At 45.5% G+C, this 271,799-nt stretch overlaps 23 protein-coding genes across 33 annotated transcripts in view; 11 read left to right on the top strand and 12 right to left on the bottom strand.

Annotated features, from left to right (window-relative positions):
- The window catches only part of dmxl1 (Dmx-like 1), a 4,200-nt gene extending 1,494 nt beyond the window's left edge, over positions 1 to 2,706 (top strand). The window contains exons 4-7 of the mRNA XM_047041832.1: positions 48 to 139; positions 299 to 351; positions 762 to 979; positions 1,510 to 2,706. Of these exons, the coding sequence (XP_046897788.1) occupies positions 48 to 139; positions 299 to 351; positions 762 to 979; positions 1,510 to 1,719 (573 nt within the window). The 3' untranslated portion in view covers positions 1,720 to 2,706. The remainder of the gene's footprint in view (positions 1 to 47; positions 140 to 298; positions 352 to 761; positions 980 to 1,509) is intronic.
- A 9-nt stretch (positions 2,707 to 2,715) lies between these two features.
- Positions 2,716 to 14,486, bottom strand: gldn (gliomedin). Its single transcript, XM_047041830.1, has 14 exons — positions 14,408 to 14,486; positions 13,935 to 14,007; positions 13,537 to 13,671; positions 13,359 to 13,401; positions 7,341 to 9,005; positions 7,176 to 7,227; positions 7,032 to 7,049; positions 6,760 to 6,858; positions 6,041 to 6,142; positions 5,780 to 5,896; positions 5,607 to 5,687; positions 5,354 to 5,479; positions 5,094 to 5,244; positions 2,716 to 4,642 (listed from the first exon to the last, which is right to left on the bottom strand). Exons 5-14 carry the CDS (start codon positions 7,980 to 7,982, stop codon positions 4,177 to 4,179), a joined length of 1,854 nt encoding a protein of 617 aa, XP_046897786.1. The 5' UTR covers positions 7,983 to 9,005; positions 13,359 to 13,401; positions 13,537 to 13,671; positions 13,935 to 14,007; positions 14,408 to 14,486; the 3' UTR covers positions 2,716 to 4,176.
- LOC124481680 (aromatase) lies at positions 11,409 to 15,542 on the top strand. The gene is made up of 11 exons (XM_047041831.1): positions 11,409 to 11,569; positions 12,083 to 12,348; positions 12,431 to 12,769; positions 12,877 to 13,027; positions 13,218 to 13,372; positions 13,475 to 13,678; positions 13,923 to 14,037; positions 14,164 to 14,275; positions 14,430 to 14,592; positions 14,706 to 14,950; positions 15,092 to 15,542. The coding sequence occupies exons 3-11, from the start codon at positions 12,571 to 12,573 to the stop codon at positions 15,338 to 15,340; spliced, it is 1,593 nt and encodes a 530-aa protein (XP_046897787.1). The 5' UTR covers positions 11,409 to 11,569; positions 12,083 to 12,348; positions 12,431 to 12,570; the 3' UTR covers positions 15,341 to 15,542.
- A 5,199-nt stretch (positions 15,543 to 20,741) lies between these two features.
- tnfaip8l3 (tumor necrosis factor, alpha-induced protein 8-like 3) lies at positions 20,742 to 36,065 on the top strand. The gene is made up of 2 exons (XM_047041834.1): positions 20,742 to 21,148; positions 34,323 to 36,065. Exons 1-2 carry the CDS (start codon positions 21,103 to 21,105, stop codon positions 34,883 to 34,885), a joined length of 609 nt encoding a protein of 202 aa, XP_046897790.1. The 5' UTR covers positions 20,742 to 21,102; the 3' UTR covers positions 34,886 to 36,065.
- A 3,107-nt stretch (positions 36,066 to 39,172) lies between these two features.
- On the top strand, positions 39,173 to 49,937 carry scg3 (secretogranin III). The gene is made up of 12 exons (XM_047042628.1): positions 39,173 to 39,671; positions 40,168 to 40,220; positions 40,406 to 40,448; positions 40,620 to 40,844; positions 42,360 to 42,502; positions 42,825 to 42,974; positions 43,138 to 43,417; positions 43,562 to 43,678; positions 45,032 to 45,115; positions 45,341 to 45,451; positions 46,619 to 46,708; positions 48,983 to 49,937. Exons 1-12 carry the CDS (start codon positions 39,575 to 39,577, stop codon positions 49,099 to 49,101), a joined length of 1,512 nt encoding a protein of 503 aa, XP_046898584.1. The 5' UTR covers positions 39,173 to 39,574; the 3' UTR covers positions 49,102 to 49,937.
- A 114-nt stretch (positions 49,938 to 50,051) lies between these two features.
- lysmd2 (LysM, putative peptidoglycan-binding, domain containing 2) lies at positions 50,052 to 56,771 on the bottom strand. The gene is made up of 3 exons (XM_047042674.1): positions 53,682 to 56,771; positions 52,688 to 53,034; positions 50,052 to 50,716 (listed from the first exon to the last, which is right to left on the bottom strand). Exons 1-3 carry the CDS (start codon positions 53,925 to 53,927, stop codon positions 50,665 to 50,667), a joined length of 645 nt encoding a protein of 214 aa, XP_046898630.1. The 5' UTR covers positions 53,928 to 56,771; the 3' UTR covers positions 50,052 to 50,664.
- Positions 56,772 to 59,722: 2,951 nt separating this feature from the next.
- On the bottom strand, positions 59,723 to 72,787 carry tmod2 (tropomodulin 2). 2 transcript variants are annotated; one of them, XM_047041713.1, is made up of 11 exons: positions 72,607 to 72,787; positions 71,712 to 71,788; positions 67,442 to 67,637; positions 66,883 to 67,039; positions 64,087 to 64,209; positions 63,573 to 63,647; positions 63,355 to 63,485; positions 63,145 to 63,252; positions 62,860 to 63,003; positions 62,599 to 62,743; positions 59,723 to 61,980 (listed from the first exon to the last, which is right to left on the bottom strand). In XM_047041713.1, the coding sequence occupies exons 2-11, from the start codon at positions 71,744 to 71,746 to the stop codon at positions 61,949 to 61,951; spliced, it is 1,146 nt and encodes a 381-aa protein (XP_046897669.1). In that variant the 5' UTR covers positions 71,747 to 71,788; positions 72,607 to 72,787; the 3' UTR covers positions 59,723 to 61,948. The 2 variants fall into 2 exon arrangements, with proteins under 2 accessions (XP_046897669.1, XP_046897670.1); XM_047041714.1 differs by lacking the exon at positions 71,712 to 71,788.
- A 633-nt stretch (positions 72,788 to 73,420) lies between these two features.
- On the bottom strand, positions 73,421 to 81,790 carry pex16 (peroxisomal biogenesis factor 16). Its single transcript, XM_047041928.1, has 11 exons — positions 81,568 to 81,790; positions 80,164 to 80,199; positions 79,804 to 79,880; positions 79,562 to 79,683; positions 79,249 to 79,349; positions 78,918 to 78,998; positions 78,436 to 78,579; positions 76,041 to 76,113; positions 75,510 to 75,629; positions 74,405 to 74,469; positions 73,421 to 74,264 (listed from the first exon to the last, which is right to left on the bottom strand). Exons 1-11 carry the CDS (start codon positions 81,695 to 81,697, stop codon positions 74,206 to 74,208), a joined length of 1,008 nt encoding a protein of 335 aa, XP_046897884.1. The 5' UTR covers positions 81,698 to 81,790; the 3' UTR covers positions 73,421 to 74,205.
- Positions 81,791 to 82,426: 636 nt separating this feature from the next.
- On the top strand, positions 82,427 to 85,091 carry LOC124481994 (putative ubiquitin carboxyl-terminal hydrolase 50). The gene is made up of 7 exons (XM_047042317.1): positions 82,427 to 82,446; positions 83,163 to 83,375; positions 83,525 to 83,720; positions 83,799 to 83,996; positions 84,385 to 84,527; positions 84,690 to 84,822; positions 84,903 to 85,091. Exons 1-7 carry the CDS (start codon positions 82,427 to 82,429, stop codon positions 85,089 to 85,091), a joined length of 1,092 nt encoding a protein of 363 aa, XP_046898273.1.
- A 1,340-nt stretch (positions 85,092 to 86,431) lies between these two features.
- Positions 86,432 to 96,729, bottom strand: usp8 (ubiquitin specific peptidase 8). 2 transcript variants are annotated; one of them, XM_047042024.1, is made up of 19 exons: positions 96,648 to 96,729; positions 95,875 to 96,046; positions 95,583 to 95,727; positions 95,283 to 95,368; positions 95,046 to 95,187; positions 94,774 to 94,816; positions 94,498 to 94,669; positions 94,216 to 94,378; positions 93,906 to 94,047; positions 93,255 to 93,574; positions 92,471 to 92,902; positions 91,393 to 91,467; positions 90,786 to 91,075; positions 90,454 to 90,672; positions 90,122 to 90,332; positions 88,121 to 88,357; positions 87,856 to 87,998; positions 87,429 to 87,561; positions 86,432 to 87,304 (listed from the first exon to the last, which is right to left on the bottom strand). In XM_047042024.1, the coding sequence occupies exons 2-19, from the start codon at positions 95,976 to 95,978 to the stop codon at positions 87,146 to 87,148; spliced, it is 3,216 nt and encodes a 1,071-aa protein (XP_046897980.1). In that variant the 5' UTR covers positions 95,979 to 96,046; positions 96,648 to 96,729; the 3' UTR covers positions 86,432 to 87,145. The 2 variants fall into 2 exon arrangements, with proteins under 2 accessions (XP_046897980.1, XP_046897981.1); XM_047042025.1 differs by lacking the exon at positions 96,648 to 96,729 and adding an exon at positions 96,184 to 96,634.
- Positions 96,730 to 101,608: 4,879 nt separating this feature from the next.
- Positions 101,609 to 106,184, top strand: hdc (histidine decarboxylase). Its single transcript, XM_047042081.1, has 12 exons — positions 101,609 to 101,698; positions 101,791 to 101,963; positions 102,103 to 102,216; positions 102,341 to 102,463; positions 102,883 to 103,023; positions 103,236 to 103,379; positions 103,478 to 103,544; positions 103,721 to 103,883; positions 104,042 to 104,132; positions 104,225 to 104,323; positions 104,410 to 104,511; positions 105,031 to 106,184. The coding sequence occupies exons 1-12, from the start codon at positions 101,671 to 101,673 to the stop codon at positions 105,874 to 105,876; spliced, it is 2,091 nt and encodes a 696-aa protein (XP_046898037.1). The 5' UTR covers positions 101,609 to 101,670; the 3' UTR covers positions 105,877 to 106,184.
- Positions 106,185 to 106,641: 457 nt separating this feature from the next.
- LOC124482127 (very long-chain acyl-CoA synthetase-like) lies at positions 106,642 to 111,528 on the bottom strand. Its single transcript, XM_047042497.1, has 10 exons — positions 110,956 to 111,528; positions 110,563 to 110,772; positions 110,229 to 110,387; positions 109,599 to 109,723; positions 109,209 to 109,403; positions 108,962 to 109,052; positions 108,044 to 108,242; positions 107,657 to 107,754; positions 107,296 to 107,426; positions 106,642 to 107,140 (listed from the first exon to the last, which is right to left on the bottom strand). The coding sequence occupies exons 1-10, from the start codon at positions 111,428 to 111,430 to the stop codon at positions 106,967 to 106,969; spliced, it is 1,857 nt and encodes a 618-aa protein (XP_046898453.1). The 5' UTR covers positions 111,431 to 111,528; the 3' UTR covers positions 106,642 to 106,966.
- A 179-nt stretch (positions 111,529 to 111,707) lies between these two features.
- On the bottom strand, positions 111,708 to 117,058 carry LOC124482126 (very long-chain acyl-CoA synthetase-like). Its single transcript, XM_047042496.1, has 10 exons — positions 116,531 to 117,058; positions 116,127 to 116,336; positions 115,670 to 115,828; positions 115,120 to 115,244; positions 114,829 to 115,023; positions 114,435 to 114,525; positions 113,706 to 113,904; positions 112,845 to 112,942; positions 112,591 to 112,721; positions 111,708 to 112,065 (listed from the first exon to the last, which is right to left on the bottom strand). Exons 1-10 carry the CDS (start codon positions 117,021 to 117,023, stop codon positions 111,889 to 111,891), a joined length of 1,878 nt encoding a protein of 625 aa, XP_046898452.1. The 5' UTR covers positions 117,024 to 117,058; the 3' UTR covers positions 111,708 to 111,888.
- Positions 117,059 to 117,336: 278 nt separating this feature from the next.
- zgc:158482 (uncharacterized protein LOC100009650 homolog) lies at positions 117,337 to 124,014 on the bottom strand. The gene is made up of 10 exons (XM_047042761.1): positions 123,408 to 124,014; positions 122,787 to 122,996; positions 122,477 to 122,635; positions 121,373 to 121,497; positions 120,133 to 120,327; positions 119,957 to 120,047; positions 119,638 to 119,836; positions 118,664 to 118,761; positions 118,443 to 118,573; positions 117,337 to 118,302 (listed from the first exon to the last, which is right to left on the bottom strand). The coding sequence occupies exons 1-10, from the start codon at positions 123,877 to 123,879 to the stop codon at positions 118,126 to 118,128; spliced, it is 1,857 nt and encodes a 618-aa protein (XP_046898717.1). The 5' UTR covers positions 123,880 to 124,014; the 3' UTR covers positions 117,337 to 118,125.
- Positions 124,015 to 125,725: 1,711 nt separating this feature from the next.
- Positions 125,726 to 130,909, top strand: gatm (glycine amidinotransferase (L-arginine:glycine amidinotransferase)). The gene is made up of 9 exons (XM_047042717.1): positions 125,726 to 125,898; positions 126,890 to 127,105; positions 127,328 to 127,523; positions 127,653 to 127,843; positions 128,436 to 128,573; positions 129,107 to 129,271; positions 129,452 to 129,515; positions 129,712 to 129,828; positions 129,950 to 130,909. The coding sequence occupies exons 1-9, from the start codon at positions 125,830 to 125,832 to the stop codon at positions 130,060 to 130,062; spliced, it is 1,269 nt and encodes a 422-aa protein (XP_046898673.1). The 5' UTR covers positions 125,726 to 125,829; the 3' UTR covers positions 130,063 to 130,909.
- A 472-nt stretch (positions 130,910 to 131,381) lies between these two features.
- On the top strand, positions 131,382 to 166,073 carry pde8a (phosphodiesterase 8A). Of its 5 annotated transcripts, none has more exons than XM_047041989.1 (22): positions 131,382 to 131,560; positions 150,565 to 150,621; positions 152,771 to 152,961; positions 153,657 to 153,713; positions 153,845 to 153,899; positions 154,364 to 154,452; positions 154,687 to 154,765; positions 155,302 to 155,442; positions 157,062 to 157,150; positions 157,259 to 157,310; positions 157,404 to 157,446; positions 157,739 to 157,816; positions 158,053 to 158,123; positions 158,872 to 159,036; positions 160,699 to 160,747; positions 161,035 to 161,170; positions 161,264 to 161,462; positions 162,038 to 162,255; positions 162,745 to 162,877; positions 163,385 to 163,549; positions 163,696 to 163,825; positions 163,949 to 166,073. In XM_047041989.1, the coding sequence occupies exons 1-22, from the start codon at positions 131,465 to 131,467 to the stop codon at positions 164,053 to 164,055; spliced, it is 2,400 nt and encodes a 799-aa protein (XP_046897945.1). In that variant the 5' UTR covers positions 131,382 to 131,464; the 3' UTR covers positions 164,056 to 166,073. The 5 variants fall into 5 exon arrangements, with proteins under 5 accessions (XP_046897945.1, XP_046897947.1, XP_046897944.1 ...); XM_047041991.1 differs by lacking the exon at positions 131,382 to 131,560 and adding an exon at positions 134,297 to 135,251; XM_047041988.1 differs by lacking the exon at positions 131,382 to 131,560 and adding an exon at positions 134,297 to 135,615.
- Positions 166,074 to 167,218: 1,145 nt separating this feature from the next.
- Positions 167,219 to 172,324, top strand: LOC124481784 (KH homology domain-containing protein 4-like). The gene is made up of 14 exons (XM_047041994.1): positions 167,219 to 167,394; positions 168,053 to 168,338; positions 168,422 to 168,541; positions 168,645 to 168,718; positions 168,804 to 168,856; positions 168,972 to 169,177; positions 169,538 to 169,746; positions 170,129 to 170,189; positions 170,459 to 170,516; positions 170,783 to 171,018; positions 171,154 to 171,267; positions 171,373 to 171,443; positions 171,534 to 171,643; positions 171,986 to 172,324. Exons 1-14 carry the CDS (start codon positions 167,366 to 167,368, stop codon positions 172,108 to 172,110), a joined length of 1,752 nt encoding a protein of 583 aa, XP_046897950.1. The 5' UTR covers positions 167,219 to 167,365; the 3' UTR covers positions 172,111 to 172,324.
- LOC124481783 (fibronectin type III and SPRY domain-containing protein 2) lies at positions 172,217 to 178,712 on the bottom strand. Its single transcript, XM_047041993.1, has 13 exons — positions 178,602 to 178,712; positions 177,971 to 178,276; positions 177,712 to 177,807; positions 177,217 to 177,450; positions 177,082 to 177,104; positions 176,689 to 176,810; positions 176,335 to 176,499; positions 175,786 to 175,920; positions 175,436 to 175,589; positions 174,690 to 174,823; positions 174,105 to 174,237; positions 173,622 to 173,798; positions 172,217 to 172,922 (listed from the first exon to the last, which is right to left on the bottom strand). The coding sequence occupies exons 2-13, from the start codon at positions 178,250 to 178,252 to the stop codon at positions 172,670 to 172,672; spliced, it is 1,908 nt and encodes a 635-aa protein (XP_046897949.1). The 5' UTR covers positions 178,253 to 178,276; positions 178,602 to 178,712; the 3' UTR covers positions 172,217 to 172,669.
- Positions 178,713 to 179,945: 1,233 nt separating this feature from the next.
- Positions 179,946 to 187,506, top strand: LOC124482176 (WASP homolog-associated protein with actin, membranes and microtubules). The gene is made up of 11 exons (XM_047042586.1): positions 179,946 to 180,609; positions 181,425 to 181,598; positions 181,889 to 182,039; positions 182,258 to 182,427; positions 182,963 to 183,137; positions 184,206 to 184,390; positions 184,666 to 184,752; positions 185,056 to 185,151; positions 185,515 to 185,920; positions 186,174 to 186,331; positions 186,449 to 187,506. The coding sequence occupies exons 1-11, from the start codon at positions 180,043 to 180,045 to the stop codon at positions 186,599 to 186,601; spliced, it is 2,322 nt and encodes a 773-aa protein (XP_046898542.1). The 5' UTR covers positions 179,946 to 180,042; the 3' UTR covers positions 186,602 to 187,506.
- Positions 187,507 to 188,902: 1,396 nt separating this feature from the next.
- homer2 (homer scaffold protein 2) lies at positions 188,903 to 211,941 on the bottom strand. Of its 2 annotated transcripts, none has more exons than XM_047041741.1 (9): positions 211,744 to 211,941; positions 204,379 to 204,535; positions 198,802 to 198,933; positions 198,164 to 198,256; positions 196,942 to 197,084; positions 195,945 to 196,101; positions 195,252 to 195,362; positions 193,175 to 193,255; positions 188,903 to 190,889 (listed from the first exon to the last, which is right to left on the bottom strand). In XM_047041741.1, coding segments are annotated over exons 1-9 (1,065 nt in total). In that variant the 5' UTR covers positions 211,746 to 211,941; the 3' UTR covers positions 188,903 to 190,700. The 2 variants fall into 2 exon arrangements, with proteins under 2 accessions (XP_046897697.1, XP_046897696.1); XM_047041740.1 differs by lacking the exon at positions 211,744 to 211,941 and adding an exon at positions 211,050 to 211,477.
- A 7,704-nt stretch (positions 211,942 to 219,645) lies between these two features.
- Positions 219,646 to 223,107, bottom strand: LOC124481834 (BTB/POZ domain-containing protein 1-like). 2 transcript variants are annotated; one of them, XM_047042087.1, is made up of 8 exons: positions 222,512 to 223,106; positions 222,129 to 222,285; positions 221,400 to 221,505; positions 221,071 to 221,268; positions 220,697 to 220,889; positions 220,502 to 220,589; positions 220,256 to 220,402; positions 219,646 to 219,965 (listed from the first exon to the last, which is right to left on the bottom strand). In XM_047042087.1, the coding sequence occupies exons 1-8, from the start codon at positions 222,928 to 222,930 to the stop codon at positions 219,807 to 219,809; spliced, it is 1,467 nt and encodes a 488-aa protein (XP_046898043.1). In that variant the 5' UTR covers positions 222,931 to 223,106; the 3' UTR covers positions 219,646 to 219,806. The 2 variants fall into 2 exon arrangements, with proteins under 2 accessions (XP_046898043.1, XP_046898044.1); XM_047042088.1 differs by having other exon boundaries at positions 219,677 to 219,965; positions 220,697 to 220,826; positions 222,512 to 223,107.
- A 101-nt stretch (positions 223,108 to 223,208) lies between these two features.
- On the top strand, positions 223,209 to 228,123 carry LOC124481835 (transmembrane 6 superfamily member 1-like). Of its 2 annotated transcripts, XM_047042089.1 has the most exons (10): positions 223,209 to 223,767; positions 223,912 to 224,015; positions 224,096 to 224,193; positions 224,353 to 224,456; positions 224,870 to 224,952; positions 225,280 to 225,398; positions 225,884 to 225,988; positions 226,061 to 226,153; positions 226,237 to 226,356; positions 227,875 to 228,123. In XM_047042089.1, exons 1-10 carry the CDS (start codon positions 223,676 to 223,678, stop codon positions 228,067 to 228,069), a joined length of 1,113 nt encoding a protein of 370 aa, XP_046898045.1. In that variant the 5' UTR covers positions 223,209 to 223,675; the 3' UTR covers positions 228,070 to 228,123. The 2 variants fall into 2 exon arrangements, with proteins under 2 accessions (XP_046898045.1, XP_046898046.1); XM_047042090.1 differs by lacking the exon at positions 223,912 to 224,015 and having other exon boundaries at positions 224,084 to 224,193; positions 224,357 to 224,456.
- Positions 228,124 to 229,270: 1,147 nt separating this feature from the next.
- hdgfl3 (HDGF like 3) lies at positions 229,271 to 232,795 on the bottom strand. 2 transcript variants are annotated; one of them, XM_047042091.1, is made up of 6 exons: positions 232,376 to 232,795; positions 231,649 to 231,725; positions 231,364 to 231,502; positions 231,109 to 231,273; positions 230,154 to 230,288; positions 229,271 to 229,957 (listed from the first exon to the last, which is right to left on the bottom strand). In XM_047042091.1, the coding sequence occupies exons 1-6, from the start codon at positions 232,457 to 232,459 to the stop codon at positions 229,931 to 229,933; spliced, it is 627 nt and encodes a 208-aa protein (XP_046898047.1). In that variant the 5' UTR covers positions 232,460 to 232,795; the 3' UTR covers positions 229,271 to 229,930. The 2 variants fall into 2 exon arrangements, with proteins under 2 accessions (XP_046898047.1, XP_046898048.1); XM_047042092.1 differs by having other exon boundaries at positions 230,154 to 230,285.
- Between the last annotated feature and the right edge of the window lie 39,004 nt (positions 232,796 to 271,799).

The raw sequence follows: 271,799 nt of genomic DNA, 5'->3' as shown, positions 1-271,799 counted from the left end.
CTATCTCTCTCTCTGTCTCTCTCTCTGTCTCTCTCTCCCTCTCTCAGAGTTGGCAGTGCCATTCTAAGGCATGTGGTGACTTTGCCTTCATCACGTCCTCCAGTCTCATCGCCACGGCCGGCCAGTCCAACGACAGCAGGTCAGTCAACACACACACACCCCCAGTAGTATTATATTATTCCATCATGTATATACACACACCCACAACCCGACCATAACCACACTCTTACACATTGAAAGTCACCACAAGTACTGACACTACAGCCTCAACACATCGCTTGTCTTTGTGTCTTTGTAGAAATGTATGCCTGTGGGACACCCTGGTATCACCTAGCAACACCATGGTGCATGGTAAGAAACCCCAGCACCTTCTAAAAACCGTCTCTCTCTCTCTCTCCTGTTCTCTCTCTCTCTCCTGCTCTCTCTCTCTTTCCTGCTCTCTCTCTCTCTCCTGCTCTCTCTCTCTCTCTCTCTCTCTCTCTCTCTCTCTCTCTCTCTCTCTCTCTCTCTCTCTTTCCTGCTCTCTCTCTCTCTCCTGCTCTCTCTCTCTCCTGCTCTCTCTCTCCTGCTCTCTCTCTCTCTCTCTCTTTCCTGCTCTCTCTCTCTCTCCTGCTCTCTCTCTCCTGCTCTCTCTCTCTCCCCAGCACCTTCCCAAAGACGATTCTCTCTCTCTCTGACGTCCCAATAACAACCCTGGGTATAGTCAGCCCTCTCACATATCCGGTGCTGTGTGTGTGTGTGTGCCTGTGTCTCCCCCCCAGCCTTCCCCTGTCATGACAACGGGGCGACGGTGCTGCAGTATGCCCCCAAGCAGCAGCTCCTCATCTCGGGGGGCAGGAAGGGCTTCGTGTGCGTGTTCGACATCCGCCAGAGGCAGCTGCTCCACACCTTCCAGGCCCACGACTCGGCCGTCAAGGCCCTGGCCCTGGACGCCTCGGAGGACTTCTTCGTGACGGGGTCCGCGGAGGGCAACATGAAGGTGACTCCCCCGCACGCGCTCAGACCCCCCCTCAGCACGCGCTCAGACCCCCCCCGCACGCGCTCAGACCCCCCCCCCCCGCACGCGCTCAGACCCCCCCCTGCACGCGCTCAGACCCCCCCTGCACGCGCTCAGACCCCCCCCCCCGCACGCGCTCAGACCCCCCCGCACGCGCTCAGACCGCGCACGCTCAGACTCCCCTGCACGCGCTCAGACCCCTGGCTAGTAGCTGACAGGGCCCCTGGAGGCTGTGGCAGGTTGTGGGAGGAGGAGAGATAGCAGACGCCAGGGTTGAAGGGTACTTCGACTGACAGGATGTACTGTAGTTTCTGTCAATCACTGGTTTAAGGGTATTTCAGGGATATTTTTTCCCCCTCAGGGTTGTTGAGCTGGGCAGGGGGAGGGATTACCAGTTTAGGCTGATACATGAATACATAATGAATTTTGGCTAGACCTTGGCTTTACAGACAATACCTACTGTATGAGAATCATCCTTTACCTCCCCCTCTCCCCCCCCCCCTAACCCCCAGGTGTGGAAGCTCACGGGCCATGGCCTCATGCACTCCTTCAGCACGGAGCACACTAAGCAGTCCATATTCCGCAACATCGGCGCGGGCGTCATGCAGGTGGAGACCCGCCCCGGAAACCGCATCTTCACCTGCGGCGCCGACGGCACGCTGAAGATGCGCGTCCTCCCGGACCGCTACAACATTCTCAACAGCATCTTCGACATCCTGTAGCCGACCCCGCGCCGTCTGGCCTCCAGAGGCCAGGAAGGGAGCCTCCGAGAGGGGCTAGCTCCACATCCTGTACACCTGAATGGTTTGTAGTGACGGGAGGGGATGGGATAGGAGATTGAAAGATGTCCAAGCTTTCGGCAGCTTTCAGCGTGTTTGTACTGTAGGTTTACTGTCATGTAAATCATAGCCAGAGTGAGGTGAAGCTGTGCATATTTCCCCACCCTCCCCCCACCCGAAAGCCTGAAAGCAAAGAGTTAAAGCAGCAGTACCATACATTGATTTTAAAAGCTAGATTTCCTGTCATTTTCTGAGGCCGACATTGTTCCAGACTCTCTGCTCGGAGAGCCTGTCCATAGGGAAGCTATGCATGTCCTGTTCTCCTTACGCGGTGCAATCACAGGTCTATTGATAGTGCTCTGTAAAAGTGCTCAAGCAAAACTTTTAAAGTGTGTAAATGTCGTCATTTTGTGCCCACAGCTGAAATCTTTTTAGCATCTACTTTAACCAGCACTGTGGTTTGTAAGGTCAGTGGTTTCCGGTGTGAATCAAGTTGTTGGATCTGCATTTTGTTTCAATGGTTTTACCTCCCCCTGCTTATCTCCCCCGCGATGGCAGAGTTGAACCCCCCTTAGTGAGCCCCTAAGCCCTTACCCACTAGGCTGCTCTATCACAAGCCCTGCCAGCGCTGGCCTGGTGTAGCCTGGCCCCGGGTGCCCTCGGCTGTGTCTGCCCCCCCCCTGTACGCCCAACTGCCCCCAATCGCCTGTTTGTGTGGCAGCCTCACTGCTAGAACATTGCTGTTTGGAAGATGACGTGTTTTACTCCTGTGACTGTGGTTTCAATGTCTCATCTGTCTGGTCTACCAAGCTCCCCTCCCGCCCCGAGTAGAAACACAACACTACAGTTCTGGTTTTGCACAATATGTTTTGTTTATTGTTTTCTTTTGTGTTTTTTATTTTATTATTAAGATTACGTTGTTGTTGTTATTGTTTATTATTAAGTTATACAAGTTTTCTTTGTGTTTTGTTTTGTCATTGTTTTTCTTGTTATTTATGTTTAACATATTGCCTTTTACGTTAGGAATGTAAGGGGTGTGTTACTCTATTTCACTGGGACGTAGTGTGTCATAGTGTTGGTAGGTTTGTGTGTGGTTACCACTGTAGTTCTCGTTTTTACTGGTTCATCCATAATAAATAGATATTTGCACTCAAATCTGGAGACACTATTAAAGTTTCTTTCAAATGAATAGGCTATCAAGAGGAAACTGTTATATACAAATGAATGTCTGGCTATATTTCGCCTAGTAGTATAACGTTTAAAATAGTTTTAATATATAAATAATATATATGAATTACCACAACAGCTTGTACAAACATGAAAGCATTTTCTTTATTTTTTGGTTTGTATCATAACAGCTGGTAACTTTTGTTAAGTGTATGTATGGTATTTATTAAAGAGATTTGTGTTTCTCTCCCTCTTTCTTCCCAACATATCTACTTTATGTATACTAAGTGTTCGGACCGATGGTCCCTCTTTTGTGTGTGTGCATGCGTGTTTCTGATGTGTGCACACGTGTGTGTGTGTGCGCGTGAGTGTGTGTACTACGTACTGTAAAACTGACTACGGGGAGATATAAACTAGGGCACTTGAAAGAGTCTGAAGATGAGAGAGAGAGAACAGGCTGTTCTACCAAGGTCAAACTTTAACCTTTGTAAGTTTAATAAATTATTTTTATTTCATCAGATGTTTTTCTTTTCTTTCCTGGAGCGGTAACCAGACGTGACCATGCAGCGTCACCTGAGCCGGGCAGGAAGTACGTCCTGCTTACACAGGCGTGCAGCTCCTCGGGGCATCAGGAAAGAAACATTGTGCGGTAGATGTACAGTATGATTTGGCATGCAGTTACAGAGAAAAACGATTAAGTACAACAACAAAGATGTTTTCAGAAAGGTAAGTTAAGGGAAACAATAAATAAAGGGAACCATAAAAAAAAAAAGTGAAAAATACAAAAACTTGTTATTCAAAGCTTACAATTCCAAGAACAGTAGAAAACGGGTAATATAAATACATCACTAATGTACTGTTTAGACAAAGTTCAGTACACACACTATACAACTAACGATAACAACTTTTTCATCTGATTATATTGATCTCATGGACCAGCCCTTATTGATATATCAACCCCTAACATAATGGGAATCTACACCGGAAGTAATTAGTGTGCCTTCTTCGCATTACTACTCAAATCTAATATGAAGTTACATGACCAGCGTTCACAGATACAAGGTGGATATTTACGTGGGTTTTCCCTCAGCAGTCGCAAGAATCAGCAGGCTTTCACAGATCTGTGTTCTTGTGACGTGTGGAGCGGGTCAGGGAGAGAGGCAGGAGATGGGGCACGACAACACAGACCTGTGAGAGCTGACCCCATCACCTCAGCCAGGACCAGCTCTCCGCTCAGTCGTCTGAGATGAAGTGGACCACGTAGAGCCTGACGTAGCCGCCGTCCCACACGTACAGGTGTCTGTCCTTGGGGCTGTAGGTCAGCATGGCCAGAACGCCACCCGGGGGGCGCAGGTCAAAGGTCATGTTGACAGGCTTCGCCTTCAGCAGGTCGAAGGCGAAGGTCACCCGTGTGTCCTTGGTGTCGGTGACGTAGAGCACTCCGCAGGCGATGAAGGCGTTGCCAGCTTTGTTGCGGGGGTAGGTGGTGTTGATGTAGGTGGTCACTGAGAAGGTCTTTTGGTCCAGTTGGGCCACCATGATGCTCTCGTCCAAGCTGGAAGAGAAGATCAGCCACAAACCATTCTCGTCCACAGCCAGCTTGAAGTAGGTCTTTGAATTGGTGAGCAGATAGGAGAGGTTGTGGTACAGAGCGTTGTCGATAGCCAAGGTGGCTAGTTTCTTGGTTCTCAGGTTAAATCTGTGAACAGATAATGGTGCAATACTGTAAGACACATTCAGGTTTTTGGTTGACTTTACACTTTCTACTCCACTTACTGGAATTTATTTAAAGTATAAGTCTTGTTTTAGGTTAGTATAGGTCTATAAAGTTAGTATAGGTCATTATGTGTATTAGAGGTATAGTATATTGTATATGCATACTTTCTTTGTATATTAGGTGTTTATTATTATTTTTTATTCTATTTTATTTGAGCTCACCATAGATGTAATCTATGTTCTTAGTACTTATATGTTATGCCAGGTTGCTTGCATTGTCTTGTCCCAAGAATTTCAGTGCCCAGTCTGACCTTGTGTTGTTCTGTGCACCTGACAATAAAAACTTGAAACTAAAGGCCTGTGCACTGGACCATAGACTCGGTGAACTAGACACATTTAACTTACAGTTGAAAGTCACACGTGTGGTGTCTTACTTGGCAATGTTGGAGGTGCCAGCTACATGGTAGTAGAAGGAGCCGTTGTGAACCATGTGACCACAACCCTGGAAGAACTTCCAGACGTTGATGACGTCACTGCTTCTGTTCTGGAAGGATGTGATGCTGTTGTATTCCCTTATTACACTCCCTACAAAAGATCAGGAGGAATGGTCTGCGTTAAAACTGAATCGTTTACTCTATGTATGAATCCACACAGCCTCTGTTGCATATATGTTTGAATCCACACAGCCTCATACCAGAGAAGTGATTCGCCACCCAGATGCGTTCGTCACTCAGCACGGCCATGTCCTTCATCCAGGTTCCGAAGGTATTGTTCATCTGAGATATGTTCCTGGGGTTGATCAGTGACTTGATCAAGCATTCTGAGGGACAGAGAAGGATGGGAACTCAGAACACAGTTCATGTACACACTAATGACCGTGTCACTTCCTGGTAACTGTTTAAACCCCATGAAAACACACTTTGAGAATCATCCAGTCCGACACGTACCTTTCTTCTTCGTTTTCTCCAGTTGCTTCCTGACCTCCTTCCCAGACAAGGCCCAGTCATTTGGGACGGCATGGAGTGGACCTGAGGAGAACATGTAGGGATTATGCATCTTCACTGTCTTTCTACTAAGAGAAGAAATGACTGGATGGCCAACTGAGAAAGAGGTGTCTCACCCTGGGTCTGGGCAGCATGAATGTAGGGTCTATGGCTCCTGTTCCTGGGGGGTCCTGGGGGGCCCGGGGGACCAATAGGACCAGGAGATCCTGGAGGACCAGCTGGACCTGGGGGGCCTGGATTTGAGACAGGCGAGGACACAGCTCACCTTGTGGTAAAAACAACCTTGTGCACTCCAAGACCAATGTGCTCAACCCTGGTCCTCAGGGGAAATGTGTTTCCATTGGAGAATGTTGCAATGCTTTGTTTTGTGTCTTTACCCTGTAATATGACGTCGTTAGTTGGGTGTGCCTTTTCTCCAGGAGGGCCTTGCTCTCCTCTCTCTCCGTTCTCTCCTGGCTGTCCCGCCTCACCCGGTGGGCCTGTGAGGGGCAGATGTCAGGTGTTTGATTCCAAACAACAAACTTAACTCATTTCACACGAAACTCATTCATTTGGAATCTTACAGGGCGAGGCAACAGACAGAGATTTGTGAAAGAGTTTGTTAGTCATGTCAGGATTCGTCCCATTCACTCCTCATGGTGATTCACATCATTCACACTTGAGGAACCCAAGTGGGACGCTGGAAGAAGGAGTTTTCCGTCTCATTCAGCTGAGGCCCAAAACCGCACTCATGAATATCATCTCTGCCCAGTGAGAGAAAAGATTGTGCCCTTCATCCACAGAGACTTGGCAGAGGAGGTTTGAATGAAGAGAAGAAAGCCCACAGTGAATAGAATGCATCACGATTATGACACGCGACACAGGGGCATTTTGGTTGTCTGTTAGTCAAGTACCTTCCAAATATGTGTGCAAAACGTGAACGTAAGAGTATGTGCGTGTGACTGTCTATACAACCAGGCAGACTCTTAGGAGACATTGTGCTGTTCCCTTTTACTGCTTCATTATAACAAGTTTCTTAACCAAAAGACCAAAAATGGCCTCAGGTTATATGAGAAAATGGGCTGTGAAAGAGCACTGAAGACTGGCTGGTCTTCACCTCTCTTCCCTCGCTTGCCATCTGCCCCAGGCAGTCCATCCAGCCCTGGGATCCCATCAGTGCCATTGTACCCTGGAGATGCATCTCTTCCTGGCAAACCTAAAACACAGACAGCACAGAGAACCTTTAAAAGGTTTAACCATAGGCTGTGCTTTGAAAAAAACTGTTTTTAGGCTCAAGTTTGATGTCAGGTTCTGAGGTGATCAACGTTCTGAGGTTGAAAACATGGTTGTCATGGTACATTTGAATGGCATGATAATATTAACACTTACCAGGCGGTCCTGGAGGTCCTGCAACAGAACACAGAGATGTCAGGGAGAAAAGAAACTCGAATACGCTTTGACAATATCTGAAAAAGATCGCCTGTAGTCACTGAAACATGTTATGTTACAAACAAAATGATTATAAGAACTCACCTGCGATGCATATTCCCTTCGTGCTGTTACATATATCGATCAACACTTTGATCTAAAAACAAAGCCAACCACAAACCATTCAGAAAATACGACAGGTTGAAACGTTTCTACTTTAAAGGAAGAAAGTGACATGCTCTGACAGAAGGAACCGGTAAGCTCTCTCACCGGGACCATGGAGTAGGTCATCATCATCATCATCTCGTCCCGTATCTCCGTCTTGTGGCTGTGAGAGGGCCTGAGTTTGTGCTTCAGCTCGTGCCTCATCCTCTTCCCCATCTCCACCTCCACCTCCTGGCTCCCCTCCACCTCGGGGCTGGCCTCCTGCAGCAGCCCCTGGATCTCCTCCTCCTGCTTTAGGTCCCTCACCTCCTGCCTCACGTCCTGCCTCACGTCTTGCCTCAACTCCTGCCTCAGCTCCCTTTCGATCTCCTGGCTCACCTCATGTCTCATTTCCTGCCTCAACTCCTGCCTCAGTTCCCTTTCGATCTCCTGGCTCCGCTTGTTCCTGGAGTACTGGTACTGGACCTGCTCCCCTACGCCACCTCTGGGCACCTCCTGGAGGAGTTCCACCACGGAGCTCTGCTCCACCTCCGTCACCCGGCTCTCCACCTGGTCCACCCTGGTCCACAGCTGGTTCTGCTGGACCAGGAGCACCAGGAGGCCCACGGAGTTGCCCAGCGCCAGGGCACAGGAGCCGTACAGCAGGACCCGCTGAGGGAGAGACAGACTGGGGGTCGGGATCCACATATCTACTACCTCTGCTCCTCCTCCTCCCCCGCTTCGGAATTCACCCGCACGCTTCAGCATTCACACTGGAAAATTATATTGGAGAAGTATCCTAGAGACAAGTTCTTCACTGTTCAGTGTATGTCGGCTCTTTTGTGGTGGATGACGTGTAAGGTCCAAGCTCTCTCTCTAGATTCCAAAAGAGCAACGTTGTTGGATTATGGAAACGAAATCCAGTATACGTTTCACTTTCCACTAACTCCAAAGCTTCCAAATCAATCTAGACTAGGTCTGCCTCTGAGTTCCAGGTCCAAATACAATCCACGGCATCACCAGAGTCCGGAGAGTGGAGTGTGTCCGGGTGGTCTCTTTGGAGGCAGGCTGGTAAATACTCTCCTTGTTGTGTTGTGGACCAAGTGGAGTATGATGTGTGTGTGCGATGCAGGGGTGGGCTTTCAACAATCCTTTGGGCTTGTCTGGGAAGAAACCCCCATCGCCTGTGCAGTCACCTGATTTATATTCAGCACAAACCATTCTGGAGCCGTGGGCAGTGACTTACAAAACACAGACACACACACACACAGACACACACACACAGACACACACACAGAGTGCCATGAACAAGAGCAGAGAGACCCAAGGCTTCAAGTTTTCTTCTGTAACCCTCAAACTCACCCCCATAAACCCCCGCCTCACCCTTCAACCGAAACGATGTACACACACACACACACTACCCTTGTCATGAACTGTTACATTTAATAAAACAAATGTATTCAAATGTTCCAAGTTTCCAATAAGGGTGACTTTAGTCAACACATCAACAACACATCAACAATGTAAGCTGGTAAGAAGTTTCTAATTTCAATCCAAGTTGCTGGTTGATGTGCTGTGATATTAATACTGTATATTTAAGCATTTTTAGTTCTCTTTTGAGCAGTGAGCTGGTTAGTAGTGCGCTCTGCTCAGACGTCACCTGCCACCAGATGACCTGGTCTGCTGTTCCACACGCTGACTCTACATCTCCCCAGGCTCCGATCCCATCACCCGTCTCAGCTCTCGTCCTCAAACCACAACAATGACCCAGTTCTGTAGCTTCGATTCGGGCTAGAAAAGAGACAAATGACCAGTAAGATGACATTTCCCCAGGAAAGTGTCACATCTCTTGGGAACTTTCCTTGCCTTTTCTAAGTCATCGGCGCGCTGTGACAAACCTCAAAGGCATTTTGTGTTTATGTGCTTTTACCAGAGAGTTTATAAACATGAGTATCTGTACTTCTACTTAAGTGAAGGATGTGTGTACTTTTGCCATCTCTGCATCCTTCCAACAATGTAAGCCTACTTCTTCTAACAAGAAGCAAGCATATGGTTAAATTAGTCAAACAGCTCATTCACTGTAATGTGTTCATTAAAAGCAGCACTCGTAAATGTAGTGCGTATAATGTCCTCGGGCCAGACAAAGACTGAAACCTCACTTTGTCACACACACAAACACACACCACAGTTAAAAGGCAAAGTCTGACATAGATAAGTGGATCCAGTAAACCTCGGCGTAACCTAGCTGTTACAGTAAAAGGCTGTTCACTGGTGCCTTCCCCCTGCCTCTGGGCCTGGGGCAGTAGGTCGCACACTCACAGGAGGAGAGCGCTGTACATCAGAGGAGAGGCTGCAGCAAAGACAGCACAGGGATTCAAATGTTCTCTCTAATGTCTCTCCATAGAGCCTGCTCAGTCTCATAGTCCCAGAGATGAGGAGCCTGGCTCAGTCTCATAGTCCCAGAGATGAGGAGCCTGCTCAGTCTCATAGTCCCAGAGATGAGGAGCCTGGCTCAGTCTCATAGTCCCAGAGATGAGGAGCCTGCTCAGTCTCATAGTCCCAGAGATGAGGAGCCTGGCTCAGTCTCATAGTCCCAGAGATGAGGAGCCTGCTCAGTCTCATAGTCCCAGAGATGAGGAGCCTGGCTCAGTCTCATAGTCCCAGAGATGAGGAGTCTGCCCTGGGAGGATGAACGAGAGAGAGAGCCCTTCACTCCAGAATTGTGTTGATCGGATTTTTCTTTGCAATTACAAGACATGCACACCGTCGAAGGACGGAACATGCAGCCTTCAGTATCAAACATTAGAATGGATCATTCTATACATGCCGTATCGAAATTCGAAAATATTCAGCTAGCATGACGGCTACTGTATCGTGTGATGTAAATGAACAGACGGTTCAATCTGCTGCTTTCTGCACCCTCCTCCATGCTCTCTACTTCCATTTCCTCTGTGGTTCTCAGCGCTGCCAGCAGCTGTGAGGATGCCTTCTGTTCCCTTCCTTCATCAGGCCACGCGTGAGGACAGCTGGGATGGACAGCTGTCTGGTGACCTGCCATGTCCTTGAACTCCAGTCCTCAGCTGCACTCGCTCCCACTCCCTGACAGCCTTCCCATCTTCCTTTCCTCCTAACATCCAATACCTTTTCTACCCTTCCCTCACATTTAGTCATTTTTTATTTAGCAGACGCTCTTATCCAGAGCGACTTACAGTAAGTACAGGGACATTCCCCCCAAAGCAAGTAGGGTGAAGTGCCTTGCCCAAGGGCACATCATTTTTCAAACCGGGAATTGAACCGGCAACCTTCTGATTACTAGCTCAATTCCCAAACCGCTAGGCTAACCGCTAGGCTCACTACAATACAACCGTCCTTTCCCTCTTACCTACAATCACAAATAACCTCTAAGACCAGAACTGGGGGAATACAGTAGTGAAATCCGAATACAGTGGGGCCTCCATGTTCACAGACCTTCATGGTAGATGCAGTGACGCAGCTGGGGGTAGGAGTGGGGGGTGAGGGGTCAGGGGTGAGGGTGGACCAGGCCAAAGACCCCTCTGTTCACAGGCATGAAGTCAAGGAATTCTGGTCAAATGAGTAGTAATTCAACTTAATGTTGTTGTGATGCTTGTACTGTGGCCATATCACGTTCATAGAGAAGATATCACTCCATAAAACCTGATTTTTTACATGATATTAATTTGACTGTTTTACACTTTGTCAACAGAAAACTGTATCTTCAATTAGTCAAAAAAATCTTCCCTCGAACCTATAAACACATGCAAATCAATTTCACACAACTGCATGGTGACACAGAGTCGACCACAGAGACACAAGGTTACATTAACATGTACAGAGACACAGAGGCCTGGACCCAGAAGGAGGCGAGAGACGGGGAGACTGGAGCTGGAGCTCGCCGTAACATCAGGAGACTGCTACACTCTGCTTATTCATGCAGAAGAATCTAGACCTTCTCCGTCATACGGTCCAGAGGTATGAAGGCAGGGGATCGGAACACAGACGCTCGTTTGAACGCGAACACATTCTTGCGTCGGGGTGTGGGCGGCGAGTGAATTCACAGTCCTTTCTACAGATTAAATGGTACAAAGAGGCCAAGGCCAAACAACATGGCCTTTGTGCGACAACGACAAAAGTGATTGCGAGGTTTAGGAGAGAGAAGCAAAGAGGGTCTGGAGATCTAGGAGAGAGAGTCATTTGAAGAGTTACTGTTGAACGGCTTGGAGATCTAGGAACGTTTGGAGAGGTGGGGCTGTGGCTGAATGGTAGGGAGGAAAGATTTGAGAGTTTGTTGTCTAAATGTCTGAGACAGAAGACTAATTGTCTGTATATGTGAACAGGTGAGTCACGATGAATTAGACACAGCACCCATTGAACGATAATGACATTGCATTTTCAACAGACAGGGGTCAAATGTTTGAATATGTCTCTGTCTCTAAGTTATGTAAGCCTGTGTGCGTTCACCCCCACGCAGCTCTGCTGCGTCATCTGCTGGTCACTATTGATATTACAACTGATGAAAATCATTTCTGCTGAGAAGAAAAAAAACTCTCTCAGAACTTGTCAAGTCTTGTTCTTCACTTCTGTCTGCCATTTCAAAATCCAATATTACCACGATTTTCGTTTGAAGTCAAATCTGCTGGTAACAATCTTGTCACATTTACAAACAACAGGTGGTGACACTCGCAGATGTTTTGTTTATTCTGGTGAACTGCACAATAGTTTGTGTTGGAGGCCCACACACACTCATTGGTTGCAAACCACTGAGAATGTTTAATTTCCTGTGTGAGAGCGAGCCCAAGTGAGAGTGTGGAGATAAGACTGTAATAACACCGAGATTCTCCCCGCCTCAGACTGGAACGCGGTGCAGGTGCTCTGCCCAGGGCTCTGCTCAGGGCTCCCCCTCTGGCGCGCGGTGTTGGACCGACATCCTCACTCCTCTCTGAGGTTGAAAGGAGCAAGGAAACACCTGCTCCTCACAACCACCGACGCAGGGCTAAGAGATCACGCTTACGAGCTTTCATGTTAAGACTGTTTTGGATAACTCGTTTCACAACATGTGCCCGACTAAAGAAGCCCCATCGCTCTCAAGGACACGTTGTGTTGGCGGTCCTCCAAGGTTATGGTGAAATTTGTTGAAATTGTTGAATCCAAGGTTACTATGAAATGTTCCCTCATTGTTATGACTTTTACATCACCAGTGAGCCAGTGGTCTAGCAGCCAGACTGGCCTATAAGAGAGGGCTGCCTGGCTGTCCGTGCAGCACAGACCCCTGGCAGAGACTGAAGGCGACGTGTTTTTGTGAGCGTTCGTTCCGTGCGAGTGTGTCCCCGCGTATCTTATGGATCTCTTCTCTCCGTGCGAGCGCTCCGTGACTCCGGTGCGTCTGGACCCAGGCATGGCCAGCCTCGTCGCGTCCACCTCCCGGAACGCCACGGCCGTGTGGTCGGAGGGCGTCTCCTTAGCTACCAGCGCCCTCCTGTTGTTCGTCTGTGTGCTTGTGGCCGTCTGGAGCCACTGTGAGAAGACCTCTGTACCCGGTCAGTCGAGCCTTACCTCCCGCAGGCTGGGAACTAATCCATTTCCTGTCTTGTCTCTCTGAGGCTATCTTGCTCTGTGTCTGATCGTCAGTTGTGATCCCTGGCAGGTCCTTGGTTCTGTCTGGGAGTGGGGCCCCTGCTGTCCTACCTGAGGTTCATCTGGACGGGGATTGGCACAGCCAGTAACTACTACAATAACAAGTATGGGGACATCGTCAGGGTCTGGATCAACGGGGAGGAGACGCTCATACTCAGCAGGTTGGAACCACATTTATCACTCAAGCAGACCAGCGACCAAGAAGCAAAAATGTTACTGATAAAAAAATAAGAAAAACGTTTGTGCAAAAGTTATCTAATCTGTAATGGAACTAAAGTTGAGTAAAAAAAAAAAAGGCTGCTCATATCCCAGTCCAGATATTGAGTGACAATTTCTCCCTTAACTCTCTAGGCCGTCTGCGGTATACCACGTCCTGAAACAGAGCCGCTACACCTCACGTTTTGGCAGCAAGCAGGGCCTTGCGTGCATCGGTATGGACGGCAGAGGGATCATATTCAACAGCAACGTAACTCTGTGGAAAAAGATACGCACCTTCTTCGCTAAAGGTAGCCTGTTTCACCAACCCACAACACGACTGTAAAAAACAAACATGGATCGTTAAAAAAAAACAGAAATCGCTGTATGATGACGTATTTGTTTGTGTTTAGCGCTGACTGGACCAGGGCTGCAGAGGACGGTGGACATTTGTGTGTCGTCCACTCACACACACCTGGATGGTCTGAGGGAACTGCAGTCCACACAGCCAGACGGAGGGGAACGTGACGCTGCAGGCCAGGTGGATGTTCTCAGTCTGCTACGCTGCACTGTGGTGGACATCTCCAACAGGCTGTTCTTGGGAGTGCCTCTGAATGGTGAGCAACACACATGCACATAGAATACACACACACACATAGAATACACACACACACACACATAGAATACACACACACACACACATATAATGCAGACACGGAGCATGCACAAACACGCATTTAATTTACTTCCTCAGATTAGATTAAATATAATTTTTATTAACCCTGAAGAGAAATTATGACATCACAGCAGCCCCCCATAAACTGTACTAAACATATTCAAATGTTTTTTTGGCGTTTCCAGAGAAAGACCTACTGCGGAAAATCCTGAAGTATTTTGACACATGGCAGACGGTACTGATCAAACCAGACGTCTACTTCAAACTGGGCTGGATTCACCAAAGACACAAGAAAGAAGCGTGAGTGAGATTTAAATCACTTAAGAGGCTTCCCTACAATGTTTCTTTGCTTTTCATTTGCTACCCATGCATCCTTTATCCAGGCTATGTTTGTACAGACGTTAATATTGTTGTCCTGTGGTACAGTCAGGAGCTGCAAGATGCTATTGAGAGTCTGATAGAGCAAAAGAGGAGATCTCTGCAAGAAGCGGACAAACTGGATGACATTGACTTTACAGCAGACCTCATATTTGCACAGGTCAGTCCAGGTCAAACCCTCGCACACGCTTCACCGTACACTTGTCTTGGCTGACAAAGTTTGATCTTGGCCAAGTCAAACACTGTGAACAGAAGAATAATCTGCCAGAGGTCTCAATAGCTAGATCCCTACATGGTTTCCTGTGTGTTTTCAGAGTCATGGGGAGCTGTCTGCAGAGAACGTGCGTCAGTGTGTGTTGGAGATGGTGATCGCGGCTCCGGATACTCTGTCCATCAGCCTGTTCTTCATGCTGCTGATCCTCAAGCAGAACCCAGACGTAGAGCTGCAGATTCTAGAAGAGATAGATGCCGTTAAAGGTGAGGTTTGAGCTAGATCTGGTCACGTCTGAAGAGTCACAGATTCTGGTAAACTGATGCTATCTCTGAGTCTGTCACGGTGAGTGACGGTTATTTACCGTGTGCCTCTCCAGGTGACCGGGAGCTTGAAAACGGCGACCTGCCGAAGCTCAGAGTCCTGGAGAACTTCATAAACGAATCCCTGAGGTTCCATCCTGTGGTGGACTTCACCATGCGCAAGGCGCTGTCTGATGATGTCATAGACGGATACAGAGTGCAAAAGGGGACAAACATCATTCTCAACATGGGCCGTATGCACAAGTCAAACGAGTTCTTTCTGAAGCCCAAGGAGTTCAGTTTGGACAACTTTGAAAAAAACGTACGACAATCTAAAGATTTCTCTGTATTGGAACTGTGATCACCAAAACACATATTTGGGATGAAACTAAACATCACAAGTACAACACTTACATTTTATTTATTTACTTCTTTTTTTGTTGCCATTCCTCTCCTCTCTCAGGTTCCTAGCCGGTACTTCCAGCCTTTTGGCTCAGGCCCACGCTCCTGTGTTGGAAAACACATCGCCATGGTGATGATGAAATCCATCCTGGTAACACTGTTGTCCCGATATTCCGTGTGCCCTCAGAGGAGTGTGACACTGGACCGCATCCCACAGACTAACAACCTCTCTCAGCAGCCTGTGGAAGAAGAGAGGGAAGCTCTCAAAGTGATGTTTATACCACGTCACACAACCAGGAAGTTGTCATAGCTGTCCCAGAGCCATTCTCAGCTCCTGATGTTGTATTGTACGTATTAGTTTGACTGTTTTATCTATTATGTTATAATATTTGTATTATTACCTTTTGTAAATGTAAATTATACGTTCCAGAAGCAACCGTGGACACCTTCCCTCAGAGTGACTGTTGTAAAAATGTACGCAAATAAATTTAAGTTATTAAAAAATATATCTTGCATTGATGTGTTACAGTTTTTTCCTTATTGTCCAAAACTGACTTGATAAATGAGTTATAAAAACAAGTTCCCTAAACTGTCAAGAGAGGGCGCGGCAATATGGAACACTGTTTCCCAATCACACACAGTCTGAAGCGGATTCACCCCCATGACAACAGTTCCCCTCGTCAACTCTGATCGTTACAGCCGCATCACTCTGTCGCTGGGCACACGCTCCTGGAATCTGAACACAGTTGTTTTCCTCGTCACAGCAATCATCTCCACGTCCGGTCACGGGCTCTCCTGCTCACCCTCCAGAAAGCAGAGGCGATCTTCACAGACAATATTACAATGACTCCTATCTTGCTGATAGAATAAAAAGCATGCTCGATGCGTATGTTTCCTGCGCATCTAGAATGTGACCGGTTTCACGGAAAACATGGTACAGAAGACTTCTGGTACCAACACAAAACGCCTTCTAGTGGACGCTGTTTAAATCTGCAGGCATTAAATAAGAATGTGCCACTGGGTTACATTACGGTAAAATTAGGATACAGTCATGGAAAAGAACATGAGGAATAATTCCTATACAGAAAGCCTCAAGTGCTGCTCTCATTAAACAGTAACTTAAGTACCACTAAATAGTACACAAATTATGATACATAATTGATCAATGATGATATGTCAGAGTACGTGAAAAATTATCTCATCAATCACAAATGTTTTAACCACTATGAGGCTTGAGAGTCTGGATTTACCACAAAGTAATAATAAAATAATTTTGAAAAGATTAGTTGTAATCAATACCAGGATTTACGAGTTTAGCCAGTATTAACCTTGGGGTTAAAAAAAAAAAGTGTTTGGTTACACTTCGAATGGCTGTAGTATTCTGCTATTACAGGACCCCTGAATTCCCTCCATGTTGGCTGTTTAGCTGTTCTTCATACTGTTTCTTCTTCTGTCCATCTCCTATGAGAAGGATAAGCACTGGATGGTTTTGCTGGAACATAATGGTCATAATTTAAATACTTATCAGTATCTGATTCTATCCTAACTTGAGTGAGAGGTCGATTCCATGTTTTACAGAAAGCGGTCCTGTGTCTTGGGTTGCGTTTCGCTTGACCAGATCAGACTCTCTGAACTGAGTTCCATCAAATGAAAAATACTTCCTGCTTTTGTCTGCCCAGAATGTTGACCTCCTGTCCTATCACGAGGTAGGATTCTCGCACACCTCCCAATGGGAATGCTTTGAAGTTGGAAAGTTTGAGGTCAATCCCTGGATTTAGTAAAGCTGGATTCGGTAAACCCAAATAAATATATGACACCTACATCAGGCATTTCCACTGAAATATGTCAACAATGCAGCATGATATCTTTCTGTCTTTAAGGGATAATTGTCACCTTTCCTCCCGTCTCCTCCGTTCCAGGGTGATAAGTCTTAATTAACACCTCCCTGTGTTCTTCTTGTCACCAAAACCAAGAACTGCCACAGCCCATCACCATCCCATAGACAGGGAAAGGAGGAGAGAGAGAGAGAGAGAGAGAGAGAGAGAGAGAGAGAGAGAGAGAGAGAGAGAGAAGGGAGGTAGAGAGAGGAGGGAGGGAGAGAGAGAGAGAAAGAGAGGAGGGTAGAGAGAAAAGGGAGAGAGGGACTACAGAGGAGGGAGAGAGAGGAGGGGGAGAGAGAGGGGGACTACAGAGAGGAGGGAGAGAGAGGAGGGAGAGAGAGGAGGGGGATTGTGATGAGGAAGAGTAGAGTGTGGAGGAGAGTGAGTGAAGAGTCAGAAAACTCTGATCAGAGAGAGAAGGTAAGGAAAGTGTAGTTTGAAATAATAAGATAGATGACAGGAGACATAATGACACAGTCTCGGTCTAGCTGACAGGTGCTGCTCTCAGTCAAGATTACAGTGATACAAATACCAGTGGTGTACAGTGACTCTTAAACAGGCACTCTGTCTCACTAAAGGGAAGTTCATAGAGAGCCTCAAATCCATCTAGAGAGTGATTAAATGCATGGTCGAAAGTGCCTGAGATATGATACCCATCTGTTAGATACATCTTCTCTGCTGTTACTGTCTACGTGTTTTTTACTGTTTTGTGAATGTTTATTACAGTGTTGTCATTCAACAGTAGTCCTGTTCACTCCGTCTCTGTTCCTGTATGACAGCATAGGGGGCAGGATGCCAGGCTAACGGCATAACACAAATGATTATAAGAGACCATCGGAAACTAAAAGGACTGACGTCCTCTCTCCATCTCTGATGGGTCAAAGCATGCTGGTCTTTATGCTCTCATGAACTCTGCTGCCCTTCCTTTTACACCACACACAAACAAACACACACAATATCGTATAACATTTACTGATACGCCAACAGCCAACAATAGTATATTGTGTGTGTGTGTGTATATCTGTGTGTGTTCTCAGCTCATTGTTAAGGCTTTGCAACCATGGAACAATCGAAGGTCATCAATACTGTCATAAAATCTGTTGTGACTTTATAGACCGGCCTAATGTCACGCATTCACATTGATGTTCTTTCCGAAATAAAACATTTTCAACATGTTGAGTTGCTGTCATGTCGTTGACTAAGAACGGTTCAAACTTTCAGATCCAAATGTCTTGCTATTTCTCGAACATTGTAGCTCTTTCATTGGCCTGGTCCTGCCGGAGAGACCCAGGATTGGCCCACTGCCAGGAGAGACTCAGGATTGGCCCACTGCCAGGAAACAGACCAGATCAAAGGCAAACTTGCACTTTGTGGCCTTTTCATGCGGCCTGTTTGTCCTACTCAGCTCATTGATTTCCAGTTCCACATTACAGACGAGGAAGTAGAACCGAGCTGTCTGTCTGCCTGCCTGTCTGTCTGTCTGCCTGTCTGTCTGTCTGTCTGTCTGTCTGTCTGTCTGTCTGTCTGTCTGTCTGTCTGTCTGTCTGTCTGCCTGTCTGTCTGTCTGTCTGTCTGTCTGTCTGTCTGTCTGTCTGCCTGCCTGCCTGTCTGCGTGTCTGTCTGTCTGTCTGTCTGTCTGTCTGTCTGTCTGTCTGTCTGTCTGTCTGTCTGTCTGTCTGTCTGTCTGTCTGCCTGCCTGTCTGCCTGTCTGCCTGTCTGTCTGTCTGTCTGTCTGTCTGTCTGCCTGCCTGTCCGTCCATCTACAAATGTAAGCTCTGTGTCACTGTTTGGACAAGTCTGCAAGAGAGGACTCTGAGATGTATAAACAAACTTTAGTACTGTTTAATCCTCCACAGTCATTATGCTTCATTAGGCTGTGGTCTGGCTTTGCTCTGCTGTCCCTGCTGACAGAGTCTTTGGCAGCACTTTCCCTCTGAGGCTGTGGGATGCTGGGTCTGGCGGTGACAGACAGGCAGACAGACAGGCAGGCAGACAGACAGGCAGACAGACAGACAAGCAGACAGACAGACAGACAGACAGACAGACAGACAGACAGACAGACAGGCAGACAGACAGACAGACAGGCAGGCAGGCAGGCAGGCAGGCAGGCAGGCAGGCAGACAGACAGTCGTATCTGTGCCCACTGTACACATAACTGGCCCATTAATCTGGGCTTGTTACTGTAATAGTGACATCCCTGCAGTAATTATCTCTTTAATTTGATCCTAGGCTTGTCTGTGATTGAACTTGACAAATTACCTTAAGTAAGACTCAATTGAACAAATGACCTCAGAGCTCTCAGTCTTTTCATCGTTTGAAATGTCAAGTTTTGTTTTTCTGCCAGTGGGACTGTTACGTGATCAACAGTGATTGGAGACGAGTGTTTTGGAGACCAGCATGTTATTTGTGTACTGTATGATACAGAGACGCAGAGATGTCAGAGGTGTGTTGTAACAGACCATGACGAGAACAGACACCCTCTCCATGGCATCTCAAAGGTGTGAACTAAACATCTATTGTTGGCAGCCCAGACTTGTAGTGAAGATTGCTGACACAATAATAAGTCAAATATGGCTATTATTAGGCTACACGCACCCACTCTGCATGACGTGTGGATGGTATTGCCCTGGGCGAGCAAGAAAGGGCCATCTGCTGCCCGATGATCCTGCTGAGCACCAGTCGGCTCAACACCTGCAAAATACTGCCATGGCAACTGTTGTCTTGCACCTACCCACACTGATATGCAGGTTTTCTGTATACACTAGCTTGTGTGAGGAAGAGGTTGATCCGTGTGTCCCTAGAAGGCCACGTATAGATCTAGGAATGCACTTTGTGTAACCTCTGGAGAGCGAGGAAGTAGATAATAGTCTCCAAACTTAGTTATGACCGCATCACCTGTGTACCGTTTCCCTTGTGCATCATTCGTGTAATGTGTGCTGTTTAAGGGCACGTTTTGGTGGTTACTATATCTGTACTGTTCAGCTAATATATATAATTGCCATCTGAGAGACATGTGCCTCACTCATGCAAGCCACTCTGTTGTGGACTGGCGGCATGATCCAACCCTTTTCTAATCGTTGTGCCTCTGTCCGGTCTACCTATTACTGTAAGATATCTCGTCCTTACACACACCCAATATCAACCACTGTGCTTTGTCAGTCGGTTAAACTGTTCCATTCTAGTTACGCCGGACTTGTTTCGATGTGTTGGTTGCGCGGGGTTTCTGATGGGAAGCAGAAAAATGCTAAATATTTCAAAACAGAGCCATGAGTATCCAGGTCATGTGACCAGGCAGTTACGGTAATGCTGATAGGGGGACAGACAGGCAGCAAAAGAGGATGTACTGTCAATTTGACAGTCAGATATGCGGGCAGACAAACAAGTCAGACAGTCAGTTGTGTGGTGATGAGTCAGATAGACCAAATCCCTCCAGAGACAGGCTCTCTGTCAAACAACCAATAAGAGAAATTAGAGTTTTTTTCACTGGTGAGAGAGTTGAGCTTCTGTGGCTGGCTCAAAACGGTCCCTTTCCTCTCTGAAACACAGGCTCACTGAGTCAGACAGGCAGAGAGGGACTGAAACAGCAAGAGAAAGACAGGCAGAGAGAGAGAGAGAGTCAGAGCAAGAGAGAGAGAGAAAGAGAGAATGAGAAAAGGGAGAGAGAATGAAAAAGTTTGTGTGAAACTGCGATAAGGAAAGCGGAGAGAGAAAAGAGAGAGTTTGAGCGTGCAGAGTGTGTGTGACAGCAGAGAGAGTAGAAGAGAGTGGGAGGGAACCAGAGGCTGCTGGAGGGGAGGAGGGAGGGACAGAGGGACGGAGGGAGAGAGGGAGGGACGGACTTCAAGTGAGAGAGGGAGGAATCTAAAAAGGGGGAAAGTGTTGGAAAAGAACGGGGAGACAGGAGAGTGGGCACAGGCACAGAGAGGGAGGGAGTCAGGGAAAGAAGAGAGCACGGGAAAGAGACCGAGAGGGCAAAAAAAAAGGAGGAAAAGGAGCTCAGCTCAGCAAATAGCAGGCAGGCTCTCAGTTGCCCAGTAGCATTCCTCCTTAAGTTTCAGTTCTTTCTGCCAGGAAAGAGAAGAGAAGAAAAGAGGTCTCCCCAGAAAAGAGGGTTCTCTGGTTACCTAGACCAGTAGCTTCTCTGGGAGAAGAGAAAGTCCGAAAACCGAAGAGTTGCCACAGCCGGAGGAAGATGGATTCTGACTCGGGAGAGCAGAGCGAGGGAGAACTGTCACCAGGTAAGACAGCTTCCCTTGACATGGAAGGTTTACCTTCCTCAATCAAATGCTGAGCTGGATTATTTACTGTTCCTTCACAGGTTTTTGTGTGGGAGGCTAAACCAATCTGATCCTAAATCTGCCCGGTCAAATGGCAGCACCTGATTAGCTATGTATTCTTGTATGTGAGGAAACTGACCTCTGATGTCCACAAGCCAACTGGCTGCCTCCCACTGTGTCAGACTTTAAGCCGGCTCTCGGGATGACGGAGCAGGCAAGCTCCAGCACGTGTTAAGGGGCAAACTCATCAACACATCTAACTTGTACTGGGACGCTGGAGCCCCTGGGGCCCCTGGAGACCCCTCCAGAACCTCCAGTCTCTCTTTCCCTTGGAACATTGTCATGGGAAAGATCGATGTTTAAAAATACACTGTTTACTAGGTCTGTGGTTGTGTGTGGGGTTGTGTTTACTGGATATCTCGCTGTGTGTTTGTGTGTGTGTTGGGGGGGGGAGGGGGGGGGGGGGTAAGGTGATTTTATGGTATTACAGCCTCGGATAAAGATTTACTTCATAAAGACATCAAATTCCAAAGGTTTCTACACACACATACATACTCACACACACAAACACACATCGTTGTGTCTGCAGAGTGTGAACTAAATGTCTTCCAGACTTTTCCAGTAACACTAAAACATATGGGAACATCTACTCATTACGTTAAATGGTGCCATGGTTTTGTCTTTGGATACCCTGCCTTCGTTTTGCTAGTTAGTATTCCTCCACAGTATGCTCACATGTAAAGCTACAGTATGAGATGTAGGCAACCCTTTAGATTCAGGTGCTTGTCATGAATATTAGTTAATAGGTAATAAGGCCTTAGTAAATTGATAAGTGTTATTAACTCTTGTCAATGTTAATAAGAATCTTATAAGGGCATTATTACCTATTTACTAATGTATTCTCATCTTGCAATAACACTAACCCTAGCCATAACCCTAACCATTACTCATATTACTAGGCACCTATACACTTACGTAGTCTTCTTAACACAAAGTCAATACACATCTTATGAGGGCCTTATTATACGCTTATTACAATAACCTGGATCTAAAGCTCTACCTAAGGTGTACTACCCTGCATGGTCTTTGTGATTCCTCCCATCTCAGAGAGGTATGGATTTATTATCACAATGCCTGCATGTGTTTCTACCTGGCATTGCTTTTAACTAACTGACAGCTGTCTTGGGACTGAGATGTAATTGTTCTGGTCGAGGTAACATTAGTCAGACATCAACGCAGTCAAGTGTCTCTCACTTGGACTCTACCTCTGTCCCTCGGTTCCTATGTCTGTCTGCCCATCTGTCTGTCCATCTGTCTCCCACGAGTGACCAAAGGAGAGGGTTATTCTGATCCATTAGGACCAGACGGCAGAGCAGAGGCTGTCGGTAGTCAGTAAGTAAGAATTAAGAATACTTATTCATTGGAGGCTGTGTGTGTGGACACAGTGAGATGGATCAAGGTCCTTATCCATCAAACAGCTTTACACGTCTCGCCCGCTCATCTGTGGACTAAAAGCTTCGGTTTGCCCTCTCACTGTTTGGTGGAGGTGGTTGTTGTGTAAACAAATCCTGTTGTCGAACCGCCTCCCCCCTCCTGCACAGTTTGTTGGCGTGTGACAGTTTGGGCTTTACTATCTATAAGCTTTGTTTATCCCCCCCATGCTGCCGCTGGGAAGTTGCTTTGACTGGATTTGGCATTTAGACTACTACATCTACATCACTACATCTACATCACTACATCTACATCACTACCTCTACATCACTACATCTACATCACTACATCTACATCGCTACATCTACATCACTACATCTACATCACTACATCTACATCGCTACATCTACATCGCTACATCTACATCACTACATCTACATCTACATCGCTACATCTACATCGCTACATCTACATCGCTACATCTACATCACTACAACTACATCACTACATCTACATCGCAACATCTCTTTTAGCACGCGTTCTCTCTCCCTCTCCCTCTCCCTCTCTCTCTCTCTCTCTCTCTCTCTCTCTCTCTCTCTCTCCCCCTCTTCACTGTTTCTCACTGGAGTTTTAATCCAGTCAAAGCTGGACTAGGAAGATCTCCCTGCTTAGTGTGATACTTTGTAGAGGAAGGGTCAGCCTTGGAAGTGTCAGGACTGAAGAAAAGGAAAACAGACAGTCCTTAGTGTGATACCGCTACTTTCTCTTCACTACGAGTGAGGCAGAGATGGGAGACAGGAAAGGAAAAAATTGTGATTCTGTTTTTTTTTTGCCTACCTCCATACACTCTGTGTGTGTGTGTGTACGTGTGTTTTTATCTCAGGATACTCCCACAGAAAGCCCCTCCCCCTCCACATACACAAGTATTATACACAGCGGCCTTCTCCATCCTGTGAGAGACCCCCATGAAAGGGGTCACAGTTCATTTGGACAAGAAGAAAGTAGATCCCCTTTCACACAGAGAAACTCCTCAAGCCAACAGCGGTATCAGAAGCCTCTCTGTTTTTCCAGCAGGAGGAATAGAAAACATCGGTTGAAGCCCCAATCGCGACCATCGCAATTCTCCATATTTCTGTATTCATTTCCCATGCAAAGCATGCGGGCATGTTGTTTACCGTAGAAAAGAGGAAGAGGCTATGATGTTGTGGTTGTAACACATTGTCAGTAATTCCTGGGAAAAGTGTGAAGTCAGAAGGGCTTTGTTTTGTAGTTTGACAGTAAACAATCGGAAAGGCCCAGTGTCAGAGAGGTAGAGATGAGCCAGCGTCAGGATCTGGGAGAATCAGCCAGGGTCCTCATGGCATAGCAGGGAAAGTCATTATCTGGAGGGCTTGACCAGCATACCAGAAACACTCCATCGACACTCCATCGACATGTGACCGAAAGTCAAAAGAAGTGAAAACGGCCCTGTCAGTAGAGAAATGGCTACGGGCACATGACTAAGACACATGACTACACACATACACACACAGGCATGCATAGACCTTCATTGATCCTTTTCTTTTTCTCTCTGAACCATAGCTCCTTCCTCCCCCCCCCCTCTCTCCATCTCTCGCTCTCTCTCTCTATCTCTCTCTCACTTGCTCTTCTTTGCTTATCTGGCCTGCAGATGTAGACTCAGCTATCAGCATTCATCTTCACCACGTACTGTCTACACACTCACCCACACACAACACAACACACACCACACACACACTCTGCAGATGGAAAATCTGTGAGCTCAAGACAAGAAAAGGGGGGGGGGGGGGGCTCCTGACTGGAAAAGACGAATCAGGAGAAAGTTATTTTTTGTCCTGTGGCAGTAAAGACAAGTTTGGGTTGTAAATACCAGAATGCCAGGGTGTGAGTGTGTACTTGTGTGTGTGTGTGTGTGTATGTGTGTGTGCGTGTGTGTGTATGGAATACTGACTTAAAGGTCAGGCATTTAGTGGTGTTTGGAGAACAATTTGGGACTGAAAGTTACCCCACTTACAGTTTTAGACCTTGGTAGACCCTTTACTAAAACATGAAATTAGACCACCAGAACTGACTGGGCCTTGAATGTGTCTGGTGGAGTCGAGGGTGTAAGACTGCCTCTCCAAGAGCCACGTGTCGGCTAGGAGACGGGTCTGGACAGCACAATACAGCTGCAGCTTCACTGCATGTGTGCCCATATGTCTGTTGTCTGCATGAATGTAACATGAATGTGGGAGTCAGATGGCTGAGCGGTGAGGGAGTCGGGCTAGTAATCAGAAGGTTGCCGAATCGATTCCCTGCCATTCCCCGCCGTGCCGTGCCGTGATGTTGTGTCCTTCTGCAAGGCGCTTCACCCTACTTGCCTCGGGGGGAACGTCTCTGTACTTACTGTAAGTCGCTCTGGATAAGAGCGTCTGCTAAATGACTAAATGTAACAGTGCGTGTCTGTTTGTGTACCTCTTTATCTCTGTGTAAACAAATAATCTTTCCAAATGGTAAAAAGTACTACATGTAATTTATCTCTTAATCATAGTATAGAAATATTACCTGAGTGAGTGCATGTGTCCCAATGTCAGTAACAGAGAGACCAGTGTACAGTGTGTTTGTAGATGTGTATGTGCGTGTGTGTTTGTGTGTGTTCCCTGATATCACATTGTGTTGTTACTTGCAGCTGCTCTTACCCTGGGGATAGAATGGCACTGGACTGTAACCTTGACCATGAACCATCTCAAGGACATACACACATACACACACAGTTTGTCACTATACTAGAACTACATTAACGTAGACTGCAAATGCTTTTGATGCAGAGCCACAGAAACTGTGACTGTGAGTGGTGAGCTACTCTGTTTTAGATTCTTTGAGCTTCCCTTTTACCTGAAAAGGAAGTAAACAAATGAAGAGGCCGAAGTTCTGGGGAGAGCTGGCTAAGCAAGGCTGTGTGTGTGTGTGTGTGTGTGTGTGTGTGCGTGTGTGTGTGTGTAAGGCTTCCTAAGTGATGCCACAGCATGCTGAGTCTTGGCGGAGGCCTGTCCCTTCAGAGCGCTGAGGGAAAGACGGCTCGGACACCAGAAAATGGCTCTTTTCAAACACCCTCCACATTCCTCTCACAGGCAGAACTCGATTCAAGTGTACAACTCCAGTTCACAGATGGACAATGCTGACGGGATTGAGACTAACTGTGGACTGTGTGACTTCCCAATGTGTGAAAGTAGGAAGTTACCAAGTAAAAGGAGAAGAAGCAAGAATAATAAGCAGATCTCAAAACTATCTGCTCTCGTCCAATTCCTTCTTCCAGTCATATCTTCCGTACCATATGCTCCCTTCACCGCCTCACTGCTTGGCTAATTCAATTAGAAACAAGCAGCATTCAAACATAACAGCTATATGTCTGTCTTCTCTTCTCAAGGAATACTTCCGATGAGCAAGCCAAAAGCTTTCAATCTGTCCGTCAGTGAACTCAGCTCAATTCATTTCCATTCTAACGAACTTACAGTAATGGTCATTAACTGGCATGATATGAATAGCTAAAATACTCTTTCCATGCCTCTTCTGTTTCCATCATCACTCTCTTTCTCTTTCTAGCTCTCTCTCCCTAACTCTCTCTCTCTCTCCCTCCCTCCTCTCTCTCTCTCCCTAACTCTCTCTCTCCCTTACTCTCTCTCTAGCTCCTTCTCTCTCTCTCTTTCTCGCTTTGTGACTACAGTCTCTCTCTTTCCCGGGTTCTCTCTCTCTCTCGCTCTCTTTCTCTATCTCTTATTCTCTCTGGCTCTCTCTCTCTTTCCCGGGTTCTCTCTCTCTCTCACTCTCTCTCTCTCTCTCTCTCTCTCTCTCTCTGGCTCTCTCTATCTCTTATTCTCTCTGGCTCTCTCTCTTCCTTCCTCCATGGCTGTGGAGACATGGCATGAGAAATGAGACCTTAAATATGGAAAAAGGAGAGCTTGTTGTCTGGGTGCCAGGCCAAAGAGAGCAAAGGCTGGGCATTTCTTACTGCTCCGTTTTTATTAGACTCCTTCACAAAGTCTGTCATTACAGTTTGCACACATACACACTAACAGACACACACACACTAACAGACAGACACACAGTCTGTCATTGCAGTTTGCACACACGGACACACACACACACTAACAGACACACACAAAGTCTGTCATTATAGTTTACAGTTACAGGCAGCGCTGTGAGATTATTACAGAAGCCCTGCATTATTAAAGCTGACTTCCAGCCAGGGCAAACCCACCTTCACTGAGACATCCAGACAGCACAATTATATAAGATCCCGTTGGTCATATCAAAGCAGCAGGATACAAACCTCAACCATCCCCCACAGACTGATGGATGTTGAGTTTAAACTGGTGAGGTCGATGGAAGCAGTTTTTCAGATCAACTCCCAGATGAGAGGAAAGAGACATTGTACATGTTCTCATGTCTGTCCACCGTGACATCCAGCCCTCGCTGGGCCAAAAGTGACACGTTATCAGCCATGTGACCTTTGTTGTTCTTTTTCCACCCCGAGCGAAGTTGCTGGACTGTAACTTTTTGTGGTTGTGTTGCGGCCTGAGGTGGAAAAGAAGCCAGGGAGTAAGCAGGTGTGTGACAGGCTGTCTGTGTCTCACCCTGGCAGGCCATCAGGCCGCTGACACAGCAGTCAATCCCACGTCTGTCCCCCCTCCTCCTCACCCTATCTCACCCCTCCTCCTCACCTCATCTCAGCTCCACAGAGACCTGACCGTTATAGAATGTGCTCGCCACACACACACACATGCACACACAGCCATTTGAGCTTCAATCTCGGTCTGATTTTTGTCAGTCCCAGAGGGCTAGGTGGATGAAGAGATGGGGCGATGTTGAGAGAGAGAGACAGAAATAGAGGGAGGGCGGAAGAGAACGGAAGAGAAGGAAGAGAGAGACAGAGTATAAGACAGGTACAGGGACAGGCTGAGAGACAGTGAATGTCATGGACTTTAATCTGGCTTTTAGGCAAATGCTTTTTTCTCCCAGTGGAGAGTGAAAGAGTGGCTCCTAAGTGCTTCACCACAGCTCTTACAGTAAGACTGCTCAACCCTTGCTCCTGTTAAGCCCCTCCCCCCCTCCCCCCCCCCAGCCCAAACTCAGAGACCAGATCCCAGGTCAACACCGCATGGTTGAGTATCACGTGTTCATTTTTCAAAGAATCACAGTAATGATTTGTGACAACAATAGAATTGTGCCAATTTTTTACTTGAGCTAATAAAAAGGTTAACTTAAGAGGACATAAAAGTCATAAAATAGGTTACATTTTAACTTTTTCAGAGGGGCTAAATGTGTCTTCGATGAAAACAACTGGGTTACTGTAAAGGATTCCTTCTGACCCAGGTGCATACTGGGAAATAGCAAAAGTAAATTAGGACGAATTGGGGAAGAGGAGAGATAGAGAGAGAGAGACAGAGAGAGAGAGGAGAGAGAGAGAGAGAGAGAGGAGAGAGAGAGAGAGAGAGGAGAGAGAGAGGAGAGAGAGAGAGGAGAGAGAGAGAGAGAGAGAGAGAGAGAGAGTGAAAAGTCTCTGCTGAAAACTGATGTGGCGTGACAAAGTCTTCATTTATACCAGCAACTGGGCAATGTTACTGCAGCTGTGAAGTGTGAGCGTGTGTGTGAGTGTGTGTGTGTATGTGTGTATGTGCGCGCGCGAGTGTGAGCGGTGTGTGAGTGTGCCTATGTGTGCCTGAGTGTGGATGTATGAAAGTGATACTGCAAGAGAGAAGTAGACCTATACTGAATGCAGGTCCAGTTGTGTGCAGTTCCAGAAGTACACAGCTCCTTTCTCTCTCTCTCTCTCTCTCTCTCTCTCTCTCTCTCTGGCTCTCTCTCTCTTTCCCGGGTTCTCTCTCTCGCTCTCTCTCTCTCTTATTCTCTCTCTCTCTCTCTCTCTCGCTCTCTATCTCTTATCTCTCTCTCTCTCTCTCTCTCTCTCTCTCTCTCTCTCTCCCTCCCTCTCTCTCTCTCTCTCTCTCTCTCTCTCTCTCTCTGGCTCTCTCCTCTCTTTCCCGGGTTCTCTCTCTCGCTCTCTCTCTCTATCTCTTATTCTCTCTCTCTCTCCTCCTCTCTCTCCTCTCTCTCTCTCTCTCTCTCTCCTCTCTCTATCTCTTATTCTCTCTTTCCTCTCTCTCTCTCTCTCTCTCTCTCTCTCTCTCTCTCTCCAGACCTCCTAAGATGGATATCAGATCACATCAACAACCCACCACATCAGCCGACCATTTGTAGAGCCTCACAGGGATGATTTACACCTCATAAAACAGACAAGATGGAAACTCCTTTCCTGGCTCTGCATGACTGACACATTGTTTTCCTATTCACACAGTCAAGAGACAGTGAGATGACACTGCAGAACTTTAGAACAAGCTGACAAACCATCACTGGCTAAGAAATCAGAACATCTATTCATTTTTTATTCGCAAAACCTTTTGGACATGACATTTTCAGAGATACAATTCTGTGAAAGGGCAATGTCGTGACTGGTGTGGGTGATTGATGAAACAGCCCACATTGATAATTGGCTTGATAATGCCACCATGAACAACGCAAGGTTCACACAGAACTCTCCTGTAGAGTTTGGTGGAGAAAAACCTTTCCGCACAGATCGCTGAACCCAACCCCATCAAACACCATTAGGAGGAATTCTATTACATCTGCAAGTCATGCCTAATCGTCTAACAGTGGTTAAGTGTTTTGCCTCAATAATGCTCTTGTGGCTGAATGGAACCAAATTCTGCGTCAATGTTCCAGCGTCTGTTGCAAGGCTTTCCCAGAGGAGTAGAGGCAGTTCTAGAAGCAATGATGCACAGCAGCAATGAGGACCAACTCAATTCTACAGCAATCTACTATTACTGTCATGCTCATGATCTGGGAATTACGTGTATGTCAACATCTCTTTTCTTTGTGTCCAGAGTGACTGCCATTACTCTTGTGTTGTTTACACTAATCATGTTCAGGTCACAAAGCCCCGACAGGCTGTATCCAGAGCATAGCATGGTAAATAAAGGTCTTTAGCTACAGCAGTCACACACACCGACACACAATACTACCCACACTGATACACACACACACGTGCAAACACACACCCCGCACATTCACCCAACCACTCAAAACTGACATATGAGTTTTGTTGTGCACACTAAGATTCAGCTTCAGGCCTACGCTGATACACACACACACACACACATGCAAACACGCACACACACACACAGTGATGAAGGTGAGGCAGGCTTAGAGCCATCAAACAGATGTTACCACGGACACAAAGATGGGCCTTGTGACCTTCACACAGTCACGCCATCATGCAGCCCACACAACACCCTGTCTTTCACTGATGGTGCTCCTTCCACATCGTGTGTTTGTTTGTGTAGGTGTGTGTGTGTTTGCTCGTCTCTGTGTGTGTGTGTGTGTGTGTGTGTGTGCGTCTGTGTATGTGTTGATGGCAGTTTTTACCACGGGTGAGAATGAGCTGGAATGCTGCACATGTAAACAAAGCAGTGTATTTTTACTGGCAACTCAAAACAGGCAGCCATTGTTGTTAGCGTGTGTGTGAGATTAGGGGTGAGGGATACCTGATATGTCAGTTAGCCAGGCTGTGTGCACATAGGCAGGGCCTTCTCTGGATGGAAATGTCAGGAGGACAGTTGTCCAGAGGATGGGCCATGGAAGCCTTGGCTGAGGTACCAGGCAGTATTGTCAAAGCAGAGACGAGCTGATCTAGTCTCCGACAACACTGTCTGATTTGCATTCCACAGCTAGGATGAAAACTCTCTCTCTCTCACACACACACACACACCCTACTGTATTACAGAGCCCAGTTGTTAAACATGTCTGAATTACGAACAGGATAACATACACATAGACACACGCACACAATACACACCCACACAAACATCGACTATGGTCTCCACCAGACAGCCTGGCCACTCAGGAAAAGCAGTCTTGCGGCTGATCAGGCATGTCTGCCGCTGCCTTGGGGGGTTCAGCCCAGGAAAGGGCAATCCAGTTTGTGTTAGCTGCTGTTTCTGCTAATGGACAAATCCTCTGGTTACTTTGGACCCAGACCAAAACAAGCCTTCCATACCACGGCTGAGCCTCATGCCCGCCGGACCCCACCTCTGCATTCCGGCTCATGACCAGCCTCTATGTGCTCCACCTTCCCTGGATGTGTGTCCTGATGCAACACAGCCAAAACTGTTGACTCAGCTTTCTAAAAACATTCGGATTGGAATAAAGAGAGTCTGTCTAGTCACCAGCCAGTCGACCCTGGCAAACTGTGAACACCACTCTCATTTTCTACTTTGAGTTGATGCTATCACCTTTATGGATTGATACATCGATTCGAGTCGGTTTCAAGTTTTTGGTTTCAGTCTCTGACTCTCTAACTCAAGGTATGGCAAGCTTGAGTCAATTAGTTTGATTTGTGAAAGGTTGTTCTCATGTGTCAGATAATCAGTCATTTGTGTGAATGTGTGTGCGTGTGATAAGATCGTGAGAACACAGGTTGACAACTCGGTCTCCAATGATGACAGGTCCGATTTGTATCCTTAAACTGACACAGTTCAGCCTTGTCAATCATTCCTAACAATAAATAAAGTGTGTGTGTGTGTGTGTGTGTGTGTGTTAGTACTTACTAAGGAATGGCTACAGAGATTATGAAGCCCCAAGAGTTTAGCTATTTTTAGGAGTCTACATAAACATTGTGTAAACAGGATTTTCTCAGAAAATGTTTTGCCCCCAAATTATACATTTTTGAATACTATAATTCCCCACAATCTCCATGAATTACTGTCCGATTATCTTTATAATCATATGCGTCACAATTTTAAATAGTTGAGATAAACCCAGGGACATATCTGCCGTCATTTAATCTGACCTTTGAAGCATGACTTCTCACATATGCATCATTGAAGCCTAGGAACAGGTGACAGTTGGCCAGCCACTTATATGTTATTGGGAAGATGAACAAAGGTTATAAAATACAATTTAGCTTTCTGAAAGATTTCCTTTCCCATTTCCTCCTTCATCGCTCTGTCACACACTCTTCATAGGTCCTCTTCTCCAGGGCCGCCCCAAGTCTTCACAGGGCCTTAAGCAGAATTGATTTGGGGGCCCCTTGGCGTTGTTAATATATATATATGTTTAAGAAAACATTAAACTGTAATTTAATCTGCTCTTGGGGGCCCAGTGGTGGCCACGGTGAACCTAAGCAGTCGCTTAGTTCGCTTATGCCTTGGGCCGTCCCTGCTCCTCTCTCTCCTTCTGTTACTTTTATTTGTCCGGGGTGTGAAAAGAGGGTACAAACTGAGGGCAGGACCGGAGATCAACCCTCTGACTCATCCCACAAGACTAAAAGGCACTTTTATTTGTATTTGTATGGGCATGTGTGAGTCTAGCAGCTATCAAAAACCAAACATTAAACCCCAATCATGAGTCATGTTTAATACGGCTATCAGATTTAGATTCTATCCTGGTAACTACGACATCCAATGGCCCTCAGGGCATCACTGACCAGCTGGAACAATGAGTAGATTCAGAGAACACAGGAAATTAGACTGGGCCGGAACAGCTTTTGATGACAGATACAGCTTTATCAAATGAAGGGCACAGCTAAATATCCTGGCCAGGCTAGTCAAATAGGAATGCAAATAAACCCAAGATTTACATGATTCTGTGCATGTTTACATATTCTGTCCCTTTTTGCAGCTTCCATTCAGTATTATATCCTAAATATATCTTGGAGACAGATTTATTTTTGTATTTTATTTTTACAGACTGATTCAAGCAAACAAGTTGGTTTTCCTAATTAGACTGGAAATGCCATGGTTTGTCACGAACACAAAATGTCATTGCAGAATTTCATGAATGTGAAATGCCATCGTTTCTCTTCACGCTAAACGAGTTCACATGAAATGACCCTATGAACGGGTACGAGCGTGTGCCTGTTATCATCACATAGACTTGATAAGGTCTCTACCATGATTACAAGTTTAGGATCCTGTCTTTATTTTACAGAGGAAGTAGTATGCTAGTACAAAAAAGTTGCTTAAAAAGAATTCCGATATGGAGTCCGAGTGTGACTCTGGTAGTTTGTAGATTTCTGTCAGTTCCAGGGGTACCCTGGGTAAAAAGATGAAGAACAAGTACATACAGAGTCCAACCCTCTCCTCCCCTCCTCCTCCCCCCCTCCCCCCCTCCCCTCCTCCTCCCTCCCCCCCCTCCTCCCCCCTCCCCCATCCCCAACTCTCTCACTTCTTTTCTGTCCTTTTCCTTTTCACTCCATGGCATCCCCTCTCTCTCTCTCTCTCTCTCTCTCTGTATATATGTATATATTAGTGCTGTCAAACGATTAAAATATTTAATCGCGATTAATCGCATTAATGTCATAGTTAACTCGCGATTAATCACAATTAATCGCACATTTCTATTTCTATCTATTCTAAATGTCCCTTGATTTCTTTTTGTCCCATTCTTTTTTTCAAATTTTAATGCTCTTATCAACATGGAAAAGTGGTTCGGATTGCTTCGTGCAAATATTTTTTGTTAATGAAAACAACATTGCAATCGCCTGGCTTTGACGAGGGGGCGGAGAATTTGCATCATCTGTGTGCTTGGCCATCAAGTGGTATTTCAGACTGGACGTGCTGCAATGATAGCTCATTTTACAACGACAAAACACACAGATCACTTTTGTCTTGTCAATGGAACCATTTGGCAAATTTTTAAAAGTAAACTTTCCATTCAGAATCTTATTGGCATCCATTTCGGCGTCTCGCGCTCGCCATCCACTCAAAACTTAAAGTTAACCTACTACCAGAGAATGTCTCATATCCGTAAACGGGCTCTGCTACTACGCTTTAGCCGGATCGCAAGCCAAACAAGTGTGTGGCGTGCCTGTTGTTTTGTTTCCGGTCTAGCTAGATCCGGTGTGGTGTTGTAGTTTTTCTACCTTCGGTAGTTGTTGCAACAGCATGTGAAAAAAAACTACAAAGTTTGCTAGGCCAAAAAGAGCGTTAATCGCGCGATAAATAAATTGACGCCGTTAATTTGGGTTTGCGTTAACGCCGTTAATAACGCGTTAAACTGACAGCACTAGTATATATATATAAATATATATATATATACGTGGGGGCAGGCAAAGTTTATGTGGAAAAGATAAATAAGGATCCCCCACCCCCTCAGCTTTAATCATAATAGGAGTTATCTGGTATGTAATCTGTAGCTGGGTGGCACCTAAATAAGAACCCCTGGGAGGCTTTGATCTCAGCTAGGCCACCAACTCCTCACATGGAAAGACTCACATGCCTACTTGCTGCTTGCTGCTGGCACTGCTCTGCAAGGTCACCCACCACACTCCCACTGTCCCTCCCCAGCCTGCAACACCACACTCTGAGAAGTTTGTTTAAATATATGACCCAAATGTTTGGGAGAGGAGTAGAACCAGAAGGGTTCTTATCGTGGTGTAAAGACATGGAGACAGCTGTTTGAGGCTTGGTGAAGCTCTCCAGACCATGTTGCAGGACCACAGCAGAGACAGCCTAGCATGACCAGGGAAAACGGCCTCCACCCTCTCGTGTAGATTGATGGACCTGAGTCATCCTTCTCCTTCACAAGTCTAAACACAGACGGTGAGCTATGTGTGACCCTGTGACTGATTCTCTCTCTCTCTCTCTCCCAGGTCAGGAGAGTTTTAACTCACGCTCGTTGGCCTTGCAGGCCCAGAAGAAGATCCTGAGCAAGATGGCGACTATGGCTGTGGCCAACATGCTAACGGACGACACCAGCAGTGAGATTCTGGACGAGCTGTACAAGGCGAGTCGGGAGTTTACCAAGAGCAAGAAGGAGGCCCACAAAATCATCAAGGACGTCATCAAGATAGCCCTCAAGATTGGCATCCTCTACCGCAATCATCAGTTCAGCCCGGACGACCTCGACACTGTCGAACGTTTCAAGAAAAAGATGAACCAGGCGGCCATGACCGCTGTCAGTTTCCACGAGGTCGAGTATACCTTTGACCGGAATATTCTCTCTGAGCTGCTTCTAGAGTGCAGGGACCTGCTGCACGCGCTGGTCGAGCAGCACCTGACGGCGCGGTCGCATGCGCGCATCGACCACGTCTTTAACCATTTCGCCAACGGGCAGTTCCTGTCAGAGCTGTACGGGGACAGAGACGAGTGCAGACTCTACCTCAGGAAGATCTGCCATGGAATCAACAAACTGCTGGACGAAGGAACACTTTAACCTTCTAAGTTTCACCTCATTTTCCCCCGTATGCCTCCTCATATGTTCTCTTTGTATGTGCCCTATACCCTTTCGAGATCGAAGCACCCATTGCTCCTCGTGTTTCCAATTTCGGTTGCTTTCCCCCTCCTCCATTTTCTATTGCATTTTTTCCAGATACTTTTTCTTCCCTGGATTTTTCTAACTAGCTTAATGGCTTTGATAAACACTTCTATAGGACAGACAGCGCCATGGCTCTGTGAGGAGTCTCGCCCAGACAGCTCGAGGTCTGCGTGGACCCATGGGATGAGAAACTGTACCAATTTCCACACACGCTGTTTAGAGAGCTTCAGCTGCATCAGTCTAGCATGCGTAGTGACTCAACCATTCAAGCCCTGCATAGATGGTTCAGAACGGTACGAAAGATCGATGGGCGTGATGCTTTACATCTGAGTTCGATGTTTTAATGACCGTGCATTGAATTCAATCAAGAGTAGGAAAACCTTTTTTTTCTGTTTTTGTTGCAACTATCGTGATCTAATGATCACGAAATGACGTCAATGATTTTAGCATGTAGTTTACTGGACACACTATGGGCCAAAAAAGGAAGACAATGCTTTGTAAATACACATAGTAGATATCTCTTTATCTCTAACCCTACCTTTTGTTTGTTGCCCTTTGTGTGGGTGTGATGGTGTTATTCAAATGTGATACCCATCAGTATCAAACCCAGGCCCACGCGGTCACTTTCTTTTTGCCAAATATGTAAATGCACGACCTTTCAGCACTTGTCAAATGCCTTCATGTCAACTTTGTTTCCTTTGGTGTTGTTGATTACACGTTACTTTTATACCCCAGCTATTATAAAGCTGCCTTTCTCAACTCGACATAATCAGGACTTTCATGCAACCAATGTCTTGCAGAGCTATGTTTGGAAAGCCAATTAACTCGAATTTTACAGGATCTCCAAAAGCTCGTTGGAATCTGTCTTTCAATGATTATTTGAAACATCATACATTCTGTAAACTCTGTAGTTTGGTGTTGATAAACATTGTCATTGTGTATGTGTTTGTGTGTCAGTGTGCATGTGCATTTGTGTGTGTGTGTGTGTCTGTGTACAACACAAACTATGACATCTGTACGTGTCTGTATCCTCTTTACCGGTATTTTATTAAATTCTCTAAAAACCTGTCTAATCTTACTTGAAGTATGACAGAAATACATACTTTATTTTTGTGTTTTCACCACCTCAACTTCTCTGCTCACCCCGCATCTCCATCTGCTGCAGATGTCCTAAATGTCTACTAATAGCCTGCATAGGTTCCTGTAAAGAACCACATTACACTAGGAGAGGTGGGGTTGGGCTTCTGCTACTGAGTGTAAAGTGAGATTAAGACACAGGTTGAGAATAGAGACAGAGATACAGAGAGAGAGAGATACAGAGAGAGAGAGAGATACAGAAAGAGAGAGATATACAGAGAGAGATACAGAGAGAGATACAGAGAGAGAGAGATACAGAGAGAAAAACACAGAGAGAAACAGAGAGAGAGAGAAACACAGAGACAGAGAGAGAGAGAGAGAGAGAGAGAGAGAGAGAGAGAGAGAGAGAGAGAGAGAGAGAGAGAGAGAGAGAGAGAGAGAGAGAGAGAGAGAGAGAGAGAGAGAGAGAGTGAAAAGTCTCTGCTGAAAACTGATGTGGCGTGACAAAGTCTTCATTTATACCAGCAACTGGGCAATGTTACTGCAGCTGTGAAGTGTGAGCGTGTGTGTGAGTGTGTGTGTGTATGTGTGTATGAGTCTGAAAAGAAAAGAGGTAAACTGAAGACCTCTAGTGGCATATCTGCTGAATGTCTGAAGGTTTTTTGGTGTTGGGCCTAAACCAAGCACCCATGCCTAGTCTCCTAAATACAGTGTAGTAAACTGGAGCTGGTACTATAGAAATAGAATCTGTTCTCTATTTCTGACTGCATTCTACAACACCCTGTGTTGATGGAGGATGACCTTGTTTAAGCGTGGTTTTCTTCCCCAGGTTATGGATGAGGCTCTTACTGTGACGGAGGGTGCCAGACGCCTGTTCAAATGACAAGCACTTGCTCTCAATATACACTGGGGGGCACTGTTGTCAAACGCAGACACGCAGCATCACTATATTACAGTGGAGGTCAGGTTGGTCTCAGAGATTTAGCCACAGAATTCTCACTGATTACGGTTAGCCACCAGGTGACAGTATATATGCATTTTTCACATGGAACTGGTAATTAGTGCTGAGGCAGACTGCAGCATTGGAGGAGAAATGATCAACTAACGTGCATGACCTTGCCACGAGTACAATAACGGTAATCATCAGTATCATCATTATACTAGCAATTATGCTAATGTACGTGTTTACCGGAGGTACGATGTTTTCAGTTAAAAACAATAACTTTTCCCTATAAGAATGTTATGTACGCTAATTAATCAGTCGGAGAGTTGTTTAGCAACACACATAGCTCAGTGTCAATGGAACTTCAGTTAATCATTTTGGAGCGGCCTGCTGCTTTTCACCCAATCATTTTCCAGCAATCCTGCTTCAGCCAATCGCCTTTGGCGAGGCAGGTCTTCCTCCTTGGCTTGTTTTGTAAACCACTGTGTGGAGAAAAGCACGGAAGTTCATAGGCTATTCAAAAGATACAATTGGGGGCTTTTCCTAGTTTCCATACTGACTGGCCCGGTCTTGAACTGATGTGGCGATGTTAGGTCTTGGGAGAACTGACCCAGATTTAACCCGTTGTACAAAGGCTGTGAAGCAGCAACTTGACCGGATGCCCTTTAAAAGAGAAGTCTGTCTGGCCTTCATCCATGCAGCTGTCCTGGTTCCAGTAACGACAGTCATACTACGATCACTGTCTGAGATTCTCAACCAGAGTCTGGACAAAAGACAGACATGGGAAGTGAGGGAAAAGCTCATTGCTCATCCCGCAAAAAAAAACGTTATGGAAGGCGGTTTGTGCCCGCTTGCAAGTGTCTCAACGAACCAAGAAAGACTCGTTTATGAGCACTTTAAGATATTTCCGCAACATTCGGATGAGAATTGGGGGCGCTGTTTCTCATGTTGTCATTTTTTTTTTATGTTGCCTATTGCAGCTTTAAGATTGCTGAGGCAGGCAGGAAGCAGGAACCACAGCTCTCCTGCAAAGGATGGCACCATTCCCAGCCTGCACTGCAACAAAAATTAATCATCCACTTTCTGCCAAAATAATTTGTACTGTAGCCAGCATGATCAAAAAAAGAATGTACATCCAAGTAACAGAATTTGCAGTAGTCTTGTATGAAGAAACTGGCCCACATGCTAAACAGGTCGCTTTGTGCAAGCTGTCCCAACAGATAGCTTTTTAATTCAATGTTTGGTCTGTGGTGATTTACTCATGATGTGAACGGATAAAACAAAGGGGTTTGTTGTTGGCGTTTTTATCTTTGGAATTGAAGTGCCAACCACACCCTCCCTTAGAGCGTGGAATTATCACACACAGTGTTTACTTAGGAGAGTATTCAGTCCCCTTATTCTTTCCCATGCGTTTGTGTTTTAAATGTAATTAAAAATGGATAAAATCGTATTTTTTACATTGATATACACACAATGACAAACTAAAATGGTATTTGTTCCCTTTGTTATTACTCAGCAACTGATAAATCAATCAAATGTAAATGTAACCCACTTCTTTTCACAACGACAAGACAAAAGAAACAGCTTTAACTAATCATTGGTCGCCATTGTCATCTTAAACACAAGACTAGGGATTAATTGGGCCTTAAAACCTAAAAGATAATACTCTGATTGAAATTTGAAAATGGCTGACCTGTTGTCTGAAGATGGGGCCAGAAGAAAAGGGTTGCACGCACGCACACACGCACGCACACAGGCAACAAGTTCAGTGGTGTTTACAGTTGGCCATAAAGTGCATAATTAAATGAAAGTCTTCCCAAGAGCACAGCAGGTTTATTAAAACATTGGCTGTGCACTTGCGTTGCCATCAATAGTTAAACTAATAGGTGGGTCTATCCTGGACCTATATTAGTGGAACATGTAGAACAATAAGGTTTACCTATCCATAAAAAAGACTGAATGGGTTGCAAACCCATAAAACAGACTCATATATCCATCACTTGTTTGATATGGGTCGATGTGGTAGTCAGCCCCTTTGCCATCCGCTGAATTGAGGCTGTTGCTGTAGCGATCGAATATATTGTAGGCCGTCAACGATTCTGACGCAGATAATGTGTCTGACGCACAACATATGGGCGGTTTTTCGGTTCTTCCTCCTCCTCCATCGAAGATGGGTAAAAGAGGACACGTATTGTTGAGGGTAACACAGTCTGAAGACAAGTGAAGTTGCAACTCACACGAGGCTTAGGAACTGCGAGACGAAAAGCTTATCTCCTTTTAATTACAGAGAACGACCTGGTTTCAGAACCACGGGTCGTTAACAGCTTCAGAACAGAGCGGGGATTTGTCCAGCCCCTTCCGCTGGTACATCTGCCACGGCGGGTACAAACTGCTCAACGTCGGTGTCAGTTTCAGCACCAGTCGGAAGACCGGAGCTGTCCAAACATTCAGCAGTTAATTTTTTGTATCCCCGAGTACCTTCTTAACTAGCCGCCCAGAAATCCACAAGCAAGAGATAGCCTCTTAGAAACTGCAAACCCATTCTGGGGGATATTTTTTATTTCAGGATGGCGTCTAAAGGCACAGGGTTTTTCCTCCTTTTCCAGGTTCTTGCTCTGACTGTTTCCCAGTGTTCTGCTTTTCCTACACCTGCCGCGAAGGATGGTGAGTGCTAAAGTGGCCTTCCACTTCTTTGTTTTATTTACTGATTCCTTTGTTGTTGTTTAATATATCAGATAGTGATTTAGATGTGAATATGGTCAATAAAAGCCGTGTGTTTCGTAGTATAGTCTATTGTTAGTTAGAAGAAAACAGAGACATGGCTGAAGAATTATAAACCAAAGGTTTTTTAACTCTCATTCGTTTGCTTCGTTGCAAACGCTTGAAGGCCGATTGTGTTCTATTTTCGAGGCTGTTTAATCTTTGTTTGCTAATCCGATAATGCCGCTGGCGTGTTGGGTCGTGAGTTTGGATTGAAACTTCCCATGAATAAACAAATTAAATCGAAGCCAATGACTCTGCGGCCTGAATTTGTTTATCTATAATTTTTTTCAGATTCATAAAATGTGTCAGTTATTTTGAGCTACGGATTATCCTGATCGGTAGGCTAAGTAGGCCTGCTGTGTGATGCTTAATCGAAGTTGTTTTCTTTTTGTTGTAGATAAAGCAGTGTACAACCGTCAGTTGACGGAGGAGAGACCGCTCCAAGACCAGGTAAACTAAAATCAAATATCCTGGCGACACATCTTAAAGAGGAATGAGTTTCTAACCCCATGCATACCGTACAAAAAACTTGCCCAACACAAAACAAAAACAATTTAGAGTAAATTAATAAATACGTTGTAGCTGTAATATTATATATTTTCTTACACGTGTGTGAAACATTTGTACTTTTCCAGATTGCAGAGGCAGACAGCGTGAAGGCAGCAGTTCTGTCTGTTGGTAAGAGGGAGCTCAATGTCCATGTTCCGTTTGGCTGTTGAGAGTGTTAAATCCTAAGATGTTTACCATAACTAATTTCAGGCTAACCCTTCATCTTTCCATCATATCAGTCTTTATCACTCCTCCTTTGAACAATACAAAAATGTAAGTTCATGTTATTTGGCATCTCAGATACTAAAGCCCAAGCTGAAACTAAGGAGACCAAGGCAGAGCCGGAGAACGATGACTTCACCCTGCTCAAGTCCCTGGCTGAAGGTCAAAAGTCAAAGGAAACCAATGAGACGCCAGTCAGCGAGAGCCATGGGAAAGAGCAGCTCATCACAGACGAATTGGATTCCACTAAGAACCGTCGCCTGGCTGATGACTATGACTCAACAAAGGCAAGAATGGACTATGGTAAGTACCAACATGGACAGACGGGTTACCATGCACCCAGGACCCAGTTACTCAGTGTGGTAGACCCCTCTGATGAACTCACTCCTGGATGGGCCTTTTGGGACTGTGTTTGACCTTTAATCGTCAGGGAGTTCAGCTGTCAAGCTCTGCTCTTGCCAGGTCAGCTGGCAGACATTTTGTATGAAGGACGAAAGAGAGAGATAGAGGAAGAGTGAGGGAGCTAGGGAGAGGATTATCTTCCCTCCTGCTGTCGACCGAGGCAGTGCAGAGGTTACAGCTGTAAACAGCCTCTGCACCAGCTGTACATCAGCTTCCACCTCTCCTGGAAAATATAAAATGCAAACAACTTCATCCCCACTCATCCCAAGTACCTGAATTTTGCGACTGTTTCTGTGCATCTCTTTATAGACTTTTGTGAGGTTATATTAGACCTGCGTAGGATCTGATTAGCGCGGCCATGTTGTGCTGAGCTGGCAGGGTGTGTGCAGCACGGGTATCCTGTATCATCAGCTTAGGGCTGAGATTTCTCTCTCTCTCCACTAGAGATACACTGCTAGAGGTCTTCAGTTTCCATCTTTGATATTCAGACCCTCTCTTCCTCCATCTCTGTATCTCTCCCTCTCTCTTGGGCTGGGACTCAAGACAGCATCCTGGTTTGTAGTGCAACTCCTCTGAGTACAGACCACTGGTCAAACGGTCTAGCCTTTCTGTTATGATGCTAATGTAGATATATTTGGCCTTGGCCATCAGTACACTGCAGTGTTTCCCCCTCTTGAGGACTTGTCAAGGCTGTACATGCTGGTTGTTCACCTCTTTCATGCTAGTAGCTCAGACACTGAAAACACCTCATCGGTTAATATACTCGCAGGGAATTTTTATTTGATTTCGACTTCCATTTGAAGCCACATATTTATATGTAACCTGGATCAAGTCCGCATTGTATGTGGTGCATAATTGGAGCTTTTCCTAACTAAGCTGTTGGAATCAGCGGTGATCTGTGTTGTTGATGCTGCAGATAATTGGTAGTTTGGAGTATTGAACATCCTGGTGATTTACCACACGGGCTAGGAGACAGCGTTAGGCATGTTGTGTTAGGGTTATGCTGCTATCCAAAACACCGGATGTAGAGAACCCAAGCTGATTACATGTCCATTAGAGACAAAAAGAGGGAGGAGAGGTGACTCATAAGGAATTACTGATGTGCGCTACACCGCACTGATGTGTGCTACACTACACAAGTGGGTGAACACATCTGGACAGCAGAAAACAACCCTATCCCTTTGGTCGTCCAGTATGAAAAGACATTTAACCAAGAAGTGAAAAAAAACAAAAAACAAGGGGCAGTTGAGGGGCAGTTCTATGGGCGTATGTGAAGCCCTCTGTGACATGCTTGCGTGAAAAAAGGGCTAAATTTTGATTTGAAACTAATGCAGACATAGAAGCAAAATACATATATTTTTTAGAGTGTGAAATGTTAATAGTGAAAGGCTTACAGAGACAACTTGTACTTCTCAGACGACCCAGAGAGTTTCCGCCAGGTGGACGGCACTCCACTGACAGCTGAGGACATCGTCCAGAAGATCGCTAACAAGATCTACGAGGAGGATGACAGAGGAGTGTTTGACAGGATCGTCTCCAAGCTGTTGAAACTGGGACTGGTAGGTCCTGCTGCCTGCTGTCTGCCTCCTCCATAGTAGCTGACACCTGTCCATGACTGGTCTTCACTGGTTTTCATCGATGGAATATATATTTTTCTCCCTCTGTTTCTCTCTCTCTCTCTCTCTCTCTCTCTCTCTCTCTCTCTCTCTGTCTCTCTCTGTCTCTCTCTGTCTCTCTCTGTCTCTCTCTCTCTCTCCTCTCTCTCTCTCTCTCTCTCTCTCTCTCTCTCTGTCTCTCTCTCTCTCTCTCTCTGTCTCTCTCTGTCTCTGTCTCTCTCTCTCTCTCTCTCTCTCTGTCTCTCTCTGTCTCTTTCTCTCGTAGATCACTGAGAGCCAGGCAGATACTCTGGAGTACGAAGTGGCTGAGGCCTTGCAGGAACTCATCACTAAGAATGCCAAGAACAACGAGATTGAAGACTCTGAAATGGACTATCCCAAAACCAGGGAAGACCTGAGCCAAGACACAAACATGGTATGACCCAATCTCTCTCACTTCTATCCCATCTCATTGAACTACATGCTGGATACAAATCCGAGTCGATGGAGTAATGGAGTTTTTTTCTCTGAAAGTCTGACGATGAGGACGATGATGATGATCATGGTGATGATGATGATTCTTTCTCCTTTCTGTCCAGGACGAGTCAAACAGCCCCCGGGATGGAAACAACGAGGAAGATGATGTCGATGAAGAGCAGGGTGCCATCGATGACGAGGTGGACCGAGATGCGGACGGAGAGGGGGATGATGTGGTGGATGAGGGCTGGGACAAAGAAGCGGAGGAAGGGAACGAGAGAGAGAGGGAGGACAGAAACGAAGGCGAGGGGGAGGAGGGGAACGAGCTAAACCCAGAGGACGGTCTCCAGGACCTGCAATATTTCCCCAATTTCTACCGTTTGCTCAAGAGCCTCGACTCAGGTAACGAAACAAACACATGCACAGACACAAGCTTTCACACAGCAATATAAATGATCGAACACCAAAGTACTTATCATGATGATTAGGAAATAGGAAAGGCCATCACCGTATATTGACTTATTGATTGAGTGTTCGGTGTTCCAGAACAAGATGCCCACGAGAGGAAGACTCTGATCACCATCATGAAGACTCTGATTGACTTTGTGAAAATGATGGTGAAATACGGCACAATTACACCTGAGGAAGGGGTCTCCTATCTGGGTAAGATTATAGTCCACGCATAGCGGTTTACATCCTGGATAACTAGATTACAAGCGTGCAGATTAGCAATGCAGTTACATCTGTAGAAGTGTTGTTGGATAGCACCAACATTGTAATTCCGTCTAAAAGGTGAATGTGTGTGTGTGTGCATGCACACTGGCGTGTGTTTGTGTGTGTTCCTTATCTACTGAAGCAGTGAAGTGTAAAGCCTCTTTCTATGCCGGTTAGCGTCATGGAAACGCTAGCCTCCCCATCTCAAACCCACGCAGCCTAAACGACTAGCACCCACAGGCACACACTGGACCCACACACACACACACACACACACACACACACACACACACACACACACACACACACACAGACACACACACACACACTGCACCCACACACACACCACCATCCTGGGAGAGGCCCCAGCAGAGGCAGATGACTTCTATAGAGTGCACCGTAATTGGACATATTCCAATGTGAATTTCAATAACTAAACAAACCTTTTTTTGGATATATCAAAACTGTAATTCTGATGTTAATTTGGCCTGATAAAAAGGTGTGTGTGTGTCATGATATGGTGACAGACACACACGCTTTCCTATGTGGGTTTTAAACACATCCAATCAAAACCCTTCGTATTACTTCCCAACAGCTGTTCAGTATCTCTGCTTTGGTCAGAAGAACCACCTGATTTATTTCCTCAGCTCACTTATCCACAAAGGCATCGGCGGTCATAAAAGCAGAACAAAGATTGCACAACACGCAGATAATGGAAACATACCCTCTGTTACGCAGATGAGGGGTTTCCTTGGCAACCCTCCGACATCATGTTTAGGTCCTGCGGATGGAGTTACTCGTTGCGTAGCGACAGGTCATTGTCCCTTTGGCTGCTTGTGGTCCCAGATGAGTCATCTGCATCACACACCTGTCACTCCCGTGTCATTCAGAGGCAGTACGCCTGGGGAAGATAAAGCCCTGGAGAGAGGGAGGTGTGGGTTGTGTGAAAGAGACATAATTGCGGGGTGGAATACGATTAAGAAGAACGACTGAGAAGTGGAGGATAAAGGGTGGAGTGGGAAAAGAAAAGAAGGTAGAATCGTGTCGTCTACTGGGTCTGAAAGAGAGAGGGAGGGACAGCATAAGACAGTTCAGGAAAAGGTGAATCACCGAAGGAGAGAGAGAGATGCAGCTTTTGAAACGTTTGTGATTCACTCCTACTTGGAGAGGGGGATTCCACTTCTGCACAACAACACTGGCCTTGGACGTTCTCGTAGTCACAATCTCCTGTAGAAGATGAAACCCTGTCTAGAGTCTGTCTAAACTAGGCTGCCTGTCTCCTCCCGTCCCCGTCCCCTGCAGAGAACCTAGATGCCATGATTGCCCTGCAGACCAAGAACAAGCTGGGCAAGTCCCTGGGCACCCCAGACGTCAGTCCACCTGCAGGTAGGTGTCCTGGGCAGGAACTCACAGCCTAGTGCCCTGCTGGCAACAGCCGGAAGGAGCAGCTCCCAATCGTGAAAACGATGAGCTGCACTGTAAAGCCAAAGTCCAAGAGATTTTTTCGTCATTAGATATTTGTTATTTGTTAGGTAGATGGTTAGTTGTTTTTAAAGCTCGGACTTGGCCTGGTGGTCTGAGACTGAGTCCATGTTGCATTCCTGTGCTCAGGGAAGACCCCAGACGACGACGACAACACCAAGGAGGCTGCCGCCAAGATGCAGAAAGAGTACGAGACCCTGAAGGACTCCACCAAGAAGGAGCAGCCCCCGACCGAAGCCCGTGAGTAACTGTTCATCAACGTTTTCATTCTCTCGCTTTTACCTACATAAAGAATGATCTAGAAGAGTCATTAGGCACATAGCAATATAACTAAGTGCCGAGAGTAGGCTGACTGCAGCAGTCCTTTAGGATTTGAATGATTGCCAAACAAGGATGTAGGATAGTATAAGAAATGTAATTGAATCTGAAATATTTGAAGAATATTTTTCTTATTTGACTGCTGGTGCCCCTTAAATACAATAGCAGAGAAAATCCCTTTGAAAGATTTTGAACTTTTCATAAACTTCCCACAAGCAACGGGGTGGGAACAACAGTTGGTTAACTCCACCCGCATCAGCGTTGCAACTTTGCTAGCTCTAGCTAGCTTACAATTTAAAGTAGTGATGGGAAGTTCGGATCATCTTATTGACTTGGTTCTTTGAAAAAGGTAAAATAGTAGCCTACTACAAAAAAAAACGTGTCTCAGGGCGATTTGAAGATTGCAGACATGCGGACCGTTTTAACAGTAGGCCTTTGTGTCACATTTGAATTTCCATTCAGGGATAAACAGTTATATCTTACAAAGACACATTCAAATTCAAGCTTGTCAAACCATACATGCGCAGTGCGCACGTCATCTGTTGCCATCAGTGAGTTGCCATTGTTGAATGTAACCTTATTTGCCTATAGCCGATTGTGGCAGTCTAAATATCGGCCGATACCGATGTTTGGCCGATATATCGGTGCATCCCTAGCACATACAAGAAACTAAGAATAAACTAAGAATAAACTAAGAATAAACTAAGAATAAACTAAGAATAAACTAAGAATAAACTAAGAATAAACTAAGAATAAACTAAGAATAAACTAAGAATAGGGTTAGAATAGGTCCCATCTGCTACTTTCCTTAGTCTACCGCTTGATTCATTTATGTAAACAAGACAATGCACCTTTGCATTATAAGACAGTATGCCTATTTTTCCAAAAACATATTTTCTCTTTAAATAGAACAAAGCAAATGCTCTATTTTGGTTCAGCTTGTACCTGCAGGCATCAAAACAGGAAGACATTGTGGTCACAGAGGGAGAAAGTTCATCAGTAATAAAATCCACTCAGGCTGATCAGCATGTCTTCTCCTTCCCCTGTCTCCCCCCTCTTACCCTCCCTCACAACTGCTGTGATTGGCAGATCACCCTGGCCAGTCTGAGACCTACTTGGAGGCTATCAGGAAGAACATTGAATGGCTGAAAAAACACAACAAAGATGAAGGCAAAAATGGTAAGAGTTTTTAAAAGAAAGAAAGACAAGGAGAGAGAAAAAAGAACGAGAGATACACAGACAAACTGTGAAAGCAAGATAGAGAAAGTAAAGAGAATAAAGAAGCTGTTACAAACTAAGCCTGTGTGGTGGTTAGAGAATCTGGCCCACAGTGGCTTAGATGGAGTAAACCAGGAGATTCCAAACACACTCGACTCTTTGAGCTAAATTTTTTGGGAAAGCTTCACATATCTTTCCGAGATATCCAACTAGGTATATCAGCTGATCATTTTAGGGTTGTGGTGCTCTCACACACTCACATACACATTCTGACTTCCGTTTTCCTGTGCCTACTGTGGTCTAAATCTGAGCTAAATCTGTGGTGACACGCTGTAGAATAGTTCAATTCAGGTCTCTTCTGAATGTCTGGATTGAAATTAAAATAAGTGAGGAGAAAGAGAAGCTGTTGCTTACTCCCAGACTCCATAAATATGAACGATTTCTAATTACTCCGATACACCTTATTTGTTTTCGAAACCAAAGCAAATTAATTTATTTCCACCTGCTTCCATGATGAGCCTTGTATCTGTACAGTAATGGTTGTTCTACTTCCTGTTGAAGGAAGTGAGAGTGTTAGTGATGTTCTTGTTTACTGGCTGGCAGTGTTTATGAATGAGGAGTAATGTGTTAACCCAGATGCTCTTCTATCACAACTACAGAGAGGTGTCACAGTTCAGTTTTATATCCCTTTGCTGAAAGGGAAGTGCCTTTTTTTCTCTCAAATTTTGCACTCAAAATTGGAGACGTAAACGTTTTTTACGTCGGGCTTGATCAAGGATTGTTTCAGCCCTAGCCCACTGCATCACCCCAGCTCACCATAGCAACAGTATGGGTTCTGTTGTATTCCACATAGCTTTTACTACTGTGACTTGGAATCATGGACAGCTGGTGGATGACAAAAGCATTTTAGACATGACTGTTGTGGCTGTCATGGGAACCAAGTGGACAACAGGTCATTATCAAGTCTTTACTCTAGCAAGTTGTTTCCACTTTCCCTTCATGTGTGGATGTCCATACGTGTATCCATGTGTGTGTGTGTGTATCGATGACTCAACGAGAAAAGGGTTTGTTGCTGGACTCACCAGGTCAGTAACAGACGGTGATATCACTAGGCAGCACCCTTATGTTTGTGTTTCTAGGTGCGTGTGTGTGTGCATGTGTGTGTGCGTGTGTGTGTGTGTGCATGTGTGTGTGCGTGTGTGCTCATCCATATGCTGGCAGAAGGAACATATGGGGTTGCTTGCCTGTATTTGGCTCACTAGCAAAGCCAAGCACAGTGGCAATAATGATACCTACGACCAAATTCCACTTTGGTGTCAATAAACCTTCATCTCATTTGTGTTAAGTTTACAAGGAGACATTGCATCCACAACATGAACATAGGCTGCAGATGAAGAGGTTGCAGTTTCAAATCTCCCCTGTTCTATGCGTCACTTTGGATGACAGTGTCTCCTAATTGAATACATTTCGTTATTATAAAATATGATGTGGTTCAAAACATCTACTAATGATGTTCCATTAAAATGCTGCTGCTGGCCACCACCTGTTTCCTCCTCCTCTCCCCCCGTCTCTTCCCCTCCTGTGGAGCGGAGGGCTCTAGAAAGGAATCTCTGGAGAGATAATTAGACTCATTTGTATTTGTAATAGATTATGGATCGTTCCAACGCTTACATAATGCTGCTTCCTGCTGCTTTCTTGCCAAATATGGGTCTCTAACAGCGGCCATTTTATAAAGCCAGCCATAGTCAGAGCACTGGGGACAAACTAGTGAAAAGTTACGGAATAACTACAATACTATACAACTAAAATAAATGTTTGTCGGATCTGAGGATGTGGCTCAATTCTAAGAAATCTACCTGAGGCGTAAAGGTCACCTGATTTTCCGTAACAGGAAGTAAGACTATTTAGTCTGTGGGTGATTTGACTGGACGGTGTGCCAAGGAGTCAAACACTCTAATTCCGACCCTAATCTCCCTGCTACTGCCATTCCAGATTATTCTGTGTACTCTTGTCAGTGTTGCGTGTGACGTGTGTGGGCCTTGTCATGATATATTAGAATTATGACATAGTAGACTATGGCTATCCCAATCTCTCTATGATCACAATCACTGAATCTGACGACTCTGTGCATTACTTGATAAAGAAATGATCCTAACACTGACCATCAACCCTGTATTTTGAGAATACAAATTTCTCAATTCTTGTCAAATTCCAATGTTGTGTTTGCCTTCCCAGATTATGACCTGTCTAAACTGAGAGACTTCATGGACCAGCAGGTGGACTCGTACATCGACAAGGGCATCATGGAGAAGGACGAAGGGGAGACCATCAAGAGGATCTACGGCAGCCTTTAAGCTATCACGGACTGACAGCAAACCCCTGACAACCTCCAACTGCGGCAACAATCTAAACTTGAGATCTGCATATAAGAAGCTGGTATTTTTATGCTCATCTCCTGTTGACTTCTGTGCATGATTTACATGTGGACTGATCTCAAATTTAGATTTGACTCAATGAAGATAAACTGTATGCTCTGTATGTATTCAAAAGAAACTATTTAGGCAAAACCACTATATCTGAACTTTCCCCCCATATATGAAAAACTGGAATGTAATCATCTTTATTAATAATTGTACTTGAAGTATTTGATTAAATGAGTTTTAACATACAGAATAAGAACTACATGGATTCCACCAGTGACTAGATGAAAATCTTGATGGTGGCAAGTGTAACTCAACAAATAATTTTAGTAAAATTTTAGAAGGAAACAGAATTGACTCTTAAGAGTATATTTATCATACAGTTTTCCACAATTGCTATGTTTTTGCAAAAAAATATTGCAACAACACATTTAAATGTATTCATTCTATGTAATCTGTCCTAGTTATCAGTATGTTTTTTCCAGTGTATGTGTAAAATCAATTGTATTAAGGCTTTTGACTTTAAACCAAAAACACTTTAGTTCTGTTTCCTGCTAGTGGCATACCTTGTATACCCTCCTGTTTGTTCGTGCTCTGGAATCATTAATTTAGAAATTTCTAGCAGGCGCAAATCAATGTATTTTCCCTCTGCATGTGTCCGTATATTATAACATGTCCACTGTTCTAGAGACACAAAAATGAAGTATTTTTGAATGTAAATATGTGATTTTTTCCAAAATGTAAAAGCAAATAAAAAAGGCCTTTCTTTATGTGTGCAGTACGTCTTGTTGAGGAGACATTTTAGCCGTGTCCTGCCAACCATCAGCATCACCTCCCTGAGTACAGCGAACCACCGATCATAGAGAACACATGAAAACAAAACATGTTTTAGCATCTATTTATTCTTCCTCAAAAATCAACAGAACAAAAGCACATTAAAAACAGCCTTGGTTTACAGTTTTCCACACACAAAAATAACATTACATTCACACTTCAAAAAGAGGCATCCCTTCTGCTCCCAAATAAAATCTGCTAGTCTGTAAACAGAGTAACAGAATATATATATATATATTGCAGAATAAAAAGGCTCAACTCCATCCACAGCTTCTCACCGGAAGTAAACACAGAAGGAGTAGTGGATATGTTTCTGATTCTATTCTAGGGAAGGATTTACATAATCGGAAAGGTAACAGCTAGTTTATCTTGCTAATCCTCCTTACATTGGTTGGTGCAGTGTGTGTCTGGTTAAACGCATTAATCACAGCAGAGGTGTTCTGTTCAGCCGCCTCAGAAGCATGTTACGGGTGAATGGGTACATGTTGTCCAAACGACCCTCTTACTGTATGCTAGCAGTACAAAACCATAGTAACAATAGTCCATAACTATAACAGAAAAGGCAAAAGATGACACCCCATCAGTTCGATTGGTTTGGTAAAAGCAGTGTGTGTGTGTGTGTGTGTGTCAGGACGTTAGATAAACAGATAAGGACTCATTCGTTTAGATCTCCTGGTATGCTGAGACCGGGGCTGTGTACTCTTCATCACTGTCCCTGGAAAAAACAAAACACAACAGTTTACACATTTGAAATTCTAGACGGAAACATTGATTAAATCAGCATCCACACACCCATCCACACCCCTGCTGGTTAATTGCATATGGAATATGTGCCACCGTAGAACCTAGATAGCCCCGTGTGAATAATGAATGAGGCCCAGGCAGGTAACAGTAGTACACAGTGTTCCGGTCTCTTCTGGTCTCAGCTGACTGACTGATCTGTTCCGGAGACAAATTTCAACAACCTGGCCTCCTCTCTTGTCTGTTCTTTCATGTCTCCCTCTTCAACAGAAATTCTGCTTGCTTGAAATGACACAGCCATGGAGAGAGGGAGCTGTTTGAGGGGCAGCACAGGTGAATGAGCTCTGCAGCGTGATCCATCAACTCGCTAGCCTATTAATAGACCTGACCAAAATGAAAAGAAAGAAAGAAGGAGAGAGAACGGGAAGAAGGAAATGGAGGAGAAGAGGAACTGAGAGACAGATCCCGTCAATCAAAGCTTTGTTGTTGAAGAAGAGAACGGAACCAGAGTTAATGGGGGGAGGGATGTCAGTGCGGTAAGACTGGGAAGAGGAGAGGGATGAGAAGCTGCGGATCGAGCCCTGTTCCCCTGGCTCAGTGTGCTGGCTGGGCTGCTCCACAGGACTGGAGCCCAGGAATCATCCCCCAAACCTCTCCATCTCAGGGGACACACATCCATCCCTGTCAGACTTGTTTCATCTCTACCTTTTGAAAAGGCTACGTGTGCCGGCTGTTGATATTTCCCCTTATCTCTCTGAAGTCTATCTGGAGGCTGGAAAGAGAGTTTGTGTTTGCCCTGGCCTCTTACTGGAAACAGTGGAGTGTGCCGTTGTTTGAGCAAACACACCTTATTTCAGTGTGGTTTGACTCTGAGCCATGGGTACACACTGTAGGGCTGCTGTGGAGATGTTTGGTAAACACAGACGGCAGCTGCTGTCCTGTGATGCCATACCAATTAATCAAAAACTTATCTGGGGCAAAAGAGAATGCTTGTCTTGGAATAACAAGAGCAGCTCTGAGCATGGGCACCACAATGTATTGACTATAATTATGTGACATGGTGATTATGGAGACCATAACCTTAGAGTGTAATATCATTTTTTTATAAGATCTAATAGATACTGCGCCTAAGAAGCGAAACAGGTCAACGTGACCCGCTCTACATACTAAAGAAACAGTTAGAAATTCTAATCCAGGAAACTTCGTCTCAAGCCACACAGAAAAGTCACCAGGCTTGTGACAATTCAGCAGTGGGTCAGTGTGTCTTGGCTAAAACACACAGGCTGTGTCTTTAACCTCTACTCAGAGCGGACTGCTGTGAGAACGTCTGAGGGAAGGGGGACAGACAGGGAGTCTGTCAGCGCTGTGACTCAGCACTGACTGACCAGCTTGCTACTGATTGGGCACTGGGAGCCTTTGAGGCTCTACCAAGAAGGCAAGTGCTGGATCAGGAAGTGGACTTCCTAGCATCTTAGACCTATACCTAGAATATTCCACATTGGAATGTGCCCACTAGGCAGGGAGACGTGCTGAGGCATGGCTCTGATCACATTTGTTTTGTGTACGCACACATTCATTGGTTTTTCTACACACATACACACACCCACATGGCATGCAATTCACAGCACTCAGAAATGTGGCTGCTAGACTGCATGACTCTGCATAATAGGGTATTACCCACTTAGATAATGAGAGAGGAACATTGGCAAAAGAAATGTGCATCCTTTGCAACAGGTCAAAAAGTGTATGGAAGGAATGATTCACTCTCTCTCACACACACACGTTATGAACATGATTGGATTCAGGGTTTTTTTTTTTTATGGAAAAAGACTCACAGACTCGTCTACCATGTTTTCCCCTCCTTGACTGAGTGTGACTGGCTATCATTGTGCTAAACCCATCCTTTAGCTAGTGTGATTGGCTAACATCAAGCTGAATCTCTCACCTCACTTCCTCCTCTTTGAGTCTCCGCGCTGCCTGCTTTGACTGTTTGATTTGCAAGTCCAGTCTGTGTAGGAAATCTTTGGCCGACAGTTCCTCGGGCTGAGACAGAGTTTTTTTTTTAGAGTTCTCTGGGGGTGGAGAGTCGGGTGGGGATGGAACCTCTATGTCTTGCATCGTACTGGAGGGGTCTTGGTCCAAAGAGTTAGGCCCCCCTTCTCCGTCGGGAGACTCCAAGGAAAGTCCGTTAAAAATGGAGGATTTCTCCGAGACAACTGGGATGTTGAGACTGTTCCTCAGGAAGATGCAGTCGTTACTGAAGAGCTTGTTGGCCCTCTTGATCTGCTCCATCTGTTGGAACGGCAGTAGGAAAACATGATAACACAACCTTCAGTCGGCGACATTATTAAAATGACAATACATGTTATGCCAGAGGCAGTTGTAGAAGGTAGTGGAGAGGTATGGACACTGTCAGGAGCAGTTGAGGAGAGTGTTTTTTATGAGCTGTGGTTAAAGCCAAGTACCCCACCCATGTCCTGTCATTATTACCAGAGAATGAGATGCCAACTGAATTAAGACTTCTATGCAGCTCCACTCTACAGTGACCACAACATCAGTTGTAGTAATAGTGTGGCTTATACAACGCTATATTCTTTCAAAGCTATGTTTTAGTGAAACAGCAAAGCAACTCTAAACCACTTCCTGATTCCACATTGAAGCTTTAATAGCACAAATTGTTTTTAAATTGAAACTTGGGCCTACTGTAGAGTAGGCTAAAGTCTCAGTAGACGATGAACACTCAACACTTGCCCTGACAGCAGGTCAGACTGCATGAAATCGCAGATATGACAGCGTTGCAAATAGGTGATCCCTTATCTGATGTTATGACGTATGCTTTAATTGCTTAATAAGCCATGGATGGACAGTTATCAAAATGCAAGTATGTTTTTCCACGAATACCAGATTAAGTATAGGTAACTTCATTTTGAAAATCTTACCGTTACACCGTATTTAAGAGCAATACCTTGCAAGGTATCACTGTCTGTAACCCGATGCTCTATGAATTTCTCCCCCAGAGAGGCCGTAACGCTGGCGGTGCTTCCATACGACCTGATCTTTGTCCGGGCCAGGCTCTGAGACAGCTCGCTCTCCGACTCGGAACCAGACCTGGACCGCGGGAATATAGGTTGGCCAAACCTTCCTCCTCCATCCCTCATCTGCAAAACAGGCGAGAACTCCGCCATCTTCTCTTCCAAATAGAGTCTGGCGCTCTGTTTAGATGCTCGACTGATAACTTTGATATCGCAAAAACCACGCTATCACTCATGCTGCAGGGAGATTCCCATGTCTAATTTGATGATACATGTCAGTTCTAGATATATGTCGCATTGTTTCAGCACACAACAAACCCTCAGTTCGCTATTTTGTCACAGACTGACTACCGCGGTTAGCCGACGCAGCAACGTAAAACGCAATGTAGCCTACGTATTTGAAGCAATGCAATTGGATACGCAGACCAGCGTGCTCCGTTGGCCCACCCAGGCTTGTTGTGACAGTAGCCCTGGGAGGAGAGCCTGCACTATTCTATTGAGTCAATATGAACAGTAGGATATTGTAATGCACACTCCTTGGGAGCGACCCTAAGAGTACTATAAATAGCCATAATGATTAAAAAATAAATAATCTAAAATATTATAGTCTAGTAATTTATGTAAATTTAAATAATAAATGTCGGCAAGCACGTGTCCATTAAGAACTTGCTTGTAAGAAGTGGTACGTGTTCCTGTCATGTTCATTCCACTCTTGTGGTGTGTGTGTTTACGGAATACCATCAGGCTACAGGGGACAGGGAGTATGGAGGGGGTGGAACTCATTCACATTGAGCCTAAACATTCTGCAGGCCCCCGTGACTCCATTGGCCGCTGCTTTCTACTTCTGGATTGTTTTTAAAACGTTTAGCTGATTACACAGAAACCTTGATCATTAATATTACTATTATCATGATCACAGTAAACCGAAGTCAGTTTTAAAGAATGTCAGATCAACTGTATATAGGCATGAGTTGGAACATTCTGCGCCATGCTATGACTGTTCCCGTAGATGTGTCCAGCAACTTGAGCAATTCGGCTGCTGTTACATCCTCATGTGATAACATGAACCTAACCCATATAACATAAGCCAATGTCCATTAAGAGGGTCATTAACATATCTGCTGTGTATTTATTTATATCGGTCCAATCAGAGATGAGGATGAGTCTCATTACATCAAGGAGGTGAACTGGGCTGTAGAACAAGCTCCATCTTAACGCCTCAAAAACTAAGGAAAGAGTTGTGGACTTGAGAAGGAGGCCTAACACCAAAGCCTTTGTAAATATATTTGACCAGCCCATAACCCTTACAGAGTCCTTTGAATTTCTGGGCTCTTACATCAGCCAAAATTTGAAAAGGGATATCAACACCTCCCACCTTATTAAAATAGCCCAACAAATACTGTATTTCCTCAGACAATTGAAAAGGTTTCATGTCAACAAACATCTTTTGGTGCTCTTCTATTAAGCCATCATAGAAAGTGTCATCACACATCAATATCTGTCTGGTGTGGAAGTTCTGACAGTCGCACAAAGATAAAACTGGAGAGAGTGGTCACCAAAGCCTCCTACATGATTGGTTATGACCTTTCATCAGTCCTCTCCTTGTATGCTGAGCGTAGCTTAAATTGTGCCAAGAACATAATCAGAGACTCCTCCCATCCAAGCCATTACTCTTTTGAACTTCTGCCTTCAGGAATACGCTACAGATCTATGCGAGTTGGAACGACGCACCTCAATAACAGCTTCTTCCCCTCTGCTATCAGACTCCTCAACTCCCAAAGCTGACCTGGACCGTATCTATTTTTATTTGTTTTCCTATCCCCATCTCCCCCCTCCTCACTGGACTGAGCTACATATGACAAAAGAATACCACCAACATTGTTGTGTGGCAATAAAGTTTGTATCTATCTATCTATTTGTGTATGGTGAACTGATAACAAAGGGAGTTATTGTTTAAAAGATGTCATCTGTACATTTCTAGAAGACAACACGGGGATGTACTGATGATGAGTCCGGTATGTTCTATTAGATTCATCTATCTGGGGGTAGAGAGAAGATTGCAGGTGACAAGTTCATCTGTTTTGTTTGAGACAGCTGGAGTGCTCACACAAGGTCAAGTGATGGGATTGGAATCATGTTCATGGAAGTGCAAGGTTGCTGTTCATTTGCTGGAGTCTAAAGGGTCAGATCTTGGAGCCTCATTAAACAGGATGAACAAAAAGACTAACAGGTGCTGTTTACAAAGACATACACACACTACACACACACACCGCGCGCACACACACACACACACACACACAAAACCTCTGAATGTATTCTCCATGGCCATGAGCAAATATTGAGTCCTGCAGAAAACAGGTTGTGTGGTTGAATAGTTTCATGATGAATTTATGATTTATTCATTTAATCAGGGTACACTCGCTTTGGGTAATGCTGTCCACAAGAACATTTACATACGGGGGGAAAAGATGTGGAGAGTGGAAGCGAAAGAGTGAAAGAGAGGGAGAGAGAGAGTGGAAGAGAGAAAGAGAGAAAGAGGGAGAATAGCTTTGGCCCATTAATAATACATTGTGTAAGAAGATGTTTATTATTATTTTATTATCAAGCAGACTGGCTCATGGTTTGCCTTCAGGACCATGGTTTAGTGTTTTGTTCAAATAATTTATCTGTTGATCATAAGGCCTGAACCCAGCTGTTTACCTTGGTGCCATACTAGGGAGAGAAAGAACATCAAGCCACAGGTGGAACGCTGGAAATAAAACGTGAGACAGACAGTAGACCTGAAAATAGTGTGACCGTAAGGTTATGTGTGTGTGTGTATGTGTGTGGGTGTGTGGCCATATAAAAAGATTGGATAGTGATAGGGTCCCATGGATCACCCTGTTCTTCTGTTTCCATCCACGGACTGTGGAGAATTTAAAATTACATTCTTAACCATATTACCACTGACCTCTTGTGGATGTTTATGAACCTGTGCTTCTGGAATCACAGGAGGGTGCTATTGAGCCACGTTTGAGACAGTCTACATGGGTCAACACCCCCCCCCCCCCCCCCTCCTCCCAACTTAGTTTTCTAACTTCACATCTGTAAAGATAATCCCTCGTTCAAGATTGTGATATATTTGTGTCAATTTATACTTTCTAAAAGTTGGATTATGCTTGAGGGCATGAGTTTTGCACTGAAAAACACATTCGTTAGACTTACTTTTATGTTAAGTTACACGATTGCATAGTTGTATTGCTCCGCTTTGCCATCACAACTCTCACAATGCAAAGACGTGTTCACTTTGTTTTTTTCCGAGTTCTGACACTATTCTATACTAGGCTCTGGCTAATACTCCGATTTAAACGCGTACCTTAGTGACCTCTCGTTTATGGAGGACCAAACCTGCCAAAATCCAGTGTTCTCCCATCCAGCGCTCCTTCAACTAGTGGTCTCCCATCCAGCGCTCGTTCGTCCAGTGGTCTGACATCCACCTCCAAGGCACTGGGCCTCCTTTTCAGCTCACATCAACCTCAGTAGCAATGCCAGACTGCAAGGGCCATAACCACAACACACACACACACATAAACAGACAGTAAGCTGTAATGATAATCACATGATGGACTGAATGTTACAATGGTCTCTAACTCATGATGGACTGAATGTTACAATGGTTTCTAACTCATAGTTTGCTTAGTAAACATTCACTTTATGAATAGATTAACCATGTTGTACTCTGTTCTTTGATGGTTCCTTGATACTGTATAATATAATCCAATTTCTTACCGTACTAACTACCAGACTTTGGTGCAAATAAGCGACCACCTTTATGAATTAATTATTAAATACAGCTTTCCTCTCACACAAACTTGTTTGTAGGCATTAGTTTCTCAATAAACATAAATAGTGCACTAAATTAGCAAGCTACACTTAACATTACATAAACAGGTCATCACTCACTTCGTAGCACATTGTTTTTGCTACGTTCTGGCTTCTACATTTCTAGCTAGCATCAAAAAATCTCGGCACTTTAAGATACTGAAATATTAAATGTACTAGATGCCAGAAAATGAGCCAAGAACTTACACATTCTTACCTTGGCACAGCTCCTTCATACAATGCAGTACAACTGTTCCACAACGACGATGCTGCTGTGTTTGAAACTCATGCTAGCTCGCTCTAGTTCTAACTATCCTACAGTGCAGTACCATGAACGTAAAGCCAATCAATTGATGCAACTCTTTCTTTTTATGACTCTGCATGCAGCTAAATGGTACAAATTGGTATCCAGAGCCTCAACGCAAAAAAGTAAAACATCTTGACTAGCACTTTTTTAGCAAGGTTAGCTGGCCAAAACTATCAAATCTCTGGCTATCTGTTGCGTGTGTGCAGTCTTTTGTTTACTAAGGTATTCATAGCAACCCCAGGCATGGAAAGTCCATCTTCGCACTCTGATACCAATCAACCAATGGGGTTAAGGTGACACCGTGACATACATTGATTGACAGCTTACCTCATTAGCTTAAGGACAAGGAAATACAGAAATAAATGTACACATAAATAAATAAATACAGAAATAAATGTACACAGAAATAAATAAATACAAAAATAAATAAATACAGAAATAAATGGCCATGTAAATAAATAAATACGTAATTAATATTTTTTCATACATTTATTTTTATATATTTACATTTTTTTATGTATAAGTACATTTATTTATACATTTATTTATTTATTCATTTATTTTTGATTTTGGCAGGTTTGGTCCTCCATACTCGTTCAGCTAACTGTGTTTTGGTTCAAACATAAACACAGTTATCCAAAAAGAAGTCATGTTCGTGCAGCCACATGTCTGGGTGATTACGTCATCCGTTGATATGGATTCAGGTTCACCTTGAATGTTATCTGCTCCGGTGGCGCAATCGGTTAGCGCGCGGTACATATTAAAAAACCTTACCACGGAGTTACACTATAGTAGGCTATTGTATTAAATCAAGTGTTGCACGTGAATCACCACAATTGTGAAAAAGCAGTAAGTATTGCCATTATGACAAATGTGTCTCATGTATATTGAAAACACTGATAGTGAACAGGTAGCTCCATTATTATATTAACTAGGCCTGATCAAGTCTTCCGTCTCAAATTATCAGATGTCAGTCATAATACATCTCTAAGCGTTTCGGCTGCATTCATTGCCTGGTGTTTTTGTGTGAAATCTGGTTCAACGAGTAGGTAGACTTTCTAAATAATCTAAGATCAGAGATTGTCTCATTCCTACTGGCAGTCGACCCAACAATGTTAGAAGGGTAATCTAGTCCACAGGAAACAGTTCAACTAAATTATTCTACTCGAATAAAGGTCCCAGAACATGACGATAAAGCCACTGATGACATCAATGGTGCTGTATGAGCTGGTCACCCTCTTACTGTTCAGGGAGTGGCAACGCATGAGTCATTCAGTTCCCCTCTGGCCGCAGTGAAGCGCAGCTCAGAAGCCGTAGGCAGCATTTGTAACACCAGCGCTCGCCTCTGCAGCTCTGGCACTGTAACAAGGAAGGAACATTACGTCATCTCCTAAACAGAAACTAGATATATTTGGTTAAATAAACACACAACACCTGCAGAATAATTCTAACCATAAGGCCTGGCCTTATCAGTGCCTTTTGTTTAGTTACTTGATAACTGGCCAAGTATGAACACACCCAGTTTTGCAGTAACAATAGACAACCTTGCAAGAGTAATGATCAGTATAGAATGATACAAAGTTGGAGCCTTATTGACTTTTTTAAGTACAGGATAGTGTATTGTTATATCTTCTGTCAATGGTTTTGCATCGTCAACAACACAACATGAAACCCCAATTTGCTTCCTCTTCATGTACATCGGTTTTTCAGGAAACTACAAGTATCAATCCAAGAACTACAAACATGGCCAGAACGCAGTCCAGAGTAAAGAGGCAGGAGCGAGTATGCAAAAACATTTATTATTCAAGGACGTCTTATATTTAACAGTGCCTTTAGCAAGTTTTGTGGTTTAATAACAGTACATCTTATTTCCTCTTCTTTAGTTCAGACCTGGAGCGGAATGGTACAAAAATTCTCAACACTGGCTAATATTTAGCGGTCTTTTTCCGTGTGTGAGACTCTGAGATGGCCCTCTATCATAGTTATAATATTAATACACATCAAAAGACCACAATATCAGAGCAGAGCAAAATTCTGGCGGTTTTACGCACCAGGAAAGCTTCATAACGGAATATCGACACATCACAAGAGGATTTAAGAGAAAAAGCATGATAGTATACAGTTAGCCCCACAGCCTTGCTCAGCCAGACTATCGAGTTAGCTTTTTATTTTTGTAATCTAAACAGAATGTAATGGCGTGTAATAAAAACATGACGTGATCTATATTACACCAGGTATGCCGACATAGTTCTTATTACAGAGTGCTTATACACACAGTGTAACAGTCTTATTGGTCCAACTGTGCCTCTCTGCAGCAAACTAGTGTTCAAGAAAGTAAATCCAGTTGAGCACACTGTATGCCAATATTATGGACCCTGCTTCAGAGCACTGAGTGTGTGTCTGTCTACGTCAGACTAGTCTTTAAATTCTGAATTGGGAACAGATGTGGGTAACTCATTAAATTCATTTCTTGTGATCCATGAAGGGAGTTTGGGCATGTGTACACAAAAGTAAAATGTGCATACTGGTGCCTGCCTTTTCTTTTCCCAACCATAAACAATTTATCTGAAAATCTTCCTAAACTGCCACACCGAAAGGAAAGACATACTCGTCACAACACAGAGTGATGACACGGTGCACGTGAAATGTGCCAATAACCCATTGGTGTTCTCCTTTAAGTCTGTCAGCGAACTACTTTAATATGTAAAGGAACTAAACTTAAAATGTTCAGTATATATACTCAAATGCTGCATATGTTAGTCTTTGGCATGGTTCAGTTCAAGAGAAGCCCAGTGGTTAAGCTGATCACTACTTCCTCAACGTGAGAGCAGTCGAAGAACGAATCCACTCTCTCAACCCCCCCATTTTTTTTTTTTAAACGTTATCCCTTTTACCAATAATAAAGAAAATGAACCGTTGGAGAACCAAAGTCTGTCTGAACCAAATCATAACAGCTGCAGTTGACAGAAAAACAAGTATTAAGACTTGAAAATTGTGTGCACTTCTGCTAAGTGTGTCATTCCTACATTGTGTTAATATCTATACCACAGAGCTAACAGACTGCCAGTGCTGCATCTTCCTTCATGCCACCCCAGTTTTAAAACCAGCACCTGATTTAGCATTGGACAAAGCTGCATGCCATCAAGAAGCTAACAGCCAGTTGGGCCAACTGTCATCTCTATGCCAACAGCTAGCCCTTAGAACTGTGTTGTCCACCTCCAATGCTGTTGCTGCCTAGTCAGATTCCAGGTCAGTAGGCTGCATACTCAGAAATGGCATACTCTACAGACGGCTCTACATTAGTGGACTACCTTACAGTTCATAGTGCTCTCCAATGCTAAACAAGACTAGTTTGACCTCTAACCGCAACACTGCAAGTCATGCTAAAGACCAGTGGACAGACATGAGCAGCAGCCCTAATTTATCCAGCCCAGGAAGTTAAACAAAAGACTTGTTCGTTCTACAGAGTTCTATATTTAGCCATATATGAAGCATAAGGCCCTACAACCTTTAAAAAAAATGTTTTACAGTAGATGTTATAGCAAAAACTAAGTGTTTAGTTCACGGTTACATGTGTATCCTTCTGTGAATGGTTACTTGGTTCTGTACACATATGTTTGTCCTGTTCATCATGCTCAAAGCATAGTAAAAAAACAAAGAGATAAGATAAGGAAAAAAAAAAAAAGAAAAAGGAAAAGAATAGTTGTATAGAAGCTCAAAGAAAAAGAGCAGCTGAAATGAGCTGACAAAAAATAACAATAACAAAAGGTTTACAGTTGTAATTGTAACATGACAATATCATAATAATAAGAATAATGTATGGGAGAGGGCATTTCCAGTTATTTCCCTTCTTCTCAAATGTTGGTTCTGGTTGAGGGCGCCTTGCTCCGTGGTTTGGCACAAGACTAAGGTTCCACACGTGAGATGAGACCAGGGGATTGGCTGAAAGTATTCCACATGGTGAGATGAGACGACAGGATTGGCTGAGAGAGGATCGGCTCCATCCTTACAAGTCCCCCTCTACTCGCCTCTTGCGCACTGCAGGAGAGAGTGCATGAGTGAGAAAGGGGGTAAAAAGGGAGAAATCCTTGAAACACACAACCATCTCAACCATCTCAATCCTGTTAGTTGTGTCAAAAACAACAATGTGAACCTACTTCACACACTTCAGACCCATTCTAATGCAGTTAGTGCAAGTGCAGGAACACATTAAAACTGTTGGGAGTTAACACCACTCAAGTGCATCCAAGGAAACCTAGCGCCAAACACGCATCCGACCTGTGATACTACGTTCTGAGGAACCTCGGAGCTCAGAGAGACAGAGGGAGAGAGAGACAGAGAAAGAGAGCGACAGAGTCAAAGAGACACAGACAGAGAGAGACATAGAATCTGAGGCCTTGGCTGGGTAGTCGCATGGCCAGTGTGGAGAGTTGAAAAGCTAGCCCGGGTTGAACACTCCACCAGCCGGTGTAACAGAAGAAGAAGGCCACAGCTTCAGAATGGAAGCAGACAGAGAGTGGGGTCAAGGGAAGAAAGGAAGAGACAGATATGGAATACAACAACACAAAACACCCAAAGCTGAGTGGATTTGACACAGAAACGACCTGCAGATTGGAGAACAGGATGAGCAAAGCTTTCATGGAGAACGTGTCTCACCCAGATCGTTGTTCTTGGTGATGGCTCCAGCGGCTCTAGATCGTGGTCCTTGCTGGGTGAAATGGTAGCCGAACTTCACCACACTATGGTTCTCCTCTAACATCTTAGCGATCTCCATCTCTACCGTTGTACCCAACTGCTGCCTCTGAAACAGAGGGGGAAAAAAACGACACAGGTCAAGATCTGCCCAGAGGTCAGTCTGTGCATGGGTATGTGCCTGCACGCTTGTGAATGTGTTTGAGGGGTGTGTGTGTGTGTTACCTGGTTGTCTATCTTGATCTCTATGAGTGTGTCGTTATCTCTCAGAGCATCCACTAAGGCCTGCACGCCGGCTCCAGTGATGAAGTTGGACTCGAGGTTCAGACACCGCAAGGTCTTGTTCCTCCTCAACATCTCACTGAAAGCCTGGAGGGGAAGAGGTACATTCTGTTAGCTCTTGGTCGGGATAACCTTCCTTCGACACAAAGCATCTGGCTCTCCACGTTCCAGATAACCTCAACGGAACAGAGAGCATGGAACAGAGAGAACGGAACAGAGAGAACACACCACAGCGATGGGGTCGTTACTCCTGGTGGCCGCCAGACTAAACTTCTTGACGTGAGTGTTGTTTTCCATAGCCTTGGCAAAGTCCTTCAGTGTGGGAATGGGAATGTTCTGGAGAGAAAAACAAACAAACAAAAAAAAACAGGAAAGAGTCATATCACAGCTGTTGGACCCAAGAGTCAAACGGTTCTGAAAAGGTGTGCGTTTGCGTACCTTGATGTTGTTGAGGTTAACATCCGTTAGAGAGCTGTCGTCGCTCTTTATCCTCTGCAGGGTGTCCTCCACGTTAGTGGGGTTGGGGGGCTCGTCGAACACCGGGTTCATCTTCTCTCCTTTGATCACATCTGGAAGGCGTTCAACCACAACCAGCAGTTACAACACTGGAGATACCTCAGAGATGTTGCATCGAGCGACTCGAGTTGTGCACTCACTGTTGAATCCCTCTTTACTGCTGGTCCCATCGTAGGTCTGAGTGCTGGTCACCAGTGTGTGTACCCCGAGGATTGCTGTAACCAGAGCACACACACCCAGAGAAGACGAGTCAGGTGTTTGTTTGTGTGTGAGATGGACGGATTAGGGATGCACAGAAATCTCAACCAGACGCATCTCTCCACTAGTCATTCACTGCTGGGGAACAAAAGCTTCCTCGAGAGACAAAAGCAGGAGACAGGCTATCCTTCTGCACAGTAAGCTCTCTCACGCTCCACACACACACACACACACATCTCCAGAGCCATGGGAATGAAACACAGAGAGTGAGAAGAGCTAGTGTTCTCCTGCCCCTGGAGAGAGAGGACAGTTGGAGGAGACACACTCACCAAACACCCGGTGTGGGTGTCACTATGGCTGCTTTAGAAATACAGACGATCTGTTTGAAGACTTGCACTGCTACCTTTCTCTCCATTTATGCCCCCTCCCCACACCCGAGGCCCCCCCACCCCTTACCTGCTAGGTCACACAGCTCTGTGTCTGTGGCGCTGGACAGGGCTTCCTCTAGTTCCGGGTCGAGGGTTGTGACTTCCTCTGAGCGCATCTCCAAGGTCTTCTGCTTGGGAACAAATGCTTTACCTGCAAAGAGAAAGACGTAGTAAGACACAGCAGCCGCAGGATGTGTGTTTATAAAGCAGTGCTTCTACTGACATCTTGCACAGGTTAGCTAGAGTTAGCCATCTTAGCTTGGTTTTTCTCAGCACCGTTTTGTCACAGTACAAACTCTATTTGCTAGTGATTCTTGGGAATAATTGATTGACTTATCTGCTGCCTTGTGTTGACCCCTTCTAGTCTTCCATCTGATTATTCTATCTCCCTTCCTCCCCCCCTGTCTCCCCATTCTCTCCCCCCCTCTCTCCCTCCTCCATCTGAGCATGTCACTCTGCCTTCCAATCCCCTGAAGTTTCAAAAGACACAACAGCTCCCGATGTGTCCAAATCTCTCTCTGTCCCTGTGTTTCAGTCTGACAACCCCAGGGGGCATCGCTGTGGTAGCCCACACAGCGAGAGGAAAGACTGAAGGAAGTCGTGGCATAAAGAATAGAGTGGAAACCACACCAGTGCTGCTGGGCCGCAGACCAGCAACTTCCTTTGCAGCACGCCTTCTTCTCTTCCTGGTCTCCACATACCCTTAACCAATCTTAATAGCCCCCAACCCCACCCCCAATTCAGACTGGATGTTCCCCACCCGCCTCACACAGAGAAAATATTCAGTTGTTTTACTCAACTTCCGTCCCCTCAGTATGTCCCACTGCTTTCTCTTTTCTCTGTCTCTCTTCCTCTGAACCTCTCTCTCTCCCTCGTCTCTCTCCATCCCCCTCTGTCTCCCTTCCTCTGCTCCTCTCTCTCTCCCATCTCTCTTCATCCCCCTCTTTCTCCCCCTTTGACCCCCTCTCTCTCCCGTCTCTCTTCAACCCCCTCTTTCTCCCCCTCTTTCTCCCCCTCTGACCCTCCCCCCCCCCCCTCTCTCTGTCAGCCAGAACACTCAAACAGTGCTCCTCTCTAAGAGCGTTGGCACTTCCGTAAAGCTTGTGAACAGTAAATACAGCCATTACCCTGCATCCTGTGGAAATCCCTCAAGACTAAACTGCCTAGGAATTACCCAGAATAACAGTCACATTTCATGTCAGGGGAATAAAGAAAGTTGCAAAATAAAGAATAAATAGTGTCAAATGTTTTTTTTTTAATTTTTTTTTTTTTAATGCTGGACAGATCATGAGTGGTTCAGATCATCCTTAAACAGAAGAACGTGTAAATCCAAGCTGAGGACAAGCAGAGCACTCGAGGTAAAGGCTACATTTAGAAACTTTAAAGTGAAAAGAAGCATGACTGAGAAAAAGAGCCGGAGCGAGACAAAGAACACTGGGTTGAGCCATGACAACGCCCATGACAACAGAGGCTTTCAGCAACTCCTAACCCAATGAAAAGTTTCAAACGGGCACTGTTTATCCAATCATATTTATGTCTCCTTTTTTTTACAAGCAATGTTACAGAGGGCTTCACTTATGCCCACAAAACAGCACCTAAAACCAACCTAAACCCTCCCAAGTTAGGTCTGACAGAGTAAGCAGCCAGCCAAGCTTCACCCATGGTATAAACAGCCTAGTAGACCTCAACTAACTTCGCCCATTGAGTAACACCAGATGACAAAATAAAATATACACACTCATCTTCAACTGTACCGCAAATTTACCCCAGAATACCATGGGAGCTACACTCATCTGACCTTGGTGTGAACTGAAAACGCCTATCTTAACGAAATTGACTTTCTATCACCGCAGAACTTACTGTGCTGAAGAGGTTTACACAAGTCTAACCAAGGCTGGATTAGCGGTTGAGGAGTGTGGCTCAAACTATTTATCAGTAGTGGCCAGTAGTAATACAAATGAATTATCTGCTACATTCCACAAAACCACTACTGTGATTTGTGTTTCCCAAGTTTTTAAATATACAGACGCTACCAGATTCCTGCTGAAAAGAATGTGTCATGACCAGAGATCCTCTTCAATGTGTTCGTATCTCTCGGGACTAAGATGTCTCGAGTTCTAGAACCGGGTCTCTATTTCCACCCATCTGTGTTTCAAAAAGAATCACAGCAGAATTTGTTTTTTAAACCCCTTTTGACACATCAACGGTGTTTCTCCCAGGATTGTGTCAGACTATGGGGAGGTGAACTTCTGACCCTTGAGGGTCTGGGGGCTTGTTCCCCCAAAAGAAGATTTGGCACATTTTTAAGTTAAATGCATCAATCAGGTAAACTTTGAGAGCAAAATTGAGACACAGGACAAATTACACTATGGCTGGCCGCCAACATTTAGGTAATTAATGGGAAACTCTGCATCACGTCACAAAGGAAATATCAACCGATTTATCAGCCGGCCGATTAATCGGGCCGATAAATGCTCTTTCGAACAGCTGGATGAATGTGAAGTCTCCAAATCATTTTCTTTATAACAGGGTCAGCCTGTGCCAGCGTTGTACAGGTGCTAGTGCTGTATGTAATGTGTGTAACTGAGAGCCAAGCTGAATGAACAAGTGAACAGCTTGACATCTGTAGCCTCGTCCCCCTCCCTCTATATCTCTCCCCCTTCCCTCTTTCAGTCTGAAATCCAATCCTCACCTAGAATACAACACACAACTGATACTTATCATCAATGATACGCAAACTGAGAGCGCTGACAGCTACACCCTGTTCCCACCATACTGCCCAACTGTCGGCTCGCTGGGTGAGCACACACCTGCACACACACACCTTTTCTCTCGCCGGTGAAGGGGAGGATGTCCTCTCTGTCTTTGTACTCCAGCGCCTCCTTCTCCAGGTAGTTGAGGAGGCGCTCTCTGTTGAACTTTCCGGTTGTTTCCTTGTTGGTCTGATCCTTCTGGCGCATACTCGCTGGCAGGAGGGCATTCTGGGGTGGGAGACGTACCATTCATTACTTAGTACTGCTTCTCGAAAAAAACAGAGGTATGACTTTCACCCAAGCAAAACAAATAGGAGGGAGACAGAAGGGGACGCCTGGACAGGACAGGACTTCCATCTGTCTAAAACACTGCTCACGAATGAACACTTGGTCGTGTGAACGTTTAGCAGGAGAGGGTTGAGTTTGAGGTTGAATGCTGTCTCTTCATTCACTGGCATATGTCCAACTGTCTACCACCATCCCGCTCCTCCTCCCTCCTGCTCCATCCCTCTTCCTCCCCCATCCCTCTTCCTCCCCCATCCCTCTTCCTCCCCCATCCCTCTTCCTCCCCCATCCCTCCTCCTCCCCCTTCTCTCCTCCACATCCTGCTCCACCTCCTCCAGCCCCCACCTCAGGATCCATCTCCTCTAGGGCCGTCTCCAGCTGTTTGAGTTCCTCCTCTGAGAGCTTGTTGAGGATCTCATCCTCGTCGATCTCCTTGTACTTGTCCAGGTCTTTCTTGAAGGACAGCGCCATGATCCCGTCTGAAGACGCAGCTGCAGGGCTCGCTCTCTCAGGCTCAGCGTACACGGACAGGGGGGGGCAGCTGCCGACACACACACAGGACAGACGGACACAAGAGAGACAAGCACGTTACATTTTGGTCCGTAACGTGATTGCTATGTCATGTATTTAGGACAAGACGATTTCCTTTTTACTGTCTGAGACGTGGAGGCTTTAGGCCACAGCTATGGTTGTAAATAGGACACACTCACACAGTCATCCACAGCTGGGACAAGAGAGGGCTTTTCTCAGGCAAACCAGAGGTCAGAGCCTGTTTCGAAGGTGGCAGACAGATTGAGTTTGACAAATATTTGCGCAATTCAATTGACAGCTCTAGACAGATGAATAGGATTACCAACAGGATCGAAGCAATGTTCCGTAAAGCAAGTCGTCAGACGCATGTGTGATTAAGTGTGTCACCTGTCAGAAGGCAGGACAAAGGGACCTAACCCGGTCCTGAACTGTAATTAAAACATATGATATCCACTCTGTGGACACACAAACACAGTGCTTGTTTTTTTCTTTTTATGTTGTATTCTGTGGCACTTTTTCTTCAAGCATTTTGCTGTAAAATTAGACTCTTTCAGCCACAGAGAATATTTCCAATGTGAGTGAACTTCAAGCACAAATCCCCCCCCCCCCCCCCCCCCCCCCCCCCCCCCCAGTGAACAAAGTTGATGTTGGCTGTTGGAACAAAGTTGGCTGCTGGAGAGCATCATGCGATGGGAATGCTTCAGTACCGCAGGGCAGGACTGGTCTGGATTAAGGGAATGATGAACGGGGAACCAAAAAGAGACCTGGGAGGAAAACTGCACCAGTGCACACAACCTCAGACAGGGCCTTGTACAGGGTTCCCCCTTCAGGAAGACGACAACTTCCAAGCACACAGCCGAGACCCAGGCTGGATCAAACCCCTGAGGATCTGGGTCTTTGTTCCACAGCCCGCCGTCTCCGGACTCTGATCCACTGGGTTGTTTCCTATCTGCTCGTCCTCCATTACACCCTCTCAGTCATAAAACCCACAGTAATATGCTAACACACTAATCCAATGGTCGTAACCCAACCTTGATGGGTGATAACATAAATAAGTATGTAAAGGTCAGTCTTGATGGTACTAATATGATACTAATGGTAATTACGCTGACTCGTTATTGCAAACTAAATCAGAGTAGGGAATCTGTCCTGAGTAGTGGAGGCACATTCCGTCTAGACTGATGATACTAAGGGGGAAAAAACTCTCAAAACATGCAAGCAGTAAATGTACAAGGATGATAATGGTGTTATTGAATGTTCCTCCGCTTTTAGACGTATTTGATTAATGACTGACAAATAGAATCAGATCAAATCCATAGTAATGAAGGTCAATGCTTTCCAAATTCAAAGTTACATTTGCAAGTATGAATGTCACAAGTTACATCAAACTTCTTCTGACGGTTGTGATTGGCCCGTCACTTTTCATGTCGGGGGGAAATCTGTTTGAATGAAAGGGTGACCAGACCATTCACCAGAGCAAATAAACATGAGCTGCGATTCGTCTGTTTCCCAGGCTAGGGCTGTAGGGGCTAACATGGGCCCCTAAACAAACGTGGAGAATAGGGATGGGCATAATTAATCGACGATCGATTATCGATCATTAAGAATTTAGTCAATGACATTATTTGTTCATCGATAAAACTAATGCGTGTTCTGTTGCGTAGTGTGAGTCTTGAAAGAATGCAATGGATTTCGCTATGTGGTAACAAGTAAACATTTTACCAAAATGCCACATATGCCTACTCAGTTACCGGCGAGTTTCCATGTATTTCAAAAGTAAACATGAAGAGTTCACGGCGAAGTGTAGCGTGAGACCATATTGACTAAAAAATTACTTTGTTCACTGCCAACATTGCAAAGCTGAGTATAAATACAACTCCTCCACGACTCAAATGATGTACCACTTGAAGAACGTACATCCGACCCTGGTCAGTGGCGGCGCATCCTGCTCTCGGTGCTAGCACGGAGGAGCTGCGATGCACAACGAGCAGAGAAAATTACCCAACGGATCTGCAAGCCCATCGAGATGGATATGCTACCCTTAAGTATTGTTGAGGGCAAAGGTTTTTATGAAGCTTTGTTAATTAGCCGGGGAAAAAACGAGGGTCAATTGTGTTTGAGCACAGGCTTCTAGCTGTCTCTAGGAGTTACAGAAATAGTTGTTTTTCTTGTAATAGCCACAGATCTCAATGCGGAAACACGCTGTTTTTTCTATTTTCACTGCATTTTAATATAGCCTATAAATAGTGAATTTTAATATAAAAATGTTAATGATTAATCGAAAATCGATCGTTAATTCTCCCGACGATCGATTAAGACAATTTAGTCGAATGCCCATCCCTAGTGGAGAAAGGTTTGAATGCCACTGGATATCAGAACATTATTGCCAATCGGGGGCATGGTTTCATGGCAGTATTAATGCATTTGCTAAAGGAGTTCTTCAGTAGAGTAATGCTCCATAACCTCAAGACTAGAACAGTCCAGGGATGGTTCCACAAACATGACAGTGGATTCAGCTTACTGCAGTGGCCTTATCCGGTCACAAGGTCTCAATTGAATTTCTATTTGCAATGTCGAACACTTCCAGTACCTGGTCCAGGCCTTGACTAAATTAAAATCCACTGAATTTGGTAATGCTATTGCCTTGACAGGAGTAATGAGAGAATTCAAACACAGTAAGGATGGTGGGGGATGGAGGTTAAGACACAAGAGTATCTAAATGTATGGCCGGGTCAATGCCTTTCTCCTTTTCCAAACCGCTAATCCTCCAACACAACAGATGGCCACGGGCCAGTAATAACAGTGGACTGATACTCTTATTCGCTTTGTATGCTATACTGGTCCAGACACACCCATAACAAACGCATACACTCACTAATCAGCACACACCTTTGCAGGCTGAAGTCATCGTGTTAGCTGGCACCATAAAAGGCTTTTTTGCTAACGGTAAGCAAAAATGAAGGCATTAAATCTTAAATCTCAGTATAAAGTGAGGAGAGGGTGTTGTGAGGACTCTTACACTTTGCAAAAAAGAGAGATTTAATTTGATTCTTCAAAAAAGACTGCAACTCGTCTCACACAACTACACGTCCTACGACAGGCACCACCAGACTCCGTTTACACCATAACAAAATGACACGCTTCCATTTCAAGCATGCGTCCAAAGATGTTAGCTGGTAGGCGTTGGCCTAAATCTTCTCCAGTCCTGCCTGAACAATTGAAAGGGGGAGATATTGAGAATAGTCATTACTTTACTACAGAACAGGACCCATGAGTGCAGGCTATACTTAGAATGTCCTAACTCTGCAATCCCACGAGACAGACGCCCACACCCTTTACCCCCCCCCCCCCCCTTCTTCCTTCTTCTCTCCTATTCTTTTTCCTTCTATTATGTAATTATCTTCCTCTCTCTATGACATTTGTACATCTGATTCTCTTTCCCTCCATCCCCCCTCCGTTTTTTCTCTCCTCTCCTGGCATGCGGGACTCCCAGTGTGGTTGGGGAAGGACAGAGAATGATGGAAAACAGATGGAGGTGGAGGGGGGGAATGAGAAAGAAAAACGTAATGTTGGTAACATACAATTTTTACCTATACTTTTTAAAGGGATTGCTTAATAAGTTCGACTAAGGAGCATTTGAGTGTGCTGTTGCATAACACTTAAAACAATAAAACTAGTCTAGCTGTTGACAAGCTAGGCTACAACCGGGAGGCTGTTCCCCCCCCCCCCCCCCCCTCTCTATCCGACAGAGAGCCTATGTAATGAGGTTGGAATTTGAGGAGTGCCTCTTCCTTATTCTATTTCAACAAGGCTCACACCAGTAAACAACATAAGTGATCATCTCACGCACTCGAAAGGATGATGACATGTCATGTACCTTGCGGATTTCACACTTCACTGAGGCCTGAGCAGTCTCTGTCCTGATAAAACAGTTAATGATCATAACGCACAGTGAGTTGATGCGACATACAGCCGCACTGCCTGAAACGTAAAGTCAGCAAATATTCACTACCACACAGTGATTAGGCACTTCAGTAGAGGTGGACATAAGAGACGTTTGTTTAGCTAACAATAAGCTACCAACCTTTCAAGTCTGTCCTGAAATCTGACAAAGTTCATATTGAGACATTTCCACTTCACGTCTGAAGGCTGGGCCACACCCTTCATTCAGAAGAACAGCAGAATATTACTTGAAATGCCCTCCTTTCAATAAACAAAACCGCAGTGTATACCACTGATATACGCATTCTGAGACAGGGTTTGTTTCAGTCAATAATATGCAATGTATTTGCCATCAGAATTTAAATCACTCACAAACTATCGATACTTCGTAAAAAAGATGCGTGGTGCAAGCGTTTTCTAAATATAGCGAATGATATGATATATCATGTACTTAATTGTGATCATCTCCATCTTGATATGATAGTCTAAACTGTAGTAGAATGTACTGGACCCGTTGGAACATGACAACCTTTGATTCGCTAGTAGTATTAATGTAGCCTACAATTACATTTAACAGGTATTTGAATATGTCAAAGAAAAAAATAAGTAAAAGAAACATTAATTTGGTGTTAAAGTGACACAGCTGGGGTAAGGCCGCGAACAATATAAGAACAGTGATGATATGATAAAGAAATTAGAAAGACTAAATGTAATCAGGGGAAACAACGTCAGCTAAGGAACTAGCTGCTAGCTAGCTAATTCTACCCTCGTCGCTACTTTACACACAAACCGTATTATAACAATTATAACCAGATATGTAGAATAAAACCCAACCGTTAGCTTAATATGTTCTGATACGTAGCGTTATGTGGCTAGACAAGACAAGTTAGACTAGTCAGGCTATCTATTCGACCCAAAATGACAAAACGAGGGTGTGCTAATGTGGCTAGCTAGCTAACTGGTTGGATATATAAACGCGATGTAACCTCATCATCAGACAAAACACATTCACTCAAACATATTTGGAGTCATCGTACCTGAAGCTACTGCGGCAAGGCAACTTCAGCTCACACTATCCTCCGGAAGGCGTTGTCAAATTACTCTGTATTCGAGAAAGGATACGATGGCTCTACGGCTGCTTACTTTCTCATCTGAAGGGCGGTACACGGGAAAAGTGGGGGCAAACCAGTGTACGCCCATCAAACAGTCCAGTTCCACAAATGAGAGAAAAGCTTTTACAAAGCAAACCAATAAGCCAACGTCATTACCATAAGTCCCACCTAACCAATGAAATAACCAACCAGAACAGTTACGATATGGGAGGCAATCAGGATTTCATGGATGGAGGACGGTGGTTCATATTTGTTTAAGTTGGCACAATAGCCAGATCTACAATCTAGCCCTCTAAATATACGCTCATAACGTATCTATGATAAGGCTAATGATAAAAGTGTTGGAAATGCATGACTGAACTTTCTTGATTTTACTATTCTAGTACTAACCCAACTATAAAGTCACAATCAAAGCTGGAGATGCAAAAGGCTATAATCTTTCTGTTACATTAATAAAACATAGTTGCGGATATGAAAAAAAGTTAATTACTTTTAATTAAGACATTTTAGTGGACCACCAAGAGACAAGTCCTTTTGGACCATGGTTTTTAAAAATGGATATCGAAAGGTGGGAGGGTCAGGTGTCCACGTGTAGTTTCTGCCAAACGATATTTCAATAGGCTTTTATCGTCCTGTAATGCCAACAATATGTAGTGTTATTTTAATGATTATACATCTGCACCAAACAACACAATCACACGCAAATGACGCACTCGAGAGTTAATTCGAGAAATTAGAATATTAGTATATTTATTTATTGCGTCACAATTTCATTGCGTGTTTTAACAACATGCATTCCAAATACGTCTTGATAAATATTTGTTTCAATACCGTTTGAGGTTATTTGTTTGTGTTTAGTTGTAGGGGCGATGGGTATGTTTGGCAGTAAGCCTAAATGGATCCACACTTATCACAATTAGCATGAGAATGGGTAAATAAACATCTGGGCATTGATCTTGAATACATCGAGTCTGCATTTTGACCAAACATGGTATTTCAGAAAGTATCAGCGTATTCATTCTTTTGTGTTTGGTATCAAATACACCAACATGTATGAACATAATTACATTTAAAAGCCAAACAAATTGTAAACATGGAAAGAGCATTTACATACCTGAATGTTATATCCTTTGGGAGTGTGTGATTTTTCTGTCAGCAATTACTCATAATGATGACAACATAATGTGTTAGCTGTGATCAGATGAGTGCACTACAATATGCTTATTCAAAGAAGTAATCCACCAAGTTATGTATTTATTGATCACTTTTCCTGTTACGATGATTTTGTATTGAGAAAATATTAAAATAGCATATGAAAAACAGATTTAGGCCAATGTGCAATCAATACATGCCTACGGGTATAATACGTACATCAACATGCACAGACCTCTTTGTAGATTAACATGGCGTAATCATACACCAATTTAACACATTGTCTGTAGACTTGTGCTTGTGAGTCTCTGCAGTTGAAAAATCTTCCTTTCTTTCTTACGAATAAACAACATTCTCTTCCGGCCCAAGCTCTTATCCCCAGTTGTAGAAATAGATCTTCTGCCAGACAGGTAGGTAATCCATTAGAGGGCCTGAGGAACCAGTTTGAGAGAATTAAAAGACAACAGGGACATCGATATCCCAGACTTTAGGAATTTGGCAAAAATGAATTATTACTTTGTGTGAGCTCACAAGGTGAGATGTCCACAGTCATTATATAATAAGCACTTACGTGCAATAAGTCCAACTCCAGGTACATATTCAGCCAGGAATCTAAGTAGGAAAATAATCTTTGTCCTGTGTGTGAAACAAGCATGTTGGTTAAAGAAAGAATTCTGAAATGTTTCCAAACTATAACTGATGTTTGTTAGAGAAAATAAAATAAAATAAATGTCCACCAATTCTCATTCCTCTTGTGGTCTGAGTGTTAACTTTACTACTGACACTGTACAAAGGACCGCTGTGGCATGACTTTGAATGCTTGATCAGGTGACAAAAGATCACACTCACAACAACTGAATGGGGTTGGTTATCTAAAGCCTTTAGTAAAATATTTTTCTCAGTTATCTTTGCTTGAGAGCGAGAGAAAGAGATAAAGAGTAAAATATAAAATATTGCTTGTGAATTGAGGGGGCCACTGTATCAGTCTCGTTCTTCACATGGACGTGAAGTCCAATTTGTTAAACGGTAACGGTCCTGTACCTTTGCAATATACGGACCTCATTCATATTACAAATGGACTGCTTTTAGCTAAGGATTCCGCCAATGTGAATTTGCTGCCGTTCGTTCCAATTGGCCCTCTTATAAATAAGGCCTGCCATATCTCCACAAGTGGCCCTCCTACACTCGCAAGCTTTGGATCCGGATGGGAGAACAGGTGGTAGGCATGTTTCTCTGCCACCTGTGTCCACCGAGCAAGGGCACTGTGAAGTTGACCGCGTCTGGTCTGGCATGTCGAACCTTGCCCCACTTTGGCATCGCTGACAAGCAGGAGCTGTTTTATTTTCAGGAGCGGTCAATTAATAAGTTGATCTACTCTCAGGAAGCATCTCACCCACTGCCTAGACATTCTCACTGACCCTAACCCTGCTGACACATCTATCACGCTTCCAGAAGCCCCTCGAGAAACAGGATTAGGATCTGGGGTTTGTCCATCTGGGTCAAGGGAATCTCCCCACCCACCCACCCTCCCACACACACACACAAACACACCTCCCCCACACAGAGAAAGCTGACATATGTGTCCTTAGGGCTCATCTAACCTGCTGTATTGAACCTTTACTGGGACGAGGAGGTGTAGACTGTGTTTGGATAGCAGCCAGGCTAATAAAACTTACTCTGAGTATCTGTCGTAGAAAGGTGAACGCAGCAGGTAGTAGAGAAGTAGGAGGGCTCTTCTTCTCAACTCTGCTCTTTCTGGTCGCGTCAGAGATTTTGTGTCATAAAGCAATGCGAAACTAGGGAAAAGCAGACAAAAAGGCTATTTATTTATTATGCATTATTTTTCATTTTATTTCAAAGCTAGCTAGTGCTGGGTGTGAGACATACATTGTATTACTTTTATGAGTTACAATTAGTAATAGACCAAGTTATTTAGTTTGGACATCATATCATGTGGTAACTAATCCATACTCACCATAAAAATATACCATTATTTTGACATCATTACAAGATAATTTGCTTGTGATCACCAAATTATTTTTTCACTTATTCCAAAGAGTTTGAATACTCATGTAAATAAGATATGTTGTTTAATATAATAATAATTGTAATAATATTTTTATTCAAAAGCAAGTATAGGAGCGTCTGCTAACTGACTAAATGTAAAAGTATGAAAACATTTATAAATACTTTTCGAAAGCACCTACCTGGTTACTTCAAGGACTCCAGAGATAACCCATGGTTTCCAGGAGCGTTTTCCACATAATCCAAGTGAAAGCACTGCATTTTTGCATTACGGAACAAACGCTTATAATGGAAGAAACAATATCAAACAACTATAACGTGACCCATCAGTTTCTCCTATTCTTAATCCATATCTAAGTATATACAGTGCCCTCCAAAAGTATTGGAACAGTGAGGCGAATTCCTTTATTTTTGCTGTAGACTGAAAACATTTGGGCTTGACATCAAATAATGAACGTGAGACCAGAGATCAACGTTTCAGCTTTTATTTCCAGGTATTTACATCAGGATCTGATGCACAACTAAGAAAATATCACATTTTGTTTGAATCCACCCATTTGTCATGTGAGCAAAAGTATTGGAACAGATATACTTAAAACATATTTAAGTGAATAAGACTTAATATTTAGTTGCAAATCCTTTGCTTTCAATAACTGCAGCAAGTCTGTGACCCATTCACGTCACCAAACTTTTGCATTCTTCCTTTTTGATGCTTTCCCAGGCTTTCACTGCAGCCTCTTTCAGTTGTTGTTTGTTTTGTGGGGTTCCTCCCTTCAGTCTCCTCTTAAGCAGGTAAAATGCATGCTCTATAGGGTTTAAGTCTGGAGATTGACTTGGCCAGTCTAATACCTTCCATTTCTTGCCCCTGATGAACTCCTTTGTTGTTTTGGCAGTGTGTTTTGGGTCGTTATCTTGCTGCATGATGAAGGCTCTGCCAATCAGTTTGGTTGCATCTTTCCTTAAATTGGCAGACAAAATGTTTCTGTAGACTTCCGAGTTCATTTTGCTGCTGCCATCATGTGTTACATCCTCAATGAAGATTAATGAGCCCGTCCTAGAAGAAGCCATGCAAGCCCAAGCCATGACATTACCTCCACCGTGTGTCACACATGAGCTTGTGTGTTTGGGATCATGAGCAGTTCCTTTCTTTCTCCAAACTTTAGCCTTTCCATCACTTTGGTAAAAGTTAATCTTTGTCTCATCAGTCCATAAAACTTTGTCCCAGAATTTTTGAGGTTCATCTCTGTACTTTTTGGCAAATTCCAGCCTGGCCTTCCTATTCTTCTTGCTAATGAGTGGTTTGCATCTTCTGGTGTAGCCCTTGTACTTTTGTTCATGAAGTCTTCTGCGAACAGTAGATAGTGATACCTTCACTCCTGCCATCTGGAGGTTGTTGCTGATCTCACTAACAGTTGTTTTAGGGTCTTTCTTTACAGCTCTCACAATGTTTCTGTCATCAACTGCTGATGTTTTCCTTGGTCTACCTGTTCGACGTCTGTTACTTAGTACACCAGTAGTTTTCTTCTTCTTCAGGACATTCCAAATGGTTGTACTGGCTATGGCCAATGTTTCTGCAATGGCTCTGATTGATTTTCCATCTTCTCTAAGACTCACAATTGCTTGTTTTTCACCCAAAGACAGCGCTCCGGTTTTCATGTTGTTTTCACCTCTGAATACAGTCTGCATAGACAAAACCTATCTTACCCAATCTGAACCTGAGTGTAGACATTCAGTGGTATTTATTGATTGAATAATGTATGTAATAGGACACACCTGGGCAACAAAACACACCTGTCAGTCATATGTTCCAATACTTTTGCTCACGTGACAAATGGGTGGGTTCGAACAAAAAGGTGATATTTTCTAATTTGTGCATCAGATCCTGATGTAAATACCTGGAAATAAAAGCTGAAACGTTGATCTCTGGTTTCACATTCATCGTTTGATGTCAAGCCCAAATGTTTTCAGTCTACAGCAAAAATAAAGGAATTGGCCTCACTGTTCCAATACTTTTGGAGGGCACTGTACGTATTCAAAATAACTATAATCATCAGCCTCCCGCTTTCTTTGCTCCCTGTTCATTTCAACTACAGTATTCACACTTATCATAATTTTCATGTAAAACCCCAGTTTTTCGAGGCACATCATAGACAAATATAATAAAAATAAACTATAATCCGTTGAGATATAAAAAGTCAGTCAATCCTCAATTTGTCTAATCCAACAAACTCTGCACAACGGACCAGTTTTTCAAATGGAGCCAATTTTCACAGTGTTTCCCTGATTGATGTTGTGACAGTGATTTTAGTCATGAAAAGTTGGTCTGACTCGTTCTACTCAAGCACTCTGAGCGCCACCTAGTGGTTGTCAGGCGTATCTGTATTCTTGACCTTCTTAGCCTGTTTTAGGTTAAATTCTCAATTAAAACATTGAACTCACAAAGACAATCTACCAATGCTTGTAACTTTCGATACAATGCATAGTCTATAATCTACAGAACGGGTCTGTAAGAGAAACTATTTTGCGTTTCCAAGGCTTGAACCATGGATACAGCGACAGACTGCTTAGGAAGGATACAGTGCACGAGTGGGCGTCCAATAAAGAGAGACTCTGCCAAGGTCTCCTGGAAACCCAGCTGTGTTGGAGCAGAAGGAGGGTCTTCACAGTCCTGCCTCCTCTCCCTGCCAGGCGCCTCCCACAGCCTGGTGTGCAGAGGGGGCGCTGAGAGACACGTGAAAACAATCTGTCATGTTTTCGCACAAGGTGCTTGATGTAGGTTCTATATACTGTAGTCTGCAGAAGTGAGAAGTTAGTCTTAAATCCACATTGTTAATATTTAAGTGAACATCCCCAAATCACCTGAAAGTAGTAAATGACTGTTTTATGACCACTTTTTGTTTAGTTTCCTTCTCAAGATTTTCAGGAATCATCGACAAATCACCATTTTAAAGGGCCCCTTTGTTCATCATTTTGCCCCATCCAACTAGTTGTATATTAAATGATAACAACAAAAACCTAAATATCAGCTGCCCTTTTAGTATGAAAGCTGCCTGTCTTACTGCTGCCAAGTGGTCTGATCACACGTCCTGACCGCTGCCCTACAAAGGATGGGTCTTCAGGGTGATCACCATGTTCTGTGTCTGTAAAGGACATGCAGAAGGAAAGATTTTTAATATTCTATTCATCCTCGTCTTTGAGTTTGACTCTTGGGTAACATTCTTTGAAAGGGTTATACATATGGACAGACAAAGCATGTAAAAGAATATTCATAATATCTACTTTAATGTAGTTCCGACATTAATCACTGTACCATTTTTATGTATTACTGATCCCAATAAAGATTTTGGAATAGTATTTTAATTTGTGTTACTATTAGTAAAGAACTCTGACCTTGGTTTCTGAGACCTGCTTCTCTGTCCAGGGGTATTATAGGAGGTGAAGTCTGAATTCCTGATTTGTACCAAAAGAGCAGCTGGATGCGCAAGACTGCTCTGTAAAATAAGGAAGTGGTGGTGTTGAAAGCTACTGTGAAAAATATAACAACTATGGATGACAAAAGTTATGGGAAATGTAAAAATAAAAAAGATTGTCAACATTTTTATAATTGATGCAATAACCTTTAACACAAAAACGGATGCACAATATATTTAACCATTCTAAATCACTGCAGTTACTATCATTATTATTATAACAGAAGTCATACTTCAGGATGTGGATGATCCCAATGACCAGCCAGCGCCCACCTTCACCCCACTGCTTAGTGGCACCCATTTCCACAAAGACCTCCACATACTCCAGTGCAGATAGCCACGTGAGGATCTTTTGCTGAAATAATTCATTAAAAATAACCACACCCTATTGTAAGTATATGGTGTGGACTGTTCGGGGGAAAGGAGAAGGATTGAAGAGGGTAAGCACCCAGGACTAAAGTGAGGATGCACTCACCCTAGGTATCGTGCGACAAAGTGCTTTACGCAGTATGCCATCATTCAGCAACACCAACAGATTGGAAGCCGTGTATACTAGAACAGACCCAAAAGAATACCAAAACTGTGAAAAGATACAAACATATTCCATTGTAACCCAGCTGTAACAGCTGCTGAATACTTTGTTGATAGCCTCGTAGACCTGTTCTCACTACATAACCTCTAAACTATTTTGTGTTGTATGTTAACTGTTATATTGACCGTCTGTTTCATGTTTGTTATCATATTTACAATCTGGTTTACTGGACTATGATATAAAATGACTGCTTTACTTTGTGGGATTGTAGTGTATAAGTGTAAAACTGACAAGCTCACTTACCTAGTTCAGAGATTTCATGGCAGTCTGTAAACCTCCCTTAGAATGAGTCAAAAAAGCACATATCGTTAATGTAATTGTTGATATAACTTTATAACACTTTTACAGAGAATGTTTGTCTCTTTATCCTTTTCTATTTGATTTTAAATATAACAATGACTGCACGTTCACAAGGCCTGCTAAACTGGCTGATTAATAAGGCCAAAAACTGTATTTGGGAATTCAGATTTTTCTGTAAAAGCCATAAGTCAGTGGAATACCATGCCTGACAATATGAGGAGCTGCAGTTCTATCGGAACTAAAACAAAGCTAGTTAGTATGGAAGCAAATCAGTGACAATGTTTTGAATTTTAAAAGGCATTGAATACTTAATATTGTATTTTAAACGCCACCAAATTTGTTGGTTTTGAATTAACCTCTTTAAAATGTAAATATTATTTTATTTCAATGTAAAAAAAAAAAGAAAAAATCTGATCCCAAAATTCTAGGATTGCAAATTCAGGTTGCTCAAATTCGAACAGTAAAATTCAGATCCCCAAAACTTGAATACGTGCATACATGCAGATCAGTCACACATCGCAGCAAGGATATAAATTTCACCATTCGAATTTGAGCATCCTGAATTTTGTTCTATTTGAATTTCTGAAGATTGAATTATTATTTATTTTGGGGATCAGAATTGTACTGTTCGAATTTCAGCAACCTGAATTTCAAAACCTTGACATTTTGGATCTGATTTCTTTTCTTTTTTGTACATTGAAATAAATTAATATTTAATTGAAATAAATATCCTTGAAATTAAAATTGAAATATTAATTTAGGAGGTTAATTCAGAACCAACAAATTCGGTGGTGTTTAAATTTAAATATGAAGTATTCAATGCATTTTAAAATTCAAAATATTATGTCAATGATTTGCTTGCATAGGTTAGGTTAGCCCTCTGTACTGACTGACGACATTGAATGTCGCTACAATGACGCACATGTTGATTAGGAGCAATATTCACAGCTTTTACAAATGCATTACCACGTACATATATGTTGAGCAGTTAAACGATTACAATGAAAAAAAGTGCAGAAGGCCGGGGAACTAAAACCGGTGTGTTTGTCTAATTATCACTTCATAGATAAAGACCGCATTTAGTTGGGGCGAAGGCTGACAACCCGTTTTGAGTTATAAAGAGAACCTGGACATTGGCTGTACCTAGCTATAACAGATACCACCTGTAGCTAGTAAACATTCTGCCGCTATTGTCACAGGCTCTGCAATCGAACTAGTTCTAGCTAGCTACATGGACCAAGCAGAACGAAAAGAACGACGTGATCATTCGAGTTATTTTACACCCTAATGCACTCTCATTATAACTTAAGTCCGTATAGTTGGATCTATCTAGACAGCGGAACTCACCTGCAATCAGATAGGACAAGGTTCGGACCGCACTCTCTAGCTGTGCAGTTGCTGCTGGATTTTTCGTGACATATTCCCGGTACCGCTCGTAACATTGAGTCAGTTTTTCAGTGCATGTTGTGAAAAGCATTTTCTCAAAGACATCCGTAAAATAATAAAAGACGCAAGCTGTTTGTTTTCTTTTTCTTCCGGCAGACTACAAGCAAGGCTTCTTCCTCTTGTTTTCCTTTTAGACAAACTAGATGCTTAACAGCGTTTGCTGCCCTCCGCAGGTAAGGTGGTCTCATACAAAATGTAACTCCATCAGACTTCACATGGAATAGCCCTATTAACTCTATGGGAATAGCCTATAAATCATAACCAAGGTCAAGTTGATTTCATAGTAAACGTTCGACATCAATGTGACAATCTGTTGCGTTAGGGACCGAGGTTAAATGCAATTCAATTTTATTCAAAATACAAAAAAATATATATATATCTTCTTACAATGTTGAGTCCGAGTGTTTTTCCAAATTTTCCCCGATAAAATATATTCCCAATGAATAATTTTTGGTCAGGCATCATGTTATGGTTGGGTCAGGGTTAGTAGGGTGTCGTTTGGTCATATTAGAATTAGAGTAAGAACATAAGTTGTTGTTTTATAATTATAGTTACAGTTAACTGAGATTATTTAAAAAGACAAGATACTGTGAGATCAGTTTTTAGATGCTGTGATGTCAGTGCATGATGTCATTGTGCCTGCAACAGAACCTCCGATTAGTTCTAACAGATGGTTCTGACCTTCAAATACTACAGTATGATATCATAAAGACCACCTGGTGTCATCAAAGCGGAGACTCATACCAGCACATGCAGCAAGATGGATGATGATGATGGGAGGTATGTTGAGTTTCACTCGACTGAAGCAGCACATTGAATTGCTTTCAAAATGCTGACATCATGTATTCTCATTTTTATTTTAGATTTTTTTGCCTGCACTTTCTGCTGGCAGTTTGAATATACATTTTATTCACACAATCGCGATTCACTAAGTATTAAATAAAAACACACACAAAAAAACACATGGTAAAACCCTAGATGGTCCCTTTGTGATCACTAAACGTGTCAGTGTTGACAGGTTGCCACGACACAGTTCTTTTAGCTGCAGTCACACACTGAAGAAGCACATGGGTGATTTTATCTTCACAGCAAGTGCTCAGGTGGGTCAGAGAATGTATTTTAGCTTGAGAACTGCTCTGAGGTTGTTTAGAAACAAACAGTGGTTGTGTAGCACAGATCTCTTTCCTCTTCTCTGACACGTGTTGGTCCTTAGCCAGTTTCTGATGCCTTCCTCAGCCGTGCTCACCTGCCGTGGCGGCCTGGTTTATGAGCTCCTCTCCTGGGCATTGAGTTAATGGCTTAATGCCCAGGCTTCTGTCGGGCCTCACTGGCATGGAAGGGAGACTGACAAAGTTGTTCTCTGACCTGGGAGGTGTACCTTCATTTGCACCTTCCAAAGAGAGACCAGACACAGGGTAGATGTCTTGCCCCTTTTTTCAGCTAAACCTCCTCTCTTACTCTCTCAAAACTGTCTTGTGTCTTGATTGGCTCTGCAGTTTGGGCCAGAGCAGTCGTGATCTGGTGATGTGCATGGAGGAGGAGGGGGCCAGCTCTCTGTGGGGTGTGCCAATGAGCAGGAAAGCTGGAGTGTGTGGACTGATAAATTCAGGAAATTCCTGCTACATGAATGCTGTTCTACAGTGTCTCTGCTCGACTGTTCCCCTGGTGGAATACCTTCTCAGCCGCCACACACAAACCGAGCTGGCCAAGTAAGACGGATCCAAGTGTGTGGGTTTGTGTCGTGTCTCTATCTTTCTGTGACATAGCAACCACAAAGTATCATTTTATCACCCCTAACTGAAGAATATTAGCTAAAACACGGTGGTCTGTGCATCTCTCTCTCCTTCCTTTCATCCAGGCACGAGAGCATGGTTGTGAGGGTATTTGTGACCCTGCTGGAGGAGGTGTGGCTGGGCCAGAGCCCCAGCTACGTCCCAGGGGATTTGAGGTCCATGGTGAGTTCTCTCCACCCTCAGTTCAACAATCACTCCCAGCAGGATGCTCAGGAGCTGCTGCTGTTCCTGCTGAACGCCCTCCACGACGACCTCAAAAAGGTAGACACGGCCTCACTCAAGCCGGCGGCGACTCATCACGTGTGTGGCGGTGTAAGTTTTTGTGTCTCTGTCCTGCAGAAGGGAGCGACACGCTTCTCCAGCCGTCATGGCAGGAAGTCCCCTGGTGGGGAGTCCACCATCATCACACGTCTGTTTGAGGGACAGCTGAGTTATGTGACACTGTGCATGCGCTGTGACCAGCAGGGGCAGAGCAACCAAGTCTTCACCATACTGTCCCTGCCCATGCCTGCAGATGTGTACAAGTGCTCTCTTCAGGTGTGGGTTAAGCTGTCTTCAGATAAGAAATGTACTTGTTTATCACTGTGTGAGATAGGGTGCAGACCATAGTACTGGCATTTCAATTGTTGGGCTAACTTTACTATGTCACATATAGCTGTAATCTCATTATTGGCTAACCCTAACCTGCCTCTGGCAGAGTACAGGCAGTGATAATACCAACTGCTCGTTTGACAGAATTTAAACTATTTCTGACTATAATCTGGACTTAAAAACTGGAGTTGATCAGAGAAAGCAAACTATCCTTTTGTAACCTTGACCTTGATCATTTTGTACTTTCCCTGACCAGAACTATCCTTTAATAACCCTGACTATATTTACATGACCCTGCCCCTAACTCTCCTTGTGTCTTGTGTCCATTCTGCAGGACTGCTTGTCTCTGTTCTTCCAACAGAGCACTCTGACAGGTGGAGACCAGAAGCTGTGTACAGAGTGTGGGATCAAGAGAGATACAGCAGTAATAACCACTCTATCCAAACCTCCAGAGATCCTCATGCTTCACCTCAAGCGGTGGGTGTAGAGCTAAACAACAACATTCGCTAAACAAGTGTGATAAACAACAACATTGTACCCAAACACAACAGCCACAGAATAGTATAGCGTCTTAAAATCTTGGTTGCATTAAGTTCACTTGAATGTCTGTCTCTCATCATAATCATAATGTACTTACAGTTTTGGTTGCCATGGGACAGAAAAGAAAAAGTTAAGGACTAACGTCCTCTTCTCAATGGACAATCTGGACTTGTCTCCATTCTTGACCTCTCCGTCAGCACTCTACACCAGCTATTCCCTGTATGCTGTGGTGGTGAGTACTCACACACTAACAGTCACACACCAGTTTACATTTCGGGTGAAGTGTGTCTGTATTGTATATTTGCTCCTCAGAACCACACAGGGGATCTGGACATGGGTCACTACACAGCTCTGTGCCACAGCACCTTGTCCCATGCCTGGCACCGGTTTGATGACACAACTGTCACAGAGATCCAGGACTTCCTGGTCCAGTCCCCCAACACCTACATCCTGCTGTACAGCCGCAGGCCCTTCACCAGGCCCGACGTCCCCGGACTGTAACCTTACCCCAACATCCACATCTCTGGGCTCTGATTTACCTGCTGGGATCCAAACCAAAACAGACCAGCAATCCAGATGCCCTCTTAGTGGAAACGTCCCAGTGTCTGACAGCAACCATGGGTGCTTAGGGTTGTAGGTAGTATATTCATTTGTTAACTGTCATACCTGGAGTTATGGTTATAGTTGGACCTTTCTAACCAATCTGATTAAACCCCTCAATCGAGTGTTAATTATCCATGGCACAGGCTCTATGTCAAACCTTTCTGTCAGAGAACCATGTGATGAATTAGTGTTCTGGTGGTTTTGTCATTTCAGAATAAATCTCAATGGAAAATATAACTACCCAAATATGTCATGGAATTTATATTGATACACTATTTGTATGGAAAATATGACAACACTAGTATCATTTTGTTTTGAGCCTTTTAATAAATGGTACATAATATTTATGTTTATGAGTTTGAGGTTAATACAAGTGCTATACATGAAAGAGAGCATTAACATAGAAATTAAATCAACATAAAAGAAAATAAACGCTGTATATACTGTATGCCAAAATGCCAATGCCATGCTAGACCAGGAAATATTATTCAGAGACATAAGAGGCTCATAGTGTCATGAGTATCATTTCTGCTTCCTCCGGTTAAGGAAGGTTAAACCATTTGGCTCATAAGGTCATTCATGACAACGGCACACAATCATATTAATGAACAAGCTCACTGCCTTGTACCCCTAACAGATTCACTGTAATATTTCTTCACCCCCCAAAAATTTGGTCAGGTCACGTACCAGTTACAAAACCGTATTTCCAGAGTATAAGACTCTCAGTAACCGAATTGCCAAAATTACCTTTGTCTTATGGTGTATACTCAATTACTGTGTTAATTAAGTATTGTGTTTGACAGCTGAAACTCATCACCAACTCACAAATTGATTTAGAGTTTAAGCTGGTTAACAAAGAACAGTTTTAATTATAGTTCTGTTCAGAATCGAAGTGACCGAGTACAAGTCACACATTAGTTTAGAAACCACTTTAAAATGTTGCATATCAAGGAAGCACATCAATTAGATTTCCAAAGAATGTTACGTTAGAACTATCTGACCAGCCTAATAAGGAGAGCCCATCTCTTAAATCCAAATTACATCAACAGAATGCCATAAAGTAGCCTGTGCAAAACACTAGAGGTCAGTGTTTATCTTTTATTTGATCAGATGACAGGAATTTTGCTATGAATAACATTTCTCAAATCCAATGGTTAGTCATGACTCGACCCCAAAATTTAAGGAAAAAATGAAAGAATTTGGTCACTTTATAAATAAACAGGCATCCTCTTCATCTGCAGTTTGTACATGTTTAATGTGCAAGGTCAGCAGTCGCTATGTACATCTGACAACAATCTCTGCCAACGATTCAATATGGTCTATTCACACGCAAAAGCGATGTCTGTTAAACAAGGATGCCGTCAAAATTGACAGAGTTTGAGACAGAACCGTGAGACAGTATTTAACGTGGATCTCAGCTCTACGACAACTTTGATGGCGGTGAAGTTTGGGTTCTAGTCTTGGTATGCATCTTATTCTGTAGTATTAGTCTGGCAGCAGTGTGTATGTGTGTGTTAAAGGTACTTTTCTCTACTGTCAGTAATTTAAATAGACACGTTTTAACAGCTATGGAATCATCTAGTTTCAGACTGTGTCTACATCTCTGTCTCTCCCCAACTGTCTGTTTGTCAGTCCCTCTCTCCGTCCGTCCCTCCCTCTGTCTGTCTCTCTCTCTCTCTCAGAGGCATGCTGGAATACACATCCCAGCACATGTCTAACTCTCACACACTCTTTTCACGCGAGCTCACACACCCACACTCTCACAAACACAACAACGCACACTCACTCTTGCACACGCACTCACACACGCACACTTTCGTCCTCTCTGCAAGTCTGCAAGTCTTCTCACCGGGTCCTATGTCAGAGCTGTAAGCAGAAAGCAGCTTGTTGCTCAGAGCAGCGCTGGCTCAGTAAGTCGAGTCTTCTGGGGTGCCCATGTCCCCCCTGGTGCTTCACAGAGTAGAGAAGAACAAGATGTAGGCAGCGGAGGACTTCACAGAAGAGGTGGAGATGTCAGACACCTCATGGTCATCAAATTTGTACCAGCGCTGTTTCTGGGCATTCTTACAGTAGGCGGTGTAGTGACCTCCGTCAAGACCCCCATAGTGGTTCTGTCAGCAAGAGAGGGAAACCGCAGGTTAACTCTCTTAGCTAGGGGTCACCCATCTAGCGCGTCCCAGGTTCAGCTGGACTCAATCAAGAATCAAGAGAAGAAGAAGGTTTAGGGGTACTCACAGACACTCCAAACAGGTTGTATCTCTTGAGGTTCTGCTTGGGTCCAATGACATATTGGGCCAGGTCCAGACTCTCCTGAGGGAAGTCCACGCTGGTCTGCAGCTTCTGTTTCCACCGTCCCTCGTAGGAGAAGCTACCATACCACGACAGCTCAGGGTCAACGTCAGTGACAAAATAGAAGGAGCCGACAAGCATTGAGGAACGTGTCATCCGATGTGTCGTGTTTCTAAGCGTCTTTCACTACCCTATTGAGCGGTGCATGTTTACCAAGAGGCCGGACGGTTAATGCCTTAGCTAGTTGTGCAAATCTCAGTACATTCTGGTAACGTATGAATCATCTCTCAAAGATACTTTTAGTACTTTGGTATCAGTGTGATAACATTGAGTTTTTTCCCGCCCTGGAATCTGGTCTGGTGTGTTTACAAACCGTTTTAAGTGCACCAGCAGAATGGGAGGAACCTTCCAGATCTCCAGTTTCTTGGTCGAGTCTCGGTGGGCTTTGCAATGTCTGCAGAACACCTTGTTGTTGTCAGTCAGCCTCTCCTCCTTGGAGAACAGCTTCAGGCAGTCCTGGAGCGCAACAAAAGGCTTACTCGCACACTAAACAAACCGTTCCGTCTTCAACACAACCATCAACAGTCGTTACACGGCAGTGCCTGTGTGAGTGTGTGTTTACATGCCCTCTGACTCACCTGTAGGGAGCATTTGTTGGTGGAGGCAAGGGGCAGCGACAGGTACATGAAGGTCTCGAAGGTGCGTGACTTGCGGTGGCAGGTGAGACACTGCACGGTGGACTTGAACTGTCCCTGGAACAGCGCCACGATGATGGACTCATTGAGTAGCTTGTGCTTGCTCCATGCCAGGTCTGCTGCGCGCTGGTCATCCAGGTGGTCGTTTTCCTCCTCCTTGTACCGCTTCCGGTTGTCTGCCTGACGCGTGCAAGGAGAACATTTCAACGTTAGCTTAACATGCTAATGTTAACTTTGCATGCTAACGTTGCTACGGAGGCTAAGTTAGAGCATTCAAGACTTGCTTCTCTTGAGTGCTTTCCTGATTCAGTTTGATGTTTTGACACATTTATGAGGAAGGTAATGGCCAAGAGTAACACAAAATGCAGAGTTGGGCTTCCACAGCTGTAAGAAGGCACCGTAAAATACTGAGTGTTTCTACAGCTCTGTTGTCACACCCCATGTATAGTATGGAATGTTTTCTTTAACTTTTACCGGGAGGGTAAATAAAGAACATGTTTACAGTGTATGTACAGTAACGTCCTGTGTGTGGTGGGGGTGGGGGTGGAGTCAGGTGACGTGTCAGCCCTTCACTAATTAATATCTCATTAATTAGTCTTGACCATGAGACATGATGGACGAGGCAAGGCTGGACACATCGGGCACATCAGCCCACAGGTAATGTTATGAGATGGAAAGCACATGTGGAAAATGCACACAGACAAAGGTCCGCTTCTAACCCAGGTACGCTTCTAACCCAGGTCCGCTTCTAACCCAGGTCCGATTCTAACCCGGGTCCGCTTCTAACCCAGGTCCGCTTCTAACCCAGGTCCGCTTCTAACCCAGGTCCGCTTCTAACCTAAGTCCGCTTCTAACCCAGGTATGCTTCTAACCCAGGTCCACTTCTATCCCAGGTACGCTTCTAACCCAGGTACGCTTCTAACCCAGGTACGCTTCTAACCCAGGTACGCTTCTAACCCATGAGCCTCGTTCCTCATCTCTTCCATGTTTTAGGTGCTTAGTTGGAGAGGTGAGCTCCAGACTTTTCATATTGGTGCTCATGGAGGAAAGAGGAGCCTGGACTGAGATGATACAGGGTAACTAATACTGGCTTCATAATGATGTTCAAGTCCATCTCAGAAAAAAACTAAACTACATCTGAAATTATGTTTTTTTTCAGCCCTAAACTATCACATGAACCCATGTGGAGCATGAGGTCGCTACAGGACGGATCAGTACAGGCGATGAGGTGTGTTCTGGGTCCACATGCAAAAGGGACCCGACAGGAGAATCAAAGTGGACAGCATATACACCACACGCTCTCACAAGATCACCCTCACTCGATCACACATGGTGCTTCAGGAAGACAAGCACAAAGGTTTACTTACTCTCTAATATTGCCATCAAAATGAAACCCAATAAAAAAAAAGAAGAAATCAAAAATAAATGTTGTAAATTGAAGCCAAAATATGTACATCTTAGTGGTGCTTTTCCCAGACATAGATCAGTTCCAGTTTAAGTCTATATTGAAGATGTGTCAGTCTAGCTCCTATCTACAGTAGGATCTGTCTGCCATCTACAGTAGAGTCTGTCTGCCATCTACAGTAGGATCTGTCTGCCATCTACTGTAGGGTCTGTCTGCCATCTACAGTAGGATCTGTCTGCCATCTACTGTAGGGTCTGTCTGCCATCTACAGTAGGATCTGTCTGCCATCTGCAGTAGGGTCTGTCTGCAATCTACAGTAGGATCTGTCTGCCATCTACAGTAGGGTCTGGCTCCTCTACATCTGGGATGAGCAACCCACAAGGTCTTTTTTCCATTCACGACTTCAGACTCTATTTTAGGCATGTCCTACAATAGCATAGTTGTCCTAAGACTGTTGACAAATAAATGTACATGCGGTACAACAAAACAAGATATAAACATGTTACCAACCCCCCGGAGTGTCCGCGAGGCGTCCCTACCTTGTTGAGGTCCTCGTGCAGGCCGTCCATGAGAAACAGCAGCAGCTCCTGGGAGTCCTGCTGCTCGTAACCAGAGAACTGATCGTTGATCTTCCCAATGGTGATCTTAAAGTCCCGTGGGCTGATGCACTTGTACTGGCCTGACCACAGGGCCTTCATGATGACCCCAAACTCCTCCGCCACCTCCCCCTTATGGCCCAGAATGTTGGCCCTACACAAACACACACACACACACAGGGGGGACTGGGTCAGACCACCACCACCACAGACATAACAACGCAATTTCTCAGCGTAACTCTAGTTAAGGAGTGGCTCCCGACAGGAGTCCTGACCTGTTTATGTCCTGCTGGTAGTAGTTGTTGTTGAAGTACTCAGCCATGGCAGGGGTGTTGCACAGACACTGCAGGATGGAGTTCATGTAGCACGTGTTACCTAGGTTACGCAGGCCGGTCAGCAAAGCGCCCATGCCGCCGAACACGGGGTTCAAGTTGCGTATCTTGGCGGCCGACGGCCGAGTGATCTCCACCTTGGCGTAGACGTTAGTGGCAGGCCTGGGAAGGTCAGACGGAGGGCGTCACACGCAGCCGACAGCAGGTCTATGACGTCTACATCTACGCTCGGCTTAAAAGAGGCGGCGGGCATGGGCGTCCGTCCTACCACTTACTTGGTGTCTCTGTTGATGGCGGGTGTGGCTACAGTGGCGACGGCCTTCTTCTGGATGTCCTCTCTCAGGTCCTGGCTGATGTCAGGCGAGGAGTAGGAACGTTTCAGTTTGGACTGCTCGCGCTCACATTCCTGGCTGGGCTCCGGCTCGGCAGGGTGCGCCTGTTTCTGTTTGGCCATGGGCGGGGTGGAGGGCGGGGTCTGGGGGACGCTCACCTCAGGGGGGTACAGGTGGACCCTGTTGGTGGGAGAGTGGTAGTACCGGTACGTACCGGTCACGATGTCCAGGAACTGGCAGAGAGGAGAGCAGGATTAGATGATGTGGAATTGGGAGCTTCAGAAAGTCGTGAGTCTTTACTGTGATCGTGAGGTGAAGCTAGGTGAGGTTAACTACTTGCTCTTATGTTTCTTTCCATTGGCACTTGGTTGTTTATCACAATGTATGCTGATATGTTTGGCTTCCCGCAATGTTTATTGGGACTATCTCGTTGTTTATGATCATTGACCTATGCACTTTTTGTAAGGCTCTTTCTTGGAAGTCGCTTTGGATAAAAGCATCTGCTAAATTATTAAATGTAATGTAAATGTAATGTAAATGTCAGCTGCACCTTCATCCAGCCGTCAGGCAGGCCTGGGACACTCCTCCCCATCTCCTCACTTCTGGCTCTGGTCAGCGGCTCTCGCTGTGGGGCACACACACACAGTTTAGCACACGTCCCTCTACTCCACAACACACACACACACACACTTCGGGTCACATCCTTCTCTTCAGCAATACACACAACTTCTAGACACTGCTCGCGGGCTGGGAAGGCAAACAATAACATTGCAATGCAGGCGTCTTCAGCTCCTTCATGAGATTTGGAGGGCGGAACTTGCGGAGTATGGTTAAGCTCTATTGATGTCATCAGAGGGGAGGGAGACAAACATCCCAAGAGTCTATTGTGGGCCACATTTTTCAACATGCAATCTATATGTCTTAGCTTAGATGGGAATTGTCAAATAGACGGAAGCACTTTTAAAAAACATGCCGTGATCAACACCATTGGTAGAGTGTTGATATACCTTGGGTTTGTCATAGTCATCAGCAGTTCTATCTTTAAAAATCCTTGATTTTTGGGTCCCGCTCTTTAGTTCACTACTAGGCTTCTGGGGACCCTGAGGTTGAGGACAGAAGACAGCTGACATCATTTGGCTTTTAAGTGTTTGCTAATGGAGATCAAATGAATTGATGGACTGGGCATTAATAGATGGTCTGGATGTGGGATGAGATTCTCAGCATTTTAGATGTTCAATAGAGGAGCTGGGATTAAGTACACTGCTATCCTCACAGGCCTCATCAACCATGTGGGCATGAACGGACCTGACCGTGTAGGGGTCATGTGACGACCTCCTCCAATCACAGGTAGATGTTAAGCTGTTGGGAGACACCTATTACTCTGTGCTTCAGTCACATGTGTAATAATGACAGGTACAATATGAGGAGAATCTGCATGGCTAAAACCAATCCCTCACCCCTTCTGAAACTGATTTCGAGCAGATGTCAATAAATGTCATTAACATTTCTATAAACTTCTACTAATCCTATCCAGTCCGTGTAGTTCCACCAGGAATAAATTAGTGTTTAGAACCAAGTACCAAACTTGAGTATAGTGGTGTTGAATGTCTGGAAGCAGAGACACTGACCTTAATCTCAGTGATGATGCGGTTGGGAGCAGGAGAGTCCAGAGATGCACTCTTGGTGGGTGTGTCTGAGTTTGACTCCTTCCCTCTCTTCTCCCCGCCCCTACCCTCCTTCGACTCCTCCTCCTCCTCTGCTTTCTGCCTCTCCAGTTTCTTCCTCTCCTGGTACTTTCTCTCCTCTTCTTCCTTCCTATGTCTCTCGCCCTCCGCTCTCTCCTGCCTTTCTTTCTCCCCGCTCAGTTTCTCCTGGTGATCACCGTCCCTTCCCTCCTCCTCCGGACAACGGTCCTGGTCGTCGGACGGAGTGACGCCGGAGCCGAAGTGTGGTTTGACCGAGCGGTCGGGGACTGAGGGGCCGTTTTGAGACGGCAGACCGTCCTGGCTGGGTTTGGAGATGTCAGACACCCGCACGGAGGGCTTCTTGGTGCGATCAATCTGCGAACGAGGACACCAATGGGACGTCAGTGGGAAAAGCGACTGAAGGACTCAAGTGTGTTCCTAGTTCTAACCTCTCTCAGGATGAACTAGATCAGGGATGTAAAATCCTGGTCCTCCGGGGCCACTGTCCTGTAAATTGTAGATGTTTCCCTGCTCCAACACACCTGATTCAAATGAATGGATCGTAATCAAGCTCAGCAGAAGCCTGAATCATTCATTTGAATCAGGTGCGCTGGATCAGGGAAACGTCTAAAACGTACAGGACAGCGGACCAGGATTTGACACCCCTGAACTAGCTGAACTGTGACAGTTGGATAAACAGACAGACAGGTGAAACAGAGCACGTTACCTGGGGAATGGGTTTGACAGCGGCAGCAGGCAGGCCGGTGGTGCTGCCTGACCCTCGGTTTGGGCCCTTCTTGGTGAGGTCTACTCCAGAGAGTGAGGATGCTGTGACAGGATAATCTGTGGCGTCCGGCAGGCTCTCTGTCCTTGTGGATGGGGGCTCAGGGTGGAACTGCTCTACTGAGGGGGCTCCATTTACCTGGAGGGGGACCTGGGGCTGGACCTGGGGCTGGGGCTGGACCTGGGGCTGGACCTGGGGCTCTGGCTCTGGGGGAGGGGGCGTTGGAGGCTTGGGCTCCTCCAGGGATGGATAGCTGAAGTTCACTGGTGTCAACACACACATAATACAACATGACGTACAGTGCTGCTCAATTGTTTTGTAACACTTTAGACTTTAGGTGCTTCCAATTAGAATTAGTTTATAGATAAGGTAAAAGTTAGGAAGTCTTATTAACACAGTGTAAATACGCATCTTAGAAGGGCCTTATTAACCATGAACTAACGCTTATATTACGATAACCCTGACCCTTACTAATATCGTTAACATTATTACCTATTAACTAACGCTCATTACTAGCACCTGCATCTTAAGTGACATCAATCGTTTCTCCTTTCCAAGAAAAGCGAGCAGTTTAGTTGTGATGGGGCTACTCACGTTGGGGGAGGTTGTTGACCGTGACTTGTCTCGGGGCTTTGACCTTGGAGTTGGTTGTGTACATAGGGTAGAAAAGCAGCCAGTTCTCATAGCCTCCCTCCAGTACCATGGGCTCACTACGCAGAATGGTGGTGCTGTCCCACTGTGGAGACCACACACACACACACACACACACACACACACACACACACACACACACACACACACACACACACACACACACACACACACACACACACTGTACCTCAGAGAAAAACACAACACTAGGGACAATCTCCCCTCCACAGTCTTCCTCACACACGCACGTTACCTTGTAGAGGGCATCTTTGAGGCTTTGCAGTGTGGTGCCAAGCTTGAGATCGCTGACAGAGTTGAACCAGTCCAGCAGGACAATGTAGTCCACAAAGCCCCTGCGTCTCCACAGGTCTCTGGAAGCTTCTGGAAGCTTTGATTCAATCTGGTTCACAGTGATTCTGGGGGGACAGACACAGAAGTTGATTTCCTACAACATGGCAGCACCCAGGCAATCCTCCATCCATGAAGCTGTACCAAGAGTGGGACTTCATCCATCCTCATCCCTTCCTTCCCCTACCCTGGGCGGATGGCTTCCTCTGGCACGTTGATACAAGTCTGGGTGGGGACCTGAATGCGAGACTCCTCAAAGTCCTTGCAGTTGCGGGCGTCCATGACAATAAGAGACATGGTCTGATCCTTCATCATGTGGAACAGCTTGTCAGGGGTGATCCCTCCTGCAGGCACGGCAGCTACGTGAGAGGGAGATACACGGTCAAAAGGGTTCGCAAGGGAGAGAAAGAACTACTCCACTGGAACTAACAAGCATTTGATCAAGTTTCAATGTTCTCTGTACCTTTTGATGGAACATTTTTCAACTTGTTCTGTTCTCCTTTCACCTAAGACACAACGTACACGATACATCATTTAAACTACACTTTGAGAACACTTCCAGGTCTGAAAGAATAAGTCAACCCGTGTCTTAATAATTAACACGGTCCACAGGAGAAAAATGCTTCACTTGGTTTGTATTTTGAATTGACCTCATATCTACGTCATACATAATTAAAAATTGCAGCAACAACGTTAATGGGGGAGTTTAATAGGACTGTTATCTTTGATGCCTACCTTCTTGTAGTCCTTCTTCATGTCTGTCAGGCCTTTGGGAGAGGCCTGCCCTCCATCTTTCTTTGTCCTCTCCTCTCTCCTTTTCTTTTCTTCTTGCCTTTCATCCTCCTCCAGCTTTTTGCGAACCTCCACTTCCTCATACCTGTTCATAGGTACATGGATAAGAGACAGACCATAAACACTAATGGACTGTTAAGTCTCTACAGAGGATAAGGGGTTTGGATTTGAGCCACTCACCTGAGTTTAAGGCTTCCAGACAGCTTCTCAGCTTCTTCTATGGCTTTCTTAAAGCTGGTGGGCCCTAGCATAGACAGGAAAAACTCCTGTGGACATAATGAGGGGTCAAGGAATGTAACAGATTATTATTTATTTTTTACTTTAACACTAACCTCCACCACTACATTAATGAAATCACAATACAATGGCCTGAATTTATATTCAATTTGTATTTGGTCTGGTTGAATAAACTGGATAATTTAGTTTGGTTCTCTGAAGTTAACATTACATAATGTTCACAAACTGTATGAACAGTCTTACCTGATGTTGCTTGAAATCGGGTCTTTTCTTGATGATATCATGAACTGTCAGGTACTTCATATAAAGCACATATGCTTTCTCTTCATCTCCATCAAGGCGACACTCTTCTGCCGTCTGGTATATCTTGCCAGCGCTCTGGACATAGCTGCAGGACAGCAAACACACAACAAATATCATTGTTATATCCACGACACTGTCTAGATTTCCGTCACTATTTCTATATGTGTTAAGCTGTTGTATGAGTCACTTTCAGCTATGACAAACAATTATATGGCTTATAAGAAAAACAAACCTTCTGGTGCTGAATTTCTCGGGTTTGAGTTGAGCCTTCTTGTTGAGCTCTCCTAAAGATGTTGACAGGTACAACTCCTTAACCCCCGCGGACACCGCAGGCATCTTGTCGGGTATTTAAATTAACGCTCACGGGTAGCACTACGTAATGTACACATGCCCCGTGTGAGTATCTGGGAAAGCAGAAAGATCAATTAAAACGTTGCTAGTTACATTAGCTGGCAACTCTACAGCAACCCATTCGGCCTTTGAACAACCTAAAAACAGTCCAATATATTTTTATTAACTCGCCAGAGATAATTATACTTACCTATTTAAAACGTCATCATTTAACGATATCGATTGACATACGATACAGATAACCTAGCTGGCTAGCAGCAGCACGTCCAACATCAAGCAAACTGTAGCTTAACTAGTTATACAACCAGGATATATCAGCCACCAGAAGCGATCTAGTAAGTGTAGGACCGCAGCGTTGTTAACACAGCACTAGCTAGCTAGTTAACTAGGTGGCTACTAGTGTAACGCAATTTAGCTTGCTAGCACAAGCACTGCTAGCTATGCTCACGCTTGTTAGCTAGCTAGGTAGTCTACGTTAACGTAAGCTAGCCGACCACAACTCCAGCACAACGATCTGTTTGCCACCACCAACAATCATATACGAACTACATAAAATTGATTGTTAACTAAAAGTATAATAATTTGTGCTGAACTGTGAATCTACCAAAAACCGATGACAAAAGTGCTTGATTTAATGTTAGAAATTAGACCTACCACGAACAAAACAGTTGTTTTGTTTTTTTGACAGCTGATTCTCGATTCCCGGAAGAAGTCCAGGGGGCGTATTCGTTCGGAGCTTTACAACGCAGACACAGTGTACGGTGGATTTGCATCAAAAGGTGCGCCGCGTAGGCGGGGATTCCTATTTTGAAATATTTCATTAAGTTTAGTAAAATAACGAACATGTTTCCCCTTGATACCAGAGCAGGCTTTGGTCGGGACTGTTTTTTTTTATCAAAAGATTGTTGAACCAGAAAATCAACGGCTTTATAATGATGGCCTATCTTAATGTGTTACACTATTTAGTTCACTACTTAACATGATACGAGACCAACACAATACTCAATGCTTAATAGCCCACAAAGTAGATGATTATTTCACCCTCAATATGCTGTCACTGTGAGAGAGTCCGGAAAGTGTCACCGTCCTCATTGTAAACATGATCTAGACGGCTGTTTTAAATTTTGTGAGAATGTGCTGTGGTTTTGATGTTAGCCTAACCAGGAGCCTGTTCTGGCTCCGTTCCTCAGTGACGATGAGTTCAGCCAAATGTTCTGTTGTCATTTTGTTTAGGGTTTGATACCCAGGTCTCTACTGAAGTGGGGAGGAGGCTGGTCGCATGTTTTGACCACCAGGACAATGATACGGTGTGATACATTTCGGATAACCAAAACTTGAAGCATAGGCCTACATTGTGAAAAACTAAATAAGTCCAAAAGGGAAGAACCATTAGAGCTTGTAGTTAAACAAGATACAATTAAACAACATGAACCTTGAAAAGTGCTAAGGTCTACCTGTGGAAAAAAGCAAGCAACAAAATTATATTACACAGCAAGTACAATAGTTTTAAGTCAGCTATAATTAACCAACAAGAGCAACAAGTCTCTCAGTAAGAGTCATTGTGATCCTGGAGGACACATCAGGTCCAGCCAACATTTCTTAGTGCCGTTGTACTCCGGAAACAAGTGCAACTTGAGCCTTTTTTTTGAAGGTGGGGAGACAGTCAGTGTCCCTGATGGAGGTGGGGAGTTGATTCCACCACTGGGGGGCCAGACAGGAGAAGAGCTTGTGTTGGTACTGGGCGCTCTTGAGCGGTGGGACCACCAGACGGTTGTCAGAAGAAGACCGTAGGTAGCGGGTGGGGGTGTAATGCTGGAGCATAGACTTGATGTTGTCGGGCGCTGTCCCGTTCACCGCTCGGAAGGTCAGTACCAGGGTCTTGAATCTGATACGGGCCATGATTGAAAGCCAGTGGAGGGAGATAAGGAGCAGGGTAACATGGGAGCGTCTGGGTAGGTTGAAGAGCGGACAGGCCGACGTATTCTGAATCCTCTGGAGAGGGCGGGTTGCGCATGCTGGGAGACCGGCGAGCAGCGAGCGCTTGGACTAGATGCGGGGTGGAATGCTCAGACAGGTATCTCCTGATCTTCCGGATGTTGTAGAGGGTGAATCTACACAACTGGGAGACCGCAGCAATGTGGGCTGGGAGGGAGAGCTTGTCATCCATGATGAGGAGTTCTGTTTTGGCGAGGTTCAGCTGGAGGTGGTGCTTGGTCATCCAAGCAGAGATGTCTGTGAGGCAGGCCTCGATCCTAGCTTGTCAGTTAGTATGCTGAGGCATTTAAAGTGAGTATTCATGAATGACGGCACTGGGAGCCAAAATGAATGACGGACTTTGATGTCTTCGTCCCCCCCATCTCTCTGCCCTCCATTAGTAATCAATCATTCAATCATTACTTCTCTCTGACGCTTCCTCCCCCAATCCTATCCACTAAGCCTGCTTCTGCTTTCATCATCCACACACACACTTTCTACGAGCACAATGGTCACATTGATATAGTGTAATCTACAACCCCGTCATCAACCACAAGAACAACGCTATTCTGATGTTGATTTTATTAAATAATATTTTCTACTTTTATACATGTTATATGTTGTATATTTTAACATTGACTTTCCCTCCTGGCACCAGCTTATCCTATTGTTTACGTTAGGCATCCACAAGCTCTGTTGTGTTCTGTTGTTGGGGCATGAGGCAAATGTCAATGATAAGGACATGCTTATCAAAACTGCAGCTTACGTTTCCTTCTGCAAGAACACACTGGACATTGCCTTGGGTACAAGCAAGAAGAGACTGACAGCTCCTCCATTTGTTTACTCACAGAACCAGATTATCACCGACCTAGGGCACTGACAGTGACAATCCACTCCACTCCCAAACAAATCCAATCCTATCTGCTTCACCCTAGTTTATCAGTGGGGCTGGTGCTTAGAGGGCCTGTCACACAGCACGCATGTCATCGGTCAACACTACCAAGTGAACAGTAATGACGCAACTCAACTGCGGATGCTAATATGATCATAATGTACATACATGCTTCTCTTAAGTGCGATGGTACAACGTGGTTTCAGTTTGCTGAGGATCTTCGTGTCATAGGTTTCCACTTGTCATCTGTGTATACCAGCAGGTAGACAGACGTCGATCAGAGTGGGAAGCTTGCAGGTGGCGGTCCTTATATTACAGCTTCAAACGGCAGCCAGACTGGCTATCACTCGCCAACTCCACCCACACAGACACTTCGCCTCTCTATGTTGTTTGTATTATAACAATCATACAACTCAAACATCACAGGTCTGAGAGTCAACACTGTCACAGAGGCTGGAAAGTGATAGGACTGAGCGGTCAGCCACTTCTACGTCACTGCTTTGTGCCTAAAATACACTCTTATGAGAGAGTAAATTGTTTATGCAAGAGGTAGTGATGAAGCACACCGTAGGCTGGGCTGGGACTATAAGGGATTTGTGGTGGAAATCTGAGAATCAACAAAGACAAATGTCTTTGTGTAAGTATTTATTGTATAAGTATTATTGAAATAATCTTTTTGCAGAAAGAGATTCAGAGGACACAGAGCACCTTACTAGTCTGTGAAGCTCAGAATAAATATCTCACTCTAGGAAAGGCCTTTTATACTAAGATGGTGAGTTCCGCAACAACGGACACACAACAGGACACAACAATATTGTTAATATTATCAGCACACAAAGATACAGCCTAGACAAGTTACAGCCTAGTCAGCGGCTAACAAGACACTCATAGTACAAAAGGTTCCAGCAGTCTCAGAAAACTAACCGTAAGAATATAAATTGGTAGGATTAGTTTGATTAATATAACAATTTCCGTGACAGATAGCAGGGGGAAAATTAGTTGATTGCAGTTTTTATTCTTGTGAAACACGATTCTTTTATGGTCCAGTCTGGCTGGGGGACTAAATACAGTATATTCTGTATTGGTCAAATCAAAAGGGACTGACTGAACAGGCTCCAGATGAAAGCTGTAGTCTGCAACCACTCCCTTAAGGGCTTTCTGCATCATCAAAGCATGATGTCACTTACCGTACGCATCCATTCTTCAGGATGTTTAGTTTGGGTTTTCAAAGAACATTTCCATTGTATGTTATTTTTCACATTTTGACCCAAAATAAAAAATGTACACTTTTTTTTTCTAGTGAAACTTCTGCTAACCCATGAGTCAGAATATTCACCTGGGTAATTTTTGTGTGATGTGACAAACTGTGAACGTTTCCCTCTATGTGTTGTCCAAACGGTGGTTCATTAGTGAGAAGGTGACTACGGGCGGTAGACCTGACAAATCCTTCCAGTCAGACTGGTATTTTTTCTATTGATAATAGCCTGGCGTGTCTGTTATTTTAGTGACATACTTCTTTTTACAGTCATTGGTTACATACATCGTTGCATCGAACTATATTGAAGTACAAAACGTATCATATGAGTGGCTGCTCGTAATCAGAAGAGATGACAACTGATATACTCCTTAATCTTGCTTTTATCCGCTTTCCTGCTTTATATCTGCTTTTTGGCGCTGTATCTGGTTTCCTGCTCAATATCTGTAAGTTTCCTTGCCATTTCTCTTTAATATATTATCAAATTACTGTCACATGACCACCTGCACACTCTACTGCACAATATTGTACAGCGCTTCATAGTCACACTACAAAAAAGCCTACAGAAAAGTAGCTTTTAACAATGTTTTGAGAATATTACTTAAAATATCTAGATGGTATGAGTGCAAGGGAAATGTTTGCTACAGCAGGAGTCAACCCTTCCAAGCTGGTTTAAGAAAGTTGATGTATAAGTTTAATTGCTTGCATTGCAAAAGACAGCTTAAAAACTTTTTACCAAAGCATTTGACTAATTTGATCTCAGATGGGTTTTATTACTTTTATTACATCTATTATTTTTATCATGTTTTTGTCTGCACTATTCTCCATGTATTGCACTTGCTTCTTGTTTTTGTTGATTTTATGTAAAGCACCTTGAACTACAATTCTTGTACGAAATGTGCTTTATAAATAAAGTCTTATTATTATTATTGCTTCCGATCCCAGATGTGTGGATATTGCTACTGTGGTCCCCTTGTAAGACTTTGACAGTTCTCCTTTTTGAAACCTTGATCCTTTATTGTGTTTTTAATTTATCCTGTGTGCTGTTTTTGTCTGGACCCTTAGTCAGTAATAAACAATACATTTAAATGAATTGAAGCCGGGTTTTTTCAGTACACATCTAAATGCTTGCTGTTGCAGTTTTGTGATTAATGTCAAAGTTCAAAATATTATTCATCACTTGGATACGGAACAGCGTTGTCATTGTCAGGTGTTCCATACAGGAAAGGTTTCATGTTTCATGTCAAACAATATTTTAGTTGTATTAGTGCCACGATATATGGCTGTGTTGCTGTGATTATAACAATACTACCCCCCTGGCAGCTGCAAATATTCTCAGGGACGTACTTCGAGGGTTCAGTTTGAGATTATTTGCTTTGTATTGAAACAAATACATAGCTCTGTTCCATTGATAGAACGTCATTCACTGTGAGGGCGTGATCTGCATCCCTCCACTTATATAGCTCTGGGATCTCCTCAGAGACCACACAGCTGCCCAACTATTACTCAGTACAAGGTCAGTGTACTTCAGAGCTCAGAACCTTCGAATTTTAAGGATGCAAGCTGAGGACTATAATCGCCGAGGTAATACGCGTATGAGGTGAAGTTTCTTTTCATTTTCTCGTTGTTTCTTATTCTGAAGGTTTGGCGTGTTTGTTTGTTCCGTTGGTCCACAGCTAAGGAGCTTGTAGACTACATCACAGAGTACCTTAGCTCCATCCGAGAGAGAAGGGTGACTCCTGATGTCAGTCCTGGATACATGAGGGAGCTGATCCCAGAGAGCCCTCCCTCAGAGCCAGAAGACTGGGACAGCATCTTCCGCGACATAGAGAGAGTGATCATGCCTGGGGTGAGTGTCGCCTTCTTGATCAACCACAAACAGGAAAATTAGACACAGTAACAGTATTGCTGAGTATTTCATACAGTTACGTATTGCCTTGATGGTTAGCAGTATGTGCTAAGAGGATGGTGGGTTGTTTTTACACCAGGTGGTTCACTGGCAAAGCCCTCACATGCATGCCTACTATCCCAGCCTGACATCCTGGCCATCCATGCTGGGAGACATGCTGGCAGATGCCATCAACTGTATTGGATTCACCTGGGTAACAATCAGATTGTGACTCAAACTTTTATCGTTATCCTACTTAAAACTCAAATACTAAAAGAAATCTGTTATTTTGCCGAGGGCTTCGTCGGAGGTAGTTGTAATGTATGTTTGGCTGACAGGCTTCCAGCCCAGCTTGCACAGAGCTGGAGATGCATGTGATGGACTGGTTGTGTAAAGGTCTCGGACTGCCCTCCTTCTTCCTGCACCACAGCCCTCAGAGCACTGGCGGAGGGATCCTGCAGGTACAGAAGGCTGTGTCACCTGGCAGGCTGCATACAAATGTAACGCTGTCAATATTTGTAGATGACAGGATTTAATCCCTCTCTCTGTGTCTCTAACACGCCCTCTCTGTCTCTCTCTCCTCATCCTTTTCGCCAACTCTCTCTCTCTCTCTCTCTCTCTCTCTCTCTCTCTCTCTCTCTCTCTCTCTCTCTCTCTCTCTCTTTCTCTGTCTCTCTGTCTCTCTCTCTTTCTCTGTCTCTCTCTCTCTCTCTCTCTCTGTCTCTCTCTCTCTCTCTCTCTCTCTCTCTCTCTCTCTGTCTCTCTGTGTCTCTCTATGTCTCTCTGTCTCTCTCTCTCTGTCTCTCTCTCTCTGTGTCTCTCTATGTCTCTCTGTCTCTCTCTCTCTTTCTCTGTCTGTCTGTCTCTCTGTCTCTCTCAGAGCACAGTGAGTGAGAGCACCCTGGTGGCTCTACTGGCTGCCAGGAAGGACCGCATCCTTCAGCTGAAAAATACAGCTGAGGGCAAGGAGCTGGATGACTCAGTGCTCAACTCCAGACTGGTTGCCTATGCATCAGACCAGGTTAGACACACACACACACACACAGCAATTCAGAGTTATGGCTATTCCATCATATTATCTTATCTGACTTGCCTGAACTTGCCTGAATTGGCGTACAATTAATTTAATATAGAATTGCAGTGCAAGGCTCTTTCAAAAAAAGGGATGAAGATTTCAATCACAGCTATCAAAACAAAGCACCCACGTACGCACAATATTAAATCTCCCCTCAGGCCCACTCGTCGGTAGAGAAGGCAGGACTGATCACGCTGGTAAAGATGCGGTTCCTGCCCACAGACGAGCACTTCTCCCTGAGAGGAGACACTCTTAGACAGGCCATCCAGGAGGACAGGGAGAGGGGACTGATCCCTGTTATGGTAGGTGGTCCGTGTCCAGTAACAGACTGAGACTGTGCCAAATCTAGAGAGTCATGTCAAGGTTCCCCTTGTTTGACTCATCTATTTTCTTCTCACAGCTGTGTGCCACGTTGGGAACCACAGGGGTGTGTGCCTTTGACAACCTGTCAGAGCTAGGACCAGTGTGTAAGTCATCTCCCTGCATTGATCTAGAGTCATCCATCAACACTGCTAGCTTCTATGTGCCTTATACTAGGGTCTGTGTGCCTTATACTAGGGTCTGTGTGCCGTATACTAGGGTATGTGTGCTGTATACCAGCTCCCCTATGCTGTGTACTAGCTTCTGTGTGCTCTGTCCCTAGGTGCAGAGGAGGGGCTGTGGCTGCATGTGGATGCTGCGTACGCTGGCTCCGCCTACTTCTGTCCAGAGGCGCGCTGGTCTCTAGAAGGAATTGAGTACGCCCATTCCTTTGTCTTCAACCCCTCCAAATGGATGATGGTCCACTTTGACTGCACTGCCTTCTGGTGAGAGCTGAACCTCTGGCAGTATCACATAGACTGACACTGGGTTGATATTGTGCTATATCCATGATTGTGGTGGTTAGGTCCCTTTATTATATAGTGGGAGCTACAATATGTCAATGTAATGCACATGTAAAAATCTTAATTTTGCTGTGCCACAGGGTGAAGGACAAATACAAACTGCAGCAGACCTTCGCTGTTGACCCTGTCTACCTCAGACATGAGAACTCAAATGAGGCCACTGACTTTATGGTACATCCAGATGCCTTAAGCGATCTATCCATACTTCTGTTTGTTCATTGTTCCACCCATACAATTCACTTATTTTGTGTTTTATTTTTTAGCACTGGCAGATTCCCTTAAGCAGACGCTTCCGTTCTCTCAAGCTGTGGTTTGTGATGCGCTCTTTTGGACTGAAAAATCTACAGGCTCACATCAGACACGTGAGAAACAGCCTCTTCTGTTTGTGACAGGTTCAAAGGTCATAACTTGCAGTAGGATGCAACTCAGTATGTTCTTGTGACTTCAGGGGATCGAGATGGCAAAACTTCTTGAATCCTTGGTGAGAAGTGACCCTAATTTTGAAGTTCCTGCTGAACGGCACCTTGGCCTGGTGGTCTTCTGTCTGAAGGTTAGAAAACATCTCTGCCATTCTGAGCACACATGAAAACAATGGTAAAACAGGAAGAAGTCAGTTCCTTTACCTGTTAAGTCGCTCTGGAAAAGAGTGTCTGCTAAATGACTAAATGTTAACAGCTGCTTCTTCACATGAATCTATTGCACTACTTACTAGTTACATGATATGGCAAAGTACTATAATTGGTCAATCATTTTCTAGTCAAGTCCTATGTTACTTCTGCCACTGCGTTCCGAGGTAATTTTCGGAGACGTACGTTATCACACTACAACGAAGGACATCACACTAAAAAGGATCATAAGATAAAACGTTTAGCACTTTTTAACTCAGATTATCCCTCCCTCTCTCTCTTCCTCATGCATTTCTCTATCATATCACGCTAAGAGGATCATTAGATAAAACGTCTAGCACTTTTTAACTCAAAGATGTGATCCCTCTCTCTCTCTCTCCCTCTCTCTCTTTTTCTCTGTCTCTCTCTCATGCATTTCTCTCCTCTCTTGTCCCTCTCTCCAGGGTGGAAACTCTGTGACCCAGGAGCTGCTCAGGAGCCTGATACGGTCTGGGACCATGTACCTCATTCCAGCAGACCTCCACACCAAACGAATCATCCGCTTCACTGTGACATCACAGCACACCACTAAAGAAGACATTCTCAGGGACTGGGGCATCATCTCCAAAATGGCTGCCGACCTCCTGGCCGAAGAACAGCCTGTCAGGCTGAGTGAGGAGCTACCGACCAATCAGACAGAAGACCTACCGACTAGGGAGACAGAGAAGTCTTTCGACAGGGCGACAGGGGAGGAGTCAGAGAGACTCTGTGCCATGGATAATGGAGGAGTTGATCCTGGGCCAGAGCCAGGGGTTAGCCAGGGTCAGGTTGGCCTACAGATTAGCCCTGGCGAGTCCAGGCCGTCCGGATCCAGGAACAGGAAGGTCCATGTGGAGCTGTGGATAGACAAAGACCAGGCCGTGACCGTGCCCAGAAGGACGGCTCGGTCCCTCAGCTGCAGCAGTGAGCCTCTGTCCTGCACCATCATCGGACCGCTCTCTGGATGCAACAGCACCGGGGAGCCAGTCTTCCTCTCTCTGAAAGAGCCCAAACCGAAGCCCCAGTCTTCCAGCCCAGGAGGGGGCCACCTGTATAAGATCCCGGAGAAACCCCCAAGCATGTTAAGTAAGCAAGCCCTACCGAAGCTCACCAAGTTCTACAGCATTCCTAGTTTCTACCAGCTGTGGGTGCACTGTGGCAGGTACCAGCTGTGTTGCCCTCTGAAAGGTCCACAGACCGGGCTGAAGTGTTGGTCTTCTTCCTGCCAAAGCCTCAGCTGCTCAGCTGGCCTCTCCCCAGATCCTCTCTAGTCAGGGCTCCTCCTGCTCTCCCCAGATAATAATAATTATAATCATGACAAATTTTAGTTATATTGCACTCTATGTTCTTAAATTTTTTATTTAAAATATTAATATTTTATTTAATTTAAGTGCCGCAAAGCATATATTAATGCAAATTAAAAAGAATCAAAGTTTAATAAATAAAAGAAAAAGATCAAGGTCAATAAATAATTAAAAGCAAAACCTCTCTAGAAAATCCTCTCTAGTCAGGATACCCCCTCCTCCTGCTCTCTCCAGATCCTCTCTAGTCAGGCTCCCCCTCCTCCTGCTCTCTCCAGATCCTCTCTAGTCAGGCTCCCCCTCCTCCTGCTCTCTCCAGATCCTCTCTAGTCAGGCTCCCCCTCCTCCTGCTCTCTCCAGATCCTCTCTAGTCAGGCTCCTCCTCCTCCTGCTCTTTCCAGATCCTCTCTAGTCAGGCTCCTCCTCCTCCTGCTCTCTCCAGATCCTCTCCAGTCAGGCTCCTCCTCCTCCTGCTCTCTCCAGATCCTCTCTAGTCAGGCTCCTCCTCCTCCTGCTCTCTCCAGATCCTCTCTAGTCAGGCTCCTCCTCCTCCTGCTCTCTCCAGATCCTCTCTAGTCAGGATACCCCCTCCTGGAGAGCCCCTACAACTCTACACCTACTCTGCTATAACCCAATACCATGGAATTACCAGTCTTTCCTACAACATTGCTACCACAGATCCAAATCTATACCACATGTTGATGAAATTACGGTATAATTAACACATGCGTGAAGTAATGTTTAAAAACAAATGTTTTTAATCAATGTTACAATATGTTAATTTTGAATTTACACAGAACACTGCTCAGTAAGAGTACTTACATTGGCATTCATAAAAATATTAGTCAAGAGATATTTGGTTAAATGTATATTAAATCATCAATAAAATTAAACAACCAGTCCAGTTGAAAGGCATGGAGGAGGACATCATTCACAACCACACAGCACTGCTGATGCGTCTTGATCATTACACATCATCATAAAATTCTTCACATCAAAAGATTTTATTGTCAAACTCTTAAAAAATTATCCTAGAGGCGTGAGAATATGTCACTGAGTTTTACAAGCGTATTTTTCCATCGGTGATGGACCTGTAGATGTCCAGGGTCATGGGAACGTATCCCTGGCTCTCCTCCAGGTAGAACAGACGGTCCTGGGTGGCGTCTGGGTTGAAGCCGTCCTCTGCTAACTTCACCTTCATCTGCTTGAATGTCCCGGTCACTTCAAAAGCGTTCTGGAGGTTTGAAAATATGCAAGGAACCCTTTTTTTTAACATTGAACACAGTACATCGTCATCGTTTTTCAACGTTTAAATGTCAAAGACGTGCTACAGATACGAGGGTGAACAGCACAACACAAATATTATTTAAACCCAAAATAGCAGGTTACCTGTAAACGAATAAAACGCGGCCTTGCGTAACTAGGGAGGTAGGCTTTCACATGCTTGTACGTAGCTCCGCTGTCAAACTCCATGTCCTCTTTCAGTATCAACGCTGCCATTCCAATCCTTCCCTCATGTCCTGATGGTAGAGCGACCAGGGGAAGACATTCGCGTTCACGTCACACTCAGATCACATGCATTTTCATGTAAATAAAGCTCAAATAAACCACAGTGTTTGTAGACATGTCTTTTATAAAAAAAATATATTAAAATGTTGTTATGTCTATTTGCATGTCTCTTGAATTATTATTTCAACAGTGAGTAAAGAAAAGGGAGTGTGTATTTGGATCCCCAAGGGTAGATAAGTACCTGGCACCTTGACACCATAGACGTTGGCCTCCTCAATACAGTCCACCATAAGCAGATGATCAGCCACCTCAGTGGTGGCCACGTTCTCTCCCTTCCACCTGAACACAAACAGTCACCAAATAACGATAACATTTTAGATCCAGATGCTGGTAATGAGCGTTAGGGTCATCGTAACACAAGAGAAGCATTTGTCAATAGGCAATAAGGCCCTTATAAACTTAGTAACATTATATTGTGTTCACAACGATCACTAACATACTAAGACCTTATTACGTATTAGCTAACGCTTATTACAAGCAGGTGGATCTAAAGTGTTACCGAGGTAACTTTTACAGAACTAGAAAATGACACAGGGAAATGCTTGCTCTTTCCAGCGGCCCTACTGACCTGAATGTGTCTCCGATGCGGTCTTGGAAGAAGACAAAGCCCTCGTGGTCTATCTTCAGGAGGTCTCCACTGTTGAAGTAAATGTCTCCTTTCACAAACACATCCTTCAGCTTCTTTTTCTCAGTCTGCTGGGTGTTCTTAGCATAGCCGCTAAATGGAGCGCGCTTTCCGATCTTTCCCAACAACAGACCCGTTTCTCCTGTGGGTCCAGAACAACAAACAAATGTGCAGGACTAGTATAGGACTCGACTGTGTTGGTTTGCACAGGACTAGGCTGTGTGTCAGGGCTGGACTGGGACAACAAAAAATGGCCCTGGTGTTTTTGCTCAGACTGGCCCACCACAATCGGTCGGTCGGTCAGACACCTGCTCCTCTACCTGACAGGTGCCATGGCCAGTCACCTCTCCTCCATGTTCTATGTTCACCTGTTTTTGCAAAATGTCAGGTACTGTAGGCTTAGAAACTGAAGCCACAGCACTAAACATGTTGGTTATATTTGCACATGTTGAGGCATCAACGTCTTTACTTTTTTTGGCCCGCAACTTCTCCGCACCCCCCTTGCACTTTTGTTTTTCCATCCTAACCCACAGATTTTTGGCTTTAAGCCACTGCATTTGACACAAAAAAACAGAGGGGGAGGGGTGGAGCCTGTTAAGAGATGTGATTGGGCCAGCCCAGTGTCAGTATAGAAAATGAACCAATGGGCCGCTGTCCCTACTTTATGGGCCGGTCATTGGCTAATTTTAAGTTTATTAAAAAAATATACACATACACACAATGACTTATATATATATATATATATATATATATATTAAATACCATATTGGCTCTAAGCGTGTCGACTGGATTACCAGTCCAGACCTGCTGTGTGTGCAGATCCAGACATGCTTTTCTGGTGTTGTTTGATTTATGATTTACCTTTTGGAACTCTCACACAGAATCCGCTGGAATCTCTGACTGGCTCCTCTCTCTCTGTGTCGTACTTTATAAGAGCATATTTGCAGGCAGCCTGCAAAACAATTCAGCAGAACATACATAAAATATTGATTAAACTGATTTAAGAGTTGCATATACATGAATAATGTAATGACTTTTACGGCAAACCAACACTTACCACATTTGCATACTGAACTGTGAAAGCCTAACACATTCATCAAACTCTTACTTTGTGAAGGAAATTCTCTTTGCCCAATGCGCCAACTTTCCCGATGTAGTTGATGAAGCCCACGTTTCCCTCCGTCGCCCCGTAGCACTCGATAACACGAATGTCTCCAAAACGCTGAAGAAAATCTGTCCAGGTGTCAGCTCGGATGCCGTTTCCTATCGCCAGCCTGACTTTGTGCTTCCTGTCGTTGTCTCTCTGGCGAGAGAGGAGATTGACAGGGAGAGAGAAGAGTAGAAGAACAGAAAGTTTGGAACAGACAACAATAGGTATACAAGCATTTACAGTTGTGTTTGTGGGTATACGTTTTGGAAAAGCAGTGCAATTCTTATATTGTTAGGGTTTTAAGTCGGAGAACATTATGTGATTTGTGGATGAATGTGATCTGGTTACCTTTGGTGTGTTGCACAAGTAGCGCATGATTTCACCAATGTACTGTATGACAGTCACATTATACTTCCTACAGTCATCCCAGAACTGGGAAGCAGAGAATTTCCGCCTCAAAACAACTGTTATACCTAGAAACAAAACAAATGAACATGATTTTCCGTTCAGTCATTTTATGTCCTATTTATGGGATACTCCAAATCAATGATTGACAGTTTGGAATCACAGGACTTTGATTTCAAACACAAACACAGGATATTACATGTCAAACACTTGTTGCTCTTGTTGGTTTGTTGTAACTGTCTTAAAATTATTGTACTCGCCGTGAAATATATTATTGTTGTTTGCTTTTTCCACAGGTACATTCTTGCACTTTTAAGGTTATTTCTGTTTAATTGTAACGTGTGTAACTACATGCTCTTATTGTCCTTCCCTTTGGGACTTAATTGGTTTTCCCAATGTATGCTTCATGTTTGGCTACCTGCAATGTTTGGGGCTATCTCGTTGTCATGATCAGTGACCTATGCACTTTTGTAAAACTCGCTTTGGATAAAAGCGTCTGCTAAATGCATAAATGCAAATGTAAAATCAGAGCTGCTAGATTTAGCCTCCATCTCGATGACTGCAGTAGCCTACCTCTCTCTATGGCTGCAGTCAACCCCATGAGGAAGCCAGAGCTGTGATAGAGGGGCAGGTAGAGGTAAAGGACGTCATCAGAGCGCACGCCTGAGAGGTTCTGCATGAACGAAGCCATCCACACCCTCTCATGGTTTATCAAAGCAGCCTTGGGCAGACCTGCAGTGGGAAGGTCATCAATAACAACTTGAAGAAACGGGATCAGTAAAGGATGGGTTAGAGGTTAGCAGGACCAGAGCCTTGTAGCAGAGCAGAGCCTTGTAACAGGCCAGAGCCTTGTAGCAGGATAAGAGAGTAACAGTAACAACCCAGCAGATACAGGAATGTGTCTGACCTGTGGTTCCTGAGGTGTAGATGTACACTGCAGGGCTCTTGATGGTTATGTTTGCCCTCAACTGAGGTGACAGAGGCTGGTCTGAGGCCTCACGGATCCTGCCTAACAGACACTCCATGCCCGGAGTGTCACAGGCCTCACTGAGGATAAACACACGCACACCCTGTTCCTGCAGGACAGGAAGAACCTCCTCCACAGCACCCTGCAACTCTGAGAGAGAGAGAGAGAGAGAGAGAGAGAGAGAGAGAGAGAGAGAGAGAGAGAGAGAGAGAGAGAGAGAGAGAGAGAGAGAGAAGGAGGGGACATTAAGGGAGATGTGCTCGTTCAAAAGTTACAATTAAAGACGGGTATGTTTTGGTCAATCATTATTACTGTAAATCAAATTCAACTCACCCGATGCAACAATTAGCACTTTGGCGTCAGAGCAAGAGAAACAATGCAGCAAGGATTTTGACCTAATGTTGCAATTCAAAAGAGCAGCGGTACATCCAAGTTTAGTCAGGGCCAGCCAGATCCACACGTACATAGGCTCGTTCCCTAGAAATAGAGCGACACTGTCCCCTGCTTTTATGTCGGCATGTTGTGATAATGCCCTAGCAACTTTGTTGCTCTGTATGTCGGTATCCTCATACGTATACGAAGTATTTTCGAATACAAGGAATGGTTTGTCTGGATGTTTTTTCACTTTGTCCAGAAAATTGTCCACAATGCTGTAGAGCGGTTTACTCTTCGAATATTTTCCAAATCGGATTCCGACCAGTAAACAAATGATTGAATAGCGTAAATCTTGCAGAAAGTACGGATTGCTAATGTAAAGTAGAAATGGCACAACGGCCAGTCCTGCAAGTATTGAATACAGTATGTACATTTTGCATTCGAACGCAAGTTGCCGTAAATTAAACGCTTCTCTGTTAGGTTTTTTTGTAAAGCAGAGGTTGGAGAGATTTCTACAACGACCTTTGTACGCAGTGGGTGTTGTCAATCCCACAGCCAATCTGTTGCCTTGGGAAACTTTGTTTTCCTTATCACACGAGGTCCATCATCATATTCACTCCTATCCCATAAGACTTCAAAGTTCTCTGCTATAAACTAACCTTTAGCTTATGCAATTTTTCAGGAAAATGACAAAATATGTGCAATTCTTTGAATGTAAAGTTGATCATTTATTTTTGTGGAGAAAGTGTTGCAGTATGAAGAAGCACTTCCGTTTAAGATGGGAGCACCTAGACACCTAATCAAATAACGGTAAAACTCAACTTTTAAACTCTTATGGGAGTTTCAAGCTATTTTCACCTCTGAAAGAACAGTAGGGTACATTGACTTGTGTTACAACTTTACACTGCCAGATAGGATTGACTTATAGATGTCTTGTGTAAGAGGAATGTAACTCTTCTGTCCCTCATCCAGAAAGAAGAGAGGTTCTTGGATTTTGGCAGGATCAAAACCCTCTTCTACTAACTTCGCTTTGATCTGCTTGAATGTCCCCGTTAGTTCAAGCGTTTTCTGGGAATGAAGAACAAAAATGAAACATTTAAGAAACTCCCCTATGCAAAACAGAATCGCCTATGTGCATGTACTGCAACAAGTGACAACACAAAAGTGAGAGTGACCGTTTAGGAAATAATTCAGACTGTCCTTACACATTCACATTTGAAACGTTCACACACATTCATACTGAAAAACTAACATCCACATGTGTAATTTGCGATTGACAAACACATTATTCAAAATTACACTGCCCCTAGTGGCTGCTCCTCCATATTCAATGACTTGAAATAAAAGCGTTTAAGCAAATGTTTTGGCTCATCAAGTACTCATAAATTCTGCTAACCTTTTTTTATAAACTTTGAAACATATGTATTTTTTCAACCTTTCAAAACTGCTTTAATCTCTGCTGTCCTCTTCCCCTCCTTCCCAAGTATTTGGCATCAATTATTTTTTTTAAGTAAAGTTTCTTGTTGTCACCTTTTGTATGCTTTGCTAATGTCGTTATGTTGTGCAACTTAAGAGTACCACCGTCATCTTTACCTGAATCCTGATGAAGCGTGGCCGGGCATAGCTTGGCAGGTAGTTGGCAGTGTGGACAAACGCCTCAGTGCAGTCAAACTGTGCTCCATCTCGAAGCATCACAGCAGCCATCCCTATCCTCCCCTCGTGCCCTGGGACAGTTCACAAATCTATATAAATACTGTAGTCTTATTTTGACTTGGTAATCACATGGTAATATCATAGTAAGTATTACTTGACATGATGTTATTTGAGACCATGCCACAAGTTCATACCTGGCACTGTGACCCCATACACATTAGCATCCTGGATAGAGTCCATCATAGTGAGGATATCAGACACCTCAGTGGTGGCCACATTCTCTCCCTTCCATCTACCAACAAAACAAACAAGGGCTAGTTTATAAGGAAGCAAATCAGTGAAATAATATTTTGAATTAAAAATAGGCATTGAATACTCAATATTGAAATTCAAACACCACCGACTTTGTTGGTTTTGAATTCCCCCCTTTTTAAACATTTTTAATATTATTTTTTATTTCAGTGTAATAAAAAAATCTGATCAAAAAATTTAAGGTTCAGAATTTCAGGTTGCTGAAATAAAAATTTGATCCCAAAAATAAAATGTACAAAAATTCTAGCTTCAGAAATAAAAACAAGCTTCAGAAAAAGAACAAAACTACGGTTGCTCAAATTCGAATGGTGAAATTCAGAAGCAAATAACATATTTGAAAATATTTTCTCAATCTTTCGAAAACGGGTCCAACTGCTTTCCTAAGACTGGGCCAAACTCCTCAGACCCCAGGCTGTGATTTTATGACTGATCTGCATGTATGACTGAAGCTACACCTGGATGAGATGGGCCTGAGGTGAGAAGTCTGCAGTTGGACCCTTCTCAGAGAAGTGAGATGGTTCGATAGCATTCAGGCTCGATTGCCTTAATTATCCTTGGTAATCCGGATGTAGCAATTTGAATTTTTTCGGCTCAAAATATGTTTCCAATGGGAATGGTTTTTGTGGGGGATCTGAATTTCAGCATTTGAATGTGAGCAGCCTGAATTTTCCAACCTTTTGAATCAAATACAACAACAAAAAACACTACGACTATAACTGTCATAAATCACAGAGGGGACATACCTAAATGTGTCCCCTACTCGATCCTGGAAGTAGATGAACCCGTCCATGTCTATACGCAGCAAGTCTCCACTGTTAAAGTACACATCTCCCCTCTCAAACACATCCCGCAGTCTCTTCCTCTCCGTCTGTTCGGGGTTCCCAGAATACCCCGCGAAGGGAGCGATGTCCGTGATCATCGACACCAACAGCCCGGTCTCACCTTCATGGGAATACAAACACTGCTGAGGGAACATGGATGAGGTATCACAGTGATGAGGTAGTGATGAGGTATCACGGTGATGAGGTAGTGATGAGATAGTGATGAGGTATCACGGTGATGAGGTAGTGATGAGGTAGTGATGAGGTATCACGGTGATGAGGTAGTGATGGGATATTGATGCGGTATCCAAGTGATGAGGTATCACAGTGATGAGGCAGTGATGCGGTATCACAGTGATGAGGTATCACAGTGATGAGGCAGTGATGAGGTATCACAGTGATGAGGTATCACTGTCACCTGATTATACTAGAGCAGGACAGTTGTTCCCCCAGCAATTGTGTTTACAACCCTACAACAGTGTCAGACCACAAAGTGCGACAGTTGAGTCGACATGATGGCACAATTACAAATATAACATTATTCTACGTAGCATGCTTCCACCAGTCCCAGTTGCGGCGTGACTAGTCAACTGTGACCTACTCTTAAACATGTCCACACACAGCTAATCTAGCTGCTTTGCAGAGACATACCCTTGGGAACTTCAATGCAAAGACCCTCAGAGGTTCTCACAGGGTCCTCTCTCTCCATGTCATACTTCAGCAGTGCATATGGAAAGGTCCTCTGGAAAACAAGATGGAGATTGAAGCGGGTCAGATGGCTGAGCGGTTAGGGAGTCGGGCTATTAAATCAGAAGGTTGTTGGTTTGATTCCCGGCCTTGAAAAAATGACGTTGTGTCTTTGGGCAAGGCACTTCACCCTACTTGCCTACTTACCTCGGGGAGAATGTCCCTGTACTTATGGTAAGTCGCTCTGGATAAGAGCGTCTGCTAACTAATTAAATGAATAAATGAAATGAAAATGAAATGAAATTGAATTATTGGGTTGGTTCTTTTACTGGAGGTATCTGCATGTGTTGCTCATTACCTTGTGGATAAAGTTCACTCGACCAACTGCTCCGACTTTCCCCACATAGTTCATCAGACTGAAGTTGCCGTCGCTAGCGGCGTAGAATTCTTTAATGTTTACGTTCCCAAAGCGTTCGAGGAACGTTGTCCACACATCTGCTCTTATGCCGTTCCCAATGGCTCGTCGGACCACATGGTGTTTGTCATCATCACTCTGTTAAAAAACCAAGGAGCAACATTTTGAGGGGGAGTGGCTAGCAATGCATTGTGTCATTTAAAATTGAGGCTGGGTTAAAAAAAAATTTTTTACCTTTGGTGCGTTGCAGAGGTAGCGCATAGTTTCACCAATATACTGTATGACTGTCACATTATACTTCCTACAGTCATCCCAGAACTTGGAAGCAGAGAATTTACGCCTCAAAACGACTGTTATGCCTGATAGACAAATGGGATGTAATCAGTTATCAAAATTAAACAAAGAGAATGTTTGATGAGTATCTGCTTGTTCTATAACCACACAACCTGTTGAACCTCAGTTATGTTTCAATAATTAGCCAACTGTGAAGTGTGGTTTACCTTTGGTTTACAGATAGACAGGATTAACACAAGCCTTTATCATACATTTTAGAAGTTACAAACAATTGTGGCTTACTCTGTCTACCATACTCCTATAGAAGACCCACCCAATCAGATTCTGGGCGACTATGCATGGACATGGATTGGAAATGTAGGAATGCTCAATGATGTATTTACAATTACATGAGATTACAATTACATGACATCATAAATGAATGCACAAATAGATACACACCCACCCTATAAACCCTCAGTAGTGTGTGTGCAGGTATCCACGTACTGACCTCTCTCTATGGCACCCGTCAGTCCCACCTGAAACCCGGCAGAGTGGTAGAGAGGAAGTGGAATGTAGATGACATCCTGTGATGTCACTCCGGCGATGGACAGTAAGAGTGCTGGTCCCCAGGCCCTGTTATGAGATGACACAGTTGCCTTCGGGAGACCTTGGAGAAACACACGCGGGACACACTGAAGAGGGTGCCACCCCAGGTGACGCACAGACAGTCGTCCCGTCTGCGTATCAGCTATTTAGAAAGGGACGATTCGCTCAGTATGGGCATGTTTGATCAATCAGAGTCCTGCTAACTCTGGATTCTTTATTTGTGTACTTATTTTATTACTGCTCAATTTAATAGGTTAGGGAACGTGATTGTTAGACTGATCTGTCTTTGTCTTTCTCTCTCTCCCTCTCCCTCTACGTGTGCAGAACCTTCGACCTCCTCGCAGACAGAGCCACTGTACCTGTTGTACCCGAGGTGTAGAAATAGAACACTGGGCTGTTGATGGTCACCTTGCTCCTCACCTGAGGTGACAGAGGCTGGTCTGAGGCCTCACGGATCCTGCCTAACAGACTCTCCATGCCCGGAGTGTCACAGGCCTCACTGAGGATAAACACACGCACACCCTGTTCCTGCAGGACAGGAAGAACCTCCTCCACAGCACCCTGCAACTCTGAGTGAGAGAGGAATAGTAAGGGAGAAATGGGGGCAGCAAAAGAAGAGCAATACCTGGACGTTAGGCTGGGAGAAAAGTAAACAAAAAGTACTCTGCACTGTTTAGGGTGTATTCCAAACATTAATTGTTTTTGAATTCATCTTCTCAATGGAAACACATTTGACTTTGACCACGTTTTTTTGTTTATTTACCTGCAGCTGCGATGAGGACTTTCGCCCCACTGCAGTTGAAGCAGTGCAGCAAAGATCTGGACCGGAGGTGGATGTTAAGCATGGCAGCAGCACATCCCAGTTTGACCAGGCCGAGCCACAACCAGACGAAACACGGCTCGTTCCCCAGAAAGAGAGCCACTGTATCCCCCTCCTCCAACCTGCCGCACTCCTTCAGGGCTCTGGCTACCTTGGTACTCTGCTTGTCCATATCCTGATAAGTGTACACCTCATCCTCAAACAGGATGAAGGGTTTGCCAGGCTGGCTTTTCACCAGATCTAGGAAACGATCCAATAGAGTGTAGAATGGTTCTCTGTTCCTGTAGCCCATCCTCTGGGACTTAATGGCGAGCATTTTGCAAACGTACCGGAAATCATGCACAAAGTAAGGAACCTTTACGTAGAGGATGGCAATAAGTATGCCCATCCCTGCGAAGAAAGTGAAGAAGATTTGCATTACGGCCATCTCTGCCATCAGCTTCTGAGCTTCAGCTTTAATTACTGTGTCAAACCTTGTGTAACAGACAACAGACAGGCTGCTCTATGCCCTTCCCCTCCCTCCAGCCAATGACACGTAAGCTAGACAGACTGCCAGGCAACAATGCAATCATTGACTTCATAAGTCCTCAATAGTTCTTCTCCGTGTGAAGCACAGATATTTGTCACCACCTTGTGGCTTTGAACTAGAGGTTGCTACCTCTTGTTCAATAGACTGTCGGACTGTAGCACCCCCAACCTATATTTACTTGAGCAATGACACAAACAATAACTTTTTTTTCCATGTGAAACCTTTAATAAGGATAATTCTATTCATTATTTATCATCATCATCATCATCGTCATCATCCATCATACAGACATTTGAATCCCGATTCAACTGGTCACTTTCTACTTTGTTCCTAGTCAATAATCTAAAATGTTCTCCAATTTAAATAACTTTTCTAATGTGTTGGACTATTTAAAAATATATTATTAGCTATGCCTTTCCTGAAAATATTGGAGTACAGTTATGCATGCATGCATTTAAATAAACGGGTTAGTCAAATAACATTTGAAGACAACCAAAATACCCCAAATATTCACTACAGTCAAGTCTACTGTAAGTAATAACGCTCTGTCTTTCCTCCCATGACACTAGAATTACAAGAAAATGATAAGAATCCTAACCTTACGTCTATAAGGTCTAATCCCTGAGCTGAATATAATCTATGTTACTTACATAACATCATCAGATCTACATAAAAGAAATACAGTATATTTAACAGATTAATATGCTGCAATTAAATTGGTCCTTTTGGCACCAGGTGTGTTAGTCTGACCAAACATCCAACACATTTTATTGAATGTATAAAACGTTAACAACAGTCACCATGGATTTTGTCTGATGGTTCTCTGTATCCGAACACAAACTGATACAGCACTGGTAACCAACGGCTACCAACTGGTAATACAAACTGCCAGTAAACCAGCGATTCTACAGATGCACACTATAGCCTGTCACAATCAGTAACTTTGATCAACCCATTGCAAAGAACCAAAGGGCCTTGTGGTTCCATAGGAGTTTCCTGGAACAGTGTCTCACAGCTTGAACTTGCCTGACACTATGGAGAGGTAGACCTGGGCGGTCAGAGGGATGTAGCTACTCTCTCTCTCCTCCAGGACAAACAGAGGGTCCTGCATGCATGCTGGGTCGAAGCCTTCCTTCACTAACCTCAACTTCATCTGTTTAAAGGTGCCGGTTACCTCCACTGCATTCTGGAGGACAGAAACAAACACACACACACACACACACACACAGTTGCTCAATTTATGAAGCCAACTACAAGTTATATTTAATTCAAATTATTTTATGATATGCATTACATTATACTGAGTCTGCCTAATCCTTCTTTTACCTGAATCCTGATGAATCGTGGGCGTGCATAAGATGGAAGGTAGCTTGAGACATGATTAAACAATTTTCCGCCTTCAAACTGAGTGTTGTTCTTCACAGTGATGGCAGCCATTCCTATTCTCCCTTCATGGCCTTGAAAAACAAAAATGACATTTTCAGTCTAACAGGCAGGCCAAATCTCAGGGATTAGCATCTATGGAGACACAACCAGAAACCCCTTACCTGGTACTTCAATCCCATAGACATTGGCCTCTCCAACAAACTCAATCATGGTAAGAATGTCTGCTACTTCTGTCGTGGCTACATTCTCTCCTTTCCACCTGAGAACAAACAGAGCTCATATTTATATTATATTTACATTCGCTCTTATCCAGAGCGACTTACAGTAAGTACAGGGACACTCCACGGCATGGAATCGAACCGGCAACCTTCTGATTAAAATTCCCTAATCACTCAGCCATCTGACCTAAACTCCCACGTAGCAAGACTACAATCCTGGAATATTTCAGAGACTATTAATACTGAATAAATTGAAAGACATGTAGGGCTGTATTGGCAGAGACCTGAATATTTGAACCCCTTTGTCACTGGTCACCCAGACATTAGTCTGGGACAGTCGTTCATATGGACAAAAAGGACTGTTAAATGACAATCACTTCTACCACACACCACGTGAGGAGTGGTCTCAACCAGGTTGAAGAGGAAGGTGAACCGAGGAAGACTCAGTAATTATTATAAAAAAAATGTGTTCCTGTAAATACAGTTCCAAACAGCTTTTAATGTCATGTTTTAGCTTTTCTTATTTTATGCATCACGTGGTAATATCTAATATATAATATAAAATATATAATATTTTCAGTCGTGTACGATTTATATTTTACAGGTTGAACACTGTTTGTGCATTGCAGTAGACTCTAATATGTTTACATATTCAATTGTCTTGCCAAGGCCTCACATCTAGTCTCCTACAGCTACAGAGTAAGCTGGTGAGGTCCAATTTGAATTTGTATGCTTGAAGCAATCTTTCTTTCATATGTGATACCCCCACTTTAGCATGCAGGTTGGGTATATATATAAGGAGAAGCTAAACCAATCACTTTGAGCTTTGTTAACTATACGACCTCCATTAGCTGTGAATGGCTATCAAATCAAAGAGTCCTGGGGGAAAACAAACTCAAGCATCTCCGGATATTCACCTAAAGGTGTCCCCTACTCGGTCCTGGAAGTAGATAAAATTGTCCTTGTCGATCTTGAGCAAGTCCCCGCTGTTGAAATATAGATCTCCTTTCCTCAAAACATCCCTCAGTTTCTTCTTCTCAGTCTGCTGTTCGTTTTTAGCGTAGCCAACAAAGGGAGCGATGTCCGTGATCTTTGATACCAGCAGTCCGGTTTCTCCTGTGGGAAGGTTTACCAGATGCATGACATTCCACATCCTCTCACACAGCTAAAAAGTTAAGATCTCAGTTCAAGGGGATATTCTAGAAGGCCGCTGCAGACCTGACTTGAGTAACTGACCTCTAGGTGCTTCTATACACAGCCCTCGGAAGTCTCTGACTGGTTCGTCTTGCTCGGTGTCGTATTTAATCAGAGTGTACGGGAACAGCTTCTACATGATAATACAGGGAGAAAATTACTAAGACAATGGTCTCACAAAGAAGAATATAGTAACAACAAAAAACATTCGTTCTTACCCTGTGAATGAAGTTCACTCGCCCGACAGCTCCTATTTTTCCCACGTAGTTCACGAAGCCTACATTTCCTTCTGTGGAGGCGTAGAACTCTCGCACTTCAATGTTTCCGAATCGATCCAGAAACTCTCTCCATACGTCTGTCCTCACGCCGTTACCGATGGCCAGTCGAACCTTGTGGTCTTTGTCGTTGTCTCTCTGTAGGGGCACAGGCACAGAATGTCATCACAGTATGTCATCCAATACGGTACATAGTGCATCTCATTGTTAATCAATGAAGTTTGAGCTTTATAGCAAAAGTATTTGATTTTGTGCTATATTTACTGTATATTGTATACATGACATAGTAAGTAGTTTAAGACTAATTGTCAACTGTGACATTTCAATTACAATGTTCGAAAAACATCACCATTTAAATGTAATCCTAGAAAAAGATACGGTTTCATAGCCTATTCCTATGGTATTTTTAAGTAAAGGCCACTGGCTATTCCTAGTGTCGTAGCAGACCTGGGCCAGATAAACCCACTGAGAAGGAGCCAGTCACATGGTCGTCTGAGACCTGACCCCTGTGATGCAGATAGCATTTCAATGGCCATAGAAAGCATGTTTAGGTTACTCTAGATCACTCCCTGGCACATTCCAAAACACCCGGAGACCGTCCCAATGAATATGATTAAAGATCCACCAAACCAACTTAGCCACAACATATATCTCACTCATCTTTACATACGATTCCGAGTATATTAAGTACGAGTTCGGATGTCGATAAAGGTAACTTCATACAGCCGGTCTCGAAATGATCGTAACTATTTCAGAGTGCCAGCTGTGCTGTCCTGCTGAACGGACAGATTTGGAAGTGCTTGGAGGTTGCTCCCTTAGAACAAGCTGTTCACATGGAGTGTTCTGCAGCTGTTCTGGGCAGGAAGAAACACTTGGGACACTTGCCTGGTACACCCGACTCACATGCCTACGCTGGTTGAAGCTGTGCTTAAGCTTGCATTTATTAAAAAGTGCCATAGGCTGGGCATGTCATCACCTGGGTTATTTCACCATTACCCCTTTTCTGCTTCGGCATACCCACCTTTTCAAACAGCAATGATGGAGACCTTAGACAATTCAATCAATTTGCGAGAGAGTCCCTCAGAATCCCCCTCTGCAGACAGTTGTGACCTTGGGCATATTCAACGACCTGTGTGTGTGTGCATTATGTGTTTAAACTCTGTGAGCGACAGAGGACGCTTACCCTAGGTGTGTTGCAGAGGTAACGCAACACTTCTCCTATGTACTGGACGACCGTTACGTTGTATTTCCGGCATTCCTCCCAAAACTGAGAAGCAGAGAACTTCCTCCGCAGTACGATAGTAGAGCCTGAAATTGACATAAAATGTGGTGGTGGTGTGGGGGGGGATATATGAAGTTTATACATGAAATGAGAAACCCCCCCAAAAAATTACAGGTTTGCAATAAGTTATTAAAGTAATGGTAAACTATAACGTAGAAAACCCCCAGAGTATTTATCAAACCCATTGTCAGCAGCTAGTCCACACACTGAATCTTACTCTGCGAAGGCTCACTACTCAAATATGGCTCCTGTCCACTGAGTACGGTTAAATATCCCCCTCAAAAAAAAACTTGTAACTGTGACAAGAGACCCAGTTACTCAGAGCAATGAGCCAAGCAGTTTGGTTTGTTTTGAATTTGGTTTGTTTTTATTGCTGTGTTTAATATCGCTGAGAGCAGAATGTATTTTGTGAACTTTAACCCACTTGGAAAAAGTCCTCCCATGCACGCAGAGCTGTGAAGAACCTGTTCAGATTAGTGGTTTACATTCAGATTACATTTACAACAAGCTCTTTCATTCATTTTCCCAACTAGGAGGGGGAAGGGGGTATTTGTTAATCAGATAATGCAGGAGTGGAAAGGAGGGTTGGTGGGGGGAGATGCTGCCAAACTGACTGCAAGGCTAGAATTGGTGGGTAGGGGGTAGAAGATCCAACAAGGCTGGGCAGGCGGGATATTGCATGACTGGGGGCAGCAGACACTGCAAGACTTGGGTTTGGGTGCAGCTATTGTGTTGTGTGACTAAGAAACCGGCTAAGCTCAGACAGCAAGCCTGCAGTAATACCACCTTGGATGGAGTTACGTGCTTACAAACATAATCAGAATCTGAGGCTTTAGAGCCCTGGTGAAATTCAATGGACATTCAAAGTCAGGCCCAATCTCTCAAAAGGAGGCAATGAGAGAATGCAGCAACCTGGTGGAGGTGCGGAGGTTCATGTCACACGGGGGCACCTCACTCGCTGCCTATATCTGATCCCTCTTCCGTGCGTGGAGCAGAACTGCTCACCTGTCTCGATGGATCCGATGAAGCCGATGACAAATCCGGCCGTGTGGTAGAGGGGCAGGTTGAGGTAGATGACATCACTTGAGGTGACGCCATTGGCTGCCAGGACAGCTAGAGCTGCCAAGAGGCGGGTCTGATTCACCACCGCAGCTTTAGGGAGGCCTGCAACACCACAATGAGATAGAGAGACATAGAGAGACAGGGAGAGAGAGAGGGGAAAAAAGACAGACAGAGGGAGACAGAGAAAGGGGGTAAGAGTGAGGTTTGGATGATAAAGACAGCACAGGGTGGACCTCTTCCCTCACTCCCATACCTGTGGTCCCAGAAGTATAGATGTAGACTGCTGGGCTCTTAAAGGTGATGTCTGATCTGAGTGACTGAGGAATGGCAGAGTCTGAGGCCTTTTCCACTTTGTCAGACAAGCTCTGGACTCCAGCTAGGTCACACTCGTTTACCATCAGGTATACGCACACGGCCTGCTCTCTCAGGGAGGGAAGTATGTCTTGCACAGCTTCCTTTAATTCTAACAGACAACACACGTATAATCTCATTAAAAAGGCATTTGTGGACATCGACATAGCCTACAACGTTTAGGTTTAATATTTGAGATTGTGATGTAGCTGTTCGGACAAGATCATAGTCATGTCCTCAAAGTTATGTTGAAAGTTACCATACAAAATTCTTTAAATCACACCCTAATTAGCAAATCCACTGTACGTGCAAGTAGGCTAGCATATTTTTAAGCGACGTAGCATGCGATCTTAGTAGAAATCAAGCAAATAATCAAACGCGCTAAATCTTGCAATCAACAGTATGTGTTCTACATCCGTAGAATCTGACCATCTGCAGCGATACCCCCAAAGTAGTTGCGTAATATTATTTTCTATTGCCCCATTTGAAAAGATGATCGTTCAAAGCACGTGTGCATACGTACCTGCGGCTGCAATCAACACCTTTGAACTGCAGCAGCTGAAACAGTGAAGCAGAGATCTAGAACGAATATTAGGATTTAGAAGTGCCACTGGACACGCAAGCTTGGCTAGGGCGAGATAGGTAAATATGAACGCGGGTTCGTTCCCCATAAACAGTGCAACTGCATCCCCAGGTTTAAGTTGGGAATGAGCCTTCAACGCGTTAGCAACTTTGTTGCTATTTTTGTCTGTGTCCCGGTACGAATATGTTTTATTTTCAAACACAATGAAAGGTCTGTCTGGATGTGAAGCTGTTTGTTCTAAAAAGCGATCCAGAACCAAAAATAAAGGTTTTCTTCTGCGACGTGAAACAAACTTGACCAGTATCCGTAACAAATCTTTAACATAAAGGACGTCTTTCCAAAAATAAGGACATATTTTAGTAACAACAAACGGTATAGCCAGACTAGCCAAAATCATTGATATCAAGTACATTTTAAATAAGCGTCGAATCTTTTCGATTGTGATAGGTCAATTTCACGGTCCTAAAGATAAGAATCTGTTTTGCGAATCGGCGCACTCCAGATGGGCCATTCTCCGGTCTGTGGAATGCTTAGAAATGACGAAACTGTTTGATGGTTTTTTTTGAGGGCGGGGCATTGAGCCTGTTGTTTATTGGGACAACCTGTGATTGTTTCCCTGAAAAGCAATTTGAGCAAATGTGTAATGGAAATGTATGAATACATTAAGATACAATAGTTTGATGTGTAATTGGGCCTAATAAATAGTATATTTACAAACACATGTCATTTCTGGATTAACGCTTTAGATTGGAGCGTTTGCTAAAACAATTAACCTGTATGTATTTAGAATTGTGTCGCACATTTGAGAGGGTATCTTTAAATCCCATTCATTTCTTCATGTAGACTACACAGAGGTCGCATAATATTCCTTCCATCTCTTCAGAAGAGTAGCTATTCCATAACCAGTATGTATCAGAGCAGGAAGGTTGAAAACATACATGTCGAACCTGGAAGGAGTTTAAGGCCTAAAGGGTAGAAATGGTCACGAGACCTCGTAAACCTTTAGCGGCAATGGAGCACCTACGTGTAACCCAGATCATGTTTAGATGCTGGATATGCGTATGTCCAGGGTTGGCAGTGTGTATTAGCTTCCTGCCATTAATCTTACGGGATTTTCAAACTCCTTTGACTCAGGTTTAAGAGCACTTTATATGGCTCTGCATTAGTATGCTACAGTCATTTAGGACTGATGCTGTTGATCGGTGTTTACTGTATAGGGTGCCTTCCTGCTATAGGCCTAGTCAATTTCTTGATTGTGCAAACTTACTAATAGCAAATTAAGCTGATTCTGATTCTAATTAAAAGATAATGTCTATGGATGTGTTTACCTGTGCATCGGATAGGAACGTGCTTCCTGAATAACTAAATAATCCTATAGGCTATCGTTTTTCATTCCTCCATCTGTGACCTTTGAAGCCTCCTCTGGGGCTTCTGAAGGCAGACCTGACGTGTATAGGCGGTCAATGAGGTCATGCTTGCACAACACAAAGATAGGAGCACAGTCCAGTGAAACATGTGGCCCCACACAGCTGGTGCTATCTTTTGGATTAGGTCGGCTCAGTGTACTCTTAGGCCATTATTAGCTTAAATGTACCTTTTTCCTTTTGTAATTAGGCTATTGCCAGGTGCTGAGATGCGTAGGTTAACCGAAAAATGGCTACTAGGCTACTATCATGAAGTAAATACTAAAATTGTAATTCAAAGTGAGTATGGAGGTTATACGTTTCCAGTGATAACTTGAACTCATTTGCACCGCGAATGTGTGTGCAATATGAAATGTCATACACTACCCACCCTTTAATGTAGACTAATGCATTATGCTACACAACGTGTAGGGCCTACACAATTCAATTAACCATTTTAAATTAGTCTACATTTCATTTTAAAAACATAAAACATACCGTTGTTGACGTTATATTTTAGAAATATATGTTTTCAGTCTGACTAGTCTGAATATTCAATATAGTAGGCATAATAAAAGGCTTTTTCGTGTAGCCTAAATCAAAATCAACGGCTTTTCTGACAATTTGGAGAATACAGGTCTCGAGCAGATGACGCAGACCCAGTGCCAAATTTGTCCAGAGACTTGAATGTGCATACTTAATCCAAGAAGGAGAAGCGATTGCGCGTGAAGACGATAAGAATGTGCTGTCGTAAGGGATAGTGTTTCAGGCTGCATTTTTCTTCTGTCACGTTGCCCTAGTTCTACAACTTGTAACAGCGGGCCAATAAGACGCGATGCTATAAAGCTAAGCCTGAACCGGGGCGTCTTCATTCATTCTCAGAAGTGACAGTTGGACGTTGAGCTGCCGCGAAGCTGCCTCTAGGATTGATCAAATAACTTTAATAATCAGGTTGGACGATGCTACGTGTCAGGTGTCTCAGAGGAGGTAGCAGGGGCGCTGAGGCAGCCCACCTGATCGGAGCTATGGTTGGTATTAAGTTATGTCATTTGTTATATTACTTTTATTTACCAAATTTACAAAAACAAATACATGAATAAAAAACTGCGCATGCAGAGTGCACAGAAACAGCTCAATGTCAACATGTTTTAAAGTGAATTGTGGAATGCGTTTCCTTTTTCATGGATTTAACAAAACAAATTCCACTCTACAATTTACAACTTTGAATCAACCTCTAATTACAACCTGAAATAGCCTCCCTATGTGTAAAATGCAAAAGATCTACATTGCCAAACTCGTGCATTTCTAATAAGGAGACCAAGTTTGGAGATATAAATAAAAAAAGAGTGAAAAGAATCTAATCGTCAGCTTTTTGTCGCGGGATAGGTTAGGACTGAGTGACAGTGCACAGCAGCTGCTGAACTCTCAAACTCAGTGACACATGCGCTCATGCGCCAACAGAAACCTTGAAATCGTATCTGGCTGGAGAGATAGAAGCTCGGACTGGAAGCCTGGTGCCTTGGCTCTTAACCAAATCTCCTGATTTAAAACTTTTTCTTTTGGTTAGTGACATAGCCAGGCACTGTGTATCTACTTTATCAATACTCAAGACATTTAAAATTGGCTACATTATAAACTGGGGATAGCTTAGGGCTTCAGTTGGACTAGTTATTTGTCCTGTTAAAAAAAGAAGAAATAAAATGAAACTACAATTAAATTAATTAATCTATAATTGAACTAATTAAACTCCTGAACAGTATTTGATATTTTTGTTTAGTTAGATTTAGGATCGAATTTATATGCAGTTTGTGTACATGTAAAATTTGACTCAATGCAGGTATAACAGCAATTAGCCTACATCAATAAATACTTTTTAACCAAAATAACGTTAAGTGGTGAAACTGCAGCCTATTCATGTTTCTGTCCTGCAAGAAAGATCCTAATTTCCTGGCCTCATAAATGACCTGGCTATCACCCATTATTCAGCAGTGTAACTCATGTATCTGTTTCTGTTCTCAGCTTGGACGAGCTGTGACTGGTTGGATGCAGGGTGCGTTCCAGAGCACCTCAAGTTCAGCTGCACAGCCACACATGGTGGTGGAAGACGAGGTTGTTACTGAGGCTGTGCAGCATGAGTGTCCTGTCTGTGCCTACAATGAATGGGACCCACTTGAGGAGGTCATCGTAGGTCGTGCTGAAAACGCCCGTGTGCCCCCCTTCACCGTTGAGGTTAAGGTAAGCCTACTTTTCTTTTCTCAAAGGTTTAACGTTTTTTTGCATACCATTTTATTTTTACTTGCATTCGACTATAAGACTACAAGTAAAATATGACTATTTTAAAGTGTCAAAGGAAGATGTTTGGCTAATAAAGGGAGTGGTTGGAATTCCCAGGTGTGTTTGGCCAATGACTTACATGAACCGAATCCTAAGTAATTCATATAAAACCTTTTTGGACAGGCTAACACATACGAGAAGCATTGGCCCTTCTACCAGAAGTATGGGGGCCAAACCTTTCCTGAGGACCACTTGAAGAAAGCTGTTGCTGAAATTGAGGAAATGTGCAATATTCTTCGTCTTGAAGGAGTTACAGTTCAGAGGCCAGAACCCCTTGACTGGTCATTCGAATATAAAACTCCAGACTTTACATCAACAGGTGAGTGGTTGTTACAGCAAAATAAATAATCATCTTTAAAATCAAATGATTCCCTATCCCAGGTAACTACATTTAGTTTTGCTGTAGTAGAAATGCACTGTTTTATGCCCCCCTTTCCCTCCTATCCAGGCATGTATGCTGCCATGCCCAGGGACATCCTCATGGTTGTAGGCAATGAGATTATTGAAGCTCCCATGGCATGGAGAGCACGCTTCTTCGAGTACCGGGCCTACAGGCCTCTGATCAAGGAGTATTTCAAAAAGGGAGCTAAGTGGACCACTGCTCCCAAACCCACCATGGCTGACGACCTCTATGATCAGGTACATTTACATTTTACATTTATGCATTTAGCAGACGCTTTTATCCAAAGCGACTTCCAAGAGAGAGCTTTACAAAAGAGCATAGGTCACTGATCATAACAACGATGTAGTCCCAAACATTGCAAGCAGCCAAAACATTAAGAATACATTGTGAAAAAACTAAACAAGTGCCAAAAGGGAAGACCCATAAGAGTGTGCAGTTATACAAGTTACAAATTAAAAATAACATGAACCACAAAAGGTGCAGGACTGTACCTGTAGAAGAACAATCAGCAGTAAAAAATTTCACAGCAAGTACAAGACATAACTTCCTTATAACTAACCTACAAGAGCAACAAGTCACTCAATAAGAGTCATTGTGATCCTGGAGGAAACTAACGTCAGGTAATCTCTCTTAGTTTGTTAGTACCCAAAATACAATCTTACGGCATTAGAGGATAAATCATATGGCAGTAATGGCGTTTGTTTCAGTATTAACCAGTACCATTTCAGTATTAATTCATAAATTGCATTGAAGTTACCACACTTGAGAGACACTCCCGAAATGTTTTCCCTTTCTCAAGGCATTCCGTTGTTTTTGTTTTCCATCCAGGACTACCCTATCCGAACGGTGGAGGACAGACACAAGCTGGCCGCCCAGGGGAAGTTTGTGACCACTGAGCATGAGCCTTGTTTCGATGCTGCTGATTTCATCCGAGCTGGCCGGGATCTGTTCGTCCAGAGGAGCCAGGTACGTGGTACTCTCCCTGTTCAGGGAGTCAGATGGCTGGGAATCGGGCTAGTAATGAAGGTTGCCAGTTTGATTCCCGGCCGTGCAAAATGACGTTGTGTCCTTGGGCAAGGCACTTCACCCTACTTGCCTTGGGGGGGAATGTCCCTGTACTTACTGTAAGTTGCTCTGGATAAGAGCGTCTGCTAAATGACTAAATGTTCTGTTCTCATGTTGCTATGAACTGTGAGGGCTAGCTACTCTTAGTTCAGAAAAATCACTTGCAAGGCCACAATTAGATCAGCTGTTGATGTGAAGCTCCAATCCAGTGGAATAATGTGCTGGTTTTTAGACCGGGAAGAGGTTCACTGGTCTCTTTGTGCTTCTGCGAGTGTTGTCTAATCTCACGATGCAGCCCCAACTACACACTAATTACCGCAATTACATCCTGGCCTGGAAGATTCACTGCATTCACTCACAAGCAGAACACAGCCTCACTCTGTACGCTGGAGGAAACCTTGTTTACTCACAAATGTCTTTTCCCCAATATGAAGGTTACAAACTACATGGGAATCGAGTGGATGCGTCGCCATCTTGCCCCAGACTACAATGTCCACATCATCTCGTTCAAGGACCCCAACCCCATGCACATCGATGCCACCTTCAACATCATTGGGCCAGGGCTGGTTCTGTCCAACCCAGACCGACCCTGTCGCCAGGTGAGATGAGTGGATATGAATGAGGGACAAAATGAGAAAGATAGACAAAATAGACCTGCCATCATTACAGTCTATGCTGCAAACGCTTTCTGAACTTGCATTTTTGTCTTACACTGCCCCCTAGTGACAGAATGCAGAAAATACCTCCAGTTACACTAACGTCTTTCTGGTTTGTCTTAGGTCGATATGTTCAAGAAGGCTGGCTGGACCGTTGTGAAACCACCAACCCCTCTGATTCCTGATGGTATGTGTTACATACATCAATGCATATATGTTACCTATATGATACTGTACTGTAAACCCTTCAACCATTGAATAGTGGGGATGAAGGTGTTCTACAGTCCATCCTATGATAGAGGGTTTGTTTATAATGGAGTGATGTTACATCACATTAGTGATAAAGTAACATTGTAAACAATAAACATTGTCCTGCCTCACAGATCATCCTCTTTGGATGTCCTCCAAGTGGCTTTCTATGAATGTCTTAATGCTGGGGGAGAAACGGGTCATGGTGGATGCCAATGAACACACCATTCAAAAAATGTTTGAGAACCTTGGTAAGTTCATACATTATTATGACTTGCCTGCCATCTTGTATATGTGTGCATATAAAACATGCTCTGTATACCATCTGCCTAACAGTTATGATAGATGATTGACAGGTTTTTCCTCCATCAGGCATAAAAACCATCAAAGTGAACATTCGTCATGCCAACTCCCTGGGCGGTGGTTTCCACTGCTGGACAACCGACGTGCGTCGCCGTGGTACCCTGCAGTCCTATTTTCACTAGCCTTGCCAGAAACAGGCAGTTTTTATTGAGCTTGTAAGGTTGAATCTAACCGACAATACTCTATACAGTTGGGTTCTCCCATAATTATCTTTGTATGTTGATTTAACAATGCTGTGCGTGACAGTGCCTTGGCAAAAAGCTTTGTTGAAATATTTTAATGAAAATTAACAACAGAAAATATTTATCAGTCGTCTCAATAATTACTGCATTTCTGGCTTGGCTATTGTGAATGAGTGAGCCATCCATAATGGCTGGTGTAACACCTAATGGTCATTGTGTAAATGGCAGGGTGCATGTCTGGTATGGAGATGTCATCGGGCTGGAATTAAGAAAGAGGAGATGTTTGTGATACAAGCACGCTACCTCCCCCTGAAACCTCAGACAATTACATTTTATTCTCTGTATTTTCAATTGATGTTGCCATGATATTTAAAGTTTTTTTTTCTAAAATATGTGTCAAAGTTGTTATAGTTGGTCATTGAACATTTATTCATTTATTTTTTTCTCAGGTATTCTATTTTGTATAGAAGATAATTAAACAAAACAATTTTTTATTTATATATTTTCTTACACTATTATTACTATTGGGCTGATATACTTTTCATGTTTCCCATTAATACGCATTTTATATCCTATAATACAGTATGAGGTCCATATCAGATATTGTATACCTTTTGCCTCTGCTATGTTCTACAATAGCAATTCTGAGCCAGTTGTATGCTAATCCTTAGTGAACCGCTTTGCTGCTTCTGTGTTTGCATGGTGAAAAACGTTTCATGGGTTTCACAATGTTTCTTCTACCATCCTATTTTAAATAAAGAAATCGATTGATCCGCAGCATAAAACAGTAAAGCTTGTGATCGTCTGAAATTTAACTGATCAATAATTGCTCGTAGCCCCTGAAGAAACAAACAGCAATACAGTACGTGTATAGGCAATAACGTACATAATACGTTTTTGCATTGAGGGTGCTCAAGTAACGAGTAAACAAATAAACAAACAAAAAACTGTCTCATGTATCGTAATTGTACCAATACCTCAAACACGATCTTACAAAACACGCCAAGAACATTTGGCACATTTGTTATAATTCTGCCTGAGCCGAATCATACATAAGACTACAGTAGGCCTACATTGTAAGTAGCACACTAGACTGTTGTGGATAATGCGGTCTTTCCAAACGAAACTTCATACTTTCCCTCGACACTGAAAAAAAGACCCTCATGTTTCAACAGGTTGGGTGTTGAACTGCAGGGAGGGCTGTGAAGCCCGCAAACATTGCTCAGATTATTTCTTCCCATTTTGATCGGGGAAAGAGTCTTCATCTGCAGATGCTGTCATTTGGTATGAATGGATGAATGAATATTTGAATGAATGTACATGATGAGGGAATAATGAATGAATGAATGTAGCACTATGCTCGGGCAATGGGTTTGAAATGGAGAACATCGGACGAGGAGCTGTTGGAGAACAGTTGAAGAATGGACCGCAGGTCAAGGTGAGCATAGTTTATGACTGAGGAAATGTGCCCAGGTGAGTGAAAGTTGACAGTTGCCGAGGAGGACTATATTACCTACAGGACAATGCGAATACGTGCCGCTAATACGATTAGAGTTAGGTAATTTAAAGGACCCATTTACAGTAAATAATATTTTTAGCTGCAGTTTAGGCTCACTAAATTGTAGGCTAATTTATACAAGTTTGTAATGTTAGGCTATATGATTTACTTAGCCTAATCCTCAAGTGTATTTAGTTCAATATTTAGTTTTAATGCTCAACCATAAGCATATACAGTAATATAGCTCTGCCAATAGTGTTATCACCAGTGTACTGCCCATATTTAACTCCTGATATGAATTGTTGATTATTAACGTGTGACGTGACGAAGAAGTATTGTTGCGTCCGTTCGGGTACTGCCCGACTGTCCTGTCCGGTACAGCAACGCACGTTAAGGATAAGCCAAGATAAGTAATGTAGCCTGTTGGAGAATTCCATGCACATATTTGTAATGCACATATCTGATAAGAGTGAGTAATGAATATCTGATGGATTATGTGCGTGAATGTCTTGCATTACATCCAGATAGTAGATTTGACCAGCAGCAAATACGATAAGAATATGTCAGCTGTAAAATGATTCAGTTCAGAGACAGGCCTAAAGACCAATAGGTCTATTCAAATCTAATGAAAACAATGATAAGTTCCTCTTTAAGTCAAACCCCTGTCTCTGATTGAAATAGGTCAGTCGAGTTTATTTTTCATTTAGCTGCTTTAGTTGCACACCAGGTTGGTATCGGTCACTTTTAAAACGTTTTCAAAAAGTCGACTATGGGGTCAGTTTATAGGCATGATCTCACTCACACCCACAGCTGTGAGCTGGCATCTCTGGTCCACACGAGCTTTGCCCCATCACACACGTCAGCATTCGTCTCTGTCCGACCACACTGAAGCTCTTGGGAATTAAAGCACGAGCTAAAACATGTTGCCATTGTATCATCTCAAAATGGTGAAACATTAATAATTAAGTCACATTTATTCACTGCTTACCTGCTGGCTTCAAATACTCTACTATAATACTAACCCAAACTGATAACAAACCTTTAAATTCGTGATATTTCAATCGGATGCCCCTCTGAAGGGTTTTCAACGTTACTTCTATGTATATCATGGAGTTATATAGGTGTTTAGTGGACCAGAATAACAGTGTTATTTAGTAAAGTGTGTTTTTATCGCCACTCCAGCTCTTAATCCAATGCTAAACTGGCCCAGGAGATTGGTAGGGTTAGGGGTATAATCTGAGCCAGTTTTAGGAGCCTGCAAGGGACAAAGTCTCTCAGGATCGTATAAGGCCTACCATTCTTTTACGAATCTCCCAATTAACAAATATTTGTTATTGCCATAAAGTGGACAATGGAAGTTCTCTGAGCACTCAGTACAAACTAAAAATTATCTATTTGATAAGTGAAACTGGTTAAATACAACAATCTGCAACATTACAAAATATGGTTGCTCTAATGTACACTGAACAAATTTTTGTTCAGTGTAGTGAAATACCAGAGGTGCGGCACACACTGCGTGTTACATTATGAACGTGTCCTGTAGTTTAGTCTAACCTAATCATACCAGAAGATATTCTTTGATATTCATAGCTGGATTAAACACTAATCACTTATTTAATTTGATGGGTTTGGAAGCACAATTCAAGTAGGCCTAGTGACAGACAAGTGATCCCACTCATTGTCTGTCCTCTGGCGCCACCTCCTGGAACAGTTCACACACGACACGCTCAAGATAATGTTGCATAACGTCTATACATTTCTGCATTGGAAAAGGTTTTGAGATGTGATTAGATCCCCTGCTATGTGTCGTGGACTCCAAAGGTTCAAGCTGTGTACGTGGAATTTAGACAACAATCACAGAGGCGACAGGAAGAAGTACATAAGGTGACTCTGATAATGTACTCAATGTTCGGTGTGTATGGAATGCCCCCTTGCTACCTCTCTACTCGTTGCACAATTAGTCTTGAAGTAGCCTAGTCTACTTCTTGACGTCAAAATGCAATACTTATTTTCAAAATACTGAATGAAAACACAGCTCATAGTTGGTTCAGAACCCCTATCACGTCATAAAAATAAGAAAATGAACAGTATTATCTTGGAGACATGCTATATATTTCAGACAAATTATCTTCAAAAGAATTGTGACAGCTTTACAGATAAACAAAAATCATGGAAACATGATTTAACATTTAAATAAATGCCTTTTCTGCACATTTCCTGTTTTCTGGGCTACAGTACATTACCTGACATTGTCTTGGGCTATGAGCTTCTACAGTAACTGTTTGATAGTCTAGGTCTTATATCCTGTTGTTAAAAAGAGCCAAACATAATGATGAGAGGGAACAGCTGTACGCTATAAGTCAAATTGTCAAATTGCATGTGTTGGCGTGTGGGACAGTCTTGTTATATTCTAGACCGATCCAACCAGAATGTAACATATGGTAGTCTGGCTCGTTTGAAACGCGATTTCACAAATAACTTTCGAAACACGCAATAGCCGCAATCCCTTTAGTCATTTACACCCTATCCCGCTTCCATTCAAACGAACCCCAAAAGACCCGCTGAATTTCCATGTTCTCTGTGCAATTTCAAAGTTCCCTCTGCAAGAGAGGTCCACCCAGCTGCGCCAAGGACGACGCTGATTAGCCGAGTTGCGCTCATTTGCATTAACGTCAGTAAAGGCTGTAGGTCAATCCTTGCGGGTGCTTTTATTGGATGTGCTGCTGTCAAGCAGTGCTGAAGAATTGGAAGGGCAAACGCTAGGAAGGCAGAGAAAAGACTAATAGAAACCCCATTATGTAGCTTATTTCTGCGTATCCGTTTATAAATATCAATCCCATGCCTTCCTTTTTGAAACACGAAACTTGGGGACGCGGAGCGGTCTTGTAAGCGATTGCATTCACCAGAGGTGGTACCTCAACATATGATTTGACAGCCTGTACATCTTTTTTTCAAAAAGGGGAAAATCGTGGGCCTATGTTTCACTAACCCAGGTTTTTACCCGGGTTTGTGATCTGTGGCGAAGCTTTTTCAATCTGACAACGGATGTCTGAATGGCGATTTTACACCAAGATTTCTCTTTTTCCGAATTGTGTTATTTCTGTAGATAAATGGAGTGTTGTGTCAGACTAAATGTCATTTTGTTGCATGGGGGAAGAATCTTGACATTGGAGCGACTGATCAGAAGAATGCTATGCTGTGTGAATATTTTAGCCTGTTGGTGATGAACGGCTCAGGACTGGAGCAAACTGTCGTGAGAACGGGTTTGTGGCCAATGTCTTGAATTGAAGTAACCAGATTGTTAAAGGAAAAGAGAACTCCCCATAAAATTGGATGGTTTTGGGTGGGGAGGACGGCATCAGTAGTGGCATTGGACGAACATGGATAAAACTATTGCATGAATTGAAGAAAGCTGACGTTTACTTGAGAAGAGTAAAGTTTAAAACGAGAAAATGATGATGTGGTACGAAGACGAACAGAGGAACCAGAGTGTGGGATCCATTGCCAATGGAATCTGAACAGCAAAATTGAAGAATAGCGGGATTCATGTGTACGAGGATAAAACAGACCGTTTGGAAAATATCTTCAATTAACTTAATGTAAAGGACAGAGAAAGGAAATAAGCTTCCTGGTAAGACTGTAGGGTGGAGAAGGATATATATATATATTTGTATATATATATATATTATTCATGCTTTCTTTATGCTAGGGAAACTGGGTAGACACGTTTTACGTTAAGATTAATCCAAGAAAGAAGACGTCTGATGACAAAGGCCATTACGAATGACATTCGGGTATAAGTAAAGCACTTGGGGAAAATAAATAGTGTGAAGTGGGGTTGAAGCATGGGCTGTGCTTCAAGCATTCATATCTCAGATAGGGTGGTCTACGGTGGAAAAGAGTCCGAGGATGCCCACTCGCCCCAGCAGACTAATACTACACAGCAGCAAGGAAATCCTGCCTCGGGACTACCGATAAAACCCTCGAGTTGCAAGGTGAGGGAACGATTCCGAGAGAGGAGACACTGTTACCGTGTTTGATGTCATGTTTAATTAAGGTTGTATTTTGTCTGTATGTTTTTAATTTACAACACTGCTATTCTAAAGTAACGTGGGCCTCTTAGATTGATACCTAAAGTGGATTACAGTTAACTGTACCTCATGCCTGCCTTCAATCCCGATCGACAGGTCAATGGGTCATGAGCACCAGTCATAGGGTTGATTCCTCCACAGGCTTCGGGCCTGGGGTGAAAACAAAGGGAAGTAGTGCACAGCATTAATGATGAACCATATCTCTCATCACCTAGTCGTTCCCTAAAAAAGATTCTCAAATTGATTTACTATTCATTTGTTTACAGCTTGTTCTAGGCTAATTCAATGCATACAGAATAGTTCAGATGTTTGATTTGTAATGTATGTGTGGAGTTGAGATGAAACTGGACCCATCAGTTCAATCTAATATTTTTTAGCAGCTACTGCCGGTGTTCTATTTTTCCTCATGTTGAATTCATGCTGTCATGCTAATTTATAGTTGTAAGTTATGCCATAGCCAGAAGATGTGTGTTGGATTTGAAGTCATCACGTCACCATGTTGTTTTATTCTGCATACAGAGCTGTTTCCTTAACACCGAAAGTACAGGACAGGTATAGCAGGTTTGGGGCTGTCTTAGGGTAGACTTAAGGACTTAAGGCATCTGGCAGCTAAAATAGCCTATAGAAGTAATGTAGTGAAGGACCCATACTGTGGTATACAGCATACAGTCTTTGTTAAAAACACTCCTCTCCTCACGTAGCACATGTCTATTTCCATCAAGTGGCCCCTATGAAATCAGCAGCATGAAAGCTTGTGTGTGTATTTTAAGCAGCTGGGTTTTGATGAGGAGATCTGTTTTCCATACCTACCTGCTGTTGGAGATCAATATTGGGCATTGATCGCTCGGTAACTGCTCCAGTGTTCACAGCTCTGGCTCTATCGCCCCAACCGTTCACTCTGTCTTTATGAAGAGCATTGGACACAGAGCGGGTGGATCACAGACAACACTGTACACATGTCATGCTCTGTACCGCATGACAGGGGCAGGCACGTGACTTTAGTGTTCTGTTTATAATATAACAAATCCAAGGTTAGGATTCGGCTGCGGGAAAAATGCAACAGGCCCCAGTCTTCAAAGCTATTGACTTGTTAATCAGTAGTTGTATTGAATATCAGTTGACTTTTTGAATGAGAAGGGAATCGAGCCGAGCGCAGTGGAGCTTGCTAGCCGAGCCCTGTTAGCAGCTCCTCATTGGCTGCTTTGATACTTCAACTAGCATTACATCACAGCCTCATGACACTATTTATTCTATTTCTAAAACATAAAATAGTTGTTTGTACATTTTATTACTATAATAACTGTGTACACAATGTTGTGGGCTCCTACACAATGTTTCAGCTGTTTTCCGTTTTGTTGTGTTCACCTTATGTGAGTGTGTATGTTTGTGTGGGTGCCAATATGTGCTTGTGTATTGAGCGCATGTTTGTTTGACAGACTGCAGGCTATTTGAAGGCCTCTGTCAAGCTGAATGCTGTGGCCAAATGTCGCCACAGGATCCAGTGAGAAGTCAGTGTTTAAGTCATACCCACTCCTACAAAAAGACAAAAGACTACGGGTCTGAACGGAATGAATGTCACAAAAGGAGCGTATATGTGAAGTGTACGTATGTGTCAACAAATGTGTGTCAAACGTGAATGTTTCAATGTCTCAGTGTATACGTCGCTAAACAAAAGTCTGCTCTCAACACAGCTCCCCTTTGACTAACACTGCGCCCTTATTTAAACAGTGGATGGATGGATGTGATTGGCTGATTGGCGACCGTTGATTATTGGATGCAGGTGGGAGTTGGTACTGGAGGGCGTGATGATGATTCGCTGCTGGGGATAGGCCATTCCTAACACCACCTACTGGAACACAGACAGAAAACAAATACAAACAGGGTGGGACACGGGACACAGTGTGACAGATGCCCCCTCATTAAGACTCCAGGGACGTCACTTCTTACACCCAGCTAGACTAATGGCAGAGAAATCTCCTTGAATTGGAAAGGGCGAAGCGTTATGATGGAACACACACTGCAATTCATCTACTTCATCACAGACTTGGATAATATAGACTGGGTTACGATAGACTTGAATTCTATAGACTTGGATACTGTAGACGGGGAATATGGTAGGGTTAAATATAGTAACTTAACGGCAGTAGAATTGAATATTGTAGTCTAAGATGCAATGATCCACATGATGATTCTTAGTTAAAAATATTGACTTTGCCACCTTCAGTTTGTAATAACAACTGTGATCTGTGGGTGATGAGAATGGTGTGTACTGTGTGTGTACTGTGAATGGTGTGTACTGTGTGTGTACTGTGAATGGTGTGTACTGTGTGTGTACTGTGAATGGTGTGTACTGTGTGTGTACTGTGTGTGTACTGTGTGTGTACTGTGAATGGTGTGTACTGTGTGTGTACTGTGAATGGTGTGTACTGTGTGTGTACTGTGTGTGTACTGTGTGTGTACTGTGAATGGTGTGTACTGTGTGTGTACTGTGTGTGTACTGTGTGTGTACTGCGTGTGTACTGTGAATGGTGTGTACTGTGTGTGTACTGTGTGTGTACTGTGTGTGTACTGTGTGTGTACTGTGAATGGTGTGTACTGTGTGTGTACTGTGTGTGTACTGTGTGTGTACTGTGTGTGTACTGTGTGTGTACTGTGTGCATGCATTTGCGAGTGTGTGCAAGGGAGATAAAGGCGTTTTTATTCGGGAGTGTGTGTGTGTGTGTGTGTGTGTGTGTGTGTGTGTGTGTGTGTGTGTGTGTGTGTGTGGGGAAGATAGAGACGCGCTCGTAGGGAGTGTGTTCTACTGCTCAGATTGGACGCTGAGAGAGTGATGCGAGTCTGTGTCGTCAAGGATACGTTACCATCTGGGCTGCTCTGGCTCTGATAAGGCTCAAGTACAAGGTCTTGTGACAGTTGTCGTAGTCTGTGGGTGCATTTCTGGCTAAATGTGTGGACAGACAGACAGGTTGGCTGGCATGAACACAGACAGACAGGTTGGCTGGCATAAACACAGACAGACAGGCTGGCTGGCATCAAGACAGATGGATAGGTAGACTGGCTGGCTGGCTGACAGGCAGGCTGGAGGACAGACAGACAGACTGGCAGACAGACAGGCAGGATGGCAGGCAGACAGACAAGCTGGCAAATAGAAGATTATTGTGTCTGACAGACACAGACAGGCATGGGGACAGACAGACAGGCTGGCAGATAGCGAGACTGACGGAGGGTTCAACCAAACACAGCAAAGTTTATCTAGCCTTGCTCTATGAAGCCCGACGGGGTCATGCAGGGAAGAGAGCAAACCCAATACACAGATTTGGGATCAGTTTGCTCCAACTTCAACCATTACAGGGGTTAAGAGTAACTGACCCAGGGACAGTTGGGACACCCCTCGCCTGCATGCTGGTTCCGTATGCAGCTTGTCCCCAGACTTAGTCTGCACACATTGCTCTCTCCCTCACACCTTGGTGTCTGCTCAGTGAAGACCAGCATTCTGGCTGCAGAAGTGAGGTCAGATCAGGTGATTCCTCCGATCCAGAACCTGCTGTCAAAGCCCACTGGTATACTTGTGTTAGGCGTTAGAACTTTCCGGTCAAGTTTAGAAGACTGGCCCAGGGGTTTGTCTGACTTCTCTTCAAGATGAGGGCTTCCTGTCCCCACGTTGCTGCCGTGTGCTTTCTCGAGCCCTCTCTGGCCACTGGAGTGGAGCTGACGGGGGTGTGTGTGTGTGTGTGTTCGAGTGTGTGTGTGTGTGCATGTTTGGAGTCTAAGTTGAGCGCCATTGGGTAATTTATTCCAGAGGAGGGCAAAGGCTTAGTATGGTGATGAATTAATCCACTGTGCTGCTTGTGGAGCTGAGTGAGGAGAGACTGATGTTCCTTCCTTCTACCCTCTTCTCACTCTGTCTCTCGTTCTCTGACTAGCTTTCTCTCACCTCTCACTGTCTGTCATTATGTCCATACAAAAACACCCCACCCATTGGCGGTTTCACACCACATCTATTGCTATTGCTATTGCTCTCTCTCTCTCTCTGCTCCTCTCTCTCTCTCTCTCTGCTCCTCTCTCTCTCTGCTCCTCTCTCTCTCTCTCTCTGCTCCTCTCTCTCTCGCTGCTTCTCTCTCTCTCTCTCTGCTCCTCTCTCTCTCTCGCTGCTCCTCCCTCTCTCTCCTTCTCTGCTCCCCTTTCTTTTTATGCTCCTCTGATTGCTATTCCTGTGTCTTATTCTGAGCAGTATGAAGGTTAATTCTTCTCATGTGTATTTAGTTATTGAGCAGAGGTCATTTCGGTTAAGTGACAGATACTCCTCCGCTGTCATCAGTTACGGGACTACAGACTGTGTAGCCTCAAATGCTGCTTGTCTGGTTCTGGTAGTGTTTCTGCGGATGTCCAGGGGTCTGCTCATGTGACAGCGGGATAGGATATAACTTCAGCTCTTGTTTATGTAGAGGATGTCATGTTTATACATACACAGGGAAAATAGTGGTACCTGTTCAGTCTGAACGACTATCTGTGTGACTTTCCGTGCTGCACTTAGTTCAGGAAAGAGCGAGATACTGGATTAGACATGTAGAGAATGCAGAATATTGTAGTAGGCGTTTGTAAAAGGTGTCATTTTGTATTCGAGTGTTATTCTGTGTCATTTTCAAAATACTGTACTAAGCCTCACACACACGTGTTAAATGAGATGGACATTCCATTTTGTACTTAGCCAAAATCCACAACAGGTTGACCTGTGTGTTTTTTCTGCAACAACCCGTCCTTCCTTTCCTGTCTGGGGTATCTCCAGTGGCAGCATGTCGGTTAGCTTTGAGTTTTTTGCCATGTCATACTTTACTTTTTTATCTTTGCTGGCACATAAGCTGAAGACCACATAGGGATGGGGGCCCATGAACACTGTCTAGACTACTGGATGAACTGTAGTACACCAGAACAGTCCCATGTTTCAAGGCTCTGGAACAAACCCAGTTAACTATCCAGTGCTATGCAGATTAGGGTTATGAGTGCAGTCTCCAGATATTAGAACAACAACTAAATATCGAAACAAAGTATCATTGGTGGTCTACATGGTAGCATACTATTGGACTACTTTTTCAAATTAAATTTTAGTTGACATCAAGTTAAATGTTGTTCGATTGTCTGGCATTGGTATTCCCTTCTAGAACACTACAGTTAATTAAATGGAAGACTTTGTCCCTTTTGATGTTGGTCAAGATGTCCTTTTTTACTCCAGAAGATGGTTCACTTGTGAGGTGTCAGCTAAGGTGAGTGTGATTGTGGAACAGACCTCTCCATTGTTTTTGAAATAGTCTTCACAAATAAGGCTGCATTCAATGGCTTGTCCTCTTCCCCCTCAAGGATAGAAACTTTGAATCATAAGGGCGGCATGTGATAGCTTCAGAAGATTGTAGAAGCGGTGTTCTTCCAAAACAAGGCACCAAAAGTGTTTACTTTGTAGCCAGACTCTCTGTTCTGTTTCAGAAGTTCCCAGGAATGACATAGCGACTGGACTGAAGCCAGACAGTGACCTTCTGCAGCCTTCAGCGCTGCCTCGTGTAGATGTGAGTTTGAAAAGGACTCTGCTGCAGACATGTCACACTATGGCTGTGTTTGTAAACGGACACTCGGCCGGTCAGTGAATTGATGACCAGTGTTCTCTGATGTCAGTGTAGAACTTGAATGTGTCTGTGTACCACTGCGACTGTCGTGTCATGACCAGGGAAACTTTAGCTCAACCTACCTGCCTGCTGACCAATGGGAGGACTCTTAGAAATAGTCTAAACATGAATCCACGCCAAGGTCAGATTCCTACACTAGTTGACAATTGGCATAGATGTTGAGGCTTGTGTGTGTGTGTGTGTGTGTGCTATTACATATGCTATAAGGGCCTGAAGTCCCCCCAAGAAAAGTAAACTAAGAAAAATGAAACTTTGTGAAGACTTTTTCTTAGTCCTCACAAGTTCAAGTGCTTTTTAATAGGGATTCTTTTTGGGGTTAGACTTACTTTAGGGGCTGTGGTTAGGAGTCTGGGTTAGGGTTTTTTGTTAGGGTTAGGAAAGACTGAATTTAGTTCCCACAAGAATAGCTATACAAGCGTGTGTGTGTGTGTGTGTGTGTGTGTGTGTGTGTGTGTGTGTTTGTGTGTGTGTGTGTGTTAGTGAGGCCTTCTGTAACAGTGCATGACACACCACGTTAACACAACAGCCTCTGGGCATTTGAGTTCTTTACCCATTTTCACGTTGCATCACACAAGCTCTCCTCTCTCTCTCTCTCTCTCTCTCTCACTCACTCACTCACTCACTCACTCACTCACTCACTCACTCACTCACTCACTCACTCACTCTCTCACACACACACACTTACAGACACATTCCCATATTCATTCACACACAGACGCCTAGCACAGCTAGTGTGAATGCACTGTCAATACAAATTGTATTCCTTAAGTCCCCTGAGGAGAATTTAAAAGAAAATTTAGCAAATCTGACATTGACATTCCGTTGCACAACTCTTGCACAATTACAGAGATTAACATCTTTTTTTTAATAAGTATATCTACTGTGTCCATTCCATACATTAACTACATCTCTGGTTAAGATTTAGCCAAGATACCTTTTCAAAACATGAGGTTGGTGAGCCAAATTGGATGATGTCCTGGGACAGCTAGCAGGGACAACGTAAGATGAGCTCAAAAGCTTAATTGATTTTGTTAGAAAAAGTAAATGAGAATCTTTAGGGATGTCAGAGTTCACCCCTGCCCTTATTTTTCAGTAAAGTAAGGTTTTGGAATACAATAATACAGTCCCATATTTCTGGGAATAAAATATACAGTTCATGGTTGACAAAAGTGCTCCACATTATACATTTCTTTCTGTAAAGAGAGAAAGTTTTCTAGAAGGCTTCGTATATTTGGGAGATGCTGGGAGCGGGAGAGAGATGGGGGGGGGAGGTAGAAGGAGAGAGATGGGGTGAGGGAGGGAGCAGGAGAGAGATGGGGGGGGGGAGGGAGCAGGAGAGAGATGGGGGGGGGAGGGAGCAGGAGAGAGATGGGATGAGGGAGGGAGCAGGAGAGAGATGGGGGGGGGAGGGAGCAGGAGAGAGATGGGGGGGGAGGGAGCAGGAGAGAGATGGGATGAGGGAGGGAGCAGGAGAGAGATGGGGGGGAGGGCGAGAGAGTGTGCTGTGAAACCTGCACTGTTACACCACTGCCCAATCTCCAAACAGTTGCAACACAGCAGAACTACTGTGTTAATTCACACACTTTCAGGCAAGAAACATGAACGAGAAGAAGTATTTCAGGACTAAAAAAGGGAAACTGGATAACATTGTGTCAATGATAGTTGGTTTTCTGGAAAAAAAAGTTTTCTGGTCAGTTATAGGTTATAAAGGTCTGAGTGTGTTTGTCAGTATGTGTGCAAAGTGTGTGTGTGTATCTGTGCCAAACCTGGGCCTAGCTCTAACACAGCCCTCGCTGATCACTCATACGACACTGACCTCACTGTTCTACTCATAGCAAGTGAAGAGGAGGAGGAGGCAACACTGGTCACATAACCAGGACGAGGTACAAGATCTGGTCCTGGGAAGACCTGGTTAGTCAAGATCAGTGATGTGACACTGGGGCTTGGATATCTAAGCTGAGCATTGTCCCAAATAGTGTTGGATAACTCCATCAACCTGTTCCTTTGCCCTGATGGCCCTAGGCCTTTTCCTGGAAGGGGTTGATGAGGGGGGGGGGGGGGGGGGGGGGGGGGGGGGACTTGTTGAAGCTGAAGGGGGTGGGGAGGATTAGCACCCCTGCTACAAGAGAGGGGTGTAGGCAAGGAGAGACAGAGTAGATGGAGTTGATGCAGAAAAAGAGTGAGTGAGGCAAGGTCCCTGGTGTAAAAGATGGTGTGGGAGAGTGAATGAGAGGGAGAGGGGGAGTGCAGAGCAAGCTGGGTTGCCCCTGAGAGCTGCCCATTCTGTGGCTTAGGATTGGCCTGGTATTAGGCGGATTTCTGGGTAATCTGGATAAGGCCAAAAATACCTTGAAGGTGAACAACGAGAAGAGCACCTCGCTCACCAGGACATGTATTTACACTTGATTCATTCCAGTAATTGATTTCTGCTTTTACTTAATTGATTCATCCTTGTACTTTATATTATCCATGTTCGAAAAGGACCTAGATTGACTTGCCTATTTTGAGTTATCAAGGCCATTCGTGGGACAGACAATGAATGGAACACTGGTCTCAATATGTTGTAATGGGATGTATGCATTGCATCTTGTCATGTCAAACTTCTGTTTGAGATGAAAGACATCAAGCACAGATCACCGACATGTGGTATGACCAGTGAGTGGTTGAAAGAAGAAGGCCCTTGCTGATTTGTTGGGATTGGTTTGTGGTCGGTTTTTTAACCGTCTCATACCACGGGTAAGACTGCAGAAAGTTCTATCTGATTCTATGGGGAGTCAGGTGATTGAGCGGTTAGGGAATCGGGCTAGTAATCTGAAGGTCGCCAGTTCGATTCCCGGCCGAGTCAAATGACGTTGTGTCCTTGGGCAAGGCACTTCACCCAACTTGCCTTGGGGGAATGTCCCTGTACTTACTGTAAATCGCTCTGGATAAGAGCGTCTGCTAAAATCAGTAAATGTATTCTGGATCTGTGCTTATAGGCATTGCGCTGTTTTGTAACAGCCACGACATGGCGTTCCTTCATGCTGGTGAGATGGGGGTCTGAGTGCACGTGCTCACCTAGCTACCAGAGGTGTTGTCTATTTCCTCGCCACAATGCCCGTAGTGACAGTTTGAGTTGAGAACCAACCGAGGAAGCAGGTTGGTAACAGCAGCACCTCTCTGGGTACTTGAGGGCTAACTGGGTGCCAAAGATATGCAGTATCATAGTTGAATTGGTTCATCTCACTCCTCAGTACAAACACAGCCCCACATCCCCCAACAAATTGCTAGTTTAGCGGTGGCGTAGTTGGCCAAAGTTGTGTTTATAAGAGGAGGTCAGTTGTGCGTTGAGTCAAAACCCGAGGGAGGAAGCTATGCTGATGAGCAACGAGGTGACACATGGATATATACTCTCAGCACACTGGGACACATTAAACCCTACCAACACTAGTTAGTTTCAGGTATTTAATCTTTTTTTATTAAGAGACTATTGTTCATTTCTAATAGTTTAACTTATGAAAAGAGTTGTTCTTATCAGTGGAAACTTTTTGTGTTGGCAACAAATATCCACCCTCCCCCTGCAGACAGCTCAGGGCTTTTGTTGCTCTCTCAGGCTCTACCCCACATCACATGATCTCTGGTGTCTACCCCACATCACATGATCTGGTATCTAACCCTCATCACATGATCTGGCAGCAGGAAATGCACCAGAGCAAGGCCTCAAAGTTACTCTTCTCGGCACCGTGACGCACAGACCACACACACACAGAAATATAGTGCATGCACACACACACATATCTAGGCTGTGTCAGTACCAATGGGAACACTGCTTGTCCCCTTTGACGTCACGCACACACAAGTGGTTTAAACACACATTGTTCCCCCCTCCCACCCACCCCGCACACACACACACACACACACACACTTTCTGTCCCTGAATCTCCCTTTCTACCTTTCTCTCACTCCCTCCCCCTCTCTCTCTCTCTCTCTCTCTCTGTCTCTCTATCACACACACACACGCACAAATTCACGTTGGCACAGCAGAGCAGCGTCTGCCTGGAACAATCCGTGTTCTGTGATGTCACTCGGGATCGTCACCGTGGTGGTCCGTGTGTCGTACTCTGTGTCTCCTGGAGGAACACTGAGCTGTGATCTAATGACATCCAGTTCACTCCTCGAGAGAAGGCTTATTTAAAACGTCTTGCAGCTGCGGGTGATTTTAGCAGCACCCTCCGAGTCGGTCGTGAGGGCCATGTGTGAAGGTTACGGAGAAACGGGGACACGTCGCTAAGGAGTCCGTTTCCGCTAACGTTGATTTAGCTAACCGTAGACTAGCTTGTTTTTGCTGACATTCCAGTACAATGATGTGTTCAGTCCCCTTTGAGTTGTGTGGTGTCTTCCCTGCGCTTGTTTGACTGTGTTTGTGTGTGTGTGTGTGTCAGCGGTAGCATTCCAGTGCTTGCGTCCCTGTGTTATCTGCTATGGTAGAAGAGATAGCGCTGCAGACAGAACGAGGGGCAGGTCGTTCTGAGGCAGTGTGGCCAGGCCAGCCGCGGCATGAAATGAAGTGGGCGCGCCTGTGTACATACTGTGTGGGACCGAAAGACAACTCTGACCTTTTCAGTTAGCAGGACTGTGTAATGAAACAGAACCCAGACCCACGAGAAGCAAGACTATGCGCTGTGTGGTATACCCAAGCGATATTTAGTCATTTAGCAGATATGAAACATTCATTTTAACTTATTTTCTACAATAGTTACATTGATATTTAAATTTTATTTTAACTATTGTTTAGTCCTTACTTTAACTATACGAGCCACAATGTCCTAGTGTACTTGTGTCCTGAATAAAAAAGTATTAATGTACTTATTATTATTCAATTCCATACATAACTGGATGGTTTACAGTTTACATGCTTGTACGAACAATAGTTGCAGTCCTGCATAGTGGTGGGTGTGTGGACAGAATTGATGTGTGTAGGCATAGGTGTGTGGACAGGCATAGTATGTGTGTGTGTTGCCCAATTTTACTGTAGGGGGCCTGTGTGTGTGTGTGTGTGTGTATCTGTCTGTCCCAGAGACGGTCCATCCCTCCACAGATGAACAGACCAGTCGGGCCCCACTGGGATGAGGAGGAACAGAGCTACAGCCGTCCTCAAGCACAATTGGTTGCTTTTAATTCAGTAGCACGTAAGCCTGAAGTGTGAATATGCATGTTGAAGAGACACAGGACAGGCGATCTAGCTGCCTACCCAGCAGTATTCCTCAACTGTCCAGGGTTAGCTAGGGCTGGACTGGGACAAAAAATTTGCCATGGCCGCGACAAAAAGAGTATAACGATTTATTTATATATATATATATATATATATATATATATATAAAATATCAGATTGGCCCCAAGTGCGTCGGCCCACCAGGCAGGTATGCCAGATTACCAATCCAGGCCTTGGGCCTGTGTGTGTGGATCTGTTTCACCAGTGGTTGTAACTGCGTCCTATATAGACTGAGAGAGAGCAGAGAATGTCACCATTATATGTGGCCTACTTTCCTCAGTCGTGTCTGTCTACCTGTCTGTCTACCTCTACCTGCATGTCTGTCTATCTGACTGCCTGTGTGTCTGTTTGCTTGTCTGTCTGACTGGCTGCTGGTGACTCACCTAGACTTCTGCTCGGCCGACTGTCGATTTGGGCAACGTGGTTAACGCATGTGGAAGGGCTAAAGCCACGTGTGCACACGCATTATACATTTGTCTCACAGCGTTTGTTCCTGTTATTTTTCTAAATGGATGAACCGCAGTAATTATTTTAACGTACCAGATACAGTATGTCCTCATTTTCATGGGTTACGTTATTTGACTTTGAGTGTTGGGAAAGGGAGGGGTGGTCGGGATTCTGTTTCCAGGTCAGTGGCTGTGTTTTTCAGCTCAGTAAACCATACTGGGGTAGCTAGAGGAAGGCACCAGAATACAACCAGCGTGTGGTGGGAGCCGTCTTGGCGACGGGGAGGGATACAGTCATGTCTTCTGAGGGCAGATGTATAGCTAGTTTTGGGTTGGCGACAGGAGCTACTGTTTTGGAGCTGCTCTGTAGCCATCTTAAAAACATACAGACTCCAAAAAAAAAGGTTATTTATTACCGCACACTTAAGTTGAGCTAAGGCTAGTTAGCTGCTAGCTTGGCTGGGTTCTGGGCTGCAGACAGTGATGGTCTGCCTGGTACAGAGTGTTCGTCTCACACCTGTGGCTGGCTCTAATACCTAATCAGACCTAATGAGGAACATTGATTCATCTTCATTTGGTCCACACTGGTAGAGGGGCAGGCAGTGCTAGCAACACATACTTGAGGCTTGTTTACAGATGAACACTTATTCTGAGAGGATGGCAAGATGGAAACCATAAAGAGAAACAAGCCAGACTGAAATTAGTATTTTAGACTTCTAGAATCCACCAAGTGATCTACGTATTACCTCAGAGCTGAGAAGAGCCGCCATTCCAGGATTCCCTGTATCCTGGTGCCTGCTCTGGGAAGAGGAAGCTGTTTACTCTCTCTATCTCTCTCTGCTGACGTCCGCGCCCCGAACAATGTCATCCAATTTCCTGTTTTTCACTTTAGTGGAAAGCCACTCTCCCAGCGGTGTGCGAGGCTGGGCGGCCCTAGGAGCAGATCCATAGGCCTGGATGCACAGAGACCAGGATATGGGGTCATCGCTGCTCTGCTATGTAAATACATTAGGTGTGTTGAATGGGAGCAGCTCTCTTACTACTTTTTCTCTTTTCTTTCTCTTTTTTTCCCCCTCTCTCTTTCTGTATTCTTTCTGTCTTGCCATCTCAGTGGATATGACAGCTTAGAAGACAGTGAAGGTATGTCTTCAACATGACAGACCAGCTGTGAAGGTTATCCTCTCCCAGAGTGGAAAAAGTATACTCCCAGAGTATGTCATGTTCATGGTAATATTGTTGGATTTGGTTGGGTTTTCTAGAAATCTGCTGATTGGACTATTTCAGCTATTTTGGCAGCCGGTCCATCCCTATATCTTTCGGTTTTATTTACGACGAGTTTTCGGTTTATGAATGGAGTGAATTGACGGAGGATTCACCCAAATCTCGGTCCATTTGGAATCCCTAGAAAGCATACTAACTGAGTTTGTCCAGTCTCTGTCAAAACTCCAAGGACCAGAATACAGTGCAGTAAGCTAATACTTGCATTCACAAGGTCTGCAGTGGAACAAAAGTGCATCTGCTGTAGCCTCTCCCCAGTTCAACAGGCCTGTCACTTACTGTTAGCAACTCACAAGCCCTGGCTAAATCAGGCCAAAGTGTGTGTGCGTGCTCACTCGCGTGTGTGTGTGTGTGTGGTACAGCGTATAGTCAGGGGCATGAGTGCAAAAGCGCCCCCACACACACACACACACACACAAACACACAACATGTCCATACTGCCCGCCTGGCCCACATGCTCACTCACTCCCCCCACTTTCCCCTGGTCGGGTGCCAACATGATGTTTGAGGGATGCAAATGCCTGGGTGAGTGATTCATGTGTGTGCCTGGGTGTGTGTATGTGTGTGTGTGTTGTACTGTACTGAAAGAGCTGTATTCTGTCTGGGGAGGCAGGCTGTTTGTGTGTGTGTCACTGTGTGTGTCTGTGTAGAGCAGGATGGCTATTTCAGTTACACAACCTCAGCCGGCGTTGTATTGGTTCTGTCAGCGTCAATTAGAGTAGGGAATGTCCCACTGCCAAGCCAGAGACTGCTATTCTAGAACTCTACCAGGATCAGGCCAGAGCACTGTGTTCTGGTACATAAAAAATAATTCATTCAGCTAATGCTTTTATCCAAAGCGACATACCAATAGTGAATATGCTACGTACAGCAAATAATCAAAGACCAGACGTGCACAGTTCAAATAGTATTTCAGCGGATAGATCCCAGGAACAGTCAGCTAGAACTCGACCTGGACCAGGCCAGAGGGTGCTGCTCTGTTTGATGCTCTACCCAGACTCCAGCTCACGAACCAATGTGGCCAAGCTCCATCCATCTGATGATTGTCCTCTGCAACAGCTAAACTCCGTACCCTGGAGGACACATCATCACAGTAAACATCATCACACTGAGATGTTATCTACCTTTCCGCATTCTTGTTGTTGTTGTTGACAGGAATCTTAGTTGCATTTAATTTGATCAAACAAAGAGTGTTTTTGTTCCTCAACAAAATAAATCATTTGACTGTGGAAAGTTGATTAAGCTTTTAATTTATTCATCCTGGCCTAACCTAGCAGCTGCAACCTTTCTTCTAAAGCTACTGTAAACAAACCACCTTGGAATGATTGGTAGCTTGCATTTAGGTACACAGGACATTCATTTGACACGATTTTGATTTAAAATTGACCATTTTCAGGGTATAGTGCTAAACACAGACACATACTCATGCCCAGACAGACAGATTAGGACTGTACACACGAGGTTATCATGAGGATGTGCTCTTGTGTCTGTGAGAGATCAGATTATCACAGTTCTCATCAGCAGTGGTGCCTTCTGATGTTAGACTTGCTCTCTGTGACTTTTCAAACAAGCAGAACCCAGTGACGTCAATTACTACTGAGAGACTTACTACTTACCAGCTTGTTTGTACAGATTTTTTGGGGGCGTTGTCATGTTTTCTCGACAGGCTTACATTTGAGTGATTGGGTGATTTTGACGTGCTCCGGCTTATTCTGACGTTTCCCTCTGCATGTTCCTCACGTGTGTCGATTGTTTATGGAGAACCGGAATCCTAGAGGGATGGTGGTCCGCAAGGGGCTTGGTTACTATGGTTACTAACCCCTGTGCTGGGTTCCATTTAGCAGGAGGGAAGCAAAATTATTTGCAGACTGAAGGAGAGAATTCACATGTAGGGAAAGTGTGATGACTCGTCCATCAGTCTGTTTCTAATCAGTGACAGTGTTTATTTCCTTTAGATCTATGGGCGGATGGTTTTGAATTTCTATCCGTACTGAATTGGATTGCAAGGTCCACTGTGTTGTGTCCGATCCAATTTCAGGTTCCAAGTAAATTCAACTTCGAGATCAGTCTGTCGGAGATGTGGCAAGAATGAAGAGGGTGCTCCGTGTGAGAATTCCAGAATGTCCCAGTCAAGGCTCTGTGCTTCTAGACACCAGGTTGAATAGAGTGTCCTTCTAACCACAGTCTGTCTCTTTTCTCGTAGACCACACTAACAGAGGTGCAGTTTGGACCAATGAAGTTGTACGAAGACCAGCTTCAGGTACTGTATCTCGCCACACCACAGTATTCATGAAGCTGAACATGAGCATGAAGAAAATACATTTCCACCAAACTGTGGGCACATCTCTATCTGTCTACGTACAGTGTTGCAGATCTACCCAGTGTTCTGTCTCTTCTGTGTTCTGGTATTTAATGACTTTGGTTCTAGACCAATTTTAGATTGGGTCCATGTTTTGTTTTACTATTAGAAGGTCAATGAAGGGCCAGAAGTGACTGTTGACATGTTCAGCAGTTTAGGCTACTCCTTAATTAGAAAGCAATGCCACCCAGCTAGTTTTAAGATAACAATCACCCATTCAAGCCACAAAAAAAAAAAAACTCTTAATGGACACATTGTGAGTGTGACGTACCTCGGGGTTGCCACGACAACTGGACCAAACATGAATGACTATAAACATACCATAATGAACAATGCATGTTTATATGAGAGCCACACAGAAGGAGCAATGGATCCGCATGAGCCATGTCACCGCAAGTCAGACATTCTCCGTTCAGTTAGTCATTATACCGCAGCTCTGAAACACTCTGCTCTCTCCTTTGTCATGTGTTATGTAGTCAAATAAAGAGGTGACTGAAGAGAGACACATAGACAGACAGGCAGGCAGGCAGACAGGCAGACAGGCAGTTTGATGGGGATGCCTTTAACCCTGTGATCTTGGTTATTTCTATCATTGTTCATTTAGTCAATGTGATCCCACTGTCATCCATTTACGTCAATTGTTTCATAGTTCTAATGAAAACTACCTCAAGCTACTGGGAGGTGAGTAGGTAGTTTTATTGGGCCTGTGTGAAGGTTCAGTGTTGCTCTGTGGTGTACAAGGGTTCAGGGCAGGTGTTCTGTTCTCAGAGTTCTGTGCTCAGAGTTCCGTTTCTAAGAGTTCCGTTCTCAGAGTTCCGTTCTCAGAGTTCCGTTCTCAGAGTTCCGTTCTCAGAGTTCAGACAGTGTTCATATCACCCCCCACTCCCCTCTGATCTGGAGGTGGAATACTACAAACCACTTAGAACTACATACTTCACACATTCCTTCCTCATTTCACTTGTGTGTCCCAATGTTGCCCATTCTGTCGTGCAGCCTTCCAGAGATGTACGTGAGTAGTTGTGTGAATGGTTAGCAGACAAGGAGAGAGGTGTCTGGCCACACTACAGGCCTCTGACGAGACCAGACCCTGTCTTGATCTTATGCCTCCACCAGAATGTTGACTTTTGTACCGACATTGTAACCCTAAACCTAACATGCCTATGTGGAATTTGGATCTTATTCCCTGTAGACCCAAACATTGCTGCTGCACTCGATTATGATGGGGCAGTTCATGATGTTGTCATAAAACGTTGTTTGTATGAACAACTTACATTCTGCCCTGAGTGGCCTAGTCTGTGACTAGCCTGTGACTGGCTTTATGAATAAATAATGTCATACAACCCCCCCCCCCCGGTTGATTCAGAAGGATAATCATACAGCAGTAGACGTTTTGTCCACACTCAGTGATACGCAGGGACTTAACTCTGCCGCTCTCTGAACAGAAACACGTCTTTGTACGTTAACTCGATTTTGCAGTTGTGATGCAACCCGGAGACCGCTGAACAAACTTTCCATTCTTTACGTTCATTCTGCTCCCTGCCAACTGTTTGAGGTGACGTCTGTTTGGGAGAGTGACTCATGAATCTGCGCTTAGTGCTGCGGCGCTCCTTGGAGGCGGGCCTAAAACTCCTGCCCTGTATCCAGTAAGGGCTTCTATGGAGTCTGCTGGCAGCAAGCGTACGTACGCACCAAAAAACCTGGTGTGACGATGGCTTCTATACCCAGAGCGGGTGTGGGCCACAGCCAGTCAAGGCTTGCTTGGCCATTAGCTTGGTCAAGGGGTCAAGACAGTGGATATGGGACCTGTGGTAGATGGATACAGGACAGCCTCAGGGTTAGGCATGGGCAAGGCTCTTCTATCACGCTGTCTTTTTTTTCTTAACTTCCTTTGTAACTTTTTTTTTGGTGTACGTCACATGATACAGTTTCTGTTTGAATATGTTGGCGTGTCACCGTGTTCGCTACCGGCCGTGTTTGCTACCGGCCGTGTTTGTGGACGTTGTTGTTTCTATGGTAACCGCTGACCCCTCTCTCTCTCTCTCTGGTTCAGGTACTTTTAGTATTTGCCAAAGAGGACAGTCAGAATAATGGCTTCTACTGGGCGTGTGAGAAGGCCAACTTCCGGTGCAACGTGGCGCGGACCCCCGAGGCTGCGCTTGAGAGTCTCCTGGAGAAGCATCACGACCTGGTCATCATCGACCACAGACATTCCAGATACTTTGACGCGGAAGCACTATGCCGGTACGGTTGGTCAAAAGCTCCCTCTGTACAGCGTCCACACAGAATGTACTGAATCACACATTGCAATGGGGCTCCTCCTCCTTCATGCCACACTTATGAACCACAGGTCCTCATGCTTGAGCTGCTTGTCTTAACAGGAACAGCCTCTCCACGTCGCTCGGCTCTCATCTGAATGCTACATAATGCTGGGCTGTGTTCAAGTGTGTTGGTGGGCCATTGTTCCACTGCAGGTCCATCTAAAGACAGACAGGATGTTGTAGTGACACTGGGTTTCCTAGCTGCTCTGCGAGGGTGGGCTTGGTCCAGCTCCGCTCACAGACTGCTCGGCGGTGAAGTCACCACCATGAGAAATGAGCCGCAGTCGCCCACAGCCCCCTCTCTCTATCTTTAGCCTGCAACTCGACCAAAAACACGTTTGCAAACATTAATTTACCTTGCCCGGCGTGCATGTTCACCCTATTCATGGTGGCCAGTCTATACGTTCAGTGTACACGCACAGCCCCGTGGAAGACTAAAGGGCCTTTATGGCCAGCGGCAGGGGGAAACCACAGGCCAATGAGCTGCCTCGTACACTGCATTCTTTCAGAGGCCCACTGGTGGACCTGGCCTGGGCTCTGCCCGGGAGAATCACACTGTGGGAATAACTGAAACGACATTGATGTGATGCTGTGGTCTCTCTCTCCGTGTACATTCAGGTCAATTAGAGCGGTAAACTCCTCGGAAAACACTGTGATAGTCGCCGTGGTGAAAAGGTACGTAGAAGCCCACCACCTCTGACTCTTGTGTCGCCTGGATGGTGGGGTTATGGGATCACATGGGACAGTCTGAGTCAGCATGCAGCCTGTGGGTTCAGATGCCTGTCGTTCTGTCTCTGCTTCTGTAGGCCCGACAGGGAGGAGGCCTCAGTGATGCCTCTCATCAATGCCGGCTTCAACAGGGTGAGCAACTGGTCCTCCTCAGTCCACAAGTTTGAATCAACTCCACCTTCTGAATATGCTTGTTCCTGCTCATACTATATACTCAATACTTTGCAAAGATGATGTTATACTTTGCAATAATTATGTTCTGTCCATAATAATGGTGTTAGGTGTTAGTTAAGAATACTATTACCTATGTTAGCTATAATAATGCAGTTAGCTACTATGTTACTGTGTTATTATGTCAGCTAATATGTAAGCTGTTTGCTATATTTAATACAAGTGAACTAAAATGGCAGTGTTAGCACTGAAACTTGTAAGTAGGTCAAGTAAAATCAGGATTGAGCTACACACAGGTCTAGCAATGATGGAGGGAGTCAGTGAGATAACCAGCGCATGCAATGCAGTCACGAATGCCAAAGGTAAAATCGTGAGTCATTGATTGGTTGATCCATGTTGACCTGTGTTGACCTCCGACCCCGCAGAGATATGTGGAGAACACCAATATGATGGCGTGCTATAATGAGCTTCTGCAGCTCGAGCATGGAGACGTGCGCTCACAGTTCAAACTGAGGTGAGAGAAACCGCTCTCCAGATCCACCGCACACCTGTCAGGGTTGGGGCTTGACGTTTGTCAGATACTAGACTTTATCTCAGGCACTACCCAGGGAATCAAAGTTGAGAAGCTTCCAGAGATGCGTTTTACGCTAAAGCCTTATTCGTTTAACCTTTTCTTTGCTATTTTTGGTTGTGCGTAATCGTAACTCTCGCTGTCTTCTCAACACTTCTCATTCTCTGTCTCTCCAAGGGCCTGCAACGCTATTTTCACTGCTCTTGAACAAAGCCAGGAAGCCATCGAGATCACTTCGGAGGACCAAGTGATTCAGGTTTGTTTTTACACCAAACTGTCAAGAGACACATGGTATCAAGAGCTCCAGTATTGTCACCTTCAGTCGTAAGAGAAGTCTTTTTCTCTTTCTCTTTCGGTCTTTTCTCTCTCTCTCTCTCTCTCTCACTGTTCTGTCTCTTTTTTCTCTCTTCCTCTAACCCTCTCTTTCTTTCTCTCTCTCATAGGGTAGTGTTTTCCTTCTGTTTGCACGCCTGCTGATGTCTTGTGACCGCTGATATCAGTGATAATATCTGTGTTCTCTTTCCTTCAATGGCTCCTTCTGTCCTCGGAGCCACAGAGCATCTTATCGTATCATTCTTTTTTCACATAAAGCAACACTTGTGTGTCCCTGTTACTGGAACTGCGTTCTAGAGCATCGGAAAGCAAACTTTGGAAGCTCTTTGTGATGGTGGTCATTTTCCAGTCATCTGTACTGACACCTTTGCTCTCTCAAACAGCTTCAGACCAGATCCCTATCTATGTTGAGGTGCGTGACCCCCCCCCCCCCCCCTCTCTCTGTCTGCTCTTTCGCAGTATGTGAACCCTGCCTATGAGTCCATCATGGGCTACCAGCAAGGAGAGCTGATAGGAAAGGAAATCATAGAAGTGCCTAAAAGTGAGAAGAACAAACCGGATCTCCTAGAAACGATTAACTCCTGCATACGGAAAGGAAAGGTAAGCGATTCGACTGTCGTTTATTTTATTTTTTTTCTCATGCATCTAGATCATTATACATGCGGCTTTGGGATAGTTCGGTGTTATCCCACGTAGCTGTTAACTTGCTTGTGTGCTTGAAGGTGTTGTGTGTGTGTGTGTGTGTATATGCTAATAGTTTAGTGTGTGTGTGTGTGACCTGTCCGGCAAGTCATACTGCAGCTCTGTTTCATGTTCTGACATCAGTGGGGGCTGGCTGTGCTGGGCTGCTTCTACAGAGAGAGGGAAGGTCGCTCCCAGACAGTGTAACAGTAGGACAGGCCTTTTGAACCGGAGCACCAGACCAGCGGTGGCACACATGAAACAGACAGGACTGCCACACTACCAGGGCCGTAACTACCATTGAGGACACCGAGGTCGTGTCCTCGGTATTTTTTTTCGTATTTCTGTTTTTTTTTTTGCTTAAATCGTGGTATATAAACTCAAAATAAAGTACACGTGAAACTGACTGCAGGACGATGATCTTGGTCTCCCACAAACCGTAACGTGATTTTATACATGAATCAACATTCATTTTGCGATTGATATGATATGTCATTGATGTGATTGATTGAAAATGAAATTCAGTGGCAATTGGGAAATATCAAACTGACTCGCTATCGCTCGGTCGATACGTTCCAGCCTCAGTTTGATATTTCCCGGCATGACCGAACGGTCGAGGTTAGTAAGTAGTTTATTATATGGCAATTTTAGATTCTTTTCATTTTGTAAACGAAAATAAATGGTACCTTTAGGCTAATTGTAGCTAGCTCTTAAGTCTTCTCACGGTGTGTTTCATGTGTTGCCAAGCAACTCATTACTTTTGATAGAAAGCGGACAACATGGTTCTGCTAAAATGGCTTTAATTTCATCACAAAATAACGACACAAGTGATTCAAAGAGTCTGGTCTTCATCCTCACTTTCGATGACAAAGCTTTTCAGCATCATCTGGATAGTAAAACTCAGCAGCTGACTCGTCGATATCGCTCATTTTGAAGCTGACGTCAGAGGGCAATACGGATCCGTATTGACCGGCGAGGAGGGCAACACGCTGGGGTGACTACCCGTTATCCAATCAAAACGCTCGTACCGTCGTTGCCATATAATAATAATTTAAAAAAAATTGTGGTAACTTGCCCTTACTTCATGAGTCCCATAAAGGTCCTTCAAAAAGCCTCAGAATGCCCCATGTTTACCTCAAAATTTCAAAAGCTCCACACCGCCCCATATTCAAATGTCATAATGATGATGTTTTTGCTCCTTAAGACTCAATAAGAGAAAATGGCCATATTTAAATAATGTAATTTAAAAAAAATCCGGGGGAGCATGCCCCCGAACCCGCCTAGAAGTTCTGACTCATGACCTCAGTATTTTTTGGGGCCTGCGTACGGCCCTGCACACTACTCTCCCCCCCCCCCTCCCAGCCCTGTCCAGAAGAGCATCTCATCACACTTTGATAAACCTGGATGACCCTTCTCTACCATCCACAGACAGAGCCACCCTCTTCCTCCTCCTCCATCAGTGACGAGTCACCAGTTTATTAGTGTTAACGATTGTGGCTTCTCACCTGTCTTGTGCTTGTCTGTCTTGTCTTCTCCAGGAGTGGCAGGGTATTTATTATGCCAAAAAGAAGAATGGAGACAGTGTTCAACAGAATGTGAAGATCACACCTGTGATTGGACAGGGAGGGTGAGTGAGTGACGGAGTTGCTGTTGTTCGGATGATCGGGGAAAAATCACAATGACGGACCAACGGCGATGGCCTGTATTTATAGTCTGTTTCTTTTTCTTTTGACAGAAAAATCAGACACTATGTGTCTATCAACAGGCCTTTAAATGATAATAATAGGGTAAGAAGGGGTTTATTATCATGACAACAGTAGATGTGTGCGATTCGTTTGACCCAGATATTTCAAGCTGCTTCTATCCTTTCGTTCTCTCAGACTGACAAGTCCAGTGAGCGCGTGCAGGCAGAGTCTCAGACAGGTATGCTGGTTTGCTGTAGATCTAGTCTGTCTCGTAGTGCCCAATATCAAGTGACCCCCCCCCCCACCCGCCAACCCCCCCAAATATCATTTAGGGGATTGGAAGGTTGCTTTGATACCTACACTTCCTGTAAGTAAGCCTTTTTCATAATTCAAGGGCAGCTGCTATCTGCAGTCTGTGTTAGCCCCACTGAGGCAAGGTTACTATGGAGGGGGGTATCAGGCAAATCTTCCCTCCCAGTTGTGTGGTTATCGTGGTAGTGAGCGTGTGTGTGATGTGCTCCTGTCCCCAGACATCCAGCCCAGTAAACATAAGGACCGTAGGAAAGGCTCTCTTGACGTCAGATCCACCACGTCCAGAGGGAGTGATGGTGAGGGCAGAGGGGGCCGGACAGTGGAAACTCACTAGCTTATCAAAACCCACCAGGTGTTAATTGGGCACACCTCCAGAGACACGTCTGAAGTGTGAAATTTGAGTATCCTGACAAATTAGTAGGAACAGGACTTGTTGTCTTTCAGGGTCACTGCCTTTTCTTTTTAAGCTTTGGCAACTTCTTAGATTGATACCACAGACTTTTAAGACATTGTTATTTTCCCCCCACAACAGGAAGTTCCCAGCGAAGGCATTCGTCCATGGCTAGGATCCACTCCATGACCATCGAAGCTCCCATCACCAAGGTACGTCTCATTAAGGTCACATGGCTGTCCAGAGGACATACAGGCCCATCATCTAGTCTTTTCTGCTGTCCTAACAACAACAACAACAGCCGCTTAGTCATGCTACTACAGTACAACTGCCTTGAATGACACAAACAACAGTCTCTGCAGGTTTGGCAAGTTGTTCCATGTGAGACAGGATTCTTGACCAGAACTCGGGTTCTCTGTGTTGGGGAAAGATACCCCAAGGTTCTGTCATGTGATATTCTCGTAGTCCCCAAGGTTCTGTCATGTGATATTCTCGTAGTCCCCAAGGTTCTGTCATGTGATATTCTCCTAGTCCCCAAGGTTTTGTCAACTGACAGAGTTCAGTTCCTGTGTTCCATCACATGACTGTGCTGTCAGCCCCTCTAGGCCTGTTCTTCTCCAGAATAGAGCTACTTATGAAGCGGCTGACTGTACTGTATGTGTGTGTGTGTGTGTGTCTGTAGTGCGCGTGTATGGTATTTGTGTGTCATAGACCTATTATTAAGTAGAGCAAGCATCATAGCTGTTTAAAGATGGCATCCTGTTCATTTCTACTGGGCGGCTAAAGTGCTCAGTGGCGCAGTGAAGCTCGCAAAACCGAGATACGGTCTGTGCCATGTCGAAGCAATATGTCCCTCTCAGGGAAACCTGACTGTAGAATGACAAGACAACTTCCACGGATTCATAATCGTAACCGTGTGCGTTTTCCGTCCTCCCTCCTCCCCTCCCTCCCTCTCGGTAGGTAATCAACATCATCAATGCAGCCCAGGAGAGCAGTCCCATGCCGGTGGCGGAGGCGCTGGACCGCGTCCTGGAGATCCTGAGGACCACCGAGCTCTACTCCCCCCAGCTGGGCACCAAGGAGGAGGACCCCCACACCAACGACCTGGTCGGGGGCCTGATGACGGTGAGAGCCGTCTGGGCTCCAGGAGCCCGACCCGACCCTGTCCCTTACTCCTGACTTCCAGCAATGCTTTAGTGTGTCCATGCGCCAGCCTTGGTTGTGCCCGCAAACTGTAGGGTGCTTGCTTTTATGAAACCTTACCTCAAGTGGTAGGTGGGGCGCTGATCATGTGGTGTGGAAGAAGATGTTATTAGTGGCACTGAGATGGTTGTTAACCTCTTAACTGCTCTGGGCAGGACCAGTGTGGTTAGGTGAGGTCTCTGGTTGTGAAGAAACACACTCTGTCCTCAAAAGAACACAATGACTTAGATGATGCAGAGAGTGCCAGGGTAGGGAGGGAGGGAGGTGAAGGAGGGAGGGAGGGAGAGAGATAGCCAGGGTGGTGAAGGAGAGAGAGCACCAGGGTGGCTGTCTTGGTTATAGTCCCAGAGGAAGTGTTCGATTGTCCTTTGTGCTCTTGTACACTGAAGAGGAAAGACCTCACACGCGCATACACACACTCACGCACACAGACACACACAGACTTCTTCCTCCTAACTCCACGGGCTTGGAAACATCCTGTTCCTAGGGTTAGATGAATAAACATGACTGTTCTTACACAAGTAGTTACACACTAGAGGCTGTGAGATGATCATGGTTGCTCGGAGATGATCATGGTTGCTCATAGAGAGGGTGCATGTATCCACATGGGGTGGAAGAAGTGCTGAAGCGAACTAGAGACTGATGGAATCCGAGAGCCATGGACTATCTCAATGGGTGTCTTGTCTTGTTAAGCTGTGATCCAAATGATTATTTATGTAAACTTGTATCTATTTACACGGTGGGTGTTGTTTATTTCTTTTGTGGACGTATATTTGTAGTCTTCAGTGTGGGGCTGGATGCTGTGTGATTCCTCTCTCAGCCCAGTAGCTCCTGCGAGTGTTTGTTCAAAGCGGAGCTGTCATCTTTCTGGGGAGAAAGTCTTAAAATAGCCAGTGTGTACAGAGGCAGCGCCACCATGAGACAATACTCAGGTCAAAGATGAACCAGTCTTCTCTTCCTTTCTCACTCGTGAAGTAAACACTTTACTCCCTGACACACACACACACACACAGACTGACACTAACTGTACCCATGAATTTATAATTCTTTCATATTTAGAGTTGGTTTGAGTCCAGAAATAAGATCCACGAAGTCCTGAGTAACCCTCCTAACAATGCAGTTAATTTGCCACATACCACAGTGTGCGGTGTTGATATAAGGGACGGATAAGGAAGTACCATAAGGATATTGGATAATTTACTAAGAATCGTCTGACACATTCTAAATACATTGTTATACATTCTAAAAGCTTGAATGTTTACACAACTGCTGTGGTTCATATTTGTGGTAATACTTTCTAAGTGGTGTATTAGGTTGATTAATATGCCCCTGCTTGGCTGCACATTTCTCACTACCGGAAGCCTCAGTTAGCTTAGCATCATGGCTGCACAATCCACTATTACACACGCTTCAAAAGCCCCTGTCACATGACAGATGAGGGAACAGAGGGATTTTGGCATGGTGACACCCATCATGGTGTCTTTAAACTGAGTTACGGACTCCTGAGGTAATGGTGACGATTGTGTTGTTGTTTTATTGACTCTAGCTAATTTTATCTCTCGTTTTATCTCTCTCTTTTTGCAGGATGGCTTGCGCAGACTGTCAGGAAACGAGTACATCTTTGCTACAAAGCGTGAGTACTACTTTGTCTGGTCATAATGAGCTGTCCTAGTCCGATGAAGGCTCTGTATTAAAGTAGGTGTGGTCGTATGAAAAAGTGAAATTTATTATTTTGCGCTCTATTGCTCTCTCTCTCTCTCTCTCTCACTCGCTGTCTCTCTCTCGCTGTCTCTTTCTCTCTCTTGCTGTTTCTCTCTCCCTGTCTCTCTCTCTCACTGTCTCTCTTTCTCTCGCTGTCTCTCTTTCTCTCGCTGTCTCTCTCTCTTGCTGTCTCTCTCTCTCTCTCTCTCTCAAACTCAGAGCCACACCATTTGCCCAGCCACCTGACCACACCTCTCTCATTGAATGACATCCCCCCTCGCATCGCCCAGACCATGGAAAACGAAGATTCCTGGGACTTTGATGTCTTCAACCTGGAGACCGCCACCTTGAAACGGTGTGTGAGCCTGTGAGCTAGGCGTGTGAGAACGAGTAGGGTGCAGGAAAAGCGAGGTCCGCTATCAAACGTGCTGTCGCTTCTCTCACCCAGGCCTTTGACCTACTTGGGCCTGAAGATCTTCTCTCGCTTCGGAGTGTGCGAGTTCCTCAGCTGCCCCGAAGCCACCCTGCGCTCCTGGCTCCAGGTGATCGAGGCCAACTACCACGCCACCAACTCCTACCACAACTCCAGCCACGCGTCCGATGTGCTGCACGCCACTGCATACTTCCTCTGCAAGGACAGGGTCAAGGTATGCTTCCAAGGACAGGGTCAAGGTATGCTTCCAAGGACAGGGTCAAAGTACGCTTCCAAGGACAGGGTCAAGGTATGCTTCCAAGGACAGGGTCAAGGTACGCTTCCACCAGGGAGGACGGATCACTTAGAGAGTCAGTCATATTTCTTAAAGCCCCAGCAGACATTGATTCCTAATCCAGACTTCCATACTACCTTCTGACATGGACTTGTTGTCTGTCATAGTGCCCTAGTGTCCGATGTGTATTCGACAGGGATGTTATTGGTCCCAAGTGTGTCAGTGGCCCAGGATTTTCTTGAACGAGTGCTGGTTAAGATGATTACCAGCCAGTCTATTTCTAACCTCTGAGAAGTTATCTTTCATTGGCTTAACCAGGGGAGAATCAGAGCATCATGGTCACTTGGGACTTCAAAGCTGTAACCATGGAGATAGTCATCGTATGGACAGAAAAAGCACCCTGTTCTACAGTAGCACAGTCTATTTAACAGTACTGGATATGTAGATAAAACAAAATAATTGCATTTATTTGACAATGGCATATTAATAGTGTGGTTTTCACCCCCTCTTAACAGCAAAGTCTGGACCCCATAGATGAGGTAGCAGCCCTGATAGCTGCAACTGTCCATGATGTGGACCACCCTGGCCGCACCAACAGCTTCCTGTGTAACGCAGGAAGTGAGCTGGCCATCTTGTACAATGACACGGCAGTGCTTGAGAGCCACCACGCCGCGTTGGCCTTCCAGATAACCACCAGAGACGACAAGTGTAACATCTTCAAGAACATGGAGAGGTCAGGCTGGCAGGCTGGCAGTGTTGTGTTTTTAGCTTGTCAGTAGACTGTTCACAAATTACAGCACAAACCTAAACCTAAATCAGAGAAATACCAGAGTTGTATTCAAATACCTTTCGAATGACCATATGTTGTTTAGAAGATATGTCACTGTGTCTACTGTACCTTGAGATGTCTGCTGGCCATACTGTCATGAACAGTCAAGGGACGTGTATGTGTGTGTGTGTGTGTTTGTGTTTTAAGAGAATAAGTGTTGTGGAGGCTGGGGAGTAATGTGATTGCAGTCCCTGAGCTGAATGGCTCACATGTGTTGGTCCCTCAAAGGGAGGGAACAATGACTTCATTCATCCCTGCTGTCAATGCAGTCAGAAGGGTAAATCTGTCCAGAGGCCCTTTCATCCTGTTCACCCCGCTGTTTCTTTCTATCTCTCTCTTTCTCTCTCTCTCTTTCTCTCTCTCTCTCCTCCATCTCTCCCTCGCTCTCTGTAGAAACGAGTACAGGACTCTACGTCAGGCAATCATAGACATGGTTCTGGCCACAGAGATGACCAAACACTTTGAACATGTCAACAAGTTTGTCAACAGCATCAACAAGCCACTGGCTGCCCTGGAGGAGAATGGGGTGAGATGAGCAGTGTTACAAATAGGTTTGAGACATATACAGTACATGCACAGCTAACTGTAATCCTGGATGAAACAGCAATGCTGGTTTGAAAGTACTTGTGGCCCACCTTAGCTTTGGAACAGTCTTGTGTGAGGGGAGAGAATTTTACAAGCTGGTACCATCTTTCTCATCACTATGTGGAATGCACAGCACAGACATTTTAAAAGATCTCTGGTCTTTTTAAGGGGGGAAAAGGAAAAAGAATTCCCTCCTCATATTCCTGTATTCAGCTCAAACTATGCTCACAAACTGACAAAGAGGACACTTTGTTTTGTATATATAATCATTAGAGCTACTCATCACCATCCAACCACTCTCGAACCTGTCGGTTGTTTGTTCTGTCTTAAAAGCTCCTCTTCACTCCATAAAATAAATGTTGGACGTGTGGACTTGTGAGCAGGACAGAAGGTGATGCTGTGTTGTGTGTGTGTTATTTTTGCTGACAATCTGTCTTGGATATGTCAGGGGAACAATGACGAGGAGTCAGTCAAAGGCATCCTGACCTCCCCCGAGAACAGGATACTTGTCAAGCGCATGCTCATTAAGTGTGCCGACATTTCCAACCCCTGCCGCCCGCTGGAACTGTGTATCGAATGGGCAGGACGCATCTCTGAGGAATACTTTGCACAGGTAATGAAATGAGACAGACATGGCGTCACTGTCTGGACTGCAGAGCAAGTCGAACAGCGGTTCTGCAGTGTTCTACCTTAAATTGTATCCCTCTTTATACGTTTTGTCTGTCTGCTAACAAGTGTGTCTGACTGCTTGTCGTTTAGACGGACGAGGAGAAGAGACAGGCCCTGCCAGTGGTCATGCCCGTGTTTGACAGGAACACCTGCAGCATTCCCAAGTCCCAGATTTCCTTCATAGACTACTTCATCACCGACATGTTTGATGCCTGGGATGGTAGGAGAGCTTGTGTTCCTGCTCTGAGTAACGCTAGAACCTGTTTATTGGCTAGACACCATGAGCTTATGAAATGGTTAAACTGTCATGCACCTCTGACTCTTCAACAATGTTTCCATTCAGCTTTCGCAGACCTACCCAACCTCATGCAGCACTTGGACAACAACTTCAAATACTGGAAAGGCCTGGATGAACGAAAGCTGCACAGCCTGCGTCCTCCCCCAGAATAGGAGCATCGTTTGTGGGGGGTCGGCCCTGGCCCCTGGCCCCTTCCTGGGCCCCTTCCTCCAGAGTAACCTTCCTCTCCTCTACCTGCGGGGATGTCTCTCTCTCTCTACCAGCCCATCCCAGCAGCCCAGGGCCTCCACTCCTCCGCTTCTGTAGCACGCCAAGTCCGTCCAGATCGACTCTCTGACAGACGGACAAGCTGGAGCCTGAGCTCCGGATCAGGATCCATCGTCTGTCAGAGTGGACGGCATCCTCATTAACTCCTAACGCCGCGCAGGCATTGGACGGAGCAGCTGGTCAGGTGACTTGTGAGACGCACCCTCAGAGCCACCCTGGCACAGAGTCCCTTTTCCCCCAGTTAAACACACGGGTCGCCCCTCTTCATAGGAGGGGTCAGATGTTACTGTCTATGTTGAACACTGCTGGTTCATGGGTAGAGCAACAGAGAAACACTGTCTGGCTGGACTTTGAGAGCTGGTCAAGCTCCTGCTGAGCAAAACTGAGGATCAGGTGGTCATGAGGTCACGTGATGCAGAGTCAAACCCAGACCACGGATGACGGCATCAAACCTACACCCGTCTGTTGTGACAAGGCCGAATTACTCTCATGTGCCCCCAGAGGCCACTTCACAGAACTACACTCCACCCCTTATTTTTTTTTCTTGCTGTATTTTCTTAGTTTTGTCTATCAGAAGCACGTCCACTACAGCAGGCTAGGGAGATGTGTAGCAACTCGAGGCTATTAAAAGATAAGAGGGTGGGCATGTTTTCATGGGTGTTTAAGGTGTTCAACTTTACTTGCGCCACTGGTGAAAGACACAAAGTTAAACACCATGATTATAGGTAATTAAAGTTTGGTTAATTTATTTTGTTTTAGATGTTCCACATTTTCTATACTAAAAATGAACACAAATAATTAGTTGATGGATAAATAAGTAAGTAAGAAAAAGCCAAAGCTGATTAATATGAATTTAATAACTGGGTCTTATCCTTGATTATTACACATATGAAACATTAACATTATAAACTTTTTTTCTTTTCTTATCACAAGTACAGTACCCGTTTGAATGAACACCTTTGCATTGCACTGTAAACAATAATTGAAATGTCAAAGTCTCAGTGATATGTTCATTGATGGGATGTTGAATTGAAGAATTAGCTGTGTTGTTGTTGATCACCTGCGAGTTTGTATATCTCCCTCACTTCTGTTTCACCGCTGTTATCTGGCCTCTCATAACAGCAGAGATCTGTGAAAACATTTTGGACTTGAACGATTTTTTGCCCAGAAATTTTTGTATCTGGTTTATCCTACTGAAAAAGACTGCCTTATTTTATACAATATTTATACAGTACATCCCACTGTGCAACTGCAACGGACACCTGGAGTTTTTAATAACATAGTCAAAAAAAGTTATGTTCAAGTAAATCTCAATATTTTTATAGACTATGAATTTTACACTGGAGGGACAGCAAATGAAACAGCCGTTAGCTATCTGAGTACCTGTGAAACCATGTTCATTGGAGAGGCATTTCAGTCATGTAAACAGAGAACTCTATGGTTTATGAAGGATGTGGATTACAGGATTGTCTATCACTGTCTTTAACCAGTCGCCTGGAAGCCAGCTTGCTTTGATTTTGACAAACATCATTCTATATCGGCCATTATATTTTAACATCATTCTAAATTGGCCATTTTGTCTGAGATTCTTACGTGCAGACAAAGTACCCAAGGAACTACCCACGGTTGGTTTCAGATTAGGATACTAATATATGTTAAAGAATGTTGCTTATTAAGATTATTTCCTATTTAAACAGTATATAAAATGCCATAACACATAAGCAAACATTGGTTGATAAGAGTGTATTGACCATGGTATCTTTGTTACTCTCTTCAGAAGACCGACGTAAACACTCAGTAAGGGGATGTTCGTTCCCTCTGACTCACTACTTCTGGTCTGGAGGAGCCGAAAAATGACAAAAAAATTGAAATTATTCAATGGAAAATAAAATAATGACGATGACTAGTTTGACAATCTTTTCCGACTGTCATAGAATTTACACACACACGCACACAAAATGAAATGCTTGTTGTCTCACATTGTACTGCAACTGTTAACAAACAGATCATATTGTGTATGGGGGACACACAGACCTCTTCCCAACACACATACACACACATGATAGAACAAAGTGATCAGTTTTTATGAGCCTGAAATACTCTCTTTGCTGTCATTGAGAAGAAAGGCTTGCTGAGAACAGTGACTGTCTCAGTTTTTACCATGGTGTTCATTCAGGAAGCCGTATGACAGCATCACTGGTGTACCCTACCGGTGAGGGTAGCCTATGGGCTGCAGGTTGAGGGAGTAAAATCAGGAAATGCACAATAATGCAAAGAGAAATATACCTTGCAAATTTACAGGAATCGTCCATTCAGAACCATTACCATAAATTCACCTTCAATTAGGCTACCTTTTCCAAGCAAAACTGCCTCCTTCATACCATAAGTCTAGTGTGGAATAAATAGCACAAGGAAAGAAAATAAAAAGATAGATTGAGGGGCCAAGTCTACAGAACCATGTTTGCTACTGTCAGATATAGTTCTGCGAAAAAACAGCTGTCATGTTCTCAGGCGGCATGTGTGGTGTTTGACTTGGATGAGTCAGGAGATGAGCGGAACTGGCCTGTGGGACAGCAGCTGAAAGTGGAAATCTTTTTTTTATGATGCTATTTATTGAGAACAACATATATCCATTGTGGACTTTGTTTTTTAAACATGTTTTCCCAAGAGAGGAAGTCAATGCATCAGTGTCCTTATCCGATCGTCAATGCCGAAATTGCGTCCATCCAGCTACACAAGCAAGGTCCAGACCCTTGTGTGCAGATGAGTAAAAAACAAAACAAATACAATCTCCAGCGTTTCTTCAGGCTAGGTCAACATCTACTTAGGCCTACTCTCTGAATATTTTAATACCGGAATTTAAATTTGAATTCTGGCATGGCCCATTAAGGATATAACATACGCCTACTGAAATAATACAAAGGTTGTATTTCTTTGTCCTATATCGAATATATAAAATTACGCTTTTCTCATAGGGTTTCGAAAATGTAGATCACTAACCGACTTCTCGCGTTATTGCTCGTGTTACACAAGAGCGTGACTGTTTTTTTTTTGTAACATCCGGCTTTTCTTTGCGACAGAAACCGCCTTTACGTCTCGCTTCATACTAGCCGCTGTCGGATGAAAAGTGAGCAAATGCAACGTTGACCAGGAGATAGCTAGCCAGCTAAATTCCTAAACAAGCTGAATGCTGTGATGTCTTCGGGGATGACTGGACAAACGCCGTAAGTTTTACGTTTCATAATGTTCAACAAATGCAGAGTAGTTAGCACTAGCTTCAAATGCTACGACGTTAGCTAGAGCTAGCTATTAGCCACGGGTGCCATTGTCGAACTAACCACGAATGTTAAACAAGCAACGCTGCAATCAATTTCAGCTGGCCGACGCGAAAGTTAGCGACATAACTTTGTTCTCCAAAGAAGCATAATAAGGTAGAATAGCACAATTGTGCCTTCTACATTGTATCCGTTGAAGAAAATAACTTTCATAAGGTATACAATAATCTAGCTAACCACTCAAAGGACTAGCTAGTGGTGGCTAGATATCTTATCAGGCGTTTTGCTAGCTATCAGTTTAGCCAGCTAACTCAACTAGGCTAACTAGCTGCTAGTTTTACGTCGTCAGCTTTTTTGCTAATGTTAGCTAGCGTAAATAAATACACTCATTGAGCTTCTACAATAACAATTGTGGCCGCTTTCGCACGTTACACGTACTGTTAGCCAAGTGGAGGGTTAAGAAAGCGGTCTCTCTTAAATTATGGTTTCCCGCTAATACCACCCTCCTAGATAAATTAGTAGTGGCTGAACAGGCTACAGGTTGTCGAGAATGCCGAGGCCTACTGACCCTACACACACGTACTAACCAGAAAACGTACCCACACAGGTGCGTTACAACTAGCAGATGGGACCAGCCCGCCCAACCCAAACCGAGGGTGGATGTGATGCAGGCCTGCGTGGGAAACTCGTCGCACCCTAGTGTCCCTGCTAGCTGCACGTCAGTCACCAACCAGAACGCAACCCAGAACAGAGGGCCCGGGCCATTGCCGTCCGATGGGGACCAGACAGCCTCACAAGGTGGAGTGGAGATGGCTGCAGCCATGGCGGCGAAAATCAATGCCATGTTGATGGCAAAGGGAAAGTTGAAGATTCCCCCACCGCTACCGTCTAAGGTACTCAACAGTAACAGTGGTTTTGGACTGTATTTGAATAACCAGGGAAAAGCATTAGTAATGAGTTATGTATCATGTTTCAGGTACCTTCATGTTTGTCAGTGTCCAGTACAGCAGAAGAAACTGTAGTCACAGAGGTAGACATAAACGATGTCCCAATAAATTGTAGAAACCTTCTTACCAAAGGCAAAACTCAAGAAGAGGTAAGTTGATACACCTGTTTTACCTTTTTTTATTTTTTTTTTATCCCATTCCAGAATCCCATGTCTCTTGTGACCATCTTTTATTTATTTTATTACACTCTAGATTCGCCAGTGCAGCGGGGCAGTAGTCTCAACCAAGGGTCACTACATGAGTGATATGGACAAAGGAAAAGCAGTGTATGTATTATGTTGAGATTGCTTCCAGTGCCTATATTCTGTTGGGCGTGTCCATGTTGTATTCTAATTATCTTTCTTTATTTAGAGAAAGGCCTTTGTATTTGCATGTCCAGGGCAGGAGTCAGGACGAGGTGAATAGTAAGTAGTGCAACCGAACCATCAAATCTCTTAACTGAGTCAGAGTTGGTCTGGACATGGCCGTTTCCCTCTCCTAACCCTGTAACACAGAGCCCATCTCTCCCTGTGCTGCTAGAGGCCGTGAGAAGAATTAAAGAGATCATCTCTGAGGATGTGTTGCGGACGGCCGCAGCTCTGGGAGGGCAGCAGGTGCCCATCATTCCTCCTCTGACTCTCTACCCCCAGCCCTCCCGCACCTCATCTGCCCCTCACATGCCCCGGGCGGCCAGCGGCAGCTCCTCCACCCCCCAGGGACACAGACCTGCAGCTCCACACTCAGGGGTAGGCAGAGCCGGCTCCTTCACAGAGACATGCTTAGAGACAGAGGGAGATGTGTGATGGTGCTAGTCTTTGCTGGAGGTCAAGAAAGTGAGGCCAGTTAAGATCATTTGGCCTTGCTGAAACCCACCTCCTACAGCATGGCAGCAGGAAGAACGACTCTGCTCTCCAGACACAGCCCAGGGTTACTGTGCCTGCTCACAACTCCTGTCTTTACTGGTCCACATGACCAGGAAGTTCCATCACTCCCATGTTTCTAAACACCCAATCCTTCAACTCTTTATTTCGGTGGTTAAACTCATTCGTTTTAGTCAAGTTCCGGTTCTGGTATGATGGACTCACATCTCGCCTGTCCTCTCCCAGAGTTTTGTGCACACAAAGATCTTTGTGGGTCTGGACCAGGCCCTGCCCTCCTTCAATGTGAACGAGAAGGTGGAGGGTCCTGGAGGGACGTACCTGGGACACATTCAGACGGAGACGGGGGCGCGGGTCTTTCTCCGGGGGAAGACCTCAGGCTACATCGAACAGGCGTCCAGAAGGGAGTCCTTCGAGCCGCTCTACGTCTACATCAGGTGAATGGAACATGCTGCTTTTAATGTGGTATTAACTTGCAATTTAGTACTGTGCAAAAGTCATAAGAACCTCAGTATGCCCAATAGCATGACTATTGTGTTACATATTTATTTTTGCCTTCTGTATCTGTGCAACATTACATAATTTTTTTTCTGAAAGCAATTTTTTGCTTTATTTTAACATTTCATTTCACTTGTGCTCAGTATAGTAGGTGGTGTTCACTCGCATTGCATCTCCTCCACCCAGTGTGTGGTTGAGTTCCCATTTCATCCTGCTGTTAATAGACATGCCACTGCAGCTTGGTGAATCTGGTTTCCTTGGACCTGACAATGATCAGTAGGTGTGTTGGAAGAGTTACAAATGGTTCCTTGTGTCTTGCAGCCACCCAAACCAGACAGGACTGGAATCTGCAAAGAAGCTCACCGAAAGTCTGCTCGAAACAGTAAGTCCTACGTGTCTAACATTCACATCTTTATGAAGGACAAGAAATAAAGTTGGAGGTTTTAGAAGGTGATGCTGCTGAGGTTTGTAGCGTTCACTGATACCCACCTCCTAGATGAAACAGTAGGGTGAACCACCTGGGCCTCGAGTCGTGGATTAAGAGTGCTCTGCTCCTACTGACAAGAACACCAGAGTCTTTGTTGTTTGAGAGCTGTTTGAGGTTCCCAACATGTTGCGATGCCTGTTCTCAACCTGCTCATCTTCATCCAGGTGAGAGCTGAACACTCGCGAATGGTGTCCGTATACACAGCGACTGGTTCCACACAACGTAAGTATACCCGCAAACCAACCTGCTGCACAGGTCTTCTTGCAAAGAAAAAACGTGTGTGTGTGTGTGTGTGTATATATATTATTTTTCTTTTCTTAATGTAACCACAGCTAAATACTACACCCTGACAAGCTAAGGGCCTAGCCTCTGTAATGATTCCTTTTCTGTCACCCTTAGAAGCAGTTGGAATAGGTCAGGGCTGAGGCCCTGTGCGTTGCCCCGAGAGAGGCCTGGTATTAACTCCATGTCCTGTACTTTTATTTCAGCATACGCAGCACATGGATATCCACCTAATAGCAATTACTCTAGCCAGGGATCCTGGTATAGCTACCCTGCAAATGGGTATGCGGGCGGCTATTCACCGTACCCAGGATCCAGTGGTTATTGGAGTAGTGCAAATGGTGCCCCAAGTCATTCTAACCTGTCGACAACCCCTCAATCTTCTCAGGCAATGGTTCAGTATCCAGTCTGTCCTAGGAAACCGCATCCCTATCTAGTACAGGTATGGGATCCACAGAGCCCCCGCCCCCGCAATTCACATCCAATACTTGCCAAGCCAACCAGCTGTGCCTCTGAGTTTTGCCACTGTGTTATTGAGTGGGAGTCCAGAGCCCATCTGTGTTCTTCTGTCTCCAAGGACCCTGGGAGTACAGACTCTGAGGCTGACGAGGGCTCCTCCACCAGCCCACCTCAGACAGGAAGTCCCAAGCGACATTTCCAGGAAGAGGCCCAGGACGAGCTGGTGTCTCAGGTGAGTCTGAGCCGTCTACAAGCTACTCAGGAAGTGCTGAACGCGAGCCTCTTACCAGGCTCCTGTTATACACCAGCCACGACTTACACTCTGCTCCCTACCCAGCCTGCTGATGTCCCGGCTGCAGAGAGATCACCCCCTCCAGCACCCTCCAGGGTGGAAGAAGGAGCTGAAAGGTTTGTCTCTGACTCCTGATTCCTATCCCCCTTTTTATTGGCTGTTAATACCTGGATTTTTGTGAGTATTCTTTTGTGTCTTTTCGTCAGGCTATTGATGCCGCCGCCTCCACCCATGCCCTCTGTGTTCGCTGCGCCTCCAGCACGCAAGAGAGCCCGAGAGCCAGTGAGCTTGCCCCCCAGCCCCCCCTCAACCATGGGTACGCAGCGCTGCAAACACACCCAGCCCTCACCCCCCCTCTGACTGACCAGACTAGAGGTGGAACCCTGTGTGAAGGCCAGACTGCCTGTGCTAACTAACTCTCTTCTTCTATATGTCTGTGTCTTCCTCTTGTCTTCTCTCTCTCCACATGTCCTGGTCCTTGGCTGTGCTGCTGTTCCTTGGCTGTGGATCAACTTCCTGACATGGGGCTCCTCAATGGCTTTCTCTGTCAAAAACCCCTCTGTCCCTCTGTCACACTATTTCTCTCCCTCTCTGTCACTTGTTTCTTTGTCCCCTCTCCTCCTGTCCCTCTCTCCCTCTCAATGTTGATGCTTTGCAGAAGCGCCGGAGGAGGAGAGTGTGAAGAAGCCTCGGGTGGTGCCCGACGCCTCGGGCCTGGTGCCGTACGGAGGGGACTCCTCAGACGAGGAAGAGGAGAGGACGCGCAGCAGTAAGATGGTGTAGCTCCCCCTTCCCTCCTCCCCTGTGACCAGAGAGCTCTCCCATTCCCAGGAGCAGGTCATCCTGCCCCTCTGACCCCCCCTGGTGGACAGAAGGAAATTAACCACCATTATAGTCACAATAGATCGTTCATTCAAGGTAGTTTAATTTCATTTATTTTAAAACCATATGCTGTTTATGAATGGGCTTGCCTTCAGATTCTCGTTACTTGCTTTGCACCAATTACTGATATATATTGTAACTTTTCTTATCTTGGAAAATGGTGTAAACCTGTTCCCATGGAATACTGTAATAAACAATTGGAAAAAAAAATTAAGTCTGTCAATCCTTTATCAAGAGAAGACGTGTGACCTGATTTAATTTAGTATCCCTGCAGCTGGAGAAGCCAGGTTACATTTACATTTAGTCATTATCTAGAGCGACTTATAGTAAGTACAGGGACATTCCCCCGAGGCAAGTAGGGTGAAGGGCACGTCAATCGATCCGGCAACCTTATTACTCGCCCGACTCCCTAACCGCTCAGCCATCTGACACCCAGCTTGAACATGTTACAAAACTGACGTCAAATCAGTTGGGTGTAGCGAGGGGTTGCCATGCCGTTGTGAAGCGTGAGCACCCCGGGGTTGTCCAGAGCGAAGCAGGGGTGGACGTAGCGCTGGAACTGGCAGCAGAAGGTATGAAGGTGCTGCTCCAGGTACACGTTGAAGAAGGACAGGGTCCCCTGGCCGTAGTCCAGCAGAAGCCCAATCCTCACTGGGTTCACTGTGATCCGGATGTCGGGACTCCAGCCGCTGTGCAGGAACTCGTACTTGTGCCTGTTTGACAGAGCGACGTGGGGAGTTTTAGTGCATCAGACGACAGGAAGTTTATGGTACATTTAACGACAAAATGGGGATTCCAGAACAGCATGGCTGAGGGGGTTTAGTGTGTGTGCAGGAATGAAACGCACTACTAGGTAGTGTTGTTTTTCCTCCAACTCAAGGGGGTAGAGCAGAGATGTTGATGCTTAATCCTTTCCGTAAACTGGTGGATCAGGAGGGGACAGAGTCTTGGTTCTGCGTAGGCACTCAGACATTAACTAGGCCAGTGCCAGACTGGAGCTTCAGAAGCACATTCATGTGGTGGCTTGTGTGATATGTCTGTATGAAGGATCTGCCGAAAATGACAATACAGCTGTTCTGCTTTGTGCAGAACAGAGTTGCTATGGCAACAGCTATACGGCAATGACATTCTGTTCCACGGGTACCTAACTGAAGAATACTTCCAACAAGGCATTGCTGTGGAAAAACTATGAAAAAAGCAGTGTCTCAAAAAGAAAACAAATATTTTCAACGACCAGAAATAATCCCACATCGGCCTGCTTTTCATACACAGAAATGGGCGATAGACCCCCTTGGAATGACAGGCATACGTATTACCCTGAGAACAATCCCAGCAGCTGAACAGAGTAGGAACAGTTGACCACTGATCTGTCAGTGCTGATCCAGATGGGTGTTTCAGCTCCAGACTCTTACCTGGAGGGGGTGAGGGTGTGCCTCATGCACCAGGACGTGTTGTTGCCCCCCAGGTAGGAATTTCTGGGCGTGTCCTCGTACGCCACACCAATCCTGAACTCTGTGTCATCCTCCACCTCCACCTCCCAGTAGTGTCTGCCTCGCACAGGTATCAGGTCCCCCAGGACTGCTACGCATCTACACTCCAAAACACAATACAAATACACAGTTATTATTATTATGTATTTAATCATAAGACAGCTCCACAGTCAGGCCAGCTTGCCTGGGTCTGGGACGAGAATCTTAGACGGGCCCCCCTGCGCCCAGATCTTCCCTTTTCCCTTGCTCTTCCTTTCCTCTGCTCCAATCCTGCCCCCCCCCCCCCCCCCCCCCCCCCCCCCCCCTACCCTGGGCCCGGGACAACAGATCCGTTTGGCCCCTCCTATCGGCGGGCCTGCCCACAGTTACGACAGTGGCCCCCTATGGTGGTTTAACCTGTGTTACCCTGCAAAGGTGTTGTCATCAAAGGCCATGGCACTCAGGGGCAGTTCCTCGTCCCCATAGAACATGCTGAAGCCATCCTTAGAGAGCGACAGACAGGGATGGGCTGTGTCCTCCAGCAGGTGGAAGAATGTGCCTACAGGACACAAACACTGTTCAAGTACAAGTCTTTTATTTTCAGATGCACAGAACAACATTAAGTCAGACTGGGCACTGAAATTCTTAGGACAAGACCATGCAAAGCAACCTGGCATAACATATAAGTACTCAGAACATAGATTACATATATGATATGATATAATTTAATAAACCTCCTAAATATACAAAATAATATACAATACGGTATACTAAACCATAATAACTTATACTAACCTTATAAACCTATACTGACCTAAAGACAATTGGGGTAACAATTGGTGCAATTTTGCTGATGGTCCAACCAGTATCAATGTCCATTCACTGTCAGCATGCAAGCACACATGCTCACTTAACTGCTCACTTAACTACTCACTTAACTGCTCACTTAACTACTCACTTAACTGCTCACTTAACTGCTCACTTAACCCCACAGCATGGTGGGGGTCTCACCTGTGGTGGAGACAGTAAAGGCTTCACTTCTCTCACTGGGACCTCCAATGTTGACTGCCCTGACAGACAGCAGGAAGGTCTTACCTGCCTGCAGCAAGATCATACTCTCACAGGTGGGGATAGCCACGATGGACCTGGCAACACACAATATGAGATTTAGTCATTTACTTATTTTATTTAAAAGGGACTATGTCTAGTTTAAAACATAAATGTAAGCATTTGATGCAGCTTATCAGATTATAGCATCAAGCTAATTATGTATCAGTAACTTTCATTTAAGGTGAGAGACTTACTAAGCTGTAAAGAATTGTTTTATCCAGTAAAAAAAAAAATCAACGATGTGACCAGAGTTGACTGAAATGGAATGTGAAATGGACCCAGGCTGAAAGGACGAGGTTCCGGCTGAGAGCACTGGAGGAGGCCTGACTAAGAATAGCTTTTCTAGGACACTAGCAGTCTGAGTCAGCAACTACTCGATCCTGGGAACTCATATCGCCTAAAACTGCTGCAACAGAGGGACTCATTTATGAACGTTCTGGAAAAAGAGGCTTGTTAAACATGATGCTACCAGGACCTCCTGGGATGCTGGAAGTTCTTTCAGTCCTAGATCACTGAGCACTCCAGATGAGACCTAAAATACAATCCTGTAGGTAGTGTATGTTGTTCACCATTGCTGAGCCACTTATGCAAAACAATACATAAGACAGTGATGACAGAAAGATTTTCAAATTTTGAGTGTGTCTTACTCAGTAACCCCACTCTGTTCTCCATCTGAGCCCATTTCGCTGAGCTCCACAGTGTATGAGTCAACTGGGTTTGTATTTCCTGACTCCCAGCGAATCAGAGCAGCCTCGGGGCAGCTGGTACACGCCCTCTGTTTGATCAAGGGAGGGGAAGGGACTGGGGGGAAGAGGACAGAGCTGGGTGAGGCTATGAAAACAAAACAGGAGGATCCATTCCACTCAAAGCAGAGAGAGGATGCCAAGTGTCTGGCTGGATGTTTTATGCAACCTGTCACAGCTTTACTGAATTTAGAAATTTCTCTGCGTTTTCTGCTGACAACATTCTGGGCTGAGTGCAAACTTGTGCTAATTACCTGTCATGTACAGGGCCTTTTCGCTGGTGGGGCTGATGCCTGTAGTGTTGGTAGCTGTCACCCAGAACTCATACTGAGCGTTGGGCTGCAAGTCTTCCACAGTGCAGTGGGTCTCCTTCACCTTAACCATGGACACTATGGGGAAGATGACAATCACAGGTGAAAAGGTAACACTTCAGGGAACGGAAACACTGGAATGCAGTAAATCGGCACAATTATAAATAAATACTTCCGGAGCAGTAAATCAACGTAGCATAGTTTTTTTTCATGTCTCCCGGCTTTCCACTTAAGTGGAAACTTTGCTGAATTTCGAAAGATCTTGTGACTACTCATGGAAGTTCTATGTGGGCGTGCCCTACCCTGTGGTTCTAAGGTGTTCTATGTGGGCGTGCCCTACCCTGTGGTTCTAAGGTGTTCTATGTGGGCGTGCCCTACCCTGTGGTTCTAAGGTGTTCTATGTGGGCGTGCCCTACCCTGTGGTTCTAAGGTGTTTTATGTGGGCGTGCCCTACCTTGTGGTTCCAAGGTGTTCTCTGATGGTGTGCCCTACCTTGTGGTTCCAAGGTGCTCTCTGATGGTGTGTCCTCCAGCACTGTTCTGTAGTACAGCTCATAGTATTCCACTGTGTCATCAGAGAACAGGCTCCAACACACACGCAGGGATGTCTGGGTGGCAGAGTTGGGTGACTGGGGGTTGATGACTGGGGCCGACGGAGCTGACAAGATCCCAACATTAAAGCTACTCAAATCCTAATGTCTCCAGGCAACCACAACACTTATCATCATTCATAATCATGTGGATGAACAGAACCAATGATGATTTGAAAGCTTTGATTCTGGAAAAAAGAAAGAAAATAACATCAACTGAGTAATTAAAAAAGCGTTAAGTTGTCTGGAGGTCAGACCTGGTACGATGTTGATGGAGTCCATCATGGTTTTCACATCTGACATGTCAGCCAGGGGCGTGTCGAAGGATAAAGAAGTGGCTATAGTGAGGTCGACCTTCTCTTTGGAAAACTCCTCCATTCTAGTTGGACAGACACACACGAGTTGGGGTAAAGCGAATCCACTCCAAGTACGTTTGACTTGCGCCATGCTGTTCCAACCATTTGTCTGCATCACACTGGACACATTAGACCTTTATCCACTCTGATGCATGTGCATGCTTATGAAGTCATGAATGAGGAGGTGTGATGTTTAGAACTCATGCATTGAGATATCACAACAAAACCATTATCTTTCATTTTAGTGTAAGCCAGTTCAAGACATGGCCACTCTCAGACAACACTTCATACTACCTCTTAAGGATGGGCGTTACTCCCTGTCAACGACAAGTAAACAACTTATGATTTCAACTAATATGGCATTATTTTTTAGGTTTAAAACCATCAAAAGAGCTAATCACTTTGACGGAAGGCAGTCCAGGGGCTCACCTGTAGGAGGAGGCGTTTGTCCTGGACACGGTACAGTGCCTGAGCTGCCTCGATGAGCTCTTTGGAGGACTCCAGGGTGCGGCCGCATCCCAGCAGCTGTGTGTACAGAGCCTCCAGCTTGTTCTTCTTCTCCTCCTCCAGCCCCGCGGCCCTGTCGTCATAGCGATGAGACAAGGTCTGCAGGACGTCGTTGTAATGTTGCTCCAGGTGTTGCTCTTGACGACCGAAATTCTCCTGAAAGAGTTTACAAGGATGTCAGGCTACAGAGGTTGGAACCTTACATTATATTTACATGTATTCATTTAGCAGACGCTTTTATCCAAAGCTACTTCCAAGAGAGAGCTTTACAAAAAGTGCCTAGGTCAAGGATCATATACAACGAGATAGCCCCAAAAACATGGCGGGAAGCCAAAACACGACGCATACATTGTGAAAAGCAAAAAAACCTTGAGGACTTGGTTTGTGATCATCTTGAGTTCCAGGTGAGACTTTTACCTCAACGGTGAGGAATATCTCCTCAAGGTGACCTGCAAAGTTTTCCATCTCAGTAACCTTCTCCTGTAGCTTGCTTCTGGTCTCATTCATGACATTCTGAATAAAAAAGAAGGTAAAAAGATCAAACAGCAGTAAGCGTGGTAATGATTTTTAAAAAATGATTTATGATGATGATTTCTAGATGACAGAGATATGATGGGTTCCTCCAGTGTATTCAACACAAGGTGTTAAAAGCCCCCCCAAGATATCTGCCCCTTACCTCGTCCCCATCCTCATCAAAAACATTGTCATGTTCGTCTGAGGTGGGAGAAACTGGCTCTTCCTCGTCTGACGTGACGCACGCCTCAAAGCTCAGAGACTCGTTGGTGTCCACGGAGAAGCGCTGGAAAGTTGAAGCCACTGTCTTCCGTCTCTGAGACACCACCACGAAGGGCTCAGTAGACAGACCAGTTTTGGAGTCCCCGTCGTGATCCTCGTCTCCACTCAGAACCTCCTCCGTGATCACATCCAACACTGCCCCTCTGATATCACACACATCCATGACGAGCAGGGACCCTTGCTGTCACTGTGGGAGTTAATGGCCAGGTTGAGTCTATCAATGTGGCCAAGCTCTGTGTTACAGCGTTTGCTAACCCTTATGGCGTGGTTAAGTGTAAAACAGTGGCTATTTGGAGTCCTTTTTAAGACCTTAAGATAGTTAGTAGGTTATACAGTGATAATGTATGATGATTTTTACCGATAAAATTACACACTGACAACACAATACCGGTACTATTTTTTAAGCTTGCTCGAGTTATCAACGGAATCCATGCACTGTTATAGTAATCGATGTATGTTGATGAAAATGTATTACAATTTGTTAATAGGATTAGATTTTAATTTCTGGTTACCTGGATGATAAATCATTTAGTAATTTTCCTGTTTAATGTTTCAGCAGCGTCGATTTAAGGCGGCCATTGGCAATGTTTTCAGTCAAGCATAGCAAACCGAGTTTGTGATAAATATAGAAAGGACCTTAACAGGGAGCTCAAGTGTCAATATGAATATTCGTTACAATGCCAGTTAACCAGCATTAATGACGATTTAGACACAACGTTACTCAGATTGAATACATATGGAAGCAAATTGGTGACAAAATGTTTTGAATTTTAAAGGGAATTGAATATTTAATATTTTAGTTCAATCACCACCGAATTGGTTGGTTTTGAATTCACCTCTTTAAAATATGAATTTATTTAAATGTAAAAAAAATCTTATCAAAAAATCAAGCTTCAGAAATTCAAATATAACACATTTCAGCCTGCTCAAATTCGACTTTCAACCTTTTTGTCGTGTTGTGTCTGAAACAAAATATTGAAGAAAAAAAAATAGTTTCAAAAGGTTGTTAAAATATTTTCGCAAAAAGGTTCGCCTTTTTGCGAAATTCGAAATCTATCAGTAATTAAAAAGCAATCCAGCACTTTGTCAGTGCAAATTAATATCAGATGGTTCAGTCCCAACTGATGGCCTACAAAAAGGTCTCATTGCCAATGTGTCACACAAGACACATCTCACAAGGGGTAAAAGCAAAGAGCTGTCTCAAGTCCTTCGCAACCTAATTGTTGCAAAAAATGAAGATGGCTTTGGTTGCATGGTGATTTGCTGCAGAGAGCTGTTTGACATCAAGGCCGGTGATAGGTACTGGATTGAGGAGGCAGGATGGTCTCACTATGGGACAAGGAGAGAGTTCAACTCTTGAGAGTGAGAGTCAATACCAGGAGATAAGAAATAAGATTCATTAGACCATGGAGAATGTTTCCCTTTGCATCTGGACTTCATCAGATGGGTATGGTCTGCCCCCTTGACTGGCCTGGTCGAACCTTGAATTTATGGATCAGATTATTTTTTTTACATTGACATTAATATCTCAATTTTAAAGAGGTACATTCTAAAACAACTAATTCGGTGTTCTTTAAATTTTTATGAGTATACAATTGTTTTTAAAATTCAAAACATTGTCACTGATTTGCTTGCATACACGTCGCACTATCATTATTTAAAGTAATCTGTAGGCCTAATATTCGGAATGTATTTTGCGAAAAACAGACGTACTACTCTTTTCAGCCCTCTGTTGCAAGGTTACATTTTTATCAGCCTAACTATAAACTGCTTCGACTGTGGTGTCCATAAAGGTATTATTATAAAGGGGTGTGTCGTAGACGCGAGGTGGAATTCCCCGGTAGTCATGAGGAAAAGGTCAAAGTTGAGGGTAGACGAGAGCGAACTACGTCATACAAATGGCGGATGGTGTAAACAGAGCAACGAAACACAAGTTGTACATGTTTTCTAAAGATGAATAACGTGGACTGCGAGCGTTTAGACAGTTTAGATGGTTGGGTGGCTATAAAAAGTAATATATTTGAAGAAAACGAAATATTTAAGCTTGGATTTATAGTAGAATGGAATGCTATCGAGTCTAAATTTGCTGTCACCTGTCACAACAGAACTCTTCAGCGACAGAAACGGAAAGACGAGATTGCAGTTAGCGACAAACAAACGAGCTGGGCTGGATTGTTCTCTGTCAACGATTTAAAAAACGTTCATCGTCAGTTTACAGGTGTCAGTGATGTTCTGGCACCAATTTTTCCAGACTTGTCAGACTTTGATGATGGTAACATTTGGGACTTATTTCTGAACCGTGTATCCAGTCCCGAAGACGAAAGGGACCTTGATACACCTTGTCGACAACTTGAGAAATACTTCAGCCATGCAATTGATATCTGTGGGCGAAAGATTGTCCTCGACTCACTATTCTCCCAAGATGAGCGAGATGTTGAGGAGTACTTTGAAAACCTTCAGGAATTCAAGAAGAAAACGATGCAGGAAGAGGTGACCAGAGCCAAGGATCTCCTGCAAATGGTGAGGGCAAGATGTTCACTTTGGGAGAGACAGCGAGAGATGGGAGACGTAGAGACGTGAGGTTGAGGAAGATGATGGGGGGAGGGGGGAGGGGAAACAAGGAATTACTGACTGCTGAGGGAGATGAGGTGAGAGATGAGGTGAGGGATGAGAATGTGAGGGAGATGAGGGGTGTGTGAGAGAGAGAGAGAGAGAGAGAGAGAGAGACTCAAGTGCCTCAAATGAAGTGAGTCAGACTGAGATTGTTCACTTAGCGAAGTTCTTCAAGGCCTTCTGCTAATCCTGCTATTCCTGTTCTGCTGAAGATTCTACAATGTGAAACTGAGTCATCTAAATGCCATCCCCATTGTGTCCATTTACACAGACTCTAGTCCTCGTTTGGCCCACAGTGTGCTGCCAGTTTTTTGAATTGATGCAGCTCAGACTATATTTGCACAGTTATAGCTTGCAATGTGGAGAGTTGCACCTGTAAAACAAATGCTCTGCAGAAAATTATGGATATCAATCCCCTGATTTGTTAGTAATTAGAGACAAGGTTACATTAAATGTAACATCGAAGTGAGATGCTATACTCTAACAGAGGCTGTTATGTGAAATAATCATTTGGGGTGACACTTTATATCCTGGTGCATGTAATAATATTTAATTAATGAGGCCTTTATAAGTTTTGAGTCTTATTAACACATTTTTATGTTAACAAGCCATCTTATAGATGCCTTGCTACGGATTAACCAATGCTTATCACTGGTGCCTAGATCTAGAGTCACCTAGATCTCATCATCATTCGGTGTTAAGTGAGAGCCTGTCTCCTACAGATGCAGCAGAGCCACAGCACTGCTGACAGGATGGTTCTGCTGCTGCACATCTATGACCAGGAGGACCAGGCTTACCAGGACCTGGTCACCGTGGCAACGCACTTCTTCCAGTACCTGTTGCAGCCCTTCAGAGACATGCGGGAGCTGGCGTGCCTGTACAAGATGGAGATCCTGGTAAAGACCCATATCAAGTCAAGTTTCATTTGTACAGCCCTTTTTAAAAAGCAATGTTACATAGGGCTGTACGTATACGCCCTTAGAACTGCACCTATACCAACCTAATACAAGGACTGGTAAAGTGAAGTTCCACAGTACATCTCTACACTTGAGTCTCGTCTAGTTCAATCCTGAGGCTGAGAAAACGATGTCCCTGTGACTTGAGAAGCCACAAGTCAGAGAAAGGTACACACACAGCATACTTTAAAGTTGTTGTTGACTTGTTTGTCTGTTGGGAACCTTTGCAGAAGTCTCTGGAGTATGAGGATCTGGGTCCTAAGAGAATCGAAGCTCTGGAGAAAGAGGCGGAGGAGTGGAGGAGGAGAGCAGAGGCTGCGGTGTCTTCCATACAGGACATCACTGTCAGCTACTTCAAAAAGACATCAAAGGCTCTGGCCGGTACAGTTGTGTGTGTGTGGGAGTGAGGGAGCCACTGAGTGTGTGAGTGCATTGTGTGGTAGCACACTCCTCGTTGTCGAGGAGCACTCCAAACCAATATCGGCCGCACTACTTCGGGAACACCTGCACACCAGAGAGTTGTGCTGGTCCTAAAACAATAACCAGGGGGTGAAAAAAACTGATGAGTGTGCGTGTGTGTGTGTGCGCACGGCCCTCAGGCATGTTGAAGCAGATGGAGGGGGATGAGTGTCGCTTCGGCCCTGCCGCATGGGCATCCGCGGCTCCCAGGATGGAGAAGCTGCGCTTCCTGCTGGCCAAAGAGACTCTGCAGCAAATGAGGGCCCAGGAGATGTGCCTGAACCGCAGGAAGGCCAGCATCAGAGGGCAGGTCTGTGTTTGTGTGCGTTGCCATGTTTACACTGGGTCAGCACCAGGGTTGCCAGGTTTCTGCTCTGGTTCATCTATCTGCCCACAGCGTCCTGTTAGCGGACATTGATCTATTTATAGACCTGAAAGTCCCCACATAAACCTCCAACTGCTTACATTACTATACTGAGAGTAGTCTAGTGAATGTGACAGTTAAGATATAGACATTCAAAAAATTCATTCACCCTAGATGGCTGTTGTGGCAGTTCCATTATTCTTTAATCCATTTGATACAGCTAGAACACAATTACGAAGTCTAATGTGTATCCAGCCCCATCAGAGCCAACTGTGCATGTGTGTGTGTGTGCGTGTGTCTGTGTCTGTGTGTGTGTGTGTTGTGAGATAAGTGAGCTACCCCTACGCAGATCTCAGGGATTTGTCGATGAGTCACGGAGCCAACAGGAAGTTCCTTCGATAGCTCCCCCCGCGGCGTGCCTGCCAGCGTGCAGCCCAACCCTGGTCGTTGTCGCACTGAGCCCCTGTGTGTTCTACCCTAGATGAGGTCTCTCTCTCAGGAGGGATCTGGACCTGGCCAGCAGGAAGCCGTGGACCAGCTGGAGTTGCAGTACTACGAGGCCCAGCTGGAGCTGTACGACACCAAGTTCAACGTCCTGAGGAACGAGGAGCTTCTCCTGGTGGCCCAGATAGGCACTGTGCGCCGGCAGATGAAAGGTACGCCGTCGTCTGTCGCTCCCAGCCGCGGGAGTCACACACGGGCCCTGGGTCACAGACGGGCCCTGGGGTCACATGGCCAAGCGTCAGTCGTACTTTTGGCATCTCTGATCGTGCTCTGATACAACAGAACAGAGGGGTGTGTCTGCCTCGACACCGGGTTTTAAATAATCTCGCAAAAGCATATTTACTTTGGGGTAATATTTTATGCATGTAAATGCCCACTAATTGCTGCTCGTGGGGAATAGGCTGTTTGCTTCCAACTTCCAAGCTTTGTGTGTGTGTGTGTTTTGGCTAGGCTCTGAGCACTCTGGGCATCAGATTTATTTTTAAAAGCAGAGAGGGAAGCAGAAAGTGGTACTTCAGCACTTGTCCAACCCCCCTTCCTCCCCCTCCCTCCCCCTTCCTCCCTCTCCCTCCCCCCTCCCCCCCAGGAGAAGAAGAGAGAGAGAGGGGACGACAGACTTGTGTGAAAGAGAGGTTCTGTCTCTGTGGAGTTTCTTCTCATAATGCCGTGACTGAGAACTTTCCAGAGTGCACACTGCTGTGGGTACTGTGCGTCGAGCTCAAGTCAAAATGTGGGGCGTTGTGAAGGAAAGCTTTAATGAACGAGGGGGGGGGAGGGGGAGGGGGGGGAGGGGGGCGTCCCGGTGGAGCCGTAGAGTGGCCTGCTAAAGTGCAGACCACACAGGTTACAGTTCCAACCAGGGCCCTTTACTGCATGACGTTCCCCTGCATTTCCCAAACTGTCACTATAGAAACTGCAAGTGGCAGCTCGGATCTGAGACGGATTCGAGAGACCGCAGATAGATTGCAGCTAGTTTGGTGTTTGTTATATGCTTTAGATCAACGCTTGTATTATTGTTTTTGTTGATTTTATGTAAAGCACTTTGAGCTGCAATTCTTGTATGAAAAGTGCTTTAGAAATAAAGTCTTAATTACTTACTATAAAAAAGCAAACAATCCCCCCCCCCCCCCCCCCCCCCCCCCCCCCCCCAAAATAAAATAAAATATATATACGTATATAGATATATATATATATAGAAAGATCCTGTGTGTGTGTTCCAGAGCTGAAGGAGGAGGTGGTGTACTACGACGTGTGTGAGGACCCAGAGGAGCTCCAGAGCCTGGTGCAGACAGGTGTCTCCTCTGACCCTGCCCCACCTGCCTGTCACCTGAGACGCCGTCTCCAGGCCCTGGAGTCCAAGAGAGGAAGCATCGGCGCCCGCAGGGCCTATCTCCGCAACAAGAGGGTAAACCAGCCTCCTCTTGCCTGCGTGTGTTTAGCGTGTACATTTACATTACAATTTACATTTACTCATTTAGCAGACGCTCTTATCCAGAGCGACTTACATTAAGTACAGGGACATTCCCCCCGAGGCAAGTAGGGTGAAGTGCCTTGCCCAAGGACACAACGTCATTTGGCACGGCGGGGAATCGATCCGGCAACCTTGTGATTACTAGCCCGACTCCCTCACCGCTCAGCCAGCTGACTTTACCGGTGTACCTGTGCGTGTCCCTGCTGTAGGACCAGTGTGTGGAGGCCAACGAGCAGAAACACAGAGCCTCCCAGGAGAGTGGCACCACCTTCATCCAACACCACGGAGTCCACCTGGTGAGGAACCATGACAACAAGGGGGACCCACAGGGGGGGTAAAACCACCCATGGAACCACCCCACCCACCCAACCATCTCTGTCTCACCCTATCTCTCTCTCTCCCCCTCGCTCTCGCTTTTTTTTATCCATCTCTCTTCCCCCCCCCCCCCCCCCCTCTCTCTCTCTCTCTCTCTCTCTCTCTCTCTCTCTCTCTCTCTCTCTCTCTCTCTCTCTCTCTCTCTCTCTCCCCCTTTCTCTCTGTTCATCCCTCTCTCTCTCCCCCCTCTCTCTCTCTTTTCATCCCTGTCTCTTCACCCACAGAAACGAGAGAAGAGAAAAGAAGAAGACCAGAGGAGAAAGGAGTGGGTGGACGAGGAGAGAGAGAAGACGCTGAGCAGATTACGCTCCTTTAGAGAGGTGAGTCTCTCCCTATGTTTCTCTGTCACTCTCTCTCTCACTATGTCTCTGTCTCTCTCTCTGTCTCTCTCTCTCTGTTTCTCTCTCTGTCTCCCTATGTCTCTCTCTCTCTCCCTATGTCTCTCTCCCTGTCTCTGTTTCTCTCTCTCTCTGTCTCTCTCTCTCCCCAATGTCTCTCTCTCCCTGCTGCACCTGTCCTGTAATAAACCCTCTGCAGCTCTAACTCTCTTCCCTGGGACTGAATCCGTCTCTCATGTTTGAGCCTGTATCCATGCAGGAGAGCCTACTGCTGTCCCCTGTGTCTCCTATAGGTCGCTCCAGATGTACCGCACTCCTAAAGCATTCTCCTCCTGTCCTTTCCAGAAGCGTCCGGGACAGTATGTGGTGAAGACTCCTCGATCCAAAATGGCTGCACGAGAATCACCGTCTTCTGATTCCTCCCAGCCGCTGTCAATCATTAACCTCGGCCCCGCCCCCTCGGCTGGATCCCCTTCCCCCGCCCCCAGGAAACCCCCCAAGAAAAAACAGAGCGCCGCCAAACCCAGGGACATCCCGGTGACCATCTACACCCCTCAACCTCCTGCCCCTCCACCCTCCCAGACCTCCCCCCCACCCCCTCCTCCCCCTCCTCCCCCGCCCTTGCCCCCTCCTCCTCCACCTCTCCCTGCCCTCACACCCTCCCAGTCCCAGGCAGGGGACACGCCCAAGCCCCTGAGCGAGAAAGAGGCGGCTCCCTTCCCTGCCAAGAACACTCTCAAACAAAACACAGGTGAGCAGGTCTAACATTGCTGTCATGGTCTCTGACTGGGCTCATCGTGGCACACGTTTGAGTGGATGTCATGGTGTTCCTAGCAGCTCAGTATAGAGAGCATGTTCACAGGAAGGCAGCCTGTCAGATATTCTGACTGGTCCTAAGTCTTCTTCCTCCCTCTCTCCCCCTCTCTCTTTCTCCCTCTCTCCCCCACTCCTTCTCTCGCCTTCTCCGACCCTTTCTCCCTCTCTCCCCCTCCCTCTCTCCCCAGGGTCTATGGATGAGGTGCTGGCCTCGTTACAGAGAGGGCAAGTTCGGCTACGCCGGGTCCAACCCCCAGCTCTTCTGGCCCCCGGTGCCGCCCCCTCCGCCCCGGACGCCATGACCAGCATCATGTGTGCCATCAGACAGGGGGTCACCCTCAAGAAGGTGGGGCCCAGCCAATCGCGTGATTCCATTCAGCGCACGCCTGATTGTGCCCATGTGAAAGGCGTGGATGTGGCGTTGGTCCGTATCTGACCTGTTTGTGCTCCCTGAGGGGGTTAGGTGTGCGCGGCCCCGCCCGAGTGCAGAGACTCTGAGCTGGAGAAGAGCATCAAGGCAGCCATGCTGAGGATGAAGAGGGTGTCAGCAGACTCAGAGGAGGATGAAGACGGAGACAGAGACGGAGGAGGAGAGTCTGCAGAGTGGGATACCTGAGGAGACCACACTCACACACACACACACTGTCACACACTGTCACACACACACACTGTCACACACACACACTCACCCTCTCACACATTAGAAACCTATTTATAATCAATAATTATGATCAGTGATCTGTTCTTCAATTGTGCTGGTTGACGCTTGATAGCTTGACTGTTGATAGCTTCATAATGAGTCAGATACGAACATGGAGGCAGTGTCCCTGAGGTCTGTTAAAGTGGCACCATCAATCGCCTGGCGTCGGTCCACTAACCTGACATCTTGAATCCAAAGTATTTTTTCTTTCAAGTGTTCCAAGGGAAGTGCACAACGAATTGATGTTTGACCGTATCTGTTTATCTTCTACTCTACATCGTCTCTAATAATGTCCTCATGTCTATGAATTCAGAATGGGACTGTCCTTGACACGTCTCAGTAGCTAAACACTGAGCTGTGTTCAATGCCTCCTATATCATATTCTTGTTTTCACAGAGCTGGCTTCTAGCCTAAATTAACGTGCTGGTCAGCTTATCTTGACCTGACAGCTGTCTTTGAGAGGAGGTCACACATAGGTCCACATCCTAGATGAAACTTGATGTTCCGACTTCCTCCTGGATGTCAGGGGTGACGGTCCAGTCACTCGACTGTTGAGGAGGCATCAGGCCAGCTCGCTGTCCGTCTGTTTACATCAGAATGATGCACCACACTGGCTCCATCTGCCAGGGGAATGACAAGCGTATAATGTAGAGCACTGATTTGTATTACTTGTATTTTTTTTTTTGTAGCAGTTTGTCAAAGCTCACTATCATTATCTACTTTAAAAGATACATATTTTCAACCAAGAACATGTTGAAGTGCCTTGGGGATAAATTCATTCATCGTGAGAATCTAAAACCCCAATAAAAAGTTACTAAAGGTAAACCATTTTTTGATTGAATGTTGATTGTGTGAATGTATTCATGTCTTCAGCTTTACTTCCTGTCTGATAGTTACGCTTCCAGGAGCATCATGTTTCCAGGTAATCCATGCGTGTGTATGTGTGTATGTGTGTGTGTGTGTGTGTGTGTGTGTGACACTGGCGCCCTTTCTTCAGGTAGGAAGGGACACTCCTTGGTAGAACACAGCGCAGGTGTTAAAGGGCCAACCCTATTGGCTGCACACACACTGACAAGCAATCCCGGCAGCCTGCGTTACTATGGCAACAGAAAGTCTCAGTGGTGGTGGCCTACAGTGCCATCCCCACACACACACACACACACACACACACACACAGTGCAGCACACTCCCATAATGATGTTTTACCAACTCGCCCACTCACCAACCATCCCACAATGAAGCCTGGAAAGAGAGAGAGAGAGAGGGGGGGGGGAGAGAGAGAAAGAGAGAGGAAGAGTGAGTCAGAGAGTCAGAGAAAAGGCACTAAAAGACAGGGATAGGAACAGAAGCTCCAACTCATCTGAGGTATTCTGCGTCAGCGAGAGTGATGTTGTGTCATGATGAGATTTCATTGATCCAGGAGAACACCAGTCAGTCTGTTGAATACGGGCTTCCTGCCCTGTGCACATCTCTGGGCATCATCCACTGACCTTGTTGGTCCACAACCCCGTCACAGAACCAGCCTCTCAAATGAGTAGAATAACGGGTGGATAGAAAGACACATAGGAAATGGTTCCCAAGGAAACTAACAATAATGAAACAAGTTTATCGGGGAAAGGATGATTGACTCGTCTCTAATTAAATATCTTTTGTTCTGAGAGACAGCAGTGGACGCGTCTCCCAGTCCGTCATCTGCACAGCCACTTACGACCAAGCGCTCAATCAATACTTGGGAGTGAGTGGGATCAAGTTGCCGTGGCAACATGTCCGCTGATTCCACCACTGCAACCGTTTCCACGGTGGGAAGAGGAAACCTGGGGGGTGTGCCTCTTTCTAGCATGCCCTCGTCCACATCCCCTCTTCTCGCCTCGCCAACCTCTCTCCCTTCCCATAAGCCCTCTTCCTGATTGAGACACAGCCCTATCACCCAACCTTCCTACCGTCCCATAAGCCCTTGTCCTCCGATTGAGACACAGCCCTATCACAAAAACCTCCCTACCTTCCCACAAGCTCTCTTCCTATGATTGAGACACATCCCCCAACCCAAACCCAGAACTTTCCACCCACGACCATCTTCTCTGGAGGCAGTACTGAGCGGGGTCTAAGAGGAGGGAAACTGCCTTGACCTACTCAGCATCCCTGTGACAGAATCCATACAGAGCACTGTGCGTGCTCATGTCATCGCTATATAGTGACAAAAGGACACAGACCACACACTGTAATTAAACTATATTTCAACAGTTGTCAATTCTATATTGTACAATATTGAACAGTGGTCACAAAAGGGGAGGAGTCAAAACGATGACAGGAAGTTTCAGGTCTATAGTTAGGTTCCTGCAAACCTCATGGAAGTTCTTATTTGATGGGGCATTAGGAAACAGAGACAATCCATTGGTAGACATCCCCTTTCAAAACATTTCTCATCAAACTGGGATAGAAAATATACAATTACAGCATGATAGCGTTTTCCATAAATATTCCACTAAACGTCCCTTTGATACAAGTGAAAGATTGAAATTCAAATACAGCTAACAGTGCTGCATTCTTAACTGGTAGACTCCACATCTTAAAACAAACTATCACACCACCAATCACCCAAAATAATCTTTTATAAAAGTATTGAGGCCATAAAGTTTGAATGTATGTAATATATAGTACTTGGAGAAAAACACAGGTTAAGGTAATGTTGTTCATATAAGTGGATCAAAACTAGAAAGACTAGTTGACAAGTCAATAGGCACCGACAAACAAATCAAAACATTAACAAAATATAGAATTTCAGTGTTGTATTGAAGGCCCGTCAGTAGTCGTGTATGACATACATCTTCACGTTATCTTTCTTTCCAGCAGCAAAAACATTCCCCTCAGATACAGAAATCACCAACAGAGACTTAAGTTGTGTGGGAAGCACATCCAACAGGGACAACACGTTTAAAGACATACTTTGCTCACAAAAAAACCAAAATCATGCAAAATCCTTAAGAACACAGCACTCCTAACAGATGGGGTTACTAGCATAGTTTTTGGGGGGTGATGTTTCTGTGTACAACTGCTTCCATCACGGAAAATGATGTTCTGGATGCACAAACCACCTAGCAGGCAATGTTTGCAATTTCCTTTACCCTAGCTATTAGAAACGACTATTTGTCATCTCATTCATAGTAAGTGCGTGTCGGCCCAGATCAACAGGCCTCCTGCCTAAAATTCATTGTTCCTTCATGTTACTTTAGCCCAGATGTTTTCATGCTGTTGTTTACCAAAGAAAATCCATAAATCTTTTTAGTTTTTTTTTCTCTCAAAGAAAGTCAGTTACTATGGTGACGATCCAGGCCGTATCTCCTAGCCAGGCGGGTGCGTAGCGAGCCGTCCTGCCCAGAGGCACTTTGTGACTCGGCCGTGTGTCGTGTGTGCATATTAACCAAACAAGAACAAAACCGTCTTCAAACACACCTGAGATGAAACATGAAGTATTAGTAAGTAGACTCTTTTAAAAAGATACATCAGTTCTCATGAAGTGGCCATCGGGATTAACATGGATCATTATTACTTTTACTGTTGCTGAACTGGATGTCGCCATTTCGGATTTTTCACGTTAGCCCTTTTAAAGCCCCTTATGCCCTCACCAACATCAAACTGCCAGTTCGGAACTCTGGCAGCCTGCTGGAATACATTGATAGAATCCAAGAACCCTCCACCTGTTGTAGAAGCTCCGCCCCCAGCCCCACCCCCACCCCCAGAGACGGCTCAGTAAACAGTGAGTGTGACTCTCTCCCAGAATGCGGACACAGGACACATATCTCCCCTCCCCTCGCTCCTGTGCTCTTCCTATCTCAATCCAACCTTATTTCCCTTCCACCCTTCCGTTTTGTTGAGTTTTTGTTTATAGCTGATTGTTCTGTGTGGACATCACTTTGGGGGATCGAGTGCCACAGTGTTCTGCCCTGAAGACTTTGGAAAATCCTCCATATCTGTATCTAACCTCCGTCACACTTCCAGTCCTCTGCCTCAGAACCCTTCAGTTCTCCACCCCTAGCTTGGACAGACCCTGTCTGAACTCATGCAGCTCATCGATCTTTCCATCCAGGATGTCCATGAACTTCTTCAGTTCTCCCTTCATGTTCCCCTGCTTCTGTTGGCTGTCCTCGATCTCCCCAGAGAGACCTTCCATCCGCTCGTCTAGGTCCTTGTTCTTCAGCTCGGCGGCCTGGGACGAGACAAGAATCAGAATCAGAAAGGGCTTTAATCGCTATGAAAGTTTGCACAGACAAGGAAGGAAGGTGCATACATTCAACATATAGGGATCAAAAAATCTTGGAATACTGGTGAACAGTTTAACTGTACTAATGGTACAAAGTCTAACTAATGGTAAGGGGCTGTAAGAATCACTGTGTAAGAGACACAGTGAAACCAGAATCACTGACGCAGCAGAACCAGAATCACATTACAGCGAAACATAAAGAACGACATGAGGTGGTCAAATACGACACCCCCGTCATGTTGGGGAGAGACATTAGCATGCTGCTGCGAGACAGGCCGGGAGACGAGGAGACGGGAGGACTGATCCCAGGGATGCCATTGCAGGGAGGGGGCTAAAATAGGAGCTTTAAATGCCACGGCTGGTGGCATTCTGGCAGCTGACTCCTGTAATCTGACCACAGTGCCCCCCTTTAAATAGAGGTCCCAACTGGAAACATAGATGCAGATTTGATAGAATAGAGGATAAGCGTGCGTACGACGACGGAGCAGTCAAGACGGTTGTTTGATGCGTAATCGCCATGGTAACAGCTATTTATGGTAATCACCACCTGTGATGAACGCTGATCATTCTGATGTGCCATACTATTAAATATTAAATCCTACTGAAATATAAGGGCTGTTTCATCAGCTCCCGACTACCCCTGTGGCTGTTGGCTGGCTGGTGTTCCTCTAGGGTACTGTGGATAAAGGGAAGGTATTTGAGGTATGCCATTGTTGGTTTTAGTTCCCACTGCTCTCTGTGAAACACCATGGCACGGTTGCCAGAGTCCGTCTTAGCCAAGGCTGTTAATATCATGCAGTTGGCTGAAACAGAGAGATGGTATATCTGGCAACCAGGGCAGATTAAAGCTGAAGAACTTCTACTAACATTGGTTCTCTGTCCACCCATATCCTGCCTGTGTAGCACTCAAGTATGACAGCCTGGGTAATGAATTCTCACTCTATGAGTCAGATAGAAACAGAAGGAGGCCAGCGTCACTATCGATACTGTTCCCATCACACCACAGAAGGAAGCCAACGCCACTATCGATACCGCTCCAGTTACACTTCAGGAAGAGGGGCCTGAGTCACTATCGATGCTGCTCCCATGGCACTCCAGAAGGATGCCAGTATCACTGTTGATAGCATTCCCCTCACAGGCAGCCTGACTGTGAGGACTGCAGGCTGACTGGCCATACGGGTTGAGCCGCCACCGCCGAGAGAGTGTGACGTGTGACTGGGTTCAAACAGGCGGACAAGAACAGGTGTTCCCTGTTGCCGGGTAGAAAGGAGGAAGATCCGGCATGTGAATCACTATGGTTTCAGGGTTCCTGTCAACAGTGGAATCCCAAGCCTGTTTAAGACTCTCGTACACCATATCTTATCAGTCCAATGATTAGCTAATGATTAACTCTTAACATTCGAGAGGAATAAGCCAGATCGAGCAGTAATTAAAACGATCCCTATTATAACAAAGCTGCGATTTATGTGAAGACAGAGAACACCTTTCAACTGTGCTGATCATTTCCATCTGCTCTTTAACACCACTCAGTCCTCTCATTAAAACATCACACAGTGAACTGTATTAATACACACGACAAGAAAGACAATTATAAACATGGAGCCGGATGAAAGATGTGTGTGGTTGGGTGTGTGTTTGGCATGTGTGAGTGTGTATGTGTGTTGGGTGTGAGTTTCGTGTGTGTGTGGAGTTTGTCTCCGGCCTGAGGCAGAGTATAGCAATCAAGTTCTCCTACTTCTGCACTTAAGAATGTCCTTTGGTGTGCCTGACTGCTCCTGAGTGATGCCATTGAGCTCAGCCAAAAGGAAACATTCTAAGAAGTCAGTTCTACTGCGCTAAAGGCTGTCATAACCTAAAACAGAGGTCTTCAACCCTCGTCCTGCATGTTTTAGATGTTTCCCTGGTCCAACACACCTGATTCAAATGAATGGTTCTTAACAGGCTTCTGCCTTCTAACTAGATAACAACCCATTCATTTGAATCAGGTGTGTTGGAGCAGGGAAACATCTAAAACGTGCAGGACAGGGGGTCCCTGAGGACCAGGGTTGAAGACCTCTGATCTGAAGATTAGGGTTTAGATAGGGATTAGGGTTTGGGCAGTAGGTAGGGTTAGGCTTGGTGAAGTAGGGGAGTAGTTGAGGTAAGGGTCAGTAAATGAGAGGTTGGGATCAAGGAGTGGGTAGGGTTAGGGTCAGTAAGTTAGCGGTTAGAGTTATATATTTGAACAGCACCTGTAATTTCTCTGTGATGCTCTCACACTCAGCCATTAGCTGGGGGATGATCTCAGCTTGCTTCCTCAGGTTCTCCAGTTCCTGTGAAACACATTCGAGACTCATAAATCCACACTGGAACGTCCCCAGGGTAGACATGCTTACAGTATCAGGAGGTACAAAACAGCAAGCACGTGAAATACAGAAATGGTAATGGCGTTTCTGGGAACACTGCACATGCAGCACGTTCAACTAATGATGAGCCTGTCCAAGGGGGCTGCCCTTCAAACGTACACATCAAAGCCCCAGAGGATCCCCCTCCCTCCCCTCCCCTCCCCTCCCCTCCCTCCCTCCCTCCCTCCCTCCCTCCCTCCCTCCCTCCCTCCCTCCCTCCCCCTCCCTCCCTCCCTCCCTCCCTCCCCTCCCCTCCCCTCCCCTCCCCTCCCCTCCCCCTCCCCCCCTCCCTCTCCTCCCTCCCTCCCCCCTCCCCCCTCCCCCCCTCCCCTCCCCTCCCCCTCCCTCCCCTCCCTCCCCTCCCCTCCCCCCCTCCCTCCCCTCCTCCCCTCCCTCCCCTCCCTCCCTCCCTCCCCTCCCCTCCCCTCCCCTCCCCCCTCCCTCCCCTCCTCCCTCCCCTCTCCCTCCCCTCCCTCCCCTCCCTCCCTCCCCTCCCTCCCTCCCTCCCCTCCCCTCCCCTCCCCTCCCCTCCCCTCCCCTCCCCTCCCCCCTCCCCCCTCCCCCTCCCATTAGCTGAAGCACCGTTAGCAAAGCACTAATTGCTCATCTTTTTGAAGTGTCCCACAGTCAGAGTCAGGTCACAGCCAGAGCTGGATGTCAGCTTCACGGAGGAGGCTTAATAATTCATGTTTTTAATGTTGAACGGTGTTTGTATTTGGCCGTGACCAGGACGACAGGTTGTGAGCGATTCTCATCTGTGGCTGTCTAGATGATTGGACTCCAAGGTATAGGGGTGCACTGTGCTCTGGGAAATCTCATTTCACTAGCAGGGGAAATGCACACTGCCCCATTTTACAGTCTAGAGATTCAGGATGAAGAATTTAAATAACATCCCAACCACTTCACTTTTACAATGTATATAAAATAAGAAACAGTTTCTATATATATATACACATATATATATGTGTGTATAGACACACATATAGTTATGTAGTTTATCTAATATGTATTTTTCTCCAATTCAACCCTAGGCAAGAAAGAGAGAAGAGAGAGACACAGAGAGAGACAGAGAGAGAGAGACAAAGACAGAGAGTGGAGAGAGATAGAGACATAAGAGGACAGTCAATGCTAATGACACATTTGTCTGCAGGCAGAAACAACATTTAGCCATTAAGAAAAGGAGGTGTGTCCCCACCAGGCCTCCATACCCTCATCACACCACCCTGACGCCCACAGACTGGAAAACATGGCCCATTGATTAGTGTGCTGGGATGCCAGGGACATAGGACAGTCATAACAGCTGAGCTTATAACTATGATTCCTTTTCTGTTTGATATAATAAAGTGTTGACAAAACTCAGACAAATACAAGATTTATGTGGTCTGAAAAATCCGGACAGATTCATTAAGTCAGAGTCAGAATCCATCCACACACCCTGCAGGTTAGGGGGAACTGCAGGTTTGAGGACCAATGGGGAACTGAACTTATGATGGCATAAATCATATGAGACAAACTACCATAAAGCAACGAGACAGAATGTCCCAGAAGGTCGTATAAATGTCTGGGTTTAGCTGACTGGAGGCTCAGAGAGCGCTAATCCATAAAGAGCCTCTGTGACATGAAAGGGTCCCACAACAATACCGATCACCTTCCTCTGAAGAAAAGAGACTCTTCCTGTCTCCTGGAAAAATCCTCAACCCTGCCCGGGGCTACGTGACTTGGTCCCTTAAAGCTTGAGTCAGACTGAGAAATCTAACTTCTTCACACGCAGCGTGTGACATATAGAACAAGGGTGTAACACCTGCTTCCCTGATTATCCATTCTGACAGCTCCAATACCCTTAATGAACACCTGGGTGGAGCCAGGGGGGAGAGCGGCTGTGAGGGTGATGTGAGTGTGTTTGATTACGGTTTGGTTCTCTCACCTGCTCTTTGTCCTGCAGCTCGACCTCCAGCTCCTGAACCCGAACAGCCAGCTTCGAATTCCTCTCCTTCTCCGCACTGGCCTCGTTGCACTGAGCCTCCAACTCAGCTATCTACTCCAGCAGAAAACAGGACCACGTGGGTCAGCACAGGTGACAGCACTTATTTGACAGTATTAATTTGCATACATACAGTATGCCAATCTTTAACAATCCGTCCATGAGAGAACAATAGAAATATGGATCTCCTTTTTTCCCCCAGTCCAGAGTTGGCATCAGCCTACATTGATTATGAAACTGAAATGGGTCTATTTATAGAGGAGCTGGCAGGAGTTCTGCAGATAGGACTGGTGGCAGGAATGTCGCTGATCTATGGATGCTGGACAACTATGGAAACACGCACAAAAGCGCCTATTCTATCTCCTGCAGTCCCAGAATCCAGCTGTAAAAATACTCACACATTTCTGGTATTCGCGAACAAATTAAAAAGTTATCCCTGGCTACTGAAGGATGTGTGGCCAGCTAAACGCAGCCCTCAGTGTTGCTGAGATCCAACCAGCCTCCATCCAGCGGAGGCTGAGGAGGCTCAGCCCCTGGTCAGACAGCCATCAACAACAGTGAGCCACCCTGGTCTTGCCCCAGGGACATGGGGAGGGTGGGGGAGGAGGGAGGGGGGGAGGGAGGATCTGCCGTCACCTTCTCCCGGAGCGTGTCGCTCTCCTCCTTGCAGGTGCTCAGCTGTTTCTTCCAGCTCTCCACGTTGGCGGAGGACTCCTGCAGGGCGTCCACCAGACGGGCGTTGTTCTCCCGCAGAGTCTGCAGCTCCGTCTCCCACTTCTTGGCGTTGGTGTTACTGGACAGGACGAGGAGGAGGAAGAGAGTTAGAGAGAGAGAGGGGGGGGGGAGAGAGAGAGGGACACAGAGAGAGAGAGAGAGAGAGAGAGAGAGAGAGAGAGAGAGAGAGAGAGAGAGAGAGAGAGAGGGAGAAAGAGAGAGACAGAGAGAGAGGGGGGGGGGGGTGAGTGGGACTAGACCACACGTCTAAAAGCTACACTACCCACGGGCTTCAACCTCGGATATAAGTCATAGGGTTAGTCTTATTCCAACCCATATGACTAAAGACACAGGACAGGGCTGACCCTAAACCACAGGTCAAAGATCATGGGGACAGGTTCCAACCCTAAAGGGACATGATGAGGTGTGTTTGTGTCTGAAAGCTTCTCCACATCTTCCTTCAGGTGTGCATGTCACTGCAGCTGAGGACGAATGGTGCTGATGTGGATTCACTATGCATCAATGATCTGTGTGCATGGATGATCTGTGTGCATGGATGGGCACAAGTTTGCTCCGGCAAATGCTGATGTGCAGCGGGGAGGAGCAGGACTCTAGAGTCTGACTCAGTTGTTGGGCAGTTGCTTCTCACGCAAAGATGGATGCCGTATTCTCTAAATATACCCAAGTGAAGCTATAATGGCAGGCCCAGTTCATAAATATGTAAATTCAAGTTTTAGTTTGGTTAATTAATTCATTGAATCAGTCCCTTAAGAGTAGTTTAATGTCCCAGGCGGACAGTGACAGCAGTGTAACTATCCCAGGTGGACAGTAACAGCAGTGTTACTATCCCAGATGTACAGTAACAGCAGTGTAACTGTCCCAGGTGTACAGTAACAGCAATATAATGTCTTCAGGGTACCTTTGCTCCACCGCTGTTTTCAGGCGCTCGTTCTCACTCTTCAGCTGGGCGGGTTCAGGCCCTGTGAAGCAGATCTTCTCATCGTCCGTCCCGTTGATGCTGGATGCCTGGTTGGATGAAGGGGTGTCACGACCACCGGACTCCTGAGGGGGGGAGGGTGGAGGGGTGGAGGGGGGTGGTGATGGGGGGTGAGGGTGAGTGGGAGGGGTGAGGAATGGGGGTGGTGCACATAGTAAATACATTGCAAATCCCCTCAGGTTACAGTAAACACAGGATGAACACAGTAAAGCTAGGTATCCTCTCGTTTTTCCCTTCATTCCTCCCCTCCTTAAACAGCTTGGACCTCCGTATTTCTCAGTGAGCGGACAGGTGGTCTCAGCCCGCCTGGTCAGGAGAACAGGTAACCCCCCTCCTGCTGCCCCCTGTGGACAGCAGCAGCCCCCCCTCACACATCAGCTACGTCAGGAGAGAGGTGAGGGGGGGACTGGTGCCAGCCTACATCATGTCATGTGGCAGAGCAGCTTTCTGCTCCACGGAGCAGTCAGAAGCTGCCATCTGGACTCACCCGTAGGATGGCACTAAGCAACCCCCCACCCCCCTCTCCTCCTCCTCCTCCTCCTCCTCTACTCAGCAGGGCTGTGTGTATGGGATTAAACTGTTAAACTGACCTAATATGTCAACATAGAGCTCTATTCATCTGAGGAGATTAGCAGGATGGAGCAGGAGAGTGTGACGGCCGATCAATTAACGTTGTCCGTTCCAATGTCAGCAATAAACAGAATCTATCTAGCCGTAACTCTTCTGGCTCCGCGTCTGTCGGGTTCCAGACCCTCCATCTCTCCTTTTACCTCTCTCATCAGTTGTACTTTGCTTATGTACATGTGTACGTTGCGTTAGATGAAAGCGTCTGCTGGATGATTCAAATGTATTTTGTAATAAATGTGATGTGTCTCCAGCTCCTGCAGAATCTGCGAATGACTCCCAGACAGGACTTGTGAGGAGGGTGCCAGGCTACCTGGTTGCCAGGCTACCTGGGTTCCAGGCTACCTGGTTGCCAGGCTACCTGGGTGTCAGGCTACCTGGGTGCCAGGCTACCTGGTTGCCAGGCTACCTGGGTGTCAGGCTACCTGGGTGCCAGGCTACCTGGGTGCCAGGCTACCTGGTTACCAGGCTACCAGGGAGTGGCTCACAGACAGGACTGGTGAGGAGGGTGCCAGGCTACCTGGGAGTGGTTACTCGACGTCTCCATCTTCTCCTGAGACTTGTCTCTCGCCACCTGGGCCGCCTCTTTCACTTCCTGGAACTTCTCAGCAAACTGAGGGAAGAGAGCGGGACAAGCCGTCGTCAGTCAGAGAAGAATAAACAGTATGTGCGGAGCCATGATGGTAATTACTGTGCTGTGAACTCGAGAGAATGAGGGAACTGATTTAGACGTGATGGGCTCCGACACAGCTGTAGAAATGGATTCAATTTCCAACTAGAGGGGGGAAACAGAGCTCATGGCATTCAGTAAACAAAACATCTTATTTATCGTTTTTTGGTTAAAACCCCATGATTGCGACTGTCATGATTGCGACTGTCATGTTTACCGACGACGGTATCATATTTATACACAGAGTCACAACACGTGAAGCAAAACATTAACACTGGTCACTGGTCTTCAGGGGTGGTCAAAAGGACGGAGAGAGAAGAGGGATGAGGGGAGAGAGGAGAGGGCTGAGTATGGATGAGGGGAGAGTGAAGAGAGGAGAGGGGTGAGTATGGATGAGGGGAGGGTGAAGAGAGGAGAGGGGTGAGTATGGATGAGGGGAGAGAGGAGAGAGAGGGATGAGTATGGATGAGGGGAGAGAGGAGACTGACCTTTGCTAGCTGCTGCTCAGAGGCGAACCCTAGGCCAAACACGGTGTTGGCTCTGCTGTCAGCCCATTGGCCAAATTTCTGGGAGGTCTTGGTGAAGGTCATGTTGGGGGTGATGGTGCTGTTGATGATCACCTGTCAAGGAGACACATGTCACTACCTACCTGCCTGTGGGATTTGCTCAAACCTATTTTTTATTGACTGACCACAGATGGCAAAAGTACACACATCCTTCACTCAAGTAGAACAGATACTCATGTTTGAAAAGACTGACTACACTCAGATTAATACAAAAATACACTGTAGACGCATCCACCAGGAATCCTTTTTGACACTAACAAGTTCGAATATCTTCATCATTATGGCCATGGTGATCAGGAATGTCTCTATTCTCGTTTTGTTTTTACCAAAACTTTTTTCAACACACACACACACACACACACACAACATGACACAAAAAGGTTTCACTTTTTTGAAACTTTTTTGCTTCTTTTCTACGGATGGATAAGATAACTTTGCATTCAGGGATGATGACGTTTTCAGAGCTAGCCTATCATTTATTCGAACAAAGACACAGAGACTCAGAGACCAGGAGGATGTTCACAACTAAAGTTAAAGACAGGCTGTCACACTTGCATCACATCAACACTATGACACAACTATAATAATAATTACAATACAACTGTCTCTATATAATAAAGATGAATATGGAAAAAAACATGATGATTGATTGCTTAAATTATAGAATCTGTCCTAAAATAAGTAAACACTCTGTCTCTCTAGTTAACTTCTAAGACGAAAAAACAACATTTCCATAATGAAAACAAAACAGAACTGAACAACCGAAGGTAAGAGGGTAGTTTAAGGCATCTGCTTAATCTTCAGATGAGGAGAGTAATCGCAACACAATTAGTTTGTTTCTTTGCTCCTAGAGTCACTACCTCTTGTTCCCTGAGGGGACCAAAGATCCATGTCTGAAAATAGGTCCTTCTCAAAGCTGTACAGATACACACACACATTACCCCTACCTCACACACACACACACACATTACCCCTAACTCTCACACACACACACATTACCCCTACCTCACATGCACACACAGGCCTTGGCAGGGGACACCAAAGCAGCACTAATGACCCCATGAAAAGTTTGGGACAGTGAGAAGATGAAGACATGACCATGCATCTCATCTCACAGCTACAAAAAAATGCTTTGAATCAGGGTGCAGTCAGGGTGAGGAGAGTTGGAATCACTGGCATTCTCTTCTGTCCTCTGCTTCTGTCTCACCACCCGCGTCTCTTTCCCTCTCTCTTTCTCACCCTCTTCTACACTCGGCAGGCCCCCCCCTCTTCCTTGGCTGTCTAACTGTCTACCACTCCCACTGCCTCTCTCCAGAGCACTGGAACCTTCACACCTCTCACGGCACTGTCACACCGGCTCGTCGCCACAGAACCGAGAACACAGCAGTACAGCGTCTCGCCAGTCACACATCTTAGTTAAATACTGTACCTAGGATATAATGACTGTTTCACAGCTTTTCCATGAAAATCAACTTGATGTGAACAGGGAAATCATTGGGGAACAGACCAGGGTCCCACTCTCCTAGGTAAGGTTGTCCTGGATAATAAAGGCATGTACATGTAAATAAGACCCTGGAACAAAGGCCTCTCTCTGGTTCAGGTAAGTCCCAACCTTACAGTCAGCATCGGGCAGTCTTCTTTGATGCATGAGAGGCTTTCACACACTTAATAATTCAAATAATGTTAATAATCATTGAGAGGGAGGGAGGGAGGGTGGGAGGGAGGGAGGGAGGGAGGGAGGGAGGGAGGGAGGGAGGGAGGGAGGGAGGGAGGGGGGGGGGGGGGAGGGAGGGATGACAGAAGACAAACCAGGTTTGTCCTGGTTTGATCTCTCCCTGTCATGCGCTCTGTAATGGAATTATCCTCAGTGAGAAATACTGTATAATCCACATCATACCACTAAAACTAATCCATCAAAGTTGTCTTTTGGTGCCTCTGTCCACAACTCTCTCTCTGTCCCCGTCAGTCCTTCAGTCCAAACAGCGGCGGAGTCTGGGAGGGTGTGTGTGTACTACACACACCAGTGTGCCTCTGGTGTGTGTACTGTAAACAAGAGTTGTTGGTGAGAATGTTTCAGTTTTATTTGGTTAGCAAAATACTCTAACGTGAAGCTTGAGGTGAGTAATGAGCCTCCACGATTTGGTGACCCATAATGCATCATCTATCATGTGACAGTGCCATAAGACACTGATCTGAAAGTCATCCCTTGTTGATGTTCCCATATAAGCTGGTTTCAGACACCCAGATAGTACTGTTCCTAGCCTATGATACGGATTACCCCACACACCATGCAGCATTCAAACCCAGATGACTCAAACCCAGCTCCTCCCCACCATATGGATGGATGGAGTGATGAAAGGAGAAGAATCAAGGAAAAGATACAGTACACTCATCTATTACTCCTGCTGTACGCCGTTGAAAGCTTGGACCAGATGCTGGTGCCGGACCAGCACAGCCCCTGGCTCACACCCAGGGCCTGCGTGAGTGACAGGGGCTCCTGGGAGGTGAACAGGTGGGTATCGGGTGGCATGGCTGCAGGCTGGCGCAGGGCTGGACTGGGCATGAGGCTGGGGGTCAACGTGGGGGCACCTATTGGGGGGGGATTATGGGATACTTCCTGTCCTCCTAGGAGGGCAGTGACAGTGTCAGCTGACCACACAGAAGCTGCAGGCTCGGCAGGATTGGAGAGAGAACGCAGCGTGGGAGCTGAAGGCCAGCACACAGCCAAAGAGGAGAAGAGGATGTACACACAATATTTACAGCAGAGGGACTCTTTCCCTGCACAGGCACCAGGGGTTTGGTTTTAAACACACAGATCTGTAATATTGGGTAAGGCTAGGGTCGATGAGTCAGCAGGTCGCAAATGACTACCTGGAACTATCCTACACTGCACCAAGGTCTACCCAACACACACTGTGGAGGGTTCAGCCCCCACAAACACAAACAGATTAAAGCGTGTAATTATTTGTCAGTGGGAGGCATTTATAATGTGAGGTGACGTGCCAAAGGGTTTTGAGATCAGTTGTGATATTTATATTGGTTGTGAATTATGATAGTTTGTTGGGGGTTAAGAAGGGAAATGCCAACCAATCATAACTCAGCGCTACAGCCGAGTCCACAATGTGTCTCTGCAGGTATATACAGTCTGTCTCTCTGCAGGTATATACAGTCTGTCTCTCTGCAGGTATATACAGTCTGTCTCTCTGCAGGTATACAGTACAGTCTGTCTCTCTGCAGGTATATACAGTCTGTCTCTCTGCAGGTATACAGTACAGTCTGTCTCTCTGCAGGTATATACAGTCTGTCTCTCTGCAGGTATATACAGTCTGTCTCTCTGCAGGTATACAGTACAGTCTGTCTCTCTGCAGGTATATACAGTCTGTCTCTCTGCAGGTATATACAGTCTGTCTCTCTGCAGGTATACAGTACAGTCTGTCTCTCTGCAGGTATATACAGTCTGTCTCTCTGCAGGTATATACAGTCTGTCTCTCTGCAGGTATACAGTACAGTCTGTCTCTCTGCAGGTATATACAGTCTGTCTCTCTGCAGGTATATACAGTCTGTCTCTCTGCAGGTATACAGTCTGTCTCTCTGCAGGTATACAGTCTGTCTCTCTGCAGGTATATACAGTCTGTCTCTCTGCAGGTATACAGTACAGTCTGTCTCTCTGCAGGTATATACAGTCTGTCTCTCTGCAGGTATACAGTACAGTCTGTCTCTCTGCAGGTATACAGTCTGTCTCTCTGCAGGTATATACAGTCTGTCTCTCTGCAGGTGTATACAGTCTGTCTCTCTGCAGGTATATACAGTCTGTCTCTCTGCAGGTATACAGTACAGTCTGTCTCTCTGCAGGTATATACAGTCTGTCTCTCTGCAGGTATATACAGTCTGTCTCTCTGCAGGTATACAGTACAGTCTGTCTCTCTGCAGGTATACAGTCTGTCTCTCTGCAGGTATATACAGTCTGTCTCTCTGCAGGTATACAGTACAGTCTGTCTCTCTGCAGGTATACAGTCTGTCTCTCTGCAGGTATATACAGTCTGTCTCTCTGCAGGTATATACAGTACAGTCTGTCTCTCTGCAGGTATATACAGTCTGTCTCTCTGCAGGTATACAGTACAGTCTGTATGTCTCTACATTTCATGTTTCGGCAGGTAAAGATCTAACCATGTAAGTCCAAGCAACCCATGGACATCCTGCACCTTCCAATGAATGGAATAAGCACGATGGGGATGAATCAGATGAGCTCTCTTTAATTCTACCTTCTGATCCTATAGAGACCCAAAACATTGAACTTTGCTGAACGACACTAGTCTTCCCCTTTGGGGAAAAGAGAGAGAAAAGGGTAGAGGAGAGAGAAGAATAGGGGATGAGTAAAGGAGAAGAGGAGTGGATGTAGTCTACAGGACAGATTAGCTGAAGTAGACAGGCATCCATGCGCAGAAGGATTATATACTCTGACAGAACCTCAACATGGTACACAGCCAGGGCTGGGAGAGGCAGGGGGAGGAGGAGAGGAAAGGCATTGGAGATGAGAGGCAGGGTGGACAAGAGAGGCAGGGAAGACAAGGAGAAGCAAGGCTAGGGAGAGGCACTGAGGAAACAGACTTCGTAATAAAAGAGAACGGATGTTAGAACTGAGCCCTTTCAGATGTGTCTCATTCCGACACACGTCACAAAGGCCATCTGAGGACTGAAGCTGGTCTGTAGAGACCATCGTGAAGACCTTCTCATTAAACAATGAATAGCAGTCTCATCTCATCAAACTTGAGTGGCCCCGTGAAGGTGATAACCCAGTCTAGATGACACAAGGACCTCACTGCTATCACACAGCTCTGCCAAAGAAACTCCAATCGCCATGGAAACGGGTAATCTAGCTAACTGAGAGACAGACTGACAGACACATGCCTATACATAAAGTGTGCACAAACACGCCCACATCTACATTTAGTCATTTTGCAGACGCTCTCATCCAGAGCACACACACACACAGTATCAAGCAGTGCATGTTCCATTTAATCTCTGCATAATGTTGCTCCGTGGGTTTCACTCTGTTGAGGCAACAAGAACTAATGCAGAGCCGACCCCTAATATGGATGGCGGTGGTGCACAGGGCAGGGGTGAGAGGGTGCACTGTGCGTGGGTGTGTTTGTAGCGTGTGGGCATGATTCACCAGCCAAGGTTGCACTTGTGATTGAAAATGTGGCGGAGTTGGAAGTATGTCACAGGGGGAGGGGGCTCCTGGAGTTGCCCTTTACAGCCCCCCCCCCTCCCCATCACACACATACACATCCACGCATGCACACACACACCTTCCTTTGACATTACTCAGAGAGCACACACCCACCAGGAGACTTTCACACCTAACCGCTGTCACAGAAGCACTGCAGAAACACACACTGTATCACGTTATCGCTGACCGACAGGAAACTTAAGTCAGACGGTTCTATTCTTCACAGCAATCAGTTTATTACTGACTGACTGACTAACTGAATTTACCTTGGATCCATCCACGCTGATGATCCTGTAGCTGTTGCGCGTGCTGTCATAGAAGTACGACACGGTGACTGCCTGCTTGCTGGCCGGAACCCAGTTCTTCTTGGTGGTCGGGTCGATCTGGAAGACATGAGCCCTGGTGGTGAAGATCGGCTGCTCCCTGGGTAACAGACGAGAGAGGGAAGGAGGAGGAGGAGGAAGAGACAGAAGAAGGGAGTAAGAGGAAGTTCAGATCTTCGAAGGATCTTCCACATACATGCTGAAACAAGCACTTACAGCTGTAGCTTCCATAATGTCCCTACCTCACATAACAGCTGTCATGTGACATCACATCCTGCCTATTCTTGGGCTGTCTCCTGGGATACTAGGTTCTGTCACCCCTCCCCTCTTAGGGGCGGGTGTTAAGGTAACACTAACTGTAATCCCCCATAGCAACCCCTAGCCATTATCACATCAGCACCTCCTGGCCTTTCTCAGCAGAAAGGACAACAACACACACACACACACACACACAGAGAAACATACACCACTCCTCTCAGGTGAACAGTACTCGACACACACACACACAGCAGCTCCTCTCAGGTGACCCGAGGACACTCTGATAGCTGGCCAGCTGCCACACCAGTAGGCACCATGACTTGACTAGTGTAAAACTGTCAATGAGCCCAGCAGTGAACAGTCAATTGAATCATCACAGTAGAAGATATTTACTGTAGACGTCATTTAAGCAATTCCATGACGATGGCAAATAGCACACAAACCTGGGCTGCTTCTCAGCTGTGCTGTGCGACGTGGCTGATCAGTAGGGATGTAAACCTCAGGAAGTCATGAGACAGAGTTGCAGCCCCAGTAACTCAATTACACACAGACTCAATATGGCTGCCAAACTGTGTTTGTGAAGAGTTTGTTTATCTCCTCCAAATCGTCACGGTCTCTGTCCACAACCTGGGTCTCTGGGATCAAAAGCTTCTCCCTCTCACATCAACTGAAATAACTGTGTGTGTGTGTGTATGTGTGTGTGTGTGTGTGTGTGTGTATGTTTGTATGTGTGTGTTTCGGTAAATAGAATATGCTAAACACTCAAAACCAGTGGTGGCAACCTGAGGCCATTCCAGCCCATTGCACAGCTCGTAGGCATGACCAGGCAGGAACACAGCTCAGTCCAGGGCCACGTCCCTGCCAGGGGGGAATTCTCCATTTTCTCAAACGTTGTGAGCTAACAGAAAGACGCGCCTCAAAAATAACAGCATTGTGTCTGTTTGATCTGCCTCCCAACCGTGCAGTATTTCAGGAAAGCAGAAAAACGGAGGCTTCTCAATCCCACAGCTGTGGAGAAAACATGCTCGGAGGATGAAAGAGCAGAATTAGGCTGCCTGTTAAAAGTTTTATGATCTCAGTCAGACAAATTAGTGTGGCATTGCTGCCCCTCCCCTTGGCTTTCCCACGCTTTACACACGCTGTTTCCCAGTCGGAAACTAAAACACACAGAAACAAATACAGAGCTAGAGAAATAATGAAAGTCTGTCAACTGCACTGGTTCAGATAACAGGTACTGAGAGCTGATTTGGAATCAGACCAGAGAATCATGTTTTCCTGTTCTCTTTATCTCTCTAACTTTCTTCCCATCTTCCTCCTCCTATCCGCTCTTTCTAAAACTCCCACTCTATCCTTCTAGTCCCTAGATCATATTTCCATTCGGACTCTCTCTCCACACAGGCTAATAACAGCAACAGCAAATAGCCGTAATAACACAGGGCCCGTCACTAGGATTATGGCCCAACAAGAAATTAAATCCACCGTAATAAATTCACTGTCCCCGATAATCCTAATCTCAATCCTGATCTGATAATAGCCTTTACTCAGGTCACTGTTGTTTTACACACAAAGCAACACAGACACACACTCCCACACAAACACACCCTCATGGAGACTGACCTTTGCATTAACTATGTCTAGAGCCAGTTGTAGTGTGTACACACCGGCAGGAAGGGGAGGAGAAAGGTCATGTTCGAACACACACACACACAGACACGTACGCACACACACACACACCTTAAAGTTGATGAAGTCACACTTTGATGTCATTCAAATGATTCAGGGATGTTTAAACTTACTACCACCTGACAGTCTTGAATAATTTACAGGTGAGAGAGTGTGTAAACCAGGGCTGACTCAGTCTAGTCTCAGTCTGCTTTCTTTCCAGAAGGTACCACCAGGCTTACCTCATAAAGCACCTTTAAGACATGCGTCTCAGGCTGTGTCTCTGGCTGTGTCTCTGGCTGTGTCTCTGGCTGTGTCTCTGGTTATGTCTCTGGTTATGTCTCTGGCTGTGTCTCTGGCTGTGTCTCAGGCTGTGTCTCTGGCTGTGTCTCTGGCGGTGTCTCTGGTTATGTCTCTGGCTGTGTCTCTGGCTGTGTCTCTGGTTATGTCTCTGGCTGTGTCTCTGGCTGTGTCTCAGGCTGTGTCTCTGGTTATGTCTCTGGCTGTGTCTCTGGCTGTGTCTCTGGCTGTGTCTCTGGCTGTGTCTCTGACTGTGTCTCTGGTTATGTCTCTGGCTGTGTCTCTGGCTGCGTCTCTGGCTGTGTCTCTGGCTGTGTCTCTGACTGTGTCTCTGGCTGCGTCTCTGACTGTGTCTCTGGCTGTCTCTGGCTGTCTCTAACTGTGTCTCTGGCTGTGTCTCTGGCTGTCTCTGACTGTGTCTCTGACTTCATTGTACCAGTAATTCTAGTACACCGTGACCGTGGATAGAAACAACATCATTACTGTCACCAGAGATGGTGTGTGGAGTGAAGTATCGAAGCACTTGCAGATAGATGCATGGATGTGGAGCTCAAGTCTGCATCAGGCAAAATCCAGGCATGTTTTCAGAGGACGAAGGTGGTGATGCAATGTATGACTAAGCCTGACTACGTTTTACTCTCTCAAGCCCTTCAGATATCTGTCGACTGCTCTCCCCTCCCCGGTTCTACCTATGAGGCATTTTCCTCAACGTGGGAAGTCTAGATGCTGGGTTAATACCAGAGGATCTTCCTGCTTCGGGAAGACTGTTCCACCCCTTTTAAATCAAGCAGGATTAAACCCTGCAGTCATCCTTCAGTACATACACACACACAACATACAGCCAGAGCATCCACATTCCCTCTGTAGAGAGCTCTATCCCACGATTATGATTCTTTATGAAAAAAGATGCCAAGTTTGCTCTTCTTTCCTTCTCAGGAAAGAGTGAGTAAACAACCCCGTCTGGATTCCAGAGCTGAAACCTCTCCAGTCCTTCTTGATCCACACCCCTCTCGGAACCAGTTTGTCTATCTAACCTGCGTTGGCGTTCGTCTGCCAGTCTGTATAGGAGAAGTGACACATCCTCTGACAAGGTTTATACAGTTTGATGCACCCCCCACCCCCACATGGTCGGCCCCAGTTGTGGTCAAAACTTCCATCCAGTCAGCAACCCCCTGGGTACACCTCCAGGCCGGCCAGAATGGTCTGGAACACTCCTCACATTCCTGACAGGGAATCAGCCAGAAATGCTGCTATACCTGCTAGTGACCCACTCTGACAATAGCTATGTGTACTTACAGGCAGGTGTGTGCGCACACACACACACAGGCCAGTTTGCATTGAGGAAGTCTTTTAAACCCATAACCTGGACCTGAGATGTGAATGTCCGAATCAAGCCAGAGTAAATCAGCAAATCTGACCTTCTATGCTGCCGTATGTTCAGATGACACAGGCTTCTCTAGAAGAGAGCTTTTCTAGAAGAGAGCTTTTCTAGAAGAGAGCTTCTCTAGAAGAGAGCTTCTCTAGAAGAGCAGAGCCTGGAAGTGTGTCAGCTTTTTGTTTTTGTATCCGTTTCTGATAACAGCACAGAGAGAGAGAGCTTCAGTGTGCAGCTACTCCAAAGAAAAAGCGAACAAAAGAACATTTTATCCCAAATCTGCTCTGGAAAAGGCCCGCGAACAACCCGTGAATCTGGGTCACAAAGTGCATATATTTGGAAACTCAAGACACAGCCGAAATGAAAAATGAAACAGATTTGCACTAGTGCAGCCAAGGAAGCGCTCATCTGTGCACCTATGAAGCAAAGCACAAGTCTCACTCTTAATTAATTAGATGAAAGCTCATAACTCTGATGAATACAGTTCATCTGTCAGCACTGCCTTGAGACTCTGCTCCACTACACCTGCCAAGGGCTGGATCCAGCTCTATTAGGAAGTCTGGGCAGTTATCCCCGTCAGAATGAGCACAGTACCAGGGGCTGGGTGATGGTGGGGGGCATGGGAGGAGGGTGGGAGGGGGGCAAATTCTTAGCAACAAAACATCAGAGGACATTCATAAATGTAGAGTCGGTCCTCTCAGAACGGATTCCGACAATTCCTGATGACAGGAGAACTGAGGAGAAGGGCAGGGTAGGGGAGGACATCATCCCGTCGCAGAGCCACGGCAGATGGCTCCCTAGCCCTAACCCATCTGGTGAAAAGACGCCCAATCAGCCTGTCCCCTCTCATTTACCCATCCTTAAGTCTTACTGCTCCGCAACGACCCGGACACAACGTCCTTATCCCTCGACTGGCTCCCCGACAGAAGATCAACGACCTTTGCCCTCCAATCCTCTCCTACTGTACCTCGAGCTGTCAAGGAATCCTAACACCACGTTGCGTCACACAGCCTAATCAATGACTGTAAGTCTTGAACTGTCACTCTCTGGGCTGAAGATTACCATTTAACCCTGGGTGGGACCTGCCTCCTCAGCAGGGTTTACTTTAAATAGCGCTCTCTCCCTCCCTCCCTCCTTCTAACTGTCTCTCTCTCTCTCTATTTCTCTGGGCTTGATCGCTCTGGGCTTCGAGCGATCAAGTGCTGCAGTTTGCAGGATTTAAGGAAGGCCGCGGAACGTTCTTCTGAACAGTAAAAAAGTCCCTTGTTCTTTTTTTTACAATGTATGGCTAACCTCTGCTGCCATTTCATAGGTCAAGGTTGAGCGTCTGACCAACTAATTTGCAACTGTATGTAACTATTCAGCAATCAATGAATGACCCCCTTTGGACAAAGTGAGGGCAATGGAATGTTCAAGAGAGAGAGATACAGAGAGAGTTACAGAGAGAGAGAGAGAGAGAGAGAGAGAGAGAGAGAGAGAGAGAGAGAGAGAGAGAGAGAGAGAGAGAGAGAGAGAGAGAGAGAGAGAGAGAGAGAGAGAGAGAGAACATAGTTAATCTATAACTACATTCTGGAAAACAGCCTCAAGGATAGGGTCTGATCACTATATACTGGAATATGTATAGGATTCCATACTATATGCTATACTGGATTATATGTTGAGTTTGGGTTGGCAACTTTATACTGCATTTTATATTTAATCTGTCAGAACTATTGTACCTGTGAATGATTCAACACAATTGCTTTATTTTGTGAATGTCATCATTTCCATGGAAGACCGCAAACAATAATCACAATTCTACATAAAAATATACACTTCAGGTAACCTCAGCATATGGATGGACAGGCGAAACTCAGAGAGAAGGGCAGTGTGTGTGCTGGAGAGGAAAAATGTTTTTGTTGGCACTGACTAGTTTCAATAACCCTTGGTGTTTTGCAAGACAGTAGGCCCTACTGCTACAACCTGTTAGGCGAGTTAGCGTCGTAGCTAAAGCGAAGGACCCTGTCTGTTGAACTGGTTTAACACAGTACATGCCAAGGCTCTGTCAACTGATCATGGAAAAACGGGCTTCTTCCTCTGTTCCCCTGGCATGTTCTTCAGTCTTACATCCTGTGTTTGTGACGGAACACCAGGCGCAAACTGATAGTACGGCCACATTCTATACATTCAAATTATTTTCCCTCCACTGTCTTCTAGGTCTAAGTATATCACAGTAAATATTATACATCGCCTTAAGAAGGTAAGATACTATCAAATTCAATAGGGTTGGGACATACCATCCAATTCATATGGGAATGCACCCTGCAGTACATCATCTGTTTGAAAGATGTTGCGACTCCTCTCTGTTACATACTTATACACATTCTGCAATTCTACAAACTTACACACACACACACACTCGCTCTCTCCCTGTCGTTGCTTTGCACGGAGCTATCGTGCGTGGGCACTGACTGTGGCACCTACATTCCCACAGCGCGTGGGGAGCGCGAGGTACCTGCCTAGTCTTTAAATAGCAATGGCTACAAATCACCCCATCTTCATCTCACGTTCAATTTATTCTAAAATGATTTGTATGTTTACTCAACAAAATCATAAATTGAGGAAAAAATGCGAATGCTGATTACAAGCACTTTCCATTCATAATATTAGATTATTTTAAGGCATTAAATAATACTGACAAGAACATGAATTATTGAGGAAATGCGAAACTGTTTGACAACTTGCTAATTATTAAATAATTGAGGGGACTAGACGCAGATTTTTGGCAAAAGGTTGTCATTTATAGTGGTTTGACAGTTGCTTTATCGTCACATTACCTAGCCTGTCGCCTATTGAACGCACAAGAACGGTTCCCTGCCGAAATACAAGAACGAGTACATCTTAATATACTAAATAAATAAATAAATGTCCCGATAGATCAAGAAATTGTGTCAATAGCTCACTATGAAACTAACTACAGCGCAGGTGTCATTACATGCACTAAGATACAAAGGGCACGCGCGTCTCGCGGATTACTTACCCCATTGCTGCGGACTTTTGGAACAATCCTTCAGTTTATGGACGTATGAAATATTAAATGAATGGTTAACACACTTCTAATGAAATTAGATCCACTGTTCAAATTAAGGGTTCGACTAGTCCATTCTTGTCTCCGCGCTAACAGTCTAAGCGAGACCTGAAATATGAGTACACTTCTTCATGAACTCGATCACACAGGGTTTTCAAGCTTTCTCTTGTGATCTTAAAGCCACTTGTAATTTCAGTAAGTTTTTCTTTAGATCACGAGACATGAAATCCCACTTTCTGGGTATTCCTTCAGCCGTGAAATAAATAAAAAATGCTGCGTTAGAAATTAAGTTACAGTGCTTCGCATTTCCCTGCGTGCTGCGCTGGAGTTGTCTGCGCGCTCGCCCTCTCGCCTATGGGATTTTGTTTCATCAGGCTGGAGATCTGTGCCGCAGCGACACTGAGCGGCTTCCCCTGCCCTCATCTCCAACCTCCCACATGCTGTTTCACATTCAAAAGCAGGGGTTTCTTCATGATAACAAGGGCAAGGAAAGGTGTTCAGAAATAGATTCTACGTTGCATATTTTCGATAAACTAATAAAACAGGCATGCAAAATACATGAAACCACAGCAAAAATACGCGTGAATCTTCTTTTAGGGCTTTGATGTCAAAATGCTAATAATCTATTTAATCGAGTTGCACTTACATGTTACTTTAAATTTGAAGACCACGCTCGTTCTGGCTGTGGGGTGTCACGGGCCGTAGGCTATATTATACAACCTGACCAAACTCACTAACCCTGGGGACGCTCACTTCCTCTGGCAGTGAGCTATAGCTCGGAATGAATTGTTTAAATTAAAGCCAACTGCAAAATATCACTGTCTGAACTTCAATTCTGAAGTAGTCTGACGGTGCTATGTTCAACGCCGACTTGCAAAACTTCAGTGTCACAATCATTCAATAATTACGGGGCGTGAGCATCCCGGAACTATTTACAAGTAGTCTACATTCGTAGGTACCTTTTCGATGTAACGCAACTGTCAACACTGGACTGGATTCCTTTAATCGAAGTAGCTTTCTGCTAGATCTAGCAACATCTATTATCAGGTAATCCTGTAGCCTACCTATGTACATGTTTCTTTACTATAGCTAACAACAAATACACTGAAATTACACTTGTCAGAAGCACTATCTAGCTAGGCTGCGTATTACGTTTGCTTGGCATTTACGTAGTAATGCCATTTAGCATTAATGATCGTTAACTATTATTAGAAAGCTAGCTAATAATAGCTCAACTTGTACAATGAATTGGATAGATTCAACCAACCTCTGTAAACTAGTTTGTTAACAATATAGTTAGCTAATGCAACTACCGCATTTTCTGTTTGTAGAATGACGGATATTAGCGCTACGCCAAACTACGAGGAGATGTTTGCCCGCCGGTTTACTTCTGAAGACCACGAGTATCAGGCGTACCTGAGTCGACCAGACACCCCGCCTCCTTTGGTAGAGGACTGGAGGGGTCGCGGAGCCGGACATTCACGAGGGCGAGACAACAGGTAGGCCAATTTAGTGAAAAACACAACTCACAAAATTGTCACATGACACATGCATGTGCCTTACACATCAAAGACGCCTTACATTCCCACCAGCGCTTCACTCACTGTCACATCTCATCAGATAACGTTAATGTGTTTTCTCTCTTTTTCCCCTCCAGGTATCAGGATCGAGGCCGCCGAGACCAGGGCAGGGGCTGGGGGGGAGGTCGAGGCTGGGGAGGGGACAGGGACAGAGGCTGGGGAGGAGGTCGAGGCTGGGGGGGGGACAGGGACCGGGACAGGGACAGAGGCTGGGGGGGGGAGAATCGCGGGCACCAGCGCTCGGAGGACAGAGACCATCATGGGGGTCGAGGGCAGGGAAGTGGGTATCCACCAGGATCTCACAGCTATAACCAGCAATTCAACTCACCTAACCAGAGACCACATCATGACCGCTACTAAACTTGACAGAGATTTTTGACCGTGTGGTGAAGTTGCTGTATACATCTACACGGTCAAAACTCAATCATACTTCGAGTAGATGGTCATCATAGTAACTGTTGCCATCCACGATTCAATGGTATTTCTATGTGTGGGAAAGTCCCTGCAAATGTTTTGATAAACTCATCAATGTAGGAGAGGCAAGGTATGCATCATGATTTGAGTGTATAGTTTTTATACTGATGTCTAGTTGTTTATCTCTGTCGTGTCCAGCGGGGCTGGATGTGACATACATTAAATCTGAATCATTGTATATGACAGAAAAGGCTGTCAGTCAGACTTGATCTATTTTCTTACATCCCAAGTTATTTTACTGTAAGCCAGGAGTGTCACTTTTTTGTATTTCATTCATCAACTTGAGAAAAATAAAACCATGAAAATGACTTAAAACATCAAAATGTGCTGAGCCAGTGAGATGTACTAAACTCATGTACAGGGTAAGGACCCTACAGTATAGATACACATTTATCTGTGGAATTGCACTAGGATCTTGTGTACATAGACCTGTAGGATTGGATTAGTACTATATACACAGTACATGCATATTGACATATAGTATAAAGTTAAACCCCTACAGTTTACATACGTATAGATACTAAGGAAGGCTTAAGGGGAAAATGCAGTCTTACAGCAGTCCAGACCCCCCCCCTCCCCGAAAAAAAACATGTTATCAATTAAAAATACTCTTGTATAGTTGTACACAACTATACAATTTCAGTATTAACATTACAGATCTATAGCAAAGCATGCTTGAGGTTTTTAGAGATGTGCAGTGGGGAAGCATGGTGGTATATCAGTTAAGGACACATTGTGGTTATAGTACTCCTGGGTCCCCCTGAGGAACTATCCTCCATCACCCCAATACCATCCTCAGTCCGCAGTCAGGAGGGTACAGCACCCTGAAGCAACTCAGACTCATTAGTGCAACAAAAGAGAGAGTGGCCAACCCCTGCATCCTCATCAACACTGGCGACTCACTGAAACTACATCACTTAGAGCCAACATGGAGTCACTTAGAGCCAACACAGAGTCCGATCCTGTGCAGTTGCAGTGGTATTTCCATTTGAGCCCCACAGAGAATCCTGCCCACCTTGTGTTCTGTATAGAAAAGGCCATTTAATGCACTGAAGCCCACACCACTGTGAAAATGCTCACCATTACATAACTGTTGTGGTTCTGTATTAATCTCTGTTTTCTGGACAACTATTGTGCATTCCTCCACAGCCAATATCTGAATATAAAAATGTATCTAGATGTTTATTCAAATCTGCTATAACCTCAGTCCACCATTTTAACATCTGCTTGAGGCTTTGATCATCATTTTAATGGCCTGCCATATGATAAAAAACAACACATTTAAATGACTCAGAAGGGATTAATCTGGTCTGATGTCTTGAACAGAAAGATGAACATTTCATCATCACAATCTCAGAATGGGCTCGGGTTAACTGTTCAGAGGATGACAAGTCACACCCCACACCAGCAGACAGGAGAATCTGGATCCCTGTGAGGTGATGGTCTAACCACAAAGAAGCCAAACGGGGCTGACACTGATCCCATGCAGGAAACTGCTCTGCCGTTCTCCTTGTCCCCCGAGCTGCAGTAGGAAGACAGCAAGGCAGGAGTTGTGTGTGTGTGTGTATTTGTGTGTGTGTGAGTGCAGGGTGGGGGGGGGTCTAGTCAGATGGTGGTACACAGTGGGACTAACTGCCTCACCACTGCAATCAGTTAAAATTAGACTTCATCCTCTGAGCAAGATGAAGACAGCCAAAACAATGAGGAGATAAAGACAGTGTTACAGAGCCTGATTAGCAGGGAAGACTGACAGACACCAGAGACATGAGAATATAACACCTAACAGAAGAACACAGAATAACAATGGACTTCTTCACACAGGTCCAGCTGTACAGTTTATGTGTTGAGTTGGAGAGAGCAGTGTCCTCATCTCAGCCCTGCTCAGCGTGCACAGGGCAGACAGTCGTCTCATGCATGGCTACATAGGCTCAGAGACTAGACCGCCAGAGCTTGCCGCAGACTGCTTTCAGACACTACATACATACCAGCCTTCATCACAGTGGGCAGCCATTAAATCATTAAAAACCCGTTCAGTGTAACGTCGGCTGTGTGTGGGAGTGACAGACCTCAGTGGACAAAAAGGCACAGAAAGAATAACAAATACATACTCAGCTAAGGAGAGGGAGAGAGAGGGGGGACTATGGAGAGACGTTTCTGAGTGCCCTTAGTGTGCTGTGCTGAGCTGTCTGGACTCGTGTGGTGTGTTGGTGGGGATGCAATGTGACAGCAGTGGCTATGTGCTGTGGCCCTGTCTTTAAGGCTGCACTCATCCCTCTCCCATGTACTCTCTCTCTCTCTCTCTCCCTCTATCTCTCCCTCTATCTCTTTTTTTCTCATTCTCTCTCTCTCTCTCTCTCTCTCTCTCTCTCTCTCTCTCTCTCTCTCTCTCTCTCTCTCTCTCTCTCTCTCTCTCTCTCTCTCTCTCTCTCTCTCTCTCTCTCTCTCCCTCTCCCTCTCTGTCTCGCCCTCTCTCACACACCACATCCACCCCTGCAGCATTCAACGACCTACATCTGGTGTCGGGTGTGGGGGATGTGAAGGGGGGGAGTGTGAGGGGCAGAGGGTGCAGCGGCCCATCCAGCTCCTAGTGGGCAGCGGGGCGTGCTAATGTAGCATGTGACAAGGGCGAGCTGAACAGTGTTCATATCTAGCTCTGCTCTGGCCTGTAATGTTGAATTAAAATCCCATGACTTCACACAAGGAACACTAATGTCACAAACACACACACATACAAATACACACATGCACACAACAATATTTTAAAACAAACCCTGCAATTGTGTGCAGATTAGCTTTGATAACGTCTTGTTCTCTTTGGATTCCTATGGGAAATGAACGCTCTTTATCTTAACGATCCATCCACTCCAACCAGCTATGTAAAGATCCTGTACTTCCTGCAGTTGTTAGTTTGATTCTGTCTGCTTGTGTCAGCCTGGCACCACCAGACACCATTGTAACACTTAGGATTAGAAACATAATCATTCATAAATATTCGTCTCACAAATGACCGTATAAGAAAATACAGTGAATCTCCAATTTTGGATTTGGTACAACCGCGCCCCAATCAATTAACCATCCGTGGATAGAGAGGAAGAAGACGTGTGTGTGTGTTTGTGTGTACGTATGTGTATGACTGTGTGTGTGTGTGTACATATGTGTATGACTGTGTGTGTGTGTGTACACGTATGTGTATGAGTGTGGGCAGTGTGTGGGTTGAGATGTGTTCATGTCTGATGTTCAGTCTATTCGGAGCTATTTATATCTAACGAACAGTGCTGAGCCTTGGGCTAGGGCTGACATGTCGTCTGTGTTCTGACAGTGTGCTGGAACCCAAGATGTGTGTGTGTGTGTGACAGAGGAAGCAGAGAGCTGGCTGAGTGAACAAGTGTATGCTTCCTGGAATAATGGAACGACAATATGTTCTCCTGTCAAAAAAAAGAAAAAGGTGAGATGTGCTCTTGTGTTGTGCAGATATTGTTTCCACAGAAACCTACTATTTTTCAGAGTGTAACATGCTCCCAGCGTGATCAGATTGAGGCAATCATATCAACAACGTGCAGATGAGGAAAAAAAAATACTCGAATGAATCCTGTTTTCACTTGCATCGCTGCATAGCCTGCACCTCTGCCTGAAGGCCTTGCACTCAAGGCTCAAGCAAGCCATGGAGATGTCCTGGTCCAAACAATATGTCATATTTGCAGGTAGAAAATGGAGTTCCTGCTCACCACACTACAATATGGATCATATCTATTCTAGTCATGTGTGCCTGGTGGCCCCATGAGAATGGAAATGTTGTGCCAGTCAACTTCAGTCATACTAGCAGGCCCTCTGCTCCAGTCTACCATCCACAGGAGCCCTCTGCTCCAGTCTACCATCCACAGGAGCCCTCTGCTCCAGTCTACCATCCACAGGAGCCCTCTGCTCCAGTCTACCATCCACAGGAGCCCTCTGCTCCAGTCTACCATCCACAGGAGCCCTCTGCTCCAGTCTACCATCCACAGGAGCCCTCTGCTCCAGTCTACCATCCACAGGAGCCCTCTGCTCCAGTCTACCATCCACAGGAGCAGTGGCTTCCTCTTCATGGGCTGATACATTCTGTAGCGACGGTGTGATGATGTCATGCAGTTCGATAAAGCAAAACCGATTGGAAACACGTGTCAGTAAGCGTTAGGGTGGAGGTTGGCATTGCCAGTTCTACACACACCTATCTCACACACACCACACCACACACACCTCTCTCTCACAAACAAACACACACACACCACACACAGCTCCCTCACACACAGCACAGACAGGAGAGAGTGGAAACACATGTTCAGGGCAGTGGGGCCTAAGGCAGGTAGAGCATGGTGTCCTTCATAAGGTAATACAGCAGTCCTGCGTGTGGTGATAATCCACACCCAGGCTGCATCACACAACACTCTGCTGAGATTACACAACCATGGCCAGCTGGACAGCCCTGGCCACTGCTTCTCTCTCTCTCTCTCTCTCTCTCTCTCTCACACACACACACACACACACACACTCTCTCTTTCTCTCTATCACACACACACACTCTCACACACATATACACTCTCTCTCACACACACACACATACATTATCTCTCTCTCTTTGTGAACTGTCCAGTGACATGAAGGGTAGCATGAAAGGGACCCATGTCCGCTTGGCAGTTGTCTTTGCACACATGCGAGTGGTCAGCAGTTGCTTAGACTCCCACAGACCAAGATACTGGCTTCCACATACGCCTTTCATGGTTCACCAGTAACGATGGGAGAAAAGTTTGGTGGTGCTGTTATTCTGAAGACAGAATACTGTAGGACGCAGGTGTCTCAAATGCCCTCCGGGGAATGTTCTGGTACGGGTTGAGAGAAGCTGAATCTCATTAGGACCTGGGACTGTTCCAACACAACTGCATTTCAACACTGGGCTGCATCTCCTTCCCACACACACAGAGAGCTGGGGCTGCTGGAGGCCAGGGACAGCCGAGGCAAGCCCCAGCCTCCTGCTCAGGGTTTCTACGTGGGCGTCCAACTGAAGTAGAAGACAGCCTTTTCTGCTGCTCCTTCTGCCCACTTGTTCGCACACACAGACAAGGCATCGTCTTTGTGTGCCTCGTCTGCCCACTGATGCGGCTTCTCAGCTCACTTTTAATGATATCCTTCACGCGGGGCGTACTCGCACACGCTCGGTTCCAGTCGGCAGAGGTGGTCTGCGTTCCACCTTTGGTGGTTGTCTAATCGCGTGTCGTTATTGTGTGCGCCCAAGATGTCGTTTGGAGGGGCAGACATCAGACTACCCAGTGGAGTAGTGGGGTGGAGGAGAGGGGTGGAGTAGTGGGGTGGAGGAGAGGGGTGGAGGAGTGGGGTGGAGGAGAGGGGTGGAGGAGTGGGCAGCCAGGTGTCAGGAGTGCTGCTGACTCACAGGCTTGTGTCTGAGTCATTCTCCTGCAGAGAACACTTGAAAGATTTCCAGTCATCTGGAGTGCTTGTTGTGTTTGATGGTGGATGACAGGTTCTTATGTAATGTTCACATGCAAAATCCAGTAAATGCTGTTGGACTAGACGAGGAGGTGGCTGTATAATACTGACAGACTCACTCAGTGTCTGGGTTTGAGATCACAATCTGTTTGAATAAACAGATTTCATTGTCCTCGATATCACTCTAGTCTTACAATATAAAATGACAGCAGAAGTCAGTCCTTACAGTTGATAACATAACTGCTTTAATTACTAATGCTGATGTATTTCTGTCAATTTCATAGTTAAATGCAGTACATGTGACCACTGCTATAAACCTAAATGGATCTCTGTGGTGTTTGCTCCTTTGGCGCCCTCTGGTGGCACAAACAGAAAGCACATGGCATTGGGGTGTGTTACAAGAGATGATTCTTGGCATAGATACAAACTGATTTCGAATGGTTCATTGAACACATTTGAAAACCAATCATTTTATTCCGAAAAGCTACAAATATACATTTTATTTATTCAGCAAATATCAATGTTCTTCTCGTAGATGACAAGTGCAGAACATTTTACACCATCGACAGCATGTAGTCTAAAAGTCGAAACTTTCACATTTTGTACAAACAATAATCCTCACCATGGAAACCCCCTCAGGAATCCTGACACTAACAGAAAACAGGACTCGGGTGGAGCACAGGTGCGGAACATAGGTGGTCCCTGTAGCAAACACAAAATGTAGTCGTGGTAACTTTAATCATCAGAGTAACTCTGCAGTTTAACTAATGCAGACTGGCCTCTGTCGTGTTTCCTGGAAGAAGGCGACCAAAAATCAGTAACCAGATACTTCACCGTTGAGATTGAATCAAACAAAAATGCCATTCTAAGATTTCTCTCTCTCTCTCTCTCTCTCTCTCTCTCTCTCTCTCTCTCTCGCTCTCTCTCGCTCTCTCTCTCTCTCTCTCTCTCTCTCTCTCTCTCTCGCTCTTTCTCGCTCTCTCTCTCTCTCTCGCTCTCTCTCTCTCTCTCTCTCTCTCTCTCTCTCTCTCTCGCTCGCTCTCTCTCTCTCTCTCACACAAGCACGCACACACACTCAAACAAACACAAACACACACACGCACACTCAACAGAAAACACACAGCCTGAACTCTCCGAGTGGTAACAAGTTAGGCTGAGGGGTGGCAGCTGGTTCCCTCTAGGTGTAGTAGATGATCTCTGGTATCTGGCCATCCTCCACTGAAGTGCCATTGTTATTCCCAGGAGAGCTGAAGAAGAAAAACGTTGTCTTGGTCCCCGTCGAAGACTCATGGGTGACTTTTTTTAACCCCTTCGTCCCATAGTGAGAGTCTGGACCCTGAGATACAGCAGACAGACAGTTTAGTTCCAAGTCTTTTATTGTCAGATGCACAGAACAACACAGTCAGACTGTGACTGTGCACTGAAATTCTTAGGACAAGACAACACAAAGTAACCGGGCATAACATAACATATAAGTACTCTGAGGTTAGAGAGGTGTGGCTCTCTCAATACTTCAAGACATCCACACACACTTTCTTTGTTTCACACACACACAGTTAGGAAGGTAGTGTTCCAGACAGTGATACTGCAGGTGTGTTTTGTGGTGAAGCCGTCGGGCAAGCTTACCTTTAAGGTTGCGCAAGCAGTGTAGCTCACGTTAGGTAAGATCTCCAGAGGCTGTTTGAACATGACCCTGAACGTGTTGGCTGAGCCGTCACAGCTGAAGCCTGTGTCGTTCTGTCCCAGCGTCTGGCTGTTGTCACTGTCCATGATCTACAGGAACAGGAGGCGGATTTAGCATGTTCTGTGCGTCTTCCCCTTGACACAGTGGGGGGGGGGGAAAGTCTTCAACTTCCCAATGAATCCACTAACCTGTATGTTGACCTGATAGTCTGTGGGGCCATGTATGGATCCATACAGTCCCAACCCAACCACGTATATTCTTCTATTTACATTGAATCTACAGAGCAAAACCGAGAGAATGTTAATCAAAGTATTTCTCCTGCTAACAACACAACCTTTTCAGGTGTCCTTAGTCCTCTATGGTGTCCAGGTAGGCAGTCTCACCTGATTCTGTCACTGGTGCCACTGTACCCCCAGCGACTCTCAACCTGCTGGAACCTATTAATGCTGCCCTCCTTGCCCCTCAGACAGCTGCGAGACCTGTCTATGTAGTCTACCCGCGGTTTGGGGTTTACTGTAAAGTGTAAAAACAGATTTACCACCTCCCGATCGAACAATATCCCAGACTGGGCAGGCCCTGTTGCACAAGAGAGAATATCAAACTGGTTTCTATGGTTATGTTTTTTGACACATGACACAAATAATCACAATAATATATATTTGGAAATGTTCATGAATGTTCATATGGATGAATTGAACGGATGAATGTTGCGATGGATGATGTTCATTTTCCCAAAGCAGGAAGGTAGACAGCCCACCTGCAGCAAATTCCTCCACAGTCATGAGAGGGAAGCGGATGAGTGTGAGAGCTTTCCCCAGAACTTTCTGCTTGTTCTCCGAAGTCAGGGTTAGCTGTTGTCTGTAACACTCGGCTTCAGCCCAGCGCACCACCGCCCCAAACAGACGGTTCTCTCGAATCCCTAGAGTGTCTCTTGCCAGAACTGCACACAGGGTATCTGCACACACACACACACACACACACATCAGATCCACTTTGATCCAAGAGCCCTGAAGATTAAAACTGTTATTGTGATTAAGAACATTAGTCAACTGTCAGTTTGAGGGCTAAATACGGGTGTTGCCGTACCAAGGTCGATATCAGTGAAGCCCTCTGCGTTTATAGCGTCCGCTGTGCTCTTGTCTATGGTGTCCAGACACAGACTGGCCAGCTGGGGCTCATCAAATAACCGGGCCTGGGAACAGAACAAGGTAGGCCTCATGACTGCATGACAGCTAGGCGTCTACGCACACCACAAGACTGGAAACTGTCTCACTGGGAACTTCCAGTGGGGAAAGGACTTGATGAATACATTCCAAACATGTTTCAGCAAAGGAAATGTCACAAAACACTTTGAGGAATGACTTTGAGAATACAATAGTCTGCTACCCATGCCAGCTCTGCAAGTGTTTATGGCTTCTAACCCAGTACATGTTATGACTCATGCTCCACTTCTACTGCTCTTGAATAGTGCCCGACATGATTGATTCAGTGCAGGTCTGGACCGGGACTGAAAAACAGCCCGGGACTTTGAAACGCAGAACTGCCCACGACCGTGTATTATTATAATTATATATTAGATTTTTTGCATTTTGCCGGGGCCGTTTGACCGGCCGTTCGGGAAATCTCCTGAATCTCCCGCCGGCCAGTCCGACCCTGGTTCAGTGTCTGTACCTGAGACAGCAGCATGAAGGCAGTCCGACCCTGGTTCAGTGTCTGTACCTGAGTGAGCAGCATTAAGGCAGTCCTACCCTGGTTCAGTGTCTGTACCTGAGTGAGCAGCATTAAGGCAGTCCTACCCTGGTTCAGTGTCTGTACCTGAGTGAGCAACATGAAGGCGTTGTCAGCACGCAGGTGTTTGGTGAGGAAGTCCACACAATGAGCCTCCAGGGCTGGGACAGCGTACTTCTTAGCTGTGTACAGAGTCGTCATCACAGTCTCCGGACCAATGTGGACCTCGTCAGAGTACAGGAACCTGGATGAGGATGGACACACCCAGGGAACAATGAGGCCAATCAGAACAAGTTAAATACGTTCAAATGGAAATGACTAAAACCGTGTATATATACACAGTGTATACATTTGGAAATCGTTTTTTACAGACTGAGAATGACACAAATGTATCATGTTGTTAGAAAAGGTCGTCATCGTTCTGGGCCACTGACAAACTTAAAGAGATCATTATCATTCAGTTTGTTTACCTTAGCAGAGCGAGGAAGGCAGCAGGTTCAACATCGGGTAACTCTATTTCAGCTGAGGTTGTTGCCATACCACCGTTGAACATTGCGTCGAATACAGCACTACCTGCAGCTAGAACGAATTTGTGGGCTGGTATCCTCTGTGCTTGTCTAGCTTTCCCTACAATAAACCTAACGTCACTTAGTAGTTCATTGTTGAAAAGAAACGCGAAGCGCTCTTTCAGCGAGCTCTTTGTGGCCTGCCAGTTGTACATAGGCTCCCGGTGTAGGCCCACAGACGGGGGACAAATCGGTGCCGCTGCGACGGCGACCGGTGCATTCGACACCGCTGCGACGTTCCTGCCCGCTCCAGAACGAGCGAAATTGGATGCCTGTCCTTCATAATTTGATGCGGGTCCGTCACCACCACCTCCTGTTGCCATTGTGTTGTTACGGTTATGTAGCGGAAATATTATTACGTCGATACTGTCCAACGTCTATACTGTCAATTGGTCATATTTACGGTCTATTAACATGTTTTACCAGGAGAACGGACCATCACTTTGTCTTGTTGTTTACTTGCTCTGCGCAATCCAGAAATGACGTACACTTCCGTGGTTGACGCGTCTTCCTGTGTTGCAAAAGATAGACCTATTTTTACGCTCACATGGTGTATGTATTAGAAACACCCACTAGAAGGCAATATTTCATCCATCAGTTAAGCACACAATTATCAGCTGCCCCACAGGAAATTGCATTACTAACATAAAATGTCGGCGGACGGGGAGATTGTAATATGATAAACTAGTCTTTCAACATTCACCAATTCTGTTATTTCATTTGCGTGCAATATGGCAGTTTAACATAACATAACCTTTTTTGTTTTGAAGCTAAGACATTATTGCACTGTGGTCATATTCCGCCATGTCGAACCCGCCATTGTCATACACAACTAATTTACAGCTACAGCCTTTTCCGTGTTGTCGACAGCGGGATTGTAGCTGTGTGTGCGTGCGTGTGTCACAGCGTGCACGAATGAAGTGCCTGCATGTGTTGTACGTCAAAGACGATGCTGTAATAGGCTAGTGCTTTTAGTTCTTTAGTTTGAATGCTGTGCAATTCAAAACATTATTGTCTAGTAGTGAAAAGAAACATCTTTAGAGTTTCTAAACGTAAAAGCAGTTGGCAATGAATGCGTCGGCTGGGACAGGAGTGTTTGTCTTGTCCTTGATGTCCATACCCGTCTCCTATTTATTCAATTTCCTTGTCTTCAATAGCGGGTGAGTGAGAGACAATTGATGATTTGTTTGTTATCAATGCTTTATGTATCTTGTTGCCTTGTCAATTAGAATGGATTGAGGTTGGATATAAAAAAAATGGCAAAGTGCGTTTGCGTATTTCTAACTAAACTGTTAAACTTTCAGCATCGAGGCAGTATTTTATGCTGGATCTACAACCCTTCTCATACTTGCGATATCAGCGTACTTTTTAATAAAGAAGAAAGCACTTAAAGACCCGTTATTTTACGGTAATAAAAATGATTTATTATCAATAATTTAAATAGACCATCTCATTTGATGTCTTCAATATGAATAGTCTGGTCCCCAGTGTTTGCTGCTCACGCCTTCCTGAGTGTGATGAACCTGATCATAGCGCTGGAGCAGGATGGCATCATCGACGACTTCATGACCTACTATCTCCAGAAGGCAAGTATCTAGGCTACCTGAGGAAGACTGTACTGTGAGTGAGTGCACACACTAAGAGATCGTATCAGAAAATACGAGCTTTATCGTCTTTAACAAATGTATTATTATTTCTAGGGTCTGAAGAATGTTTATGTGTGACTGTATCTCTCTGCTGTCCAGGCAGATCCCTACATCAACACTGCGCATGGTCACATGACCTCATACTGGGATGGCAGTGTCCACTATCTCATGTACCTTCTGATAGTGGCAGCAATAACATGGGGGTACGTGCTCCTTCTCTACTGTCCTGTGTCACCCCAACAACTCCTGTTAGTCCTATACATGGTCACCACCTTGCCTGACTACTGATACTGGTCGAAAGTTGGCAACAATGACTACATTTACATTTAATCATTTAGCAGACGCTCTTATCCAGATAGACTTACAGTAAGCACAGGAACATTCCCCCGAGGCAAGTAGGGTGAAGTGCCTTGCCCAAGGACACAACGTCATTTGGCACAGCCGGGAATCGAACCAGTAACCTTCTGATTAACAGCCCAATTCCCACCTGACTCCCTGGACTAAGGAAGCTAACCTAACGTCCGTCCCAGATGGTTTGAGAGTCTGTCTAGCGAGCAAGACACCTTCTCAGTCTGGAAGGCATGTTATCGTACTCAGGAGTGCCATGTTTTTCCAGGGCCAGCTACAGAGCTATCGGACTGTACTGGATGGGCTCATTCCTCATCCATGCCATTGTCTTAAATACAGGGAATGCTATAGGTAAGCACAGAAATAATAATGGATTGTTCAAAGCAGATTACTTTTCTGAGTAAATACATGACACATGTTTGTCATGTGACAATAAGGCACTTAGTGTCAGGCAAAAGTTTTGATGAAACCATATTTGGGTTCAGACAAAGCAGATAACAGTATAATGTGCTATTTCGCACCATTGAAGTTGATACGGCAACATTTTCCAATACTAAATCCGTTCCTTATGAGTTCATTTCTATGGTCAACCAGACAGATATCTTTACCTGCCACAACACACCTACTCTCTGTTATGAAACAGAGCTAAGGTACAGATTAGTTCTGCTCCACCTGCAGGGAAGTATGGGATCCAGATGAGCCCTCTGTTCCTCGTCCACATGCTCTACATCCTGGTGTCTGTGTGGGCCTGCTTCCGCATCATCAGACAGCCCTGCACCATGGAGGCCCTGCCAATGGTGAGAGCCCAACATTTCTGGCCCTTGTGACTAATTGTGGCGGTATACCTACATTGGCCGGGTTTCCCGATTCGTTAAGAAGCTCTCAACGCTCAGAGCTTCTTAGGAGAGTTCTAAGAACGCTCTAGAACGCTCTTAGAATGCTCCTAAGAAGCTCTTAGCGTTAAGAGCTTCTTAACAAATCTGGGAAACCCGGCCAGTTACATTAACATTTAATCATTAAGCAGACGCTCTTATCCAGAGCGACATACAGTAAGTACAGGGACATTCCCCTGATGGAAGTAGGGTGAAGTGCATTGCCCAAGGACACAACGTAAGTTGGCACAGCCGAGAATCTAACCGGAAACCTTCTGATTAATAGCCCTAACCGCTCAGCCATGTGACCCCCTATACCTATCAGTACAGGAACCCACCACTGGTAAAACTGTCCACCACAGCCGACATCAGGCAGCAAAGGTACAACTGCCTTGTTGTTCTCTCGTCAGAGTGTCCAGGAAGCCCAGAAGAAGAATCTGCTCCAGAGACCTTTGGACTTCCTGCTCGCCCTCTGCCTCATCCCCGCCACCATGTTCTGTGTCTTCCGAGGCCTGGTGAGCATGCCTCTCGGTGTGAGTGCAGATGATGCAGTGTAAGGACACAGCTCACGAAGCCGTGTGTCCTAGGTGGCGTTGGACTGTCCGTCTGAATGGTGTCAGGAATACAGCCAGCTCTATGAGCCCTACCTTAAAGATCCCTCTGCCTACTCTAAAATACAGGTAAACAAAAACACGTTTCTATAGGAACTCGAGTGCAGTAACCCTGTGAGTAACTGTGAGTAATGGTTGTGTCTGTGTGGCAGATGCTGGTGAGTATGCTATACTCCGGGCCCTACTATGTGCTCTGTCTCTATGGGCTGCTGGTGCCAGGCTGCCACTGGATGACCGACCTCACCCTGGTGCACTCAGGAGCCATTGCCCAGGTGAGGGGGAAAGGAGAGACTATGTGGCAGGATGGATGTGAACCATTTGACCCACTCTCTGTATACCATCATTGAAAAAGAGTATCTTGAGTTGCCCTGAATGTTGTCTTCAGTGGAACCAGACAAAGAGGAGGAGGCATTAGGGTTCACCACGTGTGTGCTGTGGGAGATGAGCCCTTTGAGAAAGATGGTAGCACTCATCAAGGTTAAAATGGAATACAGATGCCAGACAGCACTCTGACCACAGCTATTAATACCTGCTGTCTATGAGTTGTTCTAAATAACAAGGGTTGAGAGGGTAACCCTTATCACGGCCAACCTCCCAGAGTAGAAATGACTTACACACTGCAGCACTTTCTTTCAAGGTACCGTATTATCATCACTTAAAAGGTTCTGCTTTCCCATGTATTTGGCCTCCCGTGCCCTTCTGAGAAAGTAGGTCATGGTTGTGCAGCTCTCCCAGAAAAAGACAAACTGTTGTTAGTTTAGTTAAGGAGAGATCCTTTAGGAATCTCTTTGGTTCCACACAGCATCTCGTGACATCCAGGGATGCCTGTGAAAGCTGGGCCAGAGTCTGGCTCACTGCATTCTGATCTCTGCCGAGCCGAGTGGTTCCTTCTGCTTGGAGTCCAGTTCCCAGCAGGATGACGACAGACCAGGAGGAATGGTGGCATTCTCTGAATGCCGGGCGACTGGCCAGGCTACAAATAGACAAACACAGTTCGGTGTTGCTATGAGACAGACTCGTACGTCTTTTTCGACATCCCTTCACCGTTGAGGACGTCAGATAGGAGAGTGAGTGTCCTCTAGCGGCAGAGATGGAGGTTTGTTTCCTCCTTAAAGGCAGGGTAGGAAAGTTGCGCGAAGCAAGCTATTTTAGCTTATTTTTGACACGATTCAAACCAAAATATCCCACCTCCTCCCTTCAAAGCCACACCCGCAAAACTACAGTAACGAGTATTGAGTGGAGGGGCAGAGTGCGCCCAGGTAGGTAGGTAGACAAACAGGTTGCACGTCCAATCAATAGTCAGGTTACCCCTTAATGATTGATCGTGTTTGTTACAGTATTGCGATGCCCACAGATGTCGGAATTATTTCATATTACCGTCAAACTTTTAGATATATTGTTTGTTTGTTTATTCGCATTTAAACAATGATTAAAACAATATAAAGATACAAAAGAAGAGAAAAAAACATGCAGGTGGGGCCAGAAACCTATTGGTTTTTCGTGGGCCCCACCCCAGAAACTTAACAGTCAATATTATACATTAATCAAACTAAACACAATTTTCCAAATGAAATTAGTCGAAACGTTACCATAAATTATCTACATGAATTTTAAGTTAATTACACGTGTGAAACAAAAGTGAAAAAAAAGAGAATCGTTGACATTTTACCAGAAAATATATTGGTTGCTATCAAGACGTGAAGTTACTTTTGGCAAATATGACAAAGTGCTTCTCAACAACATTGCCTACCCTGCCTTTAACTCCTTCCTGACCCACTCTCTGCTCTCAGGCTCAGTTCTCTCACATCGGAGCGTCTCTCCACACACGGACACCCTTCTCCTACAGAGTACCTGCTGACAGCCAGGCTGTGTTCCTGCTTGTGAACGTCCTGTATGCTCTGGTGCCCCAGGCCCTCTGCTACCGCTGTGTCACCAACCCTGCCTTCTTCTTCAGGGCCCCTCCTTTCAACAAGAAAAGTGAGTGAGAGAAAGAGAGAGAGAGAGAGAGAGGGGGAGAGAGGGAGAGAGGAGGGGGTGTGACTGAGTCAGTGATAGAGGGAAGTGAGTGAGACTACTTTGTTGGAGAATAGTAGACCAGATCTAAGGGGGCTTTGAATTGATAACATTACATTTACATTTATGCATTTAGTAGACGCTTTTATCCAAAGAGACTTCCAACCAATGTAGTTTATAAAATGGTCTTCAGTGAGGTCTTCTGACCTGAGTAGAGGACCAATTACAGTATACATGATATTGTTACGTAGAAGAAGATCCTACCAGAACTTTTTTTAAGGACTGATTAAGGTAGTGAGATATAGAGATTGTTTTTTTTTAGATATTTAAAATAGCTGATGTATACCACTTTCCCTGTGTTAAAACATTCCCTTTCTCCAAAACAAAACTGAATATGTTAGGTGACCAGACTGTTGCGTCTTGTGATATAAGTGCCTATAGATAAGAAATTGGATGTTTAGATAAATCTGTACAATCAGGTAATGTATTCAGTAATAGTTGCATTAAATGTGTATACTGTGCAAAGCCATAAATCAAGGTTTTTATGACTTTGTAGGGTGTTTAAGATGAGTAAAAAGAACACTGGGACTGCATTCCAATTACTTTATTCTGTAAAAGTTATCCATAAACAGCAAAACAGTTTACATTAAACTACAAACCTTGAAAATGTAAAATATGTTCAAATTACGTGCTTAACAAAGATTGAAAGGTAACAAAAATAAAATTGTATGGGGGTTACATATCACACAGTGCTTTAATCAACTATCAAAAAAATAAATACAATATCTTGTGAAGACTCATTTTATCATGAAAAGAGAAATGCAACTGTGAAACAGGAGATGTATGCGTGGAAGATGGAGGAAAGATCACTCAATGCTAGACTGCAAACTCAATATTAGACAGTCTGTATTCTGCAACACAGTCTGTATGTCGTGAGACAATCTGTATGCTGTAGAACAGGATTATTTTGTGTGTGTTATTCAGGTCTGTACAGCTAAAGTTGTGTGAATGTAAAATGAAACAACAGTTGGAACATGCCACACATGTAAAATACCTACCTATAAAATGGCTTTAAAATGTACAGTGAATCAATTCACAGTCACAGAAATCAGATGTATGCAGATACCTAGAGCCGTCCAGTAGAATAGTGCTGCTATATTCTACAGCAAAATGAAACTATATAGATAATATTTAGATACAAACACTTTATAGACATATCTACGTTGGACCATTCTTCTTTTCAGGTTACATAAAAGAGTAACATGTAGCGAATGATGTGGATCATGTTTGACAAACAGAAATTCCATTTGGAAACCCAACCCTTTTACCTTTTTTTCTCCAGAAAAGCAATCTCAAGCTACAATAAGAGGTATAAGCACACTGTTATAACCAACATATATCATAGCTCGCTAAAGAGCACACGCTGTATATTCATGGCAGTCTTATCAAACAACACTGTTAACTTACACCTGGTGACATGTCATCATTAGGATCAGTGGTGTAGGCGAGGGGGTCAGTATAAATATTGATTAATGGTTATCTTACACTGTGTTTAGATACTGTATGAGGTGGTTTCTGCAACACTAATCGGCGGACACTCTCATTGGCCCTAAGCCTCAGAGAGAGGCTCCGATAGAGCCAGGTTGACATGGCAGGTGAGTGAGCGGGCAGAGGCCGGAGTCGAGACGTGCGGTCAGGATGAAACCTATGGTGCTGTTAGTGGTGGAGGTGAATGACGGTCATGAAACCGAGGGGGCTAATGTAAGTTTCACCATTCTAATATCAAGGCTACAATGAATCACTTCCTGTCCCAAGTCGATGAATCCACACGGCCTAGTGTTCCTCTCTGAGCAACTGGTTCTGGAAGAGAATACACAACAAGAACCATGTGACCACGTGTGGTTAATGAGTCACACATGCCTCTCAAGCCTGTTTGAATAACCTGGTATGTCCTAGCAAGCCATAAACACTTATGAAACCACAGTTGTGTACAAGGATCCCCCTAGTGGACATATGTGGATACTGCACGGGGACAGTCGAGTGGGTGATTGGTCACCTTGCTGTCCGTGGTGTTCTGGATGATGTCGTTCTCAGGGTCTCCCGCCTCTGAGACACTCCTCTGGTCATCCTGCTTGCTGTCCTTCTCCAGGTCCTCCTCTCCGGACGAGATCCTCGACAGCTTCGATGACTTCTGGGACAAACACAGAAAAAGCAATGACAAACACCATGAGCCCACAGACAACCTCTTCATGTCCACCGTACTAATAGTCGTTTGCGTACCCAATATTGTTTATTCTACCTTTGAATGGCGACCCTGTATTGCACCTTGCAGTTCATGGTTTAAAAATCACACTGACATGAGTACAACACCTATGTGGTACTTGTGTAGGAAATAGACTACAGCAAACACTCCTCTATGAAAACTAACTAAAGCAGTGATAGGAGAGTATTAAAGCTGAATGATCCGTTGCAGCAATGCAGCCGTAGCAGCAGCAAGCGGAGCTACATTCCGGTGGATGTCCTGCATGTGTCTGCGTAATAGAGCCCCTGCAGTTGCTAGGCAACAGCGGTTGCTAAGCAAGGAGTGGGTAGCTGGGCTGTGGGTGACTTTTTCAACCTGCCTTCGATCTACAGTGCTTCGTCTACCCCACAAACCACCCCCCCCCCCCCCCCCCCCCCCCCCCCCCCTTACTACTGCTCTGCTCATGCTAGCACAGTTTGGGGCTCTGAAGCAGACCCGACACAGGGTCAGGTGCGACACCATCTCCCTTGTACACCACCCAGCACAGTGTCCTTCCATAACAGCCAGCATATGTACTATGGATACCCTGCATAAGAACAATAGGTGACAGTAGATTATTATTAGTATTAATGTGATTCTATGCCACCGACTCCCAGAAACCTAAAAACCAAAACGCCTTTACGAGGTCACCAAGAGAGGTGGTTGGCCACGGGCCTCACTGTCACCCAGTAGGTCCCCCCTCAGGGTGGAGTAACAGCCAGGCAGGTACCTTGGAAGAGGTCGTGTTTTTCCGTTTGGAAGCAGCCTTGTCTCCCTTCTCCTTGCCCTGGTCGTTCTCCTCCCCTATGGAGTCTCCCTCCTCTCCCTCACTGCTGCCGTCAGCCACGTTTCCCCCTTCTCCCTCTGTCTCAGAGGAGCTCTGCTGATGGGTGGCCTGTTTGGACACAAACACACTCCCTTATTGATTAGGAAACAGCCCGGTGCTCTGTGAAACGTGAGGTTGTAAGGATGGATCCAGGTTGACCTGATAGCCGGTGAACTTGACCCCAGGGTTGTTCTCGATCTCCCACAAGCCTTCGTTGAACCCTTTTCTCTTGTTGGATTTGCCGAATTTGTCTTTGTACTCCTTGTAGGGAAGGAGGTCTTTAGGCCCCAAAAATGCGCTGAGGAGGGAGAGAAACTGAGAAAATAAACATACATGTACTTCCGTGTTTCCCAAAAATTGATTGTTGAAAATGAATGTGAAATATTTGTTGTGGCTTTCAAACAGAGAAACCGTCCTGAGGCCTGAAGATGCGAGCGTGCTTACGTTTCATGAGTTCCAAAGAAAAATATTGGATATTTATTAGCAGGGGGCTTGACTGCTCCCTCTGGAAGTTCATCAATCTGAAAGAAAGAAATACAAACACAATCCTACTGGATCTCCCCAACAAAACCAAGTTGCCTGTCACATGTTTGAGTTAGCCTACAGTTGCTTAATTACTGCCATTTTAACAATTTAACAAGCCTGGCTGCACGAAACAATAGTTTTATTCAGAATAATTCTCATTCCAACGAGAGATTACCCGGTTATCTAGGGTCAAGTGCTCATCTAGCAATCACTATCCCAATAGACTAATGATGGGAGCAGGCTTTAAAGAGCAACCCTACAAGCTAATTATCTTACAGCAGTGCACCTTGTAGTAATTCTTTAAAGCCTTTGAAATCTAGTGTCTTCTGGAAATTAACTACAGCTACAAAGTATGAGGTGCGCTACCTACCGCGTGCGACTCTATTTCACCCTACAATTTCCTGGCGTACATGTTGTCGCTACGAAACAAATTTTTCTATTTACCATAGGATCTGACTTGGAGGTATGACTAAATGTAAAAGAGGACAGGAATATGTTCATGGCGTGTAAAGGTGTAACTGGTACGGCATGAAAGCAAGGTAAAACCGGGAGGTAAGCTCCATAGCATTCGTCCCAAAGCATCGGTGGTATTGTCTTAGGCAACCCCGCCTCCCTTCTTTTCAGCTCGGCTGCATCACATACTCACCCTCGCTGGCCAGTGTGGGTATCCTTTCATTTTTGCAAAAACCAAATCTCCAGCCTTGTACTCCCGCGGCCGTGGTCGAGCCATCTTTACCGTGAATATTCCAATGATACGATTATTTACTGGTGATTTTCGTCTTTCTCAACAGAGAGAATTATCGACCATCAATGTTTTGATATCAAGACTGCAGTTTACACGGAAATAAATAATTTAAGCGAGGAACAGGCCTGGTAAAGGTGCCTCTCCTCACTCGAACACAAAATGTGTGTATGTAGCCAGTATAGGTTACGGTTAAAAATCCTAAAGTGAAGCTGACCCTGTTTCTCCATGTGCTACTGATTAATAGCAAAATATAAGTCGCATTAACACTGCCAACATCGTCACTACGACAGCGGAGGTCTGGTGCGTCTGTAGTTTATAAAACCTATCCAATAATATAAATATTCATAGCCTACCTGTTTCAAACCTTTAAAATGTTATAGTTGTGGAAGCAAAATAAAAATAATAATGATAATTTACAAATGTATGTCAGGTTTTACTTTTTATTTTAACATGTTTGATAACGGAATCCCCTTTTTAGTTATACCAAAAATTGGGTTGGTAATTTTTTCTTGTCATCTTTGAATTACACATTGAACTGATAATATTTTTTTTTGGCTATAGCCCAGGAATGTTGATTAATAGTTTATAATTTTGTCAACAACAACGAAAAATTTATTGAAACCTATAGCCTACACAAAAATACAATATTAGTGAAAAGGAGTCTGTGAGAAGTTACTGGCCTTGTTTTCAAGGACATCCTATTCCACAGGCTATGGAAAGATTTGTGAATTTCAAGAGTTGTAGCGTATGATTATTTGTTAAAAATAAATCGACGCATCTTCCCGATTCCGGTAGGTGGCAGTGGGATCGTATGATATCATAACATGCGCTTTAATAATCATGTTTGTAACAGTTCACTAGTCTTCCTATAGATGGCAGCAGAGTGAGTACAAGTTTTGACTGCTTCACAGCGTTCTTCTCAGTTCTCTAGTTTCCCCCTATGATCAGGATAGCAGGATATGAGATCAGACAAAAACTGTAAATGATCAATTAGCAAACTTTCACCACTTTTACCCTCAGCCTATATATAAATCTGTCTGTCTGTCTAAATAGTAATTTGTCCTTTGAGTTTAATATTGCATTTGAAATATTTGTTATCTGAAACCAATATTTTGTACATTTGGTTTTCAGTGCATGGGTAGGGCCTACCATTTTTATTGTTGGGGTTTTTACAGTTGAAGACGCTGTTTGAAACTCTAAGTATTCCTCTTGTATTCCTCTTGCTGTGTGACAGTTGTTCATTGGTCCAAGCAGCCAGCTGAATGTGCAGTCTGTGGCTACCAGTGGTGCACTGTCAACTCCCATGATCCTAAACAGCCATAGTCATAACAATGCCTGCAACCAGCGCTTCTCAGCCACAAGCCCCTGGCTCACTCAATTTATAATACATTTCACAGTTTCACACTGTCCAGTGTTGGACCTTCAGGTGGCATTAATGTTAGATTGTGGAAAGGCCCTCTGACACCCGAGGAGAACACCTTCTACGGTCTCTCGCTCGTCCCCAACCTCAGGGATGAGGCGAGAGAGGACAGAGGCATGCAAACGTGGGCAATTTGGTTCGCGGCTGACACCCGGCGCTCTGAATAAACGATCTAAATGCTCGTTGGAGATTGTTTTGCCACTGCCGCCCCTCAGCAATGACACGAGGAGGGGGGGGAGGCGGGAGGGGGGAGGCGGGAGGCGGGAGGGGGGAGGGCACCCCCATAGCCCTGCGATGCCCAGCCAGGATCCATGTGAGGAAACGAGGCAGACAGCCAGTAAATAGTAGTTGCCATTGTGCCCCTCAGCGTCGGCAGGGGGGGGTGGAGGTTGACGTGACTGGATGGGGGGTGCTCCACATGATCTGCCAGGGCCTGACATGGCACCCAGACCCAGAGCTGTCACCCCCGCGGAAACATCACCCTCGCCTCCACAATTTGTGCACTTAACACTTCACTTGGCACATGACAGGTGCTTATTTCCCCGCTCTGGTCGCTGGGTTTGTTCCCCTCGTAGGGATGCTCAGTGCCCAGGGCACTCGGCATCTGGTATGGGTGTCCGAGCGCCATGCTGCTTGCGGCGCTGGGAGGGTGACTACGCCACTGATACGTTTCACATCCACTCCTGCTGCGTTCACAGACCACTAAACATGGCTACAGTGGACAGTGTATGTGGGTGTGTGTTGGTGTGTGTGTCGGCGTGTGTTGTGCGTTTGTGTTTTTGTTTGTGGAATGGCCTCACGGGCCAGCAGTTGACATGGAAACTGTTCATTTTGTAGACAAGTAAAGTACTCTGTCTTTTCCCAGTGAAATTCTATTAGCGATTAAATAGTACTGCTTTTCACATGCAAAAAAAACTTAAATAAAATAAAAACATGACTGGGATATGAAGAGACCAGCAAGGCCCAGAAGGTCTGGCCTCTGCGAATTGTTGTCTAAGATTTCTCCTTCCAAGGTCCAGGTCCCTGAAACAATCTGAACAGACTAGCAGGAGTGTGGGCTGGGGTCCGGCCTGGCCTAACAGTCTGTGGTGAAGCTAAACTTCCCCACATGAAACTGTGCCGGGATGAGGTCATTCCCAAGTCGAGAGAGGTTGAGGATGCTGCTGATTGCATAAGGCCATTTGACTGGATAGAGGCCCAAAGTACTGGTACCATTAGAGCGTGTGTGGGAGCAGGAGACTGTGGGATTGAGCACATTTGCACCACTTAACTGTTGCCCTCACTCAGGGCGAAACACCCATCCTACATTTTGTACCCTCACATCGTCAGTCCATGCAGTTACACTGTACTGTTATATGGCGCAAGGCACTGTAGCTCACTGAAGTGCATCACAGTCATGAGAATTCACTGGAGTGGCTGAGAAGCTGCAGAATTCCAATTTCGCCTCCACTCGCCTAACAGCTACCAAAGCTCATAAGGAAAGGATTCAAATAATCTGTAGTTATCCTGAACAATATGTCTCTGGTTAGTGACCGGGTGTAGAGAACCAAGGCAGCTGAAGGGTTCCTAAAAGGTAGAGGCGGGATGAACACTGTGTTCCCCGGGGGGGAATTAAACATTAAGATGAGCTTCAAAGGGGCTACGTGAGGTTAAATCACTGTTTGAGGGGTTCAGGGTTTTTTTCTCTCCCAATTGAAATCTCTGTTAAGTATTGACTGAACAGTAATATTGGTTTTGTTAAACTATGTGTGACTAAATCACTTCTTAAAAACTGTGAGCTTCTGTTGAAATACGTTTGGCCTTGAAACTAGGGGCCCCACTTTCCCTGATGTTATAAATAATTGAATGTCTTATTGAGATTGTCTCTTACCATGGCGCCCTAAGTGACTTTCCTGGATATTTTAATCACACTTGTCATGTTTAAGTCCTTTACCTCTTGTAGTCAAAGTCACTGTTTCATCCTTCATGTCCAAATCCCCTGGCTGCGGTTGACAATTCAAAAACATAAATGGGATCACTCTTCTTTTTGTCCTTGTCAATCACACAGAGCCTGCCTCTTGTCTGCAGCCCATAGTCAAGACTACGGGGAACGATTGTCAGGTGGCATTACTGTCCCACCAACATGGCTGAAAGACAATTTTTTTACATAACAAAAACCTCGCAATGCATTATTTAAAGGCAGTGATCAGCAGCAATTTCTGGAAAGAACTTGAGGCCAAAACCTTCGTACTGGGAGCTGCAGTGAGGCACTGGGGCAGAGGCATGTGCTGAAAACCTCTCCATCAAACACACAAACACACACATCCACACACTGACACACACATCCACACACTGACACACACATCCACACACTGACACACACATCCACCACGCTGACACACACATCCACCACACTGACACACACATCCACCACACTGACACACACATCCACCACGCTGACACACACATCCACCACACTGACACACACATCCACCACGCTGACACACACATCCACCACACTGACACACACATCCACACACTGACACACACATCCACCACACTGACACACACATCCACCACGCTGACACACACATCCACACACATAAATAAACCAATGCACACAGTGAAGACTCCAGTGTGGTACCGGGGATCTAGGCGCATTCTGGGCCCGGTCCTGTCAGATGTGGGAGTGAGGCCTAGTTCTGTCGAGGGGGTTGGGGGGGTGGGGGGGGGCTCGGAGGCCAGATGTGAGCTGCAGCCAGGTGGTCCCAGTCCCAGACCCTCCGCCTGGCGGCTGACACCTCAGCTCACTGCTTGGCCTGATTGGCACTAATTGGCAGGCAGGGTTCTCCACTCATCCCCAGAATCAAGGTGAAAGAGGGGGATGGATGAAGAGAGAAAAAAGAGGGCGAGGAATCCCCAGTGCTGGTTGTCAGTAGTCCTCTCCAGTGATCTGACTCCCCTTGACCTTGGGACCAGCCCACAAGCACCCCTAGATCAAAGGAGAGGCGAACCAAACAAACCACTGTATCTCCCGGCTTCCCTCTTTGTCTCTGTGCTAGCATGACAGGTGTCGTATATAAGGATGTACTTGATATAAAAGTTCCCCTCAAAGAATTACAGCCTCTTAAAATCTAAAAGCTTGGTTTCTTGTTTCTTGCTTTTAGAGCTCTGCCCACTCTACTCCTCTGACGGCATCGGGGGCTGCAAGACTGTTAACGATGTTCGGTGTTGTCAGTTTTCCTTGAAAACTTTAAAAAGCAGGTCCACGGCCCCTCCAAGCCTCTAATAGAGTCTCTACGGGGGGGGAGGGGGAGGGGGTAGGGGGAGGGGGGTGGAGGGGGGGTGAGCTCACACAGGGGCGCCGCTTCAAACAGGGAGGGTCACGCCGCCATGGGAGTCATGCTGACCACTTACTGATGCGTGACAGGGATCAATACTCTCCGACGGCCCTTCTACTCCTGGAAGTTTCACAAACAGATGTACCTGCCGCAGACGTTCATCATGACACCGGTCGAACTTAACGGCCCCAGATTTAAGGATAAACACAACCCCTATGCTTCCCTGCTATTGTTAGCAGTGCAGTTAGGCGGCCGCCGCTGAATGAATGAAGAACCCTTGAGAGTGTGTCTCCGTCAGTCCGGTGACAGGTACGGCGGTGGAAAAAGAAAACTTTTTTTTCTCAAAAAAAAAAAATCTGTCTTTTTCTTCTTCTTTTGCTTGAACCTGGATTACTCAGTTCTTTCTTCCTCCAAGGCTAAATTGATGGCAGTGCGAGAGTTAATTGTTCAGGCATGTGTTTCCTGAGAGAGAGTGGATGTGGACATGGAAGGGGTCAAAGTTCACAGTGACATCTTTTTGGGGGGGGGGGGATGCAGTGGTGAAGACTGTGAGAGGCCACAGGAGAGAGTAAAACACATCAATGAAGAGGAGCTTCGCGGAGGCACTTAAACCTGCCTCAATACAGCTAGCCACAAAAGAGAAAATCATCTTAAATACTAGAGCTGAGAAGGTGTCAGAAAGAGCTGCCGCTTTTAGGAGCTTCAGCAAAGATATATTTTTGTATTAACAGATTCACAAAATATCCTTTTTTTCAGAGTGAAAACAGGAGGATGAAAAGACTGTCAGTAAATAAATATGTCAGAAAGTGTTTTAAAACACTTAAGAAATCCAATATGATTTTAGTTGGTAGGCCTGAGAGCAGAGGGACATATTTACTCCTTTTATATGTTTTTGCGCAAAACAACATTACAATATACAATATACAATCTATTAATATTTTAAATGGCAGCAAATAATTAAATCATGGTCAGTTTTTCAACACCATCATTAAAACAAAACCCTACTAAATGGGTACGTGTTTTTTTGACTACCATTATTAATATGTGTGATCGGATATCGTTTTTGATCAAGTTCAAAGCAGACAATATTTATTACAGTTAAAGTCAGTGATTATTTTAGGCAGTTTAAGTCAGTGTGAAATTAAGACACCTAGTCAGTGATAATTTAATACAGTTAAGAGTCAGAGAGTATTTGTAAGACTGCTATATTAATTGACCTTTTATTTCAACAATTTAAAATAATGATATGAAGTTAAAATAAATAATAGTACATACATAATATAATTTAATTCAATCCTTGATATTGTTGTATTATAAAAAAAGCATATAATTATTTTCATCAAATCGTTTTAGATAGGAATTAAAACAATTATGGAAAGGGTTTTGGAAGAAAAAAACGATATTGGTACATTCATGTATTTAATAATTCTGTCGTACAATTTCAAAGGAAACATGAACTATCACCATACAAAAACACTTTTTTTGTAAACAGCTGTAATGAGGCGTGCATGTAATTGTGCTTGCGTTTGTGTGTGTGTGTGTACAAAGTGGTGTGGAGGAGCTTGAGCGTGGCCAGATGAAAGCCGCCCCCCCCCCTCCACCCCCCGCTGGGTAGGCAGTGTGGTTGTGTGGTTAGTGTAAGGGAATGCACTCAGCCATTCTACTGATAGCCCTAATCACAAGATCCCTGCTAACTCTGGACCCAGCATTCTCATAGACAGGCTCTACAGCCACACCGTTTAGGACAGGACCTCTAAGACAACCTAGACTGTAAACTGTGCTTTGGCTGAACAGTGATCCAAGAGAGTTACATGTTTCACTGCTTCTGTAACCCTCTTCCGCCAGTGCGAGGGAGGGTAGCAGGAAATCAGAGGGTCTATTTAACAAGGCTTGTGTAATTGATTGTGGCAGATCCTGCCAGCTAACAGCAGGTCCACAGCCCTTCACTGGGCCCAGCAGAGAGCCTGCATTGATGTGGATAAGGGAATTATGTATACCCTGGTGCCTTGGACTGGAGGACACTGGAAATTCAATTAAACCAATCTATGTTCTCTATACACAACCCCTGTGACTGTTAGGACTGGCTCGGAAGTGGAGCGGTCAGTCTGGGGTGGAGGTGACAGTCTAGGGTGGAGGTGACAGTCTGGGGTGGAGGTGACAGTCTGGAGTGGAGGTGACAGTCTGGGGTGGAGGTCACCAGAAAGGGGTGGATGTGGTCAGTAAAGGGTGGAGGTGACAATCTGAGGTGGAGGTGACAGACTGGGGTGGAGGTGACAGTCTGGGGTGGAGGTGGTCAGTAATGGGTGGAGGTGACAGTCTGGGGTGGAGGTGACAGTCTGGGGTGGAGGTGACAGACTGGGGTGGAAGTGACCAGTCAAGGGTGGATATGCAGGACTTTGGTAGAGGAAATAGTGTTGATCCAAAGTCAATCCAAATTCTTGCATTTTTGACATACATCGACATTGTGATGTACACTCAGAAATATGTTCTGTGTGTCAATGTTTGTGTTATCATTACACACAAAAATCCCAACAATGTCATAATCTTCTTCTTTTATTTTTTTCTTTACCAATAAACAGTTGAAAGGGATATTTCTCCCAGACTGAAAACAGAAAGGGCAGCAGACAGCTGTAATCCAGAAACAAGCCCAACACGTCGTTTCTTGGGCCGATGCTCATTGAGCAACACACTCTCTTATCACATGAGGGTGAAGGAATAGCAGAGATTTGTAAAGCATGAATAATGTAACCACGGCACAGCCACGGTGACTCCTGTGATGCTACACAGTTGAGACAAGCTAACCACGAGACTACCAAGAGGGAGTAGCAGAGCAGCACTGGAGGGGAATGGAGATAACGGGCAGAGTAGCCAGACTCAGCAGCTCATCGGGACTCTTAAAGAAGGGAAAGATCAGATGTGACAGAACAATCACAATTCACAATCCCTAGTGAAAGTTTGAATCTGACGGCTTCCTTATGACAGAGACAAATCTGGACTGGAGGTAGCATGTTCATCTTATATCCACTGTAGAATTTAAAATGCATCAGAATGTAAAACAGTGCTTAAATTAGTTTCACCCTGTGGAGATTTAAACACACATTCACTGTAAGTCTCCCTATCACCTCCTGCATTTGAAGCGGTCAAACACTGTCAATCATATGTCTGAAAGTTCATGTAAGCCTTTTTTTTTGTATCCCAGTTATTCTCGTTTCTGCTTTCCCCTCTGTTTTCATTCTGTTTCCCTCCAACAGGCAGGGACACCCATGACTTGACACCCTGTCCTGGCTGCTTGTGGGATCACACCAGCCGTGTCTGGTGGTTCCCTTTAACTAGATTCCATTAGGTGTAATCGATGTCTTTACTGTACTAGACTCCAGGGCAGCAGGAGATAATGACATAGTATTTGACTGCACTTCCCTGTGCTTGTATGTGTTGTGTTACCTGCCGTCTGATACTAATCAGATTTCAATTCTACTGTTTCATTTTTCAGATCCAATAGTTAGCAGCTTCCGTACAGCACAGCTCTCTGCCAGTAAAGAGGCGTAGTGATGGAGGGATAAAGATTGGGTAGAGGTAGAGTGACAGACTAAAGACTGGAGTGAAACCTGGAGTCATTCAAACGTGCTTTATGGAGCTCAACCTGAGGCTACTGGCGTCGTGTGATGTACCTGAACACCTGAGATCCAGAGAGAGAGAGAGAGAAACCAGTCTTGATCTCCGTCTCACAGAGAAAAGGCGGGGGTTTCTGCAGTCACAGCGGTGAGAGGAGGACACAAGATGGAGGAGCAGAGAGGAGGACACAAGATGGAGGAGCCAAGAGGAGGACACAAGATGGAGGAGCCAAGAGGAGGACACAAGATGGAGGAGCCAAGAGGAGGACACAAGATGGAGGAGCAGCGAGGAGGACACAAGATAGAGGAGCAGAGAGGAGGACACAAGATGGAGACTGAGGAGGCCAAAATGGATAAACAGATGCTGTGAGTTGGGAGACAAAAGTGATCCGGCCAGTGAGAGAGGATGACACTAGGCAAGGTTCACGCAAGCCTGTAAGACAAGCAGCGGTCTTCAGCCCATCGTCCGTGCACGCCATCAAGACGTTCTCACCGCCGTCCATCTGAAATGAATCAAAGATTTTCTGGAAAAAACATTCACAGAGTTAGTTTCTCTTTCTCTCTCTCCCTCACACACACACACACACACACACACAGTGCTAACCAACATCCCCCCACACTTGTACGTATGTGTGTAATGGATTTTTATCAGGGCAAAAGTATCAGGGCTGATTTTGACGAGTCCCTAGGCTGCTCTAGAATTCCTTTTGAAATCCTTTCTTTAGTAGTCTTGTTCAAGTAGCCTGGGGCCAGTGCCCTCTGAGATCACAATGTTATTAATACAAACATGTCAAACCGCATGCTGAAATTCAAAACAGAGGTGCCAAAATGTCAAGGTGTCAAACTCCTGAAATATAAATTATACTTTAATATTCCTAAGCACTACACAAAATATGCTTCAATGCATAAAAAAGCAGATGTGGCCGAGTTTTTAATATTTCAGCATAATGTCACCAAGTGGAACAGCAAAGGGGGGGTTCTATGAGCTTGTGAACTGGGTTGTGATGTCAAATCGGGAGATTCCTGCTGAATTAATGACTGGACTGAAAATATCCCCCCTCATCTAAGCCCCCCAAAGGCTCAATCTTGAATACCTTCCTTACACTATCCAAGGACGTGTGCACACAGAGAATAAAGAATGTGAGAGCTAATGCCATAGGTAGTTAAAAAGACCAAATATTATTTTTTTTTTAAGCAAGGAAACACTTTGGTTGGCATTTATTTGATGTCAATGGTGGTCATTCTTTTTTCATTGTCATGAGTAATTTTTCTAATAATTTTACGCTGGAATAATGTTTTAGTTCAGGGTTTCACTTTGAGAAGTTTCCCAGTTCAGAACCTGGCATATTGCATGAGAGACCAAGGACAATGACGGTCCCCTGTAACAACAGACTGGTTAAGGAATTTAAATGTAATTCTATTCAACGGATATTCAAGGATCAGAAATCATTTTAATTCGAGGTCTTTGCCTCTCCTAGATATGCCATAGAAGACTCGCACTGTAGAAATGAGCACAGTTTGTAAAACCTCCCATTAATTTCCCAAGACATGAATCCATAATTCAGATGAACAACTAATTATTTTAATTGTCGTTGAGATTAAAGAGACTGAAGATGCAGTCAGCAAGGTGTTTCCTCGTTGGACACAGAAAACACCAGCAGCGGTCGGCAACTGCTGGACCAGTAAGTGTCATCCGCCTCTTACTAAATGATTTCTCCGCCCGTCACCTGCGATGAGCGCGGACGTCTGATGTATCATGCGTCTGTGACACCAGGGGAGGGAGTGGGAAGGAGGAAACCCGCCCGAAAAAGCAACGTTACCTGATCTATTTTGTCACCTCTTCCGGTTGTGTGAGCAGGCGTTTGCGCTCGTTGTGCGTTTGCTCTGGGGCGTCAGGGTGTCAGCATGCATCTGCTGCTGTTCTCGTCCAGCCCGCTCCCGCCACGACGGCTCCAAAACACACAGACCAACGCCAGTTTACACTCAAAATACTCGGCCACTCAGGCCCGCGAGAGCAAACTGTCAGTTAGAGCGCTCAGGACCTTGAAGCTCTGACCTGCCTGCTGGAGTGAACTGAGCTTGGTGCTATCACTCTCATACACTGGGAGTAGAGTTGTAAAATATACATGGGCCTTTTAGATCCCTGTCTGTTTTCTCAGACATTGCCTTCCATGTCGTGCTCTGTTTTAATGTGCTTCCATGCTGACTGTACCTCTTTCGGTTTCCCTGTTATCACACCTCACATTGCAATCACTTTTTGTATAAGGCTGCCTAATGTCCTTAAGGGTAAGGGTATAAGTATGTCTGGATGTTTTTCTTTAGTTTCTGGTGATATCTCACCAGGTTCCACCAGTTGATGGTTGGGTGTTTCAGAAACCCTAATTTCAGATTGTTTTGTCTCTTCTTCCTCTTGGATCCTGTCTTCATCGGCCTGCAGATGCTGAGAATGCATCACTTTACAGGTCAACATGGCCTCTGCCCCTTTTCTCTCTCACTCTCTCTCTCTGTTTCTCTCTCTGTAGTCTGTCTCTCTCCCTTTCTCTCCCCAGTCTCTCTTTGTCCTCCTCCAGTATCTCTCTCTGTATCTCTCTCTGTCTCTAGTTTCTCCATGTCTCCCTGGTCTCTCTCTCTCTAGTCCGACAATTGTACTTTTACTGTAAGATGGTTTTCAAATATTAATACACAGCCCAGTTTCTCGCTCTTCATTCAGGTCAAGGGGCAAAGATGCATTGCATTCATTTTCATACAAAACAAAACAAGAAGCATAAATGAATATGAATGAACAAAAGATATTTCCTGCCCACAACAACCGCTGTGGAGTCAGCCAGGGGAGTCATTCACCTCTGTGTCACACACCTTGCAGCATCTTAGCTACTCTGGAAGATGAAGAGCACAGAGGGTCCTCCTAAGACTGCCAACCTCTGGAGCAGTTGTTGGTTAGCCTGGAGCCGTGGGCTGGGGAGGGGATGGGGGTGGGGCTGGGGAGGTCCTTCTGCTCAGTCCAGTGGTGACCTGGTAACAGACAGACCAGATCAACCCCAAACCCCACAGAACCTCACATTCCTCCAGACTCACTTATCTTTACACATACCTCTCTGTCAGAGGTCACTGGGTGGGGAACAGGAGGGTCGGAGGAGACAGAGAAAGAAAGAAAGAAAGAAAGAAGAAAGGAGAGAGAAAGAAAAAGTGTATCCCTCTGTATCCTTCGACAACTCCTCGACACCCCCCCCCCCCCCCCCCTGCCCCTTAATACCCCCCACCTTTGGGGATGGATGGGGGAGGGAGGTGGAGAGAGAGGGTCTGGTGTTTTAGTCATGCTCCGAGACCAGCCCGACCCCCTAATGATGTTGGAGGACTGAGGCAGAGGCGCATGGGTGGGGGTTGGGGGGGGGGGTGGTGGGGAGGGGAGGTTGAGGGCTCTATAATCCAGTTAGAGAGGGGGGCGGGGGGGTGGGTTTAGCCCCCAGCCCAACAGCAGGCAGGCTCACAGGTCACTGAAGCCCCCCTCCTGTCTCCTACCCCTGTAAGGGCAGATTATTACCAACAGGCAATATCAGAGGTCACCAGATAGACAAGACACTTGAGAGAAACACACTATCTAATGTGAGCCCAGATCACATGCTCATATTTTTTTCTCTTAACAGTTGTTATTTTTCAGAAGAGTTGTTGTTTGATCCCTCCATAGAGAGTGAGAGGATGTGGAGAGATGGGCTATGCTCTGCAGACACCTACAGGGATTAAGGACGACACCGTGAACATCGCCAAATTTGAAAATTGTTGAAGATGCAAACGGATGCATGGACCTTCCTGGCTCCGTCCTTCAATCTTGTTAAAGGCTTACAAAATTGTTAATGTGAAATTTCTAAATTATCCCCAGATGCATTGATGTACTTCAAAAGTGACATCAAAATACTTTGATACAACACATATATTTTTCAAAGTTGGTCATATTTGATATATAAGTGCCTTCAGCATTCATGTAAACAACACAGATGTGACCGAAGCGGCGTGATGCTGGTCTTTGATCCCAGCTCCTCTCCTTTGATCTGTCTCTCGGAGTAAAACATGTATTTTCCGAGGGGGATGCATGTAGGCACCAGGGTGAAATGACCCTGGCAGCATTAGCCAAACATCAGCTTAGGCAACGGATGCAAACCTGCAACACACAGTCCAACAAATTAAGTAAACATACTTACCAGTCCCCCATGTTAATGCCGCATGCCCCGGGAGCTTGATGCGCTCCCTGAAAATGCATTTCAAAAGCCCGACACCATATTTGGAGATTAATGTGTGAGAGCTGCCATGGTTTATGCTGATAGCCTATTTGAACAAGCGTAGAATGCAAGGCTTATATCAAATGAGAATCACTGAGCAAACACATTGACCTCCAAGACACTTCCAGTGTCGACTCTTCCGGGTGTCAACTATAGGTCTTTACCACCAGGACGGTCGCAAATGATTTGAACTAATTGACTTTGAAGGCAATTACCATGGAGGAAGAGAGCGAGTGAGGAATGTTAGAGAGGGAAGGGTGCAGGAGGAAATGCATATTGATGGTTAGCATCAAAAGCAAGGCCTTTGAAGTGGTGTGTTGTCAGAGTGTGATGTCAGAGCTGATAGTGAGACCAGGACAGGTTCTCCTCTGGCGTTATCTTGTGGAGGAGGTCAACCACTCCAGAGCACTTCGTGTCTGTGTGTGTGTGCAGTGTCTTTGTGTGTGTGTGGTGACTTTTGTCATCAAAATTGTCTGTAAAATTTTAAGAACTTTGTTAAATCCCAAAACAGATCCCTAAATCAGGTGTTCCAGAAGAATCTGGAAGAGAGTAACAGCAGCACATGTGACAAAATGACCTATAGTAGCTTATCTTAGTCATGTTAAGACACATCTGTAGAGTAACTTTTTGCTAATCCTACACAAACACAGACATGGCCCTGCCTTCCTCTACCTCTATGCTTCCCCTGCCCAACCTTCTCCTCCACCTCGTCCTTGTTTACAGATCGTTCCCGGCTCATGGCCCGGTGCCCGGTGTCAGCTGGGCTGCTCTGTTAACTGGTACGTTAAGACAGTGACAGTAGCCTAAGGCCTCCCCAGCTGCCTTTAGAGACTGCCACCCCAGCTCAGTGCCTCAGTTTCTCCGTTGCTGGTAATTCCCCTCCTCTCTCTCTCTCTCTCTCTCTCTCTGGAGGGCATGGTAGAGACCCATAACCCTAACATGAAAAAGAGAGAGAGACTGAGAGAGAGAAAGAGCTGGAGGACCAGAGGGCAGTGATTGTGTCATTCCTTCGGGGAAGACTATAGGCCCCGGTTTGAGAGCTGACACTATAATTCTCCACGCTGACCTCTGATAGGCAGGGTCACTACAATACCCCCCTCATCAGCCTGCCGTAGGTCTGTCCTGGGAGAGCTGGACCTGTTCTGCGAGAAAGGGGTGTTCCTGGGAGAGCTGGCGTATTACTGGGGGAGATGGGGGGTATGGGGTACTCTCGGAAGGGATGGGGGGAGATGGGGTACTCCTGAAAGGGATGGGGGGAGATGGGGTACTCCTGAAAGGGATGGGGGATATGGGGTACTCCTGAAAGGGATGGGGGATATGGGGTACTCCTGAAAGGGATGGGGGATATGGGGTACTCCTGAAAGGGATGGGGGATATGGGGTACTCCTGAAAGGGATGGGGGATATGGGGTACTCCTGAAAGGGATGGGGGATATGGGGTACTCCTGAAAGGGATGGGGGAGATGGGTGCTCCTGAAAGGGATGGGGGATATGGGGTACTCCTGAAAGGGATGGGGGATATGGGGTACTCCTGAAAGGGATGGGGGATATGGGGTACTCCTGAAAGGGATGGGGGATATGGGTACTCCTGAAAGGGATGGGGGATATGGGTACTCCTGAAAGGGATGGGGGGAGATGGGGTGCTCCTGAAAGGGATGGGGGGAGATGGGGTACTCCTGGGAGAGTTTGGGTGCTCCTGGGGGAGACGGGGAAGCCTACCAGCTCCACCTCAAAGACATGATGTGAATCAAATTACCCGCTTTGTCTCCAGCTGGGCTTCCATTTAAGATACACTGCAGGATGCCCTTATTGCCAAACATGAATAAGGCTACTGCATTTCACAGCATAGGCAATACAAGAATGTGGTTGGTGGCATCTTCGACGGAATTTGCTCTTTGAAATCCTGTGATTCCATTATTGGTGACTCTAGTTGTGTATCAGACAAAATAGTGCACTAAAAGAACTAAATTTTGGACACAACTGTAAACAATAGATTTATCAATAGATTCCCCCCTCCCCCCTCAAGAAAAACAACCCCCCCCTTTCACAGCCACATCTTCTGAAAGTGCCCTGAACACATTGTGCCTTTCAGAAATTAAAGCAGAGTAAATATCACAGGCTCATGTTTCTTCACTACTCCTCACTTCTCCTTATTGATTTTCCCCCTTTGGAAATATACATTTGAAAAAGCCTCTAAGCAATTTGACACTGCTGTGGTCCCAGACACACACTGGTGGTGCGAGGCCTTCTGGGTATTCCACAGGATCCTTAGCAGCTCTGGTAAGCCGAGGGGTCAGAGGTCATTCTCACAGGCCAGTCCTGCAGCCTCAATCCCCTGCTGCCATCCAAATAAATCTCAACATGAAAGAAGGTACAACTGTTACCGCCGGTTACTAGTGTGCACAAAACAGGCTTGTGCCTACAATCCAGCTCATGATTTACTCCTCCATGCCCTCCTTCCAGCCTTCCTTCCTCTACCTCTAAGCGTTATCTGTCAGTCCCCCTCCTCCTCATCTCTCCACTATCTTTTCTTCCTGGGCTCAGTCAAAATGGCCTTGGACTGTGAGGGTTTACCCGAGCAACAAGAGCAACAGAAAGGCTCTACACTATTGTGTGCTTGTTATCAGGGTCAGGGTTTGACGTAAATCATTAGGAAATCTGTGCTTGTCTTGTGTGCAGCAGGATAGCGTCATTATTTTCGGAACATATTTACTAGAAAATGCCACACTAACTAAAACATCAGCAGTGACGAGTGGAGCGAAAGCTTTAGTATGTACCTTTGTTTACCCCGTAAAGGGCGGGGTGTTGCAGATGTATTGACTGTGTTGCCTACAGGTGGTAGATTAATATATCTGACTGAGTTTACATAAGGAGCAGAACAGCTTGAGTCTCTGCTCAATGTCATTATGATGTTTTGTGCATGACTGTGTCAGGTTTGCCTATTGACAAGTTCATGGCTGGAGGAGCAAGAAGAGGACTCGGCCATCGATCACAGGTTGGAGGAGTAGAGATGGGGACTGGGACAAGGCCACATATCAGGTTGGAGGAGAAGGAATGGGACTAGGCCACATATCAAGGTGGAGGAGAAGGAATGGGACTAGGCCACATATCAGGGTGGAGGAGAAGGAATGGGACTAGGCCACATATCAGGGTGGAGGAGAAGGGATGGGACAAAGCCACATATCAGGGTGGAGGAGAAGGAATGGGACAAGGCCACATATCAGGGTGGAGGAGAAGGAATGGGACTAGGCCACATATCAAGGTGGAGCAGACCGCCACCCAACATACCTCAACAGTATTCCTCTTTCCTCCAGGACAAACACAGGCTGGTTTCTGTGCTCAGCAGTGCCTGGTACCCGTCCTGAACCATAAGTCAGCGTCACGCCTGACCTGTAGATGACAGGAGTGACGGCTTTAGGATGCCCTCACTTCCTGTGAGGGCTGAGGAAAGGGACTTCCTGTGAGGGGCGAGGAGATGGGAGAGGCTTGGGGCCAGTGAGAACGGCAGCAGAAGGGCCGCTCAACACTGATGTCTCTGTGTGACATGTGGATGTGCTCAGCGAACCAGGTCTCTTTCTCTGGGGGTGAATGGGGGTGTTGCATGGAAATCCCATTGGGGGATGGAGGGGCGGAGGGCTGGGTGGAGGGACTAATTTATGCCCTGGTATGCCAAAAACAGTCTCTGAGGACTCATCCGGTTCCCTGTATGGTTGTCATGTGCGTGCCAGGGAACGAAGGTGAGGAGGGAGGAATGCCATACAGTAACTAGGAGAACATAACAGCTTTTATGGTTACTGGTTCTACTATTTATTCCCATCTGTCTTTGAATGCCTCTAATACTTCTGATTGACATTCTTACAGAGTACTGTAAAAAAAAAAGAAGAGAAATGTTGTGAATCTTCTGCTTGAAGCAGTTACAGGGTTTCAATAGAAAAGGCGTCTGTCTGCCTCTAAATGGTCCTTCTGCTGAAGATTCATATCAAGGGTGTCAATGCCTAAGTTAGAGACTGATGCTTTTAGCAGGCGGCAGTGTAAACATCCTTTCTCCTTTCTGGTGTTCCACCCCAATAGCTTTGCTTCTTTTATGTAACCACGCCCTCCCTTTGATGCAACCAGAATTCAGAGGGCCACCTTTTGTCTGTTGGGGGGGGCAGGAGGGGGGGGGGCGCGCGAAGGGGCTGAATAAGAGGGGCTGGATGGAGAAAGGGTGAGGAGAGAGTGAGAGAAGAGGAGCAGGTAAGGGGAAATGCGGTGAGGGTAATGGGGTAGAGAGGATACTGGTAGAGGGTGAACTGTGTGTGTGTGTTTGGGGGTGGGGGGGGGGGGGAGGCAGTGTGTATGTACTTGGTGTCATCTGACTTTCAGGCCGGCTTGCTGATCTTCTCTGATGTACAGTCCATGACATGGCCCAGCTCCTAATCAGGCAGCCAGGACGGCAGCCACAGGCCCAGGGGAGGGCAACACCCAGCAGCTGTCCCCCCCACCTCCACCTCCTCCTCCTCTGCTTCTCCACTCCTCTCCTTCAGTCAGGTGGAATGAGGGGATTGGAGAGGAGTGGAAGTGGAACAGAAGGGTATCTGAGCAAAGCCGGAGATATTTGCATGCCTCCAAACGCTTCACAGCCTCCAATTAGCGCGGGGGCCCTAGCGGCTGCTAGCCTGAGCGCTGGCTGGGCTGGAGGTGGCATTCCTGGGCTGAGAGAGGATTAACGCACCCCTCCTCTGGACGTTGTGCCAGCACTGAGTTCTGCTGAAGATGACCCATATGCCCCGCAGCCAGCAGGTCACACATCCGACCCCCTTAAATGTGCGTCTCTCTCTGATCCAGTTTATCGTCCTGACAGTGGATGTGTGTGTATGTCTGCTCTGCGATGGTACGAGCGCACACATTCAGAAAACATACGCAAAACACACTTTGATCTTGCACTGCTTTGCAAGAGTCCAGTCTGCCCACCGCATGGCCGGAGGGAGAAGCAATAACTAGCCAGAGACAGGAACAACACAGATCTGGAGTGGGGCCCTGAGGGGAGGAATCACCACACAAGGACCCCAAGCGGCTTCTACAAGGGAGGGGGTTACAGTGTCTCTGGCTGAGCAATCAATACTGTCATTGAAAAATGGCACTGCCACAAGACCTAGCCACACATTAGACACAGGTTAGAAGGATGTGAGTCATAGGAGTCAGATGGCTGAGCGGTGAGGGAATTGGGCTAATAATCTGAAGGTTGCCAGATCGATTCCCGGCCGAGCCAAATGACGTTGTGTCCTTGGGCAAGGCACTTCACCCTACTTGCCTCGGGGGGAATGTCCCTGTACTTACTGTAAGTCGCTCTGGATAAGAGCGTCTGCTAAATGACTAAATGTAAATGTAATGTAATGTTAGAAAGGTTGTGTGTGGGTGTGTGCACGCTTGTGTTTGTTTAGTCGGCCAAACTGAGACCAGCAACAGTAAAGTGTGTTAATGACAGTAAGGTATTGTGAATGCCCAGGGCTCTCACTAAACTAAATGGATTAAAATCCCACAATATTGCACTAAATGTAAAACGTATAAACTAAATTAAATATGTAAACAAATCTAAGCTGTTTACCTCTTCAAAACGTTTATTTATTTAGCTACACTGAAGGACTTTGTAACTTAAATTAGGCTATATGTTTTACCAAATAGTTTATAGACATTCAGTGTACCACAATTCGCATACATGTATTGCCCTTTGTAAAAACCATTTTATTCGGTAAAAGCGTCCGTCAAGTGTCACCGCTTTGGAGGGGCAGCAGCTGTCAATCCAAGCACTACAAATTACCTGTGCTTACTGATGAGTCTCAGGTGCATCCGTCAACTCGTCGCGATGAACTAGTGACTCTAAAAAGTGACTGGGAGTGTGACAAGAGTGGTTACGCTTTCAGAGCCCCGTTGTAACACTTATAACTACCCAATTTTAATGGAATTGTTGTCTCCGACCTAGCAAGCTTTTCCCGTATCTTCGTCCTAAAAAGTTGGGCGCATTTCATCAGCGTGACCTGATAGTGACGCTCAAGCTTGAAGTCACCAAGTTGTTCGATGCAGTCCCCATTGACATGGAAACGGTGAGTAGGAAGCCGCCAGTTAGCCTATCAAGCAAAAAGCCTTGTAAAGCCTTGTAAATGCATTGGTGTTCAAATAGTAAAACACAGATGTATGAAACTTTTTGTAATTGTATATGAGAGCTGTTAAGAAAATGACATGGATAAGAGCCTCTGCTTAATGAAATGTAAATGAACAATTGACCAACTGTCAATTGGTCAATTGTTCGAGAAGGTCGTCATGTCTAGGCCTATGTTTGAATAAAGGGTTTTCACGGACGCGTCATCAGACCGGAAGTCGCCATCTTGGAGGCACTCCCCATCACAACACTGCACTGGCACTGAAGTAAATCCCGAACCTCGGCGAGGAAAATTGTGAATTGTTGCCGTGTTTCAGGTTGTTCAAATAGGACAGATCGAGAAAATCATTTGGTTTATTATCGACTTCCAAAAGTTATTAGAAACCAGGGAAAGGAATGCCAGAGATTGTCAGAGGAAAGGAGGCGCTTGTGGTTGGCAAAGCTCAACCAAGACTAATAACAAAATAGTTTCTCACCACTTTTTAATCAATAAATGATAACATGTAGGCTTATCTTATCTTATGAAACTAACTCAGATAGTGTACAGTGTAGGCCTACATAGCAAACTGGGGGTCTTTGAAATGAAAAGAAAAACACGATTGAGTGTCAGTTATGGTTAGGTTGATTTAAGACGTCATTGCATTACTTACTTTGGCCTTCACAACACAACGGTCGTTGAGGACTTGGTACTGCATCTCCCTCACCCATCCACACACCATCTGATTATAGGCCTCCAAACCTTTGTAAGCTTTAAGGTCTTCCGCTGTATATGGGCTCGGCGAGAAACTAGGTAGTTCACAATATCTGGATATCCGACTGACGGCAGAATCACAGGGTCGTCACATATCCAAGAAGAGGGAGCTAACTGGTAAGGATCTGCAGCGCCAATAAATCCAATTTTCTCATCATACCGACGGTTTTCTTGCGGTCCAAGGCCTTCCCTCTATGTCTTAGGATCTTGGACACGTTTTGGTGGCCTTTTCGGTCGTTCAGACATGGCTAGAGTTGTACCAAAGAGTATAGAATTTGCGTTATTTTCATTGTACTCCGTTGAGTTGTTTACATCGAGTGCCTCCAAGATGGCCGCGCATCCGGGTTACTGCCCAGAATGTGACGTCCGTGAAAACCCTCTATAGGCCCACTAGCGATACATTTCTTTGAGATTTCGGTGGATTTTATAATGGCATAGGATTAAAGATGATAGGTTGTTATATACATCCTATAATTAGGGTTAGGGTTAGCTAACCCTAGGGTGCATGACCACTACACAGCTACCAGGGATTGCTAACCTAACATCAAATGATTGAGTAATATAGCTTGGGTAGCCTATAATGTGTGGGTAATATAGGATGCAATAGCAAGTTTGCTAATGACTTAATTCTAAACTTTTTATTGAATTCAACATAATCCTTAATGACCTTCTCTTAGACTTAATGCATTAAAGTTCATGGCTAACCTAGCCTTACCTTGAACTTGGATGCTAACTGTTAGAACAGCAGAGGATCAAATGGTTCATTTGATTGCATGGGAACAAAAATTAAAGCTACACTGGGTAACATTATCAAAGAAATTCGAAAATGAGAAATGGTGCCCCCAATTAAGTCTGAACTTTTGCCTTTGCAAAAACTTGAGTACCTAGCTTGAGTTTAATTGACAGTGGTTTACAAAATAAGCTTAGCTAGGCCAACCTAGCTCAGCTATTTTTAGGGGATGAAATTAAAAATACCACCCAGTACATTGTTTGACTGTTTAATGGTATAATTGAAATGTAAAGACCGTAAAATAAATGTATGTATATAGATTGCAGCCCCTCACACAGTGATTAGCTGCTACGGTGCGAAAGAAAAATATTTTGGGTCATATATTTTTGATAAATATTATAGAAATAGCCTACAAAGAAAACGTAATGAGAATGAAATGTTTTAGGCTGTGAGTAAAAATGTGTGAAAAGACTAAAAAGAAAGGGAAATTAAAATGACCACCACAACTCTAACTCTACCAATGCACAACCATCTATTACACCTGTTAGTACATTATACATCATTAGTAGACTTTGGTTCGCGATGGTCATTTGAGTCCTTTCCTTTGTTGAAGGTAGAGACACTGGGGAGCTTTACTTTGCTTTGAATTTTTAAAATGTGATTTAGTAACATCTCATCAAGGCCAGTTAAATCAACTTCGAAGTCCCAAAACATACTGTGGCAGAAGTTAAAGAAAATCTAACTTTTAAACGTCTTTAAATCGCTGGAAGAACAGTCGTGTTCCTAGTGGGACCCAAGAACGTAAATATTCCAGCATGGTTGCAGGCATTAGTGGTGTCAGTGCGAGTGGTGGAACGAGGATGGGGAGGGGGTGTAGCAGATAGAACCGCACATCTGGCCGTGTGTGGGGGGGTTGTGTGTGTGTGTGTGTGTGTGGGGGGGGGGGGGGTGTAGCCCATGGCAGCGTCCCTCCCCGTACCAGTCTCTACAAGGGAGCTGTCCGTCTGTCGCCCCCTGAGTTATATCCCCTAATGTCAGGGGAAAGAAATGTGGAAACTGTGGCATAAACACCCAAATACCTGAAGAGGTTAGAGATTATGATTCAGTGTCTGGGGAGGATTGCTACTCCACACTACTACTTAACACACACACACGCACACACACACACACACTCAGTGAACCAATCTCCAAAACCAGGGGCTCCTGTTATCTTGCCGGTGACCTAAAGCTTTCATTTTTTTAGGCCAGTTTATTCTTTCTCCCTCCTACTCTTTCCTCAGTCTGTTCCAGGTAACCGTGCCTGTCCAAACATAATTTTATGTTTTTTTTATAACATTTTTATTTCGCAGACTCTTTTATTCAATGCGACGTTTAGTACTGAGAGAATTTGAACCTGTGACCTCTTGATTTGCAGTCAAATGCTCTAACCACTGAGCTACACCTATCCCCATCTTGTTTGCTGTATTATTAAAGCTTTGTTCTGCTATTTGCGCCAAAGAGGGTGTGTTGCCTAGGCTACTGTATGTATGAGTAAGGGCTAGTTCTGTACTGTACTTCACAAAGTGGTCACTTCTCTTGGGATCTCAAAATCTGCTTAATACAATGTCAACAGTGAACATTTATTGTTGTTTCTATACATTGTTTTGCCTGTATTTGAGTTTCAGACAATATGAAGCCTTTTTACAGCATGTGTTAATGTGTTTTAGAGGATCGTGTGTGCATCTCAGTGTGAGTATCCAAGGACTTTTTTTTGAAAAGGGTGTTTCTCATCCGTGAAGGCTATCGCTGTGTGTGTGTGTTAGTTTGTGTGTGTGTGTGTTGAGGCCCACACTACAGAGGGTTATACAGCTCTCCCAGCATCTGAAACATTAATGCAGAAACCAGATTAGCCATGCCATCGTAGGCCTTCTGCTCCAGCCTATTGATTTTCCTTCCGCTCATCCCTCCTTCAAAAGCCAGGAGGGGAGTCTCAGAAGAGCCAGAGCACCTCTCCTCCTCTCCCAGGCCTCTCCCTGCCCAAGCCTTCTCACCGATCCTGCACTGCTGATTTCTATTGAGACTTTGGAAGGGCTGTGCTTCTGACTATAACCCTAGGTGCTGCAGGAGAGGGCTGTAGTGGAGTATGCATGCACGCAGGCAGGCAGACAGGCAGGCAGGCAGAGGAGCTGCCAGGCAGACATACAGACAGGCAGGCAGACAGGCAGAGCTGCAGTGATCATTGAGCACAGGATCAGGCTAGTCTGTACTCGAGGCTATGAAAGGTGTTTGGGGGCTTGGTCAGCCCAGCGCTGAGTTACCTGACCTGAGGCGCTTTCACCTCAGGGACCCCAGCCTCTCAGCTGAGGCCCACAACCTTCCACACTGCACACAGCTCCGCTCTCGCTGTTACAGCACTTTTTTAATTCACATCAGCTACAGTCCCCAACAGGATGTGCACATAAGGGTGGCCGTTCCCATTGAACATGTGATGCCAGAACGTGGCATAAGTAGTTCAACACTCAGGGTAGGGTTATGTTAGTGGGTGTCCTTCCATTGCATACCCTAAATGACAGCAGTGATGTATGGCACTACTAGGAACCATGAGTGCCCAGGATCATAGCCCCCCCCTATAAGAACCCCAGCTGGCCATGGTCAATATAGCCAGAACTCCCCTGTTCTCCTCTCATGAATATCCAGATTATCCATGTAGGCGGCTGTGAGAGGATATTATGCTATCTCAACATCACATAGCTGTGAAGAGCCCTTCATGGCTTTCAGTGGAACTGGAGCCACTTGTAACATGGTGTTGTCGTGTCTGAATGACAGAACACTAAGTGAAGTTTGGCTGTGAGATGAAAGTTAGCTTGTGTTTGTGTGCTTGCAGCTGTGCCTCCGTAGACAGGCCGAGTAAACCTGGCCTACGACCACATTGCACAAGACATAACCGCCGTTAAATAGGTTGTTGACATACATCATTGGCTGTGTGCAAACATCCAATTAGACCAATTACGCTCATCGCCTAGGTGACGGAGTCTAGACGAGGTGTTTTGGAGAAACAGAGTTTTCTATTGGAGGCAGCATAAGTAGAGAAAAGAGAGGGTGTTGTTGGGTGGCCCACCGCAATAACAAGGACCTGGACTCCTGTGTGTGTTTGTGCCTGTGTGTGCTTGGGTGTGGGGGGGGCCTCCAGGACAAGTGTTTACAGGACAACCCCAGGGTCCTATTCTCCCTCATCTCCTCTCCCCTACAGCAGTGGCAACACCCACACAGCAGAGTGGAAGGTGGGGAAAAGCAACTTGTCAGGGAGGAGTCTGTGGAGTTTGAGCCGCCGCAGAGAAAGATGAAGTATTCTTTTCCCTGTTTGTTTGACTACCAACAGTCCAGCCTGTCAGTGCTGTGAGTGTCCAGGGGAGCAGCAGCTGTCTGCAGTAAGAGGAGGTTTCTGTGTTGATCCCCAGGAGTGGTAGATAGCAGAACTCCCCCTGAGCACGGGCTACAACCCCAACCCCCCCCCCCCCCCCCACCCCTCCACCCCTGGAACCCCCCCACCCCTGGAACCCCCCCACCCCCCCACCGCTGGCCTAATCAATGGCACGTTAAGCTGGGTGGCTTTGATGTAAGGGGTTCCAGAGGAGGGGTGGGGGGGGGAGGGTGTGGGGGGCAGTGACAGAGGGGTTGAGGGGTATTGATGATGTGAGGGGATGGGACACTAGGGAGGGAGGATGGGGGGGGGGGGAGGGAAAGAGGGAAGGGGAGGGGTGAACGGGGTGGACGAGGAGCAAAGCCAGTCTGGATCTCATCACTGGAGCTGGGGCGAGGCTGATGGCATGCTTGATGGATCCTTCCAGGTCATGCTGAGACCCATCCTGCTCAGCTTCTCCACTCCTGGGAGGCAGTGTAGCAACACTGCCTTCATACTCCTTAAGATCAGAGTAACCCTGCTGAAGTGTTTACATTTGTTGGACATTTGGACGTGGGATTTCTCCACGAGGTGTACAGGAATGCTTTTCACACACTATGATTCATTGGCGCGTACATTAGATGTTGGTGAATAACCAGTCAGGAGAACTGATGGACAGAAGGCAGCAGTGGACAGTCCATAAGTAAAACAGCAGAGACAACTGTACTCTCTCTCAACTCTCTCTCTCTTTCTCTTTCTCTATCTCTCTCTCTCTTCTCTCTCTCTCTCTCTCTCTCTCTCTCTCTCTCTCTCTCTCTCTCTCTCTCTCTCTCTCTCTCTCTCTCTCTCTCTCTCTCTCTCTCTCTCTCTCTCTCTCTCTCTCTCTCTCTCTCTCTCTCTCTCTCTCTTTGTTCCATCTCTCTGTTTTTTCTTTTTAAAATCTTTCTCACTCTATTCCTGTCTTTTTTGTACTGTCTCTCTGTCTCATTCCCCAAGCTCCCTGAAAAAGAGGAGGTTCATGTAAGAGAATATTATGTACTGTGTGTTTACTGTAACTCAGCAGGGCTTAAGTCTGAAGTGTACTGTGAGTGTACTGTGTGTGTGTGTGTGTGTAAAGGGGGCCTGAGAACTTGGCAGTGTGTCAGTGGTGTGATCCAGAGTGAGGGGGAGATGGTATGAGTGTGCCGTGCGCTGGATCCCCTTACACAATCCCACAGCTTCCTTCCACTGTGGCAACACACCCACATCCCTGTCAGCTGCTGGACTGAAATGATCCTCCTGTGACAGACCCTCCCATCATGCCGTGTGCACCACACTATTGAGCATTCCTGACATTTCTGTGTTGGTTCAAAAACTCTTTATATTCGTAAATGTGACTAATGGACAAAATGTTTATATGTGGCATGGCGGCAGTAAACTGAGCGAACTCTGGTCAAAAATAAATAAATATCGGTATTAAAACCGTTCGTCAGTTGATATGCATGTCAACTAAAGTATTTTAAGCAGAACACATCATGCAGGTGGGCGTTTAGTGCCCCCCCCGCCCCTCAGTCATGTGTTACATCACCAGTTCCCTGAGATCTGGACTGTGTGGATGGGTATTGATTACATTTCAGCAGAATGACGGTGATAATGTAACAAAGGGTAATTTTCCACTGAAAAATCACTTTGCTCCCAATCACACAGAGCATCAAAGCCAGAATGCTCCTCTCCGGTCTGGCTCCGGCCTTATAGGATCAAATGACAATGTGGCACTTAGTGACTTAATGACATGTCTGCTGAAAGTGACTTTGACAAATGAGCCAACAACAGCTTTTAGAAGATAAACCCCAGCACACAGATGATGGAGCAGACATGCATTTCAGGAGAAAGAGAGTAATGTCATTTGTCTGCTCTGAAAGGGTTAATGTTGTCATGAGGGTTGGGGTTAGAGACACAGACAGACAGACAGACTGACAGTGCCACATCAGCACTGTGTGTGTGTATGTGTGTGTCTGTGCGTGTGTGTACTTGCGAGTACTTGCTTCTTTTTTTTTTTACCCGCGCGTGTGTGTGTGTGTCTGTGTTTGCATGTGTGTACTTGCTTCTGTCTCTACCTGTGTGTGTGTGTGTGCGCTCGTGTTCTAAATGCTGATTGATGTAGCTCTGGCTTTGTCAGCCCTTTGGCATAGGTGGAACAGGTGTGACTCTGCCACAGAGCTCCGCTCAGACAAGCCATATCACGGCACAATGAGGTCATTGTGTAACACACACATTCCTGGACCGGGCTTCGGACTTTTACAGGCTGTAGGTGGCCATCTGCGTGTGTGTGTGCCTCTGTGTGTGTGTCTCTTTCTCTGTGTGCCCTACTCCAGGTGAGGAGATTTACCTTCTGAAAGAGACGTGTGCTCCCCATCTGTGTCCTGGCAGTCCTAGACAGCCTCACTCTCCTGGACCCTGTGTCCTGGCAGTCCTAGACAGCCTCACTCTCCTGGACCCTGTGTCCTGGCAGTCCTAGACAGCCTCACTCTCCTGGACCCTGTGACACTGCAACATCAGCAGCCTGTGTGTTCCATTCCGGTGTCCATTGCCTAATGATTTTCCTGTCGTCTCATAGCCTTGTCTAAAACCATCTGGTCATATGTTTGGATGTTGTACGTGGAAATGAAATTTCTGTGTGACATGGATTGTCAAAGTCACAGTCAAAATATTTATTTCCTATGAGGTCGTTTCTGACTCTGCTGCTGGTCCCGAACACCCACACCTCTAGTCGGAGCCTTAACCTTAACCCTGGACTAACTGTGACTGTCTGAAGCCTTAACCCTGGACTAACTGTGACTGTCTGAAGCCTTAACCCTGGACTAACTGTGACTGTCTGAAGCCTTAACCCTGGACTAACTGTGACTGTCTGAAGCCTTAACCCTGGACTAACTGTGACTGTCTGAAACCTTAACCCTGGACTAACTGTGACTGTCTGAAGCCTTAACCCTGGACTAACTGTGACTGTCTGAAGCCTTAACCCTGGACTAACTGTGACTGTCTGAAGCCTTAACCCTGGACTAACTGTGACTGTCTGAAGCCTTAACCCTGGACTAACTGTGACTGTCTGAAGCCTTAACCCTGGACTAACAGTGACTGTCTGAAGCCTTAACCCTGGACTAACTGTGACTGTCTGAAGCCTTAACCCTGGACTAACTGTGACTGTCTGAAGCCTTAACCCTGGACTAACTGTGACTGTCTGAAGCCTTAACCCTGGACTAACTGTGACTGTCTGAAGCCTTAACCCTGGACTAACTGTGACTGTCTGAAGCCTTAACCCTGGACTAACTGTGACTGTCTGAAGCCTTAACCCTGGACTATCTGTGACTGTCTGAAGCCTTAACCCTGGACTAACTGTGACTGTCTGAAGCCTTAACCCTGGACTAACTGTGACTGTCTGAAGCCTTAACCCTGGACTAACTGTGACTGTCTGGATCTACATTCACTGTGTTTCACCGTTACTTTTCCTCTCACTGTACAACTCTCAATCCCTTTACTCTGTTCATGTATCTCTCACTCTCACTCTCACTCTCTATCTCTCTCTCCCGCTCTCTCTCTTTCCTCTAACTCTCCCTTTCCCCTCTCCCCTCTCTCTCTCACCCCCCATGTCTCTGTGTCTTTCTCCGTAACAAAGTGTCTGTGGCCAAGACAGAAGTCTGATGCTGATCTATGTGTGTGTGTGTGGAATAGATCTGTATTTGACAGAGCTGTGTGTGTGTTGTGTTACAGGGTTGGTGTCCCTTAGCTATTATACACTTTAACCAGCCTTAACTTGCTGTGTGGTGACATGTCTGTGCTGACTGAGAGGATCTGTGTGTGTGTGTGTGTGTGTGTGTATGGATCAGTGTGTGTGTGTGAGGCTCGAGGCTGACTGCTGGGCCATGCTTGAAAGACTTCTGGCATGTGCTGGTGCCTGCATTTTTCACCCTTGACTGGAAGCATATGCTGCAGCACAATCGAGCCAGTGTTAGGCAGTGTTAGGCAGTGTTAGACACTGTTAGCGTGAGGGACCCGGGCTGCTTCCTCCACATCTGGCAGTGCTTGGCCCTCCTTCCAGGTGAGTCACGTCCCTGGGGAGGGTGGCTCCGAGCCCTCTGAGCCTGGGCATCTGGAACTGTCTGGATCTGTCTCACACTCACATCTATCTCCACATGCTTTTCCAATTTCATCAGCTCTCCCCCCCCCCCCCCCCCCACATCCCACCCACTCCATGCCTCCTCTCTCCCGTTACCCCCTCCGTGCCCCCCCACATCCACCCCTTCTGCCTCTGGTACCCCCACCTCCTCGCCTCACTCTCCTCACCCCTTGGTGACGTGCTTACCCCAACCGTGGGGGACAAGAGTGTGTTAGTGTGTGTGTTAGTGTGTGTGTGTGTGTGTGTGGAGGGGAGGGGAAGTGGATTCCCTCTGACCCTTAAACAGGAATGTCACGGGCAGGCTGGGTAATTATGTCCCCTAGCTGATGGGGAGGTCTGTGCTGGTGTGTGTGTGTGTGTAAGAGAGAGAGAGAGAGGGAGAGAGAGAGAGAGTGGGTGGGTGGGTGTGCGTGTGTCAGAGCTGATTGATTGTGACACAAACAGATGTATGTTGGTGGAAACATGTCTGTGTCTGTGCGGAATCGGGCCTTTCTGATCATTAAAGATGAAAATAAACATCTTGCTGCGATTAACCATGTATGTCCCGGTGGAGATGTCACTCGACACAAACACGGCAATCATTCTCTACATATGGGTGTACAGATTCTGTTTTGCATAAACGTATCCTAGCTGTTTAGGTCCCTCCGATAATGTAATTTGCAGGGTAGTTGGCAACACTAGGCTCAGTGGTGGAGTGCCATCACTAACAGGCTGTGTTGTAGTCTCTTTAATGACTGCTACATGGAAATCTTGAATGAATAATGGAAAATGTTTTTTCTCCGCCCGTAGTTTGTAAACAAACTTCTGTTTCATGGCTAAAGCCAGCCTGGACAGGGAACGTTCTCTCTCTCTCTCTCTCTCTCTCTCTCTCTCTCTCTGAGGCTCTTTAGAAAGGAATGTCGCTGGGGTCTCACATTTCACTAAAGAGGCAGAAAATGGAGAGACAGAGGGAGAGAGAGACAGAGAGAGAGAGTGAGAGAAAGGAGAAAAAAACACGTTATCCCAGTAGTGGAGGTTCATTTAGTCTGTGAGCATACAAGATAGCGTGTCGCTCTTGTTTTGTTTAAATATTGAAGACCATCAGCATGGCGTGCAGCAGACTACCAGCCAGCAGTTACAGGATCATCTGGACGCCTAATGAAGTCAGCCTCTTTGATTAGCTGAGTGTCACACACACACACACACAGTTTGCCTCCAGATGTAAGATGATTGGCAGAGGGTGTGTGTGTGTTTGCGTCCCTGGGGTAATTTTGACAGAGAACCCTCGCACCCCCACCCCGTCCCCCCACCCTGGTGACCCTGTTATACTAGAGGCTCTCAGAGATGCTCTGGTCTCAGGGAACATGTGTGTGGGGCTGGGTACTGCTGGCTCTGAGGTTAGACAGGTACTGCAGGCAGACAGGTACTGCAGGCAGACAGGTACTGCTGGCTCTGAGGTTAGACAGGTACTGCAGGCAGACAGGTACTGCTGGCTCTGAGGTTCGACAGGTACTGCAGGCAGACAGGTAATGCTGGCTCTGAGGTTAGACAGGTACTGCAGGCAGACAGGTACTGCTGGCTCTGAGGTTAGACAGGTACTGCAGGCAGACCGGTACTGCTGGCTCTGAGGTTAGACAGGTACTGCAGGCAGACAGGTACTGCTGGCTCTGAGGTTAGACAGGTACTGCAGGCAGACAGGTACTGCTGGCAAACAGGCACTGCTGGCTCTGAGGTTAGACAGGTACTGCAGGCAGACAGGTACTGCTGGCTCTGAGGTTAGACAGGTACTGCAGACAGACAGGTACTGCTGGCTCTGAGGTTAGACAGGTACTGCAGACAGACAGGTACTGCAGGCAGACAGGTACTGCTGGCTCTGAGGTTAGACAGGTACTGCAGGCAGACAGGTACTGCTGGCTCTGAGGTTAGACAGGTACTGCAGGCAGACAGGTACTGCAGACAGACAGGTACTGCAGGCAGACAGGTACTGCTGGCTCTGAGGTTAGACAGGTACTGCAGGCAGACAGGTACTGCAGGCAGACAGGTACTGCTGGCTCTGAGGTTAGACGGGTACTGCTGGCAAACAGGCACTGCTGGCTCTGAGGTTAGACAGGTACTGCAGGCAGACAGGTACTGCTGGCTCTGAGGTTAGACAGGTACTGCAGACAGGCAGGTACTGCTGGCTCTGAGGTTAGACAGGTACTGCAGGCAGACGGGTACTGCAGGCAGACGGGTACTGCAGACAGACAGGTACTGCAGGCAGACAGGTACTGCTGGCTCTGAGGTTAGACGGGTACTGCAGGCAGACAGGTACTGCTGGCTCTGAGGTTAGACAGGTACTGCAGACAGACGGGTACTGCTGGCTCTGAGGTTAGACAGGTACTGCAGACAGACAGGTACTGCAGGCAGACAGGTACAGCTGGCTGACAGTTCTGCCATGGGTCCTCCACTCAGACAGGAAAACACTAATTACACTAAATGAATGAGTCGAGTGCTGATGCTGTGCTTGAGACTCTGACTCTGCTGGGTGACAGAGACTGTGTTTAGGCCTGGGATTTAACCCATTTGGAATAAGCCTGTTTCAGTCTTCTTGATGTCCTGAACTATTTTGACACAACACTTTTCTCAGATGTTAAAGTGAACTTGGGTCAGCCCAGACCTGGTGGTAGAGTTTGCTGTCTTCCCCACTGTTTACACCTATCACCTTTTACAGTCTGGCTATAAATGTTCCTTCCAGTTCTCCGCAGGTCAAACCCTAACCCTTCTGCCTGTCAGCCTGGTGTTAGATGACCTCAGACTCTCCTCGTCGTTGCATGTGACGACTGGCACTTTCCAAACACTCGTGTGTGTGTGTCCGCACTGTAGCGGGGCCCGGGCGCCATATTGAGCCATCCTTCAGCCTCCATCAGCCAGCTCCTGCAAGCCCCGACACGGTACTGACTCAGTCCCACCACAACAGGAGCTCTGGGGTGTCACATGGGTGCCGCTCTCCCCACGTCCCGCCCCAACACCCCTACAGCTATGTCATCACGGAAAAGAAAGACACGCCTGACATTTTCTAGAAAAACGGAGGGAGGAGGAGGGACCCAGGGGTGGAAAGAATCGATCCCAGTTCCGTCCAGGCTGAGGAGACAAACCCAGGGGTGAGAGGTCAAAGCACATTGTTTCAGAGAAAGTGTGGATTAGTGGAGTTCTTAAGAGAGAGAATATGACAGACGGGCAGAGAGGCAGCAGGTTGGGGAGAGGGCAGGAGAGGTGTAGAAGGCCAGGTGTGTGTAATTGTTGTGTTTCTGTCCAGGGCCAGATGGCTGGACACAGGATCCAACACTCTCCCCTGAGACACAGATTGACGCTCAGCCACCAGAGAGAGTGTTCATGTTCGTCTTAATGACGGCTAAACACCAGCAAGTCACGCACAGACACACCGCAATCCCCAGGTTCTCTCCTTCTCCTCCGCTTTCTCACTTATTCCCTCTGTTCCTGCTCTGCTCTCCTTCTTCTTCTTTGTCTGTGCCCCTGCTCCCAGAGCTGACCCCGGCTCTGGGGAGGTCAAGGTGTGTCCCTGCAGCAAGGCCCTCTGGGTAACCCCCCTCCGGAGGACTCAGAGCCCAGCACACACATCCTGGGGGTTGGGGGCAGAGAGAGGAGGGAGACTGGCGTTGGTCACGGTTTGGAACGGAAGGGAGAAAACGGGGTGTATGACTACTGGTGTGTATACGACGGTGTGTGACACTAGGGGTGTGCATGGCCCCTGCTGCATCGCTAGTCCCCTAAGGATGTTCCCCGTGCTCTGGTGTGATATGATGACAAGAAGCCGTACGCTTATGAAAGGTGCTTTTCAAGGAATCAGTTATTCCCTTTGTGAGCGACAGTGTGACACGCAGTCTAACCAGTCCGCTGGACATGTAAGGCTGATTTAGATTTCACTGAGGGATCACATGCCCGTCAGATGTGTGGACCGACATGAATGTAGAGTGTGGCGCAGCATCAAAGCTTGGCTCTCTGAAGGACACAGACACTTGTCTCCGCTTCCCATCTCAGGAACCTGTTCTACAGAACCCTTACATCTGAACACCACTGAACCCTACTGCTACCCCTGCTATACCCTCATCCTGGGGGAGGTAGAGAATGAGAGAGTGTGAAGAAGGAAAGAAAGAAAGGCCACTGGAAAAGAAAAAAAAAAAAGAAACTGCAGATGTCCGTGTGTGAGTCATCTTAGTCATGACTGGGGATAGATAGTTGGAAAATGTTTACGTGTGTGTGTGTGTGGTTGGGTCACAGTCAGGTCATAGTTGAAGGCTTGTAGCCACAGCATTCACTCTTGTCCACCTCTGAGTCACTAAGCAGCCTTCTACTCTGAGACATACCCAGCCCGTCTCTTCTGAACATATACTTTCATCATTACAGCTTACATCACTCTTCCTTTCTGTGTGTTAGAACAAAAATACCTTCTGATCGACAGACTACTGTAAGCTTGGAGACACCCCGCTTGCACCTCTTACATGCTAAAGACTTTCGTTGCTGCAAGACTTCTGCTTGAAGTTTGTCAGACCCTATTGCATCGCGTCCTGTTGCTTACGTAGTCATGCTGATGAGTAAGGGTCAAGGTGGGGTCTGGCTGGTTGTTTCTACGATGGTTGGGTTTAAAAGGGAATCAGGGGCCGCATGTATAAAGGATTGCGCAGCTTTCATACCAGAAGATGGCGTACGGCCAAAACTCGAAAGTATCTACGCACAGAAATATTCACATGTATAAAACCGGTCGTACGCCAGGTCCTGCGCACCTTTCCTTTATAAATCACAATCAACGTGAGACTGACCGCACGTGAACAACCCCGCCTTGCCTCCTCCCATAAAGGAATATGTAGATGGCCTATAAATGTCTCCTGAGGTCATTTCTTTGTCTGAATTATCGTATTTCTTTGAATAATCGCCGCCCTCAAATAAACGTTGCACTAAAAATGAACGTTAAACTCCGCTGCGTTTATCCGAAGAAATACGGTGACTGTGAGATCGACGTTCTGACAACCGAGTGTGGAGGCGAGAAAATGTGTCCTGTTTGGTGGTCTGTTATCAGGTATTAGCGACAAAAGAAAGTCGGCGAAGTGGAAAACTGTCACTATTTGCGCCCCTTCTCGTTTTTAACCTGTATCACTTTGAGATTTAGCTAAATGTAAAGTGCTTTACAAATAAAATTATTATTATTATAGGGCCATAAATGCTGTGGGTTTAGTGAACGATAAGATGGGACCTTCATTCTATTGCGTGTTTAACATGTCAGTATCTTGTTGTTCAAGTTATTAGCCTAAATATCATCTTAATTAAACGTTGACCTTTCTTGCTCTAATGTAACCTATTTAGCAAAATAACCGCAATTCCTACATATGTGGGTAAACTGAATACCCCTTCCATCGATTCCAAAACCCTACACTACATCTCGACTTGAGAAAACTGTAAAACGATTGTTTTAATAACCCTATCTCTACATCTACATCGTATCTTAACAAATCCCAACCCTTATCCTAACCCCCCACACACAGCACAGCCCCATCCTGTCGTCAGCGTTGTCCAGGGGTTTGCGCTAGGCGTTCCAGCCGACCTGGCCTGTCTCCATGCCGACGGTGATTAGGGGTGGGATGGCTCACACCTGTGAGGAAGGAATCCAGCCTGGTTCCAGTTGGCTCCTATCCCCAGTATCCCTGCCTCCCCCCCCGCCCCCTTCACCCCTCCCCCTCCCCACACGCCCCCATGCACACATACCCAGCATTCCTTTCAAATGAAATATTGTTGTTACACACTTCCTGGTTGTAACTGACTTCCTATTAGAACAGCACTCTGGGTAAAAATGTGTCTTCAAATTGACACCCTCTTCCTTCTTATCCCAGTGATTTACTCTCTCCATACATTCTTCCCTTGACTGCTGTGACAGTTTAAAGAGCCTCAGTTAAAGTCAGAAGTGTGGTAGTTGATTAATATTATAGCTTTTGTGTATTACTGACAGGGATAGTAATGGGATTCCAATGTAGAGATCTAGAACAGACCAGCTCCGGCTTCTGTTATCCTCATTCCCCCAGTGTGTGTGTGTGTGTGTGTGTCTGTGTGTCTCTGTGTGTGTGTGTGTATGTGTGTGTGTGAACATGCATTGGAACATGGGCCCTCTGTACCTCTCTAACTTCTCAGCTTAGTTTTGTCCCTTTCATGTCGCTCTGGGAGAACAAGGGGAAAGGAAGGAGGGATGGATAGATTTGGAGGGAGGGGGGAGCGGCTGAGGTAAGAAGGTAGTACTAAGAGCTGGCCCTGGTCCTGGGGGTCCTGCACAGCCAGTGAATGCTGCTCTGTCCCCCCGTCCCCCTGCTGAGAGATTCCAGAGGCTCCTCTCCCAGCCTCTCAGGGCTCCTGGGTCACTCGTTTGTCATCATGACCTCTGACCCCTGCAGGCCAGTGTGCCGGCAGGAATGTCGGGGATGTTTACCTTGGCTGAGACTGATGGTGTCCAGGTGGCTCCCTCCCTCTCCCTCCCTCCCTCCCTCTCTCTCTCTCTCTCTCTCTCTCTCTCTCTCTCTCTCTCTCTCTCTCTCTCTCTCTCTCTCTCTCTCTCTCTCTCTCTCTCGTTCCCCCTCCGTCTCTCTCTTTCTTGTTTTCAGTCGTCTGTTTTTCTCCCAGCCAACCAGTCATCCCCGGACCCAACTTGTTAAGCCAGCCAGGAGAAGAATGCAGAGATAGAGGCAGAGAGAGGCAAGCAGGGAGAGAGAGAGAGGGAGAGTGACAGAGAGGGAGAGAGAGAGAGGGAGAGTGACAGAGAGGGAGAGAGAGAGAGAGAGAGAGAGAGAGAGAGAGAGAGAGAGAGAGGGAGAGTGACAGAGAGGGAGAGAGAGATGGACAGAGAAAGAGGGATAGGGTGAGGGAAGCAGAGAGGTGGACAGAGGGGAAGAAGAGGGGGAGAGAGAAAGAGGCTGGTCTGGACACCACAAAGACAAGCTGCAGCTTAGCTGTGTACCATCTATTCACACTTCATCACCCTTCTCTTTAGACGAAAGGTAGCTTCACTTTCCGGGCCTGCTGTAGTGAAAACAGCAGAACAAAACGACATAACGGCCCCCGTGCACCATGTGAGGAATGTCTTGACAGGACAATAGAGTCTGGGGAAGGAGCGATGCAGACAGAGAAAGGATATTGATTGGTCGTCTGTCTGGGTTTGAGTCAGACACATCCTACCTACCCTTCCCAGATTCCCTCTTAGCCAATGGCAGGGCAGACAGAGAGCATTCAGTAATGCACTCATTCGGGATGGTGCCATCTATCACTCTCTACCTCTCTCTTTTACACTCTCTATCCATCTCTCTATCTCTCTCTCCCTCTCTCTTTTTCACTCTCTCTCTATCTCTCTCGCCCTGCCCTCTCCGGATGGCTCCTCACTTGGGCTCTACTGGAAACTCCTGGAAAGTTTCCTGCGCCCCCCAGCCCCCCGGTCCTCCTGGCCCCCCTGGCCCCCTGGCCCCCGGCCTCATAAGAGCCCATTAAACAGTGTTGTAATGCAAACAGCAGGTCCAAAGAGAGTGTCCAGGTGTCGGGTGCAGGGGGGATGAGCGTCTAATGCAGCCATTACGCGTCGCGAGGGGGGAGATTATCATAAAAGCATCTCTCATCTAATGTGGACACGTCTAATCAATACCAGACTCTTGGGATGGATGGATAGAGGGATGAAGGAAGAGGAGGAAAGGGAGTAGCTTTATTAATCTCTCTCTCTCTCTGTGTTCTCTTGTGACCTGATCTACACGGTGTCATCAGCCACCAGACTTGGAGAGAGAAGATGGAGCCGCAGAAGAACAGAATGTTTGGTTGTAAATAGTCGCCACAACTTGTGTAGAATAGGGGTTGAAGAGAGGCGGTTTGTGTCTCGTGTTCTGACCGGTCGGTCAGCAGAGATCCACAAAACAAGAAAATGAGAGTCCCTGCTTTTCTTAGTATCATAGTTCTGCTTTTCTGTCATCAAAGTAAAACGTGGAGGTCTTTTTTACACGTTTAAAAATCCTACCCTCCAACGACAAACAGCTCTGCCCGAGGAAAATGTTTTCGGAGTAACGTGAGCACGGACTCTTTGTTTTCTCTCGTTCTCTGGACAGTTGGTTTGGAGCGGGAAAACAGTGTGAGGGCCAAGTCCTGCTTCTCCTTCTGACACAATAGAGGACCGCGCAGCCAGCCGCCCTCTGTGTCTACGTGTGTGTGTGTGTGTGTGTGTGAGCTGGAGAGAGAGAGAAAAAGAGTTGTTTTTGTTCCTGCTAATGCCTTTACCTGCAGGTGTGCCACATGGAGGGCTCTCCTCACGCCCGTGGCAGATAGAGCAGACAGCTGGTTCTCATCAGTCAGCCTCTTATTGGCCAGACGGAGACCCAGAACTCTGGGATCAGAACTCAGAAGCCTCTGCGATTGGACGGCGTGTCGGAGGACGTCCTAATGCCGAACATGCACAACACGAGGGACTTAAGAAGAGGGGTTTTCCACACTGTGGAAACACAAGACACTCTGATATGTTTGTGGAGCTATTTAATTGATATTACATGCAACATTCGCAGCACGTAAATCAGTAGGCCGCAGCGTTGAGTTGTCTTCAATGCAGGATACTAGTCATAAGGTGGTCGTTGTCCACATTGTCCTGTGTGCAGTGTGTAAATCAGTGATACACAGTTCCCTCGCTGTGTCCGAGGGGCTGCTGCCACGCTGCGCTTCAAGTGCTCTCACCGTCCATCTATGCTTTTATTAATGTGGTTTTATATAAAACCGTTGTTCATTAAAGTACCATGAGGCTTCCCACACAACCAGAACCAGCCCACACATACGGCATAGGAAAACCCTTTACCTCTCTCTCCCATTCTCATATTCTCTCCTACTCTGACACTCTCTGCCCTTTCCATTTCATCCTCTTCTCTCTCTCTCTCTCTCGCGCTCTCTCCCACACACATACACACACGCACACTCCAATACGCATTACACAGTAGATGCTTGCCGGCCTAATGTAAGAATGACATGCCCAAGGAGATTCGTCACTTGATATTAAAACGTCTTTTCACCCATGAAGCCTAATGAGCCTGATGATTTTCAGCAAATGAACCGTCACCCCCGTTTTCAGTCCTACCACTGCTCTACCTGTTCTGTCTGTCTTGTCTCCCATAGTCCTGCTGTGGAGTCAGCTCTGCAGGCGACCCAGGCTCTCAGCCTCTCTCCTGCCCTGTGTGCTTTAAAGTGACTGTGAGAGAGAGCCAGCACTGAGTAATGGGGTGGGATGACAGGTAAACTCGGGCCATTTGGCGTGGCGTTGGCTGCCTGGTACGGAGGGCTGCACAGTCCACAGAGGTAATGGTTCCCCTTTTGGCCTTTTTACTGTCAGTTAAAGTGAAGAGAGACAGACACACACACAGGCACACACACACACAAGCACACAGACACACACACACAGGCACAGACACACACAGGCACACACACTCAGCGGGCAGGCAGGCAGTCCCAGATCTTGTTTAAATGACTGGTGTGGCTGTGTCTGGGCAGGTCCTGAGAGGAGATGACAGGGCCGTCACTGTCTCTTATGGGCCCGGCTGTTCCAACAAAGGCACATTTTCACCTCAAGAACTCAATCTAACACTCAGAGCTAAATCACTACTTGTTGGCTTTCTATTAGATAATGATCATTTATGGTGGGATATGTTAACGCTCTCTGGTGTACTTAACCGAGGAGGAGCAATGTTTTAGAGAATACGGCTGCTGTGGTTTGGGGGGGGTGAAGTTTTCTTTCTTGCCCTAGGGAAGTGGCTGTTGTTTTGTTGTGCAATGTTATACCATTTAACTGATTAAGCAAATTAGTTCAACTGAAAACAAGTTTGTTCAAACATCAGAAATGTAAATGAAAGAATGGATTTCAGGCAATTCATGTGCAAATACTGATGATAATATCATTAAAATAACATGAAATATTTAAAAATATTTTTTTTCCACTTCAAATATATACATATCATATTTTATTTACTCTGTCTTAAAGAACATAGTGTTAGTATAACCACATTGAGCCTTATTGTAGCTCAAGGCAACCAAATGACAACAGTGTGTATCTTAAGTACCCAGCGTGACCTGTTTGGCTGCACATGGAGTTTATTTGCTGTGGTTGAAGCAGAAAGCTCCAGCCTGCTGCCCTGAGGGCCTCAGCACGGCCCATCCAGCCCAGGAACAGCAATCTGACAAGCAGCCGAGGACTAATCCTGCCCAGGTCAGCCTGGGCGCTGGGCGCTGGGCGCTGGGCGCTGGGCGCTGGGCGCTGGGCGCTGGGCGCTGGGCGCTGGGCGCTGGGCGCTGGGCGCTGGGCGCTGGGCGCTGGGCGCTGGGCGCTGGGCGCTGGGCGCTGGGCGCTGGGCGCTGGGCGCTGGGCGCTGGGCGCTGGGCGCTGGGCGCTGGGCGCTGGGCGCTGGGCGCTGGGCGCTGGGCGCTGGGCGCTGGGCGCTGGGCGCTGGGCGCTGGGCGCTGGGCGCTGGGCGCTGGGCGCTGGGCGCTGGGCGCTGGGCGCTGGGCGCTGGGCGCCTGTGTCTGCCTGGCTGGAGAGAAGGCTACGCTCTGCCTTGCATGCTTGATGGGATGGGCTCTTATCCATGTGAAGCCTCATAACATTTGGGCTTTTCACAACTAGAAAGCTTTGATGTCCTGTGAATGTAATGCAATTTTAATGTCCAACTTCAAGGACTGTTAGTTACATTTGATTAGTTACCAGGACGGCCTACAGGTCTCTTTCCATTCATCCGTGTCAACCCCCCATCCACCCTCATCCCCCCCTCCCAACACCCCCCAGTCTCCTCCCCACCCATTCCCCCCAAACTCCCCCCCCCTCACACACTCACACCCCAGCCTCCCCCTCCCCCCCCCCACACACATACACACCCCAGCCTTCATCCTCCCCCCATCACTCAGTCTCCTCCCTTTCTCTAGGCTGACACAGGTGGGCCACACCAAGCCTACCTGTTTAAACTTGCTGGGTAATTTGTGGATTAGCAGCTGCCTCTAATGGCGCAGATCATCAGCAGGAGAAGGGAAAGGAGCTCTCTCTCTCTCCGTGGCAGGGACGGAGGGAGGAGAGAGAGAGAGAAAGCAAGGGTGGACGAGGAATAATGAAACTGTTGAGAGAGGGGAAGAAGGGTGAGGGAGAGGAGGAAGGTAGAGGAGGAGGGAGAGAGACACTGCAGTGATTCAGACGGTCCTAACCAGGCCCCTCCAGGTGGCTCTGGGTCCAGCCCTGGTCCTGACTGCTAGCTGCTCATACTGGTGTCACATCTGGGCAGGGTGCTGAAAAGATTGCCAGTTGGAATGTAACCGCTGGGGTCGTGTTATTCAAACAGTCAGTTATTCAAACAAGTTCAGTAAAATGTCACCATTTTTTTGGGGGGGGGGAAAGTACTAATGTCCATTGATGTTCATTTCAAATATTTGTTCATTCATTCATAGTTACACATTTAACCATTTTAACGCTACTTCAAAAATACTTGATTCCTTTTATTTTACTTGCCATGCCAACTCTAAAAGGCTACTGAATGCTCTGC

This window comes from Hypomesus transpacificus, chromosome 19 (assembly GCF_021917145.1).
Source record: "Hypomesus transpacificus isolate Combined female chromosome 19, fHypTra1, whole genome shotgun sequence".
Classification (NCBI taxonomy): Eukaryota; Metazoa; Chordata; class Actinopteri; order Osmeriformes; family Osmeridae; genus Hypomesus; species Hypomesus transpacificus.
The sequence above is the reverse complement of the archived record's forward strand: the minus strand, read 5'-3'. Positions and strand labels throughout refer to the sequence as shown.

What these genes read in the sequence shown, in the direction of transcription:
- gldn (XM_047041830.1), bottom strand. Translation starts at nt 7,982, where the DNA reads ATGCTGAAGCGTGCGGGTGAATTCCGAAGCGGGGGAGGAGGAGGAGCA. An exon ending in TGACCTACTCCATGGTCCCG is followed by an intron (nt 7,228 to 7,340) that starts GTGAGAGAGCTT and finishes CTTTGTTTTTAG; the next exon opens with ATCAAAGTGTTGATCGATAT. An exon ending in TCATGCTGCCCAGACCCAGG is followed by an intron (nt 5,688 to 5,779) that starts GTGAGACACCTC and finishes TGTTCTCCTCAG; the next exon opens with GTCCACTCCATGCCGTCCCA.
- LOC124481680 (XM_047041831.1), top strand. Translation starts at nt 12,571, where the DNA reads ATGGATCTCTTCTCTCCGTGCGAGCGCTCCGTGACTCCGGTGCGTCTG. An exon ending in ACGCACCTTCTTCGCTAAAG is followed by an intron (nt 13,373 to 13,474) that starts GTAGCCTGTTTC and finishes GTTTGTGTTTAG; the next exon opens with CGCTGACTGGACCAGGGCTG. An exon ending in AGAGATAGATGCCGTTAAAG is followed by an intron (nt 14,593 to 14,705) that starts GTGAGGTTTGAG and finishes GTGCCTCTCCAG; the next exon opens with GTGACCGGGAGCTTGAAAAC.
- tnfaip8l3 (XM_047041834.1), top strand. Translation starts at nt 21,103, where the DNA reads ATGGATTCTGACTCGGGAGAGCAGAGCGAGGGAGAACTGTCACCAG. An exon ending in CGAGGGAGAACTGTCACCAG is followed by an intron (nt 21,149 to 34,322) that starts GTAAGACAGCTT and finishes TCTCTCTCCCAG; the next exon opens with GTCAGGAGAGTTTTAACTCA.
- scg3 (XM_047042628.1), top strand. Translation starts at nt 39,575, where the DNA reads ATGGCGTCTAAAGGCACAGGGTTTTTCCTCCTTTTCCAGGTTCTTGCT. An exon ending in AGAGACCGCTCCAAGACCAG is followed by an intron (nt 40,221 to 40,405) that starts GTAAACTAAAAT and finishes GTACTTTTCCAG; the next exon opens with ATTGCAGAGGCAGACAGCGT. An exon ending in AAAGGCAAGAATGGACTATG is followed by an intron (nt 40,845 to 42,359) that starts GTAAGTACCAAC and finishes TGTACTTCTCAG; the next exon opens with ACGACCCAGAGAGTTTCCGC.
- lysmd2 (XM_047042674.1), bottom strand. Translation starts at nt 53,927, where the DNA reads ATGGCGGAGTTCTCGCCTGTTTTGCAGATGAGGGATGGAGGAGGAAGG. An exon ending in CTCTTAAATACGGTGTAACG is followed by an intron (nt 53,035 to 53,681) that starts GTAAGATTTTCA and finishes CCGTTCCAACAG; the next exon opens with ATGGAGCAGATCAAGAGGGC. An exon ending in CTCAAAGAGGAGGAAGTGAG is followed by an intron (nt 50,717 to 52,687) that starts GTGAGAGATTCA and finishes TGTTTTTTCCAG; the next exon opens with GGACAGTGATGAAGAGTACA.
- tmod2 (XM_047041713.1), bottom strand. Translation starts at nt 71,746, where the DNA reads ATGAACTTTGTCAGATTTCAGGACAGACTTGAAAG. An exon ending in CAGTAAAGAGGGATTCAACA is followed by an intron (nt 63,486 to 63,572) that starts GTGAGTGCACAA and finishes AACGCCTTCCAG; the next exon opens with ATGTGATCAAAGGAGAGAAG. An exon ending in GTAACGACCCCATCGCTGTG is followed by an intron (nt 63,004 to 63,144) that starts GTGTGTTCTCTC and finishes CTTCCCCTCCAG; the next exon opens with GCTTTCAGTGAGATGTTGAG.
- pex16 (XM_047041928.1), bottom strand. Translation starts at nt 81,697, where the DNA reads ATGCTTTTCACAACATGCACTGAAAAACTGACTCAATGTTACGAGCGG. An exon ending in CCATGAAATCTCTGAACTAG is followed by an intron (nt 79,881 to 80,163) that starts GTAAGTGAGCTT and finishes GGTCTGTTCTAG; the next exon opens with TATACACGGCTTCCAATCTG. An exon ending in TGGAGTTGGACTTATTGCAC is followed by an intron (nt 74,265 to 74,404) that starts GTAAGTGCTTAT and finishes CTGGTTCCTCAG; the next exon opens with GCCCTCTAATGGATTACCTA.
- LOC124481994 (XM_047042317.1), top strand. Translation starts at nt 82,427, where the DNA reads ATGGATGATGATGATGGGAG. An exon ending in TCCACGACGACCTCAAAAAG is followed by an intron (nt 83,721 to 83,798) that starts GTAGACACGGCC and finishes TCTGTCCTGCAG; the next exon opens with AAGGGAGCGACACGCTTCTC. An exon ending in CTCATGCTTCACCTCAAGCG is followed by an intron (nt 84,528 to 84,689) that starts GTGGGTGTAGAG and finishes ATGTACTTACAG; the next exon opens with TTTTGGTTGCCATGGGACAG.
- usp8 (XM_047042024.1), bottom strand. Translation starts at nt 95,978, where the DNA reads ATGCCTGCGGTGTCCGCGGGGGTTAAGGAGTTGTACCTGTCAACATCT. An exon ending in GAAAAATGTTCCATCAAAAG is followed by an intron (nt 94,670 to 94,773) that starts GTACAGAGAACA and finishes CCTCTCACGTAG; the next exon opens with CTGCCGTGCCTGCAGGAGGG. An exon ending in TACCAGCAGGACATAAACAG is followed by an intron (nt 90,333 to 90,453) that starts GTCAGGACTCCT and finishes GTGTTTGTGTAG; the next exon opens with GGCCAACATTCTGGGCCATA.
- hdc (XM_047042081.1), top strand. Translation starts at nt 101,671, where the DNA reads ATGCAAGCTGAGGACTATAATCGCCGAG. An exon ending in ACTGTATTGGATTCACCTGG is followed by an intron (nt 102,217 to 102,340) that starts GTAACAATCAGA and finishes TTTGGCTGACAG; the next exon opens with GCTTCCAGCCCAGCTTGCAC. An exon ending in TACAGGCTCACATCAGACAC is followed by an intron (nt 104,324 to 104,409) that starts GTGAGAAACAGC and finishes TTGTGACTTCAG; the next exon opens with GGGATCGAGATGGCAAAACT.
- LOC124482127 (XM_047042497.1), bottom strand. Translation starts at nt 111,430, where the DNA reads ATGTACATACTGTATTCAATACTTGCAGGACTGGCCGTTGTGCCATTT. An exon ending in CTGTGTGAGAGTTCCAAAAG is followed by an intron (nt 108,243 to 108,961) that starts GTAAATCATAAA and finishes CTGGACCCACAG; the next exon opens with GAGAAACGGGTCTGTTGTTG. An exon ending in CGCGTTTTATTCGTTTACAG is followed by an intron (nt 107,141 to 107,295) that starts GTAACCTGCTAT and finishes TCAAACCTCCAG; the next exon opens with AACGCTTTTGAAGTGACCGG.
- LOC124482126 (XM_047042496.1), bottom strand. Translation starts at nt 117,023, where the DNA reads ATGGCAGAGATGGCCGTAATGCAAATCTTCTTCACTTTCTTCGCAGGG. An exon ending in AGTCCTCATCGCAGCTGCAG is followed by an intron (nt 116,337 to 116,530) that starts GTAAATAAACAA and finishes TCTCTCACTCAG; the next exon opens with AGTTGCAGGGTGCTGTGGAG. An exon ending in CACGCTTCATCAGGATTCAG is followed by an intron (nt 112,066 to 112,590) that starts GTAAAGATGACG and finishes CTTCATTCCCAG; the next exon opens with AAAACGCTTGAACTAACGGG.
- zgc:158482 (XM_047042761.1), bottom strand. Translation starts at nt 123,879, where the DNA reads ATGTACTTGATATCAATGATTTTGGCTAGTCTGGCTATACCGTTTGTT. An exon ending in CATCGGATCCATCGAGACAG is followed by an intron (nt 121,498 to 122,476) that starts GTGAGCAGTTCT and finishes TGTCAATTTCAG; the next exon opens with GCTCTACTATCGTACTGCGG. An exon ending in CGAGTAGGGGACACCTTTAG is followed by an intron (nt 118,762 to 119,637) that starts GTGAATATCCGG and finishes GTTTGTTCTCAG; the next exon opens with GTGGAAAGGAGAGAATGTAG.
- gatm (XM_047042717.1), top strand. Translation starts at nt 125,830, where the DNA reads ATGCTACGTGTCAGGTGTCTCAGAGGAGGTAGCAGGGGCGCTGAGGCA. An exon ending in CCTTCACCGTTGAGGTTAAG is followed by an intron (nt 127,106 to 127,327) that starts GTAAGCCTACTT and finishes CTTTTTGGACAG; the next exon opens with GCTAACACATACGAGAAGCA. An exon ending in CTGACGACCTCTATGATCAG is followed by an intron (nt 127,844 to 128,435) that starts GTACATTTACAT and finishes TTTTCCATCCAG; the next exon opens with GACTACCCTATCCGAACGGT.
- pde8a (XM_047041988.1), top strand. Translation starts at nt 135,466, where the DNA reads ATGGGCTGTGCTTCAAGCATTCATATCTCAGATAGGGTGGTCTACGGT. An exon ending in GACGCGGAAGCACTATGCCG is followed by an intron (nt 152,962 to 153,656) that starts GTACGGTTGGTC and finishes GTGTACATTCAG; the next exon opens with GTCAATTAGAGCGGTAAACT. An exon ending in CTGAGGAATACTTTGCACAG is followed by an intron (nt 163,550 to 163,695) that starts GTAATGAAATGA and finishes CTTGTCGTTTAG; the next exon opens with ACGGACGAGGAGAAGAGACA.
- LOC124481784 (XM_047041994.1), top strand. Translation starts at nt 167,366, where the DNA reads ATGTCTTCGGGGATGACTGGACAAACGCC. An exon ending in ATGGACAAAGGAAAAGCAGT is followed by an intron (nt 168,719 to 168,803) that starts GTATGTATTATG and finishes TTCTTTATTTAG; the next exon opens with AGAAAGGCCTTTGTATTTGC. An exon ending in CAGCCCCCCCTCAACCATGG is followed by an intron (nt 171,644 to 171,985) that starts GTACGCAGCGCT and finishes GATGCTTTGCAG; the next exon opens with AAGCGCCGGAGGAGGAGAGT.
- LOC124481783 (XM_047041993.1), bottom strand. Translation starts at nt 178,252, where the DNA reads ATGGATGTGTGTGATATCAGAGGGGCAGTGTTGGATGTGATCACGGAG. An exon ending in GAGCACCTTGGAACCACAAG is followed by an intron (nt 175,921 to 176,334) that starts GTAGGGCACACC and finishes TCTTCCCCATAG; the next exon opens with TGTCCATGGTTAAGGTGAAG. An exon ending in CACACCCTCACCCCCTCCAG is followed by an intron (nt 172,923 to 173,621) that starts GTAAGAGTCTGG and finishes TCTGTCAAACAG; the next exon opens with GCACAAGTACGAGTTCCTGC.
- LOC124482176 (XM_047042586.1), top strand. Translation starts at nt 180,043, where the DNA reads ATGAATAACGTGGACTGCGAGCGTTTAGACAGTTTAGATGGTTGGGTG. An exon ending in CCAAGGATCTCCTGCAAATG is followed by an intron (nt 180,610 to 181,424) that starts GTGAGGGCAAGA and finishes TGTCTCCTACAG; the next exon opens with ATGCAGCAGAGCCACAGCAC. An exon ending in GATTACGCTCCTTTAGAGAG is followed by an intron (nt 185,152 to 185,514) that starts GTGAGTCTCTCC and finishes TGTCCTTTCCAG; the next exon opens with AAGCGTCCGGGACAGTATGT.
- homer2 (XM_047041740.1), bottom strand. An exon ending in CTGAGCAGCAGCTAGCAAAG is followed by an intron (nt 198,257 to 198,801) that starts GTCAGTCTCCTC and finishes CTCTTCCCTCAG; the next exon opens with TTTGCTGAGAAGTTCCAGGA. An exon ending in AGCTGCAGGACAAAGAGCAG is followed by an intron (nt 193,256 to 195,251) that starts GTGAGAGAACCA and finishes TGTGTTTCACAG; the next exon opens with GAACTGGAGAACCTGAGGAA.
- LOC124481834 (XM_047042087.1), bottom strand. Translation starts at nt 222,930, where the DNA reads ATGGCAACAGGAGGTGGTGGTGACGGACCCGCATCAAATTATGAAGGA. An exon ending in GCCTTCCTCGCTCTGCTAAG is followed by an intron (nt 222,286 to 222,511) that starts GTAAACAAACTG and finishes ATCCTCATCCAG; the next exon opens with GTTCCTGTACTCTGACGAGG. An exon ending in CCTTCATGTTGCTCACTCAG is followed by an intron (nt 221,506 to 222,128) that starts GTACAGACACTG and finishes TTCTGTTCCCAG; the next exon opens with GCCCGGTTATTTGATGAGCC.
- LOC124481835 (XM_047042089.1), top strand. Translation starts at nt 223,676, where the DNA reads ATGAATGCGTCGGCTGGGACAGGAGTGTTTGTCTTGTCCTTGATGTCC. An exon ending in CTGCCTACTCTAAAATACAG is followed by an intron (nt 226,154 to 226,236) that starts GTAAACAAAAAC and finishes TCTGTGTGGCAG; the next exon opens with ATGCTGGTGAGTATGCTATA. An exon ending in ACTCAGGAGCCATTGCCCAG is followed by an intron (nt 226,357 to 227,874) that starts GTGAGGGGGAAA and finishes CTCTGCTCTCAG; the next exon opens with GCTCAGTTCTCTCACATCGG.
- hdgfl3 (XM_047042091.1), bottom strand. Translation starts at nt 232,459, where the DNA reads ATGGCTCGACCACGGCCGCGGGAGTACAAGGCTGGAGATTTGGTTTTT. An exon ending in TTCTTTGGAACTCATGAAAC is followed by an intron (nt 231,503 to 231,648) that starts GTAAGCACGCTC and finishes CTCCCTCCTCAG; the next exon opens with CGCATTTTTGGGGCCTAAAG. An exon ending in AGAACACCACGGACAGCAAG is followed by an intron (nt 229,958 to 230,153) that starts GTGACCAATCAC and finishes ATTCTCTTCCAG; the next exon opens with AACCAGTTGCTCAGAGAGGA.